Source organism: Desmodus rotundus, chromosome 9 (assembly GCF_022682495.2).
Source record: "Desmodus rotundus isolate HL8 chromosome 9, HLdesRot8A.1, whole genome shotgun sequence".
Classification (NCBI taxonomy): domain Eukaryota; kingdom Metazoa; phylum Chordata; class Mammalia; order Chiroptera; family Phyllostomidae; genus Desmodus; species Desmodus rotundus.
The window spans coordinates 101,941,138-102,162,854 of NC_071395.1; the positions used below are offsets into that span (position 1 = coordinate 101,941,138).

The following is a 221,717-nucleotide window of genomic DNA, read 5'->3' on the forward strand; positions in this document are numbered from 1 at the left end:
GTGGAGACAGAAATGGAAACGACCTCTCCTTTCTTTGCCTTGGATCCATGGAACAGCTAGACCCAGTGGTCCCTCCAGGCCGAGCTAAGATTTTGAAGGATTTAAATCTTCACTGCTGTCTGCCTGAAAGGTTGTCTCTCAGTTCCTCCCTCTACTGCCCAGGTAGGTCTGGTCTTGCTGATGGATGCCGGGTCAAGGCATGCTGACATGGGTGCCTCCCCTCAGGCAGCTGGGAATTCAGGCCTCCAGTTTCCGCTGTTTGGACAGTGCACCAGCCTAGAAATCAAGATTTAGTCCTAACTCAGCCTCTATTCCAACCTACCTTTCTCCAAAACCCAACTCAAACCCTGACTGGCGTGGCTTAGTTGGCTGGGTGTCGTCTTTGCAAAGTGAGAGGTCGCTGGTTCGATTCCTGGTCAGGGCCCATGCCTGGGGTGCAGGTTTGGTCCCAAGGTCGGAGTGTGTGCAGGAGGCAGCTGACCAGTGTTTCTCTCTCACCGCGATGTTTTTCTCTCCCTCCCTTCCCCTCTCCAAACACAGCTGGTCCCTCCTGAACTCTGTGCATAACTGTCACAGTTCTTATCACACTGTTGGTAATTATTGGCAGGCTTGTTTATCTCTTAGTCCTATTTTGCAGCACCCCCCACCCCCGGCTGAGTGAAGAGAATTGTCTCAATCATTTTATTTCTCTAGCTACAGCACATGGCAGGCACTCAATATACAAACAAATAATATGGCATCACAGTGAAATGAGAGGGTCAGACTGGCTGACCTCGAAGGTGACTTCCTTTCTTAACAGTCTGTGATGGCCTCAGTCTCATTTCCAGGATTGGGTCCTAATGCCTGAGAAGCAGAGACAAGTGGAAGACCCGGGATTCCTAACCCCCCCAGCCGAGCCTGTCCCAACCTAGTTGGTCCCTGGGACACAAAGGAATTACATGCAAACACTTTGTCCAAAGGTGTGACAAGAATTTGGGGTTCAGATGTGCCTCCTTCCCTCCTGTGAGCACAGGTCAGTCATCTGATAGCATTTGGGGGTCTGTCATCCAGTGTCCCATGAGACGGTGCTTCTCTAACAGCTGAGGAGATGGCGTGGCTCTCCAGGGGACTAGGAACAGGGGCAAACCCCTCTAGAGAGGGGTTTGGACGGCTAAGGGGGCAAGGACCAACACTCCTGGTTTTCTCATGGACAAGTCCGACTACGGCACACACGAGTCAAGGGCGGTCCCCACTCTGGGCTGGCCCGCCAGTTCCCCCTCTGGGTCATCCCGACCGAAGGGAGCCTCGTCCACGCTAGGCTCTTGCAATCTACCACAGGGGTGGCAGCTGGCCGTTTCCTCTCTGAACTGTTGGGGGGCAGGGCAGGGATCTAGAAAAAGCTACTTTTGATGTGGGACTTTTAAGCAGAGGGTCCTCCTTGGTGTGGTTTGAAATATTGTCATCGTGTGTTTGGAAAATGTCTAAATGAGCCCTCCATAAAGACTGGGAATGAAGGGATGTCTAAATATAACTGTGGGCCCTGGCTGGTGTGGCTGAATGGGTTGAATGGTGGCCTACGTATCAAAGGTCGCTGGTTCAGTTCCCGGTCAGGGTACGTGCCTGTGTTGCGGGCCAGGTCCCCAGTTGGGGGCATGGGAGAGGCAACCAATTGATGTTTCTCTCACATCAGTGTTTCTCTCCCTCTCGTTCTCCAAACTCCCTTCTCCTCTCTCTAAAAAATATATTTTAAAGATCTTTTAAAAAACTGAATAAATATAACTATGGGACACAGTTTGAGAGAACTGCCTATGGATAGTGGGGAAGAAGCCCATCTAGAGGTGTAAAGTGGTAGAAAAATCAAACCCACCACCCATCCCCACTGCCCCAGCCCTGAGCATCTTTAAAAGGTAGAGGGAAAAAAACCCACAGGCAGTAGAGGTCAAACCAGGCTCTGGACACTTCTGCCCCTTCCAGGTGCCAGAGAAGCAGACGACAAAGGGGAGGGGAGGGAGTTGCAGGGAGGCCTGGAGCTGCCAGGCTGCAGATGCTGAGAAGCTTGAGCAGGTGATTTGCGGAGCCAGGGGGTGAGTGCTTATAATACTCTGTGCCCATGGAGACAGTTTTTATTAGAAAACTTCCATTTTTCCGGCACTTCACTACTTTAGCCAAACCACTCTTGGCAAAAAACTCTGCCTGTCCTTAGCCCCAGGGTGGATTGGATTTAATTTGAGGTAGGGTATGGGAGTGCGGAGAAAGGGCACCGGGCTGGGCCACAGAAACGTGGTCTCCGGTCCCCGCCGTGCGGTAACTTACCGTGGGACCTTGAACAAGTCAGGCCCCCTCTCTCTGCGCCAAGGTTTCTTCATCAGTAAAACGCACAGGGTCGCCCCATAGGTGCCTACCCCCTCCTCCGCCATAGGCTGTCATCCTCTAGCTCCTAGACCGGCTCCCACAGCGGCAGGGGGCTATCAGGCACGCCCGGAGGAAAATGCTCTCAGGCCCCACCCAAGACAGCGCGGTGGAGCCGGGAATCCCGGGGAAGTTGTTGGAGCTTCTTCCCCCATGGCTTTTGGGCCCCAGGTTGTCCACTCTCAGCGGGGCAAGTGTCCCCAGCTCAAAAAGGAGGTCAGTGAGACGCTGTGCGTCTCCAACTGCGAGCTGACGCCCGTCTGGCGGGGATGGGGAACGGGCGCGGCGGGGACGCGGACTGCTCTGTCTTGGGAGTGGCGGACCCACGGCCACTGGGTCACGGGAGTGGCAGGGACGCAGGCTCTCAGGGACGTGGGCTCTCAGGGACGTGGGCGTGGCTGGGGCGTACGCTCCCGGGGTCGCGGGCCTCCCCTTCCCCGCCCCACCGTGGCCCCCGCAGCCCCGAGAGGGCCTAGCTCCAGGGGCCGTGCGCGTCCAGTGGCGCCCAGAGAGGCGTGACCGGGCTGGGCGGGGCCGCTGCCCGCAGGAGGCCTGGTCCTGGCCGTGCGACTCGTCCTTCCTGGACGTGACCTGCTCTGCGCTCCCGTAACCACAAGCCAGGAAGCCCGCGGGAACGCCCGGCGGGCGCGGAGGCCCTGTGCGAGGCCGGGGTTGCGTGCGGGCTCCGAGCCGAGCAGGGAGGGGGGCGGCTATGGCAACGGGCGTGGGCCGGGAGGGGACGCGTGTGAAACGCTTCTTTCTCCACATTTCGCTGCTCAGGCCCCCGCTCACCGCCCCCGACGTCTGAATAGCTGTTCTGTCTCGGCGGATACCCACGTTGGGCTGCCGATTGTTTAACTCCCAGACTGGCTGGCTCTGTTGAATTTCCAGACGCCTCTTTGGGACAGGTCCTGGGGGAGGAGGGAGAAATCTGTTTGCAGGGAAAAACAAGCCAGGCACAAATAACCTTGCCTCAGCTCTCCTTTCGTCTGATCCTTTAATTCTGTCCCGGCCTGCGATGTGGCAAGGACCATGGCCCCATTTTACAGATGGCAAAACTGAGGGCTGTCCTCACTTGGCCAAAAGCACATGGCGAGATACAACTATCAGAAATGAGAGAGTTCCTATCCCTCCAGTCAGTCCCTGGAGTGAGGTTCTGGAAAACACTCCGTGCCTGGGTCCGCCTTGCGTCCTCTGGTGGGGGAATGACGGGTTCAGGACCTCCACGCAGTGAGGGAGGGAAGATCGAGGCCCTGGGTTCAGTTCTGGGCTCCCTGGCTTCCTTTCGCAGGATGACTCCCCTCTGCCCTCCCAGCTTCTCCCCATACTCCACTTTTCCCTCCTTCAGTTAGGGTCAGAGCCTGAGGACCCATACTCCTATTTTCTCATTGATAAACCTCATCGAAGGCCACCTGAGAGACCTACCTTGTGAGATGTGGGCAAGCCCCTCCCCCATTCTGGGCCTCTGTTTTCCTGTCTGTGTCAGAGGGACTGTGAACCCCTGAGAAGCCTTCCAGCCCAAATATTCCAGAATATTCTAATGCACACACTCTCTGCAGGCAACAGCGTGCCGTCAGAAATTCAATTTTCTCCCTTTTCTCTGTATCATAATTACACTTGCCTCCCCAGCACCAGTGCCATAGTATTAGTCAATAAAAGGTTACTAAATTAGTAGAAAGATATACTTTTTGCCCAAGCTCAGTGGTCCAGTTGGTTGGAGCATTGTCCTGTACACCAAAAGGCTGCGGGTTCGATTCCTGGTCAGGGCACAGACCTAGGTTGCAGGTTCCATCCCTGGTTGGGGCCCCATGGGAGGCAACCCATCAATGTTTCTCTCTCTCTCTCTCTCTCTCTCTCTCTCTCTCCCCACTCCCCGTCCCTGCCTTCCTCTCTCTCTAAAATCAATAGGCATATCTCTGAGTAAGGATTAAAAAAAAAAAAAAAGATAAACCTTTGTCTGTCTCCTTTTTCCTAACAAATTCCTAATGATGACCAAAAGCAAGAAGAGAAAATAAGTGGGTTTATCAACCTTTTCCAAGTGTCTCCACACCACCTTGCATGAGGAGGAGCCACCTCTGAAACTGGCGGAGCAGCAGAATTACTTCGGTTCAGAGGCTGGGTTTGAATTCGACCTCTGCCCCTCCCTTACTGCCTCGGGCCAGTCACCTTGTTGAACCCTTGCATTCCAGGTGTTCCCTGGCCTCTGGATGTGTTAGCAACAGTGGCCCCTGTTACAGATGACAAAACCAAAAAGTGAAGTGACTTGGCCAAGAGCGCACCACGAAACACAAGAGGGTAGACACAAGATCGTTTCCTCGTTCGTCCCGTGAGGATAATAGTAATTATCCTCAGGATTTATTTCACGGGATTTCACAGGATTGCCGGGAGCCGTGACCTGCTATGGCTGGATGCGGGGTGGCAGCAGTGACGCGGGTGCCTGGAGTGGGGCTGGAAGTGTTCTTTCCTTAGGCGTTTGCATCTGGTTCGTAAACAGGCCTGGGTGCGGGCACTGGACACACAGGAGGAGCAGGACGAACTGACACGTAGGGTAGGGACACCACGTACACAGACGGACACACACCTCCAGGTGGTTTCTGTACTGCACGCAGCCCTGCTGTGGGAGCCCCTCCCCGCCCTGCGCGCTGAGTTTCGCTTTGTCTCTGGCGTCTTTGGCATCTCCCGTAAGGGAAACATTTGAAGTTCAGGACCTGCCACCCTTCACCCAGCTTGAGTGACACGCCTAACGGAAAGGTTTATTGGGTGATTCCTCTGTCCCCTTGTCTTGGGGGTCTCTGGGTCACCCTGTGTGACTCTTGCCAAAGACCTTAAGAATTAGGTTTCCGGCTTACCCTGTAGTTCAGTTTCAATGTGCAGTGTGAACACGGCAAGCGGTCCTATTTGGGGTGTGTGGTTTTTTACCTTTTACTTGAATAATGCTTTAGATGTTTCAAATTTATTTTATCAAGTAAGTATATATTTCTGTGTACACGTTTATGGTTAAAAAGCACGTGTGTGTACGAAATTCAAAGGGCGTAAGAGAGAATACAGTGAAAGGTAAGTCTTCCGCCTCCCGACGCCCTTCCCACAGGTGAGAGCTCTTACTAGTTTCTTACATATCCTTTCAGAAATCAAATCTTCTGTGTTAGGAATTTTTAGAAAGCAACGTTTGTCAAGTCATGGCCTATAGACCCCCTGGGTCAGAACCACCAAGGGTCTGCCCCCCCATATCCCAAACATTGAAGCTGGAGAACGCCGCTTCGAAGAATTGGACAGCTCTCAGCCCATGTGTGGAAGGATCCTTCCAGACGTCCCTATTTCTAGACGAGGAGACTGAGGTCAGCCCTGGTCAAACAGCACCAAGTCTGGGTCTCGCAGCTGCACCAGGTTCTGCAGGCTGTGCGTGTGTGTGTGTCCTTAGAAACAAATCCATTTTTGAAATGAAATCACACCTATAAACACATGTGACACAAAAGCAGAGACCCTCCTCCTGTCAAGTGGGGGTGTGGTAGAGGGAACACATGGAGCCTCCCTCCTCAGATCCCTGGGGTTGAAAGACTACCGTCTCACCTTAGGTGCCATCCTGGAGGTGACAGGAATTTGGTACTCAGGTCGGTAAATCCAAGGCGGGAGAAGGGAACCAGAAGTTCCAGCTCAGCTCGTGGGAAGGGAGCCCCGGATCCCCCTCCCTGGCCTTCCGTACTCCAGTTCTCCTCGTATCCCAACCAGTGCTATTGTATGCAGGAGGCTGCTTGGAGCCCATGTGTCCCCAGGAAGAGAGGTGGCCCCCTTTGAGCTTGAAGGACTTGAGTTAGAGTTTAGGAGGACCTCTCCAGCAAAAAACTTCCATCCTTCAAATCTGCTTCTCCATTAATCTCAATTCTATCCACCCCCCTCCCTTGACCCCCAGCTCAGTGGACCCCATCCACACATTGGCCTCACGTCACCTGCTCCCTCTGCCCTGTGTCCCCCAGATATCTGCACAGCTGGGTCCCTCACTGTGCCCACACCCTCTCAGTGGGGCTTCCTCCAACTGCCCTTGATTAACACCCGCCTTGCCCTCTCCACCCTCCCTGCTCTGTGTTCCCGTGGCATAGACTGCTCTCTGGCATTCTGTACGCTGACCTGCTTGCCTCTCCCATTAGATGTGAGGTCCATGAGGGCAAAAATTGTCTGTGCCTCTGGTACCTAGAATAGCACCAGACCCAGAGCGGGCACACAAAAGCACTTGTTGAATGAGCGAGTGCGTGAGTGACTCCCTCTTAATAGACTCCCCCTCCCCAGATTCCTCCTTAGGATGGTGGGGGGTCCTCCGAGGGCCAGGAGCTTCGATTCTGTGGGCAGTGGTAGGAGCCTTCACATCCGGGTGCAACTTCACTTTTTTTCTGTTTGTTTGTCTGTTTGTTTGTTTTTCTCTGCCACAAGCCGTCTTAATAGCCTCATTATAAATCTCACCAGAAGGTACAGGTGGCTAGTTGAACCAGCTCCTCATGGTGGGTGACGAGGATCCTAGGGAGAGAGCTGAAGACTGGGCCTTGGGCAGAGACCACCGTAGAGCCTGGGAGGAGCAGGCAGAAGGTTTGGTTCCTCGCTCCCTGCGTGGTGCTTGGTCACTACAGACACTGAGCCAGGGACCAGGAGAAGGGGGAGACAGCCATGCATGATGGGAGTGTCAGTGAGGCTGCTGGCCAAGTGTCTCCCTGCCCCCTCCACCTCAGTGCCCTTAACCTGCCCTTGGCTCCTCAGATGAATCAGCACGTTCTAGCCTCTGGGGTATATTGCAGCACTTCCCCTGGGACAGGCTAGAGGATCTTGCATGACATTAAGTAACACACCTGGGAGGGTCTGAGGCTCAGAAAGGCAGCAGCAGCCTGAGGCAAGGGTCATCCAGGGCCTGGGTCTGTGTACGGAGAACCCCAGCCCAGGAGACAGCAGGTGCCAGGAACTTGGGGGTGGGGGTGGGGTCCCCGGCCTGAGCTGAGAATCAACAGCTCAGGTACAAGCAGTTGAAGAAATAGTTTCAAGGCAGCAATCTCCCGGAGAAAGTGAATGCAGCTGTGCCTTGCTTTAAGTTGCCCTTTATAGGAAAACCAAATATTTACCAAGGATACATTCCTCATTTTTTGTTTTTTTGATGGATTTGAGAGAGAGGGGTAGGGGAGAAACATCAATTTGTTGTTCCATCTACCCATGCAATCATTGATTATTTCTTGTATGTGCCCTGACTGGGATTCGAACCGGATCAAACTTGCAACCTTGGCATGTTGGGATGCCGCTCTAACCAACTGAGCCACCCAGCCAGGACTTACTCCTCATTTTAAAGATTTTATTTCTTTATTTTTAGAGAGAGGGGAAGGGAAGGAGAGAAACATCAATCACTTGCCTCTCATGGGCCCCCAACCCGGGACCTGGCCTGCAACCCAGCCATGTGCCCTTGAAACTGGGAAAGACACCAGCATTCAGGCTGCCTGTCACCACCAAACCCAATAAGCAATGACAGTGATCGGACCTTTATGGGCGCTTTATTCAAATGGCCGGCGATCTGAGAAGATGGTGGGTTCACACCCTAACAGACCATCTCTTGTCTTTTCTTTCCAGGCCAAGGTTTTTATAGCAGGGAATAAACAAGGTGCGGTGGGGGGTTTTGAAGTTCAGGGAGGATTAGGTGAAAGAAACTGCAACATTCCTGTCCTGGGCAGTTAGCTGTTCCCAGGGGCGGGTGCTCTCCTCTCTCTCCCTGGAACACAATGGCCCGGATGCCTCCACTTGTCCCCAGGCGGCAATCTTTAGCAGTGCCCCAGGAGGTCGGCTGTTTCTCCCAGGAGCCAGGATGGGCGTTATCTATCCGTATTTTCTGAAAAAAAAAGCTTTAATATATACATTACTTGCTAGGCTTATAACTTTTTACTTCAAACTAAAATTTTCCAACCCTTGAGTCCCCTATCACCCTGACCGGAAATCGAACCAATGGCCTTCCGGTTGCCAGTGCCCCATCCCCTGAGCCACACCAGCCAGGGCTTATTCCTCACTTTAAATAGTGCCGCTCCTCAGTTGGATCAGTTGGAAATCATTGCCTTTGTGTTCAGCTTCCACATAATAATCATTTGACATGTGGCACATTCTGGTGAACACATATTGTCATCAGATTCCCAGAGGACCCTCTGGGGTGCCTGTAATGATCCCCACCCTGCAGATGAGAAAACAGAGGCCTGGGGTGGGCCATTCGCACACCTCAGCCGGGCCTCAGGTTTGCAGCCCTTCCCAGAGCCTCGTGCTGCGTCCATGTGGTTCGAATGGCAGCTCAGATCTGTGGGGTAGACGAGGAAGCTGGTGAGGTGAACACTCCAGATCCGTTCCTTGACTTGGAGCCCAGGTTTGGGAGTCAGACAAACCCGGACTCTCGTCCCAGCTGTACCACCCACTCTCTCTGCTTAGCATGTACTGCATCTCTATGGGGCTCAATTTCCCCATCTATAAAATGGGGACGATAATGGGGAGCTGCGGGGGTGAACTGAAGTGACGTATGTTATTGCTTAGGGCAGTGCCTGACACGTAGCTGCTATTAGTATGCCTGTCATTCTTGTTATTCTTACATATCTCCCACTCCTTACGCAGAATATCCACTGGGACCTGGGATGGAGCTCTTTCTCCCGGGTCAGGCAAGCTATCCCCCTGCCTCTTCTCAGTCCTTCCTTCCCCTCACCACCCTCACCCCTTCCAGAAGGTCGCACTGGGCTGGTTCTCTCTCAACCCCCAGGAGCCTCCCTGCCACCGCCTGACCCCACCTCACAGCTGCCAGCTGCTTGGCCAAGGATGAATGGCAACCCCCATGGCCCCACTGGTGTGTGGTCACCCGCCTCTGCCTGTGGCAGGGACTGGAGCCTGGACGTGCCTGGCAGGCTGCCAGCGCTTCCTTGGTAGGACGCCCCGCCACTCCCTCCGGCCCCTCTATTCTGGGAGCTATAATTTAGACAGCCTTCCCCGCCCCAATTGCTATCTGTGGCAGCAGTCACTGGTCCTGAGGGCTCTGCTCCCCCTCACCGCCGCCCCCCCCACCCCAGGCTGCCTTTTCATAAACAGCTCCCAGACTGCCCTGTTATCTTTGGGCACCTTGGCTCTGGGGAGGAGGCCCTGCCCCCTGGAGATACAAGCGACTCCTCAGGCCTGGGGGAAGCTGGCCCAATGTGGGCAGAGGCCAGATGAAGCCCTCACCCATGAGAGCTCAATATAGCAGCCCTCAGAGCCTGGCCCTGAAGCCTGCTGCGGTGGGGTGGGGCGCAGAAGAGAGGAGAGCCTGTCATTATCTCCCCAGCACGCTGGGGACTGGGTCAGCCGGGGCCACAGTCTTCCCAAAGGCCCTGCCTCAGCTAGGTGTGCTCAGCCACAAGGCCGTGAAAATGGGGGTGGGGGAGGGAGAGTCAATAACAGCAGCAAAAGTGATGTTTCTAAAATGCAAATGTGGTTGTGTCTCCCTGGTCTCTCTCCCTTGTAACCTACAGTGGTTCCCCGTGGCCCTGAGGGATGAAGCTCACAAGACCGTCCTCCTCTGCCCTTTCTACTGTTTCCCTCAGCTCAGGACCTTTGCACATGCTTTCCCTGTGCCTGGACACAGCTGTCCCCTTCCCCTAACTGCTATTCATCCTGTGGGTCTTGGCTGAGAAGTCACTTCTCATGGAGCCTTCCCCTGACATCACCACACGTGCACATTCTCCGTGGTTCTCCCCTTGGACTGGGATGAGTGTCCCCCCACATTCCGCAGAAGCACAGGCCGGGGCCTAGGCACCTGTCTGTCTCCTTAGCTGTGCAAGGAAAATCTGTTGAAAGAATGCATGAATGAATGAATGAATGAATGAATGAATGACTCCTCTGCCCCTTCAGGATGAGTGGATCTCTTGGGGGCTATTGGCTACTTTGTGCCCTTCATTTTCCCAGAGAGCCTCGGCTTCAGCGTTCTGTCCCTTTGTCCTCCAAGTGGAACTTGAGGTTTGCTGCACTGTCTGTCCATCTGCCCTGGAAAACACGGCTGCCGTGGCCATGGACCCGCTGGTGGGGAGCCCCCAGGGGTGCTGAGGTTGCACTGTAGGACAGCAAAGCATCTCTGGGTGAGAGGGAGACGGACACAGAAAGAGGGAGTCCTCAGGCCATGAGTCACTTAGCAGCAACAAATCTGTCACCAGGGAGCCAGGCGGATATGCATGCCCAGTGGGCAGGTCAGGTTATTTTGGCACTTTCTGCTGGGATACACAGATACTCTACGCATTTTGCTTGCTCCAAAGAGGAAACTGCAAACAATAACCTATGACTACAACAATGAGGCTAGAGTTCAATTATTCTACCTGTTGCCCCTGTAAATATTGGAGAACCTCTGAAATGTGAGTCTTTCTGCAACCAAATTGCATTTCCTTCATCATTTCTCTCGTCCGGCAGTTTCACTTGACTTTGTCCCAGAGCACAGAGGCTGGAAAAATACGGTCACTGCATCTGTTTCCACCTCCTGAGAACGTGACACCCACTCCCAGGAATCCAGCCATGAAGCCAAGGTCTAGGGCCCAGGCTTTTAGGGAGAGAACAAGAGCAGTAGGGGCCCAGCACCCCGCCTGCCTGCTCCTGGCATGTGGGGCCAAAGCCAGGCCTAGTGAGGGCAACCAATCTAGGGGCAAAATATGCAAAAGGCATGCTCTAGGTGGGTCACATGACCCAGACATTCTCTCACCTCCAGGCCTTTGCATTTGCTGTTCCCTCTGCCTGGATGCTGTTCCCCCTCAGATTTCTATGGGTTCACTTCCTCAGGTCTTTGTTTAAATGGCCCCCTTTCAGGCAAACCTATTTAAACTGAGCCTCCCTCACTCTTTCCCCATACCCTGCGTTATTTTTCTCCACAGCTCTTATTGCTACCTGGCACAGTTGGTTCCTTCCCTCCCTCCCTGCCTTCCTCTCTTCCTTCTTTCCTTCCCTCCTTCCTTCCTTCCACTGTGTTTCCTTTTCATAAAATGTAAGAACCACAGCAATTGCGTTTACAGGTGTAACTCTGTAACAGGTTTAGTTCTCTATTATTGTCTAAGAGATTACCCTAAAAATTTAGCAGCCAGCTTAAAGCAAGCATGTATTACCTCCCACCGTGTCTGCGAGCCAGGAATCCTCATCACGAGGTTGTACTCATCTGAGGGCCTGATTGGAGGGGCTGCCTCCAAGCTCACTCACTGGCTGGGGGCAGGCCCCAGGTCTGCAGGCAGCTGGCTGGAGGCTTCAGTTCCGTGCCTCGTGGGCGCGCTCGAGGGCTATCCACAGTGTGACAGCTTGCTTCCCAAAGGGCAAGTGATCCAAAACGGACAGCAGGAGGGTGAGAGAGCACCCAGGACAGAAGCCGCTTTTATTACTACATCGGAAGAGATGTACCTTGGCTTCTGCACAATGCCCCCTTCACACACACCCACATCGGGGGAGGGGACCACGCGAAGGTGTAGACACCAGGTGCGGACCTCGAGGCCATCTTGGAGGCTGGCTGAGACTATCCCCAACACACCCCCGGCACACAAAAGATGCTCAAGAAAGAGCTGTCGGAGGAAAGCAGGGGTGATTTCAGCAGAATGCCCAGTGTGGGATTCGGTCCCCGTGGGGAGCTAAGAGCCCTGACCGCTGCTCCATCCCTGAAGGATCTTAAACACATTCACCTGTCCCCAACACCGCCACCCTGCCCCCGCAATGCCCTCTTATAATTCCACACCCCCTCCTTCTAGCTGTGTGAGCTTGGGCAAGTTCCCAGACTCACAGGCCTGTTATGGGGATTAAAGAAATGAGGGTGTGAGCGTCACAGTGTCTGACACACACACGAGCGCAGCCGCCACGGGCAGTACTGTGTGGGCGCTGGTGTGAATGAGTGTGCGTGTCTCCACAGGTTCGACATTCTGAGAGCAGTGGCTGAGAAGAGCAGTCTGAGGCTGGTCACGTGGTCCGGACAGCCGGTTTATCGCTTGGGCCAGAGATGGTCAACTGAGGGGGCCCCAGTCACCTGAACAGGCAGGAGAGACTGAGAGATGCTGTCCTTTCACACCAAGCAGTACGAGTTACGCCGGGGGGTTCTTAAACTTTTTGCAGAGCTGGGAGGGGAGGGGCACTGGAGTCATGGAACCTTTTGAAAGTTGACGTGACAAATGCAAATATGTCCATAAACACACACACACCAAGTGTATATAATGAACTCAGGGCATTCACAATGGGCCGCAGCTGCCAAATGCTCACACTGAGCTGCAGCGCCCGTGGGGGTGATGACCAGAGTTTGGGCCCCCTGAACAAATCAGTGAATGCATGCATGGAGGAACACATAAAAAAAAAAAGAATCAAAGAATCAAACAGCTGCCAAAAAAGACTAGAATCTTGGAATTCTTGCTGGTGAGCAGCACATCTTGTCCATTGTATAATTGGCTGCTTCTTAGAGACCTGCATTCGAGTTTTGCCTTAGTCATCTTACTGACTGTATGACCTTGGACATGTCACCCAGCCTCTGTCAGCTTCATTTGCCTCATCAGGAAATTATGTGCATTACAGAGTGTGTTCCGTAAGCTACAAAGCCTACTAAGATCGTGAAATACTCTTATTTGGGTTGGACTCTTATTCTGGTGGGTGCATCCGAATTGGCAAAAGGAATGCAATTATCACATGCATCTGCCCTCCCTCCATCAGCACAGACCTGCCTTAAGGGTGGGAAGATTCCTGGGTGGGGTAGTTTGCTCAAAGGCAAAAAACATGCTGAGCTTCTTGGGCTGTCCTTAGTTAGCATATCCACAGTCAGCTGGCCAAGTTACCGCACAGCTAAGGCTGGGAAGGCTTCCTCTGGGCTCATTCCAGGCCTAAGGCCACACCCTACACAAGTAAACTAGATGGAGAATTCTGCAATTGTTCAGGCAACAAATATTTCGTGAGCAGCTACTCCAGGTCAAGATCTGTGCTAGGTGCAGGGGACCCACTACGGTCCCTCTCCTCTTTGGAGCTGACAGTCTAATGGGAAGCAGATATTATCAGTCACCCAGAAATACAGGCTGCTCTGCAGATGTCTAAAGGGAGGCTCTGATCTCGGTGGGGACGGGGAGAGGGAAGACAGGACATATTTCCTTTTATTTTATATTTTTAAAAAGATTTTATTTATTTTTAGAGAAAGGGAAAAGGAGGGAGAAAGAGAAGGAGAGAAACATTGATGTGAGACACATTGATTGGTTGCCTCTTGCACGCCCCCAACCAGACCTGGCCTGCAACCCAGGAATCTGCCCTGACCAGGAACCGAACCAGCAATCGTTTAATCCACAGGCTGGTGCTGAATCCACAAAGCCACACCAGTCAGGGCCAAATTTCCTTTTAGAAGTGACATATGAGCTGAACCCTGAGCCCAATGAGAGGCTATGGATGGGGCAGGAAGTACTCTGGGCAGAGTGTGGCGCAGTGTCTGCCGCGCAGCAAGTGCAAAGGGCCTGTGGTAGCACAGTTGAACATCAGAAGGAGGGCTGGCGTGGTTAGAGCACTCAGCAGAGTGAGGAGGAGAGGGATGTGAGATGCGATTAGAGAAGTGACCAGGGACACGTGGCAGGCAGAGACTACATCGCCTTGTTCTCTTTCACGTGACGTTTGCGGAGACTAAGGACCTGGAGTGGCAGACTTCAAGTCTCTGAATAGCTGTTACACAGAAGGAGGGTGCCTCAACAGGAACAGAGTGATATAATAAATGGAGTCACTAGAGTCAAGCTGCTAAATTACTAGAATCAAGTAGGTGGAGGCGGGAGGAAATATTTCTATCCTTGTTTTAACTGGACATTTAAAGTTTTAACTTCCCAGTCCTGTGAGAAGGCCTGGATTTACCTCACGTCCCCAGATAACCCTCTGGTTACCTGCCTGAAGGACTCAGGAAAGAATGTCCAGGTACCCAGACCACCTAACACCCATTATCCCGACAACTGGTCATCTAGAGGACTGATCCTTCTGAAGACTGTGGTGTTTGTTTTTTTTTACCCCAAGAACTCAGCATTTCTTTCTCCTTTGGAACAAAGCCTCCAGGCTTTCTCAGTTCTTTGGCCACTCAGAAGCCAATGAGAGAGAGAATACCCCAGTAAGTGGGGTCTGAGTCAGATGGGAAGGACTGAAGGCAAGCCGGGGGCTTGCCTTCTCTGCTTCACTCAAGGCTGCCAAAAGGGGGCTGGTTTGCTTGCTCATTCTCTTCTGTGTTCTGTTCCCTCTGCCACATCACTCCTCGTCCTGCAGCTTATGGAGGGAGGACAGTGGACAGCTCAGCTCTGTTCAAAAACAAAATTCAACCAAGTAACATCTAATTGGCTTTATGAAGCAATTCATGAATCAGGCAGCTTCCCACCTAGCAACTAGCAGGCCACTCCCAGGAGTTGTACAAATGGAAGGTTTATAAGAAGGGTGGGGCAAGGGAGCTTTTAACAAAAGAAGAGAAAGGACTGCTCAAGGGTTGGGACATCTTTTTTTTTTTTCTTTTTTTTGTAGGGAAAGGAAAGTGAAGGAATTTTATCATGCAGACTATCTCTTCTTTCTAAAGGGGAGATAGAGGGACCATGTGACAGATGACCTTACTGGTGCTTGACCAGAAAATCCCAGGCTGGTTGATTGAGATTACATTTCTGGGAGAGGTTGAAACTACAGTGAGTGCAGCTGTGAGGCCATCTGGGGCCTGAGGTTTTCTCTTTAACAACTGAGACCAGGTGTATCTTGTATGGGAAAGCACAGCAGGGAGGGAAAGAGCAGATAAGAGTTTTTCTCCAGGCTGAGCAGGAGAGAGAGGTGGAGGGGAAAGGGGAGGGGACAGCCCAGCAGCCAAGAACGGGAGCTGGGGTGGGACAGGAAGGAGAGTGGTCAGGAAAGGCAGCTCCAGGTGATTAGGAGCCCCCTCTTTATGCTGGAGGCACTGCGGGTCCCAGCTGCCTCACCTTCCTAAAGACAAGACAGAATTGCCCTGGTGGTTACTGGCAGAACAGATCTGCCCGTTTTTGTCCTGGTACTCTTTGGGGAAGGCCTGTTTGCTTGTCTGGGCCCCTCTCTAGACTGTAAGCTCCTTGAGAGCAGGGTCTGTGTCTTGTTCAGAATCACGTCTCCCAATGCCTGGTGCCGTTAATTAAGACTTGTCCAATGAATGAAAGCACAAACTAATGAACACTGTGTTGTAGAGATGACTTGGAGAGCAGGAGGCTGCCTATAGCTGCTGATGCTCAGCTCTGAAGGGCTGAGCCTTGATCTACATTATCATCAGATCCTTCCAAGGATCAAGGACGGGTGGGACAGCATAGAAGGGCAACTGAAAACCCAGACACTTCACCTTTCCAGTGGTGACGACTTCCCCACGACAACATGCCTCTTGCTAAGTATCTCCTCCATTCCTCTCCAGAAGAGAAGAGAAAACACAAGGAGGAGCGCCCGGTGCAGAGCCCCAGTTCCTACTTCATGGACGTGAAAGGCCCAGGACGTTATAAAATCACTACTGTTCTCCTGGCCCGGTGGCTCGTTTGACTGGACCATCACCCCAGCCACCAAAACGGTGCTGGTCAGGGCACAAACCTAGGTTGTAGGTTCAGTCCTTGATAAGGACATGTATGGGAGGCAACCGATCGATGTTTCTCTCTCTCCCCTCCCCCCACCACCCTTCCTCTCTCTCTAAAATCAATAAACATATCCTCTGGTGAGGATTTTTTTTTTTTAAGTAAAGTGACCACTGTCTTTAGCCATGCTCCACGGTCCTGTCAGCCCACAGGAGGAAAAGCAAGGCTGACAGAGGAGGCTCCAGAAGGAAGCAGCACTAAAAGCACCCCAAATCAAGAAGAGGGGAGAAGCATCCCAGTAAACACACTTGGAATACAAAAGCAGAACAGATACCCCACAGGCAGGCCGTGTGAGGTACTGGCTAAAGACACAGCTCTGAAGCCCACTGCCTGGCTTCCAGTCCTGCTTCTACAACTTTCTAGCTCTGTGACCTTGGACAAATCACATGACCACTTCGTGCCTCATTATTCTCATCTGTAAAATGGGGCAACTAATCGGTCACAGGGTTAGCGTGAGACTGAGAGAACTGAGCCTTTTAGGACGCTGCTTGGCACACAGGACACGCTCCATCAGTGTTACTGATTGCTATCTAGGAAGGGGACCAGAGACCTGGGCAGGGGTTTGTTCAGTCTTGGCCCCACACCCCAGGACAATACCTTACACCCAAAGCACCCTACATCCGGTCTTGCAGAACTGCCTGAACGGGGACACTCCCAGCGGCCTTTTCCACTAAGCCCACCCACATCGGCCACCAGATCCCCGAATGCGCTTTGCGTTCTGCAGACAACACAGTGCAGACTTCGACATCCGGGCTGACCACCACTTGCCACAGTGTCCTTGGGCAAGGTGCTTTCTTAATGCTACCGAACTTCTGCTTTCTTGTTGGTTAAACGAAGAATACTAAAACCCAAGAGGGTTGTTGTGAGGATTAGGTGCCCGGCTCCCAGGTGGCCCTTCCTCGGGTGGGCAGACTAGGGCAGATCTGCCCCTCAATCTCACCCTTGCCCCTCCAGACTGATTGCAGAGCCGGAGGCCACATTCCTGGATGTGTGGCCTCCCCGGCTCTAACTCGCAAACCCTGGGCAAGAGCCATGCCCTCTGTGCAGACCAGCTGGAGAGCTCCATCCCTGCCTGCCTGAGTCAGGGGTCACCAGGGACTTTTGTCCCCGTCACCTCAAGATGACTCCCATGTCTACAAGCTGTCTGCCAGAATGACTGGCCGGAGTCCTAAACTGAACCCCACAGGAGAGGAAGTTCTGCAGCCTGAGGCAGAGGCCTCAACCTGCTGGGGGCTGGGGTGGGGGTGCGGATGGGAGTTGGGATCCACGATCCATTTCTGGCCACATGTTTAGGCACATGGCTGATCATCCAACTTACTCACTGGCACAATGGGAGGGGAAAGTTTAAAGTGACAGGGTTGTGTCCTGAAAAATTTAGTGCAGGAAGAACTAGAAGTTTCTACATTTCTCCCCCAAAGGCTCCTTACCCACAGCTCCTGAGAACTCTGAGATTGCCGTCGTCGCTGGAAGGCGAGGTTGGGCAGAAACACAAAGTCATCAGCCTACCCCTTCCCCAGCCCCACCAGTGAACTTGGCAACCAGATTGAAAAGGACTGCTGATTGCATCAAAGGGGCAGCATTTGAATCTAGCGCCAGGGGCATTTGACCTTGGGCCAGTCATTTGATCTCTCTCAGTCCGTCTCTCTGTTGTAAAATAGGGACCCTACTGGAGTGACTGGCTCATCGGTATGAAGACACAGTGAGGTAACACAAATGGAATGCAATGGGGGGGGGGGTTCCTCAATAACAAACATCCAAGGCCTGCTATGTGCCAGGGTCGCTGTGCTGGGGACTAGGGGGACGCTCTTAAATAAAACGTGAGCTCTGCCTTCACGTTTCTTACCGGACAGTAGGGGTGGCAAACACAGAACGGGAGGGATGGTGTAGGTAACAGCTAAGGCAGCCAGCTCAACTCTCTCTGTGCCTTCATTTCCCAACAATAAAACGAGCCATATGCCCAGGCCATAGGACAGTGAGGATTACAGAAATTGATACATGGGAAATTATGAACAGCACCTACTATGTGCTCTGGCAGCACCCACGTGATCAGTGAACTAAACGTAGCATTGGGATGTGCAGCCGGGCACGAGACAATGTGGAGGCTGAGCTGGACCCGCAACAGGGACAGGCGTGTTGTGAGGAGGGAAGTCCCAAGCGAAGAGCAGCGTGAACTGGCGAGCTGGGAGAAGGGCGAGGAGCAATGACCAAGTGAAACAGCCAGCCAGTTTCCTGAGTCGGGCCCCTGGGAATTTCTGTCAAGGGATTTAAGGATCAGGTTGGCAGCTTTAAAGCGTTTGTTTCCCTTTGTACCCATGTCCTGTTCATTACTGCACCCCCAGCCCCTGGCACAGAGGTTAGGGTAACTCCTTGCCCACCCTCATTTTCTCTGGCTTCCAGCCCCGCTCGCTAACTTTGAGATCACTCAGGGCCTTGAAATGTGCTGGCTGTCTTCAAGGAGAGAAGCGAGGGACCCTTAGGGAGGACTGGAGGCAGAACCAGGCCTGGGAGCACCTACGTTTTTCCCACCCACACAGCCCCTTTGCGATCCCTTGAGTCAGGTGTGCCTGGGCTTGACCTCAGGCAAGCATTTCTTTGGAATGTTGCGAACATTCAACCACGAGTGCAGTGACCAAGTACAGTGGCCCGTTCATAGTGTGTTCTCAGTAACTACAAGCATCAGTGCTTTCCTCTCCGAATAGAATCTTCTTCTCCGCACCAGCCTGGGAGGGCAGAAGGGGGGTGGAGGAGTGTGGCTGACAACAGACTCTTAGGAGGCAGAGGTGGGTATTTTAACTGCAACACCACTCGCAAACGGGCCAACTGTTCGGTCCCCAACTCAGCGTTTACAGGGTAAGGGAGTCAGGGAGTCTTTCTCGGCATTCCCCTGTAACCTGTACCGGGGAAAGGTCCCAAAAGCCAGGACGGGGCTCTGTGACGCCGCCTGCAGGAGAGAAGGCACCTAGCTATGCGCGCGTGGGAGAGGAACAGAAGGACTGCTTTCCCTGAGCTGGGCCAACCGGGGCCAGTCACCGGGCTTAGGACCCAAGGACCGAATGAGAGCGGGAGGTTAGGGTGCATTTCTCCACATCTCAGGGATCAGAGCCCTGGAAGCTAGGCTGAAAGTCCACAGCCCTGGTACTCCAGGGTATGTGGGCGGGGACTTACGCAGAACTCCGACATCCACTCCAAGGAGGGTGCCCCCACCCACGTTCTTCCAAAGGGCTAAGCTCCCTCTCCACCCCCTATCCTTGCCCGCTGCACCCAATCCCACCTACGCTGGTACTCCGGGAGCCTCCAGGGCAGCCGGGAGGCGTGGCCCGCCCCTTTGATGTGCGCCGGCGCTGCTGTGATTGGACAGTCGCTTGTGACGTGCGGGGACTGCGGTGGGCCAGGGTGCTGCGGCTGCCGCAGCGCCAGCCGCGGCTTGGGCTCTGGCTCCCGGGCATTTAAAGGGGACGCGGCGGCTGCCCGGGGGGTGGGGGATGGAGGGCAGTTGGAGGGACGGCCCAGACGCACATCATCCACAACCCCTCGGGACCAGAGGGACTCGTGAGCCAGAGCCCAGAAGTCCGGGGGTGGATAAGGCACCACGTCCCCTCCAATTCCAGTAAGCACCTCTGGCTCCATCCTGCGCCCAAATACCTCAGCTAGCCCCTCTCCCCACTCCTTTACACTCCAAACTCAGCCGGGACAGACTTCTGCCGCCGCCGCTCCCCACGTGAGTCCTGGGCTCCCCGAGGTAGGGGCGGGCTGGGGTCCGAGTGTGGAGTGGGGGCTGTGCGGAGTTTGAAGGCGCTCCTTCACGCGTATGTCAGTGGGGGAGTCCCTGGAGCAGAGGAGTGAGTCCTGATTTCGCCTGCCCCAGGAACGTGGAGGCCGGGTGTATCCTCCGTCCCCGACTATGTCAAAAGCGAAAGAATCGGTGCCTCCTTGCTCCCCACCACCTACTAGTCCCCCCGGCTCCCGAAACTGCGCACCCCCCGCCCCGCATTGGAGAGAAGCACCCGCCAGCTGGGGGTGTGCCAGAGTGCCTGCCTTCAGCCACCTCTAAAAATATCTCTCTCCCCCAATTCCACCCGGCAGCTGCCACCTCCCTGCCCAATGAGGATCCCCTCCCAGCAGGGCAAGCCCAGAGGTGATTCCAGGTCCCAGCTTCCTCACTGGCACCAGGGCTCCAGGTCATCACCTCCTACTAGTCAGGACAGGAAGTTCATAGCCTAAGGGGGTCTCCAGGGCAATAAGGGAAGCTCTGGCTGCAATTTTTCTGAGAAGCTCCAGAATCCCTGAGTTGTAATCCTGATTCTGAGACTGTGTGGCCCCAGGGTAGCAGCTGGACCTCTTTTGGCCTCAGTTTTTCCTATTTGCAGCAGTAGTGAAATTGGGAGTGCTCTCTGGGGGAGGAAAAGAGCTCCAACTTAGTGGCTGAATCAGATTTCTAGTGAGTGGTACAAGGAGACCTGGTCTTGTTACTGTGGGACCTCTGGGGTCCTCGGCCTCCCCCATACCCATCCCACACTTTTCCTGTGGTGACATTTCTCCAGACTGTCCTGCGGGCTCCATCCACCCATTAAGATGGGAATTGCAGACTCAGGGGCTATACCAAAAAGAGGCCGGTTTCCCTCCCCCCATCCCCAGGGGCCCCTCCCATCCATTCCCACAGATGTCACCTAAGAGCATGTATGTTAAAAAGCAGGGGGGAGTGGGGCGGAATCTGGGGACCTGGTGTGGAATCAGGGAGGCAAGCACTCATTGGGACTTTGCCTGGGACTAATGGTGGGCTCCCTGTCACCTGGAAGAACCCCTTTCTTCCTTGCTCTGTTCTAGCCTGCTGGAGAAGCTCAGACATCCTGTCCTCCTTTTATTTGAGGAACTTTTTTAGATGACTCAAAATGATTTGATCATTCAGGACAAAACTCCTGGAGGTGAGTAACTTCTTTGAACATCACGGGAGACAGATTCTACTGGGGGCGGGGTCCCTCTGACTACTGCAGGACTGGGCAGGGGTGGGGAGTCACAGCGTGGCTTTCTCCATTTCCAGGGGAAGAAACCTAGGATGTCTGGCTTTCTGCTATGGGGATTAAAAGAAACAAGGACAGCTTATCAAACAATAAAAATTTTAATCAATTTCCCTAAATACTATTATGAGTATATAAAAAAGTAACTATGTCTTTTGCTATGAGAAATGAGAAGTTTTGAGGATGATTAAAAATAAGGAGTATATTCCACCAAATTAGGAAAAGAAAAACAAAGGCAAAGGAGACCCTTCTCTACGGGATGAAAGTTGGTCTCTCAATGGCTTCTGGAGACCTGCTGTTATCTTCCTGTATCTAACCCCTCACTTCTCCGTGCGTGTGGCATGTTCCAGCACGGGTCTGTTCCTGTGTGCTTTCGCAATGGGAATGGCACCAGAGGAGGGACGTGTGTTATCAGCCAGGATCCTGGAAAGCTGAAACTCCTTCCAAATAAGGTGTAGGGACAGCCCTCCCACCCTCCAAAACCTGCCACTCCCTTGTAAAACCCACAGTCCCTGGGCCAGCCTCCCTATCTCTCCCATCATCCCCTTGATCTGGTCTATTTTCCCAAAATCCCCTCTTGGGCCCACTGCCCCATTTACCTTTGACCATATCTCCCAATTTAAAGAGATTTAAAGTTCTTAGGGAAAATGCTGAGACCCACATCCCATCCTGACCAAAAGGGTTTAATACATGTGGTCGAAGGGGGGAGGGATGTGGTACCTCAAGATGGAAGGTGGTAGAGCCCCTCCCTCTGACCTGTGCCCTGCTCCTGGGTGCTCCAGTGCTCTGGGTGCTCTGTCCTGGGGTGGGGGTGTGGCCACAGTTTCTCCCTACTGTCCTGGGATGGTCTGGGGAGAGTGTCACCTTGACAAAGTCAGAGATGTTTCCAGTGTCACCCATTGTCACCACCAGAGGGCAGCAGTCAGCCAGATCTTTGCTCCTTTCCTTGTGCAGTCTGGCTCTCAATACCCTTCCAGATCTGTCCCAGCTGCCTTTGGTCTCTTCTTCCAGGCTGGAGGGGGTTGGAGGTAGAGTTGGGTACTGCTGGCTGTAGGTGGTGCCATTGGTAGCTGCATTGGTGAAGGCCCCACAAAGCCAAACCTTGTCCCCAAAGCCACATAGCAAAGTCCAGCCGAAATTTCAATCTGAATGCTGGGCCTGCCTGGAAGCCTCGGGAAGCCAGTGGTACCCAGGGGTCTGGGACCCCCGCTGTGGTACAGTGAGCCCGATCATCTTCCCCTGCCCTTGAGAGCACAGAGGGCAGGCCAGGCTGTGGCCAGGTGCCCAGGATCCAGGCTCTGCCCCATGGAAACAGCATGGCTGCAGGCAAGTTCTTTAAATCTCTCTGAGCCCTTATCTGCTGAATTCAGGAAATGGTGACGAGCAGTAAGAGAATATGAGTGAAGGTGATTTGTGAACTACGTTGTACCACACGCAAGAAAGGGGCAAGGACCACACTGGAGAAAAAAGACTGGTCTCAGACTCAGATCTGGTTTTGAGCTCTGTCCGCGCCATATACAGCGGGAGACCTTTGAGCACATCGGTTAACCTCTCTTAGTCTCCAGCTGGATCATCTATAACCTCTCCAGCATCATAGTGGATTGCTAAGAGGGTGCCTAGCCAGGGCTTTGGGGTCTGTGAGCATTCTTCCCATCTGAAGGGCTGTTTTTACTGAGGCCCTGGGAGTAGTTCCTGGGGCCCCGCATGGGGGATATGGTCGGGTGGCGTTAGTGGTAGAAACAAAGCCACTGACTGTGCACCCCTAACCAGACCTTGTGTGGTTGTCAGGAGCTCTGGACGACGGCTAGAGACCAGCAGAATCCTTACAGGCGGTGTTCAGGGTGATGCACCAACAATGAGCGGGTGTTTTCCAGTTGCTGGCCTCCGGTGCCTGTCTAGGGTAAGCGGGTCCCTCTAGGGGTGTCTTAGGGTGAGGCCTCAGCCTCCATGTTTCCATCACAGGATGGGAGGAACCCCATCTAGCCCCTTTCAGGCTTGCCCTCTACTGGGCCTCCACTAACCCCTAGAAGCTTCCTTCCCAGTTGAGGGGTCCTGATGTTCGACATCCTCAACTCCTGAGACCCTGGGCCACTGAGACTCCCAGGTGGATGTTCCTGAGACCAGTGGGTGACTAGGATGAGGTCTAAAGGACAGTTCTATTAGGGAGGCAGATGGCCAGGTTCAAAGTTCAGCTCTGAATGAGGAGCCTGGACTTCTGTTTCACAAGCAGTTCCATCCAGCCCATAAACATCGCAGAAATACTGGGGAGTTAGGAAGGCACCAGAAGGAGGAGTGGCTTTGTCTGGGCTAATCAGGGTGGGAGGCTCGGGTGAGGGAGGGAGAAAAGCAGCGTAGTGGATATTCTGAAGCTGTGCATGATCTGCTCACTCTGCCCCTCCTTCCACACGGCTGCTGGCAGCTGCTGAGGGCTTCTGTCTCCATTTGCATGCCTTTCTATGAGCCCTCACACCTGCCCTGTTGTCTCTACTCTCTCCCATGTCCCCCGTCAACATGACTCTGGCCCAAGGTCTCCACTTCCCGGAGCCTCTCACCCCCACTTTGTCTTCTGTCCAGTCTGTCTCCACGCCCCTCCATCATTCCTTACTCCTGGCCCCTCCTTCCCCACCACTGCCTCATACCACCCCCTGCCCATGTCCCCACTAACTTCGCCTCCACCTGTTCAGCCACTGCGACTCTCTTTCCTCTCCCTTACCTGTCCCCCAGGTATGTCGTGGCCTGGCGTGGGAGGCTTCTACCTCCCCAAGCCCCACTGCTTCTGCTGCCCGCTTGCTTCGGACTCTGGCAGGAACCCCACCCGCTGACTCGGTCCTCCCGGGGAATTGGCAAGTGATTAGTGATGAGCTGTCAGCACAGGGCCCTAAAACTCCCTGGAAAAGCGAGTCCCATCCATGGACCCCTGCCCAGGGCCATCTGGCTGGAGGCAGCTCCCAAAGAGCCTTCCCGGGTCTTGTGCAGTCAATCTACCTACCTAGTCATTCCGAGAGCTAAACTCCAGTTCTCTGGCCAGGCAGAGGCCCAGGCACCTACTCTCCAGGCCTCAGTTAAGTCCCAATGGCCCTGAATGAGAGTAGCAGAAACAGGTGCTAAGGAAGCCCTTCTGGGCTCAAGGTGAGGATGGTCTTCTGAGGATAACCCCAGCGCAGTTAACTTAGAGGTGCCAAGGGGGCGGGCAGGGAGCTGGGGATGGGGTCCGCGGCGTTGGGTGCTCCCCCGGCTTAACCAGCTTTGGGTCCTCCTCAGGTCTTGGATGTGCCAGCACCTCTGGCCGAGGCCTGCTAACCAGCCTCTCCCGGGTCGGCGCCCGCCGCGCCCGCTCTCGCTTGCTCCCTCTTCCTCCTCCTGCCCTTCTCCTCCCTGCTCCCAGGATAGCGGGATGGCGGTGCAGGGCGCGCCGCGCTTCCTCCTGACCTTCGACTTTGACGAGACTATCGTGGACGAAAACAGCGACGACTCGATAGTGCGCGCCGCGCCGGGCCAGCGGCTGCCCGAGAGCCTGCGTGCCACCTACCGCGAGGGCTTCTACAACGAGTACATGCAGCGCGTCTTCAAGTACCTGGGCGAGCAGGGCGTGCGGCCCCGGGACCTGCGCGCTGTCTACGAGGCCATCCCCCTGTCGCCGGGTATGGGCGACCTGTTGCAGTTTGTGGCCAAGCAGGGGACCTGCTTCGAGGTGATTCTTATCTCGGATGCCAACACCTTCGGCGTGGAGAGCTCGCTGCGCGCTGCGGGTCATCTCGGCCTGTTCCGCCGCATCCTCAGCAATCCGTCGGGGCCCGACGCACGCGGGCTGCTGACGCTGCGGCCCTTCCACACGCACAGCTGCCCTCGTTGCCCCGCCAACATGTGCAAGCACAAGGTGCTCAGCGACTACCTGCACGAGCGGGCCCAAGACGGCGTGCATTTTGAGCGCCTTTTCTACGTGGGCGACGGCGCCAACGACTTCTGCCCCATGGGGCTGCTGGCCAGCGGCGACGTGGCCTTCCCGCGCCGCGGCTATCCCATGCACCGCCTTATCCAGGAGGCGCAGAAGGCCGAACCCAGCTCATTCCGCGCCAGCGTGGTGCCCTGGGAGTCCGCCACGGAAGTACGCCTCCACCTGCAGCAGGTGCTGAAGCCGAGCTGAGATGATGCCTGCAGGGGGCGCCCAGACGAGGAGGGATGGGGGGGTAGGAGGGGACTGGGAAAGAACCTGGTTTTGTAACTCCCTTTTCCCTTTCGCTTCGGTACGTCCCTCCGGGAATTTCTAGAATTCCAGGCTTGTGCTTTCCGGGACTGAGGGAGGGAGTTCGGAGCCGTCCTTATCTATGCAGTTAAACCAGTTCGGCTGCCTCCCTCAGATCCCCTGCAGACAGTTAAATTCTGGAGTCTGGCACAACCTCGGTGGTGCGCATACCTGGGAACACAGCAGCGGTTCCAAAAACCTCGTCCTCCGAACTGGGTGGAAGAGGTTCCCTTGCAGGGGGGAGAACCTGAACTGCTGCTCCGGCCGCATAACCTCCCCTCCCTCAGTCTTAGGTCAAGGAGACTCAGGTCCCAAAATCCTCCCGCACCGGACTACTCGCGGAAAGGTGACGCTCTCCCGCTCTTCCGACAGCCCCGGGCCTAGATCTTGCTTCGACCATCGCGAGCCCACACTACGTCCCTTTTCTTGCCTCCCCTCCCCGCGTCCACCCTGCCAGCATCCCCAAAGGAAAAAAAGCCAGAAGGAACAGTCGCCCCCTGGTGGTGGAACGAGGTAGCACACTGTCCCGCTGCGCTCGGGCCGGCGCGGTATCTCGCCGCGTGTGCCACGGTGGCTGCTCGCACCCCAGCCACGTCTATGCAGCAAGACCAGGAACTTAACCAAAGTCACCCTCGCGGGCTGGGCCCTCTGCGCCCCCCTCCTCTCGTATGGAACAGGAAGCCATGATGTTTTAAAGCTGAGCCAGCGAAACCCAAGCCTCTCCTCACTCTTTGGTGTTTTAGAGCTATAAAGCAGGTGAAGGGGGAAGAAGTGACTGAGATCTCTGGCGCCGCAATCTGAGGGGTGAGGGTGGTCTCTGTTCTCAGGGAGCCCCACTTGTGTGAGGGAGTTGGTCCCCATTCTGGCGGAGTACCCAGCTTGAGAAACCAAGACTGGACACAACAATGCTTGGCCCATCACTGCACAGGGCACGGGAAGTCCAGTACAGAAAGGGTGCGCAATGAGGATGGAGGGGATGGGAGAGATACTGCTGCTGAGAGCAGGTGGAGGGGGCTCAGTAATTAGCAGGAGCCTTAGAACTGAAAAGCCTTTCAGGCCTTCTCTGGCCCCCCAGCCCTGCAGGGCAATCGATCAGGAGTCCATCAGAGTTTTATTCAAAGTTGGCACCTGGCAGCTGAAGACCCCACCCTCCGTGGAATAGGGGTCCTCTGTGGACAAGATCACCAAACTCCTTGGCTTCCAGTTCTTTCCCGGCGGCAGCAGGCCCCAGGGCACCTCTGCTCTGTCCCAGGGATCCTTTCCCACCACAGTCGGGGCAGGTGCAGACACAGCTCACAGCTGAAGAGGTGGGCAAGCCTGGTCCAGCCTTGCTTGATCTTGGAGCCTGGCTTCGGCCAGGGGCTCAAGTTCACTCAGGGAAAAGCCTGTGGTCAGCAGTCCAGAGAGATGCCCAGGCTGTCAGCAGCTTGGTTCCACATAGTTACCGGGGAAGAATCCAGTCCCCTCCGAGCTGACACCCTCGCACCAGCCATCAGAGTAGCGGCGGGTGATGCAGATGACAGTGCCCTCAGAGAAGGAGAGTTCATTGTCCTTCTGGCCAGTGTATGGGTACAGTGTCACCACTGCAAGGCAGAAGGAGAGGGGGTGCTGTGAGGTGTGCCTTGGGAATGCAGGGGCCCACGTGATTCTAATGAGCAGAGCATCCAGAGAAGGCTGCAGTAGTGGGGCCGGAGGTGCCTTCTGGGTCCTCGGGTCCCTTCCCCAGCTCAGTCAGTAACAACACCAGGCCAGCTGCTCTCTTCCCAGCTAGGCTCTGGAATATGGGTGGGTTGGGGGCAGAACAATAGGCACAGAGTGCCTCTGGGGTAGAAGAGTGGGGGGAACCCTGGTGGTGGATCTGGTCAGGTACCTTTCTCCAAGTATGAAGCGGGGACCCAGCTAGGCTCTTCCGGCCCGAAGCCTGGTGGAGGTGGAGGTGGCAGTTCCAATTCATCCAGGTCCGGGATGGGAGGAGGGAGCAGGTCGGGAGCTGGGAGAGAAAGCAGAAAGGCTGCCAGTGTGGCACCAGGAAACTTATGTTGAGGAGCAGAGCCCAGGATCTAGCCGTTTTGTGTAACCTCCCTCCAGCCCTTGCCCATCCTTGGCCTCCCACAGTGCTCCCAGTGCAGAGTAGGTGTTCAGTAAACACTGCACCTTTGGACAGTGCGGGGTGCTCAGCTTCATCTGTTAACCTGGAATGTGAAGGTCACCTTAGGGTTAAATTTAAGTGAGAAAATGGATGAGAAGCTTCGAATCCAAGGCCTGGTATAAGCAGGTGCTAAGTGATGCTAGTTCACTTTCTCTGCCTCCTTTCTGTCCTGTTACCCCTACTTGGACAAAGCCTTCACCGAGGTGAGCTGGATGAGATGTGAGAGGGGTAGGAAGGGGTATCAGGAGGTGAGAGAAGGACCCCACAGTTGAGCTAGGAGGATCAGGGGAGATCCGTACCAGGTGGGGGCAGGGACAGCTCCTCAGGCGGAGGAGGCAGCAGGCACACGTCGGAGGCTGGTGGAGGAGGTGGGGCCATGGAGCTGGGGAGAGGAGGGGCTGGGGGTGGTGCCTGCCCCTTGGTCGTGGAGATCCCACCTACCCCTTCGGTGCTGCTGGAGATCAGAGAAAGCAAGGCTCAGCTAGTTTTGAGCACCCCTTCCCCAGCTCAACATCCCCCAACTGGCCCGCCCCTGTGATCCTTAGTCCTCAGCTCCAGCAGTCACCGTGAGAACTGGCAGAAGACCCCTCTCAACAGCCCCCCTGCCCCGCCCCACGGCCACTCCCAGCTTGGACTTCTGGGGCTCACCCGGCCGAGGCCAGGGAAGAGGCAGATGAGGCGGCGGAGAGTTTGCTGTCGGGCACCACAGGGAGCTGCACTGGCTCGGGGATCCGGGGTGGTCTCCTAGGGGCGGAGGTAGGGGAGGGTGTGGTTACCCGGGTAGGAAAGCTTCCAGAGCGCAGGGGGCAGGTGCGGGGAGGAGGGGGCAGCTGGCAGAGGAGGAAGTTTGGCGCCTGCGCGGAGGCGAGGGTGGAGGAATAGTTTCAGGATCGTTTGCGGCTCGTGTGGGTCTCGGCGAGGCCTCACCCCAGAGACGCAGAGGCGGGTGTGGCAGGCGCCTTGATGCTCTTTCGAGACAGCGTCCCGGTCCTCGACAGCTGCGTGCTCTCATCCTGCAGGGGAGCAGGGGGCTGGGCTGACATTGATGGGTAACCCCCAATAGCCCCTTCATCCCACAGAGGAAATGGGGGAGGGACGGACAAACTGGGAGGGACAGTGCGGGCACAGCAAGTTCCCACTTCCACTTCCCAGCCCCCTCTCCCACCCCACCCCCTCTTGCTCGTTGCCTCGGCATCCAGTCTGCCTCGGGCCCCACGGAAACCTCAGAGCACAGACAGAGTCTGCAGGCCACTTCCTCTGCATGGCCTCCGCGGCTGCCCGTCATCTCACCCGGGTCTCAAAGCATCTCAGAGCCCAGACTGCCTCCCTGGCTCTGACAGAGGAAGGCGTGGAGAAAGGAGGACCCTGGCGCTTAGAAACGTCCCACCGGCGCAGGCCTGTGGAACTGGCTGGGGGCGTTCAGGGCAGAGAGGAGCAGCAGACTTAGAGCAGGATGTACCAATGACAAGGTGCAAAGCCACGTGCCACAGAGCACCTGTCAGGATAGGGTTTCCCCAAGAGTAGGTACATGCGGAATGACACCCTCTGGTCTAGTTCGCTAGGGACAAAACAGAGGGACTTGAGCTGACTCATAAAGTATTCAAGTGGGACAATAGGAAGAACTTAGTGGTGGGAAGCTCAGTGACTGAAGGAGGGAGTTTTTAGTTTCCCCTTTTTTGGGAGAAGGTATGTGGGGGGAGGGGTCACTTCGGTAAGGAGGAGCTTTAATCTAACATGGAAGATTGGAGTGTGGGGACAGGAATTGAAAAAACGGGACAGGCCTCCCACCTCTCAGAAGAAGATGGGCCGAGAAGAAAATGCCAGAGTCAGGCTCCCCTGTCTCCACCATGTCCCCTCCCACGGGCTGCCTCCCTGCCCCTTCTCACCCAACAGCAGCTCTGGGGTGACTTTTCAGTGCAGTGACCTCAAACCTCCAGACAGAGGAAGTCGCTGTTCTCATGTGGCTGGGGAGCTGTTCTCATGCACACCCTGACAACCGCCCTTCCTCTCGCCCTTCACACACGCACCCAGCACCCACGGCTCAAATACCACTCTCGGCAGGTCATCTGAGCACAGGGTAGAGGCCTGTTCTGGGGGGAGGGAGGTCATGAAGGGATTTTAAGGAAGGGAGGCTCCTCCTTGGGGCGATGGCTTCGAGGAGTGAGGAAAGAAAGGGACTTCGGGTCTGGGCAAGAACATGGGTGTGGAAGAGAACCGGGGGTCTGGAAAGAAGGGAGCCGTGAGGCAGAAGAGGAGGGGGATGCCGAGAAAGAGGAGGAGCCCCTGTCTTTACCTTGATCCCATGGCCAATGCCATCCAGGCAACTGAAGTTGATGGGTCTCCTGCAGTAGGGCGTGAGGGGAGGCAGGCTCTCCGGGGCGATGACTTTGTGGCTGGGGGGCAGCCTCTGGACAGCGGCTAAGGTGCCTATCTCCCTGCGGGCCACCTTCTCCATATGCATGTTCACCATCTGCGTGACGGGATTTCAGGTCACAGTGGGGGTGGGCTCTACACAGAGCCCTTGCCCTTAAGGGAGCAAGAAGCTAGACTTGGGGTGGGGGTAGGGACCATGGGAGGCAGTGAGTTCCAAAGAAAGAAAGAGTTTTGTCCCCAAGGCCATAAGGCATTTGGGAAGTGTTGCCAGGGGAGGACGGAGCCACTTTGGAGCGACTTCCTGGTGGAAGGGAATTGGGGTTATTATTAGCTGAGCAGGCACCAGAGGAAAAGAGAAAACGCAGCAACCCGGAAGCCCTGGGCTGGCTTGGGAGCAGAGAGGGAAAGCGAGGCGGTGGCTGAGAATTGTGGCAGGATCGTCTCTCCCTTCTGAGGGACAAATAAGTGAATTAACTTCCCCCTGGGATGTTCTGCGGAGAAGCCTACAGCGCTGAGAAGGCTGGAACTTCCACGTGCAGGGATGAGAGAAAGAGACACACCCACACCGAACATGGGGTCCTGCACAGGCCAGGCTGATGTGTACCGGGGCTGTGCATGGGCTTTACGGGCAATTAATTCCTCAGCCAAGGATCCAGGAAGGAAGGAGGAGGGTGTGTGTCATAGAGGGGCGGGGGACACTGTGTGGTGGTGGCAGTGCTTCCAGGGCCGAAGATGACTTTGCCAAGCAAGCACGCGGGGTCTAGGACATTTATTAAGTCATCGCCTGTGCTTGGATGGAAACAGGGTCTATTTTGCCTCTTTCCTGGACTGTGCAGCCACCCTGATTGGTAGAGCCTGCTTTCTACCACGCAGGACAGAATTCAGAGAAAGAGCGAGCTCTGCCTTCAGGGAGAACCTAGTCTGACAGGGTAGCAAGGCCCAGCTCCGAGACGTAGGCACAAAGATAAGGAGGTTCAAATCGCTAGGGAATTGCCAAGCTTCTGTGGCAGAGTCAGGCACTTGGATGTGGAAAAAGGCAGGAAAGAAGTTTTACTGGAGAAAATGCCCACGTGGGGCTGAAGAGTCGGGGGCTGATGCAGGAAGCCTTCCCACATTCCTTACCTGGCCCAGCGTGCTCACACGGGCTTCCACCTGTCGCAGAGCCACCGCCTGCAGGTCCAGCATGCGCAAAGTGTGCCCGGCCAGGTTGCCCACCTGGTAGGCCACACTGGCCAGGGCCTGGGTGGTAAAGGCCATGGTCTCCTCCAGCGCCTTCCGCTTGTCTGTGGACTGAAATACACACCGTCCAAGTCAGAGGCCAGCACCTTGCAAGGATTCTTTGCTGGGAAAGTGGGATGGGGAAGGTATGGGGAAGGTGGGGATTGAACTGGGAAAAGCAACAACGCTTCGATGTTTGAAGTGGTATCTGTAAGAATGATGGTACAGTAAGAGGGACCCCGGGGACATCGAAAAGCAAATCTAGCCCTGTGGAACGGGGGCAAGGGAAGCAAAAGTTACTCCTTCCCAAAAAATCAAACAAAGGGTTAACCCTACTACCTTCTTGAAGACTTCTTGAGGGGTAGAGGGTGAATAGTAGAAAGGAGAGAGGAGGCAAATACTGGCTGGAGGAGATGTCAAACTTAAAACCTACCAAGCCCCGTCAGGCCCTCATCCCAGACCTTCTAACCAGGATCCCCTGGGAGTGCGGCTGATGAGTCTGTGCCTTTAAAAGCTCCCCAGGTGACTCGTGAGCTCTTTGTTCACCTCCAGTCTGCAGGTGGGTGTTTGAGGAACAATGATTTGGTCCATTTTATAGATGAGGAAATTGAAGCCTGAAAACAGTGACCTCATTCAGTCATTCCCCCCAATAGCTTCCCAGCACACGAGGAATGAAATCCACACTACCAGCCATGGCCTGCGTATGACCCTCGCAGCTGCGTCTTGTTTTCTCTCCGCCCTCATCCCCTTCCACTCCCTCCCTCACTTACTCCCCTCCAGCCACATTGGCCATTGGATTTCTGTTCCCAATCAAGATAAGATGGTTTCTACCTCAGGGCCTTTGCACTTGTACTAGAAAGAAGGATTCTTTCTAGAATCCTTATTATTAAGTCTTAGCTCCTCAGAGACACCTCCTCCCCTACCACCTTGTGATTTTCCCCAGCCCACTTTTGTATCGACTCTCTAACATATCTACCCTGTTCTCTTTTCTTCAAAGCACTATCAACAATTATTTATCTATTTACTTAATTGTCTATCCCCTCCCCCCACACACACTAAAATGTAAGCACAGTGAGGGCAGGGAGATTGTTTTATTCTCTATCCCATTCTGGGATAGTGTTCCCCACACAGACGGTAATAAATTGTGAGTTAATTAATGGATTCACTGTAAACCCAAATACTTGCTGGGCATCTTACCACAGCATGCCAAGCACTGTGCCAGGGGCTGGGCAGGGTCACACTGCCAGTCAGTGGTGAAGGGGTGGGCAGGGAGTAGCTTAAGACAGAGACAGATTTTTTTCAGTTCCACATCAGCCTTTGGGGGCTGGGCAAATCTCTGGTCATTTGATTCCCCGGGCAGCTTCCTTATCTCTGGTCAGGTCATGGAGCTGCTGGACTCTAGCCTGCACTTTTGTGGGGTCAGGGAGGTAAGCCCAGGGCAGGCAAGGCTGCACCAATGGGACGCAGCACTCAGGGGCTCAAGGCCAGTCAGTGGAGAACAGACCGGAACCTATCAGAACAGAGTGCTGAGAGAGATGTGGGTGCTTAGGCTGGAGCCAAAGGGCAGACCCAGACCCTTTTGAGCCACCCCTCCTGTGGCATTCCTCTGGGGAGTCCCTCCCTGCCTTTCTGTTCCAACACCAGTATGGAGATGCTCATTTGCATATAGTTTACATCTTATCAGCATATGTAATCAAGTGCCTTAAGAGCAAAGCCATCAACCTAGGATGTTACAACCAGAAAGGATAGCAGGTCTTGTTCTTGTTCAAAACCTTCCTTTAGCCCTGGCTGGTGTGGCTCAGTGGGCTGAGTGCCAGCCTGCGAACCATAGGGTCACCAGTTCAATTCCCAGTCAGGACACATGCCTGGGTTGTGGGCCAGGTCCCCAGTGGGGGGTGCGGAAGAGGCAACTACACATTGATATTTCTCTCCCACTCTTTCTCCTTCCTTTCCCTTCTCTAAAAGTAAATAAATAAAATCTTGAAAAAAAATACCTTCCTTTAGGAGGTAAGGAAATGAAGACCCTGGTGGAACAGCAACTACTCCTTTGGTCTCTACCCAGATCTCTTACCTCAGCTCCCCCATGCCGCTCCCTCCCTGGACTGGCATGTGGGATTCATCACTAGATTTTTTCTATCAGCCTAAATAGGAAAAATGGCTGTTTGGGCCCATCTCTGGGAGGCTAGAGCCTGGATGCCTACTGACCCCCGGCTTTTGTCTTAGAGCAAATTAGGTCTGGAGATCAAGGGTTTGGGATCTGTCTTCATAACTGACTGCTTATTTATCATGCAAATTACCCCGCCTGTAAACCCCATGGACCCTGACCGAGAACTCTGAAGGTGACCCTAGCCTGCCCTCCCCCATTCCCCACGGGTTTCCTGACACCTGGTTGGGGTGAAAGTGAGGGGGGTGGGGGAGGGCCAAGGGCCTGGGAACCAGGCCTTGTTAAAGAGAAGTTCTGAGAAGTCATCCAGACCCTTCCCAGGCATTTGCTCTTCGTAGAAAACTCCTCAGCGCGGCCAGAAAAGGCCATTGGTTGTGTGGTCTCATAGTTAGTGTTCTGCATGAAGGAAGCAGGAGTCCAGGGGTCCCCCCTGGGTCAGAGCTTCCTGTGCCCTGGGTATTTTGCAAGGGCTGCTTTACCACACTAGAATCGACTTTTGTGTCTCATTCTTCTGATGAGTAAGATGATGATGATGATGATGACGACAATTACAGCTGCCATTTATCCTGGCCTTCTTAAGGGGCAGGCACTGGGCTAAAGGCTTCAGCATGTTATCACATTTAACCCATGGGGAGAGTCAGAGGGGCAACTGGCCACACCCCTCACTCTGACTGCAGAGCCCACCGAACAAACCTTTAGCTGAAAACACCACCCAGGGCGTAACTTCTGACTGCCTAGATGTTGCCGGGCGAGGAAACCAGCTCCATTCTTGTGGCACTGGCAGGCACGTGCCTCCCGACTACAAGGGTGGAAGTAGCCCTTTCCATTCCTTCAATAACGTCTGCACACCTGGCTTGCAAACCTTGGGAAGTGAGTTAACCTTTCTGAACCTCAGCCTCCTGTTTGTGAAGCAGGAGTGGTCCTTGCCTCACAGGCCTGGGGTGAGGGCTAAAGGAGGCAACCCACCTGCTTAAAGTAAGGGGGCAGAGCGTTTTAACTGCTAGTATCGCTGACTCTCTTTAATCTGCCATTTTCCCAGGAGCACTTACTCCTTTCATTATGAATTTTCCCATACTCTTATTAATCTGGGAGGTCCCTGTGCGTCATCTTACAGTTTGGCTAGAACAGGTTAGAAAAATGATATTTTGCCCAAGGGATAACAGGGTTAGCCTGTAGCCCTTAAGGAGCAGAGGAAACTGTGGATAGAGACTACAGATAAATGGTCTTAAAGCCACACAGCACGTCAGGGAGACGGGAAGGTGGAGAGCTCCGCTTCAGAAGTCAGGAGGCCGATGCCCAGCTCTCCGGTTTCTAAGCTGTATGACCTGAATCCACTCACCTGCCTCCCTGAGCTGTTTCCTCATCTATGAAACAGGAATAATAGCATTGTCTCACAACGTGGTCGTTAGGATTAATGAAACAACAGAGGTGCTCAGTCGTTATTAAGTTTTTCTCATTCCTCTTCCCTTGACCCAGGAACCCCCATGCTCGGCCCTGGGTCAACCACCCAATTCAGAAAACTGCTCTAAACGCCACTGCATCCTCATGTTTGGCTGGCAGCCTGCTCCCTACACACCCCGGCCTCCGTATCTGAGCCCCTGTCTTTAACCCAGCCCCTTCTGCCGCCTCTCCACTCCCCCCCCAACCCCCACCACCCCAGTCCATCTCAAGTTCACTGAGATGCTTGGGAAGTCCTTGTGAAGGCTCACCTAGAGCCAGCCTGGAAGCAACGTGACGGCACCAGCATTCATGTGCGGACCAGTCTTTGGGCCTGTGGGTTTGCGTGAGAGGCTGGGGCGGAGATGGACCCAGGGTCAGGCCTGATGCTAGGATGCAATAGCGCTGCCTGGACATCTGAGGCTTTGGGAGAGAAAGGGGCACTGTGGGGGCTCGGGTAGCAGGGGGTCACAGTTAAAGTTTGGGGGACTGGGTTGAAGCTGAGGCCTGGAGTGGGAGGGCTTCTTGGCCCAAGCCCAGGACAAGCACCTGTCAGGATGGCCCCCATGGCCTGGCCCGGGGGTGGCCTTGCCCAGGGCCCCTCCAGGGTGTCGGGGCCCATGCCTGCTCTGCCTACCTTCACGTAGTTGTCCTCGCAGTAATCGGCGACTCGCAGCAGGGCGCTGTGGTTGCCCCGCAGAGCCTCCCGGCCCGTGGGGATCTCAAACTCCTGCAGCTGCTGCAGCTCCGCCATGGTCCCCAGCCTCTGACGGGCTCCCCGGGGAGCCACTGGTTTTGTGCTTCACCCTGCCCTTGATTGGTCGCTCTGCCTTCCCTCTCTCACTGCTTTTGGTTTCCTCTTCGTGAGAGACCCAAACCTGCTTGCAAAGGTCAGGCATGCTCATTCCGGGACAAGAGGAAGTCAGTCCCTGCTCCCTGGGACTGCGCCTTTCTGTCCCATGCCCAGAGGAAGGGGGAAGCCAGTGGCCCCTTTGGGGGCCCAACCCCCAAATCCCTCCCAGCAGAGGAAGCCAAGGTCGGGGCATCTGTGATTGCTCCCTGGGCCTGGAGAGGAAACTGTTGCGGGGGGTGGGGGGGTAGATTGTGGAGGAAGGGGGTTGGCTTGCTCTGGGGCAGCGGGTGGAGATGGATTTTCCACTCATGGAAGGGGAGGAAAGGACAGAGGGTGGGTGCTTCCTTGGGAAGCCCAGGGATGAGTCACCAAGGGACAGGAGAGCGGAGGGTGGAGAGGATATGGAGACCAGTCATGCCGGGGGGGGGGGGGGGGCCTGCAGGGTGTGGAAAACAGACAATGCAACGGCAAGTGGACACCAGGGAGACACAACCAGTGGTCCCCAGTTACCGAGCCTCCGCAAGGCTACCTGCAAGGAAGGTCTGGCGCACAGGCTCTCTCTCCCAATGGGGGCAGGATGAGGTGAAACGGACCACGTATAGGGCGAAGGACTCAGATTAGACAACAGAAAGGACTTGGCTTTGAGAAGTACCACGTTCAAGTTCCGGAGGAACTGGTCAGGTTGAGGAAGCAGCGGTGAACAGAGCAATGAGCGGCCTCACAGGTAGGTGCTCTATTTCTTGCACTAACCAGGAGGTAGGCTAACTGGCCTTCAGGGTCCTGTCCTATCTCAGATTCTCAGAGATCCTGGAGTGGGGGAAGTTAGGATGGATCCCAGGCCCCCTCCCCACCCCTCCCAGCACCCAGCCTGTCATCCTAGAGGCAGGAGAGAAAGAGGATCACTCACTGACCACATTGGTCCCTTAACATCTGCTCCTCGAGAGGGTCCCCTTGTCATTGGACAGGAGTTCAATGTCTGTCACCTTGGGTGGTCCTTGGAGGAATCCCAAGAGAAAGATCAGGGCATGTGCCCTATGCTGGGGGAGACCCACACCCAGGGCTCAGAGGGAGGCATGGCAGCCAAGAAGCATGGACATGGGTGTTCGAGGTGGCTGTGGCCCCAAGTGCTAATTGACATAGCATCCTGTGTGAGCGCATTTTGATTGAATGAGTGAATGAAGAGTGAGCTGGGAGAACCGTATAAAGTGAAATTGGGGGACTTCAATTGAGCACACAAAGGCTTCTTGGGTGAGGGAAGTTAGGAGCTGATCTAGGACTCGCCTCATTGGGAAGAAAACGCAGTGTCAGAGGTAGGGGAGGGGAGGGCTTGGGAGAGAAAGCAGGGGGAGGGAAGCACGCAGGGCTGGAGGGTGAGAACTGGGGAAATAGTCTCCAACCAGAGGGGTCACTAGAGGAGTGGAGCTCATGCAGAGGGCAGGGTGTCTGCTCCGCGGGCAGTGAGAGCTTGGAGGCAGTGAGAGCTTGGAGGCTCAGGCCGATGGATGGGCTTAGAACCTTGAGCCCGTGATCAGCTTAGCCATCAGAGATTTGGGCTTCCAGACCATCTGCTTTATCCAACGACTTTCAGCTGACCGGGAGCTGGGAGGCTCAAACACCATCTCGTCTGGGCCGGGCAGAAGTGACTTGAAGTGCACGCTCTTTCTTGGCAGGTGAGAGGGGCTGGCGTGGTACTGGGCTGGGATCTAGTCTGAGAATTATTGAGGTTAGGAGCCAGACAGGCCTTCCAGATAATTGTGTAATGTTGATGTGGATGATGATGATAACAGTAATAATAATAAATGTATTGTGTGTATGATGTGCGGGGCGGTGTATTAAAATATTTTAGAGCATTATTTCTTTAGTACTCCCAATATTCCTATAAGGTAGATACTATTACTATACCCATTTTACAGATGGGGAAACTAAGACTCAAGGAGATTGAGTGACTTGCCTAAGGCCTCACAGTTTGGAAGCAGCCGAGCTGGGATCAAACCTGGAGTGGGACAGGCCCCAGAGCCCTTGTCTGAAGCACTGGGGGTCCCTCTCCCGGGACAGGCCCCGGGGCTTCCGTAAAACTTCTACCTGTGTGATGCGTGCAACAACAACTTTGCTTCCCAGACCTGCCTCACTGAAAGAAACCCTTTTGCTCTCCCTTCCCCATACTTGATTCCTATTTCCTCTGTAGACAAGTCCTTATTCGAGGGCAGAGATCGTGCCTCCCCCATCAGACCAGGAGCCTCCTCCCCTCCTGAAACTGGATGCATGATGGAGGTGGGGTTCGGACGATGCAGTGAACAATGAGGAGCCTGAACTGAGGGGCCTGGCAAGGAAGAGGGTAGAAGTGGAGCTGTAGAGAGTGCAGAGGAGGGAGCTGCGAGAGCCCAAGGGGAGTTGCAATTTCGGCCATGAAATCCTTTCCAGGACCAGTGTCCCTAGGGCAGAATGGCCCAGGAGCTCAGTGAGAAGGAGCTATTGAGGATGGAGGTGGAACAGCTGAAGAAGGAAGTGAGGAACTCAAGAGCTCCGGTGAGCCTCCTCTTCCCTTCCCTGCCCCCTCTTCTCCATCCCATTCTATTTCTCATGGAGCCGGGACTTGAAGGAGGAAGCAATGGATGATGGGGTGGTAGGACCTCTTCAGGGTAGTGGAAGGGGCAGGAGGTGCCTCTGGGATGCAGTAGGATGTGGAAGGAGGCTGGGGTTTGACCCCAAGGAGGTGCATAGGAGAGAGCCTCTGAGCCTATCCAGCCCTGTCTCTGGACTGGACCTGGCCCAGCATCCCTTGCAGACAAGTCAGGCTTGATGGTTCTGGCCAAGGAACTTACACCCCTCTCCCCACCTTCCCGTCCCTTTCATCTTCCTCCTCTCTGGCCACAGTCTCCCCCCTGTCCAGAAGTCTGTTTCCTTGGGACTGACCAAGCCAAACAAGGGTTGAAAGCTCGCTTTGCTTTCTCGCAGATTTCCAAGACAGGAAAAGAAATCAAGGATTATGTGGAGGCCCAAGCAGGAGACGACCCTCTTCTCAAAGGCATCCCTGAAGACAAGAACCCCTTCAAGGAGAAAGGCACTTGTAGGATAAGCTGATGGCGCCAGAGCCCCGCACCCTGACTGGCCCTTCTCAGCCCCACTCCTCACCCTCACCCAGAGCCCACCGTCCCGGGACACCCAGCGAATCAGTGAATTTCCTCCTTCTCTTAGTCATGGAATGAGTAAAGCTATCTGGCTCACGTGTTGTGGATCCATTTCCCAGCCCCATTCTCAGGTCTTTTCTGCCATCATTTCCTCTACCTGCTGACTCCCTTTGACCCCATTTGGAAACACTCTGCTCTTTCCTAGTTCAGCAATTGACTCGGTGAGTGGTGGGGCCTAAAGAGCCTATGGTTTCCCGAGACCCCAGGGGGCAGGCCTTAGGAGACATTTACTCTGCCTTAGGACCTCTCCGGTTTTTCCCCCCTACGCTCTTCCTGGGATCCAGCATTCTCCTCAGAGTAGTCTGGATGGATGACTGGAGATGGGAGGTCCTTCTTCCCCCCTCATGTCCAGTCTTGTGGCCCTCCCCCTAGTCGTTTAGCTCGCCCCAGGTGGCCTGCTAACCAAGAGGTTGTAAAGTCATGATTTCCTGATTTATTTAATATGACTGAGGGTCTACTGTGCCCTGGGCCTCAGGGATAGTAGAGTGAGCAAGACTAACGCGGCTCCTCTTTTCACAGAATTTAGCAGAGAAGACACAGAACAAAGGTTAACAGTTAGGTCCTGGACTGGTCGGAGTGTCCTCCCATGTGCCCGTCCCCGGTGAGGACACGTGCTTGGTTTTCGGGTTTGATCCCCCATGGGGGCGCAGACAGAAGGCAACCGATTGATGTTTCTCTCTCTCTTTCTCCATTCCTCTCTCTCTGAAAAATCAATAAGCATATCTTTGGGTGAGGATTAAATAAAGTAGCATTTACAGTTAAATCATTAAGTGCTACCACGGGGAAAGGAAAGTCAAGGCTGGTGTAGACACACACAGCAGGCAGACAGACATCCAGAGCAATACACGGGGTGACCAGAACTGCGGCAGGCCAGTGGGGGCGGGAGGGGGGACAACAGGACGTGGTTAAACATGAGGTTGGAGCAGCAGACTGGGTCAAGTGTTGAAGGACTGGGCCAAGAGATCAGGTAAGAACTTTCTCTCCACCCTTAGGGCAATGCAAAGCCTAGGAAGATATTTAAGTGGTGGAGAGACAGGCTTTGCTTTAGTAGAAGGGTGGCTGGATCCCACTCAGGGCTGGGGATACGGTGAAGGAGAGAGAATGATGACTGTCTAGAGGAGCCACGGACATACCCTCCGATACAGCACGGTCAGCGCAATGTCAGAGCAGTCAGCGTGGGTTGTGATGGGAACCCATTGGAGGGCCACCTAAGCCAGCTGAGTGTTGCATCCTGGGAGGACCAACCGGGAAGGCTCCTAGAAGGAGGTGAAGTCCTGAGCGGAGTCCTAAACAGTGAAGCTGTGGGTGGATGGCAGGTCGGGTTGAAGGTATAGTAGAATCAGAGGCACAAATGTGGGTGTGTGGGTGGGGCGGGGGGTTGAATCCAAACACCCATCAGATTGGAGTTGTTGGAATGTCAAGAGACAGACCTAGGTCCCTAGGACTTGGTGCTGAAGAGGTGGGGTTGGGGGTGGCCCAAGGAGTCTTGTTTGCTTTACTAAACAAACTTGTCTGTTGGGAGTAATTTGGTAACACTTGCATTTAGCAGGTATTGGCTTTTGATAAGAGTGAAAAAGGAGCCCTGGCTGGGTGGCTCAGTGGATTGAGTGCCAGCCTGTAAACCAAAGGGTCGCCGGTTTGATTCCCAGTCAGGGCACATGCCTGGGTTGCGGGCCAGGTCCCCAGGAGAGAGCACGTGAGAGGCAACAACCACACATTGATGTTTCTCTCCTCTTTCTCCCTCCCTTCCCCTCTCTCTAAAAATAAATAAATAAAATCTTAAAAAAAATACCTTGAGACATTAAAAAAATTGCACCTTTACTTAGGGCATGGTGCCCCAGGTGCTCTCCTGGCCTGGCCCCTCCCTAACACCTCCAGGCTACAGGAGGGGCCCAACACTCTGAGCTCCTTTTCTGTTTGTTGTCCTAGTTGCAGGAGGAGCTTCAAATGGCTGAGGGCAATCTCAGCTTCCACTTCAAAAGAGTTATTATTCTGTGCCCTGGGGGCAGCATTCCTTCCCTGCCTGTTTGGACCTTCACAGCAGCAAGCTGAGAAGACTAGAATGACCACTGTGAGAGCTGGTCATTGTGTAATCTAAGCCATCGGACCCCACTCCTATTCCACCTTTGAGTTTTTTAGCCTGGGAAGAAAAGCACTGTCTGCTGTTACTGGTTCAGTTCAGCAGCCTCCTGACAGCACCTCATCTCTGTTAAGTGATGTCTCCTCTCTGGCACCGCACTGGGGCTTTACCAGGCCAGCCCGCCATTCTGTAAAGCCACCAGCTTCCAGGTGATGGACAGACGGCGAGATCAGCAAATCCTGTTGACATGAGCCCCTTGCCTTACTTCTTCTTGAAAATTCAGTAGTTTCATTTTGAAATAATTTCAGATTTACAGAGAGTTGCAAATCGAGTGCAGAATTCCCACGTGCCTTTTCCCCAGCTTCCTCTAATGTTAATATCTTATATAACCATGACACTTTTATTAAAACTAAGAAATTAACATGGGCGCAATACTACTAACTAAGTTCCAGACTTTCTTTGAGTTTCCCGAGCTGTCCCACTAGTGTCACTTTCCTGTTCCAGGACTCACATGACATTTAGCGTCTGTCTTACTTCTGCCGGGAGGAGCTTCCAGGAGAGAAGGGTCTGGGACAGCACGGCCCTCTAGAAGACCCTGCGTGGGTCCATAGTCGGCAGTGTTGGCAGGGACATGACAGGCAAGGGACAGAGATCCCATTCCTGAATTAGTGTCTATTCCAGGGACATTGACCTGCCACCAGAGAACTGGCTGGTGCTCTGGGTTGTCACCAGTGCTGGCCCGTTGGTAGAGCTGCGCTGGCCTTGGGGAAGGAAAGCCCAGGCTGGTCCACCCATGCACAAGCTCTACTCCTGCCTCTCTGGCTGCTTTGCTTCATGAGCCCCAGCCAGCCCAGTGGGGTTCCATTTTTCTTTTTCCTTTTAAGATCTTATTTATTTATTTTTAGAGGGAGAAAGAGAGAGAGAGAAACATCGATGTGGGAGAGGAACATGGATGAGTTGCCTCTCGCATGCCCCCAACTTGGGACGCGGCCCACAACCCAGGCCTGTGGCCCTGACTGGGAATCGAGCCAGTGACCTTTGGGTTCTCAGGCCGGCACTCAGTCCACTGAGCTATGCCAGGCAGAGCCCCAGTGCAGTTCTAAAGAGCCTCTTGTGCAGGGAGACTTCTGGTAAACCTGTTCGTGGCACTTGAATATTTTCAGTCTCTGAGCTCGCCCTACCGGGACCAGCCACATAGCTTTCTCCCGACATCCTCGTCTTCAGTCCTCCCACTGTTCTCCAAGACCTGATCATCTGACCAGAACCCCATTCGCTTCCCAGGAATCAGAGAGGAAGGAATTCCTGTTCCTGGTGACTCTCAACGCCCCCTGGGAAGGGTGGTTCCCAGAGAAAGTGGCATCACTGGGGTCCAGGCACTCAGACATGCTTGGGAACTGAGTCGGGAAAGTGGATTCAGGACAGAGAGAGGGTGATGACTGGAGAAATAATTGGGAAGGAAAATGTTCAGGGTTTAGAGATTGCATGTTGGAGGATGGCCAGGGAACTTCAAGTTCCTTTCTGGGATGACTCAGTGAATAGCTGTGCCACTCTACCAGGTGACTCTACATGACTCCCCAGGCTTGTCCTCCCTTCCCTTGAGCCCTGTTGGGAATTGCTGAGAGGTGGCCACTGACAGTCTAAAAATAGGAGACACTGCTCAAGAAGGCTGCTTGGATCCGAGTGAGAAAAGACTACAAATAGAACTTGGGGAACATCAGCAACTAGGGCTGGGGTAGAGGAAGGAGGGCCATGAAAAGGGAGGAGAAGGAAGGGTCAGAGAGGTGAGGCCACCAGCAGGGACCGGACAATTCAAATTCTGATGATCCTGAGCAGTGAAATCATGTCAAGTCCGGAAGAGGGAGGAAGAGAGGTGGAATGCTCCCGATTCCCTGGTCAACCTACGTCAATCAGAGTAGCTCTCAGGGTTCAAGTTCTGTATCGCCTTTCTTCCACACATTCAGGGAAGCACCCCAGGGTGGGATTCCCAGGCCTTAGAAGGAGGGGAGAAGAAGAGGGGTGGAGCTGACTGGTAAATTCAGGACTCAGCTTCTGAAGCTGGTGGAAGCTGAAAACCTTCCTAGTGAATCAGACAGTCCACCACTCCCCACCTCTCACCCCTGGTGCCTCCTGGATCTCACCCCTGCAGTCTGGAGGGATGAGGTCTTGTCTGCAGGGCTTGTCTGAGGTCTTGTCTACTGGGGACCTGGCCCACAACCCAGGCATGCGCCCTGACTGGGAATCAACCGGCCACCCTTTGGTTCGTAGGCCGGCTCTCAATCCACTGAGCCACACCAGCCAGGGCTCTCAGGCAGAAGCCAATACATATAAACGTTCTCCTTTTTATACAAATGGTAGCACTTACATGCCATTCCGAGTTTTTGTCTGGGTTTTTTTTTTAACCATACCTAGTTGAATTTCATTTACCTTTGTATCCACAAATACTCCTGAGTCTATCGCTTTTCATTTTACATTCAAATGTAGCCTTTGATTTATCAGTCAAGAGTTCAGGCCCTTTGAGGGCATGGGTCAAGTCTTTGATTTTTGTGTTTCCAGCTCCTTGAACATGGTAGGTGCTCAACAAATGGGTATTAAATAGCTCTGCTTGTTATATCACTCATAGGCTTACTATGTGGAAGGCATTGTGAAAAGAGTTATGTATACATTACGTGATGTGGAAAGAATAAACAAAGAAGATAATGAATGGACTACCCAGGGAATCTAGCAAAAGGCCTGGCTTTTTGGTCCTGGCGCTCTGCCCTCTGCTGGCGACTCTGGCCAGGGACAACAGGCTGCAGGCGCCATCTTCTGGAAAACGCTCTTCTTGGGGCCCTTCAAGAGAATAAAACCATAAAACTGGACAGGCCTTCTCAGACTGTTAGGGAGGAGGAGGGACCTGAGCTACCCGGGATGGAAAGAGGAGGAAAGGTGGAGAAAGATGGAGGGGGTTTCAGAGATGCTGGATCTGTGAGGGGAAGGGACAGCAGGAGTGGTGAGCTCCTAAGTGTTATGGGTTGAGTACCAGTATAGGAGGAAATTTATTGATGTCTGTGTGGTGCTTGGAATCCTCCAAGTTATGCTGACTCAGAGTCTTTATTCTTAGTCTCAGAGTCTTTATTCTTAGTCTCCTAGCAGGGCAGCATTTTTCACTTTTAATGGTGTACATTATTTATTTTGAATTTCCTTGTAAGTGCCATTTCTTTTGCTGTTTTTCCCCATTAGGTTTTTCTTACTGACTTTTACTGACTTTTGGCAGAGAGGAAGGGAGGGAATAAGAGAGGGAGAGAAACATCAATGTGTGGTTGCCTCTCACACGCCCCTTACTGGGGACCTAACCTGGCCCACAACTCACACATGTGCCCTGACTGGGCATTGAACGGGCGACCTCTGGTTCATAGGCCAGTGCTCAGTCCACTGAGCCACACCAGCCAGGGCCCTTTTCATTTTCTCATTGATGTCTTTGATAAGAAGAACATAGAATGTCATATTAATATGATGACAGGTGAAACTTTTAGAACATTCTGTGTCTTGTTTAAGACTTTCCTTACTCTGAGGTCATGAAAATATTTTCCTATGTTGTCTTCCAAAAGCTTTATTGCTTTTCCTTTCAAAGGTCTACAGTTCACATGGAATTTATTGCCCTGCTTAGTATAAGTTGATCTCATATTTTTCCATATGACATCCATTGTCCCAGAATAATTTATTGAAAAGTAGGTCCTTTGTCTACTGCCCCGTTGTGCTACCTTCGTCATAAATCACGTGTCCAAGTGTGTGCAGGGCCCCATCAGGGCTTTCCATTCTGCTCCATGGGTATGTTTGCACAGTATCCCTGCAGCAGTACCACACTATCAATTCCTATCATCTATAGTTGACAGTAGGCTTTAATATCTGGTAGAGCAAGTCCTCCCACCTCGCATGACTAGGTACTTTTGAGGCTGGGATGGCTCATACTCACAAATCCATTCAAACCTTTAAGGAGTGTGCGGGGTGGGATGGAGTGGAGAGAGGAGCGCTCAGGGAAGAGATTCAGAGCAATGGGAGGAGCCTCTCTGTTACCAGGGCATCTTCCCAAGGGAGGGGAACTATAACCACAGTGCCTGCCAGTCACCCCGTAGGGAGATCACAAATGCGTCAGCGGGCTTCCTCGTCACTTATCCCAGAGGGACAGACAGCTCTCAAAACCTGGATGCCAATTCAAAGAAGATAGCACTCCCTGAACGTCTTTTCCCTGCTATTCCAGAGGTACACCCTTTCCTGCAAATAGAGATTCGCTCAACCCTGTTGGTGAACCATATAGAGATCCCTACCCTCTGCTCAGGAGAAATAGTGCATTAATATGATGAGAAACTGACGTGAGAGATACCCTGACCCACTGAGACAGACTGAAGAATGGATAGCTTAACTAAGGATCCCCTCTCCCCGCCCCAACCCCCCACTGAAAGACACAGAATGGCTCTGGCCAGTGTTGGAGGTTCGATCCCAGGTGCGGGCAATATGCCTGGGTTGTGGGTTCAGTTCCCATTTGGAGCGTGTGCAAGACGCAACCGATCCATGTTTCTCTCCCTCTCTTTCTCCCTCCCTTCCCCTCTCTCTGGAATTGATTAAATATATATATATTTTTTTATTTTTTATTTTTTTTTAGAATAAGACACTGTGCCCTGGACGGGTGGCTCCGTTGGTTAGAGCGTCATCCTGATACACCAAGGTTTCGGGTTCGGTCAGGGCATGTACAAGAAGCAACCAGTGAATACATAAATAAGTGGGACAACAAGTTGATGTTTCTCTCTCAGATCAATTTTAATTTTTTTTTAAAAGAAAGACATCGTACAGCATAGTAGTCAATAATATTGTAATAACTACGTATGGTGCCAGTTGAGTACTGGAAACGTCAGGGGGAACATAATGTATATGATTGTCTAACCGCTATGCTGCGCACCTGAAGCTAATACAAAATTAATATTGAATGTAAACTTTAACTTAAGAAATTTTAACGAATCTGTAAAAAAAGAAAAATACACAGAAATTACTGTCTACTGCTTGAATAGCGTACAACCAAAACAGACCTACACACACTTCAGTATCTGACGGACTCACACCTAGACTGACCCCCAAACCACACCCTTCTCCCCAGCCCGTCATTCCTTCGCGCTCCGCTGGGCTCGGTGGGGTCAGTTCGTTCCGGTTTATACAATACAACACAACAGGGATGTATCGCACTCTGCCGCTGTTGCGCGCCCGAAGCAGGATCCCCGGGATCCTTCTGGTTCCTCCGGATGCCCGCTCCAGTGCAAGGTCTCCCTCCGACAGTTTTTTCCGCCCCCGACTCTTACGCATGCGCACTGAGACCCATGGGCCGGCCTTGAAATGAAAGCATCTCGAGAGAAGGGGAGGGACCCTAAACTGCAGTCCGGCGGGTCACAGGGGCAACGGCACAGCTCGAAGCGCTGGTTGCCGCCATTTATCCCCAAAACAGAAATTGCAGAACCAAAAGTTATTGGGAGAGGTCCCACCGAGATTTGAACTCGGATCGCTGGATTCAAAGTCCAGAGTGCTAACCATTACACCATGGGACCTGCTGGCTGCTTTAGGCGGCCGGGCTTCTTCTCAAATCATATAATCAGAGGGCCAACTTGTCTTTACAGACTGGTGGCCAATGTCGGCTTGACCTGACCTGGGCGCAGGGCCCGAGGCACGAGCGGGCGGAAGCGAAAAACGCGGGCTTCAGCGTCCCGCGTCTTTCTGGTCCCGGGATGTCATCTCTTGCTTCCCCTCTTCCTGCTGCGCCCCCGAGGTCACGGCCCGCGCGTCCCAGGAAGCCCGGAGGGCGGCAAGCTGGCGAGGGCGCTCTCAGGTAGCTGCGGCCGGCGATGCCTGGCCGGGCTGGAGGCCAAGGCCGCCTCCAGTTCCCAGCCCCCCAGCAGGAAGCTCGGCGCCCGCATCCTGGGCTTCGTACTTGTTTATTTATTTATTCACAAACGGGTCCTTTGAAAGAGATAGTTTGGCCGAGTGGGGAGGAAAGCGGACTGGCATGGGGGGGACCTTGGTTCAAGACCCGAGCGCGCTAGGCACGAGTCCCTGGCTTGGGAATGCACTCCACGGGATTCCTGGGGCTTCACGTGGCTGGAAGCAGCGGAGTCCTGCACAGGTTTCACTTCCAGTTCTGCGTTCAAGTTTCAAAGCTACTTGGTAGGCGCCTCCTTTTAACAGGTATGTTACAATCAGATCAGTGAAAGAGACAGTCCCTTTTGGATTTTCGCATCAGTTTTAGTAAAAGTATAAAGGAATCAGATGGATAGAATTTTACATGCCATTTGACTCAGCAATTTCACTTTTGGAACTTCATCTAAAGAACTACTGGGACAAGTACAAATGTTCCGGATGGTCTCAGCTGTGTTACTTGTAACAGTAAAGAAGAGACACTAAATGCCCATTAACTGAAAACTAATTAAACAAATATTGACAATACGGTAAATACTGTGCAGGAATTTAAAGGATGAGTTATTGTATTAACATGAAAAGAGATACAGGCCTAAACAAAAACAGAAATCTACTTACCAATTAGTACGTATAATAAAACCTCATGTATACAAACAGGAAAGCTGTGTGCCCATTTGCCGTTTATTTGCTCTGATACCCTTTCTTGAGGGGTCTTGAGGAGCTCTGCCCCCTTTCTTGAGGCACCCAACAGTGTGGGTTTGGGTGGCAGAGCTGTCTCCACGACAGACATATTCTCCAGGCTTCTGGTAGCCAGAGCGAAAGTGTGTGTCCTTAGCTTGGCCAATTGGACTTAGAATCCAGAAGCAGGGATGTTTTAGAACTTGTTCTGCTGCTGGTGGTGGCCGTGATCCCCCAGGTCACAGGAGCAGTGATGGCAGCCATCCATCCATGTCCACTGGTAGCAGAAGTGGCATCCTAACCAGACTGTCTAGGATCCTGACCTTGGCTTGGTTCCTGGTTGCCTCACACCCCTTCATTCTTGCCCATTTTCCTGACTCTGCTTTCCCATTGGTGCTCTGAGCTGTCTGGCCTCCTTCCATCAAGTCCCTTTTCTGCTTAAGGTACTCAAAGTCTGTTTCTGTTCCATATAGTTGAGAACCTTCTTAGCCCAAATTGGAGAAGGTCTGTTGATGACAATTATCTCTGGGGAGTGAATTTATGAGGGTCTATTTTACCGTATTGCTTGAAAAAAAAAGTATAACTCTTGTATATTGTCAAAAGAAACGAACAACTCTCCATTTTGAGGACCGAACCAAACTCCCCTTGAGCTCCTTTGGTGAGGTCAAGGTGTCCCTCTATTAAGGCTGGAGTGACTTAATATCAAATTGACTTACTGTCAAATGGCTTTAGCATTTCTGGGCCTCAGCTTTCCCATCGAATTCCTTCTTACAAGGGCTCTGTGAAAGCGTATTGCAATTAATTTTCAAAAACTACTGTCGAAACCCTAACGGGTGATGACTATAGCCTTTGAAAGTGTATAGGAGATAGTCCCCCCTGTCCAGGACAAGGGTGAAGGAGTGACTTCCTCCTCCCACTTCTCCTACTCCCATTCCCTAGAACTTCTTTTGCAGTTTCCACCTCCTTCTTCCTCAGCTTGAGAAAAATCTCACCAGCTCAAGTGCGACCCTGGCTGAAACTCTACTCCTCACGCATTCCTCAAGCGGCACAGAAGGATCATCTCCCTTACAGCTTTGTCATTACTCACTGGAATCATAGGTAATTGTGTTCTGTGGTTCAGTCTCCCCCATCTTTCCTCTCTCCCCTCCTTGGCTGGGCTGTGAATTCCTTTGGGGACAGGGCCCAGGACTTGCTGATCTTTGAATACCAAACACTTACCAAACACTTCACTGAACCCCTTTACAGGGCCCTGGAGAACTTAGGAGGAAGAAACTACTTCCAATTCTGTGCTCAGAGACAGGAAAAGACAGAGAGAATATGTAATCGCCTTGTCCCCAGCACAACTAGTTTCTTTTAACATAAATCCACGGGGCGTGACCTCCCAAAGACGTCTTTGCCGTCTTTGAGAACAGACTCTAACCCCCCACAAAGCGGCCCCCTAAGCATGGGCGGGTCAGGGCTCTATCCCAGGTAGGATTAGCCTGAGGTGGGGTTCAGTCTAAGGGCTGAACTTGGGCAGAGTGTACCCCAGAAAGTACAATGAGGCCAGGGTTTAAGAAAAGAGGGCTGAAGTCCAGGATAAGGGACTTTTAAGATCCTCTCCCAAGTTCCTTGTGAGCCTGTATAAACAGATAACAAATGGATAGGGTAATAGGTGCAGCGATGCTCCAAGTAGTTAACGTGAAAAGTATTCGTGTTCACTATCAAGGTTCATCGCTTTCCTTTATCCATGCTGAGGCCACTGGCAGTGAGCTGGGATAGCATCTGCCTTGCTCTGTGTCCTCACCAACCAGGATAGGTGTTATCTGCCACAAATCCTCCCCTTTGCCTTGGGAGCTCTGGCTATGCCAGGCAATCCATCAGCACCTCCTCGTGCTGGGTGACACGTGATGCCGGATTCTCCCAGCTTGCCCCACCCAACCCCTACACCCAGCCCCCTGCTCTGGGCCTGGCATTCCGCAGGAAACTCTGGTGGGGAAATCTGGCCACGTACTTATTTTGAACAAAGCGGCATCCACATTTCATTTTTTTCCTTGAGTGTTTTCACTTCCTCTTTTTTAAAAATTATTTTATCTTTTCAGACTGTAAAACATTTATGATGGAAAATGTAGAAAAGGCAGTAAAGTAGAAAGATTTAAAAATAACCAGAGTCCCAACAAACACTTTTAACATTTGATGTGTTTCATTTCCTTTTTTTAATACTTTTTCAATTTTTAAAATTTATTTTTAGAGAGGGGGGAAGGAAGGGAGAAAGAGAGAGAGAAACATCGATGTGCAAGAGAAACATCCACCGGTTGCCACTCAGACACCCCCAACCGGGAACCTGGCCTGAAACCCAGGCATGTGCCCTGCCTGGGAATCAAACCAACCAGCAACCCTTTGGTTCACAGGCTGGTGCTCTCTCCACTGAGCCACACCAGCCAGGGGTCATTTCCTTTTTTCAAAATGCATGTTTACATAGTCTCGCTGTAGTGTGTGTGTGTGTGTGTGTGTGCGCCCACGCACGTGTACTTATATATGTAAATTTTGTTTTGTCTTGGCACTTAACATAATAATAACTTGATACTTAAAAGCCTTCTTGCTTTTTCTTTCCTTAAGAAATTTCAAAATATTTAAGTGGGTAATACATGAGCATGATACAAAATTCAAAGGGTATAAAAGGAAATACATAGCTGAATAAAACTTCCTGATGAAAATTTCCGGTTCTTACTTACAGGCAACTTATGATACTCTCTTTCTAGAAATATTTTATTCTTATAAAAATATACATGTATATGCATATTCCTTTTCTTTAAAAAAATCAAAACATTGTTCTGCACCTTGTTTTATTTACTTAGCCCCGTATCTTGAGGGTCATTCCATAACAATACATGTAAAAGAGACCTCTTTCTTTGTAAATGGTATTTTATTGAGATATTATTTACATAAAGTAAAATGCACAACTCTGAACTGAAATCACCATTTTACAAATGCATACACCTGTGTGACCATCACCTAGATTAAGATATAGAGCATTTTCTGGTGGTAACTAAGTGTGGTGCCAGGTGGGCCCTGGAAATATCAGGGGGGGCACTTTGTAAAGTGTATGATTATCTGACCACTATGCCACACACCTGAACCTAACACAAAATAATATTGAATATAAACTGCAATTGAGAAAGAAATTTTTGTAAACAAATTTAAAGATATAAAGAGTTTTCATCACCGCAGAAAATTCCCTGGTGCCCTTTTTTTAGTCATTACTTACCCTGCTTCCCTGGAATCACAACTTGGTTTCATTTGTCTTTTAAATGCTTGGTATTTTCAGTCTTTTATTTTTTTTAAGATTTTTAAAGATTTTTTAGTTATTTACTTTTAGAGAGAGGGGAAGGGAGGGAGAGAAACATCAATCAGTTGCTTGGGAACCTGGGAACCTGGTTCCAACTGGGAACCTGGCCCACAACCCAGGTGTGTGCCCTGACTGGGAACTGAACTGGTGACCCTTTGGTTTGCAGGCCGGCACTCAATCCACTGAGCCACACCAGCCACGGCTGAAAGTGTTACTTTGGTTTCTATCACCAAAAAATAGTTTTGCCTACTTTAAAGTTTGTATATACAAAAAGAAGCCAGACAAATGACACCTACTGTTTTGCAGTTAACAATGTTTTTTAAGAGTCATCCATTGCACTGTATGTATCAACAGCGGTTTTTATTGCTAAGTAGTAGTCCACTGTATGAATACACCACAATTTCTTGGTCCATTCTCCGGTTGATGGACATCTGGGTTTTTTTTCACTTTGGAACTAATATAAATAAAGCTACTATGACCATTCTAGTGCTAACATTTGGTTTGGGGTATATAACCGGGAATGGAATTGCTGGGTCACGAGCTAGGTGTGCATGTATGTTTATTAGGAACTACCAAACAGCTTGCCAAAGTGGCTGTGCAATTTTACACTCCCACCGGCAGTGTATGAGAGCTTCAGCTGCTCCACGTCTTAGCTATTAGTCCTCTAAATTTAGCCATTCTAGTGGGTGTATAATCATCTCTCCTTGTAGCTTGAATTTACAGTTTCCTGATGGTTCAGGAAGGTGAATTTTTTTTTTTAAACAGGCTCATTAGCCATTTGGTTATATTCTTTTCTAAGTGTTTCTTCAAGTATTTTGCCCACTTAAAAAAAATTGTCATCTTATTAACACATAGTAATTGTTTATCTATATGTGATATGAATATTTTACCAAATATTTGTATCATAGATATTTTCTTCTAGTCTGCGGCTTATTTTTTTCACTTTTGTAATTGTGCCTTTTGATTAGCAGAAGGTTTTAATTTTGATCAAGTCAAATGTATCCTTTTTTTTCCCCCCTTTTGTGAGTAACGCTTTCTGAGTCCTTATATGCAGAGAGCAGGGGTCTTTCTCCAAGCCTATGGGAGAGGAAATAGACAGGTGCAGTTATGCAGATTACTTAATAACATAATGAAAACCTTGACAAGTCCTGGTAAACTTCAAAGGAGGATGAAATGAAGATTTTATACAGAAGACTCATTTGAAGCTGGAGCAGGAAGACGGAAGGGTATAACGGCGGTTGGAGCATCCCAGCAAAAGATTAAGAAAAAGAACTGTATGCAGATGGGAATTCTCTGTGAAGGTGATTAGATGCAGCATTGGGCAGAAGAGCTGGGGTAGAGAGCAGTGACCTTCGGGGAAGCTGGTGATCCTGAAACTGTTGCTGGTGTCTGGAACACAGACTGGTTCTCAAGGCCGTAGAGTATCAAGAATAGGAAACGGTCGGGACAAGTGAGGATGTTGGTGTGTGTCAGGTGGATTTCATGTGCTCTTCAAGACGGTCCTAGAGGAGAGACAAGATTTGGGCCGAGACCCCCTGTTTTAAAAGCAGATATAATATGCTCTTGCTGAGCATGGTCTGCAGTCCAAGTTTGTTGGAAGTCCTATAATTTGGAGCCTTGCAGGGCTGGAAAAGCTGAATTCTCTTCCCCAAGAGAAAGCACCGGCAGAGAGAAGAGACAGCCGAAGACCAGTTTGAGCATAAAGACCTTGCAAAGCTTTAAACATTTGCTGCCCGTGATGAGGAAAAACATGGGGGCAAGAAAGAGATTCTAAATGGTCTCTCTGTACCTTAGATGCAGGTTTTGAATAGCCTGAAGGCAGAGGCCATTTAACTGAGTGCCAAAGAATAGGCAAGGCGTAGAGGCTTGTGGTTACCAGAATGCATTTCCCACTCACAAAGATTATGTCTAGACCAGATGTCTGGAATTGACTGGAAAGAACAGAAAACCTGTTACTTTTTGAGGTCTCGTGGGCAATTCAGCTTCTTTAAAAATCTGACTGATAATAACTGGTGAGTTTTAACTCCTATGGCCACCCCCAGGCTTGTGAATGTTACCCAACTCAAAGGGTTCACCCCTGGGGTGTCCTGTTCAAGAAAGAGGCATGGTTGCTGCTAGGTAGTTTTGGAGACGGGATTCACACCCAAAGCTCTGTCTCCCACAAAGGAGGCTTAGCCACTGCTTATATATAGTATTTGTTAATATTAATGTCGATTTCTTCTTTGCAGTTGGCTAAACTTATCTGGTTGGGTTTGGGTGAAGCTCATCTGACTACAGCTGCCCCTGCAAAATACTGTGCTGCATTTTATATAACATTTAGCAAGAATGGCATCTAGTAAGAACTGCCTGGACCTTGAGAGCCTTGTCCTGTCTAACATTACTGCACGTAAAATGAATGTACTATTATTACATGAAGTGATTGCAGTTAAAGCTAGAAAAGCTTTTGCAATAGAGTCTTTTTTTTGAAAGATTTTATTTGTTTATTTCTAGAGAGAGAGGAAGGGAGGGAGAGAAACAGCAATGTGTGGTTGCCTCTCATGTACCCCCCATCAGGGACCTGGCCCGCAACCCAGTCATGTGCCCAGACTGGGAATCGAACTGGCGACCCTTTGGTTCACTGGCCTGAGCCACACCAGCCAGGGCACAATAGAATCTTTATGACAACAATGGAATGAGGTCTATGTGTTTAATTCCGATCTGGGGGGAAAATGATTGCCAGTCTACATCCATATCTGAGAAATGCTGGATTAAAGTTCAGCCGATTTCTTTACTACAGAACTTCTCAGAGCCTTTACTACACTACTGTGAACTGCACTTTTTTTGAAATTTATTTGACCATTGATGTGTGTATGTATGTGTGTGTGTGGATTTGTTGTTCCATTTATTTACATAGTCATTGATTGTTTCCTCTATGTGCCCTGACCAGAGATCCAACCCACAACCTTGGTGTATCCAGACAACGCTCTAGCCAACTGAGCTACCCGGCCAGGGCCTGAAATATTTTTCATGACGTTTTATTAATAGCTCGCAGGCACGTCTTCAGAGATCCTGAACTACCCTCGGCCACCTTCTGTAGGAAAGAGAGGAAACGGTAAAGGAGGGGCTAGGCCAGCTGTTGTAGAATCTGTGGGCTCCAAAGATGACAGAGAGCCTTTCTCAATGACACGTGACGGCCCCATTCTGTAGGTGACATGGGTCTTCAGTAGTCAGTAACTGGTCTCGAGTCCCAGGACCTGAGTGCTTTGCCAGCACACTCATATTGTTCATCATGACACCTTAGAGTGGGGTCCAAGTTCAACCCCTGGCACTCTAGAATGTGTCTTTGTGGTAGCAAGTCTGATGCCAGGAAAACCTTTGTTCTAGCAGACAGCAGACTGCTCCCCTCCCGCCCTCTAACTGCCTGAATCCCACCCATCTTCTAGGCTTCAATAAGCTCACTCCCCAGAGCCGTCTTCCGCTGCCTGGGCCATGTGACTTCACCCTCCTCTGATCTCTGACCCTGGCTGCCCAATGATGCCAGTGGACTGAACCGAACCAGGCTGCGACCTCCTCAAGGCAAGGACCAGGGGCTATTCCCGTCATCTGAATCCACAAGGTACGACCAAATAAAAATTTGTGGATGCCAGTGATGCCGGAGATGATGCTCTGACTGTTACATAATTGCCACCAAATAATCCTCAAGGACCCAGCAGCCAGCCGCTCTTTTGACTGAAGATACCAACCCTCCTTCCTGTGAGATCTAAGGAAATGATGTGAGATTCTGTATGTGCAAATGCTTCACTGACAGTAAGGCCTCATACAAATAAATAATCGTCATTAATATGGTCTCCATTGCCCTGATCAGTGACTGGGGCTAATGATTGTTAGCCTTCGATTGGTCTTTCCAGTAACTGAACCCATCCCATTTGCCCTGCACACTATGTGGTTTGTTATAATGTTCATCTTTTTAGGAGTCCATTTTTCAGTAGCCCGACCACTGGCCCCACTGCTCCCGATACCCACAGCCAGTTGACCTGGTGCTTTTCCGATGTCTGGGCACCTTTATGTGGAGCACTGGAGATGGTTCTTGAAGTAGTGGAGAGCCAGCTTGAACTGGATTTGGGTATTGGTGTTGGTCCGGTATTTGCTGTAGGTCTTCTCCAGGGCAGCCAGCTCCGGGTCCACCTCTGATTCATGGGCCTGGTGACCTATAATCACATCTGGGCAGGACCCCACGAGCAGGCTCCCGAGCCCGTCAATAAAGAACTCTGCCAAGAGAGAGGAGAAGGATATTTGAGCTTTAGCCAGAGACCCGGGGCCATATTCCAGGTCTGAGATGAGAGTCAGGGGGAGGAGACACAGTTTACATCCTTAGGGGAGGTTCAGCCTCCTGCAGAGCCACCCGGCCAAGCTGATTTGGAAGGAAATCAATAAACTCATTTCTCAGACAGAGATATGGGTAGAGAGGCAGAGAAACACAGATTAGCTTTCCAGCTGGACAGACTGTAGACTCCAGGACTGAGGGAATAAGAGGGGGAAAAGGGAGGGCAGTTAACCAATTACAGATAAATAGGAAAGGATTTTAGGGAAAATGAGAATAGGAAGCAGAGTGGGGAAAGGGGGTGTGGACAGAGCCTTTGGGGGTGGGAGGGATGAAGGGAAAGGGTGTCTCACATAAGCAGGAAGAGCCTTCAGGGGGCAAGAAGTCAAGGAGAGGGTGAAGGGGGAGCCAAGAGAGGCCACCAGCTCCTTAACTGGGGATGAAAGGGAAAGGAAACTCACAGGTGCCCGGCAAGCGGCTGTGATCAGTGGAGCGTGCTAGTGAAAGAACAAACTCCTAAGGTCAGTTCATAGCCCAGCTGCCGCCCTCCCTCCTCCAGCCTCCCCACCTGAATGAGCCACGCGTCGCAGGCGGGGGTCGAAGCCGACTCGCAGCAGCCGGTCTGTGTGGGCCAGGAAGAAGTTGACGACGCCACTGGTCACCACACAGTTGGGGAAGCCGTCCAGGGGCCGGAAAGATCCTGCCCTCCGGTGAAGACAGTCACCATTCTCACTCTGCTCCAGCAACAGCTTAAACTGGAACACGTTTCCAAGCACACTGCCGCCTACCTAGCCCGTGGGCAGAGAAATCCACGTTAGAGAACACAGACTCAACATCCATCTCGCCTCTGCCAGGAAGCCTTACTGGACTAAACCTCAGTTACAACAAGAATCACACCCTTTCTCTATCTACTGTTCACACTGTCCCTCACTCTCTCCTTGCTATTGCGGCCACAGCCTTCAGCATAGACTTCTGGGTCCTTTGATCCTTCATTCCTACTCACCCCAGAAAATCTGCTTGGTGAGGGCAGAAAGCACTTATACCAAGTCGAAAGGGCAGACAAGTTCTCTGCTCTGCTTACCCTACAAGCAACCTCGTCCCTTCCAGAAGAAGGTAACTCACTCCCTTCCATTAGGAGGAGCAGTATTTGGGTGCAGGCAAGAGACAGCCCGCATGCACAGTGGTCCATACGTGGAGTCTCCCCTGTTGGGCTTCTTGCAGCTTCTTGCAGCTTGTCCTCCCATCCTCTGCTCCCCACTCACCTCTCTGAGCAGCTGTCCATGCACTCATGGGGGACACGTGCACGTATATATACCTGAGCCCAAGCAGAACAGGACAACCGAGCACATCTATTCCTGAACCGTCATAATCATTCAGGATGGCATAGTAAAGCCTACTGCTATCCCCCATCACCTGTTCTTTCCTTCTTCCTTTTAATAAATGAACCCTCTGAGTTTTAAGTGGATTATATTAAAATACAGTTCACACTATCCAGCTAAAGAAGAAATCTCCCCATTTCCTTTGCAAGGTCTGACCATGTGGCTAAGTCCTGGCTGACGGGCTATGATTTAGATGGATCACATTTTTAAAATTTCTACTTCTTCGCTCCCCTTCTCCTCTGGCCTTGCAGCTGAGGACCACGAGGGTGATGGAGCAACAAGAGAAGGAAGCTGGTCCAGGCTGACCTCAGAGGCAGGGTCAAGTGCCAGCTCAGATTTCCACAGGTGCGGGAGCCACACCTTCTCTCATTTATGCTGTTGATTTGGTCTCTAGAAGAGGAGCCGAGAGACCAGAGCAGTCACCTGATGCTCGGGGGACCGTCCATCTGGAGTAAGAGTTGACTGTGGTCACAATGGCACTCATCCATTTTCTTTCTTTTTTTAAAACAGCTTTTGTTGAGATATCTTTGACATATTAAAATTGTATATATTTAAGGTATATAGCTTGATGTTTTGACATATATATACATTGTGAAAAGGTCACCACGGCCAAGCTAACTGACCCGTCACTTTAACGTAAGTGTCACTGCGTGTGCTGAGGACATGTAAGCTCTATCCTCTCCCAAAGTTCCGGAATATGATACGGTACCGTTACCCACCACGACCTCCTTCTTCTCTTTTCTGCACGTGCATTGACTTTTGATGTCTTTATTATTTTCTTCTTCTTAAAATGTCATGAGGGATAAGCGTGCGTTTAAAGCTTTGTACCGTTTACACTTATTTTCAAGTGGTGTGTGACGGAACCAAAGCACTACTTGCTCTTTCATCGCACACCACTCCAGGGAGGAGGACAGAAGCGATGCATAAACACATCATTTGAAAGATGAACAATGGCGGATTGGGGTAGGGCTATCGTTTTCTCTGGGAAAAGTATGGAGGCAGAAACAGAACTCGCACATCTCCCGAGTCCTGGTGTGAGGCTCTGAACCCCAGAGCCGCGCTGGCTATTCATCTCCTGCATCGGCCCCTCTCCCTCACCTTCCTCCCCTCTCCTCTTCTCTCTTTTCATCTCCTCCTCCCTCACATACTTTCCTCTCCTCCCTTTTCCTCTCTTTCCCTCTCTTGGCTGTTTCTACAGGTTGCAACTGAGGTAAAACTGGCAACCCTCCCTTACCACATCCAGCTCAGTTTTCTCCAGAACATCCACCAGCATCTCAATCTTGGTCTTTTTGTTGAAGAGAAAGTCATCGTCCACCCAGAGAACGTACTTGGTGGTGACTTGAGATATGGCCAAATTCCTACCAGCAAACCAGCCCTGTAGGTGGAATGAGGCTCGATCAGTGGTCACCATGAGATTAATCACACGGGGGAGCTTTCTCATTCCCAATAGCTAGGCTGCACCCCAGACGAACTAAGCCAGACTTTGTGGGAGTGAATCCAATATACAATGAGGTTGAGAGCCACTGGGTTAAAGGGAGTCCATGTCTCAGAGACACTGGAAGAAGGACAGTGACTTTGTGGATCAAAGACAGAAAGACTAGAAAGCCCTTTCTTGGCCCTGTGGCCAATATGGATGGGTTGAAGTCCTTTTCCATCTGATAGAATCTCTGTGGCTCTCCTTCCGTGTCTCCCTATATTGCCTGGAAGGTGTTGGAAGGAGGAACTCTTTGGTATGTATAGTATCCACTTCTCTCTGTGTGTCCTTGGAGGCAGGTGTGTGGCAGAGAGAGACAGAGAGGTAGCTGCTCCAGCTGGGGTGGAATCATGGGGATGAGAAGTTTCTCTGCTGTTGGAGCCGCATGTCAGGGCTCCTCAGGACGTCAGACACCTCAAATCACTTAGAAGGACCTCAGTCAACTTCCACACCGAGTGTGAAGAAAGTCAGACAACCACCCCACTAATGCAGAAAAGTGAGAGCGGCCTGATTTCTCTGTGAATTTGGAGTCAGAAAGGGGACCCAGGGAAGAGTCTTATTCCTTCCCACTTAGGACTGGGCTTCCTGGGGGAGGCCACTGAAGCAGCCCCACCCAGGCTGGCACCTAACTCTGGGGCCCTCTAGTGTCTCCCCATCTCGGAGGGACATACCTTCCCAAAGGGCATGATGTAGTACTCCACGTGGCTGTCATTAATTTTCAAAGGTTCCTTGCTGTCATCAGCCACGATCACAGTCAAGTCTGGGTAATACTCACGAAGACTCCGGAGCATGACCATGAGCTTGTGGGGACGGAGGAAAGTTTTTGTGGCAATAGTCACCAGGTCTCTGAGTTTCCTCTCTGGGCAAGAAAGGGTGGATGTCAGAGCACTATCTTTCGAGAAGCCTCACTGTCTTAACACGCATTGTTCTCTTCTTCATGTCACAGCCTCTCCGTGTCTGTGGGCCTCACGCCTCAGAAGGTGCTTAATAAGGGTTTGTTCGTCGGGTTGGAAAATAAATACACTTATGTATCCCTATGTTCGCTGCAGCATTATTCATGGTGGCCAAGATAAGGAAACAACCTCGGTACCCTTAGAGAGATGATTGGATAAAGAAGATGTGGTACATCTAGACAGTGGAATATAAGTCAACCAGAAGAAAAGATGAAATGCTGCCATTTCTAACGACACGGATGGATCTTGAGAATATCACGCTAAGCGAAATAAGTCAGACGGAAAAAGTCAAGAACCACATGCTGTCCCTCCCATGTGGGACATGAAACTGAAAACAACCAAATGAACAACCAAGACAAACGAGCAAACACTCCCAGACACAGACAACAGCATGGTGGTTACCAGAGGGAAGGGACGGTCACCACATGGGGACAGGAGGAGACGTGGCTGGGCTGGGGAACACGCAACGCAATAAACACACAGATGATGCATCATAGAGTCGTGCACTTGCAACCTACGTAATTCCATTAACCAGTGTCGCTGCAAAAAAGTTAATAAAATTAGAAAATAAATAAATAAATAAATAAATAAATAAATTTAAAATACACGGAGTTTGTTGCAATTTTATCTGTCTTATATTCTAGAGGGTTTTTCCTGGCTCTGTTTGGCTCCACTTCGCCATTTTCTACCGTCCATTTGAATGCTTTATTGTATGCTTGTCTGCCACACTTTGCTTGCATTCTGTTTCCCTTTACTACTAGGAGCTGAGATGCAATGAGCTTTTCCCCTTGATGTGGAAAGTCACGGGGCCCAGGAAGAGGACAGAAGGTCTACAGGACTTGAGACCTGCTCCTGTCATCAGCTGAAACTCCTAGAGAGAAACCTACTCGGACTTTATGCTCAGGAAGATGTGAGTGAAAACAGGTCTACTTGGAGATTGGAAGGACCGGGTCAGATGGTCCACCTTAAGGCTTGTGATTTACATAAAAGACTGGAGAAGGGACGGCTTTTCTATGGAAAAGACCCCGTGCCAAAACAGCTGGAGCTGCTGGTGTGTGTTTGGAATTTAACCACCAAGGGTGGAGCCACGCCAGCTGACTGAGCACGCGGGGGATTTGGGTGGGTGGGCTCAGCTGGAGTTAGTTCATGCTGAAAACCACATCCCTACCCAGTGTTTGTGAGTACTCTGTAATCCCACTGCAGAGCCTCTTTCTCAGAATGACAGGCGTTGTTCCCGATCCCCCAGGTTGCTCCACTACCCCAGCTTCTCCGGGCCTGAGGGAGAGAAGGGAAAAGGTATGAGTGGAAAGAGTCAAGCAGATCACATTCAAGAGCATGTCAAACGAATCCTCCCTTTGCTTTTCTCAGGCCACGTGACAAGTTTGGTTCTTTTGTTAAAGAGAACCAGGAGTGTGAATTATCACAGGATGTGGTCAGGGAAAGGGATTCCTGGCCAAGTTGGTGGTGTAGCTCTCTGCTTTGAGACTCCCTTTCCTCCCCCACCCCACAAACACACAGTAATGATAAAGAAAAGTACAAAGATACAGCCATGCGCAAAAATACATGACTTTTCTTCCAAGGAATAGAAAGAAAAAGCACCAAGCAGAGGCTGGATTCCGGGGTCAGAGCACAACAGAGGAGGTGGGAGACTGATTCCAAAAGGTAACGAAGTAAACGTGGCTCATGGGATGTGTGGGTCCAGAGCCAGGCTTTTTGCTAGAAGCCAGGGACTGAAACTAGGTTGCCTTCCCCCATCCCCCATCTACTACCTACTGCACAAGGAACCGCAAACAGCTATCACCCCCATACACCTTTCTGGTTGCAAACAGAGATGACACCATCTCACAGCAGGACCTGTGCCGAGCCACCCTTAGGCCTGGCAACTGGCTCCTGGGTAACTCCGTATCACCATGGGGCAGGAACCCAAGACCCCAGTGTAAGAACCAACTGGGAATCCGGGGAACCTGAGGATAGAACCAACCGTAAAGCTGTGAGATGGGAAGGAGTCGGGACAGGAAGAGAGAAGACAAAACAAGCAAGCAAAGGTCTCCTCCTCAAGATGAGCTCACCAACGAAAGTTCCAAAACACTCAAAATTAGTATGAAAAACAACAGCCAACTAATCTACCTTGTGCAGACGAACCCACTGCAGAGAGACTGAAAACAATAGAGTCATCTGACGAGGATTTAAACAGAACATGTTTAAAATCTTTAAAGCAATGAATAACAGAGTCACATATATAAAAAAGAAAATATGAAACAAAAACAAGTATAAATAAAATGAGAATATTTGAATATGGAAACTGCTAAAAAATTACTGAAGGTCAACGTTAAGAACGGAAAGCGGGGCATGACTTCAGATGTATTTCGATGTTATGAAAAGCGTAAGAGTGAATGCTATGAACAACTTTATGACAAAAACTGACGACTTTATGTCAAGTGGATACTTTTATGGAGACATTTAAAAAACTGACCTCATGTACATACAGACTAATAACCATTAAGACACAGAATCAGCCCTGGCTGGTATGGCTCAGTGGATTGAGTGCCAGCCTGTGAACCAGAGGGTCGCTGGTTCAATTCCCAGTCAGGGCACATGCCTGAGTTGCAGGCTAGGTCCCCAGTAGGGGGCATGTGAGAGGCAACCACGCATTGATATTTCTCTCCCTCTCTCCCTTTCCCTCTGTCTAAAAATAAATAAATAAATAATCTTAAAAAAAAAAAGACACAGTGTTACATTTTAAAACTTCTCCCCTTCCCTCACACATTCCCACTTTTAATCTCTAATCACATGCCTTGCAACTCAAACCCCCTCAAAGACAAAAGGACCAAATACTTTTTAAGAAAAGTTCAAGAGACACGTAATTCCTACTTTATTACAATTCATTTCAGAAAATAGTAAAAAAAAAAAAAGGAAAGCTGCCCAACTCATTTTATGAGACATGTATAATATTGATAAGTGAGCAAGGATGTTACAGGAAAAGATACTCTCAGTTTTGAATACAGGTGTGTAAATTCTAAATAAAACAGTAGTACATTTCATCAGCATTTAATCAAATAATGCGTTGCAATCAAGATGGGTTTATTCCAGCAATGCAAGGATATTTCAGCAGCAGAAAATCAATCCATATAAATCGCTGTATGAACCCATATCAAGGGGAAAAATTATTTCAACAGGCAGACATATTACCTGATAAAATTCAATACTCGTTCATAATAAAACCTCTTAACAGTGAAATAGAAAACAAAAAGTAGAAATAGAAAAATGCTTAGCAATAGAAATAGAAGGAAAGAAGGAAGCTGCCTTACCCTGATATATCTACCACACTCCCACACAGCAACCATTAGTGGGGTAACATTAGAATATTCTTCTTAAAGTCGGGAACGAGCAAAATTGCTTGCTACCGCTGCTACTATTCAACACTGTAAAAATGGAGATTTCAGCTGAACGCAGTAAGACAAGAAAAAGAAACAAATTATAAGAATTGGAAAGAAAAGGACAAAAATCATCATCATTTGTCTAAGAGACTCTATACATTAAAAAAATCATTAATAAGAGTGAAACAAGGATGTGGTTTATAAGTTCGACATTCAAAATTACCAACGCCCTTTATACTAGCAACCATCAGTTAAATGTAGAAGAAAAAGATCCAGTCCACAATAACAATAAAAATACAAGGTACCTAAGACTAAATCCCATAAAATATGTGCAATTCCTTTACAAATGAAATCACAAAATAAACTACTGGGGGCTCTGACCAGTGCGGCTCAGTGGGTTGAATGTCGTCCCGCAGAGCGAAAGGAAGCCGGTTCGATTTCAGGTCAGGGCACGTGCCTGGGTTGTGGGGTTGGCCCCTGGTCAGCATGCATACAAGAGACAACAGATCGATGTTTCTCTTTCTCTTTTTCCCTCCCTTCCTCTCTCTCTAAAATAAATAAATATTTTAAAAAATAAATTACTGAAGAACCAATGGAGACTACAATATAGTGAGGTCTACTGAACTCATTGTTGGGAATATTCAACTTCATAATACTGCGAATTCATCTCTAATTAATTAAATTCTACAAAATTCTAATCAGAATCTCAAGGCACTTTAGAGGATCTTGAGGAGCTGACCCAAAAATTCTAATGGAAGAGTAAAAGACCAAAAAGAACTTTACATTAAAAAACTTTTATCAATGAACTACAGTCATCCCAGAGTACAGGATATATCCCTACTAGATAGCAGACCTATTACAAAGTGTATCAGAACACTATGGAATTCGCCCAGCAGTAAACAGGTCAGTGCCACCGAAGAAAGCCCAGATTCAGGCTCCTGCGCTTGTGAAGCTTGGTGTGTGGTGGAGGGCAATGCAAGCCAGGGAGGACGAAGGGGTTATATGGGGTTGGAACAATTTGCTGTTCATAAAACAAAAGATTAGATCTCCATCATATGCCTAAAAAATAAAATAAAAATAATTTCTATGTAGTTCAGCTATTTAAATGAGAAAGCAAACACATACATCTTTGGAAAAAATACAGAATATCTTTCTGGCTTTAGTGTAGGGAAGAATTTCTTGAACAAGGCTCAAAAAAGCAAAAACTAGAAGAAAACAATGAGTCAATTTTACTACAGTAGAAGATAAAGCTCTCATACAACAAAAGGCCCCAGGAACAAAATCAAAAGACAAGCCGTGGGCTGACGGAACGTCGGGATCTGGAGCTTCATACCATACGGTGTGAAAACTTATGAAAAGTTCCAAAAATATATAACATCACACTGTATGCATTGTGTGTGTGCTTGGGGGGGGGGGGGCGGGGATAGAAATCTACATATGAAATGTACAAAAGCAGGGAGAAACACATGTGACTGTGGTTGCTGGAGGCGGGGAGGGTCCGAGGTTATGATTTGCATCAGGTCTGTAACACTTTGCCTTTAAAACAAACCTGAAGCCCTTTAAAAAGCTTTTTGGGGATTTTCTTAGGCTTATTTTATTTATTTTTGAGACAGTTCTATTAAACCAATATTTTAAATCATTGTCCATAATATTTCTCTCTATTTTAAATAATTTATGTTTTGAATAAAATTATTTGAATAGAATAGATTATATTTTAAATATGTAGGTAGTATATATTTTTAAATGCCAAGCAATTCAAACTTCTAAATACATAGAAAGTAATACCATGAAAATACTTCTTCCCACCCCTGTCCCCAACGACTTGGTTTCCTCCCAGGAGGCAACTAATATTAGCAACTTATTTATTTTGTCCATAATTAAGCAATTATGGAAATACATTCTTTTCTCCCCTTTTTTTCTTTTACATAAATGGTAGCTTACTCATCTCTCTCTTCTGTACCTTGCTCACATCTTGGAAAGCATTTTGTATCAGAATTTAAAAACCCTAACCCTTCTGCTTCCCTCCTCCCACCTTCCAGAACATTCCACCTCTAATGTTTTTGTCATTGCAAAAAACAAGAGCAACAACAAATGTCATTTCACACAGATGTAAGTGTCTGTAGGATCATTTCTAGACATGGAATTTCTGGCCCAAACAGTGCACACTTAGAATGTTAATAGTGCCAATTCCTCCAGAAATGTGCCCCGCCGGCCCCATTTGTCAGAATGTCTGTTTTCCCGTTCCTTGGCCAGTACTTTTTGATATAGATGTAGTTTTCATTTGCATTTTTCTTAGTGGGATCCTGAGCATGTATTTTAGTGGCTAAAAGTCTTGCCAAACTTAATTTCTTGTGATTTGTGCATTTTCCACTGGCTTATCAGGTGTTCTTTAGTTACTGGCTCTCAGGTGCTGTGAGTAAAGTTAGACCTTTCATGTTAATGCGGGTTAAAGAAATTTTTCCCAACTTGTTTTTTTTTTCATTTAACTTTGCGTACGGTGGGTCTCTGCCTCAAAAACGCTATAAAATTTTATGTATATTATGTGTTAGTCTTTTCTTTATGGCTTCTAGGTTTTGTGTTATATTTAGAAAGACCTTATACTCCATTGTTATTTTTAAACTACATTTTTTTCTAGTACTTAAAACATTAGATATTTGATCTATTGGGAACTTATCTTGGTACAAGCTATGAGACAGATTCAACTGCTCATGTCCACATAGCTACAGTCATCCCACACGGCTTCTTAAATAATCCACCTGTTCCCCCCTTAATTTGAAAAGATACCTTTATCACAAGGCAAAACTCCAACGTGTTTATTTCTGGAATTCCAATTTGATTCCATTGATATGTCTATTCATGCCCCAGTACCATTCTGTTTTTATTCCTGTTACTCTTCCTTATTAAAATGTTGCCATTCATTAGGTCTTTCTCAAAATAAGCACAACCGTGTAACAAGTGGAAGTGAGCAATATTAGAGCAGCGTGTCCTCGAACTGCTTTCCACCACACAAAGCTAGCTGTCAGGAGCCATATCTGAGCTGCTACTTTGATGGAGCCTCAGCCTCGGTCTCAGAGGGGATCTGGATCCCACCAATAGCGCTACAGGATGCCACCATGCAGCACCAGGGGCAAGGGCCATACCTGGTCCAGGGTCATATAACTTGGGGAGGACAGGATGGCGGATGGTCACTGGAAACTTGGCTACTGAGGACTTGGACTCCAGACTCACTGCAGAGAGAAAAAGGGTCAGAGAGGTCAGCACCGCGTCTGGGTCCCTCTCCATGCTATGCAGGGAAGCCCATGCAAGACGGAGATGAAGGTTTGGTAGACAACGTCCTGGCTGGGATGAGATTGAGGACCTAATGGAGTCCACAGCATTCTGGCTCCTGACTTACTGTGTGTCCCTGCCGAGACCTGCTGAGTGTTCCTCAACTCACACTTCTTGCCCTTGTTAGAATCTGGTGGGGTAGGGTGGCTGCGGAGTCAGAGGGTATGAATTAAATTTGACTTTGCCACTTATTATCTGAAACGCCTTGGGCAAACCACTCAATCTCCTCCAGCTACAAAACCAGGATGATACTACCTGCCCTCTTTTAATTCACACGGTCATTTTGTGAAAGGAAATGTTTGAGAGCCTGAAGGTGGGGAGAAGCCACTCTGTAGCATGTGGTCATGGGTAATCTGTCCTACGTTTCATTTCTTTATGTGAGTGTCCTGGGAATGCCAGGCCAAAGGGAAAGGGGTGACTTCAACTCATTCACAAAGAAACCGGGCTCCCCTGAGGAATTCTGGGGAATTCCTAGAGTTGGGGTTGAGGGGTTGATTGGAGAGGAAGAGTTGAAGCCATTGCCCTTGGGACAAGGCTTTTCCCCACATCCTTTTCGTGTTAACACCCAGGCCAATAAACGGATGCATTGACTGGGTCCTTCCTCTACCACAGCCAAAGGCTTCTGCTTTGAGAACTAGAGACTAGGGAAAAGAATTGAATGGTTTCCAGGTACACAGCATGAAAGATCTGTCCTCACAGAGAGGCGAGCAGCATTTCACCTGTCCTTTCCTTGAGTCCCTTCTTTGGGGTCAATGGCAATATGGGGATAGTATTGGGTACAGTAATTCAGAAGTTAGGTGTCTAGGGTTAGAAACAGGAGCAAGGGCAGCATCTGAAATGCAGGCAGGCTGCTGGGAGGAGAGAGACCTTGAGAGCACCTAGCCGCGTTTCCAGCTCCCTGTTCGCCATCCAAGCACAGGCTCTCACCCACATCCACCTTGTGGCGCTGGTACACCATGCTGGTGTAGGTCACGTGCTGGAGGATGAAATTCAAAAGCTTCCGGTCCCTGGTCGAAATGGTCAGCTGCTTCTGGCCTCTGCCCTGCACCACGCTGTCTGGGACGTCCACGAGGGTGTGGAATGTCCCCAGAGAAGCAGTCAGGGTGACCTAGGGTGGGTGAAGTACAAACAGGCTGAATGCAAGGAAGGGCACACACCCAGCATGGCCAGCAGGCAGGGCGAACGTTGGGGTGAGAGGAGAGGCGTCATGGGCACCCCAGAAGCTACAGTCTCAGTCCAGCTGAGGAGCATCAAACCCTGGGGCCCGGTGCGTCCAAGCCGTTTCCTTTCTTCTCTCCTTGTCTCGTGGCTTACAGGATACCATTTTTCTAGGTTTCTTCTTACTCCCTCGGGCTGCTCCTTTCGACTTCGGTTTGCCAACCCCTCCCCCTCTTCTGGGCCTCCAAATGGAGTTTTTCAGGGCTTGATTCTGTGCCCTTTGCCTTCTTATTCTAACACCTTCTTGCTAGAAGATTTCATCCACTCCCAAGGCTTTAAACACCCACCCATGTGCTGATGGTTTCAAAATGTCTGTCAACAGCTCTTCGCTTTCTGACACCCAACTGCCTGGTTGGTTGCCCTGCTTGGAAGCTTCACAAGCAAATCCAGCTGATGTCTTCAAAACTGAAGTATTGATTTTTCTCTATAAAGCTGTTTGCACCCTCTCCCTGGTTCTCCCTGCCTTGGGAATGGCACCTTCGTCCATTCAACTGCTCAAGTCCCCCAGTGGAAATCTTTGCTGTTCTTCTGTCCTTTCCCTCACACTTGCAGCCAATCGATTCACCCATCCTATCAGTTCTACCTTCAAAATATAGCTGGAATCGGTCTACTTCTCTTCATCCCCCTTACTACTCTCTAATGCCACTCTCCTCTCTGGCCTTCTTGTCTTCTGCAATGGCCAGTTGTCTTTGTGCGAAGTGGACTAGAATATGTCACTGCTGCTGAAAATACTTCAGTCAGTCAATGGCTACTTCCTGAGATCCAAATCACCGGCACCTTGCCTTCAAGAAGCTCATGGTCTACCGAGGAAGACAGGCAATGCGTATATAATAACACATAATAAGGTAGTTCAGGCACAGAGAGTGCCGCGAAGAAGACCCCAGAGCATGGAGAACGTGACAGAAGCAGGTGCAGGGGGCTTAGCTGGGGGAGGGGGCAGAGGAGGCCCCCGCAGGGTGAGGTAGCTTTGCTCACTCATCACCCCTTCCAACCTCTGTGTAAGACGCACAGGTAAGGAAACTACCACTACATTTCCCATGCTCCTTTTTAGTTAGGGTTCTCAACGTGACATTTGTCCCACCAGTCAGATGTACCTGCAGAAGACCTTGATTTGGAGCTTTGTTAAGTGGGGAAAGCAGGGCAGGGCACGGACACCCATCTTGGTGGCGCTAACCCTGACAGAGGCAGCGCCACACAGGAGCCACGGCTGCGGCGGCAGCTGCTTCTTGCAGAAGCAGCAGCTGCGTCTGTGGCGACTCAGGGCTTTGGCGTGGCCTTGGAAGTCCTCCCTGGAACTCCAGCCACTCCTATGGCTGGAAAAAGTGTGCCTTCCATGGGCACCCTTTCCCCCACCCCCCACCTCAGACTGGTGTCTGATATGCAATCCGGATGGGGGCTCTGCCAAAATCTGAGACTGGGGGAGGGGGCATGGGCCGTGAGTCAAGGACAGGATGCCAAGTGCACAAAAAGACTGGGAAAGGGACTCTTGCCTCGTAGATGGTGGCGTTGGGTCCATCAAACTGGAGACCTGCAGGATGCAGACAAGAGGACAAAAAAGAAAACAGTATCTGAGAGGGTTCCAAAGGCTCTCTGCGTCGCCCACCTTCCCGGCTGACTCCACATCCTTTCAGAGTCCCTTTAAGGGTCCCCTCCTATCCAGGGTATTTGCTGACACACTCCCCTCTCCCCAGGGTTCTGTTAGATGCTTCCCATGGTCCTTCCAGTGGTTCTAAAGCCTCTGATGCCTATCGTCAGCTTAGGTGGGTGCTGTGAGTTCACCCAGTCCCTTCCAGGGATCTCTGTAACTGAAGGGAAGGCAGGAAACAATCCTGGTAGGAGGCACCTAGAGCAGTCAAATTCATCAAGACAGAAAGCAGCCCTGGCTGGTGTGGCTCAGTGGATTTGGTGCCTGCCTGTCCACCAAAGGGTCGCTGGTTCGATTCCTGGTCAGGCCACATGGCTGGGTTGCAGGCCAGGTCCCCGGTTGGGGGTCTGCAAGAGGCAATTGATCGATGTAGTATCTCTCACACATTGATGTTTTCCTCCCTCCCTCCCCTCTCTCTAAAAATAAATAAATAAATGATATCTACAAAAATTCCTTTCAGAAGACAGAAAATAGAATGGCGGTTGCCAGGAGTGGGGGAGAGGGAGTTGATGTTGTATGTACAGAGTCCCAGGGGGACGACAAACAAACGCTGGAGATGGAGGGGGGGCGACAACCGCAGAACAGCGTGAGCGTGCCTGACGTAACAGAACTGCACGCCCGAAAATGGTTAGAATAGTGAACTCTGCTCTGTATACTTCGCCACAAGGAAAAGTGAGTCATCCAAAGTGTCACATCGCCTTTAAATGACTATTCAAACACACCAACCTCAAATGTATTTACTTTAGCATTTACCTCTTTTTTTATAATATGACTAATTCAAGTTCTAATTGAAACGTATCTTCCCTAGTGCCCACAGATAACTTTCTAAACTCATCTGTGAAATTGGCAAAATAATATTTACCTCACAAAGCTGTGATGTTGAACTAGAGGAGTGTGTGAAAATCCCTCCCCCCACCCGCCCCGAGCAAGTCCCTGCTCAGGACAAGGAGATTTATAATTGTTTAAAAACCGAATAAATGCTTCATTTCTAGAAAACAGTGGTGTTTGTGTCTCAGCCAGAGCCCCCCTCGGTGATCTTCCCGCAGGATGGGGCTGTCAGGGTCCCCGTGCGTGCAGCAGGGTCCCCAGAGAGCCAGGTCCAGTGTGGATACTTCCTTCCTCGGATATGATGCCCTGAGCAGAATTGAACTGGCGTCCCTCTCACTTCACAGACGTCGCCCAGCCCACTGAGCCGCACCAGTCAGGGCACAGGCCTAAGAGTTTTGATCAATATAAATATTCCACTCCCTGGAGATGAGCTCATGCTTTGTCTGCTCCCATGATGCTGTAGGACACCAAAAGGCCAATTATGTCCTAAGACTCCTTGGGGCACATGGATATCTGTCCCCTTCTGTGTTACCTCATAGCCCCCGGGAGGTCACAGCTACTAAGGGTGATCTCCAGTGGTGGAAAGAGTGACATTAACATTAAATGAAATCCTGCCAAACTTCTTGCCCTGTGCTGGGTACACAGCAGGGACTCAATTTATGACTGTTCCCTTTTGTTGCTTCCTTTTCCTTAAGAAGGAGTAAGAAAGTTGTTCGGTTCTCTCAGATGGGGACGCACCTACCTGGGATAGGAACAGTATGCAGAGGCATCACCTCCACCCCGTGGACCGGGTACCCAAAGGGGAGGTTGGGCGGAGCCAGCAGGGGCGGTGGGCGTGGCAGCCCTTCTCTGCAGGGAAACGGAGAGTTAGCAGCTGCCCTCACACCAGCGGCCCAGGTCGGTTCCTAAAGTGGTGCCTCTGCCCAGAGCTTGCTGCTGCTGCCAATGGGGAGAACTGGGAAGCAGATTGTCCCCCTCTCCCCTCCATCCCCTCTCCTTACTCCCAGCCTCCAATGCCACAAGGGAACTGAGGCAGTTTACAACAAAGAGCTTACAAAAATAAAAATCACGGGCTGGGTGGAGGTGGGTAAATGGGGACATTTGTAATGGTATCGACAATAAAAATGAACATCACGACCAGCAAAAGAGAAACGAAATAATCAGGCCACGTGGGCCAACCCTGGGGCTGGCTTGTCCTGGCAAGGGAAAGCCAATCGTGGTTGAATTTTGAGGAATTTTGCAAGGCAGTTGTGAAAGAGCCAATTCATAAAATTTAAATTATATACACTCGAAATGAAACATAATGTAATGCCAAAAAAGGTAATAAACACTCAGAGCACATCACTTCTTAATTATTTTGCGATTCCTGCTCTTGAGGTGACTAACATCTGCCTGGGGATTTGCACAGTGTAGCTGTTACAGGACGGCGACCGGCTGTGCATGCCTTCCCCGCCTGGCGATCAGTGACATTGGTCCGTAGCTTGAAACCCGCTACGGTGTGATGATCAAACCATGGAAACTGTCAAACACTGCAAGCAGCCATCAAAAGCTTCAAAACCCATTGTTAAGTGTTTACCACCACTGTTCATACCTCCCCCTAGCATTATAAACGAACCCACACACCCTCTCACACACGAATATTCCCCCTGCTTTTAACAACACAAATGGTAGCACACTGTACACACTTTCTGTACCTTGCTTTTCTGTCATAATAAACTATTGAGCTTCTTCTCCATCGGTGTGTCTAGATCTAGGTGATTCTTTTTAATGCCTGAAACACTGTCCTCCCAACTGGTTGTACTCCTTCAAGAAGTGAGCCACACCCAGGCCTCTGCCTGAAGTCACACCTCACTTCGGGCCCCATTGTTCATTCCCTTCCTGACTGCCCGACCCTGGGCCCGACAGGGGACAAGAAAGAAAACAAAGCCCTGTTCCCCGGAAGTGGGGGACCCAGACCCAGGCAGCAACACTAGGAACTTGCTCAGTAACAGAGATGAGACCAGCTCCAAATGTCGCCATTTTTTGAAATATTTTATTTTAGAGAGAGGGGAAGGGAGAAAGAGAAGGAGAGAAACATCAACAGGTGGCTGCCTCTCAGTGCGCCCCCTACTGGGGACCTCTGGCCCCCAACCCAGGCATGTGCCCTGACTGGGAATCAAACTCGTGGACTTTTGTTTCATAGGTCAGCGCTCAACCCATTGAGCCACACCAGCCAGGGCTAGGTGGTGCCCTCTTCTTGACTGCTCCTTTTTCATTCCCAGAGCTGGAAGTGACTCTCCCTTCTAAGTTGTACCACGTTACTCCTTCTGACCGCTACCGAAATCTTGAGCTTTGACTTGAACTCCTGATTCCTCACAGTTTGCTGGCTGCAGTGCAGGGCCGCAGCCCGCCCACACTGGGCTCGGCTCGGTGCTGGGCTCGGCCCCTCTGCGATTGTGACGGGCGCGGCGGCCGTGGTGGGAATGAACAGACCCCGCAGGAGGGCCGCCGATTGTATCTTCTCCTTGCACCGCAAGCAGGATCTAGATCGGATTTCTCTTTGTACCTGCTGCAGCGCCTGTTCGGTGTTTTTCCAGGCCGATGCAGCGCTCTGAGGCCCCGGTAGGACCTGGCTACGTCTCTGCGCAGCTGCTTCCTTCCTGTCATGAGACCTGGTTCCCACTGATGTTTATATTGGGCTGTTTCTCGTTGCTGCTGTTCATACCCGAATTGTCAGGTATAATTTCAAGAAAGATGGGCATCTCCGCAGGTGAGGGAGGCGCAGGGAAAGACAAGGCCAGCTCCTTCGCTGTTTGGAGCCACGGCCTTCTCATAACGCCTGCTTCCCAGCTCTCTCCAGATCGGCTCCCCACGCCACGGCCCCGCGCCTCCCTATCTCGCCTCTGCCACCTCCTGCTCCCCCCCAACACACACACCCACGCGCGCGCCTGGCGCCTTGCACGGGGACGTGTTCCCTGCTTGACACAGCCGTGCCTTCTTTCTCCCGGCCGCCCGGACAGACACAGCCATCGCGCTGCCTAAACGCGCCCCAGGGTTGCCCTCCACCGCCTACGTGTTTCGCAGATGTCTGTTGACCCTGGTCTGGGCCGGGCACCTCGAGCCCCCACCAGGGACCTCCCGGAGACTCCAGCAGACAAGCGGTGGGGGCCGCCCTGCCCGGAGGCAGACCCGGGGCGTCAGGGCGCCCAGAGCCAGAGCCCCGGCTCTGCTTGGTGCGAGAGCTCTTCTCGCGCAGTGACGGGCACTTCGCTTACCATCCAACTGTGTCATCTCACTGGGGCTGCAAACCTGGTGCAGGTTAAGCCCTTCCATGGATCAACTCATGCTCACGAAAATTCCAGGCCTATGATTATCATCACGTACGGAGGAGGTTAAGCCGCTTTCCCAGGGTCCCCGCGCCGGGACGCGGAGGATGCGGGCCCCCGAAAGCAGCCAACACAGCCAACGCAGCCAGTGGGCCTCACTAGGCAGCACTGCCCGCTGTGAGCCCTGCTGCCGGGGTTCCAATCCCTGCCGGAATCCCCTGCGTGTCCCACCGGTTCTCTGACTTCAGGACTCCTCCCTGGTGGTGCTCCCATCTTTCTTCTGGGGAATCTTCCATGTGTCAAACCTGGACAGCGCCCAACTCACTCTTTCTCTTACGTGATTCCCAGCTGAGGCTCAGTCCCCCACCCGCGACTGTCCCTCAGGGAGGCATGGCCAACAGCTGCTCCAGCCCAACGAACACTTTCACCTTCCACCTGGCTGCTCGGCAGGTTTCCCTGCATGCCCTGTACCTTCACCACCACTTACTCTGCACAGAGGCCAGCGTGAGGCTTCCCAAATGTATCTCAGATAACCTGTCAGTCTTTTTAAACTGTTCACTTCTTTGTACTACCCAGAAAACAAAATGTACACTCCTCCTCCTGGCCTTCAACGGCCCTCCGGACTGGCCGCCTCCAGGCTGGCATACCCTGCCTTCCCCTGGCTGACTAGGCTCGGAGATCTGCTTTCTCGCCAGGCCACCAGCTGGAAAGGTCCACACTGGCTCTGGGCTCTGCAGCAACTCTTCTTTCTGAAATGCTTCTTCACAGGGGACCTGGGTAGATTCCTGCTTGATAAACAAGTCGGAGTTCAAAGTCACCTTCCTTCATGATCCCGTGAAATTTTATGGCATCAGCTAGCATCCTACCACAGTGTTTTCATTTATGTCTCCAACTAGCACTTCTAACCATCTAATATATAGGTGATTTATGTATTTCCTCATGTATATGTATTGCCCGTGAAGAACTATAAGGCGATGATATTAATAATAAACCACAACGCTAAGAGTAAGTAATCTTTTTGCAGTGCTTCGATGTGTCAGGCCCTTTTTTGGTTACTAGCTCTTCGCATGTCGATACCATTCACCTTACAATAAGCCTATGAAGGAGGTAGCCCTATCTAATTTTTCTTACAAGGTACTGAAGTACTATGAGGTTAAGTAGCTTGCCACCCAGCTTGTGTCAAAGTTAGAGTCCTTAATCACAGTGCTACTATTTTTAATCATAGCACACCTTCTATGACAGCTCATAAATCATTGTTAATTAATTAATTAATTAATTAATTAATTAATTAATTAATTGAAGGGCTTGTCCAGCCCTTAGGCAGTCTGTTGTATCTTAATTTCGCAGCTTGGTCATCCTACCACCTACAGATTTGGTGAGTTCCCAACATCCTTCCCACAAATTCCCTTTTGACTGAAGCCAGCCAGAATCAACTGCTGCTCTTTTCAATCAATAATCCTGGTCAGGACACCCCGAGCGTTTTAACTCTGCACCTTGCACGTAGCAGGGAGACAGTCTGTTCTGAGTGTAAATGAATAAGACAGTGCAACTTGCTGAGACCACAAAGCCACCTGCTCGGAGAGCCTGGGTGCGGGGAGGCTGTGCCCCAGCACCGCACCGAATTCCAACCGCCGCCGTTCCTCTGCTCCTTTATAATTATGCAACGTTTTATACAGGCGAAGTTTAGAAATCTTCATTTAAGGGCTATTTCCTCAGTTCTCTTTCATTGGTTTATTCCTAATAGTTCCTCCCAGGGATCCTGCAGAAGGGGAGCTCCTTCCTTCTCTCTTTGAACCCACGCTGTCAGGACAAAGCAGAGAGCTTTTGCCCTTCCTCGGGACTCCAGAGTCCTCACAGTCCACCCTACCTCCTCTGGAAGTGTTTCAGCTCAGCCTGCCTCCTCGCCTGCACAGCAGGGAGGTCTGTCCGGTCATAGGCCTTCTCAAAGCGGTAGCCCTGGTGTTCGGTTTCACACTGGCACTGGTTTTTCGGGAAGAGCCTAAAGTGAGCAAGAGGACGGAACATTACTGGGCGGGTGGGTTGGTGGGTGAGAGGGAGCCTGAGGCCTCCTCCAGCGTGTCATTCCGAGAATCTCCTTCCGCAGAAGCGGCACTGTCCCAGTTGGGCCGAGAGCCTGGAATCTCAGCAGTGGTCCCTGACAGAGACACAGGGAGCAGAGAGGAGGGAGACAGGGAGAAGGCCCCCCTCTCTTGAATTATCCCCTGCACCAAACTTCCTTAAACTGGAGTCATGGAAATGCCAGTGGCATTTCAGCCCCACCAGAAGAGGAGGCCAGAGGGACAAAAAGGCAGCAGTTAAATGAGCCCTCCAAGGTTTTAAGGGACTTTGCTGAGTGTTGCAGAGACCAGAGACTGTGCCCCGGAGAACAAGCCCTTCCCTGGTCCCACAGATGGGAATCATTTTAGCAACCAAAACTGGTTCAGGAAGGTAGAGAACCACCTGTAGCACAGGTACAAAAGGGCAGAGCAGACCATAGGAGGAGCAAGGGAGATGCCAGACCAAGGCGGAGAAGAGAGAGCAGGTGGTATCTCACCAGATTCCATCGTAGGTAAAGAGGTTCCTGAGATGTTTCTCGGACAGAAGCTTCGGCATAGGGACAGCCTGAGCAGGACGAGGGAGCTCTGGGTGGAGGCTGAACTCTTCATGAAGGTCCACCCCTCTGAGCATAAACAAAACCATACCAGCTCCTAAGAGGAAGATGAACATCTTGAAGACCCACGGAAATCTAGAGCTGTTAGGGCACAAAACAGCAAATTCCGTTAAAATATGTTTTTCCTGATGAGGTATTAAATGAGTTGATTGTGTAATGTATAAAGGAAATGTAACTTAAGGGGAATGTGAGTTACATTTATACTTTATACCATTTATCAAAATTTATTTCTGATAAATCGAAAAAAATCAAGTTGCAACAAAGAGACTCAGAAAAATCACAAATAAAATAATAGGCAAAAACATTCCAAGGGGAAAAAGTGAGTAAAGTTGGTAATATTAATGTGAGCACAGTTGAACTCAAGGCAGAAAAAAAAGTATTAAATAGGACAAGCAGCACTTATAATTATCGAAAGCATGATCCACAAAACCGTGGTAGTGGCCATGAACTTTACTAAATAATAGCACTAAAAGAAAAATAATAATAATAGCACTAAAATACACAAAGCAAAGCTCTGCAGGTTATAAGAGAAGAAGGATTCAAAATACAAAAATAGCCATAGATTCTAACATTCCCACATCTAACATCTAACATGTTCACATCTTAGTCCTTAACAGATCAAGTCTCAAAAATACATAAGAGCAATTAAGTGATAGAATTCGTATTCTGTGAAAGAGCTCTTAGAACATTTACAAAAATTGGCCACATATTTGGACACAAAGAAAACTGTAATAAAGTAGAATTTTTCAGATCATATACTTAACAGTTAATCAGTTACCTACTAAAAACTCCCTCCCTCAACAACATGGAAATTTAAAAACAAAACCAAAATACCTTCCAAAGCAACTCTTGAATCAAGGACAAGAGCAGAACAAGAATATAAAGATAATAAAGACACTACATACGAAACTATGGAATATGCTAAAATTACATGAAGAGGAAAATTTGAAGCTTTAAATACAAATGTCCAATCACAAAACAAAACAAAAAAAAATATTGAACAGTGAAGTAATAAGTTTGAGAAAGGACAACAAAATAAGTCTAAGAAAAGTAGAAACAACTTAGTTACAATGCAAGTAGAAAGTGATAAAGTAGAAAAAACCTAAAATTGAATCATTGCTAAATCTAAGCACTGAATAGGCAACTTTGGGGAGAGCTGCTAGTTTATAACCTCCCTTCTTTAAGACTTTTCTCCTGAATCACGAAGAGGACACCTACAAGCCTAGCTGGTATTACATGATATGCCCTGGTCGTGGTTGACCCAACTAAGGATGAACACCTGAACTGGGTCAGTGAACCAGGAATTTTTCCCCAGGAATTGGGAAGCAGAGATGGTGGTTGGCTTATCCTGGGCCCCTGAACTGAGAAGAAAGGGGAGAAGGATGCAAAGAGAAGAAAGCGAGACACAAGAGAAGCCTAGGTCTTGAATACCTAGATGAAAGAGGTAACTTTCTAAAAAAACACAAATGATATAAATAGACCTCTAAATTGGAAAAAGAAAAAAAAGTGAGGAAGTTCTTGAAGGCCCATGCAACCCCCACCCCTTTCAACCAAGTCCCAAATCCATGTTTCAAAAGTAAACAATTCCAGCCTGGTTTACAAAACAGCTTTACAGGGATACAAGAATAAGTAGTTAGGAATAATGGTGGGTTACCCAAGGTCGGTTGACATTAATTCAACACTGACTGTAATTCCTGATTTGGAGTATGGTGAAGAAGGAGATTTTATTCACTGCAAATGGCTCGATTGTGACCCAGCAGGGCTGGGAAAGAGAGCTGTGGTTTGGTGGCCTTGGGACCAGCCCCTGTCTGCTCTGCCCGGCACTGGTCTGCTCCACTGTGCTCCTATAAGACGTCTTTGGTATTTCAGCTTCAACTCCAGCCTGGGAAACAGTCTTCAGCGTTTGGTGGGAAGGGAGAATGTACTCCCAGAGCCAGAGGGAAGCTGACTTATGTAGACAGAAGTCCCTGCCTCTGGTCCAATAGTTTCTCTTCAGGATGCAATTACTTCATCTGTAAAAAATTATGCTGCTTATTCCATTATTGTCAGGAATAAGATAAGAATGCCCACTGTTATTATTTAACATCGTTGTGAAGGCACAATCAGTGCAGTAAAATTAGCTTATAAAGTACAAAAGATATGTAGAACAAGAGGAATAACAAGCATAATTTTTTTACAGATGAAATAATTGCATACTGGAAAACTAAAATGTATTAAATGAGAAACTATTAGAAATAGTAAGATTTTAGCAGGGTAGCTGGTTATGAATAAATGCATTTTCCACTTACTGATTTTAGAGAGAGAAATATCGATCTGTTGCTCCACCGCTGATGCATCCATTGTTTGGCTCCCTCACGTGCCCTGATGCGGATCTACCCCGCAACCCTGGTGCACTGGGACGGTGCTACAACTGGCTGAACCACCCGGTCAGGGCATAAATATTTCTAATAATAATTACTACTGTTACCATCTAATGACCACTACGTTCCAATCCTCTGCCAAGAGCTTCATGCGCATCATCTTATTTAATTCTCACAACAATATAAAGAGAGAGGTTCTGTTACGCCACTCAATTAACAGATGAGTTAGTGAGGCTTAAAGAGGAAAAGAAAATCGCTCAGTTGGTAAGCAGTGGATGCAGAATTCAGAACCGCCCTACTTCACGGTGTTCTACAAGCCAACAATGAGTCAAAATAGAATGAAAGAAGAGATCTAATTTAAATTAATGACGCAAAGGGACAGAATACCCAGGCAGCAGAAGCTGAAGAAGAAACACGTGGGACCTCTGTGGCAGACAGACTGTTAAGGTAACCCCCAAGAGGTCTCCTGGTCCTATTTGGACACTTAGCAAAAGGTTGTTGCTGTTCAGCATTTAAAATGTGCTTCTCATTAGTATCATTGGCCTTTCCTGAAATCGTACAGTCTTAAGTTAGGTCTTCTTTAAACCTCTTCCCATGCCAGAATCTTATTAACATAGAAGAAATTTAGAGAGATTAAGTACCAAGTTACCCAGCCCAATACTTATGTATTTTTAGTGTCATATAGAATTAAAGTCCCAGGAACGACGAACACACTAGATCTTCTGTAGTTTCTCCCTTCAGTCATTTCAAACGCAGAAAGAAGAGCCTGTACGGTTATCGGTCTGCTTGTTTTATGTGAAATCCCCCATGTTTGTACCCGTATAATTAGACTGATGCAAGCACTCGTTGGTGCTGGATTTTAACCAAGTCTCACAGTGCTTATTTTTGTCTTTCTAGAAATCTCATCTTGTGCTGTTATCGAAAACCTCCATTTTGAAAATCTGTTTTACAAAAAAAGAAAATCTACATCTTACAGAAGCACCTGTCTTTATTGGAGGGCCTGGGAAGAATGAGAGAGACTATTAATATTTTAAATAAAATGCTGCCTTTGTCCTGTGCAAAACATGTAGAATATATCCTTTGTACATAATTTTAGAAGGTAGTGATGCTTCGTTACTGCAGCTAAAACAAGATTTAATCATGAAATTTTTGAACATCTTGTAATGTTTTTATACCTTGGAAGTTGCTTACCACTATTGTTTTTTAAAGATATTTTTACTTGTTTTTGGAGAGAAACATCAGTCAGTTGCCTTCAGTACACGCCCTGACCAGGGACCGAACCCACAACCCAGACATGTGCCCTGACCAGGCATCAAACCGAGACCTTCCGGTTTGTGGGACCGTGCTCAATCAACTGAGCCACACTGGCCAGGGCTTACCGCTATTATTTTTGTTTGAAGGGTGATTATTTTCCCTTCCCAATTTTAAAGTGAGCTTCTGGTAATCAACTGAACAGACAATAATATATGCCTTTTGAGTTGTGTACTGTAATATTTGGATACTTGCTAATTTGTTTTATTATGTAATTGATAAAATGTGATGTATATTGATATTAGTTCAATCATATATTTATGCTGAGAATGTGTGGTTATAGTTCTTTGGGAGAAATAATTTCTCCAGTATGCATGCATCCCCTTGTTAAATCCTAGTGTGAGAGCTTAAACATCTAAAGAAAATTAATGAAATGCATTTTTTAAAAGATTTTATTTATATACTTTTAGAGAGAGGGGAAGGGAGGAGAAAAGGAGGGAGAGAAACATCAATGTGATGTGCAAGAGATGCATCGATCAGTTGCCACTCACACACCCCCAACTGGGGACCTGGCCCGCAACCCAGGCTCGTGTCCTGATGGGGAATCAAACTAGCAAAGTTTTGGTTCACAGGCTGGCGCTCAATCCACTGAGCCACACCAGTCAGGGCTAAACATAACTTTGAGGTAGCACTTAATGCCTATTAATAACCAAAAAGTTTTGGTGAGATCATGGACAAAACTGATATATACACACTGTTTTTGGATATTTGAGTCAGGAATTTTTGGTTGCAAGTAATGGAAACCCATTCAAATTCTCTATATAAATGACTATGAATTGTTTCAGTGTTTTATAGTAGACTAAGAGTACAAATAATATCACCCCTCTCTTTATTTTCCTTAAACTAAATTAAAATTGGCTATACTCCACCCTCTCTGTGATTAGTGGAAAGTCCAAAAGCAGTCTTATCAACTTCCACCTCCTCTACCTGCTCATCCAAGAGCCTCAGGGGCAAACGGAACTTCTGCCTCCTGTAACAGTAGACCATGCAATTCAGATCAACTTTCCCACTGATGACAGCTAGAAAAGCTGGACCCCCCCCAAAAAAAGAAAAGCTGGACCCAAAAAAATCTGCTTGAAGAGACCAGATGGTTGCCTACACAGTGAATTACTTAGATAGGATGCAAGGGATAATAGAGGTTAAGAGTGGAGACTACTTTTCCTCTGGATGTGTTTGCTGCTTCCTGGGAGGGCAGGTCATGGGCCAAGCATGCTTTTCTCAGCCTCCTGGGGTGAGAGGAATAAATGTTAACGTTCAAGATCCACCATGGGTGGAGGTGGGGATGGGGGTTCCTGGTGAATCCCCTTTGATTTGCATTAGAACTCCAGTGGGCTGGAGGACCTGGGAGAAGAGTGAATCAGAATCAGGTAAGCACTCCCAGGCCTGGCTACTAAGCTTCTTTGAAATGAGAAGTGAAGTGAATTGAATTCATCATCTCTTGAAGTAAACTGAGGCAATCCTACATCTCCAGTGCTTCTAGAGCCCAGCAGACCCAAACATAAGTCATCTCTGGGGTAAGGTATCCTATATTTCAGATTATTTCCACAAACTATTTTGTAAAGACCATGTTTTTAAGGAACATGTGGAGATAGGATGAGCTTTTTTTTGTATGAGGAATCTTTTTTTTTTTTATTTATTGATTTTTTTTAGAGAGATTGACTTGTTGTTCCGCTTATTTATGCAATCCCTGATTGATTCTTGTACATGCCCTGACCAGGGATGGAACCTGCAACCTTGGTGTATTGGGATGACTCTCCAACCAGCTGAGCTACCCAGCCAGGATGTAACATTTTTTTAAATGAGGAAATTAACACAATAAAAATGCAGGGCTTCCAATATTGGAATAATCAGACACCTGTCGTAAAATAAGTATGCTTATTCCCCCCAAAAACTGTAAGTTAATGATTGAAAATGTTAACACAGAATTGAAGAATATAAAAATAACCAGACAGAAGTTTTAGAAACAAAGATGACAGTTATGAAAACTTAGTGAATGAATTAAACAGGTAATTAAATAAGATTGGAAGACAGGTCAGAAGAAAACAGCCAAAATTAAAGATAGAGAAACAAAAGATTTTAAATTATTGAGAAGTAAAGACATAGAGGATACGGTGAGTAATGGAGTACTGGAAGAGATAGAGAATGGGGCAGAGTAATATTTGAAGAAAAAAAAAATGGTTGAAAACTCTCAAAACTAGTGAAAGACTTAAATCCATGCTTTCAAGAAGCTCTGTAAGCCACAAGGAGGGAAATTAAAAAAAAAAAAATACCAATATAGTAAAAATGCTGGAAATTAAAGACAAAGAGTCAATCTTAAAAGCAACCAGAGAAGAAAAGAGAATTCTCTTCAAAAGAGAATTCTAGCTAACTTTCCAACAGAATGTATGAGAAGCCAGGGACACAAGCATCTTCCATACCACCCAAACTAGATCTACAAGAATGAAGGTACAATAAGAACATTTTCAGGCAAACAACATTGGAGGGAATTTGTCACCAGTATATCTGCACTAATGTAACAACTAAAAGGAAATTATCCCAGACAGCAGGTCATCACAAGAAATAAAAAATGTAAATAAGTGGGTAAACTTGGATAACTATTAACTGCATAAAACAGTAGCCCTGGCTGGTGTGGCTCAGTGGATTGAGTGCCAACCTGTGAACCAAAAGGTCACCAGTTTGATTCCTGGTCAGGGCACATTCCTGGGTTGTGAGCCAGGTCCCCAGTTGGGAGCATGTGAGAGGCAACCAATTCACGTTTCTTCTTCTCTTTCTCCTTCCCTTCCCTGCTCTCTAAAAATTAATTTTTAGAAAACCAATAATACTGTTCATTTGGTTTAAAATACAATAGAATAAAAAAATAGTAAAATGGTGACATGTCAGGAAAGGCAATAAATAAACTAAAAGTGTTCTAAGTTCTTTGCATTTGTTTAGGAAGAGGATTAAAAATACCAAGTAATTTTATACTTCGATAGGCCAAGAGTATGTTATAATCTATAATGTAATGACTATGGAAATAGTACAAATAGTGATAACTTTCAAGCTGGTTCAAGAAACGAAAGAGAGAAGAATATAGATTCAGTAGAAGAAATAGAAAGCACTCAAAGAAATGTTATACTGAAATAATCCATCACATAATGTATCAATAATTACGTAAATATAAATTGATTAAATGCTCCAGTTAGAACACAAAGCTAGTTGGACCGAAGGAAAAAGAGAAGCCCAGTTATATGTGGTTTGCAAGAGAAATAGTTAAAACACAAGGATGTAGAAACCCTGAGAGCAAAAACAAAGATAACTATACCAATTACAATCAAGATAAATTTGCTCTTGCTACAGTAATATCAACTGAAGTATACTTTTAAGACAAAAATCCAAAACCACAGATAAAGAGGAATACTTCAAAGATAAAATATTCAGTTCAGAACAAGATATTATAATTCTTTATTCTTATAACATAGCCTCAAAATATATGAAGCAAAATATTGATAGAATTACAATAAGAAATAAATCCACAATCAAGGTGAAAGATTTTAACACACTATCCTTCCTAATAGAGCAAGCAAACAAAAAATTAGTAAGCATCTGAACCAAGCCATCAACAATTTCATGTAAATGAACATACATAGAACACTGCACTTAAGGACCACAGAATAGACAATCTTTTCAAATGTACACAGAACACTTATAATAACTGAACAATTCTGAGTCATAAAACAAGTGTCCAAAGTTTCAAAGAACTTCAATAATACGGAGTATATTTTCTGCCCCCCATGCAGTTAAGCGAGCAGTGAAATCCCTATTCTCGGAAATTTAGAAATATACTTCTAAATAACTACGGGTCAAAAGAATGAATCACATGGGAAATTAGACAATAGTTTGACCTAAGGAAGCAGCTAAGAAGCAATACTTAGAAATACGCTATCGCACAACTTCTGTACGTCCCCAGCTACCTGCGGGTCTTAACCCTCTGCTTTGTCAACCATTTCCTTAAAAATGCACTGAGCTTTCATCACACTGGCCCTTTAGCGTATCATACCCTCTCTCAGCTTCTTTGTCCCAGTCCAGCTCCACTCTCTGCCCACCTTCATCAGCCATTGCGGCCCAGGACTCTCCACAGGCTAAAATGAGCAGCAGGAAGAGGCCCTTCTGTGAGTAAGCAGCCCCAGTGGAGAACCCACCTGAACTCATCACAATGGCCCAGTGACAGCCCTTTGGCTGAGCCGGTGGGCTGTGTGGTACAGGGACACTGACAGTGGAAGTGTGGGAACACTATCTCCAGTCCTGGCTTGAGTGTAAAAACGTATACAGTAAGTATGTATCAAAAAAGACCACTTTACCTTTTTATTTAGGAAAATGTTTTAGAGATGATATTATAAAGAATTGGTGCTACACAGAGTGGTTTTAATCAGAGGAAGCACATACTAGATGGAATTCTAAAACACAGCTAACGTTAGCAGTGGTCACAAGGGGTTACAAAGGAGGACTACTATGGACTCTTTATACGCAGCGGTGTCCAACCCGTGGCCCACGGGCCACGTGCAGCCCAGGATGCCTATGGATGCAGCCCAACACAAAACCGTAAATTTACTTAAGACCTTATTTTTGCTCGTCAGTTTTTAATAGTGTTTGTGTATTTAATGTGTGGCCCAAGACAACTCTTCTTCTCCCAGTATGGCCCAGAGACGCCAAAAGGTTGGACACCCCTGCTACAGTTTGTATAATGTGGAAATATGTGTATACGAGGCATAGCCTGCTCTTATAGGATATTCACCCAAGTTGGATATTTATACAGCATGTATGCAATATAAACATATATTAGAGATATGTATAAATTTTGCAAAAATCCAATTTAATTTAGTAAAAATGTACTGAGCACTCACCATGTGCCAGACAATGATCTCTAAGACAAAGAGACAGAGATCAAAATAAATGATCTCTGACACAAAGATCGGGCAGGAATAGGCCCTGCCCGCCAGGAGTTCAGTGCCGGGAAGCGACGTACAGGCTTATTCCCTCACTCCTTCTTGGCAAGGGTGTATGGTTTCCAAGACCCAGGAATGGTTAGGCCATTCATTTGTTGGTTTAGCAACCACGTTGCTTCCAAATTTATCATTGGGCTTGGGCTGGGTGGTAACTTACAATTGGGCTTTTCCAGTTTTTTTTTTTCCATAAGCTTTCAGCTAAAAAAAAAATCATCCAAACCCTGCAACTAATTGAAATAATGAAATTATTGCTTAAGGTTTCTTCTATTTTGACATATAACAGCAAAGATCACTTCTGAAATTAGGTAATAGAAGACATGGTGGCTTTTGTCTTAGTGACACATTGTCTCTCGGACAATGAGCTCTGGCACGTCTGCTGCCAGGCTCTGAGTTGCCCATGGAGAGCCAGGCGCAGAGCTGACGCCTGTAGCCAATAGGAACCTGAGTGAACAGAAGTGTATCCATCAGCTCCAGTCAAGCCTTCAACTCATTTTAGCTATTTTTCACTAACACGCATTATTATACTATCTGGTAGGTTTATGATTATTATTCTTTTTTAAAGTCTCCACCTGAGGATATATTTATTGATTTTTTTAGAGAGAGAAACATCAATCAGTTGCCTCCTGCACGCCCGGACCGGGGATCAAACCTGAAACCTTTCAGTATGCGGGTAGATGGCACTGCAACCGACTGAGTCACGCCAGCGGGGCTGATGGTTATTCTTAGTCACTGAGTAAATAAATCGTTTCTGATTTTCCCGGTTTTAATAGGAGTAGATACAACTCACATAAGCAAAAGCTCTTTGGGGACCTCAATCATTTCTAAAGAGTATAAAAATCTAACTTTGGAGCAATTGCTGCAGTTACTGTTAAGTTTTAATAACAACATGAACTTCAAACTAGCGTATTTTATTACTTATGCTTTAAAACAATATCAACTGCCAAGTATAATATTTTGTTTGGTATGTGAGGATTTTCACTCATACATAAGGTATTTTACCCATCTTGAGTATCTTTAAAAGATGTAGCTTACTTCTAATTGTCTTAAAATAAGAAAGTAAGAAAGTAATCAGTAGTACTGATTACTAGAGAAAATAATTCTGTTCTACAGAGGAGAGAGGTTAAAAATGAGCGACTGATGATGGCAACTCTGCTACAGTTGCCACTTCTCCAGAAGGTCGGGACAGCTGTATCCCCGGCACCTGGGACAATACGTAGATCACAGCAGTGTTAGCAAATATTCATTGAATAAAATATTAGGAGTTGAATGTCCCGCACAACCAAAAAAACATTGGCTTTAGCCTCAAACACAGCTGAATTCCAATCTGCTCCTTCCAGTGTATTCCATGGGGAACTTGCTCAATTTCCACGGCTGTGGAGTAGACATAGTTAAGAGCACTCTCTTCAAAAGGCGCTGCTGCGAGCAGTGCTGGGGCGTCCAGAACAGGTCCTATGCAGAACATGTAAGTGCTCCATAGGGTAGGAGAGGGATTTGCCATCCACCACTTATTGAGTTTATCGCAAAGCACCACATCATTTCCCCGGGCTGGGTAGAGCGTACTGGGGCACCTCGTCCTCGGTACACTGTGTGCTTTTTTTAATGCTTATGGACCATTTTCCCATGAACACGTTCCTGCGTTTGCACGAGCTGACTTCCTTGTCAGTGTCAAATGATTGAAAAAGTCAACTGACTTTTGAAAAGTACAAAGAAAAGAAACTTTGGGGATAAAGAGGGACAAAATGTATTTCTGACCCTTCGTAGCTTGTGAAAATTAAGGTAGGCCCCCAAGTCTACCTTTTCCCCATTATTATGCTGCCTCATCTTAGAAGGACAAGATCAGAAGTATCCATTTCAAAATCAGACATTTTTTTTAAACAAAAAAGAAAATTTAGAAGCAAAGGAAAGTTTAAAAGAAGTTCCTTCAGAGGCAGTGTACTTTTCCCCAAGGTCACACTAGCCAGCAACCTTAAGATCGTAATAGAGATACATCAGTTAAAACCCAAACCTTTGTGTAAATTCTAACCGTCCAATTGCTCAGGCAAAGCCAAACTGGACAAGCACTAACCGGCTTTAAATTTATTGGCACTGGTTTCCAGCATGGTGCAAGGATTCCTAGGTTGGCCATGCAGGAAGGAATGTGCGGTGGGTGGGGTGATGGTCGAGGAGGAAACGGCAGGAAAGAAAGCCTTGGCCAGGGACATTCGGTGGGTCCAAGGGCTGCTCCCCTTGCCCTCTCTCCGTCTCACCCTGTGCACACAGTAAACCTCACTTAAATGCTTCTAAAACGTCAGCTCACCCTGTTTTCACAAGGTGACTTCCTCACCGGTGCTAAAAGATTGTTCTACAAAGAAGAAACTTTGGGAATAAAAAGGCTCAAGCTGTATTTCTCATCTGACCAAGTAGTTTATAAATATTAAGGTAGACCTCCACGTCTCCTTCCTCCCGTTAATTATTATGCAACGGCACAGCAACAGCGTCACTAGGCACCGTCCCCTTCTGGATGCCCCCACCTACATAGGAGTGGGGGACGGGTTGGGCTGAATTTAGAGACCAACTATCGCCTTCCCCTGCCCTGGCATTCGCAGACCCCACATCTGGCCACTCTCCGATGGCTCCAAGCTGGCCAACCTTGACCTCCCACTTCTCTGGGCTCCGATGACACTCACCCCCACAAGGTCATTCTCAATCAGGCCGCCTCGGACCAGCACAGCCAGACAGAGCGGGGCAAGCTGTCGAGCCAGTTGAGCAGAGCCCGGCAGCCGCCCCGCAGAGTGTCCCGTCCTGGCAACAATGCCAGCAAATTCTCCGGGAGCAGGGCAGGTGGAGGAGGCGTGAGAGTTTGGGTAGGTCCCCAGGTCCCACGTCACCACCACCCCACCACCCCGCCCATTTTCCGTGAGCCCCGCTTGGTGCCAGCCAGTCTGTCCAAACATCTCTAACCTCTGGGGAGGAGGAAACCTCACAGCCAACAGCCCTGGAGAGCGGGGAAAAGGTGACGATTGTTGAGGGCTGGGCAAGAGAGCTAGGCAATTATAAGCATTGCTAAGCAGAAAACCTCTTGAAGGTCACCAGAATAGATAAAGAAGAGAAACAACATTGTCAGCCAAAGTAAGGGTTAAACAATACCTGATTTGCAGAGGGCTTATTCTGAATTACAGCCAATTAGTTAGAGGGCCATAAAACTTTAGGTGCCAGACTCATCTCAGATCTGGACCCTTATCTTTAAACAGAAGGTACAAATTAAGTAGGACAGGTAGTTCTTATCGACAGGAGATAGGGTTTCAAAAGAAAATTTTAACATCTGGTTAATGTTCCTCCAGAGCCAAGAGCTATGCAGAGATAACAGCAACCTCAGCTTTTGTAGCTCGCTTGCTTACTTCGCACGCATATAGAAGGGCGAGCCTGGAGAGAACCAAGATGGCAGCGTAGGTAGACACACTGCGCCTCCTCGCACAACCAGAACTGACAGAGAATCGAATGGCAAGGGGGTCCGACACCAAGGAAATAAAAAATAAACATTCATCCAGACCGGTAGGAGGGGCGGAGATGGGCACCGGGGTGGAGAGGACTCGCGTGGCTGTGGCGGGACTGAGACTGGCGGAGTGTGGGACAAATGGCGCAGGCAGTCTGACCACTAGCAGACCCTGCGGCCCCACATTCGCGCAGATAAACCGGGAGGGCCGGACTCAGAGTGGCAGAGAGCGGGGCAGGCAGAGCAGCGGGTAGCACCCCGCAGCACCACATTCGCGCACAGATAAACGGGACGAACGGTGGGGAGCGAAGCAGACTGCGCAACCCAGGGCTCCAGCTCAGGGAAATAAAGCCTCAAACCTCTGATTGAAAGCGCCCCTGGGGGTTGGGGCGGCAGGAGAGACTCCCAGCCTCACAGGAGAGGTCGTTGGAGAGACCCACAGGGGCCTAGAGCGTGCACAAGCCCACCCACTCGGGACCCAGCACCAGAGGGGCCCAGTTTGATTGTGGGTATCGGAGTGAAAGATTGAAATCCGGGGGAGAGTGAAGCAGGCGCCATTGCTCCCTCTCGGCCCCTGCCCCAAGTACAGCGTCACAGCGCAGCAACCAGCCTTATCCCACCCCGGTGAACACACCTAAGCCTCCGCCCCTTAAAGTAACAGACGCGCCAAGACAAAAAAAAAAAAAAAAAAAAAAAATTGCCCAAATGACAGAACACTTCAAAGCTCCAGAAAAAATACAACTAAGCGAGGAAGAGATAGCCAACCTATCAGATGCACAGTTCAAAACACTGGTTATCAAGATGCTCACAGAATTGGCTGAATCTGTTTGAAACCCAGATGAAAAAAATGAAGCCTACGCTAAGAGAAACAAAGGAAAATGTACAGGGAACCAATAGTGATGCGAAGGAAACTGGGACTCAAATCAACGGTGTGGACCAGAAAGAAGAAAGAAACATCCAACCAGAAAAGAATGAAGAAACAAGAACTCGGAAAAATGAGGAGAGGCTTAGGAACCTCCAGGACATCTTGAAATGTTCCGACATCCGAATTATAGGGGTGCCAGAAGGAGAAGAGGAAGAACAAAAAATTGAAAACTTATTTGAACAAATAATGAAAGAGAACTTCCCTAATCTGGCAAAGGAAATAGACTTCCGGGAAGTCCAGGAAGCTCAGAGAGTCCCAAAGAAGCTGGACCCAAGGAGGAACACACCAAGGCACATCATAATTACATTACCCAAGATTAAACGCAAGGACCTACATCCAAGATTACTGTATCCAGCAAAGCTATCATTTAGAATGGAAGGGAAGATAAAGTGCTTCTCAGATAAGGTCAAGTTAAAGAAGTTCATCATCACCAAACCCTTATTATATGAAATGTTAAAGGGAGTTACCTAAGAAAAAGAAGATAAAAAATATGAACAGTAAAAATGACAGCAAACTCAGTTATTAACGACCACACCTAAAACAAAAACAAGAGCAAACTAGGCAAACAACTAGAACAAGAACAGAACCATAGAGATGGAGATCACATGGAGGGTTGTCAATAGGGGAGGGGGAGAGGGGGGAAAGGTACAGAGAATAAGTAGCATAAATGATAGGTGGAAAATAGACAGGGGGAGGGTAAAAATAGTGTAGGAAATGTAGAAGCCAAAGAACTTATAAGTATGACCCATGGACATGAACTATAGGGGGGAATGTGGGAGGGAGGGGGTGGGCAGGATGGAGTGGAGTGGGGGGGGGAAATGGGACAACTGTAATAGCATAATCAGTAAATATATTTTTTAAAAATCTGTATTACAAAGAAAAAAAAAGGGCTAGCCTGTGAGTGTGCCGAGCGACTCCCCTTTGCAGCCTTAACGGGCACCCTGGGAGTTCGCCCCTGCGCAGGTAAAAATGAAGTACCATCTAAGTGCACTCCACCCTGTCTCCATTTGATTTTCTGCTCGCGCTCGGGATACAACGATAATGATCACAGTCCCTGTTTTATGATACTAGGGACCGGCTCGGCGCCAAACGCTTTATTTAAGTTGTGCCACGTGTTCGCCACAACAGCCCTAAGAGGCGCATACCGCTATTAGCCTCTCTTTTAGGCAGGGAAACTGAGGCAAAGTGGGGTGATCAGCTAGTGAGTGGAGCTGGAATTCCAACCGCGTCTGGGTGGCTTTTCACTTTCTGCCCGTGGGTGGCGGAGCCCCCAGCCCGCCCCGCTCCCCAGCTTCGGAGACTCAGTACGAGGGGATCTCTGCGGAGGCGCGCGGGGAGCCAGCGGTTTCCCCAGTCCTCTGAATGGTCCTGGACAGGGAGGGGCTGGCCAGGAACGCGTCACGTGCCCCATGGCGGACAAGGAGCCTCGGTTTCCCTTCTCGCTCCTGCGTCCCGAGCAAGTCTGCGCACCGCGCACCCTGCGGCGGCAGTCGCGCCCCAGCGCAGTCCGCCAGACCTCCCGGCGTCTAGCGGCCTCTCATCGGTGGGTAATCGGAATTCTCTCCCCACCTTAAAAGAACAATAAAATCCTGTGCCCACCTCTAGTCTCCGGATCACCGCAGCCCCTTCCCTTCCTTCCCAGCTAAGCTGTGTTTATGGTCCACGAGCCTGATCGCCTCACCTCGTTCCTTCCTGCACCACACGCCCCACGCCCACCCCTTACTTGGGTTCTCCAAATTCAGCCGTTGCCCTACCTGCACACTTCACTTCACCTCTTACTCCACCGAAATTGTTCTGGCAAAAGACGCCGGGAGGAAAGCTGGAGTGGGTTGAATCCCATTAACAGACCTGCTCATGTCCTCTTTAAGATCTGTCCTCTTAATGCCTTTGTACCCGGAAGAGTCCGGTGAATTTCTGATGAAATTAGCATTTGCAGGAACCTTTTCACAAGCCAGGCACGGTGTCAGGTGCTTTCCTGTGGCTCATCTCAGGTGTGATTGTCTTGTAACTTACTATGACCCAGCCTCAGTCGCAAACATGACATATTTTTAAAGTAGACAAAACAATGACATGCAAAATAACCCGTGTTTCTCTGTGTATACCATAAGTACTTAATTATACCCTGCTTTGTCCCCAAAAGAATGTAAGAGATACATAATATACAAGGTGGTGTAAATAGTGAGAAAGACGGATCGAACCAAATAGGTCAGGAAAGTGAGCAGAAAGAGGTGCCAGGAGGACCTAGAGCCTTGGGACTGGGGAGTCCCAGGCTCAGCCCTGAGCCTCTGGGCAGCAGGCAGCACAGAGAAACCCTGCTGGAGCGGAGCTCTGAAAGAGCAGCTGCAGGTAGCTGTGGTCTAGAAACAGCTCTAAGAGGGAAGTTACACTTTCCTGGACAGCACTAACCAGCAAAGCATTCTACTTAACCATGTCCATGTAGTAAAAGGACCCCAGTGCTTAAAAGGGTTTCCAGATACATTATCCCCCTTAATTCAACCCTCCCAATGGCACTGTGAGCTGCTTCACATCGAGAAGACCCAGCTTATGAAAGTTTTCACAACTTGTTTGAACTTTTGTGGCCGGCGTCAGAGCTAGGATTTGCACCCTTAAGGCCAGTGGGTGCTGGCTCCCCAGTACACCCTGCCTCCCCAGCTCTCTCCAAATGGGAAAACGCTGGCGACTTTGAAGTGGGGATGAGGTTAACTCAACCTTGTCTTCCGCATTACGGAAGAATTGTACCCTGCGATTTCAGTTCCAAGGTGAGTGGGCAGGAAGGGAAAGTTGGCGAAGTGAGGATTTGCTAACACCAGTCCCTGGTGGCAGCCATTCCGTGGTTCTTGGGAGTCAAGATGCAGAGCCAAGCCACACAGAGCTCTCCGTGACAGAGAAGAAATGGCCTTTCAAGACTACCTGGAGCCCTGAGAGAGGCCAGACCTGCGCACATCACTCCCCAGGTGCTGTCTGGGGTCAGCCCAAGGGTAGCTCCTCCCAGGGGCTGACCTCAGACTTTTTCATGATGGCTGGTTCTGTTATTCCTCCACTGCTCCCTGGGGCGAATGGGCTGCTGACCCATTTCTGGCTGTCACTTTGACAAATCGGTCAGTTCTTCTGTAATGTGAATCTCCTCTGCGCTTGATGAGCCCAGCACTCTCAGCTGGCACTGGTGTTGCTGAACCAAAAGAAAAATTCTTTATCCTTGACAATCGGGCTCTTGTCTACTTGTCCCTTGTGGGAGAAGCTCCTAGTGGCCCACAGGGAACTCAGCTGCATAACCTGAACATGTCTGAGCTTCATACCCTGATTGGATTAAACCCATGCTCCCAGCCAAGAGGAGAAACACTTAGGCAAGAAAGAAGCCACATGGTTTCTAACACTCCACCCGAGTGCTGGTGCGTGATGGCAACCATGTCCTGTTCACTTTTCTTCTAACACTCGGCGGAGGATATGTGTATTGATTTTAGAGAGAAAGGCAGGGAGAAAGATAGAGATACATCCATGTGAGAGAGAAACACTGATTGGTTGCCTCCTGTATGCGCCCCTACCGAGGACCAAACCCAAAACTTTTTTGGTACATGGGATGATGCTCCAACCAACTGACCACCCAGCCAGGGCTGTGCTCTTCACTTTTGTCTTTCCAGAGCTTCCCACCGGACTGCTCTCAGTACTGGGGGCACTCAGCACTGACTGAGGGAATGGATCGCACTGAGTGGTGAGGCTGTTTGCTTACCCGCATAGTCCCTAGACGTTTGCCCTTCCCCAATCCAGTCCTTGCTGACGTTCAGTGAATGTATGCTGACCGAAAAAAAAGATGGAGTCAACTGTTCCGAGGACCGGAGTAGGGACAAAACCCCTGGGGCTGGTTTACAAACTGGCGCTGTACACGGAGGACAAGGAAAGACCAAAGAGGCAGTTCAGACTGATCAGTCAGATCACTCCAGACTGATAGGTGGCTGGGGTTTTTGTTTTTTGGGTTTTTTTTTTTTTTGAGTAAACTTTATCTTAATATTCTATCACAAATGACAATGTCCAGCAATCCTATTCATAAGTTAATTACAGAATTTATTTTTTAAATAATTTTTTAAATTTTTCAGTTACAGGTGACATACAATATTATATTAGTTTCAGGTATACAACATAGTGATTACACTTTTTTTATATCTTATTTATTTATTTTTAGAGAGAGGGGAAGGGAAAGAGAAAGAGAGGGAGAGAAATGTCAATGTGTGGTTGCCTCTCATGTGGGACCTGGCCCACAACCTAGGCATGTGCCCTGACTGGGAATTGAACCAACAACCTCTTGGTTTGCAGGCCAGCGTTCAATCCACTGAGCCACACCAGCTAGGGCAGTGATTAGACATTTATGCAACATGAAGTCATCACCTTGATAAATCTAGTGCTCACCTGGCACCCTACACAGTTATTACAATATTATTGTCTATATTCTCTATACTGCACTTTACATCCCCATGGCTATTCTGTAACTACCAATTTGTACTTCTTGATCCCTTTACCTTTTTCACCATCCCCCCCAATCCCTTCCCATCTGGCAACTGTCAAAATGTTCTCTGTATCTTGGAATCTGTTTCAGTTCTGCTTGTTCATTGTCACTTTGTTTTGTTTCTTAAGTTCCCTGTATAAGTGCAATCAGGTGGCACATGCCTTCCCCTGCCTGAGTTATTTCACAGCACAGCACCCTCTCAGGCCACCCGTGTGGTTGCAGGTGGCAGGACTGCATTCTTTCTTACGGCTAAGTCATATCCCGTTGTTTGGATGCACCCCTTCTTCATCCCCTCATCTGTGGATGGACCCTTAGGTTCCACATCTTGGCTATTGCAAACAATGCTGCAGTGCGCATAGGGATGCATGTGTCTTTTCAAGTTAGTGTTTTGGGTTTCTTCAGATAAATACCCTGAAGTGGAACTGCTGGTCCTTTTTTGTCTCTTACTATAGCCTTTGTTTCAAAGTCTGTTTTTTCTGGTGTAAGTATTGCTAACCCAGTTTTTTTTGTCGTTGTTGTTTCCATTTCTATGAAACATCTTCCTCCATCCCTCCAGCTTCAGTCTCGCTGTATCTTTGGATCTGAAGTGAGCCTCTTGTACAAAGCACGTGTAAGGGTCTTGTTTTGTTATCCATGCAGCCACCCTATGTCCTTTACGTGGAGCACTTAATCTGTTTGCATATAAAGTCATTGTAATTGTTAATAGATATGTACTTACTACCATTTTGTTATTCATATTTTTCATATTTTTTATCTTTTTTTTTCCTTCTTAAAGAAGAACCTTTAAGATTTCTTGTAATACTGGTTTGGTGAGGATAAGATCTTTTCGCTTTTTCCTGTGTGAGAAGCTCTTTATCCATGCTTTGGTTCTAAATGATAGCCTTGTTGGGCAGAGTGATCTTGGCTGTAGGTCCTGGCTTTTCATCACTTTGAATATTTTTGTGCCAATCCCTTCTGGACTGAAAAATTTCCATTGGGAAATCAGCTGATAGTCTTCGGGAGCTTCCTTGTAGGTAACTAACTGCTTTTCTCCTGGTAGGTGTCGGGTTTAATAAGCCAGGGAACTTACACGAGAGGCTTGTCTTGGGTGGCTCCAAATTGAGATCTTTCCGTTCACCCCCCAGAGCCTTAAAGTTTACACAGAGGCCTTAACTGCAGTCAGTCGTATGTACTGTCTAGATTGTCGTAACATTTTCCTTTAGGGCTGTGTCCTCAGAACAGCTCCCCATGTGAGAACGGCGGGGCGGAATATACATCCCACAGACAGGAGAGGGGTGGGAAGCCCAGGTCCGGCTCAAGAGTCAGCAAGCAGTTCTCTGATTACCTCTTGCAACACCTGGCTTACCAGAAACTCAAGGAAAAAGGAAGTGGTGTCATTTGCTCGAGAATAAGAACCAAGCTATGGGGGTGCTCAGTTGCGCCGTCAAGGGAGGAAGATCCTCAGCAGATTGTGTTGGGGTCTCAGAGCCCTGAGGGCTGTTCAGGCTCTCACACGCTGTTCCTTCTCCAAGAAAGACTCTTCCACACCGGCACATTGCTTTTGTCTGGCTTTTATCTGGCTTTTATGTCTCTGCTTAAATGTCACTTCCTCAAAACGGCCTCTTTTAGACCAGGTCAGATTCCTCTTTTGGTGTCCCAGTGTTTTCTGGTCACAGTCCTGGTCAGAGTGTGTGATTGATTGTACATGAAGGTGTGTGTGTGTTTGCTGCCTGTTTCCCAAAAAGCTGTACCACTTCAGCCTTGCTCTCCACCCTGTCTCTAGCATAGGGGCTGGCTCCTAGTTGATATTCAAAAACTATCTGCTAGAGAAAGGAAGGGATGAATAGTATTATACTGTTCGGTGCTCAGAACAATCTCGAGCCTTCAGTGTTGCATTGGTCTCATTTTCATGGGAGGAAAGTGAAACTCAAGAGATGTGTGAGAGGGCCCAGAAGGACTGGAGCCAGGTCTGTTGGATGTAAAGCCCTACACTTCCCCTATAGCGGGCAGTATCGTGTGCGGCCTGGGTGTGGGGGAGGGTCCGGGTTAGTGAGTATGGGAGAGATGCAGAAGGGACAGAAAGCTGGGAAGGACCAGGGCCAAGTCTGGAACAATGAAGCAAGCACAGAAGTCAAGGGTGCTACCCTGCTGGCTTCAGCCTGACCCTGGCAGTCAAGAAGTGCATCATTGATGTGCCCCGAGGCAAAAGGAGCACAACTTGAGAGGCTGAACGTTTCTTTCTTAATTGTCTTCTGACTTGTCTGGATGCCTTCAAGAAGCAGCATAGTATACTGGTTAAAAGATGAACTCTAGAGCCTGGCTTTGCTTCCGCCCCCTACTTGCTGTGTAGACCATGGATAAGTTATGTCATGTCCTGTGCCTCTGTATCCTCAGTTATAAGAATGCAGATGATAACAGCACCTATCTCCTGAGGTTGTTTTAAGAATTACGTGAATTAATACACGTAAAGTGCACTCAAGTGCTTCAAACACAAAGTCTTATTAGGAATAATACTTCTACAGTTAAGTGTTGGCAACTATCTAAGGGCAGCTGCTATGCATTGAAAAGTTGCTGTGTGATTACTGAGGTTTAAGTTAATATAAATTTAGTGAGTCACAAATGTAAGCTCTATATTCAGTATGCACCCTTATTATGTTCATAGCAGCGTTGTATACAGTAGCCACGGTCTGGGAGCAGCCTCAGTGCCCATCAGTAGATGGATGAGTGGATGAAATACGCTGTGGTACACTTACACCCTGGAATACGATGCAGCAGTAAAAAAGAAGGAACGCCTACTTTTTGCGACAGCATGGATGGACCTGGAGAGTATTATGCTAAGTGAAATAAGCCCATCAGTGAAAGACAAATACCACATGATCTCACTTACTTGTGGAATCTAATGAACGAAATAAACTAAAGTACAAAATAGAAACAGAGGCACAGATGCATGGAACAGACGGACAGCTGTCAGAGCAGGGGGGAGCTGGATGAAAGAAGGTGAAGGGATTAGCAAGAGAACGTATACGCATGACCCTTGGACAAGGAAATTGGTGTGGGGATTGCCTGAGGCAGGGGGGCGGAGGGGGGCGGAGGTGGGAAAAGTGGGGACAACGAATAACATGAACAGTGAACAGATATTGTCTGTGATGGAATGCATTATTGGTTCCAATACTTCACTCTCTTGTATAGGAGTTATACATCACATTCATCACGGCCTCAGGACGGGCCATGCCCCACAAACTTGGGCTTAGCCATAACATTTGCTTTAGCTGAAAGGATGTTAGAAGAGGCTGAAATATGTTTGTGTGGGTCGACTTTTTTTTTTTTTTCCTCTGAGTTCCAGTGATCTGCCTTTGGAAGAACATGTCCAGGTAGCTGTTGTCCCCCTCCAGAATAAAACCCAGCAAGCAGATCCAAACCAAACCCACGGCCTGGGGTCAAACCTAGCTATGCAGTGGTCTATAGCAGAGTCACCCAGCAGAGCGCAGCCTGGAGCTGCTGCACCACAGTTGGCCTCTGGACCCAAGAGCTTGAGAATAGATGTTGCCTGTAAGCAGTGTTGGGGGTTGTTATACAGCACTACTGTGGCAAAGGTCAGCTAAGACTTTTATTCCTGTTAATGATAAAGACTATTATTTCTATTAATCATTAAACCAGTACATTTTAAAGATTTTATTTATTTATTTTTAGAGAGAGAAGCAGGGAGGGAGAAAGAGGAAATATTGATGTCTGAGAGAAACGACAATCAATTGCCTCTTGCATGAACCCCAACTAGGGACTGGCCTGCAGCCCAGGCATGTGCCCTGACCAGGAAGCGAACTGGTGACCTTTTGTTTAGTGGGATGATGCTCAGCCAGGTGAGCCACGCAGTCAGGGTAAACCAGTATAATTTAATCCTAAATTCCAGGAAACCTTGATTAATATATTTTTTAAGATTTTACTTATTTATTTTTTTATAGAGAGGGGAAGGGAAGGGGAAAGAAAGGGGAAAAACATCAGTATGCAAGAGAAAGATCAGTTGCCTCTTGCACGCCCCCACCTGGGTCCTGGCCTAGCAACCCAGGCGTGTGCCCTGACCAGGAACTGAAACAGAGGCCTTTCGCTTTGTGGGATGATGCCCAACGCCCTGAGCCACATCAGTCAGGGCTGATTAATATTTAAGCTTCTTTAAATAATCATACGCATGAGGGAATGTCAACTTCACGGGCAAAATTATGTGGCTCCTTCAAAAGGGTATGACTGAATGGAGCTCAAACAAGGGACTGTTTACAGAGATATGGGTCGGTTAAGGAAACCAGTGCAGCGGTTCTCAACATTTTTGCACCAGGGACCATCTTTTTTCCACAGATGGCAGAGGGGAAGGGTGGGGGTGGACACAGGAGGCAGAGCTCAGGCAAGCTTCCCTTGAAGCCTGGTTCCTCACAGGCCATGGACCAATACCAGTCCACAGCCAGGGGGCTGGGGACCCCTGTCTGACACCACAGAGTTTGACTGGGTACCTGTTGCCAGTGCAGTGAGGTCTCAGGCCTGGGAGTAGCAGAAGGACCAAGCAGAGGTGGTGAGCTGGAGCAGAACTTTGCCACTGTCTTTGGATTGAAGCACAGGAAAAAGCTTCTGATGTATTTGCAAACCAGGGGTCAGCTGCCCCACTATTCAGGATTGTATATGCCTGGTCTTAGCCTATACACACATCCTCAGGACCCTAAGCTCCCTCTAACGGTCAGGAACTTAACAAGGAAGTTGCTGGAGCCCTGGCCAAGCTGTCCACAGGCTAAGCAGCAGGAAGGAGTTATACTGAATATCTGTTAGGAATTGAGATCTTCTGCAAGAAACAGATGATCAGAAGCGTGTCTGGAGCACATTGGAAGTTTTATTTATGTGGTATAACAAGAAATCCAGAGGAAGGTAGTCTAGAGTTGGGATGGTGGCTCTACCACACAGGAACCCAGATTCTTCCAGCTCTGCACTCCACTACTGCTAGGATGAGGCTGCCTCCTCATGCTTACAGAATGACCGCTAAGGTGGAAGGCTGCTCCGCATTCCTGGAGGGAGGGAGGAAGGACCAAGCATAAACAACTGAGTCTCCCAATTGAGTCTGTCCCTTCTTAATAAGCCAGTGACTTCCACTACCATCTCATTGGCCAGAATTGTGTCATATGACCACCCTACCTTTAAGATAGGCTGGAAATGTGGTGGGTTTTTTTTTTCTTCTTCTCTTTTTTCAGCTGAACTGATTGACAGCCTGAATAAAACTGAGGTTCTGCCATGAAGAAAGAAAGAGAGAATGGATATCGGAAGGCACTCCATAGTCCCTGTCACACCCAGAAGAGACATTGCCGCTTGGGCTTTGGGACATATTTAATGCCTAAGGGGAAGAGTCAGCGCTAATTCCCTAATGGGAGATGTCTCCTTTAAGCCTGAGGCAGGGCTTGAATTCGTTGAACCTCACCCTTTTTTCTTTAGGTATCACAGACTGAGTTTGCACTGTGGAAACTCCCAGCTGACTCACTAATGTAAAAACTGATTCAGAACAAGTAGATCTTGTATAACTTAAAAAAAGGAAACTATAAAATGTACCACAATCCAGGATAATAACAAGGATTGCACAAGAAGAAACACCCAGAGACTCTCCCAGAGAGAAACTCATAAATAAAAATTATAAAGTGTACAAGGAAACCCAACACCATGAGAAATAGTTAGCAAATGCAACAACTGCAAAGTAGAAATAATAATGCAATTTGGAATAGACTTTAAAATGAGTGTGTTTGCATTTTTCAAATAAAGAAGACATTGAATCCTTAAAGATAGAATATGATGGAAAAAACAACAGGCAGATTTGAAAAAGATTCAAATAGAAGGTTTATGAAAAATCATTAAAATGAAAACCGGTGGACAGTTAAAGATAATTTAGACTTAGCTGAAAGGAAATTCCCTAAACTGGAAAATAGATCGAAAGAAAATCTCCAGAACGCCACAGAGAGAGTTAAAGAACTTGGAAAAAAAGAAAAATAGATTAAGAGACATGAAAGTTAAGTGAGAAGGTCCAAAACACACCTAATGAGAGTTCTGTCTGAAAAGGATAACAAAAACAGAGGGTGACAATATTCAAAGAGTGAATGACTTCAAGTGTTTCCGAACTGAAGAAAGGAGTACGCACCCTCAGTTTTGAAAGTACACAAGCTCTGAGCAAGAGAAATAAGGACAAATCAGCACATTTGTGATAAAGCTGCAGAATATCAAGGATTAAAATTAAAGACTGAAAACTACCAGAGAAAGAGACAAATATTAATAGACTTCTAACACGGAAATGATATCCAGACCGGCGGTACTCTGCTTACTAGAAACAACAGACATCAGAAGACACTGTCATTATGTCTTGAAGCCCATGGGGACCCGAGTAGTGCTGAAGGAAAACAACTGTCGGCTTAGAATCTTACACGCAACTTTAAGACTGAGGTGAAATAGGCATTTGAAAGGGGTTTTTCAACCCCCAGGTCCCCTCTGAGATATCTACTAAAGGATGAAACATCTACTACTTGAGTGAAGGAAAATAAGCCCAGGAGGAAGTTAGTGGAATACAAAAAGAAACAGTAAGATTAGAAATCAATAAAACAAACTAGTATCTGTAAATAATGATTCATTCTAAATAATGGTTCATTTGCTTGTATCTAAAAACCTAAACCTAAAATATATAAATATTTATAAATTTGAATATTAGAAAACAGTATAAGATATGGACAGGGAGAGGGAAAGTTTGGGATAATTAATGTGTGTATGTGTGTATATAAGGATTCTTGTCTTGCTCGGAAGGAGGGAAGATTTTCGACAAATCATCATCATTAGATTTTGATGGGAAAAAATATAAAGGTAAGTACAGACGTCAGCTTCTGCCCTCTGGTATTGATGTACTCATGACTGCCGTTTCTTACCTGGGTAATACTTAGAAATGAACAATGGTGCAGGTCTGGTTTTCGTGCTGATCAAACGCCATCAAATGGGAACACTGTGAAAACCCCAGGGGTGGAGGAGTTAACTCAAAGTATAGGGCAGTAGGAGGCCACCGGACTGAGTGCACGAACTCCGAGAGCGGAGCCGCCAGAGTTATGCCACGGCCTTGAGAAAAGTCAGGCCTGCCCCCTACCTGTGGTAGTAACTCCTAGCTAGTCCTTGTGTCCACAGGGGGCAAAATCAGGGCAGCGCCAGTGCAGGGGACAGGCTTAAAAAACAAAACAAAACAAGGGACCAGCCAACCTAGAAAAACACTTCTCTACCACCCTCCACGCCTCTCTCTCCAAACCTCCAGGAGGCAGTTTCAGCTCCTCATCCCGTGAGACCATGACCGTCCGTTTTGACGAGAACATTTCTTCTTGGGCATTAGGCCCTTCGCAGCCCCAAATTCATGGGGGCTGGGAAGCAAAAATTATGCCAGCGGGCAGTTAGGGGTAATGGTGAGGGGCTGCTCTCTCCTTCACTCTGTGGTCCTCATGCCATTCATCTAGGCCACGGGGAAGAAGACGGCATGTAGTGGCCGCTTGTTTGGGGCGTGTGCCCTTTAGACTCAGGCAATAAGGTCCCCAGACATGGGCTTTGCACTTCAGAGGCCCTGTTCTGTTTCTCCCGTGGGGACGCCCTGCTGGGACAAGAAGTCTGGGCTAAGGAGATACACCAACCTGGAGCCCACACGCCCCCAGGCCACTCTCAGGGTGTCCAGGACACTGGAATTCCCGGCCCACTTGCAGAGTTTGCCCAGGCCTCCCACCTAGACTTGTGCCACTGCCGTCAGCGTACACACCCCCGGCTCACAGAGTGGCCAGGGGCTGGCTATTTGCAAGGCATGTGAACGGAGCTTGGGATGTGGTGGTTCAGGTGTCAATACGGATTTATGGGAAAACAAAGTGCGTGGTTGGAGAGGGAAGGGGCCAGGCCAAAGGCTACTGCTTGGTGTGCAGTACAGAGATCCGAAAACTGCATTTAAATCTGACTTTCCAATTTGTTCTGAAGCCAGGAAGGCAGAACACATTGTATTCGACTGTCGGCCTGATTTCTAACTTTACACTATTTAGACCTCTACTTGTATTCCTGCCTCAGCCTCACAAATGTTGGGGGTGGGCTCGCGCCCTGTATGCCGTAGCACAGATCCCCAAAGGCACACAGGCGCTGCCTCCCAGCCAGTGTGTAACTGAGTCCCCAGTAGCCCTTCTGCCGTTCTGACAAGACACTGCTTCTGCGGTGGGGCCACTTGTTAAGACCAGGGATTCTGTGAGCATGAGACCGTTGTCATACTTGCTTCCCCATGAAATGTGGGGGACACCGTGGTGACGGATGAAGCATCCTACGAGACGACAACAGGGGAGGCTGGCAGAAGCACTGAGGTTAGGGCAGGCAGCGGTGCCACTGAAGAGAGCATGCCACCCGGCTAAGCCCAGATTAAAAGGGTGAAACACCCTTGCTGGGTGGGGTGACAGTCACCATGCAAACAAAGCAGTGTGCCAACAGCAACGGGAGGAATTTGTGGCCCATGCTGCCATTTATCACATAGTTTTAGGACACATATTAAACCAAGGGTGTGGCTCGGCCCTCTTATTGAAAGTCGTCTGGGAAGTTTAGGGCGGTGCCTGCAGACCTGCGCAGCTACACCAAACTGAGTCACAGCGGTGTCCAACTCCAACCTCTTGCCATCTCTGCGCCACACTGGAAGAAGAAGAGCTGTCCTGGGCCACCCACTAAATACATTGTGACACATAATCACAAAAAAGTCTCATAATATTTTAAGTAAATTTACAATTTTGTGTTGGGCTGCATTCGCAGCCATCCTGGGCCGTCGGTCAGTTAGACACCCCTGGGTAGAACCACGGAAACCAGTTATGCCTGTTACTAAGGATCTGATATTAAGTTTAGAAAGAAAAAAAAAAGCATGAAATAATTGTGGGTATGACTTTGGCCCGTGAAGTTTTCTGAAATCAAGTACCCAGAGAATATTCCATTTTGAGAGAGCTATGTGGACCAAGTGCCCCCAACCTGGCCCGAACAGAGACTAGAGTTATAAAAGGGCCGCTCTGCCCCCAACTCCCTACAGACAGGAAGGAGGCTAAAGAAGCCTCCCCACCAACACAGACGGCATATTGTCAATGCTGTCTTCCAGAGTCACCAAGGAGGAGGATGAGAAAGGGACCTTGGGAATAATGAGGTAGATTGAACAAGAGGGGCACTCATATGGTAAATATTCCACTGAGAATATCACGTTGCCAAACTCAATGGTCCCTTCTCTATACTCATGCTGTGTGTCCTCTTCAGAGCTTTTTCTCCCTTAATCCTTACCCGAGGATGTGTTTATTGATTGTAAAGCAACAGGAAGGGCAAGAGAGAAATATCGATGTGAGAGAGAAACATCACATTGATTGGTTGCCTCTCATACGCACCCCAACTGGGGATTGAACCTGCAACCTTTCAGTGTATGGGACAACACTCCAACCAACTGAACCACGCCACCAGGGCTTAGGAGTTTCTAACACAGTTGACTGCTCCCTCTTTCTAGGAACCCACTCATTCTTCTTTTGGCTCCTACCCTTCCATGTCCTTCAGGCTCCCCTCCGACATCCCTGGCAGCTTCTTTCCAGTCTCCTTTGCTGGTATTTTCTGCTCAAACTCAAAATGTTAAGAGTTCTTCAAGGTCATTCCTGAGACTCCTTTCTCCAACGATATAGTATTTCTAGAAAGTTTATCCAGACCATGGCATTAAATACCATCTCCACGCCAGTGACTGTCTCTGTCTCCACCATTTCCCTCAACTTCGGACCCGCTGTAACAGTGCAGTCCAGCTCTGACACTAACCACCCAGAGTCAGCAGACTCCACAGGCTCAAGGGCACAGTCACCAAAAACTACCCTCGCTTCACATGCCACATTCAGGGGTATACAGACCACCCACGCCAGTCACTGATTGGCTGCAAATTCAGGGATCACCGTGCCACACTCAGATTCAGTAATTTGCTAGAATGACTCGCAGGACTTAGGAAACTCTATACTCGTTATTACAGTTTTATTAGAAAGGACACAAATCAGGACCAGCCAAATGAAGAGACACATAGGGGAAGGTCTAGGAAGGTCTTAAATGCAGAGCTTCCATGTCTTCTCCCCTTGGGATCAGGACACGACCCTCTCAGCCTATCAATGTGTTCCCCAACCAGGAAGCTCAACAAGCTTTGGGTATCCAGAATTTTCACTGAGGTCTTATCACATAGGTATGTTCGACCGAATCATGAATCCTGTGAACTCAACTGCAAGCCCCACTGGCATCTCTGGAGGCTGGGCTGACACCGCCTTGCTCAAAGCACCAGCCTCTAATCACCTGGTTGGTCTTTGCCACTAGCCCCCGTGGAGTCATCTCCTATTAACTTAGGAATGCTCCAGGGGCTCCTGAATAACAAAGACAACCCCATTACTTGGGAAGTTCCAAGGATTTAGAGGTTACCTGCTCCCAGGAACTAGGACAAAGACCAGCCAAATTCCTCTCATACAACATTGCATGTCCAAGGTCTACTTGACACTTGGCGTCTAATGGGCATCTCAAGCTCAACATGTCAGGAAACAAAACTGAATTTTCCCCAAACCTAATCACCCTCCAGTCTTCCTGAATTCAGTAAATGCAGCTGTCTTCCAGCAAGCTTCTCTCTCTCTCTTTCTTAAAGATTTTATTTATTTACTTTGAGAGAGAGGAAAAGGGAGGGAGAAAGAGAGGGAGAGAAATAGTAATGTGTGAGAGATACACGATGGGCTGCCTCTCGCGTGCCCCCACCGGGGACCCGGCCTGCCCCCCAGGCATGTGCCCCACCTGGGGACCTGGTCCACAACCCCATGTGCCCGGACAGAGAATGAAACGTGCAGCCTTCCAGTTCGCAGGCCCGCATTCAATCCACTGAGCCCCACCAGCCAGGGCCCCTGGTGCCTTTCTCTCCCTATTCCTTCTACTCAGTCGATCAGCAAGTCCCAATTCCTATTACAGCTCTGTTCACTTCCTTTTGTTGCCACAGCTAACTACCCTTGCCAAAATCACCGTTATTCATTTGCTTTCTCGATTACAAAAGTTCCCTTACTAACAAGCCATTCTTCACATCCCAGGGTGGACCAGCTGATGACACTTCCTGCCGAAGCACCAGGATCTCCCCACGGCCTTCGAATAAAATGAAGACTTCTTACCACGGCTGTGTGATCTGGTCTCCGGCTGTTTCTCGGACTGTGTTCCCACCTTCCTCGCTCCGCCCCAGCCACACAGGCCGCACCTGATTTCCTCCAACACATTGTGTCCTTTCCCTGTGCAGGCTCATACCAGCTGTTTCCCTGTCTAGAATGTTATTCTCCCAGGTCACATGGCTGTCCCTCTCTTGTCACTCAGGCCTCAATTTAATGTCACCTTCCAGAAAGTGAGGGTAGGTCTCCAGACTCATGTGTTCCCCTAGTCACTAATTTTCGAACAGCACTTACCACTACCTGGTATTTACTCCTGCTCTTTGCAGAAGGTAAGCATCAAAAAGTGGAAGTCTCCTTCATCTTCTTCAGTGCTATATCCCCAGTAAAAACACAAGGCCTGCAACAGAGTGGGCATTCAATGAATGAATGAATGAATGAATGAATGAATGAGATGAGCCGTTTTCACCCAACGTATGGCTGAGCTAGCCTGCGCTGCATTCCCTGGACTTTTTGTTCTGGAATACCATGGGTGCATATGCTAGTCAACGCAGGCTTCCGCAACAGAATGCCATGGACTGCGTGGCTTCAGCAAAAGAAAGCGCTGTTCTCCCAGAGATCAGGGTGCCAGCCTGGCCAGGTTGTGGTGCGAGCTCTCTTCCTGGCTTGCACTTGGCCTCCTTCCGCCTGTGTGCTCACAGGGTGGAGACAGCACAAGCTCTGGTGTCTCTGATAAGGGCGCTGATTCCAGCAGGAGGGCCCCACCCTCAGGGTCTCACCTGAACTTAATTACCTCTCAGAGGCTCTGTCTCCCAATGGCACCCCGTAAGGGCTTCAATGTATGAATGTGGAGGGACGCAATTCAGTCTGTAGCGCTGCTGTTTTGTATCATTTTATTATGCTCCGCTTTCTGTTCAAAGCGAGTAAATCTTTCACCTTTTATATCATCTTGTTTTTCTGTGAAGACCTAGGTACCTCACACATATCCTGGTGATTTGTAATCTTCTCAAGAAGCATGTTCTAGGTGACTGAGAAAGGACCTGAATATCAAATCTCTTTGATAGTTGTCCTTTCTTCTACTATATTATCTCCTCTGTCATTGTTACGGCTTAGTAAGTATACTTTGCTGAGTGTCAGGAGACCATTCCACCACCTGACCCTGTGCAAACACTGCATCTGCTTCCTGCTGGGCCACCTGTTTGGCTTCTACCGCTTCTGTGAACTCCTTCCCGAAGGTCAGATGAGTCTGATGGGACAGAGTGAGTGCAAGGTGAGGCGGCGTAATTGCTCAGCCAGCGTGGCTGCACGGCCCCCCACAGCCATGGAGGGAAGAGGCCAGGAACGGCTCTGGCAGCTGGAGGCAGCAGGAGGCCAGATCCCCCTTCTTCCTCCCTGTCTGTGTCCAAACTGAGTTTCCACCCAGAATCCTCGGCTGCCCCAACTGCTCCCGCACAGCGTTCTGTGGCCTCAGGGAGACGATCTCAGGGAGAGAACAGCCCATAGACACTGAAGGCTGTTCTGTCCCTGAGATCCACTGACCAGCTCCCCAAGGAAGGAGACCTGCAGGTGCCAGGACCCACACCGGGACTAGCACTCTTCCAAGGTCCTCTGACAGCCTTTGAAGCCCTGGGGAAGGCCAGATCGAAAGTGAGCCCCCGAGAGTGAGGGATGCAGCTGGTTCTCAGGGAGGCAAGAGCCTGATGCTCCGTGCTCATGGATGAGCCAGGCCACTGCTTTCTCACAGCGCCTCCACCACCAAACAGGGAGGGGTCAGGAGAGCGCGGGGTGCAAAGCGTGGTGTTCCCTGTGTGAGTGCTTCTGGTAAAGGGTTTAAAAGCAAGAGAAGGCAGGTAAAGCTACTGCTTAGGCAGAGGGTGTAGAGTCCTGATTCTCCAGAGCTTCCCTGAGAACATAAACACCTGAGGCTTGGGCGAAGCAATGGCCCTAATGACAGTACAAACTGTGAGACTGACTACAAGACCCCCGGGCCTGTAATCTTCAGCCTGCAGCAATTTACTGGCTAATGCAACTTTTATTAAAAAGGGAGAAACAAAGGGAAAAGGAGCATTTGTTTTTCTACCCAATTCTATTTGTTCCACTTCCTCCTCCACTCTCCCAACCTTTGCTTCCTCTAATATAAGCAGTCCAAAATGTTTACTGAGGACTAAATCCTGGTGTCTCTTTCTTCCAGAATCTTTAATCCCCTCAATCCCCAAATTACACTTGTTCTGTGTTGTCGGCTCAGTTTCTACACCTCTTCCTCATTCAAAGTTTGAGGAAGAACACCTAATCCTGAGAAATGAACAGTGAGATATAGAATCAGAAAGGTAACCAGTGAGCCGTGACTGGTGTGACTCAGTGGGTTGGGCACGCTCCCACTAACCCAAACCACTGGCTGGATTCCCAGTCAGGGCTCACGCCTGGGTTGTGGGCCAGGTCCCCAGTTGTGGGCGTGAGAGAGGCAACCAATGGATGTTTCTCTCCTCTTTCTCTCCCTCTTCCCCTCTAAAGATAGATAATATCTTTTTAATAAAAATAAAAAGTAACCAATGCTACAGATAAAAGCCAATAGAAGACACTTCCTCCTCTTATTTGTAGCTACTTCAGACAACCCTAACTCCTGAACACCCACCCGAGTAGCTGTTTTCGGCTGGCGTGCCTCAAGGGTTTCTAAGCTTTCCGTACCTGGCTGTTGAGTCAGGGGCACCGACCTCTTTCCCTTAGACTGCCAAATAAGAAACGGACAACAGCCAACACAACAACTGCCATCCGGCGTCCATGAACCATAATCACACCTATCTTTTTTTTTTGTCAGATGGGAAAAAATTATCTGTTGGTGTGTCATGGAATCTCACTAGTTTACATGTACCACGAAATGAAAAAGGCTGAAAATTGCTGCCCTGTAGTTCTTTTTACACTTCGAATTATCTACTTACTAACTTTACACCTACTTAACAATTCTTAATAATAATTTTTATGTTAAACTAAATTTATACTAAATAACTGGCTTCTGTCTCCTCACTGGACCAAGCAGCAAAAAGGAACAGCAGCCATGAGTTGACACACATTTAGTTATGTTAACATTCATCAGTTCCTAAAGGTACTTTAAAAAAAAACTCTTTGACTTGGAGAATTCTTGGAAACTAATTTGTTACTCAGAAAATAAGCAAACTCAGCTTTGCACTGACTTTAGGTTTTAAGTGGCTCTAAACTCAGCCTCAAACTCTTTTAACAGCCAAAGGCACCAATCCAACCTCTAACCAGTTGACCTCCCAATGCTTACCAACAGGTGCATTCCCTATGCTAACCTGAGCTCCACCCATACCGCCATGGATAGAATGTCTCTCCTCTCACCCACCACTTAGGTGAGGGCTATGCCACCAGGTCCCAGGGCTCGCAGATTATCCCCTAACCTGACCCACGCGGCCTCCACTCTTAGGGGCTCTGAAACTTTATGGGTCCCCAGGTTGTACACCAAAGTTGTCAAGCTCATGCATATGTAACAAGTCAAGGCCGAGGCCAAGGTCTGACTAATTTGACTGGTGAAGATTCAAAGAATCGCTTTTAGACTCACAGTTTATTACTTACAGAGACAGTAAAGAGAATGTATTCCAGTAAATCTACAGCTGAAAGGCACTGAGCTTCCACCTTGTCTCACAGGCACCAGCGAAGCTTTCTCTCGCAGAGGTGCTGGTTAGCTGCGGTGATAAAGGTGCAGACTCTGAAATCCAACATCTGGGACTTCAGTAACCACCTCTCTCATCTTCAGTGTCTTCATCTATGAAGTGGGGGCCACATCCACTATAGGATTATTGAGGGTTAAGAAATCCATCACGTAAAGCCTTCAATGACGCACAGGTGTGCAAACAGCACAGCATTTATCTCAAGAAGTATTGGCCATTATCAACATTTCCACAGGGCTTCATCCCTGTGTTTAAACCACTTACCGTATTTTGCCGTGTATAACGCCCGCTTTTTTGCCCAAATTTCTGAGGAAAAAAATAAGGATGCGCATTATACACGGGCAGTACTAATTCCGTATCTATATAAACATTTTTAATTCTTTTATTCTTGGTTATGTGTTAGAAGTGTAACTCTAGAAAGCAATAATAATATCCATATACAAAATAATACCCTGGAATATGATAATCATTTTTGTTTCTAGATGGAAATAAAAAATTGGATTAATATGAAAGATTTTTTTCCTGAAAGTTTGGGCCAAAAACGTGGGTGTGCAATTATACACAGGAGTGCAATATTTACACAGCAAAATACTGTAATTATTTCTGAAACAAGGCTGGGAACAAATACATATTCCCCTCCTACCCAGACTTCCACCAGCACTCAAAACTCATGTCCCGACTTACCGGGCCATCCAACTGTTTGGGGAGGCGCATTTATTTTTTTTAAGGTTTTATTTATTTATTTTCAGAGAGAGGTGAAGGGAAGGAGAAAAAAAGGGAGAGGAACATCAATGTGTGATTTGCTTCTCGTGTGCCCCCTACTGGGGACCTGGCCCACAACCCAGGCATGTGCCCTGAGTGGGAATCAAACCGGCGACCCTTTGGTTTGCAGGCCCGAGCTACACCAGCCAGGGTTTGGTGAGGTGTATTTAACAGCAACACCAAATCTAGCCTAATGACCTGAACCCATCCAGATTCACCTTTAAACTTTTTAACAAGACTGGGTTAGGTGGGGAGCGGCGCGGGGGGGGGGGGGGGGTGGGGTGGGGAGGGCAGAGAAAGGATATAGGAGAGGGTGGGAAGAAGGAAAGGCAAGCTGCTGGTGTAACAACACTTAGTGAAAACTCCATGCTGTCCCCTGTGGAAGTTCAGATTTCACTCAGTAGCCAGGGCAATTGTAAAAGGGAGGGGCAGTGCTTGGTGTGTTCCTTGCACAGTGGACTTCAGAACGCCGGAACTGGTCCCGTGCACATCTGTTCACTCAACATAGTCCGGAACACCCCTTTAAGCATGGCGTGGGCCAGCCTGCTCTGTCACTTTTTAGGATGGAAAGGGATGGACCAAGCATCAGGAGAGCCACGTCATACCATTCAAGGCTGAACACCTCCACCAATCCGGCCTTCAAAAAGGAAACATTCAGGAGAGGGCAGCGACACAACAAATGCTAAGCTAATTCTTTTTCCAGGAAACAAAAAACAGAAGCCTAGAAGCTTGCACAGTTTTTCTTAGGACAGGTTTCAGGAAGAACAGCAAGACACCCTTATTATTTCCAGGCCAACTGCGACGGCTCTGCGCAGTGATTTCCAACACCTTCTTTATCAGAGGCCTTATCCTAATACACAACGAACATTAAGAGCAGGGTACCGCTTAGAAGCCGCCACTCTGCTGCTCTGCTGAGAATGTAGGCAAAATGCCCACTTTGCACTTGAGTGACTCTGGACCCTGGAAACCCGGTCTCTCACCCCAGTTCCCCTGAAGGTCTCAGCAGCTCAGCTCCCCAACCCAGAAAGCCCTCCTCTGAGACACAGACACACGCAGCTTTCAATATAAAGTTTCCTTTTATTTTGAAATTGAAACAGTGGAATGAAGTGGTTTGTGGCTGACACTGGAGTACTCATCCAGCAAAAGAACAAACTCCAAAAGTTTGAGCCAGCTGCCCCACCTCCCCCAGACAAAGTCAAGGCCAGATTCAAGGGCGGGAGAATGGGTACAATCAAAATCCGGGTGGTGATGGCTGGCAAATTTCCAGCAAAGTACAATTTTCAAAGTTGCCACATTTATAGAACAGGGTAGCACAATCACAAACGTCAGTCCCCCCCGCCAGCCCCCACCGTGATACGCATTCACAATACATTTTTTACTGTCTTGAGTAAGAGACATATCTTAGGTACCCATTCACTTTGCCTCAGGGGAGAGGGCTCTTTTCTGGGACCAAGATTAAGACGCTGGAGGCAGGGGAGAACCCACCTGGTGGTACACGTTTATTTGTGATGCTAACTCATTACCTGCTGAAATTCATCTTACCTTTGCACTGCAGTGGGTTACATAAACTTTACACAGAAGTGTTACGAGCGACCCCCCAACCCCTACAGGGGGAAATGGTGAATCAAGACCTAAGCACCCTAACACACACACACAGCTTTAGTTCTTGCAGGGGGTGACTGAATGTCACCTGGCGGGGGAGGGGGAGGGGGAGAGGGATACAGAGGGATACAGGTGAGAAGCACAGGTAGGACTCATGAGCAGGAATGGGGTGAGAGGGCGGGGGCAGGCTGGGGGCCAGCTGTGGAAGTGGTACCTGTTGGAAGAGTCGCGCATCATCTTCACCGCCAAAGAGTGAAACTCATTCACGGGGGAAAAGAAAAAGTCTGGGGAATTAAAATAATCCAGTAGTCACTGGAAAATGTCTCCCTCTTTTTAAAATTTTTTTTTTGGCTTTTAACATTTTTTGGAAAGTATTTTTAAGGTAATATTTTTTTTTTCCTTTGGAAAAAGAAATCTTCTTTCCCCCCCCTAACCTAAGCAAGTGGAGTCGCCACTACCTAACTTATCTCTATTGTCTTGCTAAGAGGTAGATAAAACAAAAGTGGAACGGGGCTTCTAGGAGGACGTCCATTAGCGGGCGGGGAGGGGCTGGGTGGCCCAGCGAGCTCCCCTGACTACAAAGACACCTGAGCGACCAGAGGACCCTGGCCCTCAGACTCTCAGGACAAAGGCTCCACCTCTCTTCCTTCTAGAGCCCACTGTCTCCGTGGAGACTGGGAGGGGGATGCCTTGGAAGTGGAGCATCTCAAAGAAACCCTGTTGAAGAGGTCTTAGCTCTGGCTTCCCCAGGCTTCCTGGCTTTGGGACCAAGACGTGGGTTCCAGGCCGAGCCCCAGGTTGCACCTCCACCCAGCCCCCTCTGGTGGGAGAAGAAATTCCTCTCCTCACCCTCCGGGCCAACCAGCAAAGACATAGCAGGTGAGAGTGGCCCAGCAAAGATATAGCAGGTGAGAGGGACAAGCCAGAGGGAAAGCGGTGAAAATGTGGGACCCCAGGGTAAAGAACGCCGGAAGTGGGGAACTGTTCGCCAGCCCCCCAACACAACTGATAGGAGTCGGCGGACACTGGCAGGCCTGCCTGTTCCTCAAGGACAAACCTTTTGTGGCACAAGCCTCAACTCACTCCTCTTGGCTGGGATTCCTACCCTATGCACGAGGCCCTGCCCTCGGTGCCAATCTTACTGTAAGGACTGAGGTAGTTCATCCACTTATGCTCGTAGCATCCGTCACCTGTGGTTACTCAAAACACACAGGCTCCCAAAGAGCTTCCTGCTACTTAAGAAAAAATGTTTCTTCCCTTTTGTCTTGTCAGTCCGGATTCAACCATACCAAGTCACCAGTCATGGTGCCAACAGACTGTGCCCCCAAGAAGGGCAGAGCATCAGGGCTGGGGCTCTGGCCCTCACCCTACAAATCCACCTTCGGTCACGAGGCCTCCTGCCTGTCCTGCGCCCCCTAGGGAAGCCTTATGCATCCAAAGGGCAGAAACTGAAGTTTTCAGCTGGTGTTGCTCTAAGTCTGAATATAAGAGAAATGTTCTGCATCTAAATCAAGTGTTTGGAAGGGAAATGGCTTTATGTCCCCTGGCATGGAGGATTTTTCTTCCAACTTCCTGTAATTACTGTGTCAGGCCGGGCTGTTCTCTCTGCCAGGTCTCAACAAACAGGCAAAACACGGTAGGTGTCAAAGCCACTAGGATCTCTCCATGAGCACCTTTGGAGGTGGGGAGAGAAGGAAGGAGGCGATCCCCCCACCCCTGGAGAGGTGGGAGGAAGGGGGTGACCAGGTGATCCCTCTGGGGCTCTGTGAGGTAGTTACTTAGCACTGCTAGTTCCCAGTTTGGCAGAGGGTATGTCTGGAGTGGGAGGAGGGGAAGGCACCCTTGAGAGCTAACTGAGGCCCCTCCTCACTGCCAGTCTGCCAGGCCTGAAGGGAACTCAGGTGCTATCTCTGCAGTGGGGGGCAGGGGACAGAGAGCAGTCCCATGTGGAGGAGCTCCGAACTTCCCCTCCACCCCCAAAGTGCAACCAGGAGCCTTCGGACCCCTTTCTCAGCTCCCTACCCCTTGGCACATACAGCCCCCACACCCCAGAGCCTCAGAAAGGAAGCGTCCTGTCTTCAACTGTTTACAGGAGCCCTCTCCTTTTCAGAGAGCCCAGGGCTGCGTTCAAAGATGGCTATTGGTTTGATTCAGAAACAGCCTCTCCCAGCCTCTGTCTGTCTGTCTTTGGCACAGAGGAAAATGGACACCAAGAACCAACTGGAGTGTTCCACCCGGCGTTCTCTGAGTTTTACGTGCTTCTTTCTGCCAACAGTGAGGCAGAAGAGAACAGCTCCCAAGTGCCTGCAGAAGGGGGAGCTCAGGGGGGAAGAATGAAGACTGAGAAGGGCTGGGAGGAGGGGAGACCAGGGCAGAAGGTTACGTTCAACTCCCTGTCCCTAAGAACATGGCTCTCTACTACCCAGAGCCCTCGCAGGAGCTGAGTCCACCACCCAAACTGCAAAAGGCCACCGACCCCCGAGGGGTTAAAGCCATTGGGGTGTAACTGTTAGATGCAGCTTCAAAGTCAGTTGAGTCAAACCATTTTGGTTTTTTACGTGTTCCACAGATTTAAAAAATATATCCTAAGGAGATGGTCCTTTCTTAAAAATATATATGTAGCACACACACACACATATATATCTTAGAGCACAGAAGTCACTTTTCTCCGATCATACAAATCTCCCAAGTGCTTTTCACATTAGCTTTGTCATCTCACCAGGGATGGGGACATGGAGGTGATGCACAGGGGGGCACGTAACTGCCCCAAGACCTGGCCTATGGGTCCAAGGTGGACCCACCAAGACAAGCCCTTTATCCCGCTAAACCTTAGCCACCAAACCATGTTCCTTTTGCTTTCTGGTATGTTAACTTTTCACGATTTTCCTGCTGGGCAAATATCAGCGATGCGTGGAGCTGTGCCTAATCCTAGTAAAGGCAGACAGTCCCTTGCCACACTTCCAGGTCTCTCCTGGGAGCTGAGCCAGCCCAAGAAGAAGGACCCGGGCTGAGGGTGCGACGGGAGCAGGACCCCAAGGACACTGAGCACTGCAACAATCACGTTTCGGGCACTGCGGGGTTTTCTCTTTCCTGATGGGGGTTTGAACCAGGTATCAAAGCATGCTTGCTGCTGGAACTTCACCTTCAATCACTAAATGGCCGATGTCTGAAAGTTATCTGCTTCATTTTGGGATAAAGCATGTAGAGCCAGAGATGGAAGTTGGAAGACCCTTTATTGTGGCTAGGGCAGGTGGGAAGCGTCAGTATTACTGGCCTGGTATCACCCCTGAACGCTTTCCTGCTTCCTCCTCTCCTTACAGTTCTCAGGGCTATAAAGGAACGTCACAGCGAGACAGTGGTTAAGACATGAACAGGCGCGGATCTGCCCCCCATCACGTTCCCATATCCCCTGCCCCTGCTGGCCACCCACCACCGTAAAATCAAGAATTCCCTAAGGATGGGTCCACCGTCAGATCAATACAAAGACAGGGCGGCGGAGAGGAGCGCTTGTCCAAGAATCTGCTTGCCTCTCGGTCTATTTCAAGAGACCGAGAAGAACGACAAGATGGGATTGAAATGAGACAAGAACAACGAATGGGAAGCGTGGCAACGGCAGACCAGGCGGACCTCTCAGAGGTTAAGAGGGTGGCTTTGTCTCTTCCACCAACAGAATCTTGGCTCCCATATTTAGAGAAATATAAATTTTTAAAGGGTTTTTTTTTTTTTAGTTTTATTTCTCTCCTCGATAAAACGGAGGCAGTATTTTAAAATATCTCAACAGCACCACTGGTGGTAAAGACTGGCTGGGATGCCCTTTAGCCAAAGCAGGAGAGGGGACACCAGAGACTCGCTCTGCCTCTGGGGGCAGACAGCCCCGCCGTGCATCTCAGTCACCCCGGCAGGGTTTTCGGGAGAGGCTGTAGTCAGAGGCCAGAGCCTGGCCCCGGGCTCCCGGGCTCGGCCTGCTCGGCCTTCCCGGCCAGCCCCAGCCCCAGCCCCAGCCCCTCCCCGGAGACAGCCCTGCCGCCTTTCCCACAGGGCCTGTGCTCCAGAGCTCCTGAAGGGTTACACTGGCTCACGTTGTAAGAGATTAAGAAATTATGAAACATAACTTTCTCATTTTTTTCTTTTCATTAAAAAAATAAAATATTCAAGACTATCAGTTTCTCTTTTGCTTTTCTTTTCTTTTTTATATAAAATATCAGCAAGCCGCAAAGAAAAAACAAGATTTAAAAAAAAAAAAAAAGGTGGGGGGAACAAAAAGGAAAGTAATTGCTGAGGTAACTTCATACCTTGAGGTAGTTTACTTGCGCACAGCGTTACCTGACTGACTCCGCCCACCTGTCAAGGTTGTCTCGTTGTTACCGTTGTTGCAGTGTCGGAAGGAGGGAGCCCCACGCACAGAGGCCCCCCTCCCTTCCCAGCACGCTTGCTAGCATTGTCCAAGGTAGCTGAAGTACACCACCTGGCTAACACGCACGGACAGCGCGTCAGAGGCCCGACCTCAGTGAACTGATGGCTGCTGTCTCCCACAAGGGCTGAGCTTCCAACGGGATCTTATTGCGGCTGGTAAATTAATAAATTAAGTGTATTTACCCCTTTGTACATAACACGTTGCTGGTATTTTGGATTTTGTTTGTTTCAGGCACACTTTTCATCACGCCAATGATGCAGAGGCAGGAGCCATCAGTTAAATATGCCTCTAGGATACAAACAGAAACAAATACTCTCCAATTTATTGAGTCTTCGTAATATATGCCAGATGATGAACTTTAGCTTTATTGGGAGCTCAGGGTTGGGTTCCACATCCCACCACCACCAAAAGAACAGTGCCGTGGGGGGGAGGGGGGAGTGCCCCGCAACCCCTGCCTTGGGGAACCAGCCCTCAGGGGAGCCCATGGGCTGGGGTGAGGGCACAGTGGCAGCCTTTGGGGCCACTCAAGTCCTCCATGGAACTGAGACTTTATCAAGGGGAGAAATGTCCCCTTCCCAGTGCTCACATCCAATCATTAAAATAGACTTTAAAAAAATATAAAATCTGCCTGAGAATGATGGGAATCAGGGACGGTGCAGTGGTCGGCCCCTCTCCCACTGGGCGCGCAGTACCACTCCTGTGCGCCTGGACGTGACGTGGGACCTACACGGTTGGAGGGACGTGACGGGGCAGGGGATCTCCGTGGGGAAGCCCCAGCAGAGGGGGATAACTTTGAATTGTGCCAATTTTCCAAGATGGTGATCTGGAATAGATCAGCCACGAGGGCACTCCTTTTAAACGTGGATTACTATATTTTAATCACCTTTCTCCCCGTTTCTCCCCCATTCTCTATTCCTTGCTGTTCCTGGTGGTTGGACAGGGAGGGACTGGAATTAAAACTACAGATGCTGGTGTGTCTTCTCCATTTAAATCAGTAACGTAAGCTAGGCGATGCATCTGTTCCCACTCTTTCTGGTAGCAGTCAAGATAAAACAATTAGCGTGAATATAGGAAGAGGCTATGTCAGGGCATGAGAATGGAGGTATTTTAATTGATAAACTGAGCAGGAGAAGGCTGGGAGGATTTTAGGGTCAAAGAGCAAACCATTCTTTGAGGCTGATTAAAACACCCCTCTGCATGTTTTAAAAACCTGAAGGAAATTTTATTTCTCTTCCCAGTGGGATCTGGCCCACCCTCTTCGTGGGACCTGAAGAACTTACTTAAAACAATCCACGTTTAAAAGCACCCTGAGCTAGAGTTTCCATGGTGATACCCTGAGGGCGGGCAGTGCCGGGCCAATCTGCTGGGTGTTCGGGGCAGCGAGATCAGGGTTCCTCACCGGAACATCTTTCTCAAACAAGTGGGCAAACCTGATCTACATCCCGGCCCAAGTGTCCCTGATTCCCACTCATTCTCAGGCCTGCTGGGGAGAACGCGCTCTCGATTTCAGCCCGTTGTCCTCGAGTCGACGTGACAGGGAGGGGCGGGTCACTTCCTCCGTGCCTGGGCCTGGTTACTCTGTCCCTTTTGGTGCAGCTGTTTAACCTGGGCCAGGATGTCCCGGATCTTCCTCTGAGCCATCTGCAGAAAGAGCAGGCGAGAAGGAGGGAGTGGGGACCTCCAAAGGTAAGGAAGGCGACAGCCTTACACAGGGAGGCAAGTCCTAGAGACCCAGACGCCAGCAGCAAACAGGACACCGAGGACTTAGAAGAAAGATGAGGAAGACTGAGTATGAGTGTGACCTACATTTCTCTGCCTCCGAGTGGACCCCGAGCACCCACTGGGCGACACCGCGAAGCGGAGGCGGGGGGGGGATTTAGAATTTATTCAGAACTTAAAACTTTAACAACAAAGTTGTCACTTTACTAAACCCCAAATGGACCTTCTAGAGTCCCCAGAGTATGTGTTGACCAAAGGCTCATGAACTGGAAGCCCTCGTTACAAGTCGAGGCCCCACTCCACACGTAAACATCCCCACGAGTGGATGAAGTGCCGGACACGGACCAGCCACTGTGAAAACGGGCCAAGTGCCGAAGGGTCAGTGGTTTTACTCTTTCCTTCTTAAAAGCTTTTCCCCTAAGAACAAAGTTTTACAAGGAAAACCCACTGCGAAATGTAATTCACTTCACAGAATGTCCCAGAATGTCTCTTTTCCATGAACAAGACTGGGTGATAAAATTACCAATTTCTTTTCTTATCCAGTGCAAACAAACAAACAAACAGTAGGGAAGGGTTACAGTTAAGTAACAGGAAAGGTCACTAACAAAGAACGTATAATAAAATACATCGCTTCCCCTAAGGAATGTCGGAGAGAATAACTCCTGCCCCTGGGAGAGAAGAACGAGCCCACCCAGAGGCAGGAAGTGTCCCCAGGCCTTGTCAGGTCACGCCGGTCAGCCTCTGCAGTCCTGCTGCTGTGACCCCTGGGCCCCTGCCAGCCTCCTGTGATGGGGACTGCCGTATGTACCTGGCTGGCATAGAAATGCCCGATGATCTTAACGATGACCTGGTCGTTCTCATCGGGGGTCTGGTCTCTTGGCACCACCACCTCGGCTGCTGTCAAATTCTGCAACTCATTCACCTGCAGGTAGGGTGGGCAGAGAGGAGCGCAGGTTGCCACTAAGAAAGCATGGGTGGGTTTCGAGGGAGGGGCAAGAGGCTGATGACTAGCAGGTGGAAACTGGGAGTCAGAAGCTTGAGTTTGGGGAGCAGAATCAAGGATATGGACAAATCGGGAGCCTTAAGGTTGGGTGGGGCAGGCCAGGGCAGAGCCATCAGGTTTGGGCGCCAAGGTCCAGAACTTTCAAAGTGGCCCTCACAGCTCACCGTTTTGCCACCTTTGCCAATAACCCGGCCGGCTGCTGACGCTGGTACCCGGATATGGGTTTCCAGCTTTACTTCCTCCTTGGGACCAAAGAAATTCTCCTCCTTGAGTTTTCCATAAATTCTTCCCTGAGCCTGAAGAAGAAAAGGTCGCTGTTACTTATCGGGCCATACCTGTATGACAAAACAAAGCACAGCCCCCCAGCTCCCCCTGATCCTGTTCTGGCCCACAAGCCATCCCCCTCCCCACCTAGGGGTGGATCAACCATCGAGGCCAGGTAATGTGAAAGGTCTACGGCATTGACCCATCAGCGTCCCTTCAGCCTGGGTAGAGAGGAATGTATTCAGCTTGGGAAAACTGGCTATCATGCAGACCTGTGGGAGTCTGGGATAACTGCACTGATCTGAACAAGGCAGTGGCTAGCAATTCAGGTCCGAGCGGCAGCCGAGCGAGCCACTCAGAGAATGGCTATCCGACACTCCACGCGGCCTGGAGAACTGTCCCCGTTCTCCATCCCTGTCAGGCTAAGTTAACCATCACTTTCGCTGTCTGACCAGAAGTTCAAGAACCCAGGGATGTAGTAGAGACATAAAGGGGAGAAGGGAATATGGCATCAAAGGTCTTCCTTAGTAACTAAGGCAGAGCACCTGGAAGAAGCCTCAGACTTCCTTCTTTCCCATATGCCTGCTGACCTTCCAGAAGTTAACGAGGGAAGTAGCAGTCATGATAGAAATGAGCTCTGATGCCAGTTTGAAAACAGCCTTGCAGCCCCGTATTCTGCAGGGAAGCTTAAAAATGGGACACAGGTTTGTACCACTACCACCCCAAGTCAATTCCATGTGTCCAGCTTAGAAAAAACCATAAAGATCAGAACCTTGAATTGGGCCTCTGGGGGTCCAGTGATAATGACCATACGAACTTTGGAGTCCGGAGTTTCGGGAGGAGCGATCTGGAAAGCAAACAGCTGGTCACAGAGGTGCACCCATCTCCACCGTTCTGGCCCTTGTACCTCTGCCCTACTCCCACACTCACTTCTCAGAACTTGTAAGGGAAGGAAAAAGACCCCAAACCCCAAGGTCGTTACCCCTGCACCAAAACTGATTTGCAAGTCTGACTGGGCTTGCTTCGGTGACATTATCTAAGCAGGGTCCCCACCCACTGTCCTGGGGGGTCCCAGTGGAGCCCTGCCAAGGGGAGGGCACAGGAGACGGCCAATGAGGGGAGGGCAGCGACTGCACTTCCCCGGGGAGCAATGACTGCTGTTCACCAGAACCGGAGGATCACCGAAACAAGCGGATTTAGACTTGCGGAATTTAACAACACCATTGTTTCCCTGCGCCAGTCTCCCTCCTCTCTCTATAGGCCCTGGCCAGGGAAGGCAAATAAAGACAGTTGCTAACGTTTACTGAGCAACCACTGCCCACCAGGGACTGACTGAGCCAGGGGCTTCAGCTGTACTATAGTAACCGCTATACTGATGAGGAAACTGAGGCTCAGGTGCTACAGCCTAGGAATGGGGATTTGAACCCATGTCAGCACGTGACAGACGCTACCCTCTTTCTCCAGGCTACAGTACTGCCTCCTCCTCCCCAGCCTGAAAATTGGAACGATTTCTGCAGAGAACCCAGTTTTGTTCTGTGGAGTGGATTTCTGCCATTCCACAGGACAGAGGCCCCAACACCGGCCAGAAGGGGCGCCTGGCGGCGGAGGCAGAAGGTGATGGAAGCAGGGCACTCCCACATCGGGGACCTGGAAGAACACAGAGCAGATCACCTTGATGGAGGCGCTGGCGAAACGGGAGAGCTGTTTGATGTGCTGCCCCTTCTTGCCGATGATGGCGCCCACCGCCTGGGCGGGAATGAACACCTGCACCATCTCCTGCTCCGGAGCCTGCTGCCGAGACAAGGCGAGTCATTACCGCGGGCCCAGTGCCACAGCCCACAAGCCCCTCCACACCCCTGCCATGCATCCTCAGGGAGAAAGGGGTGCAGGCACCCAGCGGCCAACCTGGGCTACATCTTCTTGAGCTCTCCCTATGCCCAGCAGGGATAAAGGGAAGAAGCTGGGCAAGAGGAAGAGGAGGAGAAAAGAGGAAGAGTGCTGCCAGCATCCGAGACTGCCCTCCACGGAGTCGAGGTTCTGAAGTGTCACCAAGGGCTGGGAACAACGTAAGAGGAGCAGCCTCAGACCCCGCTTCCCCCTCCCTACAAATCCCCAAGCAGGGAGGCCACAGCCAGGCCCATCTGCACCTACCATAAAGGAGCTATAGGGAGCGGCTCCGGCGACGCTGCTGGGAGGTGGCGGGACTGCACTGGACGAGGCTGGGAAAAGACCCACGGCAGCCAAGTTCAGGCCGGGGATGAGATGAGACTGCAGCTGGGGAATGAAGGTGAGGGGTCAGCTCATTCTGACAGGGCCTGGCGGTCCCTTGTGTGTGGCCCTGACTGAACCAAGAGGGCAAGTGCCCCTAGAGATAGTAGGCCAAAAACAGAAGAACTACACGCATTTACACAAACACTTTCCTGCCGTCCGCTTTTCCCATGTATGTGTACACTTAGGGTGTGCAGTTAGTTGTAAGCGACACGGTGTTCTCACCGGACTGAGAACTAGCAATGCCAACCGGAAGAGCCGCCTGGCTCTCCTGTCAGAGGTCCACCCTCTGGCGCTGACCGGGGGCGGGGGGGGGGCGGGGGGGGAAGCCTGGTTGGGCATCATCCTGCAAAGCGAAAGGTCGCTGGTGCAACTCCTGGTCAGGGCACATACGAGAGGCAACTGATCAACGTTTCTCTCTCACATAAATGGGCCTCTCCTTCTTTCTCCCTTTCCCCTCTCTCTAAAAGTAAATAAATAAAATCTTAAAAAAAAAAAAAAGAGGTCCACCCTCTGGTTCACTTGAGACAGGTGACAAACTCATAGCCCTGTACTGCAACATGTCTATGTGAGGAGTGGCAGGGACGGGTCTCCGTCTGAGTTCTGTTCTAGGACTCACCTTTTTGGTTACCCACCCTACATCCTCGTCTCCCTGTGGAAATCAGATGGAAATGATGGACTGTCTACCACTAAAGTACACACACACACACTTTACACATCATTATAGGATGCTCACGGACCTCAAAGCCCAAGATTAAAACCCCCACTCCAAAAATCAAATGCAGAACCCCTACAAATTAAATTTAAAAGCCTTTTCTTCTGTTGAGCTGAGGTCCAAAAGCAAAGTTAAGTGCTCCAAGGCCACACAGTGCTTCGCACGCACCCCCCCACAGGGATGGCCCACGCTGCTGTAGCTCGGCCCGGAGAAGGGCAGGCAGAGGTGCCCGGCACTCACACTCATGGCGGCCACGTCATTCTCGTAGGCCTCCCGAACTTTCTTCATGATCTCCTGCTCAGCCCTGCAGCAGTTCTCAATGGCCCCCTTCACGGTGATGGTCCTCTCGGGGTTATAGAGGGTGAGGTCCTGCAGCCTGAGGGGAGAGCAGAGCGGCGTCACCCTTCCACTCACAGGACAGGCCCAGTTCCAAGCCCCAGCCGGGGACAAGCTTCAGCTCCATTTCTGCAAGCTGTTTAACTTTTGCCCAACAGCTCTCTCTCCGGCCTCTGGGCTGTATGTAACCAGGGCAGGGTGAGTGCAGGGAGAGGAGAACACCCAATTGAAACCCCGCTAAGTGTGGAGAACCAAGATGGCGGCGTAGGTAGACACGCTGCGCCTCCTCGCACAACCAGAACTGACAGAGAATCGAACAGCAAGGGGGACCAACACCAAGGAAATAGAAAATAAACATTCATCCAGACTGGTAGGAGGGGTGGAGACGGGCACCGGGGTGGAGAGGACTCGCGTGGCTGTGGCGGGACTGAGACCGGCGGAGTGTGGGACAAATGGCGCAGGCAGTCTGAGCACTAGCAGACCCTGCGGCCCCACATTTGCACAGATAAACTGAGAGGGCCGGACTCAGAGTGGCAGAGAAAGGGGCAGGCAGAGCAGCGGGTAGCACCCCGCAGCATCACATTCGCCCACAGATAAACCGAACGGCGGGGAGCAAAGCAGACCACGTAACCCAGGGCTCTAGCTCAGGGAAATAAAGCCTCAAACCTCTGATTGAAAACGCCCCTGGGGGTTGGGGCGGCAGCAAGAGAGACTCCCAGCCTCACAGGAGAGGTTGTTGGAGAGACCCACAGGGGCCTAGAGCGTGCACAGGCCCACTTACTCGGGAACCAGCACCAGAGTGGCCCAGTTTGATTGTGGGTAGCGGAGTGAAAGATTGAAAGCCGGAGGAGAGTGAAGCGGACGCCATTGCTCCCACTCAGCCCCTCCCCCACGTACAGCGTCACAGCCCTGCGACCAGCATTACCCTGTCCCGGTGAACACCTAAGGCTCCGCCCCTTAAAGTAACAGACGCGCCAAGACAAAAAAAAAAAAAAAAAATGGCCCAAATGACAGAACACTTCAAAGCTCCAGAAAAAATACAACTAAGCGACGAAGAGATAGCCAACCTATCGGATGCACAGTTCAAAGCACTGGTTATCAATATGCTCACAGACTTGGTTGAATCTATTCGAAAAACAGATGAAAAAATGAAGCCTATGCTAAGAGAAACAAAGGAAAATGTACAGGGAACCAATAGTGATGAGAAGGAAACTGGGACTCAAATCAACGGTGTGGACCAGAAGGAAGAAACAAATATCCAACCAGAAAAGAATGAAGAAACAAGAACTTGGAAAAATGAGGAGAGGCTTAGGAACCTCCCGGACACCTTGAAACGTTCCAACATCCGAATTATAGGGGTGCCAGAAGGAGAAGAGGAAGAACAAAAAATTGAAAACTTATTTGACCAAATAATGAAGGAGAACTTCCCTAATCTGGCAAGGGAAATAGACTTCCAGGAAGTCCAGGAAGCTCAGAGAGTCCCAAAGAAGCTGGACCCAAGGAGGAACATGCCAAGGCACATCATCATTACATTACCCAAGATTAAACGCAAGGACCTACGTCCAAGATTACTGTATCCAGCAAAGCTATCACTTAGAATGGAAGGGAAGATAAAGTGCTTCTCAGATAAGGTCAAGTTAAAGAAGTTCATCATCACCAAGCCCTTATTATATGAAATGTTAAAGGGAGTTACCTAAGAAAAAGAAGATCAAAAATAGGAACAGTCAAAATGATAGCAAACTCACAGTTATTAACGGCCACACATAAAACAAAAACGAGAGCAAACTAGGCAAACAACTAGAACATGAGGGTTGTCATTAAGGGAGTGGGAGGGGGAGGGAGGGAAGGTACAGAGAATAAGTAGCATAGATGATAGGTGGAAAATAGACAGGGGGAGGGTAAAAATAGTGTAGGAAATGTAGAAGCCAAAGAACTTATAAGTATGACCTATGGACATGAACTATAGGGGGGGAATGTGGGAGGGAGGGGGGTGGGCAGGATGGAGTGGAGTGGGGGGGGGGAAATGGGACAACTGTAAGAGCATAATCAATAAATATATTTAAAAAAAAAAAGAAAAAAAAAAAAAAAAGAAACCCCGCTAAGTGTAAGGAGTCCAATCACAGGCTGTCACCACGGATAAAACAAGGATGCTCCTTTCCCCAGGTGTTCAAGGCCATCCACTTTCTGTGCCTTTTTGCAATGGAGCAGAACTATGCCCACCAGCAAGCCTCTGATGAAATGAAGATGCACAGAGCTCAAAGAGGAGCTACGCCACCCTCTTAACTTCGGTTCTTCCCAGACAGCAGGACACCGCAGGTGATGTTCTCAGAAGAGGACCTAGATCTGTCCCCTTCTCACAGCCCAACACATATGCTTGAAACCCCAAAGCCCTCGCTCCAAGCTGCAGGCTCTCTCCCTGAGCAGCAGAGCACCTGGGGGCAGAGGCCTGAGGCGGCAGCACCCTGACCGCAGCCCCCTCAGCCCACACAGCGGGGGAGAGATGGGAGAGTTCCGGCCCAGATGGAAAGGAATGCTCTCTGTGACGTCTTTAATTCTTCAAAAGGAAGAAACTGCATCCAACTTAAGGGGCAAGGATTAAGGCTCAATAATGGAACAGGGCTGGCCCCAAGCCCCCAGGCATCCCACTCATAAAGAAGGAAAACAGCAGAGTGCCTTACGAGGAAATGGTGATTTTCGTCTCCGTGTCCTGCTCCACCTTCTTCAGGTTGCGCCCCTCCTTGCCGATGAGACGCCCCACAAAGTTATTATGCGCCAGGATCTTTAGGGGAACCTCGTCAGCCCTTCGAGAGACAGGGAAAGCAATGAGGGGCAAAAGCTCCTTAAATGGTGGGTCACGTGGAGACTTCAGCTACCACGCCACCCCAGTGTGGCTTTCAGGACAAACCACAGGTCAAAATGACATTCCAGAAGAGCAGTGCCAAAATCGGCAGATTAGCGGCTGCTTCGGGGTAGGGATATGGGGTCGTAGGGATGGGCCGCCAACAAGCACAGAAACGCTGGGGGCAACGGATGCCTTCACGATCTTAATCATGGTGCCGGTTTTCCAGGTACACGCATATTAGAAACCACCCAATTGTACGCTTTAAAGTAGCCACACTAGAATTCTCTGTAGCTATAAACCAACGAGCTGGGTCAGCATGTACTGGTGCACAAAAATGAAAAAAACCAAACTATAAAATAGTATGTTGACTATGAACCTATCTATGCTAAAACACACATGCACTCACACACGTGCACACGGATATACATGCTTCCAAGTGCACAGGAGTTCTGGAGGGATAAAAGGTGTCACTGTGAGAAAGAGGGCTTCATTTTCTCAGTTTATAGCCTTTTGTACAATTCTGATTACGTCTCCTCTATTCTTGCTAATAAATAAAGAGTACGTTGGATTCAGGAAGGTGGCAATCTCCGCATTCTTTGAAAAGCCTTACGTTTTGGTGTCCTTGGCCTCCTTATGCATGATCTCCAAGATCATCTTACAAGCAGAGGAGCAGCCCTCGGGGGTTGAGTGAACACTGATGGCCTTCTCCGCAGCACCTGCGTTCTCCTTCCTGTGCACGTCTATCCTGAGGACCACAAGGACAAGGATGGGTAGTCAGTTGTTGCTAGGGGAACCAGGTCTCTCTTGGGCTCTCCGACCTCTCCTCAATCAAAGGCATAGGAGCTGCTCTTCTTGGAATAAGGTCAATCAAAGGCAGAATTGGAGAGGGCAGAGGAAAGGGCCAGGGACGTATGACCAGCCTGTTTCTTTGGATCCTGTCTTAACCAGGAGATGGCAGTTGGAACAGTGGCATCTATCATGGGAATGCAGGGTTGGGGACCAATAGCCTGCAGCTCTCAACTGTGAATTCCAGTTTCCCCCCTGAAACAACTATAAAGGGAAGGTACGTTGTCCCACATTCCAAGTAACGAACAAATGATGTATTATGAATGAGGACACAGGTAACCTGCTCGTTCCCAGAGTGCACTGACCAGCTGTAAAGATGAGAGAAGACGGGTGGCTGTGGTGGAAGGGGAGATGGGACAGACTTCTGGCCCATTATGCTGAGGGCCCAGACTCCGGCCAGGCTGACCAGCCCTGTTGACCCTAGTAAGTAGTGCTACTGCCACAGAGCACCAAAGGATGACTGACTGACTGAGACTCGGTTTGCTTGCTGGGACTTTCTGCGAGAAACTCTGGAGCCCTTTTACTAACAACAGCACAAGGCCTTACAACTGCCACCCCAGGGTGCAACCCGTGCCCACTCCACCTCCACTCCTGAAGGGAAGCAGGGACTCCTGAATGGAAAAGGAGGAACATGCTCCAAGCAACACTTCCCACGGAGGCCCCTCAGGGTGCTTCCAGGAGGCACTCACGCCCCGAGGTACAAACCTCGATTTCCCGGCACCCATCTCAATTCCCCCGCGGCCGGGACTCACTTGGACTGGGTCTGCTTTGTGATATTGCGGATGGTGGCGCCCTCCTTGCCAATGATGGCGCCCACGTACTGGGTGGGCACCAGAAGCCGCAGAGGGATGTCCACTTGCTGCTGCTTGGCCGGGGCCCCGGCAGCCACAGGCGAGCCCTGTCGGGGCTGACCCCGAGAGCCAAAGCCTCCGCGGCGCCCGTTCTCAGGACCCTGTGCAATCTGCTCATCAGGGATATAGGACACCTTCAAGGCATGGTTCTCCAGCTGGTGGCCATTCAGCTTCATGATGGCTCTGTGGACAGAGAGAGGGCCCACTGGTCACTCCAACCCATGCCACTCACACCAAATGCTCTCTGTGCGTCACGCATTCTACTGGGTGACAGCACCGAACACGCTCCAGAGAGGGATTTGCCCACCTGCCTGCCACACCCACCTCCCTCTCAGAGCACCTCCCAGTCTAAATGGCGTAAAATATCAAAGGGAAATGTAAATTAGCTACTTCCGCTAATTTGGGGATCAGCTTGTCAACTTTAGCCAGAACTACCTATCACAAGTCATGTGAGAATCACATGCCATTCATCGTAGATGAATAAACACAATAAATAAAAAGAATTCGTGAGATTTGTTTTTGTAGTTATTGAGTCTGGCACCGTCCACATTTAAGGAAACTACATGAGAAAAAAATTAAGAGCTGGAGACAGAATGGTTTGCTCACCACATGGAGGCGGGGGTTTAAGTATATCCGGGACGTCTACAAAACAGCTGGATAGCACTGAAGGGAGGGGTCAAGCCCCTCCACCCCCAGACCTGTCACTGGTTAGCAACGTGAGCTGGGCAGCAGGTAGTGGGGGAGTGCGCCAGTGCGAACAGGCTCTTCAAAGCCAGACTAAAAGCCACAGGTTGGCCACCAGGGGCAGTAGTAGCTTCCAGGAAAGTCTGAGCCCAAGAGACATTTAAAATAAAATGGAATTTGAGGAAGTGGCGGGATTTTACCGTGGAGCCTAAGTTGGAGGAAACAGAAAGGATCAAGGCGGCAGCATGAAGCAAGAAAGCCATCAATAGCAAAACGTAGCAAGAGGCCTGTAACAGGGTCTACTGAGTTACGAATGGGTGAATGTGTTAACATGTACTTACTTTGTCAAGACCAATGGGTAGGAAGTGTTAATTGCTCAGCCAAAAGGATAAGGAGTTAGAAAGTGTAGGTGTAAGGGGACTGACAGGACCCCAGCAGGCATAAACTGGGCTCCCCGCGATCACTGCAATAAAATGTCTGCCCCACAACCTACGTTAACTCATCATTTTAAAAAAAATAATAGCAGTTCATCCTCGCTATCACTAGATGGCGCCATCAACACAGCAAAGCCCTGAAGTTCTCGGGCAACTAGAGATCTCCCAGGCGCCAACCTTTCTCCTACAGAGGATGTCCCACCTTGCCCAGGAGTTCTGTGGGTCCCTCCCTTTCAAACCATTTGCCCTCAATCCTGATGCGTCACTGAACCTGTGAGATTCCTGAACCAACAACCCAGCAACAGCCCACAAAGACCCTCCCAGCCCCACCTTCCAGCCTACTCACTGCCTGGTCTGTTCCCGGTTGGAGTAGGTGACATTCACCACGGCCGTCTCGCTCTCTGTGTTCACTGGGGGAGCAAAACAGGCCGGGGTTAGAGCAGTGAGACCCCGAGATGCCACCAATGCACCCTGAGTGCTAAAAGCCCGTGCTCACATCCCGAGAGGCACAGAAGGCACCTGCGCGTGGCAGTGGCAGGCCATCTAGAGATTCTGAAATACTTGAACAAGGCAAAATAGTTCCCCTTCAGGGCCCTTTTACCAGAACTGACAGAAAATTTAAGTCCGCCTTCTTGCATTTTCCTTTCTGTGTCTTCCTGACTTCCCTTCCCAGCCCCCAGGAGAGCTGGGTACACAAAAGGATGCCGGCAACCTATCGGCAGCAGGTTAGCAGCGAGAGACACAGTTACCCTTGGAAAGTTAAGCTAGTTAAAAATCAGCGCACCCTGACATTAGCAATTTATAGAAGTAAACATCCCAAGAAATGGTCTTTAAGGATATGGACGAAGAGATCTGGGCAACACCCAAACCCATTTCAGATGCCTAACTGTCTTCAAGAACACACCAGCCAAACGCATGCGTGCTACGACCCAGCTAAGCGGGTGACAGGAGGGGCTGCTGCAGGGCCTGGGGAGGTGGGCAACGAGCCTGCCTGCATGTTCTCCAGGGAAAGGATTTCCCGAGTATTCCCAACATCTGGGCCATGGAAATGCATACGTTCAGGGCGTCAGGCACGCTCAGCACCAGCCGTTCATCCCAACAAACCCTTCGTAAGCAACCCTTCGATTTTCATTTAATGGCCATACAGTCTCTCCTACAGGGAGAAGCGGTTGGATGTCAGACTTTCAGGCAATCCAGGCACATATATCATTTTATTTTATCTTAAAGATTTTATTCATTTTTAGAGAAGGGAAGGGAGGGAGAGAAACAGCAATGTCTGGTTGCCTCTCGCATACCCCCAACTGGGGACCTGGCCCCACAACCCAGCCATGTGACCTAACTGGGAATCGAACTGGCGCCCCTTTGGTTCGCAGCCTGTGCTCAACCCACTGAGCTACACCAGCCAGGGCCCATTCTTAAACTATTTCTAAAACCCTGGGAGCTGTAGGAGCATGGGAACCTTGCAACGAGAGTGAGCAGTTTTGTTCAAGTCTCACTGAAGAGAGGAGAAACCTGTTCCACAATAAGCAGCCGAGCCAAAGCTGGGACCACACGCCCAGGCCCCAGTCCAGTGTAGCTCCCCCCACACCACATTCCACCTGTCTTCTTTTGGTATGCCAAGTAGATTTGTTCATGGAAAATGAGGGGGAGCAGATCCCCCAAAGTCCTCCAACACCCACTCCTCTACCACCACACCCCACCACCTCTGCCCACCCTTACCTTGTTCACAGTTCTCTACTGTCCCATACTGGGCAAGCAGGCTGTCCAGGACCTAGGAGCACAGCAAAGGGAGGAAGGTTACTCTGAGCATCCATCTCAGGAACCATCACAAGGCCGGTCACCGGACACCCCTCAGCCCACAGCACTGGGGCCCAGGCAGAGCCTTGGGTAGGCACGGAGCAGCATTACCTGTTCAGTTTGCCCTTCCTGGGGTACTAATGCTGGTGGTGACCTGCCAGGGTCTCTTTGCAAGACATATACTTAAGCTCAAAGAGGGATTTAAGCACCTTTTTAGACGCAGACCTGGGACAACTGGGCCCCTGTATCAACTTCTGCCATCAGTAAGTTTGGGGCTCAGGGAACACCCCTCCCTCCTCCTTCACTATGGGGACAAAATTTCAAAGGACTAACACTGGTTAAGGAAGAGACCCAACCAGCCTCCCTTGGGCATCCCTGGCCTAGCCCCACCCAAACCACCAGTGGGCCTCCCCAGCCTCCTCTGCCAAACGTAGGCTCCCATCCAGTCTCCTCCCCCCACGCCACTGCGAGCCCCAGCATCACTTACTTCCCATCGAAGCTGGGGTGGAATATTTCGGATCTGAATTTTCCGACTCCTGAAATCAGAGCAAACGGGATTAGTGACAGCGCCAAATGCATTAGGGGACTGTGACCTTGCAATTTTTAATCCTTGTCCCAGTCTCTCTCCCTACCTTCTCCTCAACAAAGTCTTAAGAGTGATGAACTTTTGGGAACAGTGCCTCACTTTCAGAGAGCAAAATTTCTATCAGTGCTACCAGGCTGAAAAACCAGAATAAGATGCCCTAAGCACAAGGGTAACGAAATTCCCTAAACATCCCATCTGGCTCGCCCCTCTCTCTGCTTAGGTTTCTCACTACAGAAACCGATTCCGTGACCCTGTACTCCCACCCACTCCGTTTCAGGCACCAGAAATACAAGGCTACGTGAGACACCATTCATTCATCCGATGCCTATTTAATTGGCACCTACTTCACCGGCTGGACTTTTGTTCTACATGCTGGGGACACAGCCATGAACAAAACAGGCAAAGTGCCTGGCCTCAAGCTGCTCGCCGTTTATTAGGGGAGACACGCATGCAAACAAGCCACAGCAGGACAATAGTGCGGCGGCGGTGGCGTGCCTGGTGCAGCTCTGAAGTTAAACCTGGGCTCCACTGACGGGCACTGATCTTTAAACGATTATTTAATTCCTTTGAGGCTTTGTTTCCTCCTTTGTAAAACAGGGATAATACCTATTGAAGGCGTGGTATATAAGGTAATGTTAGATAATATTATAAAGAGCTTAGCAAAGGGCTTAGAGTAAGTGCTTACAGTGTAATAATAGAGGGATGTGTGGATAGTGAGGTGGGGGTGATTAACACACACAGAACCCAGCATTCCGACAACCACCGTCCCTCCCTCCTCCAAGTTAACTACACTTTGTCCCTCCCACTTTCAAATGCCTCACAAGGTACGTTTCCCTGAGGAAGCCTTCAGGTTCAAGGATGAATCACAGGGAAATTGGGTACCGCCCAAATCGATACCCTAATCTCTGGGCTTAAAACATTTTAATTGACTTATTTGTATCAGTCAATTGTCATTCCAGTCTTTTTCTACCCCCGACCACAAAAATATTAGTTCAGGGCCACGATTCAGTAAAATTCTGGTGGTATGAAGAAAAACTCGACTAGGAAGCAAGAAAGTCCAGTTCTGGCCCTCAAACTGCCCCAGACTGGGTGTTCATCTGACCGAGCCACTTAAGCTTCAGGCCTCAGTATCCCTAAGTTCCTGGCAGGCTGGGAGAAAGGAGTGTTGAAAACACGGGGGACCAAGGCAAGGGATGCTAAGCTCGAATTAGAAATGTTTCCAACTTGACTCTGTCCTGGGCCAGCTCACTTATTTCACCCCTGGGGATCTCAAGTGTCTTCAGCTACAAAATGGAAATGAGAGGGTCTCTCAGACCCGTCCACCTCTACAGCTCCAAGGGCAGCAAGTCACCGATGAAGTAAGTTTAGGACATCTCTTCTGGGGATGAAGTAACTTAGGAGAAAAGAAGGGTGAGCATTGAAGAGAACCTGTGTCTATGGTTCTCTGCTTCGGCTGGTCCATGAATCCGATCTAAGGTCGTCGGTCAGACTACAGCAGGAGAAAAGGACAAGGATGAGCTTAAGGGAGTCCCGTTCCAGGTCCTCTGATGCACACCAGGACACCTTCTTGTATACCTCACTGGCCAAGAGGGAAGCCTGCGCAACTGCCCTTCTGTGGGATTTCCCATAAGACTCGCTTGGTGACCAGGTGGACAGAGAAAATCGAGGTCCCCTTACTATACAAGGCAAACTGTTGGAGAACTGAGGAAGAAATGATTACACCATCGGAAGACTGAGAACACTGTTCCCAGCTTAACGCCAGGGACAGGGGTCACCCGAGCCCAGGACTCCGTCAAGGGAACGCCTCGGGACGAAGCACACGGGAGTGGGGGCTGTCTGCCTGAAGCACCCCCAGTACAGTAGTTCAGTTTGAATAGTGCTCTTTCATGATGGCCCCCGAAGTATAACCTCAGGTCAAAGGTCAAAAATACCCTCCCCCTACTTCAAACTCTTAGTTTTAGGGGCCTTCTTTTCAGGGTGGGGAGGGGATGGGATGGTGAAATCAAATATCTGCTTGGGATGTTAATCCAGATCCTGAAAGCCCTGGCAGTCTGGAATGTGTGGAATGTTCCAGGGGGAGGGGGAGGAGGGCAGGGCCACCCAACCAATGGGGGAACAGACATCCTGAAGCCCCCCCTCTGCCAGCCCTCAGGGCACACACCCAGTCTTTGCAGTGTCTCCGGGGCTGGAAATCTCCTTTCAGCAAACCCCCCCCGCCCCCCCGCCCCTGACAAAAACAGAGGATACGAAGTACCCTGTACTTTAAGCCCTGAGCCTAGTTTTCATGAAGTATGATGCTACCTAGTTTATTTCAGGCCCGAAGCCCACGGAGAGGTACAGAACCGCAGGTTTTCCCCGGGGCCCTGGGTATCTCGTCCCACTCACAAACACTGCAGCTGGGCTAGGGCAGTGTGCTGAGGGCTGGGTGGAAGCTAAGAGGTCCCACTGCTTAGGTTCTGCGCACTACCTAAGTTTTCTCCTGTGGAAAACTGACAGGACTTTCTTAAGACTGAAAGCGGGATGCCTGCCACGCCATGGTGCTCAGCCCCTGTCCCAGGCCCGGGGAGCTGCAGGTGTCCAGACAAGCACGGGAAGAGGCGGGAAGGCAGGGCTGACAATGAGATGCCCGGAGTGATAGTAAGATAAAGAGCTCTGCACCTATGGGGAAATACCACAGCCTGGAGTCCCACCCCCACTCCCCACCATCTCCCTGGGTCAACTGAAGGGACCCGCTCCAGCACCCAGCTGGTGAGCTTCCTCTGGACTTGAGCAGTGCCTTTGTTCTATGCAAACAGGGCGCTATATGGAGCCCAGCCTGAACCCCAGCATCAGTTGTTCAGAGAAAGCAAGAAAGAGAACTGGAGTTCCAAAACCAGCACCCACCCCCAGCCGATAAACCTGTTGTTGAGTGAAAGAATGAAGACACTAGCCCTCGGCAAAGCAAACGATTGCCCCGCTGTAATTACGTCCTGGCCAAGGACTCCCTGTATCTTCCTTCTGACCTCTCTGCCTGCCCTGACCTGCAGGGTAGCAACGGGGCCCTGGGGCTGCTCCCCAGATACAGAGCAACCACAGGGGACCCAGCTCTCTATTGCAAGAGGCATGGGAGCCACAGGGACCAAATGACCATCCTTCTCAAGCCCAGGGCAGATTCCAGAAGAGTCCAGAGGAAGACAGCATCCATGCAACAGCATAAGGAGTTAATCAGTAGAAAAGGAGATTCAGGAAGTGCAGGAGCTGGGCACCCGGAAGTATGGTTGGGAGTTCTCCCTGGGCCAGAAGCTCTCATCCTTTTCACCCTTTCGGAGAAGTGTCACTAACAGACAGAATGGAAAGGAAAATGGGTCCATTTGGAAGAGTCTAACATTTGAGGAGTGTTTACCAGGTGCCAGACTCACACTCAGCGCCTCCCACCAACCTCTCGTTGTCCATGGCCCCGTTTTACAGACCAGGGCCCTGAGATTTTGAGGTTCAGGGTCTTTGCCAAGTCACACAGCAGCTAAGTGCCACAGCCAGGATTTGAACCCATAGCCTGTCTGTCTCTTTTCCAGGCTCTTAGCATTGTCCCTTCTGCTACCTTTTTGATGGCAAAAAGGACACAGGAGACCCTGGCTGTTGTGGCTCAGTGGATTGAGCACGGTCCTGTGAACCAAAGGGTCGCGGGTTCGATCCCCTGTCAGGACACATGCTTGGGTTGTGGGCCACGTCCCCCGTGGGGTGTGTGTGAGAGGCAACTACACATTGATGTTTCACTCCCCCTCTTTCTCCTTCCCTCCCTCTCTCTCTCTAAAAATAAATAAAAATAAATCTAAAAAATAAAAACATACTGAAAGGGACATAGGAGGCCTTTGCCAAAAATACAGTTGTTAGGCTTGAAGAGAATTTAAAATACTTGGAGTTCACATAACATAGTGAACTCTGCCCAAGTGAGTACCGCTCAGAACATCCCCGTAACTCCTCAGCTAGTAACTGCGGCGTACTTCCAGTCACTTGACAAATGACTCTCCCTCAACTTTGAACATTGACCAGATATTTGATGATATTGTTAACGTTTTTTATAAACCAGGGACTTTTAAAGTTCTTACATTTTAGATACACATAATGAAATAGTTGCCAATGAAATGGGATGTCTAGGATCTGTTTCAAAATAATCAAAATAAAAGTTTTTTTATTATTATTTTTTAAGATTTTATTTTTTAGACAGGGGAGGGGAGGGAGAAAGAGGGAGAGAAACATCAAAGCGTAGTTGCCTCTTGCACGCCCCCCACTGGGGACCTGGCCTGCAATCCAGGCACGTGACCCCACCCAGAACCGAACCAGTAGCCCTTGGGTTCGCAGGTCAGTGCTCAGTCCGCTGAGCCAGAGCAGCCAGGGATAAATTGGTAATTTTTAAAGCTAGGTGACGGGTACATGAGATTTAATACATTATCTTCACCACATTTTTATGTAAATTTTTTTCTCATAGTAAGAGGGTTTGGGGGGGGATTATTCTAGCTCACCTGGATTTGAAATCATTGTAAATTCCAAATGTGTGGGTATAAACTAATGAGGTTTTGCTATTGGTGTTTTATTAGCAACAATCCAGGCCCTGGTTAGGCGTAAGCTGGGGGCAGGAAGCGTGTGGGCCTGGGGTCCAGTGGTGGGAGGAGCAGAGGCCCAGATGGGACCCTAGTCACTCAACCGGATGAGGTGGGGCAGGCTGAAACTGCCCCAGAGGCTGTTCTTTTTTCCAAACTTTTGGAAACCCGCTCCTTCCTCTTTCTACCCCAATCCCGGAGGGGAAGGTGCCATCTTCAATCCGGAAGATGGCCTTGCCCCTCCCTGAAGGAAGGAGTTCCTTCAAACCAGGGTGGGGCAAACCATCCGAGGGTAGGGAGAAAAGAGGGAGGTGGTTTTGGAAAACTCCTTAAATCTGAGGCCCCAATCCCCAGAGGCCCCTATTTAGAGTCAAATCTGGACTTTCACCCCCACAGAGAGCCAGGATTAAACCAGGATCTTCAGATCAGATCCTTCACACACACACCCCCGCCCCCCAGGCTGTGATTCTCTCAGCCTTGTAGACCACGGGGTCCTGGGCAATCGATTCAAGCCTCCAACTCTCTGGAAGTCAGTTTCTCACATCTGGGAAACAAGGATAAGAACTAGTCAATTTCACAGGATCTCGCATCCCCTGATCCCTGTCACTTACATTCTTAATTAGAAGGATTTTCTGTGCCCTGATGGTTTAAGCAAGTGGTTCTCACTTTTCTTCTAAAACTTGGTTCCCATTAGAAAATATGATCCCTCTCCACAAAAAAAAAAAAAAAAAAGCTAACATTTTGCACACAATTCCAAAATGTCAGGGGTTAATGAAGACTTTGGAATCCGCCCATGATAAAGTTAAGACGTCCTCCCCCAGATCTACACATCTTACTTCATCCCCAGTATTGGCCCAGTCTTCCCGCAAATGTCCAGCAAACCTGCAGGCCTGTCGGAAGAGAATAGCCCAAGGCAACCAGAACGCGAGCTGGACTGGAGATGAGGTTGGGGGTTATGGCTCGGAAGTTGGAAATGAGTGAGCTACTAAGATGTTTCAAACCTGCAGAAACACGACCAGGCTCATTTCATTCTAACCACTGGTCAGAAAGCTCCACACCATGACTTTTCTCCAGGTGCCTGGAGCCCAGCTGCTGGAGGCACCCGCCCCAGGCTTTCGCGGCACCTACCGCACACTGGGCCTGCGCATCCACGCTGCGGTAGCCACCAGTCACACGTGGCTCCTGAGCACTTGAAATGTGGCTACTGCAACTGAGGAACTGAATTTTAATTGTATTTCATTTTAACTGTTTACACAATTTAGCTTTTGTTCATCTTTAAAGTTTATGAAATCTAAACACAGATCAAATGTTTCCAATGAAAACTTAGCATCTGAACGGAGATGGGCTCCCAGTGTAAAAATATACACACCAGAATTCCTAACACACAGTGCCTCCCAAAAGTAAAATGTCTCTCATCATTTCTATTAATCCCACACTGAACAAATCTTTTAATTTTTAATTACTTTTTTAATTAATCTTTCACATTAAGTTCGCCTTTTTTCTTTCTTAATGTGGCTATCAGAAAATGTACACACTTAACGTGTGCCCCCATCACATTTCCCGTGCACTGGTGCTGGGCACCTGGCTGCAGAGCAGAGAGTATGGGAGACAGGCAGGCCTCCTGCTCGCAGGGAGTTTCTGGTCCAGCAGGGGACCCCAGTTTGGTGAGGGATGGGAAAGGGGAACAGACAAAGTTAATTGAGGCGTGGAGGTGGGTCGTCCACTGGATCCCTGCAGAATCGGTGATTCCACTGATTCCTCAACATGAGAATCCCACGAGGCTGACACGGGAGCAGAAGCAACCTCCCAAGAGCTGGCTCCCTTCCCAGTTGTTTTTCGCAACTATAAGTCACACATAAAAAAAGTCCTAACGTGCCAACCTCTGCTTTTTCCATAAGATCACCAATGACCTAGTCCTTCCTCCCCACCCTGCCTCCTTCTCCCTACAGCGTGGAGAAGTGGAGGAAAAAAAATAATAATTGTCCGGGGAAGCTTCTGAAGGGGGCGGACCTGGCACGCTCCAGGCATGGCAATAGCTGAGAAAGGAGGCGGGGCTGGGGAGGGGAGGAGGAACTGGCCTGATGCCCAGGGCTCCGTGCCAGGCTGATCCAGAGGCAGGGCAGCCAGGCAGGCAGGCTAGCGGGAAGGCAGGTGGGATGCTGGGTTGACAGCAAGGTAGGGGCTGGCAGGGAAAACACTGAGCTACTGGGAGGTTCGGAACCAGGCAGAGTGTAGGAGGGGCTTGAAGACAGGGCAACTACTGGAATGTATCTGTGGTCCCATGAACATGTTCTTTTAAATGTCTGTGGCACACACGCACTGACCCACGTGTGTGCCAACTCTGTGCTGATGTCGAGGACTAGCAGGAAGGAAAAGCAAGACCACAGAAGACGACTCTTGGCTGAACCTTATTCCCTCCCATTGGGAACGCTCATGTGCCATATTTAATATGCTCCTGGTCTACCTGGAGTCAGGGGAGGGGAGAGACCACGGGGCTTCGTACATGAACAAGGACACACACACACACACACACACTATCCCAGCACGAGGTTCCAGCTGAAGGAAGTTACATTCCTACAATAAGGCAGGAGAACTGTATGCTCCGAACAGTCACTCTCGTTTTACAGATGGAGAAACTGAAGCTCACGAAAAAGGAAGAGCCTCGGCAACTTTGAGGAGGGACCAGAACTCAGCTCTCCTCCCCGACTAGCGGTTTCTGCTCATCTCACCAAACCTCACTGCTTTCTCCCTGACAAGAAGTGTTAACACAGCAGAGGCTGCACAGCCCCGATGTCAGCAGCAGGAAAAGTGCCCATATTCTCTATGGCTAAGTGCGTGCCAACTGGCTTTTACTGCATGCGGCTCCAATTTGGGCACAGGATTTAACTTGCAGAAAAAGCTAACTACCCTATAACACGGCTGGATGACGGTCAGATTTGTTAGCGGGGCAAAAAGAGTACAATTCAATTTTACAAAATTTTATCTAGGTTTGGAAGCAACGGTGTGGCATGGAGCGGGAAGGTGCTACCCTGGTGTTAGAGAGCGAACAAACCTCAAGGATGACTATTTTGCTCAATTCTCTCATCTCAGAAATGCATGGTTTGACAAGAGAACCCACATTTTTTTCTTGCCCATCTGGGCAGCGCCAGAGGAAGCCAGAACAGAAGCTCTGAGTCAGTGGAGCTCTTTCCAGACGGATTCCAAGTCCGCGGGGCCAACTGTCACTCCCTCCCTCCACTGTGCTCGCTCTGCCTAGACTCTTACTCTTCCACCTGAGAGGAAGCTGGCTACGTGTGCTCTTGGACGTGGAGGAGGAGGAAAGAGAATGGGGGGGGGGGGGGTGGAGAAGAAACCATCAGAATAAACCTAACACGTGGAGACACATGGAAAAGAGGTGACCAAATGTGAGCGGCACAACCTTCCAGGTTGAGGCAAGCGAGGGGGGGGGCAGGCATTAACCATTCAATTACCAGCAGTTGCCACTGCTCAGCTCTCCTTAGGCTGGCAGTGCAAAGTGTCTCTGGAATCTTCCCTGGGGGTGAGAAGGGTTAATAGGCTCTGACTGAGTGAGGGAAAGGTGGAGGGGGGCTAGAAAGGCCATTTCCTGCCCCAGCCTCACAAGACATGTTGGTTTAGTTCTCACCCCTGCTTTGTGGAGATGTCACCATCGCTCCAGAAAGCTTCAGAACCAAAAGGTCTGGCACTCTGAGGCCCAGACACCTGGCTGAGGGTGGGGCTGGCACTCAGCGGGAGGCAGCATGGGGCAGGCCTGGCAAATGGAGAAAGGTCCTCTCCTAGGAGGGAACAGCATGCTGGGAGAACCCAGCTGAAGGCAAGGGCTGTGAGGTGAAGCTCTCAAAAGCAAGGAAAAGGAAACTAGACTAGCCCCAAGAGAAATCAGTCTGCAATTCACAGTTCTGCACCGAGAAAAAGACTCTGGGCTTCAGCCATTCTTGGAATCCAATGTTTCCTGGGAAAGGATGAGCTGTATCCCAGCATACATTTTGAAATAATAACGTATTCTGCCCTGGCCGGGTGGTTCAGCGGGTTGGAGCGTCCACCCGGACACCAAAAGTTTGAGGGTTCGATCCCCAGTTAGGGAAGGCATTGAGGGGGGGAGAGCACCGATCGATGTCTCTCTCTCTCTCCCCACCCCCCCCATGTCTAAAACCAATAAACAAACATATCCTCGGGTAAGGATTTAAAAATAAATAATAACAATGTATCCTATCAGCGGAAAGGAGCTTTGGTCGTGTCCCTCCTACAAGAGGTGTCCCTCTCTTAACCTCGAGAGAGGTGACTCGTCACATCCACTTAAGCTGCCAAAGACCTGTTGGTGGCCAGAAACTTCAGGAAGCCTGCGTTTGCTTCTTCCCCGCGAGGTAGTTCTTCACCAGAACACCTCTCCTGTGACAGGGACAGCCACCCCCAGTTCCGCCCTGGCTTGCTTGGGACAGGAGCAGCAAGCCCTCTCTGTGGAGGTCTTCCTCTCCCCCGGGCCAGGGATCCCGTCCTCCCGGATGCACGGCGCCCTCCACGCCGGCTCTCGGCCGCCTCGGCCAGGGGCAGGGGGCAAGGTCCCTACCGGACAACGGGACCAGAGGCGGCGGGCAAGCGTTCACTGCGGAAAGTGGGCGCAGGCTGGGCAACTGGGGAGAAAGAGGTGCCTGGGAAGGGCGGCAGCAGCTGAAGGCGGGGGAGGGCCACGGCAGCTGGGGGGAGGAGGGGAGCCCTCATGAACGGGCAATTGAGAAGGGCTGAGCAGCTGAGCGGCCGGGCTGGCGTCGGCCGGCCGGTGCCCCACGTGGGCGGCCCCTTCCCCCAGCCCCGCTCACCTAACCCCGGGAAAGCTGAGCACGCACCCTCCCACCCCAGCCGCTGGGTGGGCCCAGTCCGGGGAGCTCTGGGAGGCGGGCAGAGGATGCCCTGGGCGGGGGCCCTCTGCTGCGGGACCCCACCAGTCCGTCTAGAATGTTCTGCCACCAGAATCCCCTCGGTTCCCCGGCTCGCTCTGAGTCCGTCCCGCCCGGCCCAGGGGGCCCTCGGCTACCCGCACAGGGCCCCGAGGGGGAGGGGACACGCACCGGGGTGGGGGTGGGGACCGGGACTTTGCCCTTTGTCTCTCTCTCCAGAGCCACCAGCCGAAACCCGACCCCATCAGCAAGCCAGGCAACCAGCAAGGGGCAGGCTCCCCCCTCCGGGGTCCTTTAGTAAATCCAGACCCGACCTCCCCGTGGTCAGGGCTGTGACTGAGGTGGTCCTGTGGGGGAGGGGGCTTCCCGCTGCAAACAGGCCTGCAAGCATTTAAGTGGGAACCGGTTGGGGGTAGGGGGCTGTAAGTGGGGCCGCAAAAGCTTGGAGGGGAGAAAATGGCCCGGGAGGCGGCATTCCTTAGAGACCTCGGCTAGGCTGCGGGAGGAGGCAGGACGGGCCCCGGAGGCCTCCCACTGAGAAGGCAGGAACATCAGCCTGGGAGTAGAGTGGGCTGAGCTGGGCTGGGGGCACGGAACCAAGGGGCCATCCGGGTCTGGAGAGAAAAGACCCTCCACCCTCCTCCCTGAGCGTTCTGGGAGGCTTGAAAGCAAAGTCACCCCTGCGAAGAGTAGGGCATTTGTCTGAGGGTGAGAATCACTTTCTTTGTCTGCCCTTTTGGGGTGTCATCAGTTAGTGACAATCTTATCACTCACATTTGCACACTACTTAAGAGTCTACAAAGTACTACTTTACACCACACTCTCCTGTGAACCTAGGACAATGACAAGAGGTTGATCTGAGCCTCCAAACCAGCGATTTTCCATCGCAATAATTTTTAAAACATGCAACACCTGCCTGTTCAGTCAGGGGCACTGACCTCTTTTCCCTTAGATTGTCAAATAAAAAAAAAGACAACGAACAGAACAGCCGCCTGCTGTGAATGAATCAAAATTATACATCCTTTTTGGTCAGATAGGCAAAATATCTATTTTTTTGGTGTGCCGTACAATTTTAGTAATTAGTTTATCTGTGCCAGGAGATGAAAATGGTTGATGGCCCTGGCAGGGTAGCTCAGTTGGTTAGAGTGGCGTCCTGATACGCCAGGGTTGCGGGTTCAATCCCCGGTCAGGGCACATACAAGACTCAACCGAACGATGCATAAGTAAATGCAACGACAAATCAGTGTTTCTTTCTCTCCCCCCTCTCCCTTCCTCTCTCTCTAAAAATCAATAAACGAAATTTTTAAATGCATTTTAAAAAAGGTTCAAAATCGCTGCTCTAAACAACCACAGACAATTGAGGATGTTTTTATTTCCATTCTGCAGTTAAAAAAAGAGGCTCAGAGAGGTGACGTGACTAGCCCAAGATGCCACCAGCCGGCAAGTGTGACTGCTGCACCACGGAGCCTGGCCCTGCCTGTCAAGACAAAAAGGTTGTTGCTCCTCAAAAACATGTATGAACTATGAATTATGACTCTGCAGGAATGTAACAAAGATCAATCTTTGTCCCCTCCTTGCCAGGAGGAGAGGGGATGGGAGGGGATGCATCTCAGTCCCTGTCCCCCTCCAACCTCCCATTTTCCCCAGGGTTGAACCCAAACAAAAGGAAGGGGTGGGAGGATCCACCAAAGGCTCCAGCCCCAGTGCCTACCAGACGTGCCAAAGGATGGAGGCTCATTCCACTCAAAATGCGTAGCCAGCTTATTTTATGGGCGTCTGGACAACTGAGATGCAACAAGACCCAGGAAAAGACACTGACCCCAGACCCCACAGTTTGCACATCCGGGGAGAGGGCAGGGCCGAGACTGATACACCTGAATATAACCCACTCAAGTTCTTCTCCATGGGCTACTTCCCTCCAAGAGCAAAATATTCCCAGTGCCCATCTTAGCTACCCAGACAAAGGAAGAATTATCTAGTTTTCTTCAATCACTCAAGACTGCCCGAAAATCCCAACAGTGGGAGGAAAATACAATGCAACGCAGGCATGAAACACCTTGGAAGCAGGGAGATTCAGAGCAGGGAGAAATTAATGTTGCGTGTGTTTTATTCACTAACTTTATGATTTCCCCACAAGCAAGGCTCACGATCGGACACCTTCTCACAGTATCCAGGATCACCTGTTCCCACCTTGTAAGGGAGCTCAGCCTTGGAGGTCGGAAGCCCTGGATGTAAACCCTAACACTACCACTTATGCGAGGTACTGCCTTGGTGGGCTAGGTTACTGGAACCACTCAGCTTGTTAGTTTCTCCTTCTATAAAATGAAGTGATACCTCGTGAGGACCCACTGAAGCAACAGTGGCTAGGCTCTGAGTAGATACTCAATGAATGCTCCCTGTAACTGTAGAAGCAGCTCATCTTTTGACCCGCATCACCTGGCACAGTGCTCAGGGGCAAAGAAGATGCTCAAAACTGGAAATCAACAGGGACATCTGCCCCCCCCCCACCTGAGTCTGCATGCCATCCCTCCCTTCCTGATGAACCGTCTTCCCACAAGTGCCTCCCTGTCCATTCCCAATGCTCTCCCTCCTCCCCAATCCAAGCCTGTTTTCCCTGCCTGCCCTCCAAAACAGTCTAGCCCTGCTCCTCTAGTTTTACTTCCTGAGGTTGTGTGCCTTTCATTTTCCTAGTCTCTGGGCCTCTGCTGTCTCCCGGCTTTTCCTGGATCAGAAGTGAAAATGCTGGAGGCAGGGATTGTATCTTTTACCTCTTTTGTGCGGCTCCCTCTCAACCCACGTCTCCCTCCTCCACCCTTAAAAAAAAGACCCACTAATGCTAAATAAAAGCCCAGTGAGTAATTAATATTTAATACAGCAGAGGGGTTAGGCAAAGACTCCTATTTTATATAGGATGGGGCGAGGACAACCCTGTAGGAAAAGGCCAAACTGGCAGTGGTTTCAGTGCGGCTGGGGGAGGGGTGGTTGGGGAGGTATTGTTTAGTGGGTACAGAGTTACAGTCTTGCAAGGGGAGGAATTCTGGAGAGGAATGGAGGTAATGGTCTTACAACAACAACATGACTGTTCTTTACATCACTGAACTGTACGCTTCAAATGATTACAACGGTAAATTGTATATGTTTTGTTACCACATTCAAAGTTCTTTTTTAAATACCAAGGATAAAGTGGAAAATGTAAAAGCCCCTGGAAAAATTATTTGAGAAATTATATTTGCTTTTATCTCCACCCCAAGACCAAGGTCTTTCTTTCCCTTGTTCCCTGTTGTATTTCTAGGACCTGGAAGAGAGGATGCCACACACAACAGCAGACTCTGGATGTAAAAATAAGTGGATACATGGATGCGAGCATGTGTGAAAGAATACACGATTAGAGGCACCAGCCTTTGCAGCAATACGCAAGCTATCACCGACCGAAGTTCATACTACCTTGCTGAGTATTTTCTGACATGGAATTCAGTTGTAAATATATTATAAAAAAAATCACACTTCCCATGCTCCCCCCAAAAATGGCTAATGAATGACTAGAAAAGACCCCCTCCACGCACACACCTCCAGGCTGAAGTTGCTGACCAAGAGGGGTTTAGGAGAGAGCAAAGGAGCTTTGGGCTTAGACAGGCATCCTGTCTTCTAGTTAAAAGCTGAAAGGAAACTACTCATTCAAGATGGTCAGCGAGCAGCAGGAGTAGGAAGTGACTTAGTCATCAACGATTACTCTCGGATATTCGTGAGATTTGTGGAGGTCACTTTATTCCATCCCCTGCCTACCCCCGGCTTCTCCTGGGCAGGTACCACTCTACTACCCTATTCTATAAAAAGCCAGCAGCACCAGCAGCAGCTTGGAACCAAATGGTAATAAACTTAAGGAAGAAAGCCTTCTAGATAGGTAACTGGTCAGCTAGATGTCCCCTTCTTACACATGGACTGAAAAGCTGCTGGAGTGGACACCCTTCAAAAGGAGGGAAGGAAACACGCTGAACCCTGCTGCCTCCACAGCCAACGCCCTATTATGTCTAGTCCTTGCTCGGAACACGCCCACTAGCTGCAACCACCAACAGCCTGTCTCTGAAGGATCATCTCTGCCCTGTAATTTAAGGTTCTGTCTCCAAATCCTGGCAAAGCAAATGCTCTCTGTTACAGTGGGACTTCTCCTCCCAAGCAACTTACAGACCTGGAGGAGGAAGTGGAATAAATATTTCTAACTCTGAATAGACATCCTCAACAAGTTTACTCCACCCAACAGCCCCCACTTTGGTTCCTGTCTCCCCTCATTTTCTCCTCCTCAGAGTACCTAATGGAAAGTTGATGAGCCCCAAGCAATCGCAAATGCCACTCCAGAAAAACAAGCATCATTCCACATGAACTAATTGTAAAACCCTTTCTAGTAACTGATTAAAGTCGCAAGCCTGTTAAATGGCCAAAACCCACATCCGATTAGAGCCCTTCCCCTCCCCACCCCACGAAGACAAGGCTCAGGACTCCTTGTCTGGACGGAGATGGCGAAAGGGGTTGTGGTACACGCATGTGTGTACCCCCCTGGGCCTGGGAGGGCTGAAGGGACCAAACGGACATGAAGGTGCGTTCTGAGCACATCTTTGGGGACTGTTTCCAGTCCAGGGGACCAGGGGAAGAATGTGAGAACAGTGTGGCTCTGCCTCCACCCCCTCACAAGGGCACTGGGAATAACGTACGCAGCCACTTCCTGTACATCCAGGGATCCCCAACTCCTGAATGCCCACTCTGTTAGCTTACGAAGAGCAGAACATTCAGACAGACATGCCTACCTCCCACCAAGCGGGGAAACTGCTCTCACTTCTTCCTCCCTCAAAGGGACTCACACAGTCCCCTTCAACCAGAATTCTCAGGAGACCTACCTCATCTGCTGGATTAGGGTGGTTCTCCTCCTACCAATGTCATCATCCTACGTGCACCTTTGCCAGTAGCCCCAAGCTGCGAAGTCTCAGCTAGGAACCTGGCCCGGCCTTCAGAGCATCAACAGGGGCCGTTTCCCCACAGAACAATCAGGAGCATTCCCACCCTGCATGGCCCATCTCTCCCAGCCTGCCGTCTGAGAGAACGGGTAAGAGAGGTAGCACACCATTGGTTATCAAAGCACCCTACACACCAATCCCCTTCCACTATGCCTACCCATCAGTGTTCCACAGAGACACATGCCACATCCACGTAAGTGTATTTAAACAGCCTACCTACTCCCTTAGATATTTGCCCCACGCTGCAATACATGGTCCAAAGACAGGAGGCAGAGAGGTCAATATCTAAAACAAATAATAATAGCTAATGTGTAATAGAGCCAGTTTACTGTACCGAAGTTGAAGCTAAAAGAGGTTAAGTAACTTTTCCAGTTTCCCCATCACTGCCTGACTCCAAAGCTCTTGTTTTTAAACACGGACATCTCCTGGGAGACCTTTCCTCCACACCCCAGTAGCGGATTGCTGGTAGCAGATTGCGTGAGGGGCCACGGGTAGGGTGGGTTAGAAGACTCTGACCTAGTACAGCTTCCTTCCATCTTGAACCTCAAGAATTGTGAATGAGTCTTCCCGCTCCTGTCACCAAAGAACTCAGCAGAGCCCACAAACAACCTGTACACGTAACAGTTTTTTTTAAATTTCTGAATTCTCTTGATTTCTCCTCTTAAAGATTCTATGGCCAATCAACTAAGCAAAACTACACAGTCAAATTTCGCTCAGACTTAACATTTTCCATTTCAAGTGGTCAAAACATCTGGATAAAGGACTAATTTTTTTTAACTGACACTAACGCAAAATGAATAAAAATCGAAGCTTTCCTTGACTCTCTTTTCCTAAGGAAATGTTGAGAGGATTGACTAGAACCCACAGAACAAACCTAGTAGAAAGAAAAGGAGAAAATAAAGAGAGACCTTTTCCATAATCCTCCCCTAAACGATGAACAAAATTCCCACCCATCCTGACAGGTCTCTTACATGCCTTTAGCCACCAAAATGCCACTTGTCCTCAGAGGGTCTTAAAAATATCTGGACAATCTAGTCAAAAATTCTTTTCATCACTCAGCTGTTTGCTGTTCCATTCAAAAGCAGTTTACCCACCGTTAGCCAGGCTCTGCTGTCCCACAACCAGAACGTCCATCCCTGGAAGCCTGGACTTCTGCAAAAGGACTGCCTTTCTGACCGTGCTTTTTCTGTATCCACTGGCGTTTCCGTGTTTTCCACTCAGGTTTTCTCCAACTGTATTAACATGTTGAGGTCCCTTTCACCCACTTTCTCCCCTGTGATGTACCCACAATCCACACACACTTTATTTCAGCAGTCTGTGTAGGGTGAAGCTTGCTTAAGTCTGTTCCTTCGGTCCTCACTCTCCACTGTAAGCCTACTGTGCTGCCAAGGGAAGCAGCGGGTCTTACAAAAGAGCTAGCTGGCCCTGCTTCTTCAATACTAGGATGGATGACCCCTTCCACCATCTAAAAAGTACGGTCTCCTTTAAACAAAATCTAAGGGGAATCCAAGTTCTTCCACTAGCATGGAGGCGGCAGGCTGGGGACCGAACCTGTCCGCGGTGCCTCCTTGCAGTGGTGTGGGCTATCACAGGCGTCTCCCAGAAGAAGATCATTTCCTAGCCAAATCAAACTTTCATCAATAACCAAATAAGCGTGCTTTCTTAGGTCCATGCTTTTTGAGGTGAGACTTTTTCTTACTTTGTTTTGACAAGCATTTTAAAAGGTGTGAGCAGGGAGAGGAAATGTGCTCAACACAGGTGGAAATGGTGTGCAAATTTTTTATTAACATGGGGCCAATCACGGGCTGAGACCCTGAGAAAGGTCTTCCCACTGGAGGCCCCCGTTGTCTGTCTTTTACAACCTGAATAAAATAGCCCGGAGCCTCGGGTTACTCTTACTCCCTTTGTTATTGTTTCAGCCGGCCTTTGGTACCAGGAGAAGGTCCACGGACTACAGATCACAGATTAGCTGACCCTGTTCACTCTTCAAGGTTCTCTGCCCCATGGCCAAGGTGCCTCCATTTTCTCTCCACCTCGCTCATCCTCTTTATTTCCCCCCCAACCCACTCTCTTACTCTCCCCTCTGCCTCTTCATTTATTTACCCAATGGCCTCTTGCTTTTTCGCCTTAGAATGGGAAGGTCCCAGGACAGCCGGGCGCTAGGTAGGTCTGCACGCTGCGGACAGGGACAGGGGACACTGCGCGCGGACAAGGCTGGGGAGGGGGCCCCAAGCACTAAGGCGGGGGCAGTCTGCGGGCGCACCGCAGGCTAGGGTCTGGGGACTGGGACAGGAAGCCCTCCTCGGAGACCCCGGCCTGCGGAGGTTCGGGGCAGGGGCTTGGGGAGAGGAGGAAGGCGGCCCCGGGCCAGGGCGGGCAGAGACCGTGGGGCTGGGGCGCGCGGAGAAGGCAGGGCGGCCGGCTCTCCAGGAAGAGCTGCTGCCGCCGCCGCCGCCGCCGCCGCGACTTGCTCTGCGTGTTTGAAAAGGGGAAGGGAAGGCAGGCAAGTCCGAAAGCAAAAACAGCCCTGCCCTCGGCCGAAATCTGCCGCGGGTCTTCTAAACCCGACGTCGGCGACCCCCTCTCCCGGGGGTCGCTGGGCGCCTCCAGCCGCTTCTCTTTAAAAGGGAAGCGGGAAATCCACCCCAACCCCCATCTCTCTCTCTCTCTCTCTCTTTTTTTTTTCCCCGTCTGGAATTTCCAACCCAGGGCTAACTCGTCTGATTTCTCCAGTCTCCCCTGCTGCTTTTTTTTCCTCTTTTCTCTCCCTAACACTTCCATCCCCAAATCTCGGCTGCACTTTCTGGAAGACATTAGCCACACTGGAAGTATCTTTTAAGAGGATGGGGAGTCAACAAGACTGAATTTAAATTCTAAAAGCTGGCAAAATGTCTGGTTTTTCAAACGCCTTTTGGTTCATACATTTATTCTAATGATAACGTCACCACTATCACCCCACCCCACCCCCAACACTCACAAAATCAACACAGGTACCACCAGTGCGAACCTCTTCAACACAAATCCCTAACCTTCAACAAGTAACACTTGCTGGTCCCCCTTTTCACTCAACTAAGCAGATCTGGAAAAAAAAATTTTTTTTTTTAACGTTTGGAAATTGTATACTCTCTCGCCTATCTTTGTCAACTGGTTATTACACATTCAAGTCTAGAGTAAATAAATTCAAAAATAAGCCTTAAAAGTACCCCAACACATAAAATAGATGCAAATGACATATATTAAGGCAATTTTAAAAGATTAGAGGCTCAGAACCTTGGAATCAAAATTCTTCCAATGACTAATGTCCTGTATTTCATCTCTAAAACATAATTACGAGAATGTTTTGCTCTTTTCCCACCAAAATCTGTGCCCTTAAAACTTTACATTTGGAAGACTTAACTATACTTTTTATAAATTGTGATGGGAATTACAATTCTTTCCCTTCTTTACTCAGAAGTTCTCCATCTGGGAAACCGCTGGAGTAAAATTTCATCTTTCTCCTTTGAGTCAGAAAATAAAGGTCCTGGAAACATCCACCTCTTTCAAAGGGTGGTCACATACCACCCTCCTTAGGAAGGTCATCTTGAAATACTGAATATTAAATAAGGATTTCTCCAGCAGTGAAGAAAATTTAATCTATAAATATGCTAAGTTCACTTTCTAGATGGAAATTAAAAATGGGGGGAGTGACTTGATTTCCACTTTTCCTCCAAATAGTTTAGGAAACTTTAAGAATCAACCATTTTTAAACTTATTTAATGCCCCCAACAGTAACCCTAATTTTCCTAAGAAAAACTCTTTACTGAAAGTATCAGACTGTTTTCTACTTTCAACGCACTTGTTGAATACATGCCTGTCGAAGGATACATCTGACAACTACAATCACTAAAGCCAAAGCGCCTAGAAATCTTCCCACTCTAGTGCTTTTTGCCCGTGTTTTTTCAAAGACATTCCCCTTGTTTCTTAACCCCCTTGACAATTCATTTTCAGCCCCTAAGAACAATTTTCTCTAAAGGCATACCCATTTCTGAAGGCAGAATTTTTGCTTGTTTTGAAAAACATTCAGTGACCCAATTATTTCTTCAGAGCCTCCACAAAAATCACTTAAAATAAAAAACATGTTTGCCATTTGTAAGGTATCCCTTCGCAGACATTTTTAAAGCTGCTAACTTTAGAAAATTAAACTGTACAATCACAATTCATTTTGAACACATTCTGAGAGTTCTCACACTTACAAGGCTGAGAAGAATTCTTTTTTAAAAAAAATAGTTGGAAATTTCAGGAAAAGTGCTAACCCACCAAATTTTAATACAATGTAAAGAACCACCATTGCCTGCCTAGGGAAATCAAGTCTGGAACACATCTCCCTAAGAAAAATGCAGGGCATCCCTTTCATTTTTTTTCTTAAGTAACACCTGGAATTTTGATGGCACCAGTTGACAGTAGGGATGCTATCTTTAGGTCACATTCCTCTAGAAAAAGGCACACACAGTGGCAAAATGAACAAACGTTTAATTCTCTTAAAAAGTAAGTCATTTCCCAAAATAAACAAGTCTCACTAAGAAGGTACCCCTTCACCTTAACTGTTCTTCTATCTCAAAGTAAAATATATGTACAAACTCTCACCACAGCTGTTTTTTAAAAGGTTTTTGGTTACTCTCTTGCCCTAATATTTGAGAGGGAATATATGCAAATTCTCAACAAAAAGCCAAAACTGTTGACCAAAATCCCAACACTAAGGGGCGGAGGGGGTATGAGAAGGTGATCTCAGAGAAATTTAATGTCACCCATTTAAAAAATGAAATTCACATTTTTGGTTTAAATGGAGAGTGTTCAGTCTCTGAGGTTCTTAAAAAGGTACCAACTGCCTTGGCCTGGTGGCTCAGGTTAGAGCATCATCCAGATACATCAAGGTTCTGGGTGCACCCCTGGCCAGGTAATCAACCAATAAACACATAATGTAACAACCAATCAGTGTTTCTGTTTCTCTCTCTCCCTTCCTCTCTATCCACAATCAACACGTAAAATTTTTTAAAAAGATAATTATATTTATCAAGTGGAATAAAATGTTAATACTCCCAAAATCAAGGTTGCTCAGGGGTTAACTACTGTAATAATTTCATCTTTTGTTGGACTCCCCCCTCAAAAAAAAAAATCAGGACCCTTTAGCTTATTAGGTTTTTATGAATGTCTTCAAAACATTTAAAGTCGTAATTCATGTGGAACTGAGTGTACCAAGAATTCCATTTTAAACTTCGTAAACACTGGAGTATACACACCCCAGAATATATGCAGTTGTTGATTTTGCTTAAGATGTTACTTATAGTGAATTAAGTAGTTCCTGTTGTATATACATCCACGACATTAAAAAAAACCAGGACCAACCAACTGAAAAAACACTTTTCAGACAGACTAAAAACACACACCACAACATACTTGCCCAAAGAACACACAATGACAGAGCACACTGACTTCATGGAAACAGACTTTCCTTTTTTAAACCCTAAAACTTCAAAAATTGATTCATTCCAGAATAATGAAGTGCCTTTTCACCACCACCGAAAAAATAAAACAAAACACAACTGACGCAGTGTTTAGGCTCACATATTACTTCAGGAAGGAGAGAACACACAAAAGATCGAATTTAATATGGGTGTGGAAAGGCAGATTTTGTGCCCACTCTTCTCACAAACCCCACCCCTTCCCAACTCAAAAGAGCCCTCAGCAGTGCATTTTGGAGGGAACAAGGAGCCTAAAAATGGCTTGAAAGCAAGCAGATGGCTTAGGGGAAAAGATCCATAAATACAGAGCACCATGAAAATTAAAATATAAATGTTTTGGGTGCCATTTCATCACATTTTACTATTTCTCTTGCTTTTTTCGACTTACTCCCTTTAAAATTTAAGGGGAAGAACATAAGAAAAAATTCCCCACATATTTTGGAATTCCAGTTATTCTTAATATTTTTCATCAACGTGTTTCAAACATTCAGCTTTCAGTTCAAACGCACACAATCTTCCCAATAGACGCCACACTCAGTAGGTGTCAGTGAGGTTTTTGCTACTATTCCCATCTGCAGGAAATGTTTCAAAATAATAACTAAGGCTTTTTTCCCTTCCTTCCGATTTGATTATCTCTTAATCCTAACTCTAATTGCCTGTCCGATACCAGAGTATTTCAAGCACTGGAGATTAAATCACAAATTCTATAAACATAGTTACAAGCCATATTGATCTTGTACAGATACAATGGTTCCAAGTTATTTAAATATCTCAAGATAAACCGCTGAACAAACTGTTACTGGTGTTAAACTTCCTAGGTCCTTATAACCACCTCCAAAAACCCACAGCCATCCACCTCCACCTTCCCACCCAGAGAAGGCCAGGAACTATTCTGAAATAGTTTCCAGGTGAAATGAGGGGAAATAGCTAGTGAAAGAATCAAAGATTTACTAAGGCTGTAACATGTTTAAAGTCAGATTTCAGAAAGCAGCAAGACTGCCCTTCCACTTCCCACCCAGAGTTCAATGAAGACCTGAAATCCACCATGAATTAGATTTGGGGGTAACACAACAGAGGTAACCAACCCACTTTGCTGAAGTGAGGATAGAATGGTATTGGGACAGACGGACACACACACACACACACACACACACACCATTCATCCAGGGAGTTCTAGATCCTCCAAAGAGCCCCAGCTCACAGCCTGAACACAAAGCTCTCACCCCAGATGGTCCCCTTGTAACAATGGGCTGAAGGGGTGGGGGGGGGGGGGGCGCCTTGCAAAAGACAGTAGTACAGCCAAAGCATACTCTGCAAAATCTAGTTGGGAGGGACTAGGGGTAGGGGATCTGTGAATGTCCTTGCCTGTTGCAGGAATATTAAAATATTGCACAAGCCTAAAGAAAATTCTTTGGGGGGCAGGAACTCCTTCCATTTCCCTTAGAGAGTCAAAGGGGACCCCCCACAAGCCACTTAAAAATTATAGTGAGGGAAGGGTGGGGTAAAGAAACACAGAAAGTGAGGCCTGCTAGGAAGCTGCAAACACGCTCATGCGTCTGAACTCTTCAAGGGGTTTTTAGCTTCCTCACAAAAATGGCCCCACACACCTTGAACAAACTCCACAGGATTTCTTCCCTATTGATTTCTACTCTTTTACTCCTCCAAGGAACATCTCATGGCCCACCCTAGCCCCAGCTCCTTTTTTCTACAAGCTGTAAACCACCCATTACAAGATCTTGGCCAATCTTCCTTCCCTGCCCCCAACATCCGGAGTTGGGGGTGGAAAGGCCAGTAATGGGTTTCTTCCACTGGAGACACACCATGGACCCCTGAACACAGCCTCTCAGCGCCCCCAGGCTGCCCCTTTCCCCAGAGAAGAACTCTTTCCTACCTTTGTTTTTTGGGAACTGAGTGTTCAATCTCTAGGCGTTTTCCTTGCAGTTCTACTTTCCCTAAAGATTGAAAATATAAAAGATAAAAAAAAAACATATGAGAGCTTGAACAGGGTGGGGGGCGGGAAAAGGAAGGAGAATAGACATTAGGGTAAGTCAAGACTTATTGGGATTTGGGACCTTCCTAGGAACCCAGGCAATGGGTTCTGCAGCCGGATGAGCAAGGTCGCTCTAAGAATGGTGGTGTATGTAAATTCATCATTGTTTTCTTAATTTTTGTTTTGTTGTTATCGCACCGAGGCTCGTTGAGTCGTGGAGCGCCCTGGGAGCTCGGTTTGGAAGTGCTAGGGCATCTGTGCGGCCGGGCTGCCCACAAGGCTTCCAGACGTGGGGAGAAGGGGCCGGCCGAGAAGGACGCCCGTTTCTCTCCAAGTGTGTTTTGGGGAGTGGGGTGCAAAATGAAACTTTATCTTAGCGTGGAGCCAAGAAGGAGGGCTTCCTGCGGCGGAGCGGTCACCTGTCGAGCTGGTGGGCAGCAGCGGCCCTGGGGGAGCCGAGCGGGGCCCGCAGGGAGGGTCCCTGACGGCCGGGGCGCGCGCCTCCCGGCCCAGCCTCGCGTCTCGGGAAACAGCATGGCGACCCACCGCCGCCGCCGCCGCGACAGCCGCTCACGCCCCACTTTCAAATCAAAATGGCTCAAGCCCCAGGCCCTGAGCGGGAGGCGGAATCCCCATTCCCCAAGCTCAGGTTCTGCCCGAAGGCTGCAGTCCACACTCGGAAACCCGGGAGACGGGAAACAGAGAGGGGGCCCCCATCCCCGGCTGCAAAGGCCTAGGGCGGAGGAAGGGGAGCCGGGGCGCGGGGGGAGCGCGCCCGGCCTGGGTAGGGAGGGGCCGACGCAGAAATAACGCCCAGACGGGGTGGCCTCAGTGGCGCCCCCCCACTGCTACTACCCCTGAGGGCTCCCGCCACGTCGGTGGGGGGCATGGGGACCCCCTCACCAAAGCCTACAGTGGCTGGAAGGGGTGAGGAAACCCCGAACATTTCCACGTGGGGGCGGGAGAGGGGGCTGGGGTGGAGGGGCGTCGAAGGAGGTGGGTGGTGGGTGGTGGGTGGAGGGTGGAGGGTGGGCCCTGAAGCCCAGTGCGCAGGCCGGGGGAAGAGCGGAGTTGGCGGGCAAGAAGGAAGGGGGGCAGGTCTCCGTTGTCCGGGAACCTTGTCGTGGTTTCTCGGGGGAGATGGGCGCACTCTTACCGGAGAAAGTTTCGATGGCCTTCATTGCCCAGTGTTCGTCGGGGCAGTCCACGAAGGCGTAGCCGGATTTGACCAAGAACTGGCCGCTGTAGGAGATCTTGTGCTCCGCAAACACTTTCTCCAAGTCGGCGGGGGTCACGCTCTCGTTGAGGTTGCCGATGTAAAGCTTGTTCATGGTGGCGGGCTCCGGGCGGGACGCGGTCCCCAGCAAGGCCGAGCGGGCGGGCGGGCGCGGGCGGCGAGCCTCCTAGGCCGAGAGGCGGGCAGGCGGGCGGCCGGCGGCGGCAGCCGCAAACTTTCTTTGCACCCCACCCCTAAGTTGTCCGGAGCCCGGGGAGCAGAGGGCGGCCAGAGGACGCGCAGAGGTCGCGGGGGAGTTCGGGGAGGCCCTGGAGAAGTGCCCTCGGCGCGCGGGGAGGCGGACGACGCGGCGCAGCTCCTTCCTTCTGTCCGAAACCCCTCCGAGCGGGCTGGTGTGTCACGTTTCTCCGCGGCCGCCCTGGCGCCGCCTCTAAATAAAATCGACTTGGAAAAAAAAAAAAAAATGGAGCGGGGGTGGGAGGGGAGGCAAAGCCACGTGGTGAAAGCCCCCACCCACCCTGAAGGGGAAGACCCCCGACGCCTCCGGGCCCTTAGACCCTCAAGCCCAGCCCAGCCTACCAATCTCGCGCCAGGCTGGATGGGGGCGGGGGGGGGCACTCAACTCGCCCCGGAGTCAACGGGGCGGGTGGGGCTGCCTTGCCCGAGCTCCACTAGCCCCCTCCTCCTTTGCAAGAATCTGGCCCCTAGGGAGGCGCCCCGCCCCCACCCATCCCCCTACCCAGGCTGTAGCTGGGGGAGGGTGGTCAGCCCAGAGGCTCCCACCTCTTCATATGTAAAATGTACGGTTATTTTTTTTTTTTATTCGTGTAGTGGGTGGAGGGGGGAGTTTGCCCACTCTATCCCGGTTAACTGCTACCGACTGACAGGCGGGGAACCGCGGAGATAGACAAAGAGAAGCCGAGGACTCTGGGGTCTTCAGGAGGGGGTCGCGCAAGCCGGCGAGCCGATGATTTAGAAAAAAAAGGCGCCTTTTCCCTGGATTTTTAACTCTGTGTGTGTGTGGGGGGAGGGTCTCGGCCTTCCATGCCCCAGCCCTGGGAGACTCCCTCGCCTCCGGGAATCCGGGATCGAGGGGCCCTGCGAAAGCGGGACTTGGAGGACGGGAGCGGGGAACCGCGGTTGGGAACGAGGGATCCGCAGGAAGCCAGGTTTCAGGATTCCCACGGGAGAAAGAGTGGATCACACCCAGGGCTTGGCTGTTGAACGACAAGGTCTCGGGGTCCTGGGAGAACGCGGGGCTCCGGCCCAAGATGACCCCACGAGAGCGGGAGGGGTGGACAGGAGGACGGGGAGTGGTAGCCCGGGCGAGCCGAGGGGGGAGCTCTCAGAAAGGGAGTGACCGGGTGCAGAGCCGAACCGTCCTCCTCCAGCCCTGACGGGGGGCAGACAGGTGGAGTCCCCTCCGCCCTCCGCCCTCCACCCGGGGCAGCGGCAGCCGCTTTCCCCGCGCCGGGCGGGGGTCTCGGAACTTTGTTTGGGGTGCAGGGTTGGGATCCGGGCGGGAAGGCGGGAGAGAGGCCAAGAGCGAAGCCCCGCCCCGTCCCCAGGTCAGACCCGCGGGGGGAGGGGGCAATTTCCGCTCGGCGCGGGGGAAGCGAGGGGCGGGCGCGGGGGGAGGGGGCGGCGGCCCGCCCCCCGCCCGTTTCTGGGGAGAGCGAAGAGGATCCGCCCTGGTCTCTCTCGTCGCCTCGGACCGACCCGTTCCGGATCCTCCGGCCCTGAGACCCGAGGGATGGACCCGACTGGGCAAGGGTCGGCACGTGGGCGACCGCACCGGGTCTCAGCGTTGGGGGAGGGAGCAGTGCGCCGCGCGTTTCGGAGTCTCAGAGACGCGGCGGAGAGCGGGACGCGCGGTCCACGCGCCACCGGGATCCCGAGCCCGGGGACCGGCCCGGCCGACGAGTTTCCAGTGGCGGGGGCTGAGGCGGCGCAGAGCGCGGCCCGGGGGCCGGGGAGCCCCCTTCGCTCGGCAGCGGGGAGTGGACCCCCAGGATTGCCAGGAGCTCCTTGAATTGAGCGGAAGCTCGGGTTTTGCGGGAGGGGCGAGTCAGTCTGTCCGGGCACGCGTGCTGCGAGGGCAGGTGAGGAAGGGGGTCACTCTCCCTTTCCCGGTCCCCGACCCCATTGTCTCAGTCGCCGGCGGCCCGGGCCGACTCCGAAACACGTGTTGGCTGCATCGATATGAATGCCTTGAGGTTTTCTCTTATTTTTTGTTTGCAGAGTCTGAGCTCACTCCGACTCCTGCGCACCGCTCCTCTGCCTGACGATTTTGTACCGGTCAAAAGTCGGGAGTTCCAGCGACACGCCGCACCTTTGTCCCCCTCCCGGTTTTCCTCGCGTGTTGGAAAGAAATGAGGCTTCGCGTGGGTGCGGGGGAGGGCTTCCAACTCGGTTTCTCTGTCTCTACCACCTTCAAAACCGACCCTCCAAATTCGCGTTTTGTTCTAGCCAGCCACGTGTTTGTCGCGTTTTTGTTTTGGCGATTTTTTTTTTCCTCTCCATGGGGCAACAGAAATTAAAATACTATAAGCAATTAGTTGCTAAGTCGAAAAAGACTTCTGTCTAAGAAGGTGGGCAACATGTGTATCCCACCCACCCTTCGACCCTCCCCTCGGTTTCTGACTATTAACTCCTGACCATAAACACAACTTTAAAACCAACGAGCTGAAATCGGTACCTGCCACATAGTAGGCATTCAATAAACATTTTTAATGAAAAACAAGCTACTAGAAACTGCAAAGCAAAGAGACTTAAGAGGATAAAAAGTCCAGGAGAAAAAAAAAATTATCTTGGCCAGAATGTGTGCATCTGTTGCCTGGGAACTTGGGGTGTTGTGTGCACTTTCGAGAGGGCTGAGATAGTCTCAGAAAGGCTGCTTGTGTTCCCTGGCCTTTTCCTAAATTGGAGCCCTACCCTCCTTCAGTCTTTTCTGTTACATTGGGGAAACAAGAAAGAGAGTACTAGGCAGGGCATTGCACTTCCCACAAAGTGCTGTTTTCCTTCGTTGAATTTAAATCTTAAGGAATTAACAGAAGCACCTCTCCCTGGGGGACACAGCCAGGACGCTACCCTCTTTATTTCTCAAACCAAAGCAAGTTACAACCCACAACAACGTCCCAGCAGACCTCTACACGCCTGTAAAATGCAGCCCACCTTTTCCCATCCTAGATGCAAGGGGAAGCAAAATTTTTTTCAAGGAAAAGTTGAATTCAGTTCATGGGTAGTTGTTTTTTTATTTTGAAAAACACATATTAGACCTCTAAATTTAACTGAAAATAATTTTTAAAATAACAAAGTATAAATTTTTAAAATTAAAAGTGTACCAGCCACTGCTAAATGGAAACTGATTTGTTTTTAAAAATCAGCTGTTTCACTGAATTCTAATCCCCCCCACCCCCACCCCCCTCTCCAAGGTTTGTGTAGAGGCAGAGGCTGCACGAACAGAGCATGCGAGGGAGGAGACAGCTGGGGTTAGTTAGATGCAGACCTTCTTCGCCCCCAAATCAGTTTTGCCTCAGTGACCTGGCTATTTTAGGCTGGGGTTGGGGGGACTGAGGGATGTTGATTGGCACTTCATCTCCCCTCTGAGTGAGCCCGGCACTGAAATTAACCTGAGAGAAGGGTTATTTCTTGTCAAACTCACATTCTAGATTAGGGATAAAAATGGTCAGACCTTTAGGACTCCATAATTTATCATCCTCTTTTTTTTAATATTAAAGACAACTAATAAACATTTATTTTCAGGGTTTTTTCTACACAGCTTTGGAAAAGAATATTCAGTGCAGAATTAAATTTAGTTGATGAGAGTGAAAGATGTAGTTACAGGATAAATTGTTTTCTTTAATAATATGATAATTTATACAATAATAACATCATTTTCAAATTATTCTTATAATACTCCCTGTTCTCTTTCATTTTTCCTGGAAAAGTCTTTCGTCTAGTTACAGAGTTCTGTTTTCCTCAGAATTCAGAAACACTGAAACTTGACTCCATTTTAAAGGTGGGATTCTGATCCTTTTTCCTTCAGTGTGAACATATAAATATACATGCAGCGAAAAAAAATTGAGGAGACTAAAACAACTTTTTAAAAATTGGAAATACAGAGTGAAAAAATCAATTTCACCATCGTCATACAAAATTAACTTTCTAAAATGTTTCTTTCCAGCATTTGTTCATTTTGATAGTTTTGTAGTTATTTATATATTTTGTTTTCACTTGCTATTGTATCATAAGCATTTTCCCATGTTGCCTCAAAATTGTCATAACTATCATTTTTAGTGAACATGTAGCATTTAGTGCAGTAGATGGAAGTTCATCATTGTTATTTTTAGATATATAAAGTTATAGCATTTTTTTATTTTTGTTTTTGTAAATAGTGCTGAATAGATTTTGAGGAAAATATAACTTTTTCCTCTTTTTAACTCCTTTGGATAAACCCCAAGAAGATATATTACATTTCAAACCTAACATTTATCAATGAGTTTTCATCTTTTTAACGACTTTCTGTTTTTAAAGGTTAGCCTGTTTTACAAAAGAAACAAAAACTTGGAAAGCAATTAGAAGGGAAATACACTAAAGTAGAAATTTTTCTGTATTTTGTTTTCCAATGAACCATATTGATTTTGAAATGAAATTATGGTTTCTATAAAATATAGAAAAAGTTTTCACATTTCTTGACATGGCTGCTTTGACTTCAGAGTTTTTGAAGGAATTTGTTTTTATTTGCTTGGTTTTTATTTATTTTGTTGTTTGCTTGTGTTTTGTTTTTTTTTTTTCATTATTACTGCCTGGGGATATTTTGTTTCTTCCTGTAATTTGAAGTTTTAGTGTGGTTCTTTTAAATTACTGTAAACTTTGAAAAACTGTAAAATAGCCCCAGTTAAGAACACATGCAGCATTTTTTGCTGTCAAATAAATAAGGGTCATTATGTGCTTAAGATAACTCATAAAATGTAATAAAATTGTAAACAGAAAAGAAAATTTTCCTCACATCATTGAAGTGTTCATTGTTTAAAATCTTAAAAAGAAATGTGTTTTTCCAGAAGTAGACAAGACTCAAGGAGAAAAAAATAATTTTAAGAATGATCATTTGTTTTTCTATGGGTCACACAATGTGTGACAAAACTGCTCAATTTTTTTTTTGTTTTAGCTTAGGTTTGCAATTTAGAAACTTTTAGAGAAGTAAGGGAGTAATTTATTTTATTAACTTTGAAATAAATGGGTATTTCCCAATTCAAATTGTTAGTAAATTAAACTACACCATAGTAGCCTCCATGGACACATGTAAAATGAATGTCAGTACCAACCCTCACACTACACTATTCCTGCCCTTTGCATTTTTTCACTCCAAAATTATTTGGTTAAAAGGTAATGAACAACTTTGCTTAATCCCAATTTTGCACAAAATGCAAAATAGATCACTGGTTCATTGTGGGGGGGGGGAGGAATTGTGCAATTCAAGAAAAGAAATAAATGTTATTTTTCAAAATAAAATTGCAAAAAGCAACAAAAGAAAGAATCCATACCTAAATAATGTTTAAAGTGAAAATAATACAATTTTGTTCTTGAAATCTACATATCTTCAAAGTATTTAAATGAATTTAATTCAAAATGAATCAATTACACCATGGAGGTAATTACAAATGGTGTGAAGGGAATTTGATGTTTGCTACACAATATCTATTGTAAGACTAAAAGAATTTTTCTAGCTGGAAAGCAAATTATTTTTGTTTGTGTATTTAAAGTTTTGTTCCTGACTATAAGATGAATTAGTTTTACTCCTGTTTCTAAGTTAGGATATTTTTTTTCTGGAGCTGTCTCAAATATTTCAAAGTACTTGACAGAAGATGCTGCTATGTTTTTTCTTTAAGTTTAAAAAATTCATACATATACAATTTTACTAATATTTTATGACCAAAATATTCATTAGAAACACTTCGATCTGCCTCGGTAAAACCAGTTTTATAAAGAAAAGGAACCTAGTCTAATAGTATGATATTTCTTTTAACTGATTATTTGACTACACTGAGATACAATTCTAAACGTGATTTCTGATTTTCATGGGTTGATAATTCAGAAAGAGTTTTGGTCCACCCACTTCTTCCCTAAACACCCTCACATTTTTAAGGACTGTTATTAACACAACCCCCACGCTTAAATAAAACCTGAAAGTATTTGGTCAACAGTCGTATGATAAATTAGTGAATCACTCTTTAAAGTTTTCATTTTTAAATGTGTTTGTAAAGTGTATAGGAAACAAATATTAGTTATTTCTAAATTGCTTTGAAATAAGGTTCATGACCTCCTTCCCTATCTTCCTCTTCCTCCCTGCCCCTCCCCTCTCTCCCCCTCCCCCCTCCTTTTGTTCCTCCATTTTTCTTCCTACTCCCGACACTGTCAATTCCTTTCCTCCCCCCCTTTACCTTTACCCTCTTTTCAATTTTTCTTTTTTCTTTGTCACTTCTCTTCCCCGTTTTAGTATTCTTGGGCTCCTCTGCCCCTCAATGCATTTCTTCCCTCTTTTTAATCAATATATCTCTCCAAATTTTCTATCTTTTTATTTCCCTCCTTCCCTTTTCCTTCTACCTCTCCCACCATCACTACTTGTTATCATTCAGATTTATTTCTGGGGAAGTGGAAGGTGTCAGAGATGCCTGAATTATTTTATACACCAAAATGGGGGCCCCAGGGTGAGTCAGAGTTCCGCCAGTCTGCCCTCTCCGTTCATGTTGTCTGAACATTCACTAGATACTCTCACTTCTTTGTATTATTTTTCTGTATCATGTGGTGCTTATAACTGATCTTGTTATTAGCACTTTATGTATCAAATTCTTGAGGGCAGAAACTATAAATTACTCGGGGAGTCCAACACAACGCTGACAGGTGTCCAAAACATGTATTAAGTAAGTATCTTTGGTACTCTCTCAGAAGACAGGGTCACTGCGATAAGATAAAATGCTGTGTTTAGCCTGGTAAGTACTTTTTCTTTCCTTCCTTCCTTTTTCCTTCTTTTATTTTTTGTAAATATACTCCACAATCAGATGAAATGCAGGTAAAATTCAGTCGTTCAGAAGGCTGATTAGTCTGCATCCAAATAGCAACGAACAAACACGTGGTGGTGAGGATGCAGAGATAAGGGGGCCCACGAGCACCACCTTTGTGACTGCAGACGGGTGCAGCCACTGTGCAGAACAGTATGAAGGTCCCTCAAAAAATTAAAAATCGAACAACCCAGTAATTCCACTTGTGGTTATCCATCTAAAGAAAGCAGAAACACTGATTTGAAAAGATGTATGCACCCTATGTTCATTACAGCATTATTTACAATAGCCCAGACGTTAAAGTAACCTAAGTGTCCACCAATAGATAAATGGATAAAGAAGTCGTGCTACATATACAAGATGGAATATTAGTAGCAATGACAAAGAAAGAAACCTTGCCATTTACAAGAATATGGGGGGGGGCTGTAGGGGGGTATAATGTAAGCGAAATGCGTGAGACGGGGAAGGACTAATACTGTGTGACTGCATCCACACATAGAATCTAAAAAAACAAAACAAAACAGATTCATCGATACGGAGAACAAACTGATGGTTGCCGAGGAGGAGGTGGGTGGAAGGGCAGAAAAGGTGACGGAGAATAAGAGGCACAAATTTCCAGTTGTGAAATAAGTCACAAGGATGTAATGTGCAGCAGAGTCGATAATATGGTAACTTTGTATGGTGAACAATTGGTTGCTAGACTTACCGTGACCACTTCATTGGGTATGTAAATGATGAAGAATTATGCTGCACAACCAAAACTAATATTATATTGTGTGTTAACTATATTTTATTTTTTTTAAATGGATAACAACCAAGGGTTCTCTCTGGGCTTGTCATTCCCTAGTCTGGCGCCCACAACAGTGCTGTTGCCCCGTGTCCACTGGTGAGCATTCTTTCCCTTCTGTCTGATCATATAGCCTTGGACTTCTTCTCAGCTTAGGGTCTCAGGCAGCTAACGGCAACCACCGGGGCCACTCGGCACAGCCCTTTGCCATCCTGCTCTCCCTTGACTACGAAGCCAGGATGATGAACTGAGTGCACAGCCCACACGCACCTCCTGCCAAGAACTCTATTTGGGTCTTTTTTTCTGGGATTGTAGCTAGCACCCCATTAACCATGTAAAGATTTGTTACTTGGTATGTCATCCAAAGCAAAAGTGCCGCCCCAAGACAGCCTTCCATCTCGCTAACTCCCAGGATGCCTGGGAAAGCCAGCCACCCATAGCAAATGTTTACTGAATATTCTAGGTTTCGATACAGCCATGAACACTCAAGAAAACGGCAAATTTTTATAGCAAGCTAAATTAAAACAAAAATTAAGCAGGTCATAAAAACAGCAAAGTGGTTTATTTTTTTCGTCCTCACCCAAGGATAAGTTTATTGATTTTAGAGAGAGAGAGAAAAAAATCATTGATGTGAGAGAGAGAAACGTAGATCAGTTGCCTCCCATATGTGCCCTGCCTAGGGACAGAACCTACAACGTAGGTATGTGCTCTGACTGGGAATCGAACCTGCAACCTTGTTTGGTGTATGAGATGACAGTTTAATCAACTGAGCCTCCTGGCCAAGGAGCAGAGTCGGGTGTTTTAATTTTTAATGTGTAATACTCCTTACTAGCAAGAATATAATAAAATAAAACATTCCATATGGCTGTGTGGGAGAATAATTTTCAGGCAACAAAATTTTTTTTAAACTCTTACTATTTGACTTAGAAATTGTACTTTTGAGTAACGTTCCTACCAAAAATCTAGTATATAAGACATTTTATTCAGCCTTAAAAAGGAATGAAATTCTGATACTTGTTACAGCATAGAGGAAACTTGAAAACATTATGCTAAGTAAAATAAGCCAGACGCAAAAGGACAGATATAATATAACTGCACTTATATGAGCTACATAGAGCAGTGAAATTCATCAGGGCAGAAAGTAGGACAGAAGTTACTAGGGGCTGGCAAGGGGAGATGGGGTAGAGAGTTAGTGTGTAATGGGTACAGAGTTTCAACTTGGCAAGATGAGAAAGTTCTTGAGACGGATAATGTGATAGTTCCACAACAGAGCAAATGTACTTACTGTCATTGAATTTTACACTTAAAATTTGTTAAAATTGTAAAATGTTGTCATGTATATTTTACCATGATTTAAAAAGGTAAAAAAAAAACCTTTCAAAATCTCAAAAAAAGATAATAAACAAATACATGTTAATTATCACTCTCAAGAAAAAAAAACATATAAATGCTTAAAAACGGGAATTTTCCAGTAACTTTTAACAGAGGCATCTGGTAAAATATTATGTAACCATGAAATTTGTTTTTAAAAACGTCTTTAAAAAAAGTGGAGGGAAGTTTACAAAAAGTACAGATCACACAGTTGAGTATTTGTGCACATATAGTTCATAGGATTGGAGCCATCTTTTAAAAAAGACAGATGCGTGCATAAAAGACTAGAAATTGCCTCACAGAAACTCTTGTGCGTGAATACCCAGAGAGGTGTACAAGAATATTCACAGCCGCACTGTGTATAATAACAAAACTTAGAACCCGTAAATGTCCATTCACAGGAGAACGGATAAGTAGAGCCAGTCACAGCCATGCGACCGGATCCTAGTGCGCTGTGACAATGGAGGAACTCCAGCGACCTACGCCGACGTGGGTGAATTCCGCAATGCTGACAAAAACAAACCAGCAAAAAACACACTGAATATACATGTGAGGATTCCCTTTATTTATTTAAGCTCAAAATATGCAAAACGGAACAATATACTGTTTAGGGGTGCATCCAGAAGTGGTTAAACTTTAAAGAAAAGAAAGAGAATGAGGAGTAAAATTCCAGAATGGGGTTAATTCTGGGCAGTGGCACAGGGGTGATTGCAGAGTCTCACGGGCACTTCGAAGATGCTGGACATGGATGTTCTAGTTCTTAATCGAGTGGTGGATGCACGAGCACTTGTTGTTTTATTCTTGAAGCTTTCACGTGTTATCTTTGTTAAGTAGAAATAGCTCGTAAAAATTAAATGAAATAATAAAAACCTGGAAAAAAGTGTTAGCAGGAACTGTTTGGTTTGGAGAACATAGATACATTCTGTTCCTCTCTCTCTCCCCCATTCCCTATTTCTCTCTCTCCTTGTCTGTTCTTCTCTCTCTCTCCCATTCCCTATTTCTGTCTCTCTCCTTGTCTATTTCTCTCTCTCGACTCTGCTATATTTTCCAAGATTTCTAGATTGTCTATTACATTTTTGTAATAAATGAGTCACCCCAGGATACCTTTACAAGCCAAAAAAGGAATAGTTCTGGATCATCCGCTGTTCCAAGATTTGATGCAGCCAGAAATTCTTCCACTAGCGCCCAGGGTGGAGGGTTAACTGCAGCTCACCCTGATCAGTCATGGACGTGGCTTGACTTTCGCTACAGGACCGATTAATTACCCATGAATTCCTCATAAACAGAGATGCCATGTGCTGAAACTTAGGACCAGCAAGGTAAACGACAGGAAGCAAGCACTCAGATTCACACCTTCCCAGTTTGTCCTGGATCTTGCTGACACATTCTCCCTTTGAACACCTGTGTTTGAGTCATTTTCATCTCCTTCGGCATTCACGGGTGCCCTGCAAGGCTGAAGCCCACTCTTCTTCATCAGTCTGGGAGGCTCTTGCTGGGGAAACGTCGGAAAACACAGGGCAGGATCCGAGTTGCTTTGTTTCTGTGAGTGATTTCCATTATTTTCAGCCCCTGAGATCTCCTTTATTATTTCTCGATGAGGCCAATGTTTTGAAAAATCTTGCCTATCAAAAAATTCCATTGCTCAAGTAGTAACACACCGCGCGCGTACTTGAAACGTAGGCATCTAAGCAGAGCTCCCGCTCTACACAAGTGGCAAGAGGTGACGCTGCTCCCACCAAAAGCAAAGGCACTTGAAGCAGAATTTGCCCAAGCCGCCTTGCCAGGAGCAAATGTCTGATCTGTGGTAGACGTCTAACTGCCTGCAAATAGCTCATGGAGACCGCGGTGCCCATTACACCTTCCTTCCCTCCCTCTTAGAACCCTGGGATTCTAAGCGTTTGTTTGCAAAACATGACTCAAGGGCCCATTTTGGCAGCACGTGTACTAAAACTGGAACGATGCAGAGAAGATTAGCACGGACCCTACACAGGGAGGGCACGCTAAATCGTAAAGCGCTCCATATTTGGGGGGATGTGAAGGACAGTGTGGGAGATATAGTCAATAATTTTGTGATAACTAAGTGTGGTGCCAGTTGGGTACGGAAACATCAGGGCGAACACTTTGTAAAGTATGTGATTGTCTAACCACTATGCTGTGCATCTGACACTAATAAAACATAGCTGTAACTGGAAAAAATATGTTTGCTCTGGCAGGTACTCCATCTGCTGGCACATTGTCCCTATACGCCAAGGTTGTGGGTTTGATCCCCAGTCAGAGCACCTACAGGAGGCACCGAATGAGTGCAAAAATACGTGGAACAACAAATCAGTCTCTCTCCCTTCCGCTCTCTCTAAAATCAATTAATAAAATTTTAAAAACTGTTTAATATCTTTTCAAAAAATTTTAATTAAAAAAATGTTTTAATCCTCACCTGAGGATATGATCATTGATTCGATGATTTCAAAGAGAGAAGACCGGAGGGAGGGAGAGAAAGAGAGAGAGAGACGTCCACGGTGGCCTCCCAACCAGGGACAGAACCCGCAACCTAGGCGTGGGCCCTGACTAGGAATCAAACAAACCCACAACCTTTTGGTGCATGGTGATGGCGTTCCAGCCAAATGAGCCACCGGCCACGGGAAATGTGAGTATATATGTGTTTAATCCTCGCCCCAGGATGTTTTCACTGCTGAGAGAGAGAGACATCAATGTGAGAAACATCAATGTGAGAAACATCCGCTGGTCACCTTCTCATACACACCACGACAGGGGGTCGAATCTGCAGCCGGGCACGCGCCCCGACTGGGAACGGAACCTGCAACCTTTGGTCTACGGGACGACGCTCCAACCAACTGAGCCACACTGGCCAGGACCAAAAATATTTTTAATATAAAAAAAAAGATTACAGGAACTACTATAAAGGACACATGGAGAAAATCAAGGGGGAGGGTGGAGGTGGGGGAGCGAGGGGGGTTCGGCTGGAGTGGGGTGGAGGGATGGGGAGAAAAGGCATACAACTGTAATTGAATAACAATAACATTTTTTTAAAAAAAGAAAAGAAAAACATCACTCAAGAGCAGCTTTCCCGTTCTAGTACATGTCCTGGCAGGAGGGCAGAGAAGGCAGAGGGAGAACTTTGTAAATTGTAGGAGATGCCCTGAGGTGGGTAGTGTCATTATTTCTACTGTGTAGGTCAACTCTGCCTGGACCCCGGGTCTGGGCTCTTGCCTTTATACCAATGGAGCATTTGAAAACCCTAATCCACCCATACATACATCACAGTTTGTACAAAAAATGTAAAGACAACTCAATGGAGGAAGGATACTCTTTTTAACACATAGTGCCGGAACACTGAGATATTCATAGGCACAAATACAAATTTCTTCCCATACTCCATTCTATACACAAAATTAACTCAATCATATACCTAACTGTAACCATTTAGGTCATATAACTAACCATAAAACCAAAATCTCTAAGACTTCTAGGATAAAACCATTGTGAACTTGGGCTAGGCACGACGTCTCAGAGGTCACACACGCACGCACACACAACCCTCATAAAAAGCTGAATTCGTAAATTGGACATCATCAAAATTTGAAAAACTTTTGTTCCGCAAAAGATACTGCTAAGAGAATGAGAAGAAAAGCCACAGGCTGGGAGGAAATATTTGTAAATCATGTATCTGATGAAAGACTTGTATCCCAAATCTCAAAACTCAGTAACAAAAAATAAATAACCCCCCCCCAAAAAAAAGGGCAAAACGTTTGAACATATATTTCACCAACAGGGGTATAGAGATGGCAAATAAGCCCATGAAACAATAGTTGATATCAGTAGTCATCAGTGAAATGCAAATTAAAATCACAATGAGATACAAATACAGACCTATGAGAATAGCTAAAGCTGAAAAAAGACTGACCACACTCAGTTTTGGCAAGACTGTGGAGGAACTGGAATTTTTATACCGCTGGTGGGAATGCAAAATGTTACCACCACTTAGGAGAACACTTTGGCAGTTCCTTAAAAAGTTAAACATACTCCAGTCCTAGAGATTTACCCAAGAAAAAGAAAAGCATATGTCGCCCTGACCAATGTGGCTTAGTTTGTCATAGCACCAGCTGGTAGACCAAAAGCTTGCAGGTTCGATCCCCGGTTCAGTCAACGCTTCTCTCTCTCATCTCTCTCTCTCTCTCTCCTTTCCTCTCTCCATAAACTCAATGAAAAAGAATGTCCTCTGTCTAGGATTAAAATGTGTGTGTGTGTGTCTGTGTGTGTGTGTGTGTGTGTGTGTGTGTGAGAGAGAGAGAGAGAGAGAGAGAGAGAGAGAGAGAGAGAGGTGTCCACAAATATTCATAGCAGCTTAATTTGTAACACCCCAACTAGCAACTACCTAAATGATAGGAGAGGGGGGCTCTAGGAAACTTTTGAGGGTGGCAGATTATTTCACTATCTAAACTGTAGTGATGGTTTCATGGGAGAGAACACAAGTCAAATTGTACACTTTATTTTTTTTAAGTGAAGGAGTGAATGAGATGACCTTTCCTTTTTTAAAAAAAAAATTATTTATTTATTTTTAGAAAGAGGAGAAGGGTGGGAGAAAGAGAAGGAGAGAAACATCAATGTGTGCTTGCCTCTTATGTGGCCTCCACTGGGGACCTGGCCCGCAACCCAGGCATGTGCCCTGACTGGGAATTGAACTGACAACCCTTTGGTTCGCAGCCTGCACTCAATCCACTGAGCTACACCAGCCAGGGCTAAACTGTACACTTTAAATTAAATGTGTGCAGTTAATTACGTGTCAGTTATTCCTCAAAGGTGCTGTTTTAAAATCTCAGTACTGTGGAGGGAACTGGAAAACGACCATTTTCCATGACCATAATAAAGATGGGTTCAAGCAAGAATCATCAGTGGTTGTTAAATATAGCTGAGGGTGGGGGAAGTCTGACCAGGAAAAAGGTATTTGCATTGTCTAAAAGCGTCTCCCTGCCTTGGCCGGGTAGCTCAGTTGGTTAGAGCATGGTCCCCATACACCAAGGCTGTGGGTTTGATCCCCAGTCAGGGCACATACAAGAATCAACCAATGACCCTGGCTGGTGTGGCTTAGTGGACTGAGTGCTGGCCTGAGAACCAAAATGTCACTGGTTTGATTCACAAGTCAGGGCACATGCCTGGCTGTACTTGGGGACATGCAGCAAGAGGCAACCAAGTGATGTACCTCCCCCACATCAGTGTTTCTCTCCCTCTCGTTCTCCCTCCCTTCCCCTCTCTCTTTCTAAAAAAAAAAAAACCCCACCTACCAACGAATGTATAAGTCAAACAACAAATTGATGTTTCCCTCCCTCTCTCCTCCCTCTCTCTCTCTCCACTCCCCTTCCTCTTAGTCCCTAAAACCAACTTAAAAAAATTTTAAAGCGTCTCTCTGAACATGGCTTATTAGTTACAGGGAGAAAAGTTATAACTATACAGTGGGAAAATTCAACAAAACGTTGGCTGGGTGATCACAACGGCCATCAATCACAGGCAGGCAGACACCCAGTTCCTCCGGGTGGGATACCGTGACAAGGGCACGCCTTCGTTTTTCTAGGTTTCTGGCCAGGATGCAAAACCTGAATCGAATTTGGAAGAAACACCAGACAAACCCAACCTGAGAAGCATGCTACAGCGTAAGTGTCAGCGCCGTGGGAAAAAAGGCTGAGAAACTGAGTAAATGAAAATGACATCTAACAATGGAGGGGAATACCCTAAAGGACATTATTGGGACAATCGAAAAGAATTGTAATGTGAACGATAGGCTTTATACCAAGGTTACCCATTTGAATTGTAGAATTGTACTTATGGTGGTTATGTAAATGAGTATCTCTGTTCTGAGGAAATATACAGGAAAATACTAAGTGGTTAAAGAAACACGATGTACGCAGTCTACTCTCAAATGCTGAGAAGGCAGGTAATAGGAAGATGTAATGTAAGTAGCAACATGTTAAAAATTGTTGAATATGTGGGTATATTGGAGTTCTCAGTATTATTTTTGCAACTTCCCTGTAAGTTTTAAATTGTTCCCAAGTGAAAGGTTTAAAAAACCTCCAGACCAACGACTCTGGGAACGGCACCGAGGTATTGGGATTTCAAAAGGCTTTCCATGTACAGTTGCCAGATTTGGTAAATAACATACAGGACGTTTAGTTGAATTTGAATTTCAGACAAACAACCATTTAAATTTTTTTTTTTTTAGTATAAGTATGTCCCATGCAGCATTTGCTGCCTAGCCACCCGGTGCCCTCTCGGAGTGCGGCAGCCTGACCTCTACTCTGCGAAATATCGGAGAAGTTACTGGCTCTGTGCGTTCTCAGGATCCAAAAGCATCTCAGTTCCCACTCTTACAGAGAGAAAGAGACTAAGATAAATAGATTTTCAACGGCCAGATTTTTATGGAAATGAGAAGAAATGTTTAATGAATCTAGCATCTTCTATAATAATCACAAGGATGGTCAACACTTTTTAGGGCTGATTACCCAGGGGCGGGCAAGAGGAGGTTTACAGTTGTTCTTATGGAAAACGATATGCAGGTTATGATTATTACGATAGCTTTATTAACTCTCTATTTTAGGTACTCACAGCTTAAACCTACTTTTACCTCCCTCTGTATGTGGTAACCAACCTCTCAGGTGGCCCCCAAGGATCTCTGGCTCCTGCGTAGTCCATCCCACATTATCCCAGAGTTGGTCTGCATGACCCATACCATATAGTTGAAGTAATGGTCACATCTGGATTTAGGTTTTAAAAGACATTTAGGCTTTCATCTAGGTGCCTGCCCTTGCTCTAGGGGAAGAAGCCCCGTGGGCAGCAGCCCGGGGGAGAAGTCAGCAGTCGCAGGAGTGAGCTGGGAAGGTGATCTACAGCCCGGGACAAATCTTCTGAGATTGCAGCTCAGCTGATAGTTCACTGCAACTTCAGGAGAGACGGGAGCCAGAACCACCTAGCTAAGCCACTCCCAGATTCCTGAGCCTCAGAAACTGTGTGAGATAATGAATGTTCCTTGTTTTAAACTGCTGACATTCAGAATCATTTGTTATGCAGCAAAAAGTAACTAATGTATCAAGATATAATGTAACACAATGTATCTTCTAAGTATCCATGTTCCCTAAATCCATTATTTGAGATAGGAACTGTTACCTCCTCCATTTTACAGAAAGGCAAACTGAAGCACAGAACGAATTGCTCTAATCACCTTACTAGCGTAGGTGAGTCTGTCCCCAAGCCCTTGCTCCTCCTATGGAACTTCACAGCCTTCCCTGTGCCAGGTGCTGGGCTGAGTCAGCCAGCTTTATTATTTCATCTTATTTAATTCTCACCTTAGAGGGAAGTGGAGGAGATCATTCCAAAGAAAACCACCAGCCAACACTCCCCGGACCTTCAAATTAACAAGACACAATAACTTCACACTTACCTGCGAGGTAGGCAGAGTAGATTTGTTTCCTTATTCCCAATTTAGAGTTAGGCAAGCTAAGGCTCCGAGTGAGTAAGGGCTTTGCCTGAAGTTAAACATTACTCAGGAGTGCAGAGACGGTGGCGTTGAGGCTGGAATCTTACTACTCATCCCTCTAAAATGAGGGTTGCAGAAGGCCCTCCCCAGACCCACTGCAGGAATCTGTGTGCGTGTGTGCGCGCAAGGGGAGTGTTCACTGGGGACCCTGGAAACCGCTCCTTCCTTCATATCCCGGTGCAAACAGGAGGGAAGGAAAGCCCTCCCTTTCACCACCTCCTTTCTGTGGGTCGTACTCCCCCCTGGAACAGAGACGGGCTTAAGAATGCTGCTCTCTCTGGGAGTCCCAGGCCTTTGGCCTTTTATCCTAAATGCATCACCAATTCTTTCCCTCCCTGGAAGTAAGAGCCTTTGGCAACCCCTCCCAGTTCTAACTCTTCACTGGGTTTCCCCTCCCATGGATTAGGCTGCAACTAAGAACTGAGCTCTTTTCTTGACAAACAAAAGCAAACAAAATAGCCTTTGAAAACAGCAAGAGGGATTGGAGTTAGAACTGAGAGGGGGCTTCCAAACTGATCCCTTGGAGCAGATGGCCAAGAGAGGCTGGGGGTGGTATATTCTTTCTTGAAGATCGTTCTGGAAAGTGTCTATCTTTACCTGAGTGGGGCTGGGGCTGGGGTAGGCGAGAATGTTTGCAACCGTGGCTGCGTTTGTGATGTGACTGGGGAGGAAAGTTACAGGTAGTCCTAAGAATCCAGATAGGCCAGATGACTCAACAAAATTTGTGAGGTTCCTGTCACCTCTTGTCTCCTATGAAGGAGGAAAATAAATCTGCCACCTGTGTTAAGAGAGATCAGAGGAGAATTCTGACTTCTGAGTCAGTCAGTGAGCTTGAAGACCAACTGAACTTCAAAAGCAGAGTCCACTGCGAGAGGCTGCAGCCAGCGCCTGAGTCACCCCGGCCTGGCTGCAGAGCTGGGCCTGGAATGTCTGCGGTGGTCCTGCAGGCCATGGGGTGGGAGTGGGGGATGGCGGCCTGGTGACTCACCACCTGGAGCTGGTAGACTCAGCAAACCCCAAAGGCTTTCCTGCTGTTCCCGCTCTCATTCTGGGGCTTCAATTAAGAAGCCAGCAGGGTGTGAGAATCAGGTCCCTGGGTTCTCTTGCAACAGTCCTTCCATTGCCTCTTCCCTGCACACATTCCTTGACTTCCAGGGCTCCTCAGACATCCCCGCCCCCACCTCTAAGTCTCTCCAACTGTCTGGGCCATCAGCTCTTGACTCTGGGCTTTGGGCTCCTTGGAGGGGTCCTCTCTGCCCCTCACATGCTGGAAGTTCTCTGCAGTAGACTCGGGCTCTGCCACCTCCTGAGCTCCCCGTCCTCACTCCCTCCCGCCCTGCACCGAGTGAGTTCTGCACACCAGGACACACCTCTCCTCAAGGCATGAGTGGGTTGGCTAAGATGCCAGTGGGGTTTATTGAGCAATTTTGATCAAGTCCTAAAAGCCCCTTTGATGCCCAGAAACTTCTCAAGGCCACATTTGCCATTTCCTGGCCTCCCAATATGCCCTGGGGGTGGGGTGGGGAGCTGTGAGTTCCCCTGGAAGTTTGGCATTTTCTCTGATCTCAGCTGGTCTTCCCCACAACCCTCTCTCCCCCAGGGCCCAGGCCACGTTCTCCCTAGTCTGTGCTCTCTACTGCACAGCGTGGGAGCCAGAGATCAAAGGGAAACAGGGAGGGGGGCTGCAGAGAGGTCTCCTCCAAGATGGGGTAGGTGGGGACTTAGACCAAAACTGGACTTTTGAGCAGCCCACACCCCAAAACAAACCCACAGAGCTGCCAAACCTATCACAGAATCTTCCTTGACTCTGGTTTGGCAGCAGAGCAGAGAACGATGTCCACCTCCTTGGAGACCCTGTGCCTCCAGGGTTTGGACACACCCTTCTTAGCCCATCAGCTGTGTGCATCAACCGGAAGCAGGACCACAAGCAGCCCCCATATGCCCTTTGGAGGCCAGATCTGAATGGATGTCTAATCGCTGCCCGTTCGTAGCTGGGAGATGCAGTTTGGAGAAGCCGCCCAGTGAGAAGTTTTTCCACATGGTGAAAAATAGGTGGTGGGCGGTCAAGGTTTCTAGGAAGCAGAGGTGAGTTGCCCTCCTGGTCCAGTTACCTCTCATCCCACACAAGCACTTAATTTCATGCTGAAGCTGCTCCTAGGCTGGGGAGTTCACCTGGAAAGAAAGTGGCCTTTAATAGGCCATGGAGCTAAGAGGCAGAGCAAGAGTTTGGTTGCAGTTCCCCACCCCCCAACACCCAATTGCTTTTGTTGGCTTGGTTCATGCCTGCTCTTCTCGAGAAGAGTCTAAATTGCCAGGAGATTGGTTGTTTATGGTTAAAAGTATCCATGGCAAGTGGTGAATGGAGAGCCTGGGAAGAAGGCTTTGAGGGTCTACCAAAGATGCAGTCTCTGCCCTGTGCCTTCCAGACTGAGAGCCCCTGCGGACAGAGCCGTGCAGCACACACTTGGAGCAAGGCCAAGGGAGCACCCCCATGGGTCTCCCCGTCTGAGGGGCAGGCCCAGCCCTAAGACTCAGGAAGCCTCTGTAGGATGGGGAAGATATAGCCCCTGGTTCACGCCCCTGCTCTCAGAGAGCCCCCACTATGATCCTGGGAACCAAGCCCCAGCCCTGGAGAGCCCTCCAGCTGATATAGACAGGCACAGCACGACCTCAGGGGCCCCCAGTCTGCCGGCAGGGACAGGACTAGAGGCCTCTCCCGTATAGGAGAGGAGGGCATTTGAAGAGATGCCATTGGATCTCAAAAACCTTCATGGATAAGTAGAGCTGTAGCTGCTCCATCCCCCTCAGAGTTTCCAGGTGTGAATGTGCCTCTTTTCTCTACTCTATCCATCCCCTAAGAAGGCAAACAGTTGGAGTGTAAGTTCTCAGTTCACCCAGCTACCACCAGGGAACCTCTGTTCTTCAGGTTCCCGCAACCCACTGCCCTCTTATTTTCCAGTCTCTCCCCAGCCAGCGGGACACCCTCCTAGATATCCCAGTAGGCCCATCGCCACATTGCCGAAGCTGTAGGCCACTCTCCAGAGCTGGGGTTCGAACGACTGCAGCTCTACCCTCTGCCACCCAGAAGTAGCCCATGGTCTTTGGGAGTGTCCCCTTCCCCAGCTAGTGTCGTCTTACCCAAATCTGCCCTCACCAAGGGCATCCTTCCTGATGAAGGGCACCAGTGAGAGAAGTGGGGGTAGAAGAACACTGGGCCCTGTGCTCCAAAGGGAGGAGGGGGAGTAAAAAGGGGCACTTAAGGTCCCTACCCACAGGCAGGCCCAGATAGCAGCTGGAAATACCCAAATGTTAATCACCAATTAGCACAGTTCAGCTGGAAAGGGAAACTTTATTACGTGTAAAATGGACTTAATGTGGCAGGAGCTGTGGGCTTAATTTCTTGAGATAAGATGCTTTTAAGCTAATCAGAGGGTTTGTGATACTAGGATATAAAGGAGGCGCTGCCGACTCCATGAGGCACGCTCCAAAGGGCCAAAGTTGGGAGGAAGAGACCCCCATCCTGTCCTGGAAGAGCTGGAAAGGACATCTGGTGAGAGAGCAGCTGGGACAGGGGACACTGGGGAGAGGTGCGCCTGTGCACCCCTGAGGTGCTCAGCACCGTGCATCTCACTTTCTTTCCCTCTATGTAAGAAATAAGAAGGTGGGGGGTGATGGTTCCTTTAACACCCAGGTGACAAAGGCAGGAAGATGAGGTCTGGCAGCCCACCCATCTTCAGCCTGGCTCTGGGGCTTGGGGGGAAGGCTCCTTACTGCTCTTCATCTCTGTCAAAGACCCCCTGGACAAAGTGCGGCACGCCCTCCGTAGAGGGGTCGGACTTGAGAAAGAATTTCCCTGAGTCCAGATAATAAAGTCTGACAAGGGGAGAGAGGGATGGTTCTACGTGTGCTCTTCACTTAGGGCAAGAGGGCTGTGATGATTTAGGTGACAAGAGAGCTGGAAGGCTGGCTGGTATGAACTTTGGAGGGCTGGGGGGTGGGGGGTGGAGAATCTTGCCAAACCACATGCCTGTGATGTCTGGCTGCTGGAAGCCGGGAAGGGGGGCTGTCCAGGCACACCCGCCTTTGCTGCCTTCTTCTGCCTGGATCTCTTCCCCACTGCCCCCTCCCACCCCACTCAGACTGCACTTCAAAACAAAACAGCAAGAAGGCTCAGCTCCCGGGCAGACCCCTTGTTCCTGTAGTTACTGACTGTCATGCCCTGCACTCCCCACCCTAACAGACACCCTGCTCCAGCCACAGAAAAGCTCCAAACCCCAGGGCTCAGTGTCCCCGGCTTTGAGGACCCCCACAGGCTCTGAGGTGCCAGCAGTGCATTGCCTGGCTGGCTGCTCCCTCAGCACAGTGCTTGCCCCTCATCCTGGTCCTGTTCTCTCTCCGCTCAGGAAATAACCCTTGGAAGATGCTGGCCATGAAGATCTCTCTGCTGCTGGTGTCCCTGCTCCTGGCCATGGTGCTAGGAGATAAAGAAGAGGGTCATTCCAGGTAGGGGTGAGGAGGGAGGGGCCCTCCAGGAAGGGGGTTGGGGATGACTGGCTCCTGGCTTTCAAGGGAGGCATGAGATCGGAAGGAATCCCAGGCCAAGAGGAGAGAAGCTCCAGGGAAAAATCGGCCAGAGAGTCTGAGTGCAGAGTGAGGACAGAATATTTACGGTGAGCTACTGTCGCAGCGGGAGAGATTGTGGTTAGACCTCTGGAAGGACTTCTCAGTGGCTGTGTCTGAAGTAGGTGACGGTAGCTCCCTTAACCATTCATTTATGTATGCATTTGATCAAATTTTATAGCGGACTCCCTGGGCGCCAGGAGGGGGCACACATTTGAAGAGTGGCCCACAAGGGCTGCCTGCCCTCGAGGAGCGTACAGGCCCAAGGGCAGAACAAAGAACCGCCTAGGCACCTTGCAAACTGTTGTGAGTACTTAGGAGAAGCTGAGAGTGTTAGGAATGAGCATGGCAGGGGGCTCCATGTTTGGGGGACCAACAGAGACCTATCCCAGTAAAGAGTTGGGCATTCTCGGATGCAAGGACAAGCCGCACGCTTGTGTAAATTCAGTGATGTAAATTTGAGACACGGCTGTCAGAAACATGTGCAAGGAGAGACAGTGTCATGGAGAAGTTAAGAACATAGACCTGGGCCCAGACCACTTGGGGGTAAATCCTGGATCTGCCACCTGTGCTGTGTGCTACGTTAATCTCTCTGTGCCCTGGTCTCCTCATTCACAAGAGGGGGTATGGATAGTGTCTCCCCGCTGGCGGCATTGTGAGGATTAAACGAGTGTGTGTTAGAGGGCTGTTAGAGGCCCTGACTCACGTGTAAGAGCTCACTATTGTTAACACTGACTGGGGACCAAAGACCTCAGCCAGGTGTGGCGGGGGCAAGGGAAGTCGAGGAGGGAACTGTGATTCAGTTCTTTGGGATAAGGGGGTCCCCCTGATCCCTCTTCGCCCAGAAGCCAGAGCCACACACACACCGAGGACACAGGAAGTGGGCCCGTAAGCTGAAAATGAAGTCCAAGCAGCTTAATACATGGATAAGAGGGTGTCTTCATAAAAACGGAGTCCCAAGAAATGCGCTGGCTTGTTTTCAGATGTTGGCCTCTGGTCAGAGACAGTCATTCACGCCGGCCTTGTGATTCCCTGCACCCCCTACCCCTTCATGGCATCCTGGTTTCTATGTCTCTCCCCTCCCCACCCCTCAGATTCCACACCAAGGGCAGAGGCTCCGGACCTCGAGGCCGCAGGTACGCCGAGGGGACTTTCATCAGTGACTACAGTATCGCCATGGACAAGATCCGCCAACAGGACTTTGTCAACTGGCTGCTGGCGCAGAGGGGGAAGAGGAACGAGTGAGTCGCTGTGCAGGCCCCTCCGTCCCGTGCCTCCTTCTGCCTTCCCGAGTCAGGCCAGGGACCCTACGTGGCCGTGCACAGCTCCAGGTGGCGCCTTTCACTTAGACGATGACAGGGAGCTGGACAGCATGGCGGCCCCGATTCGGGCCGCAGTCCTGTCTGGGGGCAGGACTAGGGCAACTTTCCCCGATCTTCACCTGGGGGACGGGGGCGGTGAAGATGGTAGGGCTCACCGGAGATTTCCAGAAGGCTGGGGATGAAGGCAGGGGAACTGAGGGGCTGGCTGCCAATGAGTTTTTGGTGGCGGCCCCTTCGGACTTTGGAAATAGAATGAACTGCCTTCATCCTACTTCCTTCTCTTTGCCAAATCTGTCCACGCCCTGCTGTTTGGTCAGCACGGTAGGTTCTGGAAAGCTGTTCACTGGCAGCAGAAGATGAGTAGTGGGGAGGTTGAGTGAAGGGAGAGGTACCCTCTGTTCCTCCACCCACTCCCTAATCTTTATCTTAACAGCTGGAAACACAGCCTCACTCAGAGGGAGGCCCAGGCCCTAGAGCTGGCCCATCAATCTAACAGGAAGAAGGAGGCCAGGGAGCAGCAGGGGTGAGTCAGCCCACAGGGGAAGGAGGGGTGTGGGGCCTCCTGACCCACCCCCACCTCATTGTTCCCTCTCCCAGACTCCAGAGTAGGGCCAGGCCCCAGATAAGCAGCCCCTTCCACTCGGAGTTCAAAGAGGGGTCTTCACTGAACACTTGGAGGTCAGCCTAAGCTTAAGGGAGCGGCCTGGAAGGAATGGGGGTGGGGTCCTGGGAGGAGTTTGGGGACCAGGGTTTCTAAGATTGATGACTTAGTGAGCGTGCAGGAGAGGGACAGTGAAAGAGACCTCAGGAACCAGCTTTCCCACTTCTCCCTGCCACATATCAAGAAGGATATTTATGGAACAGGGACCCTCCTGCCCATGGCCAGTCTCCTAAATTCAGTTACCCCTCTCTGAGAAAGCTGAGGAATCTGTGGCACAGATCACTGTGAAGAGTGAATGTTGCCCTGGCGGATAGCTCAGTTGGTTAGGGTGTTGTTTCAACACACCCAGGCGGGCTCCTGGTTCAATCCCCAGTCAGGGCTCATGCAACACTCAACCAGTGAATGCATAAATAAGTGGAACGACAAAGGGATGTTTCTCTCTCTCTCCCCCTTCCCCTCTCTCTCTCTTTCAAATACAAATTAAAAAAAAGAAAGGAGTACATATTCACCAAATAATCTCTTGGGGGTTCGGGATGCATTCTGGGATCCCTGCAGAGGTAGAGGGGCTGCACGCACCCCACCGGAGTGCTGCTGGGCTTTGCCTGTACTGAAGGGACTGCTCCCTGGCAGACAGATGGGTTGGAGCTTGAAAGCTGAGTGGCAGCTGTGTTGACTCCCTCCCCCACCCCCAGCTCCCCCCTGGAGTCCCAGTCCCTGTATTTACTCTCTCTGGGTGGGGCCCAGGCGAAGGCGGCCTGCCTGAGGCTTTCTCCTTTGCAGCTCCCTACCCAAAAAGCCCAGTGATGAAGATTTACTGAAGAACTTACTGATTCAAGAGCTGCTGGCCTGGATGGTGGACCAGACTGAGCTCTGCAGGCTCAGGTAGTAGAGTCGGGAGGCTTGGGCTGTCTTGCACGTGGTTATCAGCTTGAGCGATTGGATCAGACACAGGTTCAGATCTTCACCTTAACATGTGCTGGCAAATTCTTAGACTCTCTGACCCTCGGTGTTTTCATGAAAATCGGGGCTATTTAAACCACTTCATAGGACTGTTGCGGGTTTTAAGTAAGAAAATGCAAGGTAAAAGCTGAGAGCAACATCTGTAGAGTAATGAGAATTCAGCGATGTTGGCAACTATTATGACTGCTTGCACTTCTTCCTCAACTTCCTCCAAGTGAGGTGCTGCTCTCACCTCCCCTGCCCACCGGGCACACCTGCCCACCCTGTTTCCTCTGTTCAAGGGTAGAGCTTTCCCTCTGTACCCTTGAGCCGTGGCGCCTCCCCAGAGATGGAACCATATAGCTGGAGGCACGTTGCCCTTCTCTGTAGCTGCTACTGGACTCAATGGTTCTTAAGCACCCCACTAGCTAGGAAGGGCATCTATTCAATCTATTATGTTCTAGAAGAAAGGGATTGCTAAATACCATGGAGAGACCCAGGCCACCTGAAGGGTGAGACAGGATGCTCAATCAGAATACATTTCGACTTTGGTGCTAGGGAGGTAGAGAAGGATGGAGGGAACAAATGTGGGAGGACTTCCTGTAAGAGGATGAGAAGGGGGAGAGGAGTGTGACCAGGACAACAGAGAAGAGAGGATGAGAAAATGTCCATAGGGAGGTAGGTGGGTGACAGTCTCTGTGCTTTTTTTTTTTTTTTGTATCGTTTTGTCTATTTATACTTAAAAAAGTAATTTGGAGGTGGGAGCAGGTCACCTCTGGCGGGGCCCAGGGGAAATCCACTTTGCTGACTCCACGCTGATAACTGCCCTCCTCTCTACCTCTTCCCCTCCTCTCTCCGCTCCCCACAGGTTTCAGTGACTGACTAACCCAGCTCAGAACTGGACTCTGCCCTTCATGTACTCAGCTCCTGCCTCAGCCTCACTCCTGGGCACCCGAGAGAAGCCAAACCAATAAAGTTTAAGCTGAAATAAATCTTTAGGCTTCTTGTCAATATCTACTCAAATGTCTGCTGAGCACAAACAGGATGTTTGTCTGTGTGTGCTGCACGCAAGGAACAGAAGATGTGGCTCTTACCCATCTGCTAATCCACCTACTTACTCTACACGTGCTGGAAACTTACCATAAGCAGGGGCTGTGCTAGACACTGGGTGCCCAGCACCGAGGGAAACAGACAATCCTTGTCCCTGGGGGGGGGGTACAGTCTAGTGATGAAGATAGACATTGATCTTTAAACACACAAACGCAACAATCACATAACGTACTAAGTTAGGGGAAGAAAGATGAGGTTGCTGTGAGAAAGGCCAGAGAAACCTTCTCTAGATGGAGTGGGGAGTCAGGAGGGCCTTCTGGAGAAAATGACATGTAAGCTAAATAAGATCTGAAGGATAAAAATGGCCAAAGGATGAGTGGAACCTTAATACATATTAGCATTAAGGTGTTATTACTACAGCAAAATGGGCAATGGGGAGAACAGGACAAGTAGAGGCTGGACAGGTGGGCAGAGGCAGGGCTTTAAAGACCATGTTTCTATTTTGTTTATTTATTTTTAGAGAGAGGGGAAAGGAGGGGGAGAGAGAGAGGGAAAAATATCAATGTGTGGTTGCCTCTCACGTGCCCCCAACCGGGGACCTGGCCTGCAACCCTGGCATGGGCCCTGACTGGGAATTGAACCAGGAACTCTTTGGTCTGCAGGGCAGCACTCAGTCCACTGAGCCACACCAGCCAGGGCTGGAGACTATGTTTAAAGCTTTTGAATTTTATCCTCAGTGCAAAGACAAGTCCCTGAAAGGTTTTAAGCAGGGGGCGATTCAGAGAGGATCTATTTGCATTCCCAAACAGTCACACTGGTGACAGTAAGAATTATACTGAAATGTGCAGGGATGAGCGTGGGGGAGCAGCACAGAGGCTCCTGCAGGGTCCCAGGTTTACGCTAGGATGATAGTAGTGGGGGTGGAGGGACGTGGGCAAACTCAATTCATCCAAAAGTCAATGCCTTTATCTCCCTGTGTTCAGAGCCTTCCCACCCCAGCCGGCTGCCTCCTCCCAATGCCCCGGGTCTGCAGAAGTGCCTTCTTCCCCTTGCTTGGGTCTTTTCCTGGAATGTCCTCCCTGTCTCCCCTTGATCTAGTCACCTAGGGGAGACTGGAGTCAAACACACCTAGATTCCAATCACTTACTAGCTCTGTGACTTAGCAAGTTAGTTTCTTCTCTCTCCTATGCTCAGCTTTCTGTCTTTAAAAAGAAGATTAAAAAGTATCCACCTCATAGGATTAAAGTAAGTATTAAGATAACGTATGGCATAAAGTGGTCGATAAAGGTTAACTTTTGTTATTATTTTTTATTTATTTTCTAAATTTCATTTATTTACTTATTTTTAGAGAGGGGGAAGGAAGGGAGAAAGAGAGGCAGAGAGATATGTGTTTCTGAGAGAAACATCAATCAGTTGCCTCTTGTATGCACCCCAGCTGGGGACTGGCCTGCTACCCAGGCATGTGCCCTGCCCAGGAATTGAACTGGCAACATTTCACTTTGTGGGACAGCGCCCAACCAACTGAGCCACACCCGTCAGGGCTTTATTTATTTATTTTTTTAATCCTCAGCTGAGGACATGCTTATCAACGTTACAGAGAAGGGAAGGAGGGGAGAGAGAGGGAGAGAAACATCGATTGGTTGCCTTTTGTACATGCCCCATCCAGGGACCGAACCTGCATCCCAGGCATGTGCCCCAACCTGGGATGGAACCCATGACTTTTTGGTTTATGGGACGACGCTCCAATCAACAGAGCCACATTGGCCAGGGCTAACTTTTGTCATTATTATTCATGCACCTAAACTTCAGTTTAAAAACACAAGGGTATTATTTTAAAATCAGAGCGTGGCAAGCTGGATGGCTGAAGGTCTGGGCCAGTAACATAAATGAGCAAAATGGGGAGGGTGTAAGACAATGGCAAGGATGGGGATGTGAAAATGGAAGAGACACGCTCTCCTAAAAGCATTCTTGTGCCAAACAAAACTCTTTAGAGAGCTGAATTTGCCTGAGGACTGCCGGTTTGCCACCCCTTCCAGCTCTGACATACTTGGTTTCCTCTCCTCCAGACTCCTGGAGCCCTAAGAGCACGTGCCACATAATTTAGAGCATGCCTTTGTTCAAAGGGTGGGATCCTTCATGATAGAACTGCCGGGCTTGCAGAGAAGTTTGGATCTATACTTCTGGAGTCTTGGGGTGTCTCTGGAGCCAGTAAATCAGAAAGGGTTATTTAAAAAAAATTTTGTACAGTGTTCTTGCTACGGGGCAGGCGTTGTGCTTTCTTAAATTTTAAAAAATTTATTGAATTTTTGAGAGAGAGAGAGAGGGAGAGAAACATTGATCTGTTTTTCCGCTCATTTAGGCATTCATTGGTTGCTTCCTGCATGCGCCCTGACAAGGGTCACACCCCGTAACCTTGGTGTATCCAGATAGTACTCCAGGGGCGTCCAACCTTTTGGCATCTCTGGGCCACACTGGAAGGAGAAGAGATGTCTTGGGCCACACATTAAATACACAAACACTAATGAAAACTGATGAGCAAAAAAAAAAAAAAAAAGTTTTAAGTAAATTTATAATTTTGTTGGGCCGCATGCATAGCCATCCTGGGCCGGACACCTGTGCCCGGGGCTGTGCTCAGTCTTTCATAAACATTTTTTCAGCTTTCGAAGTTTTTTGTTTGTTTTTTGTTGTTCAAATTTATAAACATCACTTAAAAAAGTCACGGTGATCTCATTTAAAGCTTCATCACAACCCTTTCAGACAATGAAACCACAATAGCTGTTAACCATGCACTCCACTGCCTCCTCGAAGCAGACAATTAAAAACCTGTGCTCTTAGCCACCTTGCCAGAAGGCCAGTGAGTCACCGAAAGCAAGGAGGGCCTCGGTGATCATCAGCATTCATGGTGTACTGTAGCAGAGTGCTTCTGAGAGCCACCGGCAAACTGTCAGGAATTTTGAGAGCATGTTGTAAAACCATGGATAGCTTGAAATTGGCCATGGTTAGAGGATTTATACCAAGGAAATCAGCAAATGTTATAAATCAGAGCTCCTCCCTTCCCACCTAGAGAGGTGGTTGTTAAACATTTACCAGCACATTACTGGTTGGTGTAATTTCTCTAAAATTATCAAGGAGAACAAATGTGTCTGAACAAGGGAATGAGCACGTCTGCTTGAGGGTGGCAACGACGTTTGTCAAGGGCCAGCGTCTGTGCCTAAGGGAGCAGGTATGTGTGTGCATTTGAGGGTGCGAATAGAGAAGTCTGAGGTCATGGGTGTGAGTGAGGGATCAGCTTATGCATCTGAAGGAGTCATACAGTGGGAGTCAAAAAGTGACAAATGAAGCAGGCGTGTCTAGATGGTGTCAGTGTGTACTTAAAGGACCAAGTTTTCATGTCAGGGCGTGGTGTAGGAGGAGAATGAGGACACGGGGTCAGTGTATCAGTATGAGACTAGTGTGGTTTTTACAGAAAGGGGTGGGTAGGCATATTGGAGGAGATCAGCATGTACAAGGGCGGGGTCTGAGAAGGCTAGCATCTGCTGAGGGGGACAAATCAAGTCTGAGAAAGTTCGTGTACGAGGAGGCTTATGCAATCGGAGCATCGTGTCTGAGGGTGTGTATGAGAATGAACTGAAGGACGATTATGAAACACTGAATGATTGTTTCAGGCTTGGCCCTTGCATCCATTAACATTATATTCCGCCTCAAATAACAGAAAAACACAAAGTAACAGCGGCTTTAGCAAGACAGAACATTTCTCTTTCTTGTAAACATCCAAAGGCAGGCAGCCCAGGGCTGGTGTAACAATCTTGCTCCACGAAATCCTCAGGGACCCAGGCTCATAGAGCTCACAGCTACGATATCGATCTCTCTCTCTCTCTCTCTCTCTCTCTCTCTTCTCTCTCTTTCAAGAAGATTTTACTTATTTACTTTTAGAGAGAGGGGAAGGGAGGGAGAAAGAGAGGGAGAGAAACACTGATGTGGGAGAGTTACATCGATCAGTTGCCTCTCACGCGCCCCTGGCCCAAAACTCAGGCAGGTGCCCTGATTGGGAATTGAACCTACAACCTTTTGGCTTGCAGGCCAGTATTCAATCCACTGAGCCACACCAGCTAGGTCCCAGCTCAGCTTTTTCTGTAGATCATACCAGTACATCCAAATGACAACTGGCCATCTCTCCTGTGATGGCCTGCAGCCCTGTTCCCACAAGTTCAAAACTACTCTTAATTATTTCCCCAACTTCATGCTGTGGTCTCCCTGTCTCCCAATGGCACCACCCTTGATGCCCAAGCCAGAAAACTGAGGGTCCTGCTGACTTTTCCCACTCCCTCTTCCCCCATCTGATCAGTTTTGTCATTTCCCCTCTTAGTATCTCCCGACTTTGTCCCATTCTCTCTATCCTTATTGCCACTATCTTAGTTCTGGTCCTCATTATTGTTAGTTCATACTGCAGAAACTGAACTAAGTGTAGGTTGACACTACTTTTTCTAAAGCAAAAAATTGATCTTATTACTTACTGACTTAAGAGTCCTCCATTATTACCTCCTTCTTTGTTGGATCAATAATGCTATTGCAATCACCTGGGTGGGGGGGATCACCAATGGAACTTCCTGAACACACAGGTGACTACTACCACACCAGATCTGATGAACAACAATCATAGCTAGTATTCCCTGATGTGCACTAAATGACTTGTATACTTTCTGACTTAATCCTCACAACTTCGTGAGTAGTTGTTTTCACAGCCGCGGTAACTGCAACACAAGAGATTAAGGAATTTGCCTGAAGTTACTGGACCGTATGCAGTGGAGGTAGGTTACGGAGCCAGGCAGTCTAATTCCAGAGTTCAAGTTCTTAGCTGTAAGGCCTTCGCCGGTTAGAATCTATGCGTGTGACTTTCACAGGTAAGCTCCATTAGTACAGAACGGACTCTGGTTTAAGTTCTAAACGGAACCCTCGGTGCCCAACCACCGAGTGGGCGGCCGACGAGCATTGGTGGCAGTGGAGGGGCAGTCACGAAAGGATGAGAGAGTCCGAGACGTCCACTGGGCGGGGAACACAGGGCCGCACCAAGACAGCCCGGGGTCGGCATCCAGAGACCGTGCGTTCCCGGCCACTCGGCCATCAGCGAAAGGCCCCCTGGCCCCTGGCGGTGGGAGACTGGGAGCCCCGCGGCAGGAAGTCGGCGCGTAGCTTCCGGCGCGCGGAGATGACGTGAGGGCCGCGCTTCCGCTTTGGGGAGCCAGCGGCGGATCCCGGGAAACGGAGATCGGGGGTCCCGGCAGCGGGGTGGCCCGCGGGCCCACGCGGGGATGCACCGCCGCGGGGTGGGAGCCGGCGCCATCGCCAAGAAGAAGCTTGCCGAGGTGAGGGACAGAAGGCGGACCCACAGCCGTCCCTGACCTGCGGGAGACTGAAGTCTCTGGAGCAGAGTACTGTACGCTCACATCGCCTCCCAACAGTCTGACACGGGCTTCTCGGGTCCCCGGGAACGGAGTTTCTCCAACTTCCGGTAGATGGGAATGTCAGCATCCCCAGATCCACCAGCCCTTCCCCCCATTCCCCCAAGTTTGACTACAGACGAGTCGTCCATTCTACTTCCTCGTCCCCTTCCCTAAGAAGAACCATTTAAGAGAGACCCTCCTCTTTTCAGCCGAGGCGGTACAAGTGGGAGCCCCCAGCGTCCACTCTCAACTCACGCTGGTCTCTTTGTCTGACAGGCCAAGTACAAGGAGCGGGGGACTGTCTTGGCTGAGGACCAGCTGGCCCAGGTGAGTCGGTCGGAAGGCTGCAGGCAGGAAGGGGAAACCCCCGCAAGGCTAGATAGGACACCGTTGACATAAACTAGACTCTTTGGATTGAACTAAAAATAGGATACTTGGCAAGTCCTGATTTCTGGGCTCCTCATATCTTAGGTGACTTGCTAATAATAATAGTAGTAATAATAACAACTAATGTCTTTGAGTGATCACATGCTCATAGCCTCCCAGACTTGTGCCCATTTTCTTTACATAGACTGTCTTGTTCATTCACGGTATAAGGAAGGAGCACTATTCTTCCTAGTTTAAAAGTGAGGACCTGAGGTATTAATTCATTTATCCAAGGTTACATAGGTAGTAAGTGGTAGAGCTGTTTGATTTAGGTCTTTTGGAGTTTTTACTTTAAATGTCTAAGAACAACGTGGAAATATCACCGAACCTGCATACCCACCACCTCCACCATCACAGCCAGGTGCACACCAGTGTGTGTGAGTGATGGGGGTGTGGCTCCTGTGCAGTGTCTTCTTCTAACACGTCCCTTTCTGGGCTTGCCCTGAATTCACTCAGTTACTGTAACTGGTGAAGAAGAGGACAGGGAAATGGGCGCCTGAGCTGAGGAAAGACAGCAGACACAGGCCGTGCTCTTCAGAAGCTCCCACTCATGGTCAGGTGGCATGCAGGCAACAGCAGGAAACAATGACTGTAACAGTGTGTAAATTTCTAATATGTAGCAAATGGGATACTGGGTCGGAAGTGGTTACCCTTGGTGGGGTCGAAGGTAGGCTTTGTGAGAAGGAGTAATGCAAATAGGAAGTCAGAACCCCCCTCAGAAGATTTGTATTTAGCTTTGGAATGGAATCTGGTGGACCCACAGCCTCTCCCTCAGGGATTCTTTGGAGTTCCTCCTCGAGGAGGCCCATGACTCAGACTAAACTAGCACCACACACTCATACATGGCAGGCAGGCTTTTGCTCCTGTCCCGCCTTTCTGCCAGTGGTTGAAGATGTCCCACTGCATGAATACTGCATTCCCTCATTTTTAAGATAAAATGGATTATTAGGTTTGTCTTCAATTTAATAAGTTTTCCTGGGAAAAAGAAGTACCACAGCCCTGGCTGGTGTGGCTCAGTGGATTGAGTGCCAGCCTGCAAACCAAAGGGTTGCTGGTTCGAGTCCCAGTCAGGGCACATGCCTGAGTTTTGGGCCAGGTCCACTGTTGGGGGCAAGTGAGAGGCAACCACATATTGATGTTTCTCTCCCTCTCTTTCTCCCTCCCTTCCCCCTTCTCTAAAAAAAGAAGTATCCCATTAGATGTGCACATTGATTGTTAGCTGCATCCTGACTCAAGATCAGGAATGCATGGAAAAAAATTTAAGAATTGAGGAAACATCACAGCAACTCATTTCTGCTGACAGCAGAACTGTGAAGGAGAGGCAAGGACCCAAAGAAAGGGCAGAGAAGACAGCATAATGGCAGGCCTGGGGACATAGGCTGTTTCAGTCTTTGCCTTGCCACTTGGCCAGCCACTTATTTTTGGCATCTTATTTTTACCACCTAGATGGGCTGTCCCTAACCTCCCCCTTGTCCATCTTACAGATGTCGAAGCAGTTGGACATGTTCAAGACCAACCTGGAAGAATTTGCCAGCAAGCACAAGCAAGAGATCCGGAAGAATCCCGAGTTCCGGGTGCAGTTCCAGGATATGTGCGCCACCATTGGGGTGGACCCGCTGGCCTGTGAGGAGTTGTCTGTGGGAGCCTAGTGTTCTCCGAGGGTTCCAGAGGGACAGGCTACATAGTTGTCATCTCTGCTGTTACAGAGGCATCTTCCAGAAGGGCCTGCAGGGAGATACAGAAAATGTTGTCTTTAGGGAGTGCCTAGCAGGATGCTGAGTGCCCAGTTTGATGGGGAGGGTGGAGAAGCTGGAATGCAGTTTGAGAAGCCAGTGCACACGATTTTCCCTTGAATGATCTACAGTGGAATTTTTTATGGCTATTTTTTCCCTTTATTACAAAAACAACAACAACTTAGTTTTAATGAAAGTAATATGTGATCATGCAATCAACAAATGAGGGAAAAATGAGAGAAGGAAGTCTTCTGACTCTGTCCTGTAATTGTAGAGACAAAGTACTGTTAACAGTTTAAGCTATATCCCTCTAGACACCTCCATCATATTTATAAACTTCCTTTTACATACGTGGGATTAATGCTATAATTACAACCCTACAACCTGCATTTTTCACTCAGTATTGTCTTCAGCAGATTTTTGAATGCTAGGTCTGCGTATTTCTCTTAGCCTTGTCTAGACCATATGTCCCATTCCGTTTCACTGTAGGCTTTGAGAAAGGAAAACTCATTGTTACACTCTCCTGAGCCAGGATCAGCAGCCGAATAGAAATGCCTTTTAGATTGCCTACCCTTTAGAACGGCCTGAGCCTGTTCTTTAGCAGGCATCACCAAGAGTCAGATCGCATTGAGGACCCTAAGTAATAAACAGAACAGAGGACTCAGGCTAGGCAGGGAAGACTTCCCATAGGGTAGCTGTTTTAATCTAGCTTTGAAAGAAGAGGTGTAACTAATGAATAATAACCTAGCTTTTGTTTTTCTGTCTTTTAGCTGGAAAAGGCTTTTGGTCTGAAATGCTAGGCGTGGGAGACTTCTACTATGAGCTGGGCGTCCAGATTATTGAAGTATGCCTGGCCCTGAAGCACCGGAATGGAGGTGAGGGTGGCTAGGTTCTGTGGACTCTGAGAGGGAGAAAACCTTGAGAGGTTACCTTTCATACCCTGCACTCTGCAGGCCAACAATGTCTTGAGAAACATCTTAGCTCCTTCATGCAGTTGTATCCATGGGAGGTCTCCACGGCCAAGGGTAAATGGAATTACCTGAATGATTGTCTCCATTCTCCAAAGACCTTTGGCTAGGAAGGTCTAGCCCCGAGTCATTGCAGAAAATAGTAGGGAGGTAGGAAAATAGGGTATGGTGATGCCAGCTGAGTGTCTGTGCTGTCCAAAATGTGACCTTACATACTGTCATCCAGTAATGCCATCTTATTTATTTGATTTTTTTAGACAGGGAAAGGGAGAAAGGAGGAGAGGGAACACCACGTGTGAGAGTAACATAGATCGGTTGCCTCTCACACGCCCCCAAGTGGGGACCTGGCCCACAACCCAGGCTCGTGCCCTGACTAGGAATTGAACTGGCATCCTTTCCTTTCACAGGCCAGCGCTCAATCCCCTGAGCCACACCAGCAAGGGCTGGTAGCGTCATCTTAATAATCACATTAAATGGTCTGTTGAAGTTAAGAAAGAAAACTTAAAACTAGTTATAAATCATTGGTTATAACCCTGGCCAGATAGCTCAGTTGGTTAGAGCGTCGTCCTAACCAAGGTTGTGGGTTTGATCTCCAGTCAGGGCACATACAAGTAGCAACCAATGAATGTATCAGTAAGTGAAAAAATAAATCAATCTCTCTCAAATCAATAAAATTTTAAAAATATTGGTTATAAATAGACACAGCATTGATGTCAATAGAGCATTTATAGGTTTTCTTTTCAAAATTTTTATTTATTGATTTGAGAGAGAGAGAGGAAGGGGAGAGAAAGAGAAACACCGATCTGTTGTTCCACCTATTCATGCATCCATTGGTGGTTCCTCGTGTGTGTCCTGACTGGGGGTCGAACCCACAACCTTGGCGTATGGGGACAACACTCAGACCAACTGAGCTACCTGGCCAGGGCTAGTTTCCCCAAGATGATACTGCCCTTCTTTGGTTTATTTGGGGGAGCGGGGGGGTGGGTTTTTTTAGCCATAAAGGTAATCCTCCATCTACTTTCTGTCCCCCTCTCCAACAGGTCTGATAACTCTGGAGGAACTACATCAACAGGTCTTAAAAGGAAGGGGCAAATTCGCGCAGGATGTCAGCCAGTAGGTCTAACTTCCAACCCCTTGGCGTACAGAAAGGGCTTTAAAAATCAGGTGGATGTTATTTCTCCTCACTGCTTGTATGTCTAGGGTACTTTAGGAATCATTTTCATTCCTCATTATGATCAGGGGGAAAAGTTTTTATTTTGGAAAACTCAAAATACGGAGAGATATTTAAAAAAACAAAAACCACCCATTATTTTTCAACTGAGAGAATACAACTGTTAAATACTTTGGTATATTTCTTTCTAAGTATTTTTTTCATGCATACCTATGTATTTTTTTAAACATTCTTGGGTCTGTATATACTCCTGAGATGATTTGAGATCAAGGAGAATAGAGCAGGCACCGAGAGAGGCTAGGGAAGGGAGCTGGGGTCAGAAGATGGGTATAAATTGACTCCAATTTGAGAAAAGGTAAAAAAGGCTGTTGGTATGTGGGCTGGGTATGTGGTCTGCACATTTTGTAGGTTTTCATTTACCCTAATTTGAGTTAGTTGTGAACTAAGAAATCAGGAAGTCTGGCAGTACCGGGTCTGAATTTCCAAATGGCAGTAAACCGCTCTGGACTGTCCCTATTAAAATGGATAGACTTTCTCTATTTTGCCCTGGTTCACATTCCTCCCTGTTGTCTTCTCACGTTCAGCGCATTCATTCACACTTCCCAATGGACTCCCGCAGGCCCGATTTTTACCTCTGTCCAGTGTTGGAGTGGTTTGGTTTGCTGAGTGCAGACTGACCATCCCCTTGAATGTCCAAGCACCATTTGGTGCCCTTTAACCCTCTCTTTACCGACCTGTTTAAATGTGCAGCCTCTGGAGTCTTCTGTCAGGGTTTTCTGCCCAGGGCAGAGCTGAAACTGCATTGCTGCTAGGTCTGCTCTGCCAAGGGTCTTTAAGCAGCTCTTCCTCACCTTAGAGACGACCTGATCAGGGCCATCAAGAAACTAAAGGCACTTGGCACTGGCTTCGGCATCATCCCTGTGGGTGGCACTTACCTCATTCAGTCTGTTCCAGCTGAACTCAATATGGATCACACCGTGGTGCTGCAGCTGGCCGAGGTACTGCTGTGCCGTCTGAGTGTGTGTGTGTGTGCACATGGTGGCAGGGCCGTCTGGGAGGGGACTCTGGAATACCTTCGACCTCTCCATCACTCCAGTCTTTTTGCCGAAGCTGTCTGATGGATGCACTGCGCAGACCTGTGCTTATTTAGCAGGCATTTATTGAGCAGCTACAGTGCACAGCACTGGGCTGGGCTGTAGGCCATGTAAAGATGGGTACCACATAGTTCCTGCTCTCACGGAGCTTAGTCTAGTGGAGCAGGCACACGCGGACTAGTTGTATTTCCTTGGGTGGACAGACTCGTGGATGTCTTCTTAAAACTACTGTACGGACTCTTTAAAACAAACGTTTACTCTTGTTTGCCGACCCCCTCCCTCAGCGCGCCTTAAGCATATGCTGTCCTTCCCCAAACCCTTACCATGTATTTCGGGAAGACGCGTTCACGGAACGTAGAACAAAACTAAGTAAGGAGGGGCTTTTCTGGATTGGGGATTAGGTAGGGTGAGAGAGGAAGGGCCAAATGGGCTGAATATTTAAATATTTTAGATTATGAAGTTAATGATTATCACCGTTTTTTCCTATCAATTAATCATTCCAAATCTTCCCTTGTCACACTTAAAGGGTTCTCTGAGAAAGTCAAAATTTTACTATCAGGGACTCTACTTTTTAAGACTGAACCACTCAACCTGTCACCTGCAAGTCACCCCTCCTTTCCTCTGCCCCTTACTGCTGGGACCTCCAAACATTCTTCTTCTATGCTCAGGGGGGCTTTCTCTGCCCACAGACCGTTCCTCCTGCTGTCTGGATGAGTCAGTCGTCCCTGGGCAGATGCCGGGTTCTCAGGGAAAGCGCACACAACTGACTCAGTCCCCATTCTTCCTTCCTTCAGAAAAGTGGCTACGTGACTGTCAGCGACATCAAAGCCAGTCTTAAATGGGAGACAGAAAGAGCGCGGCAAGTGCTGGTATGTGACTTTTAGAATGGCCCAGAAAAGATGGGTCCCAGGTGGGAGGAGTGGGGTGGTCAGGGTCGTGGGTGCCACACAGACAGGAATTTCAGCCTTGTTCTGCTGGCCTCTCGCCTTGAAGGCTACTGCTGTCAGACTAGAAGTAACCCCAGCATCTCTCTGAAGGTGGCACTGAGAGGTAGAACTCAAAGGCAGGCTTCTAACCTTGACACATGAGCAGAGCCAGGCCGCCACTTCTCCTGGCCGGGGGGGAGGGGGGGTGGAGATCAATACCTGCTCTCTCCTGAACTGTAGAACTTGGTCAGATGGTTAATATAGTTTATACTGGCAGCTAACAGTTCAGAATGAAGGAAAGTTTTAGCTTATAATCACATCTAAATTATATAGGATTGCACATGTATCTATATATACTATTGCATATATAGTTTTATGTATACAAATCTCATGGTACTAGTGAGAGGTTACTGAGAGGAAGCAGCATGGGAACGTAGGGTTTTAGTACCTTCTTCCTTACCCAGTGAACCTGTGGACACATCATCTGTAATGGTAGCACACACATCTGTTTAATACTGGGCAGAACCAGCCCATCTCGAGCCTGCTTCCAGCTGTAGGAAGAGTCCATTCCAGTAGCAGCAATGTCCTTCCATTACCGTCTCCAAAAAGGTTTACCCGCGTGCTGCCCAGTAAATTAACTGAAAGGTAGCGATCTCCATTTCACTTCATGGAGTCAGTGATTAGCTCCAGGCCGTATAGCAGGTGTTTCTGTAGCCCTCCATCCCTTTCACAACGTCGCACTCCGTCTTCACCCTCTTTTCCAGCAGCACAGGTCAAGGCCAAACAGATCGGTCCCGTCTCTGTCAATGTGCGAAGGCACTCGTGCAGATTCAAAGTGAAAGCCCCACTGCAGCCAGAGTGGGGTGGGGATTCTCTGCCCGTCTGTGGGAACTCCCCTTTCTCACATGACTTCCTTTCCTTCTAGGAACACTTGCTGAAGGAAGGGCTGGCCTGGCTGGACCTGCAGGCCCCAGGGGAGGCCCACTACTGGCTACCCGCTCTCTTCACTGACCTCTACTCCCAGGAGATTACAGCCGAGGAGGCCAGAGAGGCCCTCCCCTGACCCTGGGAGTATGGACGCGGGGGGCAGCAGCAGGCAGGGAGAAGAGGGAGGACCTGATAGTGAATAAAAACTGGACAACTTTGTTAAAAAAAAACACAACAAAACCCACAAAAAAGATGTTCCAAGTTTTTTTCTTCCCCCAATGTTCTTCACTTACTACTTTATTTCTTTTTAAAGTGCCTTCACATTGCATCTTTATTGGAGAAAACCTCATTTATCCAGTAAGGATAGCCTGAGTAACACAGGTAACAGTGAGCACGTAAAATGACTTGCACAGGTCACCTACAAGTCCACGGTAGGCCATCTGTCTCCTGGCTAGACAGTTCTGTCGCTTGGTAGCCCTGAGACAAATTACAGCCTCTGTTAATCCAAACCTCTTCCTTACAGACATGTTTCTCTCAAATGAGCAGACCCTAATAGGCTAGTAGATTATATTCACTCTTCCAGCTTCCTCTTGAAGAGGTTCCAGGTTATGACAGACTCGGCTGAGTGTGAAGGAAATAGAGGTTAATGTTAAATGGTGGTTAGAGGGAAGAAAACAATGAGGTTTTAGGGAAACCAACCGATAGTGAATGCGGTATTTTCAAATTCCTGACCAGCTTTCCCTCCCATACTGATCACTAGGCCCCTGCTAGCCTTACGGGTGGGAAAGGAACTCACAGAACACCTGCTCTGTGACCATTTCTACACACACCTCAATCCTCTCAACCACCTTGCAAAATCGCTATCCTCAGCTTTGCAGACAAGGAGTCTAATGTGACCACCGCCCAGGTTTAGCAGCAGAGCCAAAGCTAGAGCCTAGGCCCACTAACTCAAGCCCACACTTTGTGTGGCACAGACTGTTCAGTCAAGACGAAAGGCAAAGGCCTTCAGTAGCAAGTCAGAAAGGTAGTGAAGAGTAGGAAGGCTAGCTAACCCGTTGCAGTCTGAATGCTACATTCCCAAGAAGGTATGGCTTAGTACAGGAAACCAACCCAATGGATTACCTATCCTAAATCACCCTTCCCTTAGCGTACAGCCTGAGCCTATCCTTACTTCCGTCTGTCCCCATAAGACACGGTCACTTTGTAGTTTTGGTGTAGGTTATTATTCCTTTGGAAGCCACTGATGCTACAAGGGCATTCCTCTCGACTGCCAGAGCTACAGCCTCAAAAAGACCCTACTTCTGGTTGGTGGAAAACTGTCACCAGCAGCCCTGCTCCCACCCACAGCATGTAACTTGGTTTTAGCTTCCAGACAATTCACTGAGCACTTTCTGACCTAGGCAAGGTGTGTGGTTGGTACCCCGTTCTTCCTTTACACAAGCCCTCCCACACCCATTGGCGCTTCCTCCGTCTGCCAAACAAACTTTATTGCACCAAAAAGGAAAAAAAAAAAAACACTTCATTTATGTACAGCCAGATATAAAGACATCTCTTGACTCCTGTGCATATATTTCCTCAAGATTAGGGCTTAAAAGTCAGGCCAGTATGCCAGACACGCTCTGCCTGTGGCAGGGCCAGGGAGAGGATTGTCACTTGAAAGTGGGAACACTTAAATGGATGACAGACAACACTGGACCAGCAGACCAAGGGCATTCTTCCCAGCCCTATCCTAGCTCTGGGAATGGGAAGAGGGAAATTGGAAGAAGGGTGCCTATTTTGAGCCTCCTTGTGAAAAGACCCAACCTTTAGATACCTAAGGTAAACTTCCGTTCCCCAGACCCACTTCCTGTCCAGTTTGCTTCCTGCCCTCCCCAGGAGGACGTTCTCCTTTGCGCCCAACCTCCTTCCCAACACCCCCAGCGAAGTCCCACGATACACAAGACAGAGGCAGCCACAGCAGCTGGCAGAGCAGAAACCAGTTATCCTCTCCCTCACATGCACCTGGTTGCCCACGGGGCCCTGGGCCACACAGGTGGCCCATACCCCATGGGAAGTCTTAACAAGACTCTGGAAAGAGCAGGGAGAACACATCAAATAGGGAAAGGGGGGGGTTCCCTCCTTGCCCAGTATCACAGGGCACCTAAAGCATATTTTTCTCAGCCAACCAGCTAAGGATCACTGCGGATAAATACAGATAAGCAACACAGCCAGGCAAACACCCACCAGAGCTGGTGACAAAGAACAGCTGGGAGGGGCTGGGGGAGAAGGAAGGAGTCTCCAGAGTTCCTGCCCCAATCTCTGCTATTGGCTGCCCTTGCTCCCCACTAGTCCCTGGGCCTTGAAGTGAGGAAGGGGGACTACAGGCTGGGGTAAAATCCACAAGGCCAGCCAAGCAAAATACCATAGGACTAGCATCAGTCTGCTCGCTCACCCCACCGGGAGAAATACCCTCACTGTGGCTAGTATTTATGAAAATCTGGAAGAGACTATCCTATTTAGTGGCTTTAATCCCATACACCCAGCAGCTGCCTGAGTTGGGAAATTTTCAATGATTTTGGGAACAAACAGCATCTCCAGCTACCTATGGTGCCTGTGAGGGCTTTACCAAGAACTTGGTTCAGTCCTATTACATTTATTTTCTGTCTTCAATCTAGAAAAGGGGGAGGGAATGGGCAACAGGAGAGAAAGGTGCTCAGGTGCTAGGTAAAGCTCACTGATCAGCAGCCTAGATTCCACCACTGTTCCTTCTCTTTGGTCTGTCTAGAACAGTGACTATAAATTAGGAAAAACAAAATTATGCTGGCCCATGGGAATTACTGGGGAAGAGAGGCAAGGAGGAAAAGGGCGTTGGGAAGCCCTGCTTCAAGACTGAAGAGACAGACAGACAACCACCCAGACTGCTTAATTGCCACAGACAGCCCCCCACCCAAGCTCCCTTCCGGATACCCCATAAATCATTTGGGCACACTCCCTCTTGGAATTGCAATTTCTATCTCCCACCTATCCCTAAGGAGCTGGCCCTGTGGAGAGGTGTGTTGGTTGTTTTGTTTTTGCCAAAGGCCCTCGCCCTAGGTGCTCCTGCATAGGTACCTTGGCCCCTGATATGGGATGAACGAAGCCCCAGATGCTCGAGAGCCAAGGAGGTCAGATCAGGAAGAGACTCCCCATTCCCACACCCTGGGATCCAAGCTTGCTTGGTTCTTGCTATCTTGCAGAATGATGTCACGTTGGAGGGAGATACACAGTGCCTCTCCATCCCTGGGGTGGGGGAAGGAACTTTGCTGGGACTCTCGAGTGGGGGGAGGGAGAGGGGAGCAGGGTCTAAACCCTCAGGCTCCCATGCAGGTCTGTCTCTGTCCCAGATGAGCTGCTGTCAGAGTCCATTTCGGCATTCTCATTATGGAGCCTCTCCAGAACTTTCTGGCGAATCAGTCCCAGGCGCATCAAGAGGGACTGGTAGTCAAAGTGGCCCCGCTTCTCTCCAAAAGGGTCCTGTGGGGAAAAGGGGACAAGGGAGATGGGAGAGTCAAGTCTGAGCAGCCACCCCAGAGCGCACAGTGTTGGGCCCATGAAATGCGTGCTCCATTTGTGGGTCACAGGAACAGAGGAGGGCACGTCACAGACAGCAGACAAGGTCATCTCTGTTCAGGAATACCATGGAACATTTACTGTCCCAGGCAGGTCTGGCTTGGGCTGACATTCAAACATGCTGCATTCCTCAAAGGCAAGCCAGTGTACAGAAGGAGAACACTAAGGACAAGACAAACGGGGAAGAAAAGTTCAAGCCTGGGATTGTAATGATTAAGTGTGCCCGTGTTACCAATTAACCTCAAAAACCATCCAAAGGGAGTTACCCTTCATTCCCTATATGGTAGGTCCTCAAGGACCACCGCTCTGGATCGATATCTTTGTAGTAACAATGATGATGAGATGCCTAGGAACTTACTCTTGTTCACATCAATTAGACTGGTAAACTTGGTTCTGCTGTATGTCGCTTTGCCGCAGTTCCAAGAATGTGACAACATAAAGTGAGGACATACTGTACTCAAAAAGGATAATGTGTTTTTCTAAGGTCACGGATGGGTCTAGAACTCAGGAGCTCTGACTTCTAGATAAGCACCAGTCCTGTTCCCCAGGGATCCATCACCATATTTCTGTCTAGGTTTCTGGGCATCATGCTAGGGCCACCTAGACTTGGTCCTAGTCCTTGTCACTTTAGATCAGTGATCTCCAAACATTACACAGAAAGGGGTTAACTGTCCTTGAAGTAGAAAAATAACTGTGGCTGCGGTAGAGGATACAATGAAAGGAATTTAAAATGCTACAGAGGCAATGTGGCAGCCAAGCAGCGTGGCCAGGTCTCAGACAACAGGAGACCTCTTTCCTTGGCAGTCACATGGTTTCTTCTTCTCACAATGTGTCTGCTTCTCCCACATAAACTCCTTTCACTCTTCCGTCTGTGATCAGGGACTAGGGGACGCAAGTCACAGTCACTGTGACTGGAGCAAGCATTTTTCACTTATGAGGGTCCCATTACCCAAACGCTGACCTCCACACTTACTGTGTAGCTATCAATTTTCCAAATGTTCCTTCTTTCATCATTGGCTCCATTTCCACCCATTCTTCTCCTCCCCAGATGCTGCTCCTCCCTTTCCTTCCCCTATCACAAGTTATTTTCCCTTAACAGACTGAATACTGGAAATGCTGGTAGGTACCGGCAATGAGGATTCCTGATGGGGAACAAACCATGGCATGCAGCATCTTCAATATTCTGAGCTGGCCTTGACCTTTGAGTTAAAGTGTGGCAGGTGGGTGCAGAGTCCTTGAAGGAAGGATAGGGAAACTAACATTTCTAAGCAGCACCTGAGGAAATGAGACATTTACTCCTACTGCAGGAGGTGCTGGGTGCAAGAGGGCTGGGGGGAAGAGTCTAAGAAGAGATGGAGAAAACCCCGAAAGGTCTTCTTCACTTAACCCACTCACCATATTTCTAAGCCAGACCATCAGTACACGATCCAAACGACATAAGAACCAGCCCTTCAAGACTAAGGGTTCTCACTCTCTTACCAACCAGGTTGTTTATATTGGAGCCTATTTGCAATTTGGTGTAATAAGAACCTCTTCTTTAAAGCAAGCTGTAACTTCCACATTCTTGTTGGAAGCACAGCACATTTCCCCAGTAGGGGCAGAGAATGAGTCATTGGCTATCATCCTGTAATAGCAATTTTTCAACACTTAACACTAACACACAATGCTTGTCTAAGCCTTCCTTCTCTTAGCACCCCTCGGAGCCAGGAATGGGATTCCAACAGATGACTCTCACAATTCTTCAGTATTCCTAGAGAGCTGAATGTTCTTGGTTTGAAAAGACTACTGACCAAGAAGGGAAGGAGTTCCAGGCTAGAAAGGATGATTCAGATTCTACTCATGAGTACCTACTTTATGCCAGGACCTTAGAACCAACTCCATATGGCTTTAGGCAAGTCAGTCTCCTCTCTGGGCCTCAGCTACTCAACTGAACCAGGTTCCTTTCGGCTCGGTTCTAGGAGAGATGTGGATGTCACCCTTGTAGGGGGATTTTACATAGTCTTGCTGGAAGGCCCCTGGAGTCAACAGCAGAGGCTGCATTACCTGCATAGTCTGGCCTTGAAGGTGCAGGCGATCTTTGCAGGCCACCTCATAGAATTCATAATATTCCAGGAAGGACTTCTCCATCACCCCTCTGGAAAACAAGCAGAGAAGCTTAAGCTGGGAACCAGGCGGGAAGGGGTCACCCCTTCACCACCTAAGCTTAACGCCAAATAAAACAGCTGGTGTTTCCAAGCCCATGGGTGGTTTCCCTTATACCTTAGGGATTATAAAATGAGACCTACTGTTAATACCAATCACTCAATCTCAACTGCAACTCATGTCTTGCTCAATCTCATTAGTTTTCCATAGGCCTTCCGTAATTCTGATCCTTCTTCACAATTGTCCCAAGGAAGGAAGTTTTTTTCATTAACTCTTGACTTTGTTCTTCTGGTTTTAACACTTAAGTAGTAAACTCGAACAATAAGAAATGGGTTTAATATGAAGTGCTCTACACCTCCTTTGGCTATGGAACAGTTGTGTCTTTAATATGTCCAGGTCCTTGAAAACTGGGGGCTCCCCAAGGGCATGGACTGTATCTTTCCCTTCAGGCCTGACACTCTCCAAGAACAGAGAAGCTGTCTCAGAACTTTCTCCTGGGAACCCTCAGCCACATTAAAGTACAGACCACATGCTTTTAAACCACTTGCTGCTCCTGTCTCCCTCTGGTGCCCCCAAAGTTCTCAAAGGGATGAACAAGCTAAATCTCCAAAAGGAACGCAAGCACCCACTGGGCTCCCCAGACACATACCGTAAGGGTTCAGGACAGGGACACTTTCCTTCCATCATGTCACAGACCGCCACCCGGATGGTCTCATGCCGAATACATTCATTGTAATTTTTGCTGTCTCCTGGATGTCTCTCCTGTAATGCGACAGACACCATAGTATCCAGGCACAAAATTCAGGCAAAGAGAAAAGCCAATGGGAAGACTCCAGGATTAGTATGGGGCATGCGACCTAAGCAAATGAACTGAGAGGAAGCCTTTCCCGTGGCATGGGAGACCCACTAAAGAGCAACTAGGCCTTTTGTTGAGACCGTTACCTTCCCCAATGCATACCAATACCCATCCTCTGCTAGGTCATTTGACCTTTATTAAATAGCAGCAAACTAGATCCATCAAATTTTCCAAAGCCTGAAATGAAGGTCTCTCAGGTAAGGGTTAAGTGGGAAATAACCAATTATGCATAGATGACGTTAGGAGTCTCGGCCTGGACGGTCAGTGATGGGTGCTTCCTGGTTAGCTCCTTCGCACATCTGTAGAGCTCTACCCCATGAACGCAACTACTGTGAAGCTATCAGAAGTAGAACTTGGAATTTTCAAAAGCAAAACTCCAACTTTTGGTCTCTAAAGCTGATATGAAGGTGTGGGTGTGAACAGAAGGGAGCAGAGCAGGGAGTAACCCTCCTTTAACCTCTCCCTTTGCTCCTCAATGTTCGTTTTTCCACCAACCCTGGTCAACTGGAACCTTGGCTTCCGACAAAGCCTCTAATAAAAACACGAACAGGGAAAATATACACACCTTCAGCCTCCTCACTATGGTTCCCAAAACACACCACAACAAAATCACAGGGGCGCTTTGGGGTATTTTAAATATTTGAAGAAAACCACAGTATTCAACAATTATCAAATACAATGTGAACCACTACTAGCTTAAGGTAGGGAATCCAGTTTTAACTGCAGTATATTCCTTCTGAGGACATGTTATCTTTGTGAGGATGGACTTTCAGTCACTACTGGGATAAACAGCAGGTAGCATATGAAAACAGTGGGGAACAGAAATGAGGGTGGTAGTTCAATCTGGTTCCAAGACTTTAAAAGTTACGTGAGGCCTCACAGACTTACACATTACGCCATTACAGTTATTAAAAAAAGTTATTTGAACCTAACTACTTAACAAGTGCAACAGTTTGGCAATTCTTCCTGCCTGGAGAACTGAAAAAAACTACCAAGACAAGAGAGTGCCATGAACCAAGAACACCTGAAAGTATTAAAAATAAAAGTCGTATCTGCTGAATTTACAGACAAGGAAGATCAAAAATCAGCATCCTGGTTAGCCAACGAGGTCCATTTTCACTTCCACCCACTCCTGAAATATACTATTTGTTTGGGAAGAATGGTTTAGGGAATAATTTTTGTTTATTCTTAAAAGGTATTTCCCTTTGTTCAGAGTTATGGAAGCCGCATCAATGTTAGTGTCATCTCAAACAGTTTCAGGATGAATCACGCTGTTTCAATCACCCAAACTGAACAACCACCTGCGGGAGGAGCGCCAGGCGCTTCTCCTGCGCTCGGGACTAGCCCTGAGAGGCACTTTGGCAAAATGGGAGAACTCTGGACTCCAGGGCAAATTCTGGGTCCGACCCTGATCTAGCGTGTCCTTGTGGAAGTTCATTAACCTCTCTAAGCCACCATTGCCTTAAAAACGAGGATAACGATATTTACCTCACAGAGTTATTATGAAAATTAACTAAGAAATTACATATAAAAACTTGGCAGTGTCTGGCACGTAACACGCCCTCAGAAAACGTGAGTTTCCTCTCCCTTTGCTTCGGCAGCGCAGCCTAACATTCCTGCCCTACCTAATGACTAGCTCCTCTGGCTCTGCAGGTGATGGTACAGTTGACCTTGAACAAAACAGGGTTGAACTGTACGGGTCCCACTTACACGTGTTTTTCCCCCTCCCCTCCGGTAAATACAGTTGGCCCTTCTCATCCGCAGGTTTCACATTTGCAGATTCAACCAACAGTAGACTGAAAACGTCATCTTCACACTCCCGACCACAGATCCAAAATACTGTTTTCAATCACAGCTGGCTGGATTGGTGGGTGCAAAGGCCCACCACAGAGTCCAAAGCTATATGCGAAATTTTGACTGCATGTTAAGGGTCAACTGTTACTTATAACTCCAAAAGACTGTCTGGCTCAGCAGTGGTCACCGACATCACCTCAGGGGACACTGGGAATGGAGACATGCAGAAGAACCCACTGGATACAACAGCCCCCAAAGCAGGCTCAGAACTAATTTCCGAATGACTCCACTGACTTCCACATGGTAGATTACTCTAAGTCAAACGGAAATAACGCGACAGTGTTATTAACTTACAAGGGAAAAAAGTTCATTAATAAGGAGCATACATGCCAGCTTCTTTTTTCTCCTACATGGACAAGTTTAATACACGGGGCTAAACCAGGTTGAAAAAATAGCCCAGAAACCCTTAAGCAGACAGGCCTCTCACATCTTAAAACCCAACATCCCACAGTCCAGAACTGGGCCTGCCTGGACTTACCTGCTCGAAGCCAGGCTCGTTGTGATAGGGGTTCTCTGTCATCAGGGACTGGATGGAGATAAGCACGGAAGAGATGCTCTGGGCTGGGCTCCACGCAGGGCCAGTCCACGTACTGCAAAACACATCAGAGGGGATGGAGAGGGATGAGGCAGAAAGAGAAAGAGGGAGAGATGGGAAAAGGCTGTCTCAGAAAGCCCAGCGCAAGAACCCAGGGGCCTAGCAGCACAACCTTAAGCGACTCAAGGTTTCTCTTTCACTATTAACACTCTGGAATTTCCCAGCCTCTGTCTCACCCTCATTCACCAGTAATCAGTCAACTGCTTAATCCTCTTATCAACTGAGACAGAAGAAAAGAGGGTAAGGCAAGGGAGGTAACTTTGAAGGGATTTTCTTTGGGCTGGGAAAGAAATAGTAGCCAGCCAAAGAAGGTTCTGTTCATCAGAATGAAAGATATAAGGTAAGGAAACAGCTCCAAAGGGAGACAAAACGTTGGCCTCTGTGGATGGCGAAGGGCTTACTTATTTATTTGTGGGTGTGATGGAGTTAGTGAGGGGAGAAGTTGAGCACAGAGGCACAGAGGGGAGTGAAGCCGCCTGGTTAGAGGTCATGTGGTGGGGTTGATCAGGGGACCCAGTTCTCTAAGCCCCCAAAGAGTGTCCATTTCCCTGAAGACTACAGAACTCTGCCAAAGAACAGGAAGGGATTAAGGAGCACTTCCAGATTGTGGAGGGTCTGAAAATACATGAAAAATAACTTGAATAAGAGAGAAACACCCAAATTGCTCCTCTCTCTCATAAATCTGATCGAGCATTCAGAGGAAGAGGGCAGGTTGGACATTAATGACATGTGCTTTTGTTTTCTGGTAATTGATGAGATGGCACCTGAGCTGAATACAACCTGAGCCAGGACGGCTTCTTCCAGTTACCTGGCCAATCCCCTTTCTCCATTGGCACCAAGGAAAGCCCGAGGAAGTGACGTACAACAGTGACTTCATCGGAGCTTGCTCTTCAGTGCCTCTCAACCTGCTCTCTCCTCCGCTTTGCTCCCCGCAAAACTGTAAACTTTTGCTAAGGCTTCACACACCCAAGGATTCAAGTAAACACGGTCAACTTTCAATAAATTTCTTTTGTCTAAGTCAGCCCAATATTTTTTTCTAGGTTGAAAGGGAAAAATGAGGCTGACAAAGTGAATACAGTCACCTAAGAACACATGGGAATTTTCTACTCTGATTCTTCACGGCAAATTTTCAATTTCTGGGTAGCTCTGCCTTTCCCACCCAACATACTTCTGACACTTTTACCCTACCATTTACTTCCCCTATTTGTACTGTTAGCTAGTGTTTACTCAACATAATTTAATGTTGGCCTAATGAAGGAGAAGCTCAGTGGTTGAGTGCCGGCCTGTGAATCAAAGGGTCACCGGTTCGATTCCCGGTCTACGGCACATGCCTGGGTTGCGGGCCAGGTCCCCAGCAGGGGGTGCACGAGAGGCAACCACACATTGATGTTTCTCCTCCTCTCTTTCTCTCCCTTCCCCTCTCTAAAAAATAAATAAGTAAAATCTAAAATAAAAGAACTAAAAACAAAAACAAAACCCACTTTCATGAATAAACTTCATACAGAAGCAACAACTAAATTTCTTTACCACTGTGGGTTACACAGACCACTATCCTACCAGCACAGATAATTATATACCCTAGCAGGATGAAGAACTTCTTTAAGGACAACCTGCTTTACAGGACTTCCTCACTGCCACCCACAGTCACGGTACACATTCCTAGATGAGAGATTAAAAAAAAAAAAAGAAAAAACAACTATGTCTCCAGGTGTGTCAGCTGCCTCGTCCCTACAGACCCAGAAACTGAGGGACAAGAAAGGAAACAGTATCACCAGTTTGGGCAACTTTCCCAACTGCAACCTGCACTTGCTCTCTGCCCCAGGGAAATTCAGACCACACCAACAAGACCAATCCAGAATATACTGAATGTTCACTGCCATTCTGAATGTTTAGCCGCCTAAGGCAATGAAAAGGAACAGACAAGAACTGTATGAAGCAACATCTCGATAGCACCGACACAAAATGTACTTAAAACTTGTGTTTCGTGTGCGATGTGATTTCCAGCCTTAGACATTTTTCATTCAGTTGTTAAAATATCATCATCATCACCACCACCACCGCCTCCAAAGCCACTAATTGAGAGACTCATAGAGAAGACACCCACAGTCTTGAATGGCACAGATCTGCAGCCTTTCTCAACCTGTTTGGAAGAGAATTAAGCCCTCAGGCCTTAAGGGAGTGGTTCTCAACCTGGAGTGTGCACCAGGGTCACCTGGAGGGCTTATAACACACACTGCTGGGCCCCAGTCCCCCGGGTGGGGCCCCTGAGTCTGGCTCCAAGTTTCCAGGTGCTGGCTGCTCCGGGAGAACCACTTCACCAAGGCAGCCCCTGTGTGAGTGAATTAACTTCTCTCTTTTGCATCTGGAATTGTACTAGTCGTGTACCATCCTGGGGAGAATGGAGGAAAGAGTCGCTCCAATTATTTCCTGGGTTCTGTAGTTCAGATGAGAAACCCTGGTTGATAAAGGCCTAGAGTAATTATTTGCTAACAACCAACTTGGCCACTTAGAAATCTCCTCTTACCCTAGGATACTCAAGCAGACCTTCCCATTGCGGTAGAAGTTGGGGTTAAACCTCACTGTGTTATTGCCCGTTGTCATCAGTTTGACCCGAGGTGGGTGGATGGGATAGTCGGGCGGACACCGAAACACGAACAGGAAGAAACCCCCTTCATAAGGAGTGTCAAATGGGCCTGTGATCAATGCATGAATCTGCAAAATAAAACCCCATCTCAAAATTGTGAGGTGATGTCCCATCCCAACCCCTCCTGGCTTCCACTTGCTACCCACGTCAGAAGCAGGACCTTCACCTGGTATCCACATTCCATATCCTCTCCATCCAGAATGAACAGCCTGTCCTCGTATTAATATTTTTAGAATTTTATATCCCGTTACAGTGGTATGGCATCTTACTCAGGGGTTACATCCTAAAGTTAGAGCCCAAGGTGAAAACTCAATCTAGTCAAAATCACCCTTGAGTCCCCTTAAAACTCCTTTAAAGCATGGCTTTTGCTCAGATTCGCTGATCAGTGTTAGGCGTAACAAATGGACAGAACACCAATGTGCAAAATACGCATCTGTAAAGTACTACCCTAGCATTTTAAATGGTAAGAAATACGTATGTTTTCTGAGTACACACTTTTGGATTTGCCGAGGTTTAACATGAGCACGATGCAACGCCACCCTCCATTTATGTGGCAAAATGGGGGAGGCAAGATGAATGAAAAGTGGAAAGGGACTGGAAGCCGCAGCACCGCTGCCAGTGCCGGTGCAGAGCGAGGGCTGTGATGGAGGCCTAGGGTGTCTGCTTCCTCTGCGGGGTCAAACCTACTGCGCAGGATGTGGCTCAGGCATCACCCATGCAGCTGTGTCAAAGGTACAAAGAAAAATGGGGAAAACTCATGGTCCACTAAAGCCATTAGACCATTCCCAGAACTTGCCCCAATGTTGTAGGTTAATTAAAAAATTAAAATAAAGAAAATAAAAAAATAAAAATGTAGCAACACTTAGAACACTACATTCTCTTCCTCCAGCCATGATTACTGAACAAGATTTCCCTAACCTGAACTCGGTTATACTTCTACAAAGGCTCACAGGTCTGTTGAGTCTGCTCGGAATTTGAACAGCAAGAGGAAAAAGGACCTACGATCCAATGCCTCAGCGTCCAGTCCCCACCTCGCCCTGGTGACACCCTACGTTTTCTTTTAGCTCAGTCACTGGAAGAGCGAGCTCAACTGGCATCGACGTGGCATCGATTCTGGGGACCCCGGGACCAGCATCGTAACACTGACACCCGCCTGAGGACGAGGTGTCCGAGGAAAAACATTTCCAACCACATAAAAAGAAAAAAATTAATTGAAAGAGAAACCTATTTATAACAAAATAGATACCAACAATACAAAATCTGAATTTCTACTACTAAGAAAATTAAAACTGCAAGTTTTCATTTAAACACTAGATTTAGGCAATCTGATTTCTTCCCAACATCAGGCTAGGAGCCTAAACAATGCCCTTTAACTGCAAACACTGCTCACTCAGGTTTGCCCCATCCCCCACCTCCTCTGCCCGCCTTTACAGCAGCGCACTTCCGGGTCAAGAGTGGCGGCATGGGGGGAGAGTTGGGTAGTGCGGGACAGGGTGGCCACGTCATCCATCATCCAAACTGGAGCCCTTGTGAAAGTGAACGAGTGCCCTACTAATAGTGACGCTGGACTAACAGGTGTAAACTGGGATCTCCCAAGGCAACCAGGACCTACTGGGACCCTAGTAAGACACCTGTTCAAAGCTTGTTCCACCTCACTGTGTAACCTTGGGCAAGACCCGTACCCTCTTGGGGGCTTGATTCCTCCTCTATGTAATCAGAGATGTGAGCTGGATAATCTCTTTTAGGCTCTTCCAACTTTATGGGCCCAACTCCCCAATAAACCCCGACCCCCAGCAAGTTACATACCTTAGTCATGTCAACAGTATCGGGTACAACGAACATTCCCGGAGGAGGCTCCTTATAAATGGACATGATATCCCTGTATAACACCAAGAGGAGGTGGGGGAGGGAGTGAGGGAGAGGAGAAAAAAAAGGGAATCCCTTGAACAGGACAGCTGTTATCACCTCAATGAGGCCAGGGTTCAGGAAAGTGGTGCTTGGTACCACAGATGTTTGCACTGTCTTGCTGCACTAGCTGAGTACTAGTCAGGCAGGCAGAGAGCAAATTATTATCAAAGGGGCATTGTTTCCTCAGGGGGAGGGTAAGGAGAGGGGGGGAAAATCAGAGATCCCAAAGGCATCAGATGTCACCCCGGAAGAGCCGCATCCCATTTACTCTCACTTCCTCCCACATGGTAATTCATTCACTCCCCACCCCCGAGATTCCCAGGTACTACAGCTAAATGCTAAAGGAAGATTTTTTAGTAATTGGGAAGGCACCATAAACCCCACTAAAAAACTCATTCTATAAACCACTGTGGACCTTTGTTAGCAAGGGAATTATATGAAGCAAGTGAGCTGGCAGGGAGCAATGATCTTCTTGCCCAAGAGACTAACAGGGCAGGAATCTCACAGCTGGGACACGACATGCAGTGGCTGCTACAGAAGTGAGAGTCTTTCTAGGTCCTATCTCATAAGCTAGAATGTGTCAGCCGTGAGCAAGGGTCTAAAGGAGGGCATTCGAGGAGGGAAAGGGCTAGGGACGTTCACAGGGACACAGAAAAGCGCAAACAGCTGGAGCAGAGGAGGTAAGCACAGGCATGTAAGGTATGCAAGGACTGGAAAACTGCCCCGTGTTGTGCACGGGGCCAGGTATACTTTACACACAGCGTGCTCTTTTTTCTCGGAAACCCTGAAACGTAGGTAGAGGTACACGTAAAGGGACTTGCGAAGTGGGACATGCAGATGAGGGCTGTGACGGGAGCACGGTCAGCAGGAAACAGGTTTCAGGATTAATAGCAGCTAAAACGCGTTACCCTTTTCCTGTGGGATAGGTACTATGCTAAGAATTTTTACAAAACATTGTCTACTATATGATATGATCTAAGATCAGTCTCCCAAGAGGCAAGCACAAAAAGGACTTAAGACCTTGTTCCTATACTTGAATTGGGTATTATTTACTTTAGGAAAGTAAACCTGATGGTCCAGAGGAAAAAATATAGGAAAGAAATATCTTGAGTGGAATATTACAAGCCAGAGTAAGACAGGGGGTAGGAAGCCTGAGTTCCAGGAACAGGTGTGAGAGTGGACAGCTTTGGGGTTATGGAAAAGTGGTTCAAAGAAAAACTGTGGGTATGAGGGAAGTGATCTAGACTTGGGAAGGGACTATAGGGAGAGGGTTTGAGGAAACGGGGAATAAAAGGAAAGACTGGTTTCGAGTCTGAGGCCGGGAAAGCAAGCTGGGTCTGCGTTACAAACGAGGGCCAGGAAGAGACGACAGAGAGGGACCCTGATGGATTGGGACTCCAAGCAGCACCTAGAAAGGCTGAGGTGGGAAGGGGGGAGAGGGGCGGAGCGGTGGGCGGGAGGGGGTGTTACTGAAGCAAGAAAGGGTCGGGTTTCGGGCGGGAGGCCTGGGGGAGGGTGTCCAGCGTGGAGACGGAGGGCCCCAGGGAGGCTGCCGAGGGGCGGGGTCAGACCTGGGCCACTCGAGGAGGGGTTTGGTGCGTGTGGGGCTAAGGGCGGGGGATGTAGGGTACGGTCCCGACTCTCCGGGCTGGCCAGAAGTGGGCCTTGCAGCTGGGTGGCCGCGAGGGAAGCGCGGAGGCAGCAGGGGAGAGTGAGGGCTGTAGTGGTAAGGGCTGGGGGGCACGGAAGGTCGAGCCCCGGAGCTTGGGGCTGGGGGAGGAAAAATCCCGGCTCACCGCTTGATCCGGAGTAGACACTGCGGCGCGGTTCGCTCGCCGTCCCAATCGGAGCTGAGTGTGGGGTCCCAGTGGCTAAGCAGCGCGGCCCCGTGGGCAGCGGCCGAGGGCGGGAGCCCGGGCAGTGGAGCCAGGCCGCTCCCTGGTCCCCCAGCCCCGCCCGCTGCCGCCGCCGCCGCCCACACATCCGGCAGGAAAGGAGGCCCGAACCCTCCGCCGCTGCCGCTAACGCCAACAACACCAGCGACTCCGCTCGCTCCGGGGCCTGCCGCCCCGGCGCCCGCCGTCGCCGCCTCTTCAGTCGGACTCTCCGCCATCACTGCTTCGCTTCCGGGACTGCTAGGCAGCACGTCCGCCGACCAGAGCGGCCGCTGCTCGCACTGTCTCCCTCACCACCGAGAGCCGGGCCAGAGTGTCCCCACCCTCCGCGGCCACGGCCGGGCGGCGCTGGCTCCGCCCACCCCCGCCCCGACCAGCGAGAGGCGGTCTGCAAGAGCGTCCACCCACGGTCCTCCAGGGCAGGCGGGCGGGGGAGAACTCGCCGGAGGATCACGGCTTCTGGTTCTTGCGTTAGTTGGCACCGCGGTTTGCGGGACGAGGATTTGAGGCGTGTCCCGGGGCGCCTCGGTGCAGGTGACAGCCCAAATCCAATGGATATTTTGTTTTCAAACGTTGAAAGGGGAGGACGGGAGGGCGATATTTCCTCTTAAAGAGAGCGACCCTCAGATGTGCCCATGGGATAGGATTGGGGATCCAGCCTCCTTGTAGGGAGGCGCTGAGTAAACTGGGGTAACTCGCAAAGCCCCTTGCTGCTCGAAAGGTTCTGTGACTTATCCTTACTCCCTGCACAGTCTCCCACAGAGGACAGGCTGCCATTGCTCTAACCCGCAACAGGACCAAGAGGAAGGAAAGGAGTCAAAACCTGCGAGTGAAAAACTATCTCGTTTTAGTATTTATTCAATATATATTTATGAAGAGCCTACTAAATTCTAGGCGTTGCCATAGGGATAATGAAACAGACCTAGAGAGCGTGGTGAAGGGGAAAAAATCAGGCCTCGACTCCAAGCTCAATATTTTTACTTCCTACGAGTCCTTGAATATACAGGAATCGAGCAAAGGGGCTGTGAGTTTAAATCCTGGAAGGATTCCTCAGGACTTCCGTCATAAGAAAGGTGAAAAATAATACTATGGACTAAGAAAAACAAAAGCCTTCTAAAAAAAAAAAGCTTTTCCTTTTCTCCCTAGTAAGAATACAAGCTCGTACTCTTAACCAGAAAGACTTGGGGCCAGATGTGTTTCAGAATTTAGAGTAACCCGGGGCAGTATCAAGTAACTAAACGTTGATACTACTTCCATCCCAAAGGGTATGAATATTCATAATATTTGGGTACCCTCATGAATATTCATACAAAGTCCGCCGAATAGCCTCCCTTTGAATTATATCTTGCCACCAATTTTTCGAGTCCAGTTTCACAGCTTTTGTGAGTTTTCCAGTAAGGAAAATTGTACACTTGAATGAAAACGGCCAACATTTACTGATAGCTAAAAATTTGTGGTTTTTTAGCGAACATTTATTGAGTGCTTGATATGCACCAAGCTCCTTGTATACTTTGTCTTATTTATTCCTTTCAAGGACCTATGAAGTAAGTACTATTTTTAGTCTGTTCGGACAGATGGAAAACAGTCTTACAGAGGTTCAGCCACTTACACCGTCACACTGAGAACAAGCTGCAGAATCAGGGCTGTGTGCCAAATCTGACTCCAGACGAAGTTCTAACCACTCTGTGATACTGTCACAGCTATGAACTTTCCCACACTTGCTGCGTTTTACCTTGTACCAAATGTCCTTTGGTAACTTGCTCACACTCCCTAGCCACCTACACACACACACACACACACACACACACACACACACAGCATACTGGCGCTCCAGACCACATATTTGTGAATCCAGCAAAGGGCACAGCTTACGTACTTATCACGAAACAAAACCAATCAATACAGATATCATGTTTTGTTGATATAGTGTTTTACCATTCTATAAAACGATGCCAGAATATCTCTGAAAGTGTACACAAGAAATTTAGCAGTGGTTGCCTCTGGATAATTTTCTTGCTGACAAAGTGGGCCAAAGGGGTGTGTGTGGGCGTGGTGCCTTTTAAATGTACTGTACATCTATTGCCTGTTCAAACTATATATTTTATTGATTTAAAAAGGATTCCAGAATTTTGCTTAGGTATTTATTTAGTAAGATGGTCGGAAGTCAATTCACTGGGTAACACCACACAAGGAAAACCACCAGTCCATAAATTCCTCCATGGCAATAGACTGCAGAGACCCAAAGATGGCCCACGGGGTAAGAGGACTCCTTAGTTTGTCCCCTCCTTTTTGCTGGGCCATTGTTTTCAAGTACAAGTTCCCTTAGTGGTGCAGCAATGAACAGAGAACACTTACCTTATGTCCAGAAGAAGGTTCAAGCTTTTGATTTGTATCATTCAGCAAATATCCAATTTTAGCCAGTTTCTGCACCTGCAGAATGGGATATTTCCTACTTCTCAGGGTACTTTTGAGGATTAAGTGTGACATTTCTGGAAGTGTTTTCTAAAGGCAAGTACTGTCCGGATAATTGGTACCTCACTTGCTCATGTACCTTCTTTCCTCCAGGCCTTTGCTCCTGTTTTCTCTACCTGGAATATTCTTTCCCCCTACCAGGGGAAAACCTAGTTATTTAAACTTGCCAGGCCTCTTTTCCTCATCAGTAATATTAGTAAGATAATAGCAACTATAAAAAAGTGATAGTATGGCAATGAACGGGCACAGTACCTGGCCAAAGTAAATGTTCGGTAATTAACTCATTATTCTTACTCATCTTCAAGGGTGGCTGGAATATTACTTTCTCAGCCAAGCCTAACACCTCCAGGCATATTATTAATATTACTAGTCATTTTTAATTACCCCATACTATGGAGTAATTCATACTTTTATTATAGGACACACTACTTTTTTAGTGGTTTGGTTACTCATCTGTCCAGCTACTACAAAGCATGTCCTCTAGGGCCGAACGCGTGGAACACCTGTCTGGTATCTCTAGGACCAGACATTCGGTGAGTACGGCAGAAACGGTGAACAGACTGGAAATGAGGGCATGGTAGCTAGTTGCCCTTCCCCTGGCCATGGATCTTCACCTCTTCCTCTTCAGATATGTCTATTTTCTTTCCAAAGAGCTGAGCTGAGCTTGGCATAAAGAATTTGGGCCCCAAGAGCTGCAGAAGAAGGCAGCTGCTTAAAGGGAACTCCAGGAGGCCTCTAAGCTGGGGAACAGAGGAAGGACCAGGGAGAGGCTGGAAGAACTTTTAAACTGGTATTGCTTTACCCAGTGCTCACTGACTTTTGTCAAGGAAACACCTGGCTGCTTTTCACTGGCAGCTTGGCCAGAAGGCAAGAGTGTGCCTTCCAGAGCCATCTCATGCCCTCTGGTGACGAATGTCACAACTGAGGGCTTCCTTACTGGAACCTGGGCCCACGCCTCTCGCCTCCCCAGCACTGGGCCACCCTGCATTAAGCTCTTTATGCAACAAAGTTTGGTAGTGCCTTGCTCACGGCAACTAGGCAAGTGCCCTCCCCCAAGGACAGAGGTCAGCGAGTGTTCCGGAGGCGCGGTCGCTGCTGTTTGAACCCTCTCTAAAGCGATAGACCATTCTTCTCTTCCCCCCAAACCCTGTGTCCCACTGTCCTCTGGAGCAGTCTTCCCTCCAGCGAGCATCCAGCCTCCTGTCTTGGGCTCAATGCCAGGGGTAAATGAAGAATTCCCATCTAGGTCATAAATTCTAGACTGAAAGGAAAAATTAGCACTTGGATGGGGTGTTTTGAGGCTTCTGATTATAAATAATAACTATATTGAAAAATTGAATACCTGTTATCGCATTACATTATCTCAAATACATCTTAGTGTATATCTCATTAATACTGTACACATATATATTACATGCATCATTTGCATTGATTTACCTCTATTATCTCATTTTGTTGTCACAACCACCACAAATTGTTCTCACTTCTACTTTATAGATAAGAAAACCAAGGCACAAGGGAGATAATTAACTTCCCAGTTAGGATGTGGCAGAGCTGGGGTCTGCATGCTCCCACACCCAACTCTAAGGCAGTGATTCCTGTTTGGTCATTACCTCTCAGAGAGTATACTGAAAACAATGGATCTTCTCCCCCCAAAATGCATTATCGGTATCCTGTCACAAATAATTTGCACTTGCACGAAGCGAAATGATTCCACCTGTGGACCATAAACCCTAGATAAAAACCTCAGTCGTAATGGACTGACTGGCCTGGTTGAGGGAAAGGGTGTTTTCTCCACTGACCCTGTAGGGCTCCATGGGCTACCAACCACATTCCCAACCTTGCTGATCTGGAGTTCCAAGCAATTCCAAGGCTGTTTGGAGCCCATTTGAAGGGAAATTTCTTACTAGCCTCTTGGTAAAAACTAGGTTCCTGGAGCTTCCCAGGACAGAAAAGGCAACCACCCTCCCTGGGGGCTGCTCCTTAATTACTGCCAGAGGGTAGTGACCTGGTAAGGATGCCAGCCTGACATCCCAGAGGTTACTGCACGCCGTTTGCACAACAGCGTTAAGTTAATCCACTGCTCCCTTGGTGATACCTCAGCTGCCAGTTCAACCTCGGTCCCCAACCTTTTCTTTGGCCCTGAGATTCCTGAGCTCTGCCTCAGGTTCTGTGCCTGGCTTGCCACAACCTTGAGTTACTTAAGGGGAAGAGGCTAGAACAGGCACCAGATGATGGTAAACCAGTAGTTCTCAACTGGGAGTGGTTTTGCCCCACAGCCAGGAGACATTTGTATCTATTTGGCAATTGGTCATCACTACTCAGGAAGGGGAGGTTGTTACCGGCATCTAGTGGCTATGTGGCCACGGATGCTGCTAGACATCAAGTGATGCACAGGACAGCCCCACAACAATGAATGAGCTGGCCCCAAATGTGCCATGGTTGAGAAATCTTGTGCTAGAAGACCATGGCCATGATTGCTGAATGAATGTTAGATGGACTTGGATTAGAATTATTGGTTTGCTGTACGATATTGAGCTTGTCACTAAATTTGTACAAACCTTAGATGAGTCAGCAGTGACAAGAACACAGGTTCCGGAGTTTCAATCCCAGCTTTACTACCAGCTGTGTGACCTTCACAGGATGCCTCGGCTCTCTGAGCCTCCGTTTCCTTAGCCATTAAATGACTTCAGAGGGAAGCTGGAAGTCATTCGTGGAAAGTGTTCAGCAATGCGCCTGACACACAAGTGCTCAATGCCAGCTGACAGCATCACAACCAGCACTAGTCTCTTCTTTCCCTCTTCTACAGCGCATAGCTCTGGACTCACATACCCCACAACATATGGCGCTGTTCACTATCACTTCCACTCTGCTGATGCTCCAGCTCCTTCAGAGCGAGATTCCTTTGCTTCCCCCAAGACTCGTAGGAGGATGCTTAGTACCCAAATACCTGCATGACTATCTTTTCATTGCATGTCAGTTAGCCCTGTCTGGGGTGGCTCAGTTGGTTGGGCATCATCCTGCAAAGTGAAAGGTTGCTGGTTTGATGCCCTGTCAGGGCACATGCCTGGGCTACAGGCCATCCCTGGTCTTGCACTTGTGAGAGGCAACGGATTGATGTTTCTCCCTCTTTCTCGTTCCCTTCCCTCTGATAATAAATAAATAGATCTTTTTGAAAAATTACAAAAGTAAATCGCACTCTGGCTGCTGTGGCTCAGTGGATTGAGTGCCAGGCCGCAAACCAGAGTTGGCAGTTCAATTCCCCGTCAGGGCACATGCTTGGGTTGTGGGCCAGGTCCCCAGTAGAGGGGGCACATGCTTGAGGCAACCACACACTGATGTTTCTCTCCCTTTCTTCCTCCCTTCCCCTCTGTCTGAAAATAAATAATCTAAAAAAAAAAAAAGTTTCATATAAATTAAATCCATTCTTATTGACTCACATTTTTGTTGTTCTTAACACTGATTAGGAATATTCTGGGTTTGGGTTTCACTCTTTCACCGAAATTTTTGCAATAGGTTGAGGTATAAGGTTTTCACAAGATGGGTTCCACGTAGAAGGTATTACTCCTTTTGAAGCCATCTAATTTGAGACAGACCGTGTCTAACAGCAACCCGAATCCATTGTGCTCATGTGGTGCTCCTGCTAGGGCTTAGAGAAGCAGCAGCTGCGATGATCAGCTCAGCTTTCTTACCTGGGTGATCAGTCCCACTTCGGCCCAGCGGGAGAGCCTGCTGAGCGCAGGCTTTCTGGAGACCACAAGATGCTTGGCAAAGCTCTCTCAGCAATTTGTTAGTTCGTTCCTCCCTCCCTTCCGCCCCAACATCCTTTTTATTCCTAGCAAAACTAAGATTGCAAATTCTCCACGAACCGAGACTGTGTGCCTCATCTGCTTTATACAAGAACACCTAGGGCCCTGGCCAGTGTGGCTCAGTTGGTTGGAGCATTGTCCTAAACACTAAAAGGTTGGGGGTTTGATTCCTGGCCGGGGCATGTACAGGAGGCAAGCAGTCAATGTTTCTCTCTCTCTAAAATCAATAAACATATTTTACAAAATAAAAAAAGAGCACCTAGGCACTCAAAAAGGCAAATTGACAATGAAAAAGACAAGTGAGGCTAAATGCAGGTGGGTAGAGGCCTCTTTCTACCTCTAAATACTATACAACTTTTTGGGGACTAAGTTTCCCTATCTGCGCCACCTCCATTGTGCGGCCAAGACTAAAACAGATGGGGCAGCACACTTAAAGGTTTAGGCTGGCCTGGTGGGGAGTCCCCAATTCTGCCACTTGCCAGCTCTGTGATGGCTGCCAGGTTATTTTGCTTCCCTCAGCCTCATTCCCCCTTTTGCAAAACAGTTCTAATCACTGTACTTCTAATTCATAAGGTTGTTGAGATAAAAACATAAAGCCCTTGGCACTGAGCCCCTCGAAAATGTCACACATTACTATACGCAACTGGGAGGGAAAAGGCACAATTATCAGACAAGATCATGCTCCCCCTGGGAGAGAAAGAGAACCGTCCAGGCTCTTACAAGCATGGCAGTGATCTTCCTCAGTCTCGAGGAGTTCCTAATCACCAATAACCCAACCCCACTTCCCTTATCCAACCTTTCCACCAAGACCCTCTCCAAGGTCAAAGGACAGAGGCGCAGGCATATGGGTTTAGAGAAATGTTGTGTTTAATGGTAAAGCTTAGCATGTCCCAGCACCGGGCATGGCCTGGAGTCGGAGCAGCAGGGATGGGTAGGTGACTCCCATGGAGGCTCACATGGCGAAGAGGATGAGGAAGGCGACCATCAAACAGAAGAGCCCCATGGCCTCAGACAGGGCAAAGCCCAGAATGGCATAGGAGAAGAGCTGCTGCTTGAGAGACGGGTTCCTGCCAGGGACAGAGATCGATGGAAAGGAAGGGGTGAGGACATAGGCTGGGGATGCAGGACTCACGTAGGCTAGGTGAATGGGGAGTTCTAACACTGGAAGGGCCTAGTCTGCATATGTCCTGGGGATTTGGCCAGACAAGCAGAGTACCAACATGGTAAGTTTAAGTGAGCCAGGTTGGAAGATGTTTAAATTCTCATTCAGAGAATTCTGTTCTCCTCCAGAGAAAACAGGAGATATGTGCAATAAACCGGAAGCCACGGGGATCTTCTCTTGCCAAGGCTTCCCCCAAACAGGGTGGAATTTACAGTGAGAGAGACTCTAGACCACCCACAAACTCACCTGGCATAGCCAATGATCAAACTGCCGAACACTGTTCCAATTCCGGCCCCTGAACCAGCCACACCCACTGTGGCGGCCCCAGCACCAATAAACTTGGCTGCTGTGTCAATGTCCCGGGAGACAACACTAGTCTGGAACTCCCGTCTGGCCACCAGGAGTGGGGAGCTGCTGTAGGAAGGCTAGAAGGACAGAGAGAGGGAAGTAAGGAAAGAGAGGAAGAGATAAAGGAGAGAGTGAGGCACAGAGACAGGTGTCTGACTCCACCCCTTTACCCCACCCACCTGAGCTCTGAAACTGTTGGCAAACTGCCTGGCAAGTACTGACTGTTCAGACTGCAGAGCACGCTGGTCATTACTCTTACAGTAACCTCACTTTTGCACGTTTCTCCCCTACAATGCTCACCTTGGGGGTACTTAGAACTATTAAAGCACCACAGATTGTCTAACTCTCCTTCCTCTTTGACCTAAAGGCAACACAACTAACTTGAAGGATCTCTGTCTGGAGAAGCTCATAAGTGAGCCCATACTACTTTACCTGTTCAGATGGGATCTCTGGCCTACTCAGGAAGGAGGCAGACAGAGGCCTCATTAGACCCCTGGTACAACAGCGGATCTGTAAAATCAGAAAGACACGTCCCCCAAATCACACAGAGAAAAAAACCCCCAACAAACCTAAATGCTGAGCTTCCATCTAGAAGGACTGCGAATGTTAGGAACAGAAAAAGTCCAATGTACTTCAAGATCAATGAATGTATTCCTGTTTCTACCAACTGTGCCTGCACGGAACACAGCTGCCCTGAGACGCTGGTGGTGTCAGCAGTGGCAACCTTCCCATTTAAAAGTGGGTACCAAAGTTCACTTCTACGGGCACAGCCCTGATCAGTATCCCAGAATGCAGCAAAAGCTCACACTAATATCAAACCAGGTTCAGGAAGGTTTTGTACCCAGACTACCAAAAGAATCAGAAGGAGAAAATCTTATTTTGCTAAAATGGTACTCCTTATCATATATCCCGAAAGGAGTGGACCTGTAAGCCTGGAGAGGCTCCTGAAACAGCCATCTAAGCAGAGCCCTTTGTAACATGGCGTTCTTGATATAGTTGCATGGGTTCCGCTCTCATTCCCAAATCTGCACAGCCGGGGCATCAGCACTTTTCAAGGCTCTCCAGTTGATTCTAATGTGCAGCCAAGGGAGAGAATCACTGTTATCAGTGCGCTGTCTTACTACGCCAGACAGGGCGTAAAAGTCAGATCCGGACTCTCTAACCACATTCCTAAGCCAAGATAGTTTGGTTTACACATCCAAATAAGCAGGGGTTAACTGCATCACATCCTACAATCTCCCCAAAGGGCCAATATCATCAGGATGCCAAGATCCTCTCAGTTCATTCATTAAACAATGATGGCTCCGACTCCTGGCACTACAGGGCACCCTGGAGCCGCAGCTTACCAGAGCCGGAGACATGAGTAGAGCCCCGGTGGTCTGCATTTTTTCAGTCTGCAGAGGAAAACAAAAAATTCTATTGACAGTCTGCTTATTTCCTTATAGTGGCGACCTTCGTTCGTCCCCTTCACCCTCGGCCGTCCTCCCTGGACCACGCTCTTCCTAGCACCGTGCCCAGCATTAGAGGTCAGAGGGACAACGCGAACTCCCGGGTCCACCACTTTCAGTGAGACGGATCTGCAAAGGAAGGTCATGGAGATCGGAAGTAGAGGAAGGAAGCCTGAGCCCCAGGAGGGAAATGTAGCGAAAGAGGATGGTCTCCCGGGAAGACTGGAGGCCAACACTGGGCAGATGCTGTGCAGGGTCCTGTTCGTTCATTTTACACAGCCTCAGTCATACAGTAGGTCGTTCATTACCGTTGGTAATTAACTAATAGTTAAGGCTATAGATGCCCGTCATCTCTCCCGGCCTTAGGGGTAAATGCCCTTCCACACAGCCCAACCCACACCCCTGCGAACCGCGGGTTTCCGGCCCCAAGTCACCTGCACTCCCACTGCCCTGCTGCCCTTGCTCAGACCACAGCGCTCGCCCCGCTCAAGGTGACTGACTCACGTCCCAGCTTTAGCTCTAGGTTTCAGAGCTCAGCTCCCCCACCCACGTGTCCCGGGGTCCCCCCACTCTCATTGGCCGCAATCCCCCTGCGTCTCCCATTGGTTGACGTCCTCAATTCTTCCTTTCTTATTGGTTCTCCACAGCTCCTTCCTCTCTCTCCCAAGGAGCTTCGTGGCATTTCCGCCTCCCTGCGGGTAAAGGCGGGGTTTTCCTCCAAGATATGGCTTCTGATTGGTTGATCGCTGAAATGCTAGACCATAGAGTCGGCGGGACTCAGAAGTTCCGTAACCTCCCGCACAAAATGGCAGCTAAGGTGGAAGCTGTAGAAAAAGGCGCCTTACGCAGACAGACACATGACCTTGGACCGGAGACTTCATTCGGGCGCTCAGGCCTTTAGCGAGTTGCATATTGGGATTTGTAGTCAGGTCGAAGGTCCCAAGGACAGCTAAGATCCCGCGAGACGTTCTTCCAGGGGCTGGGGAAGCCAACGCCTTTGCTGCAATTCCCGAGATGGCGATTTGTGGAAACCTTGCTTCCGCTGTGGGGAATAAAGGCAGCCAGCTGGCCTTGAAAGTTCACTGGTGGGCAAGGGCGCCATTGTGGACCTCTGCTGGTGTTTAGCAGTCATGCACTAGCAACTAGGTGTTTGGTTTTTTTAAAAAAGACTTTGTTTATCTTTAGAGATAAGGGGAGGGAGAAAGAGAGAAATATCAATGTGTCGTTGCCTCTGGCGCGCCCCCCACTGGGGACCTGGCCCTCAACCCAGGCATTTGCCCTGACTAGGAATTGAACTGGCAACCCTTTGGTTTACAGGCTGGTACTCAATCCACTGAGTCACACCAACCAGGGCTAATTTTTTATTTTTATTTTTATTTTTTTGTAAAAGCGACATTGCAAGGATGAAACAGTACTGCCCTGCCCTGATAGAAAAATGAGCAAAGAATAAGAATAAACAATTCACTAAATTATCATAAATTGAAGGATAGAGCATTCAACTTCACTAACCAAAGAAATACAAGTTTAAGCTAACATTTTGCAATTATCAAGAGTAGATTTCCTTTTATTAGCGTGAGCCAGGCACTCCTATGCTGCTGGTGAGAGTGTGAGATAGAAAACCTTTCTTGAAAGCAATCTGGCACTACTCATTGAAAGACTTTGAATGGTCCATTCTCTTTGATCCAGAAATTCTTAGGGAATTGAGAGCTTTTAAACTCTATTTATTTATTTATTTTTTCATTGCTTCTAGTGAGGGAGAAAGAAACATCCATTGGTCACCTTCTTGTATGCGCCCCAAGTTGGGGGTAGGGTATCGAACAGCAACCTGGGTATGTGCCCTGACCTGGAATGGAACTTGTGACCTTTTGGTCTATAGGATGAAGCTCCAACCAACTGATCAAAAGAAAAAATAAACAAATGGGATTACATCACCTAAAAAGTTCTTACACAGCAAGGGCAACCATCAAAAAAACTAAGAGACAACCTACTAAATGGGAGAACACGTTCACCAATGATATGTCTAATAAGGGGTTAATATTTACAATTTATAAAGAACTTGTACTACTCAACACTAAAAAAACCAAACAATCCAATTAAAAAATGGGCAGAGGATCGGAACTTTTTCAAAGAGGACGTATAGATGGCCAATAGACATATGAAAAGATGCTCAACGCCACTAATCATTGGAGAAATTAAAACCACAATGAGATACCACCTCACACCTGTCAGAATGGTTATCATCAATAAATCCACAAATGGCAAGTGTTGGCGAGGGTGTGGAGAAAAGGGAATCCTAGTGCACAGTTGGTGGGAATGCAGATTGGTGCAGCCACTATGGAAAACAATATGGAGTTTCCTCAAAAGATTAAAAATGAACCTGCTTTACTGCGCAGTGATTCTGCTTCTAGGGATTTATCTGAAGAAACTCAAAATACTAATTCAAAAGAATATATGCCCCTCTATGTTCCTTGCAGCATTATTTACAATAGCCAAGCTATGGAAGCAGCCCAAGTGCCCATCAATAGATGAGTAGATTAAAAAGCTGTGGTACATTTACACAATGGATTATTGGCCATAAAAAGTATGAATTCTTACCATTTGTGACAGCATGGAGGTATATTACGCTCAGTGAAATGAGTCAGTCAGAGAAAGACAAATACCATATGATTTCACTTATATGTGGAATCTCAAGGACAAAATAAACAAACAAAATTTAAACAGACACATGGATACAGAGAAGGAACTGGTGGTCACCAGAGGGGAGGTGGGGTTGGGGCACTAGGTGAAAGAGTTGAAGGGACCAAGAAGAACAAATTGGTAGTTACAAAATAGTCATGTGGAAGTAAGACCTAGGAAATATAGTCAACAACACTGTGATAACTATGTATGGTGTCAGTTGGGGCACTGGACTTATTGAGGGAAACACTATGTAAAGTATATGATTGTCTAACCACTCAGCTGCACCCTCAAAACCAATATGTAATGAAAAATAAATAAGTAAATCTAAAAAATGTAATCCTTACAAAAGCCCTTTAAGTATTATTATCCCATTTTACACATTACCCCCTTTAATAGACTATCTTTCTCCAGGTTGGCATATTGGGTAAGAGGAAAAGTCAGCATTTGAACCCGGGACTCTCTGGGTAGGTCAGGTTAGAGTGCTGTCCCAGTACACCAAAGTCATGGGTTCGATCCCTGGTCAGGGCACATGCAAGAATCAACCAATGAATGAATGCATAAATAAGTGGAACAGCAAATTGATGTTTCTTTCTAAAATAAACTCCAGACACATGTTAGTGGTTGGTGATGTTTCGTTTCTCTTACTGCTCTAGGAATAGTTACATTTTCACGTGGGTCATCCCTGACTTTGTCTACAAGTATTAATTTTTTTTCACATACAGATTTGTCACACAGTTCTACTAAGCATGCATTCAAAGGTGTCAGATTTATCCTGCGTCCTACTGGAAATCAGACTGATTAGTGTCAAGGTTAGAATGTGAGTTTTGGAGTTAAATGATCAGGATTCAAACTCTGACACTGCCACTTACTACTACTGTTTGACTTGGGGCCAAGTTCTTAACCTTCCCTAAGACGTCTTCATCTGTAAAAGGGAGAAAGCCCTTTTGCAACATAATTATTATAAGGAGTAAATGAAATGGTATATGTGGAGGTGCTCTTTTGATGACAGAGACAGAAAGTACTGGTAAACCAGGAGAGGCTGTGAGCCGCGGCGGGGCAGTTGGGAAGCCTCCGGTCTAGACCCTACATCTTGAGGATTACCACAGCTAACTAACTAGGAGGAGGCCAAACAACCCCTATGGGAATTCTGAGAGGATTCCTGAGTCGGCAGAAATGCCTTTGACGAAGGAGGCAAAGGACAAATTTGTGGGTCTTTAGTCAGCAGTTTCCGCTTTCCAAAAGCATTTCTGATTCTTTTCAAAATCCACCTCTTCCACCTGGAGTCTTAGCTCAAATCCTCTCATTCAAGCACAGTTCCTCACTGTTTCTTTAGAAATTCAGTAAATATTCTTGAGCACTTAACAGTTCCAAGCACCGTACTTGGTGCCGGAAGTATACAGATGAGTAAGAGCACTCTCAGCCTAAATAAACTCAACATTAGCAGGCAAATAAATGTGTGAACAAATCATTAAAACTATCCTGTTAATGAACATTGCAAAACTACCTGCAAAATACAAAGAAGGGAAGGACTAACTCTATGGGGAAAGCACCTAGGAGAGCCCTTTTGAAAAAAGCGATTTCCGGGCTGAGTTTGGAGGATAGCTCTCAGTCAGCTAGACACATTAAGGGAGAGGGAGAGAATGGATGAGGCTATTCCAGGCGGAGTGAACAACATGTGTGAAACACAGAGGGGAGTTGGTGTCTCCAGTCGTAGGCCCATCGGCCATGGCCAGGGGACACACAGATGTGGCTGCTCCACTTCCATTTCTGGCAATATGGCTACACTAAATATTCTAAAAATCCTCCTGCTTCAACACGTAAAAATGCTACATGAAATATAACAAACATATTTTTAAGTGCAAAGCCTTGTTTTTGACAGCTAAAGGAAAGGTGTTCTATATTATATTCAAATCACCAATTTTCCATAGTCTAAAACAATACTTCCTCTGCCCAAAGGCCCGGCTGGTGGTACTACGTTCCATAACAGTAATAGTCACAAACATAAAAGGAGGTGTTTTTTTTTTTAGGGGGGAAGGAGGGAAAGGGAGAAATGATTCTTGGTGATAAATCCTAGTTTTCAAGTGTATAACTGAGCTCACAAGGAAGTAAAGAAAGTCCTTAGGGAGCCGAAACAGAGAACATAAAACCAGAGCAGTCATCGTGGAATATTAAACTGAAGCCACCATGGCTGGGAATATGGCGGAATGGAGAAAGGAGGTCAGACACAGAAAGCTTGAGTAGCTCAAGTTTTAATTCACCATAGGGACGGAAGGGTTTGGGGCTTGTTAAAACAGGGAGCTGGGGGCGGGGAAAAAGATAGGAAGTTGGAATTGAAACGTCCTTTTGGTTCAAGGTCAAAAAAAGAGTAAGTGTAGATAGAGAAGTCCAAGGAGGGAGCTTTGGGAACCCCAATTAAAGAGGTCAGGAAAGTGAGGGGAACTAACAAAGGAGTCTGAGAAGGAATGGCTGGTGAAGTAGAAGGATAATTAAGGCAAGGTGATGTCTTGAAAGTCAAATAAGTAAAGTGTTTCAAAGAGGAGGGAGTGATCAACTGTCTCAAATGCTGCTGATGGGTGAAGTCAGATGAGAACTAGACTTGCCCCTTGATGGAGCGACCTGGAGGTCATCGGTGAGCTTAAGCAGAGAAGTTTTGTGTGTTGGTGGGAGTACAAGCCGATTAGAGTGGGTTTAAAAACAGTTGTTTGCTAACATTTTATATGGCTATTTAACTGAACTGACCTTGAAAATTGGTGATGAAAGGAAAATAAGCAAGCATGTATCTTGCCTTTATAGTAGGAACTATATTTTAGGATAATCAGATAAATTCAGTTGATAAGGAAAAAATTGACAGAAAGATCTAGAATTTGAACACCATCATTTTGCAAACCCTATGAAATTGCTGAGTCAGGCAAGGATTGTTGATTGGCTTAAACCCATCAGGACAGTGAGCAGGCAGGGAACTGACGACACGCATGTTACTTTCTAGTCTCGAGGGGGAAATGTAGTTCACACTGAAGGGATCAGGCTCTCCTCACCCTGGACCAGTGGCCAATAGTTCTGTCACAATAGGTGCGTGCCACCAGATACGGTATTTTATGACGAGGCGCAATGTGAAGTACACAACACCATCTATCATATACCTATGTCATCAAAGCAACTTGACTGGGACCCATTAATCCTTAAGATCTGCCTCTCAGTTTATAAGAAATTCAGGTAATAAGGGGACAAGCTAAACAGAACCAGGAGGGAGCACCAGACAAATTCAAAAGGTAGGACATCTGGTCTAGTCCCTTCAACAAGTTAGTGTTCTGAAAAAAGGGGATTTTACTAGAAGACCGGATGCAACATGTAGCCGTTGGTTAGATGCTGGTGTGGACAGACCAGTTACAAAGGACATTTTTGGGGTAATTGGGAAAATTTGCCTTTAGTCTAGGTATTGGGTGAGATGAAAAATTTCCAATGTGGAAAGGTAAAGGTGTATAAATGATATAAAGAGGTTATAAAATGGTATGTATAATAAGACCTTATTTTGATTTATAAAAACATACATTAAAATACATATAGATCCGTCTATTACTGTAATTTTACTGAGTTATTAACATTGAAACTCACAGCATGGTGAGAATGTGATGTTTTTGTTTTATTGTTTTTGTTTATCTACATTTTCTAATTTTCTATATGCTTGTGTATTTCTTCTGAAATATAACAGAATATTTACTTATTTACTTTTATATTTTTAAAAATTTTATTGAATTTATTGGGGTGACATTGGTTAATAAATTATGTAGGTTTCAAGTGTACGATTCTATAATACACATCTGTATACTGCACTGTGTATTCACCATTCAAGGTCAAGTTTCTTTTCATCACCATTTCACCATTTATCCCCCTTTTGCCCTCTTCTACCTGCCCTACCCACTTTCCCTCTGTTAACCACCATACTGTTGTCTGCGTCTATATGTTTCCTTTTCTTTTTTCTTTTTCTTCATCCCTTCACCTTTTTCACCCAGTCCTCCCAAACCACTCCCCTCGGACAACCGTCATTCTGTTCCCTGTCTCTATGAGTCTGTCTCTATGCAGCAGGTTATTTAAAAATACGATGTAAAATAGTGAATAAAACACTAAGAATGAGAAAAATAAGAGAATGGGAGGAGAGAACTAAACGTTATTCTTTTGAGGAATTTTCCTGTAAAGGGGAACAGAGAATTGCTGAAGGAGGAAGTGGGGTCAAGTGCATTTTTCTTTACAATAGAAAAACAGCAACATGGTTTTATTCAGATTGGAATAAACCAACAGAGATGGAAAAAACACTGAGAAGAGAAAAAGGAGGACTTCCAAAGCAGCTTTTAAGTAGGGAAGAGTAGTTGGCCTTATAACTATATTAATGTGAGGCACAATAGCCTTTAAAGCAAAAACAATA

At 48.7% G+C, this 221,717-nt stretch overlaps 9 protein-coding genes, 2 long non-coding RNA genes and 2 other non-coding genes across 29 annotated transcripts; 5 read left to right on the plus strand and 8 right to left on the minus strand.

The window, feature by feature from the left end:
• Nucleotides 1–7,991: 7,991 nt before the first annotated feature.
• On the minus strand, nt 7,992–9,303 carry LOC123477940 (uncharacterized). Its single transcript, XR_006652984.2, has 3 exons — nt 9,171–9,303; nt 8,415–8,692; nt 7,992–8,239 (listed from the first exon to the last, which is right to left on the minus strand). It is a non-coding gene; the product is annotated as an uncharacterized lncRNA (long non-coding RNA).
• Nucleotides 9,304–19,370: 10,067 nt separating this feature from the next.
• On the plus strand, nt 19,371–25,960 carry PHOSPHO1 (phosphoethanolamine/phosphocholine phosphatase 1). Of its 3 annotated transcripts, XM_045182429.2 has the most exons (5): nt 19,371–19,704; nt 20,811–20,908; nt 22,790–22,901; nt 24,263–25,127; nt 25,532–25,960. In XM_045182429.2, exons 4-5 carry the CDS (start codon nt 24,270–24,272, stop codon nt 25,535–25,537), a joined length of 864 nt encoding a protein of 287 aa, XP_045038364.1. In that variant the 5' UTR covers nt 19,371–19,704; nt 20,811–20,908; nt 22,790–22,901; nt 24,263–24,269; the 3' UTR covers nt 25,538–25,960. The 3 variants fall into 3 exon arrangements, with proteins under 3 accessions (XP_045038364.1, XP_045038363.1, XP_045038365.1); XM_045182428.2 differs by having other exon boundaries at nt 24,263–25,960; XM_045182430.2 differs by having other exon boundaries at nt 24,387–25,960.
• A 150-nt stretch (nt 25,961–26,110) lies between these two features.
• Nucleotides 26,111–35,535, minus strand: ABI3 (ABI family member 3). Of its 3 annotated transcripts, none has more exons than XM_045182425.3 (8): nt 35,223–35,535; nt 30,889–31,056; nt 29,687–29,863; nt 28,321–28,406; nt 28,042–28,137; nt 27,693–27,844; nt 27,115–27,255; nt 26,111–26,827 (listed from the first exon to the last, which is right to left on the minus strand). In XM_045182425.3, the coding sequence occupies exons 1-8, from the start codon at nt 35,337–35,339 to the stop codon at nt 26,664–26,666; spliced, it is 1,101 nt and encodes a 366-aa protein (XP_045038360.2). In that variant the 5' UTR covers nt 35,340–35,535; the 3' UTR covers nt 26,111–26,663. The 3 variants fall into 3 exon arrangements, with proteins under 3 accessions (XP_045038360.2, XP_024429224.2, XP_045038361.2); XM_024573456.4 differs by having other exon boundaries at nt 27,693–27,847; nt 35,223–35,533; XM_045182426.3 differs by having other exon boundaries at nt 27,115–27,234; nt 27,693–27,847; nt 35,223–35,531.
• Nucleotides 35,536–35,879: 344 nt separating this feature from the next.
• GNGT2 (G protein subunit gamma transducin 2) lies at nt 35,880–38,662 on the plus strand. 2 transcript variants are annotated; one of them, XM_045182431.3, is made up of 4 exons: nt 35,880–36,162; nt 37,027–37,108; nt 37,860–37,964; nt 38,394–38,662. In XM_045182431.3, exons 3-4 carry the CDS (start codon nt 37,881–37,883, stop codon nt 38,517–38,519), a joined length of 210 nt encoding a protein of 69 aa, XP_045038366.1. In that variant the 5' UTR covers nt 35,880–36,162; nt 37,027–37,108; nt 37,860–37,880; the 3' UTR covers nt 38,520–38,662. The 2 variants fall into 2 exon arrangements, with proteins under 2 accessions (XP_045038366.1, XP_053767579.1); XM_053911604.2 differs by lacking the exon at nt 35,880–36,162 and having other exon boundaries at nt 36,803–37,108.
• A 7,542-nt stretch (nt 38,663–46,204) lies between these two features.
• TRNAQ-UUG (transfer RNA glutamine (anticodon UUG)) lies at nt 46,205–46,276 on the minus strand. The gene has a single exon. It is a non-coding gene; the product is annotated as a tRNA-Gln (tRNA).
• A 3,925-nt stretch (nt 46,277–50,201) lies between these two features.
• B4GALNT2 (beta-1,4-N-acetyl-galactosaminyltransferase 2 (SID blood group)) lies at nt 50,202–90,070 on the minus strand. Of its 4 annotated transcripts, none has more exons than XM_053910539.1 (11): nt 89,928–90,070; nt 75,007–75,204; nt 74,320–74,451; nt 69,890–69,996; nt 68,165–68,202; nt 66,384–66,564; nt 65,270–65,356; nt 58,471–58,658; nt 57,560–57,700; nt 55,515–55,734; nt 50,202–54,893 (listed from the first exon to the last, which is right to left on the minus strand). In XM_053910539.1, the coding sequence occupies exons 2-11, from the start codon at nt 75,177–75,179 to the stop codon at nt 54,688–54,690; spliced, it is 1,473 nt and encodes a 490-aa protein (XP_053766514.1). In that variant the 5' UTR covers nt 75,180–75,204; nt 89,928–90,070; the 3' UTR covers nt 50,202–54,687. The 4 variants fall into 4 exon arrangements, with proteins under 4 accessions (XP_053766514.1, XP_053766515.1, XP_053766516.1 ...); XM_053910540.1 differs by lacking the exon at nt 89,928–90,070 and adding an exon at nt 89,773–89,899; XM_053910541.1 differs by lacking the exon at nt 89,928–90,070 and adding an exon at nt 86,443–86,595 and having other exon boundaries at nt 75,007–75,160.
• Nucleotides 90,071–97,471: 7,401 nt separating this feature from the next.
• On the minus strand, nt 97,472–104,961 carry LOC123477980 (uncharacterized). Its single transcript, XR_006653069.3, has 3 exons — nt 104,627–104,961; nt 104,131–104,233; nt 97,472–97,692 (listed from the first exon to the last, which is right to left on the minus strand). It is a non-coding gene; the product is annotated as an uncharacterized lncRNA (long non-coding RNA).
• A 9,719-nt stretch (nt 104,962–114,680) lies between these two features.
• IGF2BP1 (insulin like growth factor 2 mRNA binding protein 1) lies at nt 114,681–152,267 on the minus strand. 4 transcript variants are annotated; one of them, XM_053911103.1, is made up of 15 exons: nt 151,780–152,267; nt 150,525–150,585; nt 128,541–128,589; nt 127,976–128,027; nt 126,603–126,666; nt 125,040–125,321; nt 124,052–124,186; nt 123,278–123,400; nt 120,504–120,639; nt 119,432–119,554; nt 118,952–119,071; nt 118,053–118,127; nt 117,181–117,312; nt 116,822–116,935; nt 114,681–115,935 (listed from the first exon to the last, which is right to left on the minus strand). In XM_053911103.1, exons 1-15 carry the CDS (start codon nt 151,952–151,954, stop codon nt 115,843–115,845), a joined length of 1,734 nt encoding a protein of 577 aa, XP_053767078.1. In that variant the 5' UTR covers nt 151,955–152,267; the 3' UTR covers nt 114,681–115,842. The 4 variants fall into 4 exon arrangements, with proteins under 4 accessions (XP_053767078.1, XP_053767079.1, XP_053767080.1 ...); XM_053911104.1 differs by having other exon boundaries at nt 118,952–119,068; nt 151,780–151,954; XM_053911105.1 differs by having other exon boundaries at nt 118,952–119,068; nt 150,525–150,579; nt 151,774–151,954.
• A 10,732-nt stretch (nt 152,268–162,999) lies between these two features.
• On the plus strand, nt 163,000–163,106 carry LOC112316613 (U6 spliceosomal RNA). Its single transcript, XR_002976016.1, has one exon. It is a non-coding gene; the product is annotated as a U6 spliceosomal RNA (small nuclear RNA).
• A 9,005-nt stretch (nt 163,107–172,111) lies between these two features.
• On the plus strand, nt 172,112–177,146 carry GIP (gastric inhibitory polypeptide). 2 transcript variants are annotated; one of them, XM_045182127.2, is made up of 6 exons: nt 172,112–172,169; nt 173,023–173,122; nt 174,334–174,480; nt 174,995–175,084; nt 176,003–176,104; nt 177,030–177,146. In XM_045182127.2, the coding sequence occupies exons 2-6, from the start codon at nt 173,040–173,042 to the stop codon at nt 177,037–177,039; spliced, it is 432 nt and encodes a 143-aa protein (XP_045038062.1). In that variant the 5' UTR covers nt 172,112–172,169; nt 173,023–173,039; the 3' UTR covers nt 177,040–177,146. The 2 variants fall into 2 exon arrangements, with proteins under 2 accessions (XP_045038062.1, XP_045038063.1); XM_045182128.2 differs by lacking the exon at nt 177,030–177,146 and having other exon boundaries at nt 176,003–176,108.
• A 5,271-nt stretch (nt 177,147–182,417) lies between these two features.
• On the plus strand, nt 182,418–190,127 carry SNF8 (SNF8 subunit of ESCRT-II). Of its 3 annotated transcripts, none has more exons than XM_024572998.4 (8): nt 182,418–182,574; nt 182,929–182,979; nt 184,563–184,701; nt 185,582–185,686; nt 186,820–186,892; nt 187,807–187,948; nt 188,839–188,913; nt 189,896–190,127. In XM_024572998.4, exons 1-8 carry the CDS (start codon nt 182,521–182,523, stop codon nt 190,031–190,033), a joined length of 777 nt encoding a protein of 258 aa, XP_024428766.1. In that variant the 5' UTR covers nt 182,418–182,520; the 3' UTR covers nt 190,034–190,127. The 3 variants fall into 3 exon arrangements, with proteins under 3 accessions (XP_024428766.1, XP_024428767.1, XP_053766673.1); XM_024572999.4 differs by having other exon boundaries at nt 182,566–182,645; XM_053910698.2 differs by lacking the exon at nt 182,418–182,574 and adding an exon at nt 182,651–182,720.
• A 1,240-nt stretch (nt 190,128–191,367) lies between these two features.
• UBE2Z (ubiquitin conjugating enzyme E2 Z) lies at nt 191,368–205,716 on the minus strand. The gene is made up of 7 exons (XM_024572997.3): nt 205,281–205,716; nt 203,383–203,455; nt 201,457–201,644; nt 198,816–198,927; nt 196,277–196,389; nt 195,529–195,619; nt 191,368–193,389 (listed from the first exon to the last, which is right to left on the minus strand). The coding sequence occupies exons 1-7, from the start codon at nt 205,595–205,597 to the stop codon at nt 193,219–193,221; spliced, it is 1,065 nt and encodes a 354-aa protein (XP_024428765.2). The 5' UTR covers nt 205,598–205,716; the 3' UTR covers nt 191,368–193,218.
• Nucleotides 205,717–212,509: 6,793 nt separating this feature from the next.
• ATP5MC1 (ATP synthase membrane subunit c locus 1) lies at nt 212,510–215,197 on the minus strand. Of its 3 annotated transcripts, XM_045182575.3 has the most exons (6): nt 215,053–215,183; nt 214,657–214,747; nt 214,517–214,564; nt 213,603–213,680; nt 213,069–213,247; nt 212,510–212,727 (listed from the first exon to the last, which is right to left on the minus strand). In XM_045182575.3, exons 3-6 carry the CDS (start codon nt 214,553–214,555, stop codon nt 212,613–212,615), a joined length of 411 nt encoding a protein of 136 aa, XP_045038510.2. In that variant the 5' UTR covers nt 214,556–214,564; nt 214,657–214,747; nt 215,053–215,183; the 3' UTR covers nt 212,510–212,612. The 3 variants fall into 3 exon arrangements, with proteins under 3 accessions (XP_045038510.2, XP_024428858.2, XP_024428859.2); XM_024573090.3 differs by lacking the exon at nt 214,657–214,747 and having other exon boundaries at nt 215,053–215,197; XM_024573091.4 differs by having other exon boundaries at nt 214,517–214,747; nt 215,053–215,182.
• Nucleotides 215,198–221,717: the final 6,520 nt, after the last annotated feature.

Coding starts and splice junctions, on each gene's coding strand:
- GNGT2 (XM_045182431.3), top strand. CDS start 37,881: ATGGCCCAGGAGCTCAGTGAGAAGGAGCTATTGAGGATGGAGGTGGAA. Junction 37,965..38,393: donor TGAGGAACTCAAGAGCTCCG/GTGAGCCTCCTC, acceptor GCTTTCTCGCAG/ATTTCCAAGACAGGAAAAGA.
- B4GALNT2 (XM_045182233.3), bottom strand. Junction 66,565..68,164: donor CCAACGCCACCATCTACGAG/GCAAGAGTCCCT, acceptor CACCCACCCTAG/GTCACCCTGACTGCTTCTCT. Junction 58,659..65,269: donor GTTATATGACCCTGGACCAG/GTATGGCCCTTG, acceptor TTTCTTGCCCAG/AGAGGAAACTCAGAGACCTG.
- IGF2BP1 (XM_053911103.1), bottom strand. CDS start 151,954: ATGAACAAGCTTTACATCGGCAACCTCAACGAGAGCGTGACCCCCGCC. Junction 128,028..128,540: donor CACCCCAGCTTCGATGGGAA/GTAAGTGATGCT, acceptor CTGTGCTCCTAG/GTCCTGGACAGCCTGCTTGC. Junction 126,667..127,975: donor AGTAGAGAACTGTGAACAAG/GTAAGGGTGGGC, acceptor TTGCTCCCCCAG/TGAACACAGAGAGCGAGACG.
- SNF8 (XM_024572998.4), top strand. CDS start 182,521: ATGCACCGCCGCGGGGTGGGAGCCGGCGCCATCGCCAAGAAGAAGCTT. Junction 182,980..184,562: donor CTGAGGACCAGCTGGCCCAG/GTGAGTCGGTCG, acceptor TCCATCTTACAG/ATGTCGAAGCAGTTGGACAT. Junction 188,914..189,895: donor AAAGAGCGCGGCAAGTGCTG/GTATGTGACTTT, acceptor CTTTCCTTCTAG/GAACACTTGCTGAAGGAAGG.
- UBE2Z (XM_024572997.3), bottom strand. CDS start 205,597: ATGGCGGAGAGTCCGACTGAAGAGGCGGCGACGGCGGGCGCCGGGGCG. Junction 198,928..201,456: donor GTCTGCTTGAGTATCCTAGG/GTAAGAGGAGAT, acceptor TGTGTTTTGCAG/TACGTGGACTGGCCCTGCGT. Junction 196,390..198,815: donor ACGAGCCTGGCTTCGAGCAG/GTAAGTCCAGGC, acceptor GTCGCATTACAG/GAGAGACATCCAGGAGACAG.
- ABI3 (XM_024573456.4), bottom strand. CDS start 35,339: ATGGCGGAGCTGCAGCAGCTGCAGGAGTTTGAGATCCCCACGGGCCGG. Junction 28,138..28,320: donor CCCGCCTCTGCGTCTCTGGG/GTGAGGCCTCGC, acceptor CTCCGCCCCTAG/GAGACCACCCCGGATCCCCG. Junction 27,848..28,041: donor TCTTCCCTGGCCTCGGCCGG/GTGAGCCCCAGA, acceptor TCTGATCTCCAG/CAGCACCGAAGGGGTAGGTG.
- ATP5MC1 (XM_024573090.3), bottom strand. CDS start 214,555: ATGCAGACCACCGGGGCTCTACTCATGTCTCCGGCTCTG. Junction 213,681..214,516: donor TACTCATGTCTCCGGCTCTG/GTAAGCTGCGGC, acceptor CTGATTTTACAG/ATCCGCTGTTGTACCAGGGG. Junction 213,248..213,602: donor CAGAGATCCCATCTGAACAG/GTAAAGTAGTAT, acceptor CTGTCCTTCTAG/CCTTCCTACAGCAGCTCCCC.
- GIP (XM_045182127.2), top strand. CDS start 173,040: ATGCTGGCCATGAAGATCTCTCTGCTGCTGGTGTCCCTGCTCCTGGCC. Junction 173,123..174,333: donor AAAGAAGAGGGTCATTCCAG/GTAGGGGTGAGG, acceptor CCCACCCCTCAG/ATTCCACACCAAGGGCAGAG. Junction 175,085..176,002: donor GAGGCCAGGGAGCAGCAGGG/GTGAGTCAGCCC, acceptor TCTCCTTTGCAG/CTCCCTACCCAAAAAGCCCA.
- PHOSPHO1 (XM_045182428.2), top strand. CDS start 24,270: ATGTGCCAGCACCTCTGGCCGAGGCCTGCTAACCAGCCTCTCCCGGGT.